Source organism: Astyanax mexicanus, chromosome 4 (genome assembly GCF_023375975.1).
Source record: "Astyanax mexicanus isolate ESR-SI-001 chromosome 4, AstMex3_surface, whole genome shotgun sequence".
Taxonomy (NCBI): Eukaryota; Metazoa; Chordata; class Actinopteri; order Characiformes; family Acestrorhamphidae; genus Astyanax; species Astyanax mexicanus.
The window spans coordinates 48,535,093-48,823,450 of NC_064411.1; the positions used below are offsets into that span (position 1 = coordinate 48,535,093).

A 288,358-nucleotide genomic window follows, 5' to 3' on the forward strand; every position below is an offset into this window, starting at 1 on the left:
ATTACTTCTCTGGATTGACGGCCACATTTTAACACAATTAGGTTCCTATGGAAACCTCCTGTTTGGAGAAGAAGATGGGTAATTAGTGGGGGGGTTTGTAGCCAAGGACTTTGAAGAAAGCCTGTTCTCTCTCTTTTTTATCAGAAGCAAATCCCACACAGGCAACCCCTTTGACAGTATAATAATAAGAAATAACTCAGTGCAAAAGAAGATGGAGGAGGAATCTCTGCTGCTACTGAAGTACAGGACTGCATGCAAGCAGAGCAGATGCTTAATGCAGCGCTAGTGTGATTATGTATCCTCTTAGTGGCTGTTCAACGAACCGCTGAATAAATACTGGAAGACGCAATACTGCAAAAACAACATAAAAAATTAAGAGCCATTACCACTTTTTATTTTTTATTTCAAAGCGGTAACTATGCTGTAAAGGTGTTCACTTATTCACTTTCAACAATATCACAATATACACTGATAATTTTTGAGTATTATATTGCAATTATACCTTAATTAAAAGGTGTAAAAATTGTATTTTAAACATTAACGAGGCACTAAACTGTGTACCATATTTTTTCATTCAATCAATAATACCGCCCCCATGGTGAAGTCCAACCAACTTCGTCTCACTTCTTTCAGAGGCACACTGCTCAGTCCAATCAGGGCTTCCTCTGGACCTGCCTCTAAACCCATACATCACCCAGTGCCCCAGCCAAACTTCCCCTCAAATTTTTTTAGCATTTTTCAAATTCAAGCTAAGGGTGGAGTCAATTAAAATCAGAGGCTTTAGTTACCCTTTAAGATAGCAGCAAACAACTAATTACTATGTAAAAATGTAGTGGGGTAGTTTAGCCACAATGCTAACAGCTAGCTTTGGCCAACTTAGCTAACAAAATGTGGTTCTTAAAATATTCCCCTAATGTTATATTTCGATTCTAGGAACCTTTTCTGAAATGTTCCCTCAACATGAATTTGTCAATTTCAGCTATTTTAAATTAAATTACTGATTATATCGTTTGACTTAATAATGCACATAAAAGCACTTACTTTTACACTGGAAATCTCTATTGCCACATTTAGAATTCATGTGGTTATCTGATTTAATGTCTTCTCTGAAATTTGGAAGAAATTAAATTTACACTAAGAGGTTCATTTTTTTTATTTATTTAACGAACTTGGCAACCTCTTCTTCACTATTTTAACCAATTACCACATTTGTCCATAAACTGACTCATTCTTGAGGGCCTCTATCTTTATTTAACTAATTGATTATATTGTGTGCCTACTATACACATTGTTACTTTTACATTCCTTAGTATTGTTTTTTTATATTTTATATTGTTTTACATGTTATTTCATTGTTTAACATAAAGACGCTACTTATCTCCTGTCTTTTTTGCATTTTCATTAGACTAGCATTGTTTTTGGTTATGTGTACTGTAACTTAATATAATGTCAATAAAAACATGTATTAAAAAATGCACATAAAGGCTTGTTAAGGCTACTGCACTTATCTCACAGATCTGCACAGATCTCCACTTTAAAGCGTGGCATCCACTCGCATGCTGCCCTTCTCTGCTCAGAACACACCAGCAAGCTTATTGGCTCTTTTTATTGAAGGCTAGAAATCTTCATTAATAACATCTCTGCCTTAGCTAACAGTTTGATGCTAACAGACAGATCACATCATGCTGTGTTAACTGCGATGCTAAGTGCTGGCCTCAGCAGGTTTGTCAATATGAACAGATAGAGGATTTCACATGCACATTCAATGCAGAACATCCTACATGCACATAGTTTATCTTCCACTGGACAATGCAAAAGTCATGGGACATGCTACTAGCTCTGTAGTACTGTAGTTCTGCATCCCAGTTTATTCAACGAGGCAGTCTGGGCTGAGCCAATTCAAAAACTTGGGAATGCTTCCTCTTCTCAGTCTGTGGATCAAGCCTGCCAACTTTCACAATTTTCTTGGAGTGAGATTCGGGCCAAGTCGCTAAATGAGCTGTGTGGGGTTGGGGTTATTGGTATTGGTAGCGTTTATTGATCGTGCAGTTGGCTGGCTGAGCAGAAGGCGTTCTCCATATATCCAACTAAAGGCTGCTGTCATCTGTCTAGAGTTTGTTTAATCAGCGAAACCCAGAACAGCATCTGTATTTACATTCATCTGAAGGTTGTTTTGGAAGGGAACAGGGGGTCATTAAAATGTGTGAGAAGTGGAAAGTGTCACGTAGATGCACTTGTGAGAGTCTTACGGTCAGTATGTGACACTTTATAGCTTTGTTGTTGACCGTAGAAAGCTGCAGAGTTGCAAAGATTCAAACTTGTTTCTAGTTATTCAGCAAGTATGCAGTTAGACAGCTGCGCCACCATATCCACCTTATTTTATTACACTCATTTTCAATAGTTTGTATTTCTTCCACCTTTGTTTAAGCCATTTGTGTAAGTAATTTCATACCATGTGATTGATGTTTGTGTGATAAGCCAACAGGTTATTGTGTGTGTGTATTTCAAGAATTTCCCCCCGGGGATCAATAAAGTATCTATCTATCTATCTATCTATTTAACCCCTTAACAGGCCAGGCTTTTTGTCAATAGTGTGCCTGACATTATACCTCTAAATCTTGAGAATTTCTATTCTCAAGCATTACATAAAAAGCTTTCATGTTTGATAAGGAACATTACTGAAAAGCATCATTGTAATTGGAATAGAAAATATAAAAAAATACTTAAGTAAATCTGCTAATGTCAAAATATAATGAATAAAATCATAAATTGGCTTTTTTTCTGAACTTCATTTTAAAAACAATATTTTCCTGAATAAAAGTCAACCAGTTCATGTCCTCCAAACCTCGTGTTTGTCTAGATTTTACGTCTATTTTTAAACTTGTAGAATTTGGGTTGATTCCTGTTACTGATCTGGAATTATTAAGTGGAGTAGAGAGAAAATGAACAGGAAGCTTCTCCAAGTAACCTGTAGGATTTCAAAGCCCTCTAATTTTGCAGTGTAAATAAATTATTTTACTGCAAAAAAGGGGGTCACCTAGACCTGTAACCTGTACATGGTACAAGGCCTGTTAAAAGGGTAAATTATTTAGAGCTATTTAGAACATAGCTACTTAGATTTTGAACACAAATGAAAAACACAAAATGACCAGAGTGGGCTTCCATTTAACATATATTCACCACCTATAAACAGAAGAGGTGTTGTGTCTGTGGTTGAATAAGTTAAATTAAAAACATCCACCTGAATATCAATACTCTACATCTACTCTTACCATTCTGTGGAAGGCAGACCAACAGCACAACACCATTACTTAGAAAAGTAGCTAAATTCTGGTGAGCTCTGGTGACATGGATACATCAGGTGCTTTTAAGGCTGTCAGGAAAGACTATGGACTAAGAGCTAACCTAGGAGCCCCACAAGAATCTGATGCATTCACTTAACTCACTGGAGCTTCAGAAACTAGACATTTTGTGTGTAAATTTATCCCAAACCAGTCCTGAGGTTTTGTTTTAACTACAAAGTTTAGCTATCCTTAAAACATCCTAAACAGTATTAACAGACTTACTCCCCAGCACTGAGGAGAGTTCTCAGAAGGTAAATTCAAGAGTTTATTTGCACACTAAGAAAAGTAAGTACAGGTTTGTACTTACAACAGTACAAAGCTTGTCGCTGGGGCTGTACCTTATATTGAGGTACAAAAAAAGTCCCTTTCAGTGAAAGTCCTTTTTTGTACTCATGTTTTTTGTGCCAGTAAAGATTATAAAAATTATAAACATTATCATCAACTAAATATGGCTCAAAAACTTGATCCAAAATTGTCTGGCATTCAAATAAAAAATGTGCAATTTAAATATATATTGTTTATTAATACAGTGATACAGAATACTGAATGTACCCTTTGGCAGGTTAAATGGTACAAATTTGTACTTATTTGTGTTAGAAATTACTTTGTACTTCAGAGGGAACAAATCTGACCCTGTAAAGACCAATATTGTACCTTTGAGGGTACAATTATGAAGAGTGTACCTTTGAGTACAAAAAAGTACTCATATCGTTCCTCTGTTTTTTAGAGTGTGGAGTTTCAAAGTTTTTCATTGTTTAACCCCCAGTGAACAGTGCATTTAGGACCACAAAGAGCTTAACACTAATGCTAAGCTGAAACAGTCCATAGTAAACTAAATTAATTAGTCGAGAAAGTCTGATTATCTAAATTGTCACTAAAAATAAAAGATCATATGGGTATTGGAGGTATTGGACGATACTCTACAATAAAGATTTGCATGCATCTGGACACACGTGCATCTGGTGCTCTTCCTGGATGGCTAACCATGGGCCTGCTGTGGATGAGCAAGCATTACACATTATTGTAAAGGTAAAAAGGGGCTGTGAAAAAAAACAGCACATTTAAAATCCAGAGACAAGCTGACGGGGAGGCAGTTTCGCAAAGAGCTCAGTGGTGTTCAGGTTGGTTTTGCCTGTGGCTCTGTTGTTCAGTTGTAGCGCGATGAGGTCCAGCAGCAGTGATTACTGTAAATGCCACAGTGAACGTCAGGCAGGAGCAGTACCCGTGAAGTATGCAGCTCGATTTGGCTTATAATAACTGTTGTTTAGAAGGTCGGCCAAATGTCTAAAAAAATCAGAGAGAGGTCTGAGGAAGTGTATATATATATATTTAAATAGCAACAAAAAAACTAAGAGCGTTCCAAAGTTGAAAGCAACCCAAAATGAAATTGCGTGCGCCACAAGAGCGTATGGAATTTGGACGTTTTCTTTAAAAGAAAATACTGACTGCCTCGGCTTGGCCTAATCTGCCAAAGCCTGTCCCTAACCAATCTGCTCAAATCCCGTAATTAGGCACAGCGTTTGGCATGGGTCTTAACCAGTACAAAGGAACAGTTTCCCACATCGGTTTATTAGAGAATATTGAGAACATGGAGAATTGGACTGTGTGGGCTTCATTTTGTACTTGGAACCTGATGTAACCTCTGCATTTCTAAGCCTGAAGGACACCCACTTCTGGTTCTTGGAATCTATTACTTAAGCTGTTGTATCATCCAGGGCAACAGGGGGCACTAGTAAGATGAAACACAGTTGGGATTAGGCTACAGTTGCAACACTGTGTTTTGGCAGGCTAGAAAAGCCCTGCTTTACAGAACAATGCCTCAGGCGCCTGATGAAAAACCCAACAAATGATCTCCACTGTGTGCTCTGAAGCCTTAACCCTTACCGTGCTTGTTCTGAGAAAATGAATTATTTGTGAAAGAGAAGACAAAGAAGCTTAGAACTATTCAAGGACTCCATATTACAGTCTAGCATTTTGCTCATTCATTCTGAAAATTCTGGATTTATTGATATATTTCTTATCTAATGGATGAACTCTCCTGCGTTGCTGTGTTCTGCTCTACTGATATGAATCCCATCTCTTTTCAGTGGGTCAGAACACTTGGCTCAGGTTACCAGTACAGGCTGGGCTCTTTCAGGTCTTAAACCGTTCATTGTTCAGATGTTATTTCCTAAACTGACCAACAATAGTGATATTACGGAAGGTGATTAAAGGTTTTAGTCCTTTCTTTTACCTTGTATTGATTTTGAACTTATATTTTGCACTATAAGGACTTATAATGCACTTAATATGCACTTAAATTCCATTAATTTTCCAAAAAATGAAAGTGTGCCTTATAATCGGTGCGCCTTATGCATGAATTCTACTAGTCATGCATTAAGGAGCAGTAAAGCCACTCTGCTGAAGTCCAGCATTATGAAGAAGTTTCAGTAAAGCACAAAGGCTGAAGCAGTATTAGCATTAGCCACTTACCACAGTGCTAGCTCTTTCTGTGATCAAAGGTGAGTATATTGGACTGTAGCCTGCATGTTTATCGTGTTAAAACAAGCTACGTTGGATGAACCACTAGCTGATACCGCCCTGGTTTACCAGAACACTCAGGGTTACTCAGTCTATGGTCTATTGCTGTTTGGCGGCATTTACTAGCGCTTAGCACTGCTAACCACAGCTAGCACATTTTGCCATGTCCTATGGAAGCTAAAGAACTCTGTAATGGCCTGTGGGATATGTGTGTGCATCCTCCTTTAATGCAGATGTCAATCTACCCGCACGGACAATTCTAGCCTGACACCGCCAGTCACAATCATTATCACACACTGTGCTGTTTTAGAAGTGTCTCACAAATTTGGAAATCAAATGTCCCAGCCATCTGGCACTCACTATCAGACCACATTTAAACTCTGATCATTCATGTCGCCTTGCCATGAGCACCCTGGCCAGTGTTCAACCTCACTCACAAGATAACACTTCACAACTTATGCAGGTGCAGACATTCCCAAGCCATTTCATAAGGAAACACTTCATGATCAATTTGCATGCTGCTATATACTGCTGATTACTTTTTTTTGCAGGTCAGTGTACTTGATAATATTATGACACTGACATAAACATTCATAAACGTCAAGGTTTATTTAAACACGTGTCAGTTGTTATAACTGACTTTATTTAAAACAATCATTTACGCACCACATATGGCAAATGACACATTTTGTAGTCGTATTTTTATAGTTTGTGCACCATGAGTTTTGTAGAAAAGATGCATTGCATTTAACAAACTGTAAATGTAAAGCATGGGGGTGGGAGTATCATGCTTTGGGGTTTTGTTGCTGCCAGTGGCATTGGTAATATTGCATGATGTGGAGTAAAAAAATAATTATAGAAAATATCATCAAATCTTGTATGCAGATGTCAATTTATTTCCTCTTCACCTAAAGGATAATGATCCAAAATGTATTTATAAACCACTATTGACTACCTGAAAGGGCACAAACTCAAGCGTGTGGAATGGCATTGTAAAAATGATAGTCCCCTTACTAAAACACAATGTTTTTTTTGACTGCATATTTTGCAGAGTTTTATGAAAGGTCATGAAATCACAATTACTTTGAATTTTTAGTTTGAAACATATAGAGACCAGAGAATGCTACAGTAGACCATATGTGAGTAAAATTTACATGGAGAAAGATGCTAAGTGCTAATTGCTAAGACTCTGTTATGTCAGTACTATGCCAATCCTGTACAGCTTGTATGTTTCAGCTTAAAAAACAGTCAATTTGAGAGGAGGTAGCAAACTAATAAAGAGCATGATAATGAGCATGTTACACAATGATTAGTATTAAAAATGAAAAACTTAAATCTGCCAATTTTTTTGGCTCTTTTTGCCAGCATTCTCAAAAGCAGCGCTTTTGTGAGGTGATGTAAGAAGATTAGTGCGAGTCAGCAACCCAGTTTTCCCAACATTCACCTAAAAACTCAGCTGAAAAAACCCTTCACAAATCACACAACACTTCACGATTCTTCACTATACCCTGGCCGTTACTGAAGCACTACGTACAGCTTGCTCTTTGGGGGCCTCTGATCCGTTTTAGCCATTTAGCGAGGAACTTTCCACGAGGAGTTTCAGCAGAAACCTCACCCTCCTGAGTCGTGTCTCTCAGAGGAAAGACTTTATTTAATGGAGTCTCAGAAGTGCTGATCAGAGCAAGAGCTTAGAGACAAACAAAGCAGACTAACGCTAGTTCAGGATTAGTGTGCGTGGGCGAGTGAAAGAAGAGATGTGCGTTTATTATCTTTATATCAGAGCTGGCTTTGAGGGGAAAGTTTTCATAGTGGCAAATTGGCAAACTGTCAACTGAAGTGAGGAAGCTGGATAATTAGGGAAGTATGAGTATGAATATGATATTAGATCATAGCAGCGCTGTTACAATGGTGTAACTACCAGCAGCGTAGGCGCGACACTAGATCTGTAGAGACTAGATCTGTAAAGACGTTGATTATGGACACCTTATGTCAGTGTTTATGTAGGATTTCACTCATCATGTAGGGGTAGCTTCTAATTGAGTCCTACTTCAATTGCTCTGTCTGCACTGCAGGTAAAGTAACTCCATTGCTGCATTGTATTCATAAAGGTCATTTTCATTAAAGCTGAGCTATGAGGCAAATTACATCCCCTAATCATCAAAAACTGAAACAGTATAGAAAATACATATGAAAAAGCATAGTGTTCCTTACAGCTACTTGTATTTTGACTTAATTTCAGACAGTATAAATGCAGAATATTTCTGTCCCTATGTTACACCCTGCACAAGGTGCATCGCAATGCTCACTGCTATGTTACACCTCGCAAACAGTCTATTTTTTTAATGCCTTCCGCCTGCATCGTTTAAATAGCAACGGTGCTTGTGAATACATATATTTCTGGCATATTCCAATCTTGGCAGTGAAATGTTGCTCGGCAACACTGTAAATGAGGGTCACCCTCAATGTATTCCAGAGTGAAAATAAAGGTTGATTGATTGAATTGTCAACAGGCGCATCCCAACACACATACACCCCTGCTTGTTATGCACACATAGATATGCAGCAGTGCACAAACCCATAGCATGTGCCTATTCAAAATCAAAATGCAAACTAAAGTAACATTATTCTACATCACACAAAATATAGGTCCAGGTAGCTGCGCCTCTAAAATAGCAATCCGCCAAAGGCAGAGCACACATGGCTCTTTAAGGGAATGGCAAGTAGAGCTTAGATTCTCTGCCTGAACCTGACCCTAAGCTCAACATGAACTCGGGCCCAAGGTGGGCAGAGATTTCGCACCACTTTCCATGGGCCGGGTCAGGCTGAAGAAAGTAGTCTGTGAATACTACAGGCATCTGTTCTTAAAATATATTTTTATTTTATTCAAAGCTATGCAGTGATAATCACAATATAGCAAAGTAACAAATCAAAAACTTGTTTTTTAAAAAAAAGGTGGACAAGTTAGAATGTCATAACCACGCAGTTCTGGGGTGCACACGTGAGCTTCCCCACTTGTCCGCATTACGCACTTGACTTGCAGCTCTGTGTGTAGCTGTTCTTAATGAACATTTTTCTTAAATAATAGGTTTATGCTTCTTCAGTGTTGCAATGTTAATTAACATCATTCTGAACAGATTTCGCTCATTCAAACAGTCTGAAAATGTTTTTAAAAAGCTCAGATTTAACGCTCTTCTTACTAAAAAATTGTCTGGCCCCTTATGACCCCCTTAAGTTTATGGGGCGGATCAGGTTGGGCTCGGGGAGAATGTGCACCGGCTCTGGCTGGGTAAATTTTTTTGGGCCCGATAAAAGCTCAAATGGCAAGTTACATGCTGATTGGTTTATTTCACATTACGCTCAAAACACACCCTCTAAAGTAGGGATGTTATAAACACTTTGTTTTTTTAATTGTGCATTGTCTATACTGCACACCTGTTAATGCTACTAATTATGTAAATGTATCAAGCCCCAGTTTAGTTTAGCGCCTCATTGTCGCACTCATAAAGAGCATACTGTAGCCTCACATTTAAGTGTCAGAAACATGATTTGTCTCTGGTCTCTGCCTGAAATAAGGGAGGACAGCAGAGCTTAGGCATTTAGACTAAAGTAAGTCTTCCTGTAATGATAAGGTCTCTGACAATTACTACTCTGCAGACGGCCGGTTATGCAGCTGAAGGCATCCTATTGTTCTGTAGAAGAAGAGAGCACTTAGACCGGCCACGTCAGCCCAGCCTCGGCTAAATCCATCTGACAGGTATTCCACTTTCATCTGCTCACAACACTTCTGCTACGCACAGTCAGATGTGGAACGACAACAAGAATCTTCAGACACTTTTAAAAGCATTTACCTTCAGTCAGGAGGGGAGTGGAGGTGCTGATTTTGTTACCTGTGGGAAACCAGTGCAGATCAGACATGAACTGTATGTTCAAATGTAGCATCATTGCTGGCACAGGTGTGCAAATGCACTTGTGTACAGCTTCACTTTACCATTGAAAGAAGTATTATCAATGTAATTGGACTATATGGAGCACATAACCACATATTACCATATTGGTACTGAGCTTAATTAGTGCCAGGCATGAGCCAGAGCGGTATAAAGCTCCCAGTATTAAGCTTAAGAGCAGTGGAACTGTGCTCTCTGCAATGATGGTGCGCCGTCCAGTACACTGGGGATGAGTTGTGGAGTTGAGTAAAGAGTTGAAGTACGTATTTCTTGTTGCTAAATGCAATCAAATCATCACAGCAATGCTACAATATCTAGAAAGCCTTTTCTGGACAGTAGTTTCTCCAACAGTTCAGATCATTGGATAGGCAGATGTCTCCTTACCTCCCTTTTTGACATTTATTTCAATTTTTCTTTTCTTCATTTTCTCCCAATTTAACTAGTCCAATTTTCCCACTCATTTAGCTGCTAGTCAGCATTATATCCCCTATCACTTGGTATGTCACAACACAAGGAGGGTGAAGACTAGCACACGCCTCCTGCGACACATGTGAAGTCAGACACTGCCTTTTTTTGAACTGCTGCTGATGTAAAATTGTCAAGTAGCATCACAGCGCGTTCGGAGGAAAGTGCAGCAGCTCGGTTCTGATACATCAGCTCACAGACGCCTTGTGCTGATCCACATCACCCTTTGGAGTGATGAGGGGAAAGAGTACCATGTACTCACCTACTCTCTCAGGGCTCCGGCAGCTGATGGCAGACCTAGTTCTCTTATAATGCTGCTTTAACTGTCTACCAAAGGCAGTTCTGAAACTTTTGCCTTAACTTACTGATTGTTCCACATTCTAATGTAATGTGTAAAGATTGCTGCTGCTTTCAAAGATAATGCTAGGTGATTGCTGTATTGTTTCATTTTGTCGTGATTAATGGTTGCTATGGAGTTGGAGTGGTTGCTGTGGTGTTTGCAGGTGTAACTACTGTAGGTACATACATACAAGACTAGAATGAGTTCAAATGAAAATGGTCCAATCGAGGTTGGTGGTAAGATCTGATCTGATCTGGTTCATACTTGGTCCAGAAGAGCAGAGAATTATGAAGATCTGATCCAGGACCAGATTAGATTATCTCAAAGTCTGGAATTGAGATACAGACTGAAATTGCTCAGTTACCTGGATGTTATCATATATTTTGCTATGTGGGACCTACAGAGGGATTTGCAGTTTAGGAAAAACATTCAATTTATAGCTAATGTACAATGTAATGTTATAGCTAGGTATAGCTAATGTAACAGGTACTAATTTATGAATATAAAAATGTGATGGGCACAAAATATTGAGCTATGGCTAATATAGTAACAGATTCTGAGTGTGTTAATGTTGATCAGTGAAAAACTTATGTGTTAATAGAAAAATAGTACATGCAGTAAGTATGTGTGTTGAACCAGTGTGTATGTTTTTTTATATATAAATATTTAAAAAATCCATGTAAAAATGACCTAGATATTTTATTGTCGGGTTGGCTATGGCAGGATCTGCCATTATATTACCCAAATCATTCACTGAATGTTATTATTTCAGAACAACCTGTATTGTTTCTGGCAGCATTCGCTTCATCTGAAAGAGGCTTTCTGTGATCGCCATTCTGTTCATCATGTGACCTTCTATTGTGTGTGAGGAGGTCAAGCCATTGTTTAAAATAGGTGTCTGTGCAGAAAGTAGAACGGCTGCTATTTGTGGTTGTGTTCTAGGTGGCCAAGTGAATGCCACTGGTATGAGGCCCAAACCTCACACATACACACACACACACACACACTCACAAACACACACTGGAACAGGTCCTGTAAGGCTTGTGGTCAATATCAGTATAGTATAACCTGCCATTCCTGTCCACAGTATAGTTGTTTAAATGACACGCCAGACATCCCAAGTTGCAAAAGTTGATTTCTCTGTTTTCTCTCTCTCCTTCCCACACGCGATTAGAGAAAAAAAAGTCTGTCGCCTGTGTGCAGAGTTGCCAGGTTCACAGTTTTCCCGCCAAATTGGGTTTGTTTGCAAAAAGTTTTTTGGGCTACTTTTAAAATATTTATTTATTTATTTTAAAGTGGGTGTTAAAGTAAAAATCATTTTTTAACAAATTATGCTACAACTAAATGTTCTTGACTGGAATATAAACTGTTATAAAATAACTAATAAAACAAAACACTAATGTTACAAAATTATTAATGAAAGATAAATATCAATACTGATAATAAATCCCTTATAAACAAAATACTAAGTCGTACACTCAACGTCTGACAGACATATATTTTAGGCTAGTTAAGCTTCTAAAGGGCAGGTTTTAAACTGACTTTGGGCTGGATATTTTTGTTGGACCTGGCAACCCTGCCTGTGTGCACGTTTGTGTGCAGTGCACTCTTGGGGCACTCGTTCTGAATTCCGGGAGATTATATGTGACTCGCGGGCATCAGGGAGCCACTACTGAAATGCTGGAGACTCCCGCAGCTTCAGGGAGACTTGATTTGTCTGACATGCTAACACTGTTTAGCAATACATTTCATAGGACTTAATCTAAATAAACACATTATTAAACATATAGAGGAATGTTAAAGTTTACTTATACTCTACAGCATTCATGCATTTCCACAGATTTCTTTTTTAAATCGGTTCCCCTATCCAACTTATTTGTTTAACTTTGTCAGTCGATTTATCATAACTTTATTTTAAGATGTCTGTGCCCAGAGAATTACTAGCATCAGCTAAAAGTGTTGTATTTGAGAATGCTGGTAACTATTTGACAAAAGTTCGTACTCGTTATCAAAATTCACTACATCAGTCCATTTTACACCAGATTTCTCCTTTTCTCTATGTTAGAAAATCAAAATATATATCTTTGAACCAGAACAAGGTCACCATAAAGCAGGGGTGTCCAAACTACGGCCCGTGGACCATTTGCGGCCCGTTTCCTTTTTTGGAGCGGTCCGCGAGGTATTTCAGAAATAGAATGAAAGTTGGCCCGCTGTTAAGCAGGTTTTTATAATGTGAGATTCAAAGTTTGAACGCTAGGTGTCAGAAATGGGCCAAAGAGTCTAAAAGCGGAGAGGGTTACGCATTTCTAGCGGAGAGGGTGCGCAGTTTTAGTGCAGAAAAACGGGGAGAGGGTGCGCATTTCTAGCGCAGAAAAACGGGGCAAAAGAGTCTAAAAGCGGAGAGGGTGCGCATTTCTAGTGCAGAAAAACGAGGCCAAAGAGTCTAAAAGCGGAGAGGGTGCGCATTTCTAGTGCAGAAAAACGAGGCCAAAGAGTCTAAAAGCGAAGAGAGTGCGCATTTGTAACGCAGAAAAACAGACCAAAGAGTCTAAAAGCGAAGAGAGTGCGCATTTGTAGCGCAGAAAAACACACCAAAGAGTCTAAAAGCGGAGAGACTGCGCATTTCTAGTTTACACAACACTGTCAAAGATAAAGGTCAGTCAAGTAAAATGGTGTGTAAATGATAGTAATCAGGAAAAAAGGTATTTTTAAAGTGGTATATTTCATTATTTGTTTTATTACAGAGTCTGTGGCCCGTGACTTCAAATATATTTCTCCTTCTGGCCCCCAACAAAAAATAATTTGGACACCCCTGCCATAAACAAATCCAAATGTTTGCAACACTAGCAAGCAACTACATTGTGCAGTTTAGTGTGGGGGTGGCATTTTTTCCATGTCAGAAGTGCTGCCTGGTTAAGTTCTTTTTTTTTATTTTAAAAGGGTTAAATAAAACATTTTAGACTGTAAAATATATCAGGCTATTTAAATGTGTCGGGGAATCCTGTTTTATTTCCAAGGGACTGAAGACACTTACCAAATGTTCAGCAAATAATATTATTAAACCTAACATTTTTATATTTTCTCCATATTAAGCTGTATATACCCTGTCATGGTAAAATATCAAGGTAATTAAAGAAGAACTCCAGCAGGAAACAGACTTGGGTTGCAGTGATACCTGATAACGAGTACACATTTTTGTCGAAAAGTCCACCTCCATTCACTCCCAGCATTCACAAATACTGCGCTTTTAGCTGATGCTCCCAACAGGTTTATAATGCTAGAGAAAGGGGCATAGCACTGCCCATGAAAATCAATGTTTTTTTTTTTACAACATATTTTAAAAAAATAAATTCTGTATAACAAAGATAATGAGTTAAACTCAGAGGTCCAAAGCAAGGAACATTATGATTACGCTTCACTCTGGACCAAATAACACAGGTTTATTATATAATACAATACAACAGATAATAAAATATCATTCAAAAAGTTTGTATTTTTGTAAGTTTGTGTGCCTCCATTAAGTGGCAATTTTGCGTAATTTTTTGTCCGTCCTTTGTGCAGTTTGCAGTAAAAGGGTGGAAAAATGCATGCAAGTGAAAATTTTAAGTGATTTATTTGGGAAAATATGATTTCTGTTCAGTCAGAAGTCTTTTTCTTTACATTTTAAGGGGGCCAAAAGCCACCGTATTCTGATAATGACTCATATATGATATCATGCAGCTTATTAATAGACATACAAAGGGGTCATATGGAGCATGTGGCCTACATGGACAATCATGCTTTTTGCAAATATGCTGCTTCTCCCTGATATAAAGCTGTGATTTAATCCAACAAGTGCTGCCGAAACAGACGGAGATTGCATATTTCCATGGAAACAGTGAATGCACACAGTCCAGCTAAAATAACATCTGACCCCAATTCAGTCGTTCGTACAGTGGATGCAGGACCGGGGATAGTGCCGCATCAGCATGGCCGGGCTCAGTCCGATTTTTAATTAACCTCAGGCTTTCTCACGATAACAATACATCCAGTTTAAGGTCAGCGGAGCAGACATATCTGAAATGCTATTACTGGGTCTGAGCAGAAAATGCCCCCTGAGGGGGAGCTGATGAAGAGCAAATTAGAGGAGACGGCATGCCTGCTCGTTATTAGTCATTAGGTGGAAACACTGGCCCAAATGGGTTTGGAGTTTGATTAAATGTCACACAGGGAAAAGGTACTTCTACTTTACACATAAAAAAAAAAATCACCCACTGTCTGAAATGAAGCAGTCTTTATTTCTAGAATATGCCTCCCTCTACTGGAAAGAACTGACACTGCAAAAAAAAAAAAAAGTTTAAGCCATGAAATTGAGAATAAGGAATATAATATCTATAGGCGAGCCGTGAATCGTGCATCGCACTGCTTGATTTAAGGCATTTTAGTGTGTCTTTGCTATCGTAACAACAGGAAAAGTACACCTTGTGCAGATTAAAACGTGAAAAATGCATGCACTACTTATTTTAATTAATTAATCATGAGTGTGTTTTGAGCAAAACATGCAATAAACCAATCGATTTGTCACTAGCTATTTCCTTTAAGAGTCAGGTGCACTCTGACTTTGTTAGATTGCTATTTTAACAGCGCAGTGCTTCTGCGCTTCTCAGCAAAGAACATGTCCTGTGCATTTACGCTGTGAAGGTGCTTGAATTTTTGCACCATGAGTGGAATAAAGTTATCCAAAAGCATTGTGTAAGACTGGTGGAGGAGAATATGCCAAGTTGATCAAAACTGTGATTAAAAACCAGGGTTATTGCACCAAATATGATATTGATTTCTGAACTCTTAAAGTCTTAAAACTTTATGAATATGAATTTGTTTTCTTTGCATTATTTAAAGTCTGAAAGCTCTGCATCTTTTTTGTTAATTCACCCATTTCTCATTTTCTGCAAATAAATGCTCTAAATGACAATAGTTTTATATATTTTATATTAATGGGGAGGAGTCACAAACTGAACATCTTTCACAATATTTAATCAGTTTTAGCTGCAGTTCATTAAATAATCATTTTGAGGCTCAACTTAACATTTAGAACTATGAAATGTAGATAATTAAACTTAAAAGTTTAGGTAACAAGTAATCATATACTTTAATAGTTTTGTATAAAAATATATTTACCAGTGTAAAGATCCTTTAAAGAAGCTCTTTTTTGAATATGCCACTTTTACAAAACTGTACAACAAATGTGTGATATAACAATAAGCACAGGCCAGACAGTAGCTATAAGAACTGCTGCAGTATATTTGAAGCTGCTTTATTTTCTGCTACTGTACACACTGTCACACCCACAAATTACGGAGGCTTCGCACCAACCCACAAATTATGTCTGTACTGAAGTTGGCATGGACAGCCATTGCATTCTGGGTATTGTTTTTTGTGGTACAGTGATTTTTATACTCTCAGGTACACTCTGTCCTCATGTTTGTGGACACCACCTTCTAATAAATGCTTTCAACTACTTCACGTTGTGCCCATAGCTAACACAGACACATGTGCAAATCCACTCACACCCACAGCATGTCTAGTTCCTGTATACGAGCAAAACTGCCAATAGAATAGGACCACCATGAGCAGATAAACATGGACCATTTGGCACCCCTACAAATGGGCTAGAGGGGTATAAAGTTCCCCAGTATTGAGCTGTGGAACAGTAGAAAAGCTGTGTTCTCTGGATTGATGATGCTCCATCCATTATTTTTGGAATGAGTTAAGGTGGTGATCATCCAAAATCTTGACCATACTAATGCTCTTGTTGCTGAATGCAATCAAATCCTCACAGCAAAGCCTTTCTCTGGACAGTAGATACATTTATTCAACAAAAAGCAAGATAGTTTTAGTAATACCCTTTGTTCTTTGTGTATATGTACATATGCTTAGTTTTTATTATACACAAACATATTATAAGCATGAAGTGCTAGAGTCTAAAAGATGGCCTATATATATAAAAGCAATTGTATTGTGAAACAAGCAAACCAGAATATATTTTTTATTTTAGATTCTTCAAAATATCACCTCTTGATTAGATGACAGTTTTGCACATCTTGGCTGTATTTTCTTAGTCAGCTTTACCTGGAATAGCTTTCAGGTAACAGCTGTGCCGAACTTGTCACAAGTTAATGACTTGAGTTTCTTGTCCTCTTAATGTGTTTGAGAGCATCAGTTGTGAAGTTGTGAAGAGGTAGAGTTACAGGTATACAGTGAAGAGCTCTATTTGAGTAATATTCTAATCCATATTATGGCAAGAACTACTCAACTAATTAAAGAAAAAGATACTTTAAGAAATAAAGGTCCGTCAATCCAAAAAATTTCAAGAACTTTGAAAGTGTCCACAAGTGCAATCACCGCAAAGACCATCAAAAACATCATAATGATGAAACTGGCTCTCATCAGGACCACCCAAGGAAAGTAAGAGCAAATTGCACAGGATAAGATAAGTTGCTAGAGAAGAGTCACTTAAATGTTTTCCAGAGTAAGTTCCTTCATAGTCTGGATCACTTCAGTATTCATTTACAATTTAGGGGAAAAAATGTAAAAATGTTGAATGAGAGGGCATGTCTAAAATTTTGACTGTTACTGTATACAGCCATTACAGTGTATTTGTGATTTATATGAGCACTTTTTAAACAATGCTTACATTGTAATCTTAATCTAAGAGTGGACATTTTAATCTTCATTCTTCATTCAATGTATTATTTGATTCCAACTCAAATTAACAGTTAAGCTCAACTCTTAAGCTCAACACCTTTTGCTGCCATAAGCTTGATCCATGTTGGTAATATTAGGCCACTTCAAACAATGTATTTTGTCGATAGATTAAACTTTTTTTTTATGTACATGTTACTGTTTAGTCCAACATTTAGCTTAGTCATCATCTGCATAACTGCCTTAGGATTTATTGCTTCATTGGTGAATTTCTGATTGGTTTAAACTTGGTTTACGTATTAAGTCAAATTAACTCCTCTTAAGTCCTTTACATGAAAGCCAGTGTGTGCTACCCTACTCACAGCCACTAGATGTCCTTCTATTGAGCAATACTGTGATGAATTATTTTTCATCCTCAAAGCTGCACTCACTGACTGCCCTATCCACAAAAACACAGTGAGCAGAGAGTTTATATAAGCGGAATAATGGGTTCCCCCACCTAGTCCTGACTGGAACAGAAACTTCGTCACTGGTGGATAAACAAGTCACTGGGACTACAGCAACTGAGCAAATGTAATAACACTTTTATTACACAGTATTCCATTTAAAAAGGCAATACATATAGACATGTGACGTATTCAAAAGGGAAACACTTTCGACACGCGAGTCCATAACAAAAAAACAAACATATTTCATAACAGCAAACAATTCACAATAGCAAAAATAATAACAAAACAAGGAAGATAAGACATTGTGTGAAAAGCTGTATACAAAATAGATAAGGTCATCGGGTAATAAGTGCTCGTAGACAAATAAGGCTTTACACATGAAGAGTGCATGCATGACAATCTGTGTTTGGTTGCGCTCACTGAGCTTGTCTCGTTATCATGCAAAACACTGCTGCGTTTAGTCTTCTCCTCTTGTCCCAAACAGTCCAAAATAGTCCCAAATTGTCCCAAATAGGCCTAAAACAGGCTTGAGAACCAAATGTAGTAGTAGTAGTAGTGTTCTTTCAGACAGTCCCTTAGAGAAGTCCATTTGCTACAAAACGGTGTAAACATATTGAAAACATCTCTGTCTTTATACATCAGCACCAAAAGAGGGTGGATTGGGTACGCTGGGCCTTCTGGTAACATGGGAGGACACTTTAGTAGGACAACACTTTTGTTTATTCCAGTTTCAGCTGATGTTTACTGATCCAGATGTTCTGAATGAGTAGATTTGATTAGAAATGTCATTTTAGGTGAAAACCGGTTTCAACATTCTTGGCCTAGGACTTGTTCCCTCAAATTGAGAGCTATTTTAGAGTTTTTAAGGAAGAAACAGTTAAATACAGCTTAAATACTGAAAACCTCTTAGCCTTGAGTATTTAAAAAGCTGTAAACCAGCTTTTTAGTTCTATTTAAGCTTTTCAGGAATGTACAATATACTTATCTTATACATACTATACCATACCAAAGCACTGTCCCATGTGACCTGATGGACCTTTCCATTATTATACCTGAACCCACCCTTGGTGATGTCCCCTTATTTTTGGTGTTTTGCCGTAGCTCCGTAAAGTTCATAAAGTCTATGTTCTTCTGCTGGAGGAGGAGATATGGAGCCCTGCTGCGGAAAGCCAACGTAAGTAAAAATAAGCTGTGTCCACATAGGAACAAGATCTTGTTATTATAAGTCATGGCCGCAACTTCATTATGTTATGCGTATTAGCTTGTAAATACAGCTTAATTATCATGTTCCCACTTTTTTCCAAGCCAAGGCCATGACTTAATGACTCATCATGTCTCCATTGTTTCACTACCTTGTGGCCACAACTTAATTATCTTGTTCCCACACCTTATTAGGTAGAGGCCATGACTTAATTACTTGGTTCCCACAACTTACTAAATCATGGTCATGACTTTTTGGAGTTTTCTTGTTCCCACATTTATAAAAAACAAAATGAATAGCAATACTCTTATTTTTCTTTTCCCATACCATATTAAGTTGTGGACACAGTATAGGATCCTGTTCCCATATTTTACTTAATTAAGTCATCTTAGTAAATTGAGGCAGCAACTTAATTATTTTGTAAGCTGTGGTCACAACTCTATTTTGTCCTTCCCACACTTAACTAACTTGTGGCAATTACTTAATTATTATCATCTTGTCCCACACCTTAGAAAGCTATGGCCACGACTTAACTCTCTTGTTTCCACGCCTTATTAAATTGTGGTCAATACTTAACAATCAAGTTCCTATGCCTTACAGCTCATACAGCTTGAACATAAACATGAACATGACATGGGATCAAGTCGTGGCCACGACCTAGTTTCATTTTCACTGCATGTCAGCAGCAGGGCACCATAGTGTGAGGAGTAGGGATCAGAAAATAAAGAGAAAGAGGAGTAGAGAGGGTAGATAGATAGACAGATAGATAGAAAGGTCTCTCCCAGAGTTCCTCCTCCTCTATCTCAGTATCTCAGTAGGCCTGCACCTGGCTGGGCAGCAGCTGGCACCCGTTGTTGACATGGTTGAGGACCCTCTGCTTGAGCTGCGCCACCTGCTCCCTCAGCACGCTGGCAGTGGAGGCGAGCTCCGTGTTCTGGCTCTTGAGGGACTTCACCTTGTCCTCCAGCCGCGAGATGCGCTCCAGCTTGCGCTTGCGGCACTTGGAGGCGGCGATGCGGTTGCGCAGCTTCTTGCGCTCGGCCTTGATGCGCTCCTGCGTGTCCATGTCGATGGGCGAGAGCGGGGGGCTGTCGCCGAAGCACTGGACGTCGGGGACGGTCTGGGGCTCGTCCTTGAGGGGCTGGAGCCGCGAGTGCTGCTCGGCTGAGGTGGGAGCCTGCTGTGGTGCTGGCTGCTGCTGCTGTGGAGGAGGTGGAGGTGGAGGAGGTGGTGGGAAAGGGATGGTATCCGTGCTGTAGTTCACCGTGGTGCTGTACGTGCTCAAGTTCGTGTACACGGGAAGGTCTGTGGGTAGAGCCAAGCCGGCGTGGCTCGCTAGAAGCCGGCCGCCCAGCGCTCCGGCCGCCCCTCCGTTCAGCTGGTTCTGCTTGTGAAGGTCCTCCAGGGCTTTGACGAAGCCCTCGGCGAACTCCTGCTCGTCGCTGACGGACTTGGGGTAGGAGGAGAACTGCGCGGAGGCGGCGGGAGTCGTTGACTGGGCTATGAGCCTCTCCAGCTCCGGGGTGGCCAGCTTGAGAAGACCCAGCTCGGCTGAGGCAAGCATGGCCTCGCCGTCCCTCAGCTCCGGCTTGAGCTCGGAGGCGGCGCTCTGCTCGTTCAGGTTTAGGCTTAGTTCCTTCTTCATCATGCCTCTGTGGTGGAGGTGTGGATGAAGTGGTGAAGGTGGTGTTGATGGTGGTGAGAGTCTCTTTTGGGGTGTTTCTCTTTTTCTGCTGTTTTTACCTGTTAACCACTTCTTCAGGGTCTAGTAGTAGAAGGTTAGGTAGCGTTGGGTTTGTTGTGGTTGCCCATTCTACTCCCTAAGAGGGGGTAAAATGAGCCTGTGCGCTAAACAGCCGTCCATCTGAGTAGCCACGTATCCCAGCTTTAGGTAAGAGTCAGTAAAACAGCCCAAAACACGTTAAAACCCCGAAAAAAATACAAAAAAAACCCACTCGTTTTCTCACGTAACTCCTTACGTTCCCCGTCTCTCGCTTTAGATCGTGGTGTGAGCGCTTCTCAGCCCCGCAGCCTTCCCGGGTTCAGGATGGGCGGAAAATAAAACATTTGCAAGTTTTTCTCGCTCGCCCGAAAAAAAATTTCCATTATGTCACCCCAGCGCGCGCAGATTGGACCGAGATGACGTTCTCCCCCGGCCTCATCTGCATAAAGGGGCGGGCCCCTGCCCCGTCGCCCCGGAGACGCGGGGGCAAACTGCAAACAGCGCGCTGCATTCTGGGTTGATGTCATGACAGAAGACGTAGGGGAGCGCGCGAGGGTGGCGCGAGCGAGGGAGCGGAGCCGGAGCCGGAGCGCGCGGGAGGGGCTGGGAGGATGAGGGGGGAGGAGGGCGGAGGGAGAGGGGGCGGGGCGTCTGCGTGGAAATGCTGCTTTTATAGCAACAGCAGCAGCCTGTGGAGGAACTGAGTACAGGAAGCTGGACAGAAAGAAAGACATAAAGAAACACAGACAGACATATAGAAAGAATAAAAGAAAGAAAAACAGGCAGAAAGAAAGAAAGAGAAATAGAGTAATAGAGAAAGAAAGAGAGATCAAACGAAAGAAAAATAAATAAATAGAGAAATAAAGAGAGTAAAAGAAGGAAAGAAAGAGAAATAAATAGAGAAATAAAAAGAGACAGAGAGAAAGAAAAAGAAAGAAAAAAGAAAGAGAAATAAATAATAGATAAATAAAGAGAGAGAGTAAAAGAAAGAAAGATAGATAAATAAAGTAATAAAGAAATAAAGAGAGACAAAGATTGAAAGAAAGACAATAACGAAGGAGAAATAAATAAATAGAGAAATAAAAATGACAGAGAGAGCAAAAGAGAAAGAAAGAAGGTAAGAACGAAGAAAGAGGGAAAGAAGGAAGAATGTTTCTTACAGTTTTTTTAGGGGGTTTTCAGACACCTCAAAGTAAAGATAGGGAAAGAAAGAGAGAGAGAGAGAGAGAGAGAGAGAGAGAGAGAGAGAGAGAGAGAGGCTGAAACTGTTTCTTCTTGGAAATTCCTTTTCTTAAAGTTTTTCTTAGGAGGCTCTCAGACACCTCAATATTAAGAAAGAGAGATAGATAAACAAAGTGGATACAGAGAGAGGGAGAGAGAGAGGGAGGAGGAGGCTGAAACAGTGTCTGGTTGGAAACTCCTATTCCTCAAGTCTATGGAGGCTTTCAGACACATCAAAGTGAAAAGTGAGAGAGAGAGAGATTGGAAGGAGGTGTAGGAGAGGCTGGAACAATGTCTGGTTGGAAATGTTACCCTTCCTCCATCCTGTGGAGACTTTCTGGACGTCTGCAGCTCAACTTTGCACACTGTTTTCATATCTGAGGACGCAGGAGTCACACATTTCCACATAAACACACTCTGAGAGAGTCTGACTGCTGTAAGCCCGAGAGAAGTTCAGTGTAATCTGGAGTATCCACAGTTCATCTACCATTTAGAGCACATGGACCGACTGTTTAAATTATCTGTCTGAGATGTAAACGATGCCAGTCAGCTGGCATCACTGGCTGCAACACAAGCCCAAAGCATGACCCCTCCACTCCCTTGCTTAACACTTGGGAAGGTGTTATTTTCATAAAATTTGTCAGACTTTGTTTTAGCAAAACATATCTTTGCTGACTGTATTCAAAAGACTAGAACATGCCTCCTCTGATACATGTGAAGTCAGCCACACCTCTTTTTAAACTGCGACTGATGCAGCATTGCCGAGTAGCATCACTGCACGCTTGGAGGAAAGCGCAGCGACTCGGTTCTAATACATCAGTTCACAGATGCCTTGTGCTGATGGACATCACCCTAGGAGTGATAAGGGGAAAGAGCTCCATCTACCCACCCAGAGAGAGCAAGGCCAATTGTGCTCTCTCAGGGCTCCAGTAGCTGGTGGCAAGCTAGTACAAAAGAGAATAATGTATTGTTTTTTTTGTGTATACTAACCTGTCAAACATGCACTATTAAGATCAATGTAGGGTCTAAACCCATAGTTTTAGTGTGTGGTACTCAATTAAGATGCAGCCAGAGCATTCATAAAGCTTTATAATGTACATTATATGGAGATAATCATGGACAAGTCCAGCCAAGGTCTAGGACCCTGGAAAAAATGATCTAAATGCTTAAATTGTTTGGTGTGACCAAGCTTTTGATGCTGCTCTTTCTTTTTTCTATTTGTTTATAACTCAGTGTTTTAAATACAGGGTCAGGGGGTCATTTAGTGGGGTGGTGTTTACCTGGATTCTCTGTTTTTAGCAGCACATAAGCTCTGGACCAGCCTCTTTAACATTTAACTCTTTACAGACATTTCTATTGTTCTTATAGCCATGGGCGTGGTAGTGGGGGGAAAAGTGGACCTGACCACCCAGGGCCCAAGTAGAGAGAGGGGCCCATGAAAATTTTTGCTCACGTTCCTTGTGTACTGGCATGGATAGGGGCCCACTGTCACTGAGAGTGTACAGGGCCCCGAATTTGCTGCTACGCCCCTGCTTATAGCACAGCTGCTTTCAATAATTTCAGAGGTGTAATAAAATAATAGCGAATCACATGCAGTGGATTTGTTCCATGGCAACCAATCAAACCCAAGAGAAAATATGCAAATCTTAAACAAAAATGATGTGAGAATATCCTTTTCATGCATATGTGGAACTATGTACAGTAACTCATGTTCTCTATAGATATGGAAGCTGTATTGAAATGGGGAAGTGGCCCCTGTACTGTTTGTTTCAGTGCCAGACAAATATTTACTCATTGTAATGTCCTGATCAGACAGTGAGACATAGATATTGTTGCAGTCAAAACAAAACCTCCATATGGAAACTTGGAAAGAGAAGGAGAAGAGATACTGAGAAAGATAATTTAGTATTGTGTTTCATGTTGTCACTGAAAAATAAGCAGATGACTGAATAGACTTAATAGATGCAGTAACACACAATAGGGTCACTACACTCAAAAAAATAAACTCACCCTGTTGTTGATTTTAATCAAGTATTTTTAATTAAAATTACTTAACAGCTTTGTGTTAGCAAGTGAAACCTGAGTCAGTTGGACTGCTGTGATGAAAGTCAGTTAAGTTGTCTGATTTAATTAATAAGTGCATGTTTGGTGAACGCATCCCAGTGAAGTAAACTCAACAGGCTGGCTACTTTCTTCATCCGGGACATTCGTGGCTGTCTGTGGACTTCTCTTCAGCAGCAGCGCCATTTTATTTTGGAAAAGCAGAGAGTGCGGTGAGTATTAGTCATAAATATATGTATATTTAAGCTGTACTTGGTAATTTATTAAAAGCAGTTCGTGTGTATGGGGAATTTAGGTAAGAGAAACCTCACTGTGTAATAAAATATCTACCTGGCCAGTCAGCTTCATGTTAGCTAGCTAGCCAAGTTAGCATTAGCGTTTTTTAATCACAAAATGCTTTTAAACTCAATTCACGGAATTGCGGTCGCATCATGTGGGTCTCGTAACCTCAAATAGTGTACATTTTAATTTTACGTGTATCTGGATACTCATATCTGCCAATCAATGTGTGAATTACGAGCTATGCTAGCGCTAGGGCGCTAGCGTTAGCTTGCTAGTGTTAGCTCGCTAGCGTTAGCACCCTAGCACCAGCATAGCTCGTAAAACAAACTTTTAAACTCAATTCACGGAATTGCGGTCGCATCATGTGGGTCTCGTAACCTCATATAGTGTACATTTTATGTTTACGTGTATCTGGATACTCATATCTGCCAACCAATGTGTAAATTACGAGCTATGCTAGCGCTAGGGCGCTAGCGTTAGCTTGCTAGCGTTAGCTTGCTAGTGTTAGCTCGCTAGCGTTAGCACCCTAGCGCCAGCATAGCTCGTAAAACAAACTTTTAAACTCAATTCACGGAATTGTGGTCGCATCATGTGGTCGTAACCTCATATAGTGTACATTTTAATTTTACGTGTATCTGGATACTCATATCTGCCAACCAATGTGTGAATTACGAGCTATGCTAGCGCTAGGGCGCTAGCGTTAGCTTGCTAGTGTTAGCTCGCTAGCGTTAGCACCCTAGCGCCAGCATAGCTCGTAAAACAAACTTTTAAACTCAATTCACGGACTTTTGATCGCATCCTAGGGGTGTTGTAACCACATATAGTGTAAAATATATTTTTATGTTTAGTTAATTATTCATATTTGTCTTCAAATGTGTGAATTATGAGCTTCGCTTGTGCTAGGGCGCTAGTATGCTAGCGCTAGCAGGCTAACGTCATTAAACGGCCAGTCTCGGAGTTGCGTTAGTAGTGTAATGTGGTTCACACGGTAAATAAGGGATATTTTGTGAAGTGTTTTTGGTTTAGCTAGATTTGGCTCATACCCACAGGGAAATACAATGTTTGAAACAAATAACTTAAGTGCACCGGTACTCATTTTTAGCTTTAAACCAAGTTCAGCTTGGCTGATTTAACATAAACTGAAGACCCGCTGAAGCCACACAATCCACTTAGTTTGGTTTAATGCCCGCGTATTCTCCAGTAAACTGGCTTTGGTAACGCAGTGTTGTGTGACTTGCACAAGCTTCCGTAGGACAGATGCTGCGCATGCTCAGAAGTTCAGTCCATGAACGAGAAACGTCTGGCGAGGATCGCGAGGCAGGTGAAAAGCGGGCGAATCTTGATCCATCCGAGTAATTATCGTAGTATATGTGCTTTTTTGTAATGTAATCTTTAAAGGTTATATGTAAGTGTGTGGTTATATTTTGAATTTTATGGCCTTGGTGTACCAAAAGCGGACACATTAATAGCTAGCAAACTTCCTTGCTTGCTGACTAGCTAGTTAGCTATATAGCCAACAACATAGCCTGACTGACTTATTAATTAATTAATTAATTAATTAATTAATTAATTTGAATCGTTACTAAAGCTGCTCTGACCTGATGTCACATTATTTTAAGTTTTTCAAAAATACACATATATTTCTTAATAAAACTGTTTTATAGACAAACAGCCAACAAAACTCATAAGTAGCTCCTCCTTTATTAAAATCTGTATTTACTGTATGATATAACCTGATTTTAATAAAGTACAGTCTCTAATGCTTAGCCAGATAGTTTAACCAATATTAGCAATGGTAATGACTGAGTGAATCCTGTTTAAACTCACCTCAACTGCAGTAATTTAACCCAACGTGTGTGTTTAAAGTGTGCAAAAATGAATGTATCAGCAATTAAGAGCAGATCTGCATGTTCAAAATGCAAAACAGTTAGTAATCTTAAATCCATTTCTTGTTTTAGTCAGAGCTGGTAAACTTTTTTTCTCCCCTAGTTATTCCTAATTTTCTAACCACAACTTGTGTGTTATTACAGGTGTCTCTGTCAGTAAGAACAGTCCTGCAATTGTAGGCTGGGTGGTGTACCTTTTTTGGCTCTTGTGGTAAGTTTAAAGTATTGATTTAAAGTTATATCTGTTTTTTGCCCCAACATGTGTTTAATAGTTTATAATCCAGATTGACCTCATTGACCATCCTGTGCCAGCTCCTTTAACAAGCTGCATTCAAATCACTTTACAAATGAGCACTGGAAAAAAATAAATAATAGGAATACCAAATGTTATTTGCATGCTCTCATTCATTTTCCACTTATTTTACCAGTGTATATTTTTAAAACAATAAAAAAGTTACTATTAATATTTATTGAACACTAGGCCTTTTTTAAGATCCAAGAAGGGATATCAGCAAATTACAATACATTTAGCAGTGGCAGTGCTTCTTCAATCGTGAATGTAGTTCAGCAGTTCAATTTTAAAAGTAAATGTACCTTAGCAGCGGTAATTAAAGTAGATGTGGGTGAAATTTATACAGAGAAAAGCAGTCAGTATTTTGATAAACAAACAAAGGCTAAAACTAGACATATATTTAATATGAGCTAGTAAAATGGACTATGGGGAATGCATAAAAATAGCAACAGATATCAAATGGTAATTGTATATTCATTTTTTTATGTTTTTTTTTTTTCAGTACCATGAATGTGGAAGTGTAAAGACTGTGATGCAGAAGAAGCTACAAGATCTCAGTTACTGAAACACTACAGGTTAAAACATGGCCACTTTGGCCGCAGACACCCTTATCCATGCACATATTCAAATTGCCCCTGCAACTTTAAAACTTGGAATGCACTTCGAAGCCACCTGTGTAGATCACATTTTGATCAGACATCTCAAAGATCAGTAGATTGCACAACATTTAGCTGCCATCATTGTTCCTGTAATGACATTGCCTCCTTAAGAGATTATTTTGCTCACGTCAACAGCCATCTAAAAAGGCATGAAACCATCAGTTGTATATTTGATAATTGTTCTTTCCAAACAAACATTTACGGAACATATCAAACTCACAAGAACAGAAAGCACAAGAAATTTACACTGAATGATTTTAAAGAAGGTATTGTGAAGAATGGCACAACAGATTCACTTTGTAGTGCAGGAGATGCATGTTTGAGAGAGAGTGAAGTGTTGGATGTTGAAGTTGAAGACAATGCACTTGTCCCACAACAAGATAATTTCCAACAAATTATAGAAGAGAAATTGGCATTTGTTTTATTAAAATTGGAAAACTGTTTTCATGTACCAAGCTCTGCCGTTGATGAACTGCTAAATGAGTTACAGTATTTGATTAGTTCAGCGTCTTTTTCTAATAACATTGTTTCTGATTTCTTCAATAATCATAACCTGCAAATTGATCAGTTACTCATCAAAGAGTTAGGCAGTGTAATCTGTTCATCTAACCCATTGTCAAAAGCTTTAGGGAAAGATGGACCATTAGCCACTTATTTTAAACGGAAGCAGTATTACAAGGATCATTTCAATATTGTTGATCCAGTTCAGTATGTCCTAGATGCAACGGCAAAAAGAAGTTTTCAGTATGTACCGTTGCTTAAGGTTTTACATCAGATAGTTAATCAAAAAGATGTGCTTAATAAGATCGTTGACAAGAAAAGACAGCAACAGGTAGTGCATGACCATCTAGATTACAGGTTTTCTGAGGATGGGCAGTATTTTAAGAACAATGATTTTCTCTCAGGGGAGGAATTGAGAATTGCTGTTTGTCTATATGTAGATGATTTCGAGCTTTGCAACCCCCTCGGTACTTCACGTAAAACGCACAAACTCTGCGCTGTCTATTGGGTTTTGGGGAATTTGATTCCTGGCAGCAATTCTACTTTGGACTCAATTTACCTGGCTCTTTTATGTAAAAGTGAGGATGTGAAGACCTATGGCTATCACAAAATATTTGAGCCACTTCTTCAAGACCTTGTTACCTTGGAGCAGCAGGGAGTTTTTGTCTCACAGTTGGGTACATTTTTGAAGGGGACGCTGCAGTGTGTGGTGTCAGACAATCTTGCAGCACATGGAATAGCTGGCTTTGTAGAAAGTTTTTCAGGCCAGTATTTTTGTAGGTTTTGCACAGCACAGCGTGCAGAAACTCAGGTCAAAGAAGTAAAATTCGGTGCATTCACCAGCAGAAACAAAGAGCTTCACCAAGTCCATGTAAATACTGCACAGACAAAAGGAAGCAGCTTTTTAGGTGTGAAAAAAGCGTGCATTTTCACAGAGAGACTTGCTCATTTCTGTGTAACATCAGGGTATCCCCCTGATGTTGTTCATGATATTTTTGAAGGCATAGTCCCAGTTGAGCTTGCTCATTGTTTTTCTCAGCTTATTTCCAAAAAGCTGTTTACACTTTCTGACCTCAATTTGAGGATTAAAAACTTTCAGTACAAGTGGGGGGACAAAAAAAATCGTCCTCATTTGGTGCCACTTCATTTTGAACGCCGTAAAACAATCGGTGGCAATGCACACGAAAATTGGTGCTTGATAAGGTTATTACCATTTATGATTGGCCATTTGATCCCTGAAGATGAGCCCGCTTGGAAAGTAATTCTGGACTTAAAAGATATTGTAGAGCTTGTTGTCTCCCCTGTCCATTCTGAGGAGTCAGTGGCATACTTGGAGTGTAAAATCTCAGAGCACAGACAGAGATACAAAGAAGTGTTTCCTGGTCAGGTTCTTCTGCCAAAACATCACTTCCTGGAGCATTATCCAGAGATGATCAAGCAGTTTGGCCCCATTGTGATGTTTTGGACCATGCGCTTTGAGGCCAAGCATAGTTTTTTTAAACAGGTTGTCAGACACACCAAGTGTTTCAAAAACATTGCACTGTCCTTGGCGAATAAGCACCAGTTTATGATTGGCTATCACATGCACACAAGCAGTTTTGAGAGATCAGCTTTTGATGTGACTCACGTTTCAACAATTCCAGTAGATGTCATGAAAGAGGACATTGCACATCACCTAAGACAGAAATACCCTGGTCTCTCAACAGTAACTCTAGCTCAGAGGGTCTCTAGCAGTGGCATGGAATATAGAAATGGAATGATCATTGTGCATGGATCAGTAGGTGGACTGCCTGATTTTGCAGAAATTCTTCAAATGTGTGTATTTGTAGACACATTGATTTTCATTTGTAAAAAACTATGTTCATGGTACAGGGAGCACTACAGAGCATTTGAACTGCAGTCATCTTCAGCAAGAGAAATTGTGTTGGTTGAGTTAAGTGAACTGACGGACAGCTACCCTTTGGTTGACTACAAGTGTGGAATCCACCGAATGGTCTCCCTTAAAAGATACATACACACATCTGGTAATAAATCTTAATATTTATTTCACCATAAGTTTTTATTTATTTATTTATTTTTTTTATTAAGATCCAATTTAAATAATAAAAAAGTAAAGAATGATAATTTTTTATGGTTTGGGGAATAATTATTTTTTTTAAATGTATATCTATGGTATATGTACTAATAATCAAATACTGTCTACTGTTTTATAATTTTCCTTTCTTACAGATTAACCTGTTGACCAGTATGTCTGCTTCAGCTGTGCTTCGCATCATCCTAGGGCAAGATGACTCCACTAAATTAACCCTGCCCTTTGGAATACCAGACTCTGTTGAGGAACTTAAAAGTGAGATAAAGAGACAATGTGATGTGTCAGGAGACTTTAGGATGCAGTACAAGGACATTGATTTTGATGAGTTTTTAAACTTGACCTCCACTTCAGACATTCAAAACAAGGCAACACTCAAAGTGATCTACGTCCCAGGTGCCTCATCTACAAGCAGCCCTTGCCTTTCACCACAGACACCCACCCAGGATGAGAACAGATCCATGTCGTCAGACACAGACATTCTCTCATCTTCATCATCATTGTCATCGTCTTCGTCGTCACCATCCCTGCGATGTTCACCATGGCCAGATTCCTTTCCTGTGCCAGTGTTTGTCTATGATGTTGAGATCCAGCTCCAGCGGGCAAATAGTGACTTTGAAAGTAATGGTACCCTCTTCAGTCCTAGTCCAAAAATGAAGTCTGACATTCTTGAATGCTTGGCATCACAAATAATCAAATATAAAGCATATCCCTCAAATGCTGAATTTGATGCAGTAGCTGAAGCACTGGTGAAGAAGCACCCATGTTTAAGGGAGCAAGGATCTGTTACTGGCTTCTCTGGGTGGAAGATTAGTCTAAAATATAAGATGGCGAATTTTCGCACTAAGCTGCGAAACATTGGATGTTCAGAACTGAATGTCAATTCCCTTAAGCGTAAACAGAGTGGTCAGCACACATCTCCAAATCAAGTGAAGAAACCTAGAAGAGCAGAGGTGAACTACTGTCCAGACTTTCCTGTCGGCCATACCAAAGAGAGCCTAGAGCAAGAAAGGCTGTCACTGTTGTCCGAGGTGACGAAGAAAAACAATGAACAGGTGGTTAAGGTGAAAATGGAAAAGACATTCGCTTACAGACGGCATGAGGTGATTGAAGACAAGCCGTTCATTGCAAATTTCAAGGAACGGTGGCCAGCTCTCTTCTCTGAGCGAGAGGCAAGTTCTTAAATGCTGTGTTGATAATAATGTAAGGTTTTTGGGGTTAAATGGATAAACAAATGTTCATTTGAACATTACAATGAATAAAATAATTTTCAAATTATTCTAATACAAGTTCAGGTATTGCTATATGTATTGCTGTTTGATAAAGTGCAGCATTGTGGTAAATGTGTTCAAAGTCTGGCCACTTGTGGTCATTGGGATTGGTTCAGAAAATCATACCAGGAAATGACTTTAATTTCCATGAAAATTGAACATTTATGGAGAAGTTATCTTTATTTCAACGATGATCACACTTATGTACAACTGTAGCAATGTTTTATCTAAAACGCATCAAGAAGTAAAAAATAATATTTAATTAGTTAAGTTATTGTATGTTTTTATTGTTCAATATTTTGTTGGACATATTTTGGATTCATTCAAAACTTGTCTTTTTGCTTTCAATATTAAATGTTTTGTAGGTTGAAGCAGAGTTTGCACGCATCACCACTGTCCCACTGAGATCTAAGTTCATGCAGCAACTTGATTACCACTCTTCCCAGCTGATGAAAGTTTTGCCACGGAAAGGAGGAGTAGCTGGACAAAAAATCAAAAATATCTTTGCTGACGTGGACAAGGTATGTGTGTTTCTTACAAATGTATTATCAAAAACAAAGTAAGGTATTTATGCATGGAACTGAATATCGAAGTTATCTGGTTTATGGAGAATGTTTTATTCACACAGCTCTTCACACAATATTCATTAAAACTGATGCTTATTTTTATATACTATCATCTTGACAAAATAATAAAACCAAAACTGTTAAAGGTGCACTGTGTAGGATTTTCTTGATTATTCATGATTTTTAAAGAAGTAAATTTGCAACTTCACAGTCACTGTTCCACTCTATTGAGGTGCAACATTCAGAATAATATTCCTCTCATGTCTGATCTGGGCTCCACTGTGCTAAAACAAGGCTATGTAAGTTCTGAGAGCAGCCCACCCCAATATTTACATAGCCTTGTTTTAACACAGTGGAGCCCAGATCAGACATAAGAGGAATATTGTTCTGCATATTACACCTCAATGGAGTGGAACAGTGATTTTGAAGTTGTAAATTTACTTCTTTAAAAATGATGAATAATCAAGAAAATCCTACACAGTGCACCTTTTAAATAAAGTGCTTTTACACTGTTTATGCTTGTCTGCCTTTACACACACATGAACATTCTATTCTTAATTCATAGATGTAATATAATATAGACCTTTGCAGCTGTAATAGCTTCAACGTTCACTTCATAGAACATGTCTCCTCCTATAAGGTCCTGTGTCTGAGTTGCTTCTGTTCCCAATCGGTTTCACTTATAATACCACTGACAGTTGACTGCATCCTTAGTAATGAAGAAATTTCACGACTGGACTTGTTGCACAGGTTGCAATCTTTCACTGTGCTGGAATTCACTGATCTCCTGAGAGTGACTCATTCTTTTACTAATGTTAGTAGAACAGTCTGCATGCCTAGGTGATTATAGGTTTTATACACCTGTAGTGGACATGTAGGTGATATACCTGAATTAAATTATGTGGATGGGTGAGTCATTACATTTAGTAATATTGAATCTTCTTGTCCTAATTAAATGTTAAGATTATTTTGTATTATTGTATATGTTAAGATCATTTTAGTTGCCTTTATTGTTGTCAGATTACTTAAACATCACTAGCCAAATTTTGGGTATAGCGCAATCGGAGGAGTACAATAGGTAATATATTAATGACCTTAATTAATTTGACCTTTATTTTGATTAAGGTCATTGTTGCTTATTGTAATATATGCAGATATGATGCAATCAGAAATCATGAAGTAACAATTTAGTAGCCTAAACTGTTTGCTTGTGCAGTGATCAGGTGTTAACCGCTGTTAACCGCTGTACAGTATAATAGAATACCTTGCACGTTTCTCTTGCGTTTTTGCTGCAGAATGATGCCATTGAAACAAGAAGAGCATGTGTACTGAAGGCACTAATTGTCTACCTGAATGAAGACCCCGAAAACCTCATTAGGGAGTATCTTGTAAGGATTTTTTCTTTTGCTTTCCACAAAATTCACAGATTCACTAGTTTTATATTTTAGACTTTGTATTTACATGCAGTGTTTTAAGTAAAGTAGTTAATTATTGATTTTTATCCATATGCAAATTTAACCCTCACGTCCTTCCCTCAACAAAGACAGAAATATTTGTCACAACTGCATAGTGAAATTCCTTTTTACTAACCTAATTAGCAGCAGTGCTAAAGCAGTTTCATTTCTCAAATTGATGATTGGAAAAAATTGATTGGAATTGGTTGTGTGTGTGTGTGGGGCTATGTCATTTGGCTGATGGTGTATTTTTTTCTGTCTTTCAGGATGTTGAGGACAAGCAGGAGATGGATCAGACAGTTCTGGGAGTCTTTGCTGTAAAGAAGGAGGGGGCAGAACCCACTGATGACCTGGAAGATGTCGGTATAGTCATCGAAGGAGTGGAAGTACTTCGCACCCTTGGTAACATTGCAAATGCAGTTGCCATTTTATTTGGCCTCATGTACTCACTGGATTTGAGCTACCCAACCAATCTTAAGTACACATTTGAGGTTCTGCAGAAAGTTGTTATGGAACTGGATGACAAACAACTGTCAAGAAAGGCTCAAGTGTTAAAAAACAAACTGTTTGAAGGGAAAGTGTAGACTTTGAAAGTGAGTGCCACTTCAGAGTATTCCAAAGAGGACAACTTTGACCTGAGGTATTTGAAATCCAGGACAATTTGAATGTTAGTGTTCTGGTTTTGTTTGAAGTTCTAATGTTTGATGTTTTAACGTTTTAAAAATGTTCACAAAAGGGAGTAAGGAGGGATATTAAAAGCCAGAACAGGAAAACGCCATGCATCAAAGGGTATTAAGAAATTTCTTAAAAGGAACCCTGCCTGGTAGCACTTATGGTAGCTATGGTGTTGTTAAAAAAAAAAAAAACGAACAATAAATTATTAGTTTGAGAAGTGCTTTTATTCTACTTATTTGACATATGGGTGCCGCCATTATTTTGCACCATATTAGGCTTACAAGTGATACCAGCTGGGGTTCACTTTAAATTTTCTTAATTGTTTGATACAAGGTTTCCGTTACCCTTATATTAATGCTACAACATTAATCATCCTTGTTTCTATTCACATTGTCTATCTGAACAGCTCCACTGACCATACAGTAGCACTTTTTAGTCTTATAGTCCTTTCTCTCTGGCTTTGTGTGCACACTGGATTTGAGCAACCCAACTAAAATTAAGGTACACACTGCTCCACCATGATCCATTTGACACCATCACAATCATGCCAGTGTCACTGCAGTGCTCAGAAAGACCCACCACGCAAATAGCTGCTCTATGGAGGATAAATGTTTAACTAATTTGAATATTCAGATATTGGAATATGAGTAAAAAAATTTAAGTTTAAATTTATAAAGAAAACCACTGTTTTTAAATAGTCAATATACTAACTAATTCACATGATTTAAGTAAGCACTGAGTAATAGAGGGGAAAAAAGATTGAGGTCCATTTATATTTTAAAATAAATATATTATTCAATATATAATTGTGACAGGCAAGAGGATAAAATAGGCATACTAAATGCAGTCTGTAATTATAAAACTAAACTGTGTCTAATAGGATCAGTGGAGCTAAAAAAGTGAGGGGAAAAGTGAACAGAAGTCACTGGTACCATGTTTTACGTGTATTGGTTTACGCATGGTGTTTTGATAATGATCTGGCTAATGTGTTGCACTTATGGAATTGATAAGCAAAGGAAATTTTATTTTATTTACTTATTTATTTTATGCCTTATTATATTGGGTCAATGTAATAGAAGATGTGCTTTTAAAAATTATTTTATCATAATTAGAAACTGCTGGCATTGAAAAGAGATGTTTTAATATAAAGTTCTTATTAAGTCAGATGTTTTTCAAGTCTCAAAAGTAAACAGGAAAGTTCAATTCAGGCAATTTTATATTCTCTATTGGAAGATGTGTTTTTTTTTATATGAAGAAATAAAATGATCTAATGCAGGGTTTCTTAACCAGGGTCAGGTTTTGACATACTTCTTGGGGTTCTCAAATGTAAAGCTAATTAAGCGTGTTTCTTTAGGCTAACTGTGTATCGCGTTGGATCCAGATTACAAAGACCTGATTTAATGTTTGTTTAAATGCAGTTCAGAAGGATGAAATTGTAACTCAGAAGCAGTTGTGTTTTATCTAATGTGTGGCTAATGAGTTAAAAGGGATTTAGATTTCAGAAATGTAAGATGTTCAAAAGATTTGTAACAGTTCAGCTAAAGGTTGTGTGTAAGTAAAGGTAAATTGGGATCCCATGTACTTTTTGTTGTGTGCACATTGCAAAACAACCTTGTAAAAGGACAAAAAATACCAATTAAATGTTGCAAATGACCATAAAGGACTCCTTTTTTTTGCAATGTATGCAGTTGACCATGGTTTGTCTGTGTGCTAAATAATTATTTCACAGAAACAAAGTGATTGTGATTTGAATTTACATTTTGGAAAATGCTGACTGTCAGATTTTGTTATTCAGCTTAAAATAACTGCAGTTGTAACAGTTAGTTATGTACTAGTTTTGTAAACTAGTTAAATACTTTTTAGAAAGACATATATTACTATTGAGAAAGACCTACCTAACTATACTTTGTAGTTTCAACTTAACTGACTTAAGTTTTGGTAAACCAGCAGTTATGTTACATTTACATAAGTGACTTAGTTCAGTATAATGAAATACCTTTCTGTTGTCATTAATCAACACAGTTAATTAAAACAAAAGAAAGAGCATTTTGTTGAGTTTATGTTGGTCGATTTAGTTATCTTTACACAAACCTATTAATTTAATCCAAGCTAACTTTGACACCAATATATTGGTTGTAAATAATCTAGTCATGTTGGTTTTACCTAATACAGTCATGTTGAATTTACATAATACAGTTATGTTGTGTTTACATAATACAGCCATGTTGGTATTACAAAAAATAGTCACTTGAATCCTAAATAAATGATTTAATTATATCAAACACAACTCAGTTTAGTGGAAATTGTTGACATAACTGGATTAAGTAAATCCAACAAATTATTTTTTTGAGTGTATTTTGGTCCTCAAACCTTTCAAAATAAGGACTTAAAGGACTTTATTTTATTAATTATCACTTTCAACTGAACAGAAATAATATTTTCCCAGCTTAATCTCTATTGTTAGTTTCACTTTTTATATGTCATGTATGTGAGTGGACTATAGCTTCTCAGTAGTCTGGTAGTCACATCATTTGGAACAATCTTACAAGGCTTCATGGTTACGTCACATGTGGATGTGATTACACTGGGGCAAGAAACGTGTGAGCTTGTTCATTTTAAAACAATCCTTACACCAGAGTCTTTGTTTCACAATATTTTCAGCCAATTTTCGTGGTTCTGTTTTCCTTTTTGCCCTCTCCCTGGAGGTGGACAATGACTGCAACCAAAGTCTACAAAGGATACCTCAGTTGTGTCCTTTAAATTGCCACAATGTTGGCTGCATATGAAGGACCCTTAACAGCGAAACAGCCTTTAATAGCTTAGTAGTTTTCCTCAAATGAACGTTTTCGCTAAAATGAGTCTTGTAGTACCCTGTAGCTGTCAGTAAATATATATACGATTCAATGTCCAAAATGCCCATCTTTACTACACTAGTGGTAGTGGTAAATTGTCTAGCTTTTAGTTAGCAACCTTACTGAAGCTCATTGATGATCTGTTTAGAAGAAAAGTAGCTAGCTTGCCTGTTTCCGTGGCTGAGACAGCAAACTGTTTGCGTGCTGTTCTCTATACCTGGCAACCAATGGTGTGGAAATGGGACTGGGGGAATGGCAGTGGGCCACAGAGATATTTACACACAGTTCAAATAAGAAAATAGTGTCTGAAGTTCTGCTGACATCAGCTCCTTAACTTCCTTTATATCTGATGATACATCCTGATCAGTTATGTGTTGCTACAGAAAATATAATTATTATATTTCCTTTAAGGGCCCATATAGTGAAATAAAAGATAGTAAAACAAACAAATGAAGGCCTTAGTTGTAATGTGTCTACAACAGTATGGCTAAGCATTGAAATGCCCAAAACATTTGATTCTCTGGTACAGTAGGCCTGTATGAGCAGAAGTTCAGCACACCTAGAGATCAATGGAGAAACAGCAGTGGCGGCACCTTGAAGATGTGAATGAATCACACCAGTTGCCATGGTTGGCTCTCCAGTTTCTATTAATATCCCCGCAAGCAGAGGAAAGGATGGGGGCCGGTGTGACGTCAGAAAGCAGTGACGTCCGCAGACCGTCTGCGACAGCCGTGCCAGCATCACTTGTTGCCATGGATGTACTGACATGGGGTTTGACGCAGGAGGAGCAGGTGAATGGAGCGGGGGAGGGAGAGATAAAGGCAGGAGAGGAGGGAGGATGGGAGTACAGGAAGTGGGGGACTGCGGCGGATAGAGAGAGAGAGAGTGTGTGTGGGTGGCAGAAAACTGATATTTTTTCCCCCTGGCATCTTTCAGCCATGGAAATTACAATTTGTCAGCGTGTGGGTAGAAAAAAAAGCAGTGGAACGGAATGAATTCATGAAAATGCAGTGTGCTTTTGGCTCTGTTCTGCATTTCATTCCACTGACACACTGGATTAGGGCTGCAAACGTGTTCTAAATGTCAATTCCTGGGTGCTAAGTGATGTTAAATTGCATTTTATGCTATTGCACGTAAATATAGATTTTATATTTTTATTGTATGCATTTGTAATGGCATTCATGTAGAATCCATCAAGTCATCAGCACTGTTTAGATGTTTTTTTGCATTGTTTTTAAAGTCTCTTTTACTTTAGAGACAATAAAGGTGACTTACCTTGTGCAATGGACACTACCATGGTTACACTCATAATACATACTAATATTACACATGCACTATACAGTATGTCCAAATGGTTGTGGACTACCCTTGAAATGAATGCATTTAAGTTGTACCCATTATTTGTACAGTGTAAATAGTCTCTGTAGAGAAACATCAACCTATTGACACCATACCTATTGCCAGGCATAGACTATAAAAAGGTATAAAGCCCCCAGCGTTGAGTTGTAGAGAAGTGAAACTGTGTTGTCTGCAATGATGGTGCTCCATCCAGTACTTTAGGTGGGGTGAGTAGGGGTAGTAATAATCTATCCAACATTCTGTCCTCACTAATGCTCTTTTTGTCACTTTATGCAATCAGATCTTCACAGCAATGCTCCAAATCGTAATATAAAGCCCTTTACTGGACAGCAGAGACAGTTTTCAGCTTTCTGTTCTTGGCTGACAACATTGTAACCCGACATGGTTTTCTACTGTTGTAGTTTACACACCTCAAGATTTAACTAAGAAGGAAACACACAACAAGGACAAATAACAATACAAAAACTCTAACGGAACTAGAACAGTGTTCACCAGGTCTATCAATCTATGGTTGGATCCTTACCTACAATACAAATTGACTTTATCTGATTTATACAAGTGTTACCTTTGGACGCCATGTAAAGCTTAATGAATCCTGTGTGATAATGGAAGAAATACTGAAGAGTTTTCTTTAACTGTAAATTTACAGCCACCAAACAAGGAATGAGAATTGGAATTAACCTGATCAAATAACCTTAGTTCCTGCCTGCCACATCTGCATTGTACAGCTGATTATCACATTATTATACCACAGTTATTTCCTCCTGTAATGTGAATGGCTGAGATACGTTTTAGGAGTGCCAATATTGCAGGATAATGGCACGCCATTCCAACAATAAAAAAAACAGTGATAACAAAACTATGGTATAATCATAATAATACACCTGAGGCTCCTACTATACAGTATAATGAGTTATTGGCACTGGTGAACTGATCTTTGGCCTATACGTCTTCAGTACACCAGTGCTAATATCTCACATTATAGCACTGTCACGTGTATTGTTATTGCTTAGGCAAGTTGCTCTTCAAGAACAGAAACCTGTTGGCTCATTATAATCTAATTGGCAGCTGCTTTAGAGTCCTGTTCTTCTACTTCTTCTACAAATGTGTCAAACGTCCAGATTGTGGTAATTGACTGCATATGCAACAGCCAAGGATTAGGCTGAAAAACACTGAAGTATTCCTTTAATCTTTCAGAGAATGGCTTCAGCACCTGCCCATTAGCTTCTATTATAAACCTGTTTTGAGTTAACTCAAGTTTCCTGTTTTTCTACATGTCAAAAAAAGTATATAATAATGAAATACAGAACTGTTGTCTATGGCAACCATGTAATACAGATGTGGCAGATTGAGATTAGGTTTAAAAAGCTGAAGTACGTGTTTCTTTAATCTTTGAGTTCTCAGACACGACAGCCTGTTCTTCAGGCCTCATGTTCCACAGCTGGATGAAGCCACTAGCAGTGTTAGCCCTCTCCCTGGCCTCCTCTGAGCTCATGACCCCTCGTTTCTCTCTCTCTCTTTCCAACTTTCTGTATGACTCACACATTCACGGGGCCCGAGGCCAGAAAGCACAGAGGTGATTATAATCTGCGAGTCCCACAATGGGAAGGCATTTGTCTAAAACATGAGCATTTACACTAGCCCAGAGGCCTCCAGGGACCAGCTAACACAAACAGGTTTGAGCCAGATTTCTGCCCGGGGTGTCGTCACTCAGGGCCGAGCCAGTGTGCCTGATTTTAATGGCCTGCCTGTGCCACTCACATCAGGTTGTTGCATGTTTTTCAAATTTGTGGTTGGAAGAAGACTGAGGAAAACAAGCAGAGGGACGTTTATTGCCAAATATGTTAGCTGGAGTAACCAATCAGATGCCTATATCATTTGAGGCACATGATTCCCATTTAACTTTTACAATTCATTCATACAATTCTATTCATTTCTTTTTTTCAAAAGGTGATTATTGAGGTGATTTCTTTGAGTAACCACTTTGCACTAAGTGGTGTTGACTGTATCACTTGTGCTGTTTAATTAATAACACTAGCAGTCTCAAGCCTTTTCATTGCTTGGTTACTTTAAGGTTAGTTTATGTTCTCAAAAAAAATCCTTATAAAATAAGAAGATAGAATCCATAAATGTTAGCATGCCCAGACCCAGCTATCCAGAAAACTGTGTTACATGTTTGACTATCCCTAAAAAACATTAACAAAGATTAATATTTACCAATGTGATAGAAAAGCTAGCATTATGGAGAAAGACAGGATTAGCTTATGATTTGTGAAACACACACAGTAGTAGTGTCATAGCTTGAGGTTGCATGGCTTCTTCTGGGAAATTCTTCTGGGATTAATAAGAAGTGGAAGGTTGTTTAGTCAATTGGTCTAGTCAATCTCCCTAAACTCAATAGAGCATCAATTTTACCTGCTGAAGTAGAAAGTGAAGGGAGTAACCCCTAAAACAAACACCAACTGAAAAAGGGATGTTGTGAAAGCCTCGAAAAGCACAACAAAAGAACAATGTAAAAAAGATTAGTGATATCAGTGGGTCAAGGAATCATTTAAATAGAACCTGTCTGACAACATGAAACAGATTAAAAGATCTTAAAAAGCAACACATTATGTCCCAATTACACAGTGAACATACACACAGGTGAACCTTCCCAGCAGTGATAATGGAATCACTCCAAAAGGGCATGGACATCTCATCCAGGAAGTCACAAAGAATCCAAAACAACATTTAAAGAACTGCTTCCAAACTCAGCCTCGGTGAAGTTCAGTGTTCTCGATTCAGCAGTAAAAATGGTATCCATGAAAGAGTTCCAAGGAGTAAAACACCTTTTTTACATAGAGCCAGGCTTGAAGAGCTACTAAACCCTAAATCATATTTTTTACATTAATAGATAAAATGTGTTCCTTTGAAGTAATGAAACATGCCTGTCCTGCTTTTTCCTAACCTTTAAAAAACACGTTTATTGTGGTAATTTCCGCCTCTGCAGTGCCCTCACAGGTTTAACTGTGTTATAGGTGTGAATGAGCTGAGGGTGGAGTAAGCAAAAATTAAGGGTTTAGTTCCCCATTAATAAATGAATTTATAATTAAAAACCAGCTTTTTATATTTACTCTTGGTAAACAGGTTACGTTCACATTACCAGGCTGAAGTGACTCAAATCTTTTTTTTTTCTCATTTTATCATATTTGAGTCACTTCCTTATGTGGTCCTAAATTAGATATGCATCCGATTCATGGACATGCGACATGAATGTGAACGGTCAAATCGGAATTCATGCATCTTTTTGTGCTTTTACGCATGCGCTACATGCTTCTCGACAGCTACAAAAACAGCAAAAGCAAACCGCCTGACCTTTTTTCACCTCCTCGACCTGAGCATGAACTTCAGACCAGCTGTTTACTCTCCACTCCAGCAAAAGATCACATATGCTCCACACATGAGCTGCTAACAAACTCATCCATTTCCCATTTCGTTTCTCAAATATGAGTTTTTTTGTTGTTGGTAAATAAGGAGATGTTCATAGGTATCTATGTGAGCATGTGAGGCGTTTCAGGGACAGATTTGTTCACATTACACACAGATACAGATCACTTACATTTGTAAATGTGAACCGATCTGATGTGAACCGATCTGAGCAAAAAAATCGGATTTGAGCAATGTGGTTTGTAATGTGAACGTAGCCTTATTCTCAGCTGTGTATTTCTCCTTTAAGTGTCGGTGTTCTGCCTGGGCGGCGGGCGGCGCTGCTGAGCTCCGCGGTGCTGGAGCTGAGAGGAGCTGAGAGGAGGAAGAGCAGCGCAGGAAGAGTTGCTGGGAGTGGAGTTGGTGGTTATTTACAGTCAGAGATCATCAGCGCTTCTCTCATGATCCTCAGATCTGCTCCCTGAACTCTCTCTACAGACTGACCTCAGTTCAGCTACTGCAGCAGCAGCAGCATGGAGCACAGGAAGACTGTGATAGTCACAGGTAAACAACTGCTTTCTGTCCTTATCTCTGAGAGAGAGAGAGAGAGAGAGAGAGAGAGAGAGAGAGAGAGAGAGAGAGAGACAAAGAGAGTGATAGAGAGATGTAGAGTGAGAGAGAGAAAGAAATAAAGAGAGAAAGAGTGTGTGTGTGAGAGAGAGAGAGAGAGAGAGAGCGCGATAGAAACATAGAGTGAGAGAAAGAAAGAGAGAGAGACCGAGAGAAATAATGAAAGAAGGGGATAGAGGGATAGTGATAGAGACAGAAAGAAATGGTGAGAGAAAAAAGTAAGAGAGAGAAGGAGGGAGAGAGAAAGATTGTGTGAGAGAGTGATAGAGATATATAGAGTGAGAGAAAGAAAGAAAGAAAGAGAGAGAGAGAGAGAGAGAGAGAGAGAGAGAGAGACAGACATAATATGGATTAGAACATTACTCAAATAGCACAATTCACTGTATACCAACTCTACCTCTTCACAACTTTACAACTGATGCTCTCAGACATTAATAGGCAAGAAATTCAAATAATTAACTCTTGACAACTTCAGCACAGCTGTTAACTGAAAGCCTACCTCATAAAGCTGACTAAGAAAATCCAGCCAAGATGTGCAAAGCTGTCATCTAACCAAGAGGTGCTACTATCTAAAATATAAATCATTCTGGTTTGTTTACTAAATTACATATATTTCTTTACATAGTTTGAGTGACTATACTATCAAACTACAAAAAACACTGAATTTAAGGTGTGTACAAACTTTTAAATGGTACAGACCTGGTGCATAAAATAAGGACATTTTCTTGTTTACTGTAGTTAACCGCTTACTGCTAATAAAATAAGTTAAGCAACAAAAATATTACAATAGAGGTGTGCCAAAAAATCGATTCACATAAGAATCTTGATTCTCATTTACTACGATTCAGAATCGATTTAAAATGTCCCAAAATCGATTCTGAGGGGCGGGTTTTGGACTGATTTTGGGCTGGGTATTTTTGTTGGACCTGGCAACCCGCTTGTCCCTTCAAACCGAGGTCTTCCAGACCCACACAGAGCGTAGTAGGTGTTTGAGAATCACCGGTAAGATGGCAGAACAAGCACTATATTACCTTAGATTAACGTGTAGTTTTAATGTTTTATGGCAGAATGCTTCATAACAAGCATAAAAAAGATCGCTAGTAGTTAGTTTCAGTAACTGTTAGCTAGCTAACTAGCTAACTTTCCAGTTCCACCTTAAATAACGCTACAGGTGGCTGCGGGCTGCAGCATTTAAGGCGGAACGGAAAAATAACAATAAGCTAATCAGAGCTCATTTCAGCTCCTCATCACAGAGGAATTAAGGAATGGACAATATGAATTAATTTCTCCACCTCCTGCCCCCTTTCTGAAGAAATACAACGACCTTAAATTAACTAGTTAATCAGCAGCTGCTCCTGAACTTTAGCGCTCCACTGCTATCATCACATCAGCCCAGCAGCGTCACCTACACACCACCGCTAGTAGCCTGGTAATAAAGCAGTGTTATTTATTATTTATTTATTGTTCATTAACGTCATTGTGATATCCCAGTGATTCCTCTGTCACTGAGGACCCACATTCCTGCACATTTTATTGTTTTTGTAACACATTACTTGCTCCAGGACCAGTGTATATTATGGAGGGTTTTTTTTCCAATAAGATTCATAAGCCAGAAGCAGAAATTTTTATAATTCAAATCGTTTTGAATCAAAAATCGATTTTGAATCGAATCGTGGCCCCCAAAATCGGAATCGAATCGAATCGTGAGATAGTAATCGATTCCCACCCCTATATTACAAGCAGGTAACATTAAGAATCAAATAACCCCAATTAAGCAAATGATACCATGATGGAGTCTATAGTTTATAGTATAAATAAGTGTTTAATTTGTCAGATAATCAGTGATCAGATACTGATGATTCTTCTGGTACTGGATAAGTGACTTTAACCTTCAAGCAGTTACTCATTAAATCGGAGCTGCAGTCTGGTTACGTCAGATAAAAGCTCATCACACTGTAGAGCGTAAGGGGGAGTCCACATTTCTACATTCCTGTGTGTGTGTGTGTGTGTGTGTGTGTGACAGTAAAGCACAGTAAAACAGCGTCTATCAGTGTAAGAAGTGTAAAGCACTGATAAAATCCTTGTCTTTTCTGCAGGTTTTGAGCCTTTCGGAGAGCATGCTGTAAACGCCAGCTGGGTGGCTGTGCAGGTATGAAGAAATCAGCTGATTTCATCTTATTTCCAAACTACAGGAAGTTAAAAAGTAATCAAAGAACAAGAGTCATGGGGTTCTTCTATGAGCGGACTATACATTTTTACTATTGCTGCATAATTAATTAATTTATATAGGAGTAATTTGGTTTAATATGAAGGAAATATAAATATGCTGACTATTATATGAGACATTGTTTTACAGAAGTTAATTATTTTTTTATTATTACAATGCGCTACATTAAATAAGCAAACATTTTAAATGTTGTGTGTGAATGTAAAAAAATCCTAAATAGAAAACACAAGTTTTCAAGACTTCAGAAATGAATGTAGATATCAAATGTTAAATTTAAATTTAAAATTAAAATTAGAATTTATTCTGATAAATACACTACCCAGCCAAAATAAAAAAATCTGGATTTAAGTAAATGATGTGTGGTTGATGCTGCAGTTGGTCTGCAGGTCTAGATTCAGCAACAGCATGTGCTGAAAGAATGAGGTCAGCTGACTGAATATACTGAATATAGACCAGGTTATTCCATCAATGGATTTTTTCTTCCCTGATGGCACAGTCATATTCCAAGATGACAATATCAGGATTCGTGGGGCTGGAATTGTGAAAGAGTGATTCAGGGAGCATGAGATCATCCTTTTCACACATGGATTGAGAGAGAGTTCACCACAGAGTCCAGATCTTAACCTCATTGAGAATCTTTGGGATGTGCTGGAGAAGCGCTGCTTTGTGCAGTGGTCAGACTCTGAAACTCTTACTGAAACAATGCCACAGTGAATGTGTGCCACAATCAAAGCTAAAGGCAGTCCAACATAATATTAGAGTGTGTGACCGGACAGTGTATAACGGCATTATAAACCTTGTAAATGCTGATATGTACTACTTCATCACAATCTATTTAATATAAATATAAATATAAAGACACAAGTTATTACTACTGTCTACCTAACCAATATTAGATAAATATTTTTTTTTATGATGGAATTAAGAAATTGATTAACAAAAATGTGTCTGCTTTTTATATTGAAACGGAGATGTAGGGCAACACAGACTCATTATTTGAAGTGTACTTCAAATGTGTGTTTCTGTGTGTCTTTGTGTGTGTGTGTGTGTGTGTGATTTCATCTCAGGAGCTGGAGAAATTGGGCTTGGGGCAGAATGTTGACCTGCATGTCACTGAGGTTCCTGTGGAGTACCAGGCAGTCCAGAACCTTCTGCCATCACTGTGGAAACAGTACCACCCACAGGTACTGGCACTGCTGTTCGTTGGACAATTTCACTGAGTGCCATTAAGACCATTGATTTTTACGTGTGCATACACACACACTATATGTCCAAATGTTTGTGGACACCTCTTCTATTAAATACAGCATTGCTGACGCAGATCTGCAAACACACACACACACACACACACACACACACACACACACACTGTCTTGTCCCTGTAGAGATTTGTAGAACTGTCTCTGTAGTATTGGTACTCTCTGAAGCAGATAAACATTAACCTATCAGCACCATGCCTAATGTCAGGCCTTTGCTAGAGGGGTGTAAATCCCCCTCACTCTCTTTACACTCAATGTGTTTTCTTACATTTTATGTATTTTTTTACAGTGTAAATTTAATATTAAAAACATTAAAGCTATACAGATGCAACACATGCAAAATTGCTTTTTAACAAAGTGTAGATGCTTCTAAGTAGCCACATTTATCTTTGAGTACAGATCTGCACACTCTTGGTATTTTAATCTCAGTGTCTTCATGAGGGAGAGTCACCTGGAATAATCTTCTAGTTTCTCAGTATCTGGAGTTCCTGGAGATGCTGAACAGTACAAAACTTTTTTTAATATACTGTTAACTACGTAATTGCAAATGTTTCCCTTACGTCCAAAATTTTGACTATAGCTATACTAGTATGTCATAAGAAACAATAAATGTGCAGGTGTTCCAAGACTTTTGTCCAAGTTTTAAATCTGTTTACAGTAGTTATACACTACATAGAATTCTATGTTGAAGTAATGTGTGTTAGATGCCTGTAACATTGCGGTTTGTTAGTGTTCGTTAATCTAATGTATTTGTACTTGCATTTGTTGTAATAAATTTTTTAAACATAACATCTGTATGTGTTCTATAGGCACATTTAGTTAGATTTGTTTAACAGCTGTATAAAATAAAAAAATAAAAAATTAAAGGTTTTTCTATTTTAGCACAAATGTACTGTAATGATTTCTGTATAGTTTAAATTAATGACTTAAGCTGGTTGGTGTGTAAGCCCATGAATAGACAATAGTGGTACTAATGTTATGGATGATCCCAAATATGGATTGTCACTGTTTTACACAGTACATTAGGTATAAGTTCAACTAGGGTTTACGTGGTGATCCTAGGTTTAAAATTCAGTGTTAATACAATAATTTAACCAAAAACATGTGTGGAATAAATTTAAATTATGACTGTGTGAAGGCATGTTCTATTGTACTAATGAGACATCAGCAGTTTATCTGATTTATTTAATGACATTTTAATTGAGAAATAACTTAGCTCATAACACACTCACTTATTAACATTGTTCTTAACATTGTTTTTTCAGCGACAATAAACTATTCTATTGTATTGTATTGTATTCTATTCTATGCTACGCTGTTCTATACAGTACATTTGGACAAACCTGTGCTTTACATCCACTGTTTTGTGCTCCGTAGTTAGTGGTCCATGTTGGAGTTTCTGGGATGGCTACCACAGTAACCCTGGAAAAATGTGGGCACAACCATGGTTACAAGCGCCTTGACAACTGCAACTTCTATCCCGAGACGGAGTGCTGTATGGATGGGGGACCGGACTGCATCCACTCCCTTATAGACATGGACGCTGTCTGCAAGAGGGTCAACTCCTCAGACCTGGGAGTCACTGTGTCCGTCTCGAAGGACGCCGGCAGGTAGAACATGGGCTTCCATAGGGTTCATTATGTTCAACAGAGTACAGATTTTTGAATTTGTTAGAAGAAAATTGGGCATCTAAACAATAGTAGCAACATGTTTACACTATCAATTTGCACCTATGTTAGTCTGGGAAGCAGTAAATTTGGTATTTATTTAAACCTTTCTGACAGTTATCTGAATTCTTGGGGGGGCGGGGGGGGGGCATGAGCTCACACATGAGCTCATTTGGCCAGTATTTTTGGTTTTGCAAATGGGTGGTAATGATTGTGACTGTCAGCATCTGAATAAAATTGTCAATGGTTGTGGAAACAGACAAGCGAGTCTGGCAGTAATCAAATTTACATCCAATGCAGGAGACGTGCAAAAGTATATCTCACAGATTTATGAAGCATTTATTACCAATAATGTTTCTGTCCCATGACTTTTGGCTAACACACAGATTTCAAATAACACCACAAGTGGTTTTAACAACAATGCATAGAATAGAACATACACTATGGGTTGGTTTTGTGGACAAAAAAATATTGTGGACTAGTTCTTGACTACATCTCATTTAATAGCCCATTTTCAGGGCTTATGTATTGCAGGATGAGACTTAAAGGAGAAATATGATTTGAAATGGACTTGGGTTGTAGTGAAACATGATAACGAGTACAAACTTTTGTCGAGTAGCACACTTCCATTCTCCCTCAGCTTTAAACGTCACGGCCCTTAAAATGTTTCCAATTAATTTTGGAGCTACTTCAAGCTTTTTATTGACAACATTATATGCCCCTATCGCTAGCATTGTAAACCTGTTGGGAGCATCACCTTAAAGGCTGTATTTGGGAATGGAGTTGAAAAAATTAAGTTAGGCTATTCGAAAAAACTTTGTACTCGTTATCATGTTTCACTACAACCCAAATCCATTTCACACTGGAGTTCTCCTTTAATCCCTGTTCAACCTATATTTTAAGTTCTCTGCTACTTTTGAACACAACTGTGATGTCATTTGGTGTCAAGCTTAAAATCAATGTGTGTTAAAATTCCTGGAGCCTACTTATAACAACTGTTTTATGCCAAAAGTCATGGGACTTCATGGGAATATCTCCAGTGAATGCTGCATTTACCTTTGGGATATGTGTGTCGTGTCTCCTGCATTGAATGTGGATGTGATTTCTGCAATAGTCGCTTGGTGTCTGTTCACAGGGACAATTCTAGCCAGATGCCACTTGTTACAATCATTTCCACCCAGTACACTGTGCATCGATGAGTTAAATGCACACAAACTCTGAGAATTCACACTGCTTTGCAGCCTCCCTCACAAGATAACACCTCACAATGTATAATGTACAATGTATAACACTATCGCCACAGTAATCAGTTACATACTGTTGTCTCCTGACTTTTTATAAGTGCCATTTTAAGTGTATACTGTCTATATTACACAGTATCTCTCACTATTGTTTAATTCTCGTCAGATACCTGTGCGACTACACCTACTACACATCTCTGTACCTGGGCAAGGGAAGGTCGGCCTTCGTGCATGTGCCGCCTCTGGGGAAGCCATACAGCGCCGTGGACCTGGCGCGGGCCCTCAGGGCTGTGGTGCTGGAAATGCTGGAACTGATGGAACACAACACAGAGAAACAGCTGTGCTCGCATGGCCACTGAGACAACAGGGGAGTGTCCCAAACAGCCCCCTCGCTGACTATGTAGTGTGTATGTACACACAGACAGGAAGTTAGCTGTCAGCTGTGTTGGATGATGTCAATATTGAGCACACTACATAGGCAGCGCTGGGCTGCTTGGGCATGCACCTGCATCCTTACACCTAGCATTGCTGGGGCCAAATAGGAACGGACGGCACTTTAGGGGGTATAGTCAAAAGATGCTGAGACTGAGTCGTGGTGCTATGTATAAAACAAACTATTTTTGAATTGGCGTGAATGAAAACAGAGGAAGTAAAGGCTATGTATATAATATTCACACCTCGGCAGCTTTTTAATATACCCCGGTCACACTATGAACAGAAGGCAGTTGAGTTGTTTTGCATATATCATTGCTGTCACATCAAAACCCTTGTATTTCCATTGTGTTTATTCTATTTTAAAATCAGTATTTTTCAGTCTATAAGGTGCACCGGATTATAAGGCGCACTATCAATGAACGTCTTCTAGTCTTTTTTCTAGTCTTGGCAGCTCTAGCTCTAGCCACAGTTAGCAAGCGCTTAGCCAGTCTCAGTTAGCAGCACTAGCCAGCCCCGTTTAGCAACAATAGCCAGACATGGTTAGCACTAGTAAATGCTGCCCAATAGTGGTAAACTGAGAAACCCTGAGTGTTCCGGTAACCCAGGGCACACTCAGCTATCGGTTCATCCCACATACCTTGTTTTAACACAGTAAACTACAGTCGAATATACTTACCCCTGAACAGCGAAAGAGCTAGTGCTGCAGTTAGCAGTTAATGCTAATACTGCTCCAGCCCCAGTGCTGGAGAAACTTTACTGAAACTCCTGTTTAATGCTGCACTTTAGTTAATACCTGACTGGTAAAATTCATACATAAGGAGCACCGGATTATAAGCACTGAATATTTGTGGGAAAATTAAAGAATTTTTACTGCGCCTTATAGTTTTATAATAAATAAATAAGCTAAATTCAACAAATATGTAGAAATCGATCTACAACAATTATATGATCTTAATTAGATATTTTAAAAACACTTAACAACTATTGCACAGCTATGAAACAGAATTCAACAATGCAATTAATTGACTTATAGCTAGTAGTAGTAATTATATGGTCCGCATCCGAGTGAATCACTGTATTCACACTTGCCCAATTGAACCATAGTCCCATTTAGGAAGACAAAAAGTGTGAGTGTAAAAAAAAAAAAAAAAAAGAAAAGGCCCTTAAAATTAAGTGTGCCACCTGTATGTTACATTAGCACACTACAGCACTTTGAATTAAACATGAGCCTGGACTATCCTCCCAGTTAGATCATTATATTCAGGGGTCAGGCTTTTAATGTAAATTTATCATTTTGGAGATACAAGATTTGATGTGACGGTGACAATAAAAGTATTACACATTTTATTTTCAGTTAAAATGAGAAGCTGGAGTGTTCAGCTTTAGCACAGACACTCATGTTAATACTGAAAGTGAAAGCACGTGTTGTATTTGGTGGGAATGAGTAACAAGTGGGTTGTGCACTAAAAGAGTGGGCTAAACAAGTGGGGGTAAGGATAGAAATGTCAGCCTGTACAGTGCCTATGGCAATGAAATATTAGCTAGCTCTTAAAAGTTATTAGATGTTCTAGGGATGCACCGAAGTAAAATGTTTGTGCCTAAACCGAAAAAAAAAGACATTTTTAAGTTTGCTGCTTTTTACAAGTAAAAATATTAAGTAGACTTGCTTTTCAAAGACACACTAAAGATTTTAAATATCCCAGCAGACAAACCAACCAAGAACTACACTTTACCTCAGTAGTGCTATTCTGGCCATACATTTATTTCAGCAGTGCTGTTCTAGCAAGTCATAAACTTAAATTAACATAAATTTCTAACTAAGTAATTATCTTAATATATAATTATATAATATATAATTATATTTTTATATATTATCCCTGTAGTTTGCTCACTCTCTACACATCAGCTTTGCTTTAAAAAATCCTAACATTAGAGTAAACACTGCCGTTTTACTTCAGTGTACCTTCAGTAAATTATTCTGTTTTTATTTTTTTGTCTGAACACCTAAAGTGCTTTTTATTTGCCATTTTTGGCTGAATTCTTTCGGTTGCCAAATATTCTGTGCATCCCTAGTAGTATCTTTTTTTTATTATTATTAATGATGTATTTGTAATACATGATCATGGTCAAAGCACACTGCTTTGAAAATCCTGTTGCCTTCTGCTTTTATCAAGGGTCTTCTGCCAACGTTGTACACAGCTAACTCTTCAGGGCTACTACAGCTAACTGTCAGCCAGCTTTCCTGTGATAAATGAAACTGTGAAATCAGGGTTGACCTTTATAACCTGTTGTTTGTCATCTCTCAGTGACCTTTTTCCACACAATGATGTCAGAGTTCACATTCTCAAGCATATATATCACTGCTGTCTTAATAAATAAGCATCTCCAAATTAATGTATATAATGCTCTTAATATTTAAATAGGAAAAAATATAAATTCAGAATTTCTGCATAATTCAGTTCAATGATTAAGATATACACAGTCATTCGGAGTGATATGATGTTAAAGAGAGACTTATTATGACTTTGCAATAGTAAGTACAGTGTGATTTGAATTCCAGTGGTTTTGATTTAACACAGCATTTATCAAAATCAAAACGCAAATCACACAAATGTGTATGTTGTATAAAATTGGATAATTCCATTCAAAACTGAAATATAATATAATATGCTGAAAATAATATATAATATAATATATTTGTTGGTTAGTAGATATGGTGCAATCACGTTTAACACCTATAAAATTCAACACATTCTTCAATAACATATCAGGGTTATGCAGTGTTTGTGTTGCTGAATAATAAGCTAATTAAAATATTAATGTATTAAGGTATTAGCATGTTTGTGTTTATTAACTCACACAACCACTGTGAAGAGTTCTGACCTGGGAATCAAGCATTTGACACTCTGAATGTCTTTTGGTATATATCTTAATTATTTAATTATGCAGAATATATTACCCTTAACTTTAATGTGAGCAATTCCTATCTCTATTTCTATTTCAGTTTATTGAACCGTTTTATATGACCGCAATGATATTAGTAAACTTATGGGCCTGAATTGTGCCTATATAAGTTATAGAAATATTATAGCTTTAGGAAAGTTTTAGTTTCAGGAAATCCTGGAAGTGGAAGAATTTACTTTTATTTACTTAATTTTCAGTCTATTTTTTTTTAAAGGAGCATTTTTGTTTATTTGTTTGTCTGTTTATTAAAGAAACACTGGACCAATCTGGAACTGTGAAGCTGGTTGCTCCAGTTTATGATGTCTACCTACCAACAGTCTTTCTCATCATGTCACGTTTAACCTGTGGAGTGGTTTGTTATTTTCAGCTGTGAGAAAAAAAAAATGCTTGTGAACGCTTTATTGGAATTAAATGGATTTTCTGCAGGAAAAAATGTGATTTGATCTACGTCATGATAAATAAAGACACTGTTATTTAACAAATGACACACAGAGTTCAATTCAATTTTATTTCTATAGCGCTTTTTACAACAAAGCTGTCACAAATCAGCTTTACAGAGAAAAACAGGTCCACGCCCCTTCCGAGCAGCACCACAGAGATGCCAATTTTTATGGTGACACAGTGGCAAGGAAAAACTCCCTTTAAGAGGAAGAAACCTTGGAAGGAACCAAGACTCAATCAGAGGACCCCATGCTACTTGGGTTGACCCGCTTTACATGTTTCATAGCTTGGCCCAAAGTTTACCCTGAAGTTATAAAGGGTGTTGCAGTCATGACTGTAGACTGTTTTTTTTCATGCAGCTAGCATTCTTAAAGGCATGGTTTGTTTCAGGTTAAGAAAATGTTGGAAAAAGGTAAGATGAAAATGAATTGTTTCTGGTTTTAGTACATATACCACACAAATGTCATAAAATACAAGAAACATGAATTTGACAGAAAACATTTTAATGCATTTTACCCGAATCACAGTTCCTCACTGCACATTAGGCAATTTGGGATCACACTTCTGAGTGTGAGAAAAAAAAGTAAATCATTTCTGCACTCTGCTGTGAACATTTTATTATTATGTTTCTAGATTTCATGCCCTTAACTACAAATGTTCAGTATACTAGGTACTGAATATTTTTTTAAAAATGTGATCGGGACATACCTAACTACAAATCCAAACCAAGTCTTAATGAACATTTGCTTACCTAAGGGCTGGGCGATATTATAAAAATGATTTTTTTTAATATTCTTCATTTACAGCAATTCTCAACTAGTTCTAACATAACTTCAGTATTTTGTGTAAACAGTGATTCGCAAGCCATTGTTTTCATTGCATTAAAACAGCAATTTCGATTACCCAAGTTAATTTGATTAGCTTACCCCATTGGCAGATTTTTTTTTTTAATATAAGTATTTACCTCTCAATATAGATAGATTTTGTATAGTTTTGCCAATGGATTTTTTTGCAGTCTATGTTTGATTATTAACTGCTTTAAATCCGAAACAAGTGGCATCAGCATCGTCTTTTCCCTTTTTTCTTTTTTTTTTTAGTTTTAAATCTTCTTCTGAATTAAAATTCACATGATCAATCCAATCAGTAGCAAAACATAACAACAAACATAAACATACATATAAATAATAAATGAGAGGGACATTTATGAAAATATTCATAGGGATTTGCAAATATTTGCAGCCTTTCTGTTTGTCCAATTTGTACTCTATCCAAGTATAGTTTGAACAAATGAAATTATGGAGTTTCCTTTCCTCGATTTTCAGATTTTTCCATTTTTGTATCTTGTATCACAAATCTGACCGTATAATCCAACTAATTTTTGTTACAAGATGTAAAAAATGGAAAAATTCAAAAATAAAGTTTTTTTCCCTAAAATTCTGATTGTGAGTGGCAGAGAAGGAAAACTAAGCATTATAAAAATTGAGTGAAAACTTATTTCTTCTACACTGTACTAAATGTGAAAAATAAATAATGAGTTTTTACATGCAAGTTAATTTTTTTTGCATCTAGCCTCAAACGGTCAGAAAATTGAATTAAGTAACGTTCCACTGACCGTGTAACACAAATCTAATGGTATAATCCTTACAAAATGCAAATTTGAAAAATCAGAAAATAAAGAAAAGATTCCTTTTTAATTTTTCTTAAAAACCCGATTGTGAGGTGCAGAGAAAACTAAAATGGGAAAACGTATTTCTTGTACACTAAACTACATACAAGTTAAATAATTCGTTTTTACATCTAATTTTACATTGTTTGCATTTAGCCTGAAACTTATCAATAAACGTTGCACTGACCGTGTAGAACAAATCTGATGGTATAATCCTTGCAAAATGCAAAAATGTGAAAATAACGTTTGTTTATTTATTTATTTTTTTATTATTATTATTTATTTTTTAGCGGCATTTAGCCTCAAACGGTCAAAAATGTAATTAATAACTATTTATTTTATTAGTGCTATGATAAATGTCTCTTCTCTGAAAATGTGTGCAGGTCTGTGTGGACGTCACGCGCCCGCCCTGCGCTCTACGCCAGCAGCTCGTGCGCTGCTTGGTGCTTACGTCGCCGTTTCGAGTGGGAGTTGGAGCGAGTGTGCTTTCATTTGAGAAACGTCGTTCTGCTCCGAGTTTAACGGAAAACGGGCTCCGCGCACGGACTCGGGCTGCGTTTCTGCACGTTTTTCAGCGCGCTGGTCTCGGAGGGGGTCGGTTTGGAAGACAGACGCCGCCGGTCACGATACGAATACAGGAGAATATGAGCGTAGAGGCGTACGGGCCGAGCTCGCAGACTCTCACCTTCCTGGACACGGAGGAAGCGGAGCTGCTGGGAGCCGATACCCAGGGCTCGGAGTTCGAGTTCACCGACTTTACCCTGCCGAGCCAGACCCAGACACAGGGCCAGACCCAGAGCCAGCTGGACAACCAGGTCTCTAACTCCCATTCCTCTGCGTTTGGTGGAATATTAGACCGCGAGGTGGAGTTGGCGTGGGGGGAAAACGGAGCTGGCTAGCGGAATTAACGCTAAGCTAACCTGTTAGCTAACCTAGCTAGCGGGCTTGTTTATTTTCTGCGTGTTAAAAAATAGCGCTTTAGCTTAGCTTAGCTTCGTTAGCATCCAGGCTAGTTGGCTAACCTAGCCTAGCTAACCGTGCCCGTGTTAATAATGGCGTAACCTAGCTACCTACGTTAGCTTAGCTTAGCTAGCTAACGCGCTTTTAGCCTCGCTGACATTTATTACAGCTCTGGAAAAAAAATACCACTTCAGTTTGTGAATCAGTTTCTCTGAGTTTTGCTATTTATTGGCATAATATTTAGTAAAATGAAAAATGTTGTTATTCTATAAACTACGGACGATATTTCTCCCAAATTCCAAGTAAAAATATTGTCATTTAGAGCATTTATTTGCAGAAAATGAGAAATGGCTGAAATAACAAAAATATGCAAAGAAAACCAGTTCATATTAGTAAAGTTTTAAGAGTTCAGAAATCAATATTTGGTGGAATAACCCTGGTTTTTAATCTCAGTTTTTATGCATCTTGGCATGTTCCCTCCACCAGTCGTACACACTGCTTTTGGATAATTCCTAATGCAAAAATTCAAGCAGTTCAGCTTGGTTTTATGGGTTGTGATCATCCATCTTCTTCTTGATTAACTTATTCCAGAGGTGTTTAAGTGGTCGCTTATTTTTTCCAGAGCTGTAAACATAGTTACCTAGCTAAGATATACTTTAGCGTAACACTATATTCTAAACACTACTAGCTGGACTAATACAAAATATCATCTATTTATTCCTGTTATTTAGGTTTAAACTGCATATCAACGCTCTAACTTTCAGCTAACAGCTAGCTTTTTGGCTGGTTTGGCTAAGCAGTCAGCTTTTGGCAAAAGTTAGCCAACGTTAGCTAACGCCACAACCGCTGGCAAAGCCATGCTAAGCTAGCTAGCCTAGATAGCTAACTAACAAACCACCCTAGGCTACAGGTAACAAACTAGGAACTCCTCGCTCCAATATAATTTCAATTTACACTTAAAATTAATTTAAAGCATTCTTTCTCATGTTTACTCCTGCAGAACATAAGTAAACAACCATTACTCATTTTAACCCATAACATCCCAGACCCACTTCTCAATATTGATGCCAAATTAAATTTAGTCAAGTAGTTAAATTCTTTTTTCATGTCTTTTAATATTAATCTAATTTACAATGTATTACATATGTCCAGCACTCTACTGGAAAATTTAAGTTTTATTTATTCTATTTCTTAAAATAATGTCTTATGTTTTCCCTTTTATTTTAATGCCTTTTAGTGTTAATCTTAATATTAATAATAAATAAATTAAGAAAAATATTGAATTTTTACCAGACTTTTTACTATTACTGTATTTATGTAGCTAATTGTATGTATTTGAGTGTCGAAAAAGAAGAATTATATATTTTTTGGGGGAGGAAAAAATATAATATTTGGAAGCTTGTCAGTCACTGTCGATATAGCAAACTCAAATTTAAATTTTGACTTTATAACACGCTTGTAATTTGAATCGGGTGTTTTAGATAAAGAAAGCACCCAAAATGCAGGGTAGTAGGAAGAGGTTTTCAGGAGCAGAGATGAAAGAAAACCACTGCTTTAACATGATTAACAAAAGTGGTCTAACTGCAGAAGAAAACAATATTTTTAGTAAGTTTACAAGAAAAATGTAAGAATACTAACAGCCAAATGTACATGTTCCTGCACATATACATAGTTAGAAACCCCTTGTACACATCATTGTTTTGAACATAGATATGCTATGTAACATTATATTAAAAATACATAAGGTATTGTATGGCATGGAAAGGTGCAATAACCGAAAATTATGCCATAGATGGTTAATGTAGTGTTAATGGACTATGTTTTTTCCTTGAATCTCATTTTAGTTGATAATTTTGCAGATTTCATGCCTTTATTTACAAATGTCCAGTTTACCGGATACTGAATATTGAAATGCATATTTAAAAAAAACTAACATGCAACATTTATTTATTTTATTTTTATTTATGTACATTTTATAATTTTAAAGACTGCAATGCATATCATTCAACACAAATGTTTTAATTTTTTAAAGTGGCTAAGGAGGTGGCAAAGCTACATTAGCTATAAGTTAGCCAGCCAGCAAACCTACCAAGTCTATAGGAGAGAATTTCTAAATATTTCTCTAGCTAGGTTTAAAGGGGACATGAAACACTTCAAGTATTTAGTTTAATTCACAAGATGTATTTTCACTCTAACAAATTTTAGAAGTTTAACAGTTGTCAGTGAAGCGGAATTAAAATAATAAGCAATCTAAATGTCATTTTTTTAAGTAAGGGCAGCGCCATCTTGTCCCAGCGCTGAAAGTGACGTCACGAGGTTGGTTCTCGCACGCCTCACTACTATAATCTATGAGAATACCGTAATTTAGCTCCTCAATAAATAATAAAATCCAAACCAAAACTCAATGCAGAGCGGGGGGGCACTTTTGTATTGCCCCTGTGTGTAGTAATATTGGGAGTAGTGAAATTTAATAGGGTGAGGAATGAGAAATATTTACTTTCACTTTCATACCCTCGCAGCGCTGAATCGTGAGAATCCTCCGGTTATCTGCAACGCTAGGGGTTAGTGGCGAGCACTTTCTAGACCAGGACTATGTGAAGGAGAGGGGTTTGAGTCAGGAGCATTAGCGCCGGATAAATAAGCTGCAGTCCGAGGCTTTTTTCCTCCGTTTTTTATTTTTCCTCTGATCAGCTGAGATGTACAGACCGTCTGAATGGGTAACGTTACTATGAGAGCAGCAGCTGTGAGCCGCACCAGCCAAACAACACGCCCACCCAGCAGAGCAGCGAGAGGTACCGTTGCCGAAAATCTAGATAAAATGACAATTTAAAGATAACATAGCTAGCGTTAGCTACTTAGCTAGCTATCTTATTCTAGCTAGCCAACGCTAGCTAACTAGCTAACACTAACTAGATGAAGCTAAGTACCCAGTAAGCATTCTAACTTCTAAACTGAACGGTTTATCAACCAAACAGCGCCTTGGTGTTTCAATATCCACTTAAATCATGTTCGTTTCATTCAGTCTTAATGAACTCTGGACTTTGCATGTTAAATAGCTAAATGTATATAAACTAGCTGGTTAACTGGATGGCAGTACCTGCTGTGGACGTGCTGCAGGGTTCTGCACGGCTCCACGTAGAGAGAGAATAAACACTCCCAAAACGTCTCGCTCTCAGAAAAGCATCTGAAAAGTTCTGCTCAGGTTTATACAGGAAAGATCTCTGAGCAAATGCTCCATGTTAGCCTAGTTCAGCTTCGTCTTCATCCATAATCTCGACAAACAATACGCTCTTTTCCTCTAGCTATATGCCTGGGATCTTAAACCAACCAACCTCGTGACGTCACCAGTGCTGCACGGGCAACATGGCGGCGCCCTAGCTCAAACGTAACAAACATAAATATATTATAATTTAGTGTGTAAACATTTTATATAAAAAATTCCCCCCAAATAAATTCCATTATATTTAATCCCTTAGAAAACTTGTACAAACTGAAATGTTTCATGTCCCCTTTAATAGCATCTATTTATTGTTATTTTGGTTTAAACTGTAGGTTAACTATTGGTTAGCTTTTCGGCTAAGCACTCAGCTTGACAGAAGTTAGCACCACAACAGCTGACAAAGCTAAGCTTGCTAACCAAACTAACCAGCAAACCAAGCCTACAGGGGAGAAATTTAGACTCTTTACCACAGTGACTGAACTGGCTTTCCAATATACCTTTAGTTATTATTCTAGTTAAACTATCAGTTGTTTCCCAGCTTTACCTGTGTAGAACAAAAATAAGGCACCTTTTAACCCATAAGAGCCCAGACTCACTTCTAAACGTTGATGCCAAATTAAAAATGTAATCAGATAAATTCAGTGAGCAGCTCATCGAATCTTTCTACACCATATCATACCTTATTTATTTATTTATTTATTTAAAAAAAAATATCCTATAAAAGCCCAGACATACTTCTTCTTTTTTTTTTTTTACTACATAAATCCATATGTATCCCTCAGGTGTTATCAGGTATTTAATATTAATCTACAGTGTAGAAAATAAGTAACCTGCCAACTTTTGATTGGCATTGGTACTGCTGTACGTATGTAATTGTATGTAATTGTATGTATTTGGGTGCCAAAAACAGCTTTCCAGTTAATGATGTAAAATTGTTTTTCCATTTAATGTAAAAGAGAGGATCTGAATTTGTTTCACTTTTAGAAATGAATGATGTTTATCCAAAAGAATAATGACTATTAGTGATATATTATTTCATGAATAGTGACACAAGGGCTGGTTTACCTTGCTACTTCTTTAAGCAGCTTTACTGAAATGTTTTCTCCGTTTAAGGGGTTGGTTTAGCAGTTAGCTTATTTTTCTGTCTGTGTGTGTAAAGGTGAACGGACCTGATGGAGTTTTACAGAACGGAGAGGATGCTGTTGTGAAGACCAGTCAACTTCTGGCTGAACTAAATTTTGAGGAGGATGAGGAGGACACCTACTACACCAAGGATCTTCCTGTGCATGCCTGCAGGTAGCTTACCTACCTATGTGTAACATTACCCCTGTTACTATAATTGAACTATTATTTCGGATGTATTTTAGCATGCCTCTCAGCCAGTCACAGTGTTAGATCAGAACTGACTGTGGTATAAGGAAAATTTAAACAAGTTTTAAATCGTAAAGTGAAAGCGGATTCTATAGAAGAGTTTACTTTGATCTGGGTGGTTGAATGTTGACTCATACTCTACCTTGAAAAGTGTTTCTTAGAAGAAGGAGTGAACAAAAATTCATGAGGTGGCATGTGGTAAACTTAGTTATTAAAAACTCGCTTGTCTTTTTTAAATTAAATTGATGTCTGAAAGTGATAGTTTTGTGGTTGAGGAGCTTCATCAATTATACGATTCAAATAAGAATTAAGTGAAACTGGTTCCTAAATAGAAAGTAATAAAGGTTTGGGCACCTTTACTCACAGTGGTTTAAGAGTCAGTTGTAATTGTTAAACTTTTTTTTCCCCTCAAAGTTATTGTGGGATCCATGATCCTGCCTGTGTGGTTTACTGCAACACCAGCAAGAAGTGGTTCTGCAATGGACGTGGCAACACATCTGGCAGGTGAGATTAAGTTACATTTTCTTTTAGTTTGTTATGCATATCAGTCATTAAGTAAAAAAAAATAATAATATTGCTTACTTCCTGTTTATTTACTGTTGTTCTGTTTTCACAGCCACATTGTCAATCATTTGGTGAGGGCCAAATGTAAGGAGGTGACTCTGCATAAAGATGGTCCCCTGGGGGAGACTGTGCTGGAGTGTTACAACTGTGGCTGTCGTAATGTCTTTCTCTTGGGCTTCATCCCAGCCAAGGCTGATTCTGTTGTGGTGCTCCTTTGCAGGTGAAGTCCTTCTTATCCTCTTTTTACCTTTTCACAGCTGGCTGTATGCTGGCAATTCTAATATGTAATAGTTTGTTGTAATGTTTGGGGTTTTGTTCTTTTGATGGGAGAAACAATAGAAAGAGCATGCATGGAAGCGGTTTACTTTAAAACTATGGTTGGCACGACATGATTTTCATATTAGATATTGATACTACAACTGCAGTATCTGACCCTTCAAACTGATCACTCAAAACAGAAGGTTATGAGAATCACTGGCAAGATGGTGGCGCAAGCAACCAAAGAAACCAACACATTTTAATATTCTCCTTGTAAAAAAAAAAAAATGATAACCACTATATTGCCATAGTTTATTATTATTAACTATTATTAAAGTTATATTGCCATAGTTATATGACCATTTTCTTCATAGCAAGAATAAAATATCACTAGTAGTTTGTCATAATAGCTAGCTAGCTAACTTTTAAGTTCCACCTTAAATGGTGCAACAGCTGGCAGAGGCTGCAGCTAATTTTAGCTTACCATTACAAAGAAATTAATGAATGGACAATCATAATTAATAGCTGCATCACTTACCACCTAAAGCTTACTACATAACCAGCATCTAGTTTGCTAAACATAAGTGTGCCACTAATATATATATATATATATATATATATATATATATATATATATATATATATATATATATATATATATATAATATATAGTCTGTATAGGGTTCTTGAAGGGTTGTCCCAGTTCAAGAGGGGATATCACCCCTTACTCTTGTAACTAATGGTAAGGGTTACACTCAAAAACAAAAGGTTGGGATACAAAAAAAGAAATGGGTTTCAGCCAAATACTCTACTTCCCTATGATGCCTAGAATACTCTATTATATTGCTTGGATATCGTATTGTATCAATACAAGGCATCAAACATGGATATTTTTATTGCAACACAAGCGCTCTAAACTCCCTAAGTCTTGCCCCCTAGTTTGAACTTAATGCTTTATTACTCCTCATGGTGGCGCTGATCAAATGAATAGGGTAAACCTGCACTGAAGAATATTGGTTGATTAATTCTGTGAAACTGACACCAATAAATCCATAATCCCTAGTATTTGGTTATTTCTTCAGTAACACCGATGCTGCAAAGTGTCGCAGAAAGTTGTCTTACGATAATTTGAGTATCTCAGAATCACATTATCGTGACAATATCGTATTGTGAGATGACCTGTGATTCTCACCCCTAGTATCAGGCCTCTGCACCCTTACACAAACAACTCTTTTAAAATGGACAAACTGTCTTTGAGCTATCAACTGAAGTGATAATCACTCACATGGGTGTTTTGTTTGGGTGTTTAGGCAGCCGTGTGCCAGTCAGAGCAGTCTGAAGGACATTAACTGGGACAGCTCCCAGTGGCAGCCTCTGATCCAGGACCGCTGCTTTCTGTCCTGGCTGGTGAAGATCCCGTCTGAGCAGGAGCAGCTGAGGGCACGTCAGATCACTGCTCAGCAGATCAACAAACTGGAGGAACTCTGGAAGGTATGGGAACACAGAGGCTGCTGCTACCAGGCTTTTCTTGTTTTTTTTTATTTGCGTTTCTCCAACGTAGAGTATCAGGCAAACGCTTGGGTACACCCGTTCTCATAGATTTTTTTTTTTTATTATTATTTTCTACATTGTAGATTAATATGGAATACATCAAAACTAAAAAAAAAGTAAAGCGTCCAATTACATAGTTAACCGAAACTTTTATTCTTTTAAAAGGTTTATACTTTAGATTCTTCAAAGTAGTTCATTTTGCCTTGATGCTCACTCATGACTTATACTCCTAGGTGGCTTCATGAGGGAGAACCTTGAATGGATTTCTTGATTCTAGTTTAAAGGTGCTGAGCTCTTGATCAGAGCTGTTCATATCAAAATGATTGATAGATTTTTTCTTTTTATTCAAAATCATATTTATTCTGAATTTGTAGGAAAACCCTACAGCGACGCTTGAAGATTTGGAGAAACCCGGTGTGGACGAGGAGCCTCAGCATGTGCTTCTGCGCTATGAGGACGCCTACCAGTACCAGAACATCTTCGGCCCACTTGTAAAACTGGAGGCAGACTATGACAAGAAGCTCAAAGAGTCCCAGGTGGGCTTGAATAACTTATGATTAGTTTCTTTCATAATACCACAACTAACAATATGCTCCACATACTGTGTGTTGTTCTGAGAAAAGTAGAACAATTTGTAACAGTCTGTAATATTTAAAAAATAATCATTTCTTATATTTCTTTTGTTTATTATTTCAGACCCAAGACAATATAACTGTCAGGTGGGACTTGGGACTGAATAAAAAGAGGATTGCTTATTTCACACTTCCCAAGACGGATTCAGGTGGTAATATTTACTTTCATCATCCTCTGTGTCTACCAGTGGTTCATATCCATCCCATCCCCAACTCCGTGCCCCATGCATCCCTCGTCGATGTATGCACGGACACGTCCACCTGTGTGTGTGTGTGTGTGTGTGTGTGTGTTTTTGTGTGCGAGAGCGCGTGCGAATGTGTCATTTTGTGTTTGTGTGAATGGGTTCTTGTAAATGGTGAATCTGTGCTGTATCACTGTATGTGTATGTGATGGATATAAAAACAAAAACAGACGTTTTACACACAATTAAGCCGTTTTTTTTGTAACACTAATTTATCAGATATTTGTCACAGACATGCGCCTGATGCAGGGGGACGAGATCTGCCTGCGCTATAAGGGAGACATGGCTCCTCTCTGGAAGGGGATTGGGCACGTCATCAAGGTCCCTGACAGTATCCTTCCATTGCAGTGTGTAGTACAAAGATGCTGTAATTGCAGTGGAACATGGATTATTAGGCCTTGTGATCTATTTATATTTCCTAAGAGCCCCCATTAGTGCTCCCAGCTGCCATCTGTTGAAATGAATAAAAAACAAATCATTTGGAACCAGGCAACAAATTGAGAAACTCCTCATTACAGCCTAAATGTTGAGCACATTTAGTTTTAATAGGCAAACACATTTGCAAGTTTTCCTTAAATAGTTCTTCCCAGACTATGGAGATGAGATTGCCATTGAACTGAGGAGCAGTGCTGGAGCTCCTGTGGAGGTGCCCCACAACTTCCAGGTGGATTTTGTCTGGAAATCCACTTCCTTTGACCGGTTAGTAGCAGTTTTGGAGCAAGAGCTGTTTGGCTTTGTGCAATGTTTTGTTAACCGTGCTTATATTTCTGTTGACTTTAAAGCATGCAGAGTGCCCTGAAAACATTTGCTGTGGACGAGACCTCAGTGTCCGGCTACATCTATCACAAGCTGCTTGGTCATGAGGTGGAGGATGTGATCATTAAGTGCCAGCTGCCCAAGCGCTTCACTGCCCAAGGCCTGCCTGACCTTAACCACTCACAGGTGAGTAGAAGTGCACATTGGTTATCACCATTCATCTAGAACACACTCAGTGGAATAAAATAATGACAGTATTTTTATAGAATCAAATATGATGCAGTTCATTTAATTGGCTATTTTTAAATTTATATTTAGCATTTGACCTACTGCAAATAGTACCAGTAATATTTTACTTGGCCAGTGTAACCAATTCTAATTGCCATGCATTTGGTACTTTTGCTTATCACTATCTGATAAGCTTATTTTCGTTTTTTGCTCGATTCTGTGAAGTCAAGATTATTTTAGGGACTGATTTTGAAGAAAATGTCTTTAGAATAGTCTCAGCCTCATTGTCACTGTGAAAGTTGTAAGAAAAAGGACGTCTCTTCGAACTTGATGTAAAATGATCAGTCTTTATTACAGGAAGCAGTTGTGAGATACATTAATGTTACTCTGGTTCAGCAGAGCTGGACTGAACAACCAGCAGCTCAAGAACGCGCCATATATTAGAGCTGGGCGATATGGCCAAAATCCGATTTTCGATTTAATAGATTTTTTCCTCCTAAAAGTTGCTAGAAGTTGCTAAATGACGTCAACGCCTAATTTGCATAATACACGTTTTTGAAGCTGTAAAGGATTTACATTGTGAGAGAGAAAAAGAGTAAAAACACTCTAAATATGTTAGAAATTATACAAATGAACCCCAACAAATGAACAACTTCTGTTGCTTTTTAAATAGGGAGTCACGTCTCAAAATAACCTATAAAATAAATTACATAAATCATTTTTTTGCCGTGTTGTTAAATGTTATTATAAGAGCAGATTTTTATTTTATTTTTATTTGTTTTTTTAGCTTTCTTAAGTTTTCTTAATTATTCACCCAACTCTACCGTATATACATTTGAAAAATACCCCTTTCTATCTAAGCTCCTTCTGTTAAGGATGTGGTAACAAATGTGTATTACTGAGAGGAGCGCAGCTGACTCTTGATTAAATTATGACATCTTCATGTCTAGGCCAGATCCCTCTGATTGTGATGGTTGTTGAATACACGTCTTCACAGAAGAACTATTGAATTAATTATGCCAAATAGTTTCCCTCCACACATTTGGGGAGAGTTTTCTCCACACGTTTGGAGAGAGACACCCTGATTTGTAAGTTGCTTATGACAATCATGCTATTGAGTGAAGTGAGGTAAGCCAGTCACTCTTTGGTCAGTACTTTAATTCTTACAAAGTAAAAGCCAGTGAAATGCAGTTAGCATCTAAAGTAGTGAACATATACATTTTCACATAAATTCTGCGGCGTGAAACAATATGGTGATTTTTTATTTTTTTTTAAAAGGCAAAATTAAACGAAGTAATGTCTAAAGTGAACAGTGTAGAATTTGTGAAACAAACATAAAACCTGCTGTGGAGTAGCATTAAGATTAATGGAGAGTGAATGCAATGAATATGATGAAACCTGTCTGATTTTGAGCAGTTAGTAAACTATAATTTGATGTATGATGGTTATTGGTGTTAATGATGAGGTTGACTACAGAGTGAAAATAGCTGTGAAGGAAAAGCTAGAAATGTTAATGTGTCTTTTTCAGGTGTATGCTGTGAAGACTGTGCTGCAGCGTCCCCTCAGTCTGATCCAGGGGCCTCCAGGTACTGGCAAGACTGTCACCTCAGCAACCATTGTTTACCACCTGGCCAGACAGGGCAACGGGTAAGACTAAACTGTTCTCAGTGTGACCTTTGACTCTGATTCTGTTACTCACTTGTTCTCTGGTACTGTTCAGGTTTCTAAGCTTCAAACCAAGGTAACACTTCACTAACCAAGCAGTAAATGTGACACTTGAAAGGTGTCTATTTGTGGAGTACACAGTGAAACGTATCAGTTACTGAAACAGAAAATAAAACTTGCACCTGGACAGATAGTAAAACTGCTCTAAAAGAGATCAGCCCCTATATAGATAATTTATCTCAGAGATGTGAGGTTTTGGGTGTGGCTGGTTGGCTGAATTTAACATTTTTCAACATCGTGAATAATATTATTGTGCTAAGAAATATTGTGCCATATCACCCACCCCTAATTATCACATCAGGGTACTACGTTTTTGCTGTTTTTAGTGCCAAAAAAAATCACCCTATTCTAATTTTCCATTATATATCTATTAGACACAGATTACATCTGTCCAGTATAATTGATTTTACTTTAATCCTGAATATATGAAGATATTTGGAGTGCAGTATTAGTATCATGACATTTGGGATCATTGACTTCTGTTACAAATCTGATACAATACTTGTATTATTCAGTATCTCAGTTAGGGGGTTGCCAAATCAAATCGTATGCAGTAATAAAATTTAATTTTCCTTTTGTTGCCCTAGTGTGTTCTTGAAATATTTTTTTAACTCAGTGTTTTGTCATATTGCCAAGAGTATCGTTATCACAAAAATACCATGAAATTTTATCCTATTATTTTAGAGCCATATCGCCCATACCTAATTAATAATAAGTATATGCATCATTTATCTGTCACAGACTGACAGTCCTTACAGGACACATTAAATGACTTGGGAAAAGTTTTTTTTTTAATTGATTATATTAAAATTAATATTGTCAGCTAAAATTAATAAATATATATATTTTTTATTTATCTTTCGGTCATATTGTACAGCCCGTCTTTAGTATATTAATTCTGTCGGTTCTTTTTCTTCATGTTACAGACCAGTGCTGGTGTGTGCTCCCAGTAACATTGCTGTGGATCAGCTGACCGAGAAGATCCATCAGACAGGGCTGAAGGTGGTGCGTCTCTGCGCTAAGAGTCGAGAGGCTATCGACTCTCCTGTGTCTTTCCTTGCCCTGCACAACCAGATCCGCAACATGGACAGGTAAAAACAAAACATAGAAAAATATGAGAGATATTTTCTGTAAAGCGTCTACTTTTTACTCTTTTTCTCTCTTTATAAAAAAAAAAACAATTTTGGAGAAATTGCTTTGGTTGTTGAGACACTGTTGAGGACTATTCTTTTTAATAGCAGCCCAAAAGCTTTTAAATACAGACCCCTGTAATGTTAATGAGAAGTACTATGTTCAAATAGCAGTGTTTTTTGCTATCACTATTCAAATATTATAGACTACAATCTTATATATAGACTACTATAATCAAATATTATAGACTACTGTCTGACCCGATACCGAGGGATGTTGGACCCTCAGGCTCTCATGTCCTCTGTCTGGCCAGACTGGAAGTTTCTGAAGTCAGCTCTTCTCCATCCACCACCACAGATCAGCTGCTCATCATCCATCTTACTCTATAAGCCATTAGTGGAGCTGCTATACACCTGAATGTATAAAACCTATGTGGATGTATGAAAGACTTTTTAAAATTAATTTAAAAGCCATTTGACCAGTGGTAGGATGGTCCCCCCTTTAATGTGAGTCTTGGTCCTCCCAAGGTTTCTTCCTCCTCCTGCAGCTCTGAGGGAGTTTTTCCTTGCCTCCGCGCTCACTGGGGGTTCTGTATTATGTATATTCTATGTTTAATGTTTTGCCTGATTCTTTGTCCTGTAATCATGTTTCTGTAAAGCTGCTTTGTGCCAACACCAGTTGTAAAAAGCGCTATACAAATAAATTTGATTTGATTTGATTTGATACAAGCCTGTCTGTAAACTTCACAAGGTCATGTGGACATCTTCAAATTAATAACCTGATGTATTTGTATGAGTGCAGTATGCCAGAGTTGCAGAAGCTGCAGCAGCTGAAGGATGAGACTGGAGAGCTGTCCTCTTCAGATGAGAAACGCTACAGAGCTCTGAAACGCACGGCTGAAAGAGAGCTGCTCATGGTATTTTTTTTCTTCAATCTAATATTCTTATTGCAGTACATTGAACTGGAATCAGGTGGTAGTGACCAAGATATTTTTCCTTTGTTAGCAGTTTTCTTAGACAATACACAATAGAAACACTGTGTTTTTTCTATTCCTAAATTAAGATCTTACTTGATAACTCTTGCTCTCTCTCTCTCTCTCTCTCTCTCTCTCTCTCTCTCTCTCTTTCAGAACGCGGATGTGATCTGCTGTACCTGTGTGGGTGCAGGTGATCCTCGTCTGGCTAAGATGCAGTTCCGCTCCATCCTGATTGATGAGAGCACCCAGGCCACTGAACCAGAGTGCATGGTGCCTGTAGTGCTGGGAGCCAAGCAGGTACTACTCTCAACCTGGTTTCACTAATGTTGACTTGATGATGTAGGGACAGCTTTAAATGGCGTTCCCTCCTAGATCAAAGTAAATGTCTTGTTTTGATTTTACAGATTAAGTGTAGATCAAATATGATTTCCTGTAGTGACTGGACATTTTCATTGTACTTTCAAGCCAACAATTGATTCATATAAGTAGACCTTTTGAATGTTTGGATTTATATAATATTCCCAAAATAATTTCAATAAATATTGTCACTTTAAGACAACTTATTGCTAGTAACGTAATACAAACTACAGTCTTTTACTACAAACTTTTTTTTTCGGAGCTGTATCAGAGCTGTATTTGTAGGATGTTTTAAATATCATCTGATTTTGCTGTTTATAGCTATTTTTGAGTAAAATTAACATTTTTGTTTTATTCTATTAACTACGGACAACATTTCTCCCAAATTCCAAATAATTGTCATTTAGAGCATTAATTTGCAGAAAATAAGAAATGTCTGAAATAACAAAAAAAAAGATGCAGAGCTTTCAGACCTCAAATAATGCAAAGAAAACAAGTTCATATTCATAAAGTTTTAAGAGTTCAGAAATCAATATTTGGTGGAATAACCCTGGTTTTTAATGACAGTTTTCATGTATCTTGGCATCATGTTCTCCTCCACTAGTCTTACACACTGCTTTTGGATAACTTAATGCCTTTACTCCTGGTGCAAAAATTCAAGCAGTTCAGTTTGGTTTGATGGCTTGTGATCATCCATCTTCCTCTTGATTATATTCCAGTTTATTTATTTTTTTATAATTAAACTCATTATTAAGTGGTTTGTTATTTTTTTCCAGAGCTGTATAAAACGTAATTATCATTATCATAAAACCACTGTTTTTAATGCACAATACATATGTATCATGAAAGGCCTAGGTATCTCTGATTAATTAGGGTTTTATGATCTTACCTCTATGCTGGACTTACATAGCTTATAATATTTGCTAAAATATTTGATCAAAGTTTAAAGGAGAGCTTAACTAAATGTAAACTTGGCTGACGTGTGAGTAATAAAGCTGCATTTAATCTCTTTCTCTATCAGCTGATCCTGGTGGGAGACCATTGTCAGTTGGGTCCAGTGGTGATGTGTAAAAAGGCGGCTAAAGCAGGCCTGTCTCAGTCGCTGTTCGAGAGGCTGGTGGTTCTGGGCATCAGGCCCATCCGTCTCCAGGTGCAGTACCGTATGCACCCTGCGCTCAGTGCCTTCCCCTCCAACATCTTCTATGAGGGATCCCTCCAGAACGGAGTCACTGCCGGTATGTGAGCATGTGCTTTAATTTTAGGTTGTGTCTGGAGTTTAAGTACATTTTAGTACAGTTGGTTTTCTATAAAATGTTTTGTCTCTATTTGCTTTAGCTGACCGCATCAAGAAGGGCTTTGATTTCCAGTGGCCTCAGCCAGACAAGCCCATGTTCTTCTATGTGACGCAGGGCCAGGAGGAGATTGCGAGCTCAGGCACCTCCTACCTTAACAGGTTTATCAATCATTGTTTTAATGTCTGCGTTGTTTAGACCATTTTAGAGTTAATTGGTTAAATAATTATCAAAACTGTATAATTTTGCATTAGCATTAGTACTGATGTGTCTATCTGTGTGCAGGACTGAAGCTGCTAATGTGGAGAAGATCACCACTCGTTTGCTCAAGGCTGGAGCCAAACCTGACCAAATTGGAATCATCACACCGTACGAGGGTCAGCGTTCCTACCTGGTGCAGTACATGCAGTTCAGCGGCTCTCTGCACACCAAACTCTACCAGGTACAGCTTCAGTTTCGTGCTGCCTACATAAATGTTTACAGTATCGTCACTGTATCCATTTATAGTAGTATTTACAGTAAACCTGCATGATATAAGGACAAAACTGACATTGCTTTTTAACACATTTCTCCTTTGATTCAACATGAAATTGGATATTGGTGTATATTATTAATTTCCTAGGGCCTGAGGGAGTCTAGAAAGGTGTCCAAGGACATTTTGATGCCCATTTTTTTATTAGTTTAGGCCTGTAACAGTTACAGTATTTCCCACTTGTCAGACATAACCTTAATCATACTTGTATGTTGACTTTTTTTTTTTTAAGATAAAATGTAAAAATCATTAAAAATAAATCTTTTATATAGTGGTTTCTGTTTTCTGATATATTTTTAATAATCAAAAATCCATTTCTCTTCAATAGTAATGTGTACATTTATTATTATGCTACTGTATTGGCATATAAAATTAAAATTATTAAAATATTGTTTATCTCAATCATTTTGGCCCTCAAAGCTCAATGCAAATAATCCAGAAAGTTCCCTTTAGTGTTCATTTACCTTGTACATTCTGAAGATAAAGGTCAACTAAGAGTTCAGTTCATTTAAATTGAATCATACTTGAAAACAACCTTAATTTGGCTGCAGAGAATTCTAGTTATTTTGATGCTTGATGGTCTTGATTTAAACACCATTATCCACTACACCTTTGGTTATACTGTGAGAACAGAACTCAGTATCTGTTTGCTAATAATTCTGTGATCTAATACATGGCGAACAGATGTATGCTGCAAAGTGTGCAAATTAATGCTGGGCAGAAACTGTATGTTGGGATTAGCGTTGACTGACTGACTGACTGCATCCCATTTGTCTTGTGTTTGTCTAGGAGGTGGAGATAGCCAGCGTGGATGCGTTCCAGGGCCGAGAGAAGGACTTCATCATCCTGTCCTGCGTCAGGGCCAACGAGCACCAGGGCATTGGCTTCCTCAACGACCCACGTCGTCTTAACGTGGCCCTCACCAGGGCCAGGTAACACATTACTTATTCATGCTTGTGTTTCGTGAGATTTTTTTCTTGTTTTGTGGATAGGATTTTATTAAAATTGTTAGTGATCATTGCATAATTGTCCTTATTAGAACAATCAAATATTATGCCTTTTTAGACCAAGGCTCTCTCTCTCTCTCTCTCTCTCTCTCTCTCTCTCTATATATATATATATATGTATGTATATATATATATATATATATATATATATATATATATATATATATATATATATATACATATATATATATATATAAATTGGAGATTACGTTATTAGTTCAAATTTGATCCCTAAACATCAGTCTAGAGTCATGGAGGAGCAAAGTTGTGTTCTCTCTTAAAGCAGCAGCAGCACTGCAGTAAAGCAGTTTTGAGTGTTGAGTGGCTTCTGTTTTCTGTGAAGCAGCAACAAACTAATTTTACAGTATAATAAAATATGATTTTCATATGTTTTTTTCAGGTAACTATAATGAAATGGCTTATTGATTAGGAATTGAAAAACATCATTGATCAAGACTTTTATTCTGGTTCAGCAGATCAAATTGGAACTTAAACTACACTACCCATAATTCAGTGTCCTTAGATGGGCCCAAAAGGAGCCCAGAAAGTAGTTAAAGGTTCCCTAATCCAAGTTTAAATCTGAGTTTAGAATCCAGGAGCAACAAACTTTATTAAATTAAATTAATGTTTGCTGTAAAACAGTAACCATCATTTATAATAGTAGTTTAAATCTAACCCTGCTCATTTTCAAGCTTGAACATGTTCAGACTTCAACTACCTTTTATTCATCTGGTCTTTTTGTCCAAACTTTGTTGCAGGTGTGAAAGTTAGCACAAACCACAGTCCAGATCAATTGAACCAAATCATGGCTCAGTTAATCCGGACAAAGACAGCCAACTTGATCTGGATCAACAAAGCCATGATTTGGTTCATTTGCAGTGTAAAAACAGTTCTACATGTTTGAGTTTCAGACAAGACGTTATGTAATGTAGTTTCAACCATTTACAGTTTATTAATTCACAAGGCTTAGCACAAAAACTGTCCCTTAATGATTTTTTCTGTTGACTGACTGATTTTAAAGGTGTCATTTCGCTAGAAAGCATTTAGTACTTGCTCTTTTTGAAATACAGTAGGTCACTCCAAGTTGTATATGCACGCTGCCTGTGCCACTGTTGTTCTACCACTATTGTCTGCATTACCTAATAAAATAGACAGAAAAACAGGTAAATCAGGAAAAGCCCTCAGACTGATGTCAACTCATAAATCAGAATTCATGGCCTCGCCCACTTTGGCTTGCAGCCGCCCACTGCAGAGCTTTGCATGTTTGCACAAATATTCATGAGAAAGAGCTGAAAACCTGACGTTCTTTTCTGCCCAGTTAATGAGAAAAACATGAAATAAGACATTTAAGACAGTAAATATGTTTGTGTTTGTGATATCAGGTACGGCGTGATCATTGTGGGAAATCCTAAAGCTCTGTCCAAGCAGCCGCTGTGGAACCACCTGCTGAACTACTACAAGGAGCAGAAGGTTCTGGTGGAGGGACCTCTGAACAACCTGAGAGAAAGTCTTATGCAGTTCAGCAAACCTCGCAAGCTGGTCAACACCATCAACCCTGTGAGTGTCATTTACAGGCTTACACACGTACGCCCAGTTGCACCATGACAGGAAGTTCATTAGTATAGCTTATATATAATGAGACATAATAAGGCACATATAATAAGACATGCTTTTTTAAATGTTCAGAATGTTATTGTTGCCTCTGTTTTAATTAGAAACTATTTAACCAATACTTATATTTGTGTTTCAGGGAGCTCGGTTCATGAGCACTGCCATGTACGATGCCAGGGAGGCCATGATACCCGGATCTGTGTATGATCGCAGCAACACTGGTAAGAGAGTGATGGTTCAAATTCACTTCACAAATCAAATTGAGCCAGAATGTGCATCTCTAACTAAAAATAATTGTATTTTTTTTTTTCTTTTTAATTTTGCAGGACGTCCATCTAACATGTACTTCCAGACACACGACCAGATTGGGATGATCGGCGCCGGGCCGAACCCCATGGCCTCCATGAACATCCCTATTCCCTTCAACCTGGTCATGCCTCCCATGCCCCCTCCAAGCTATCTGGGGCAGGTGAACGGCCCTGCTGCAGGTTAGACAGCTCCTCAGCTCCCCATTCCTATACTAGCCTCATTCTTATGAAAATATTTATTAGACACACCTGGTCAAATTCAATTATTATCAATTATTTTTTATATCTAAATAAGTTGTTCAACACACGTTTTTAAAAATTGTTTAATAAAGCAATCTGGTACATTAAAACTTAAAGGGAGAATTAAATGTTTTTTTCCTTAATTTATTATATTTAGAACATCACAAATAGTAACTGTTTTCCAACACTTGCAGTAAATGTCTATATTTAACATGTATCCTCACATTTTGTGTATATGTGTGTGGGTTTTAGTATACCTGTCAATCAATAAAATAAAAATAAAAAAATAATTGCAAAAGAAGGAGGGATGTTGTTTAGGTAATTTATTTTCTGAAGTCAGCAGTAGCTACACTGTAAGCCCAGATAAGTTGAATTTACTTTAAAAATTTGAGGAAACTGGTTTCCTTACAAAAGGTAAGCAATTGGTAATGAAAACTTAAGTTATTACAACTGAAGGGGAACTAGATTTAACTTTTTATTTTTGTTATACTGTAAGACCGGATAAGTTGAGTTTACTTAACATTTATTTTTTAAGGCAGCCTGTTTGCTCAAATCTTTTAAGTAATGGAGAATAAAAACTTGAGTTAGCATGAATTAAAACATCAGGTTATTACAACTAAAGGGTAAGTTGATTTATTTCTATGGTAGCCCAGGGGGAATCACTACACACTGATGGTGAGTGTTAGTCAGAAACTGTTGGACACACACAGTATGCAAATAGTTTGTGACAGAAGCCAATAGAAAAGAAGCTGCCAATTGCAACAGACTAAACTCAGTTATTATAAGTTGTTTCAACTCAAAGATCTCAGTTTGAATGTATTTGTGCCCACAAATGTTCAACTAACTCAAAATAGTTGAGTATTATTTAGAAATATCCAATTTTATGTAAAACAGATTTAAATAATTTGAGGTCAAACAACATATGGGTTTACAGTGTAAATAAAAGTCTCTGTAAAAAAAAAAAAAGAGAATTGTAGGAGGACTTAGTAAAATGATAAATATGGAAAAAACTAATTAGTTATGTCCAGATTGACAGCACTAGATTTTTTTTTTTATTATTGTTATTCTATTTGTTTAGTCACATTCTCTGTTTTGACTGTTTTCAGGCCGTGGAGCGCCAAAGGGTAAGACGGGTGGACGTGGAGGTCGCCAAAGGAACCGTGGCGTGGGAAACCATGGCAGTGGACAGGCCAACATGGCAAACAGCCAGGCAAGCCAGGATCTGGTGTCTCAGCCCTTCTCCCAGGGCCCCCTAACCCAGGGCTACATCACCATGAGCCAGCCCTCACAGATGAGCCAGCCAGGCCTGTCCCAGCCTGAACTCTCTCAGGTACGTGGACGCTGATGGACTGATGGACCTGTTGGGACATTATTGCAGTGATTAAGCCTGCTGCATGCTTCTGTCTTCTACTTTTACAGTAGAGAAATAATTGGAGATTAAAAAATCGATTGGCTATGTAACAGTTTCTGCCAATTTTCAGCCAAAATACACGATAGCTTGATATTTCTCTAATTTAGCCAATACGATTCAGGAATCATGTTCAGACTATTTTTAATGCTGGATAAGAAGTGATTTTCTGTTGTTTCCACTTTAAGCGCCACAGTGCAGTTCTGTGCAGATTATGTCAGATGGAGAATTAATACCCCCCTCCCCTTTTTCCCAACAGGACAGCTACCTTGGTGATGAGTTCAAGTCTCAGATGGATGTGGCGCTGTCCCAGGATTCCACTTATCAGGGTGAACGGGCTTACCAACATGGAGGAGTGACTGGACTCTCTCAGTACTAGAGTGTAGGTGCAACTCAAAATCGTTGTTTTAGCCAATTGCACTAAAGCTTATTATTTAATTTAGAGGCTGTTGTGAATTATTATGCACACAGGTGAAGGCGTTAAATGTTGGGTTAAGTTATCATACAGTATTTGTCAAGGAGCTCTGTAATTTGTGCTCACCTGGATATTGCCTATTGTGTTTACCTTTTAAGGTAAGCCTATTAATGTAAATAAGCAGGTATGTTTACTGTTTATAGTCTTAAAATGGAAATAATGTTGATTTCTGGGACAATGTATTGTCTTATAAAACTAGTTATTGTCTTATAAAATAGTAACCAAGGCCTGATCAAGTGATTTAGCAGATCTCTTTAGTGGAGTCCCCCAGGGTACCATATTAGGACCCATGAAACCTATAAATGATTCATTGTGGCAGTGATCTCTAGCCCTGAAGATCCAAGTGGTTTGCATAATTGTATGTTTTGTTGCTTCCTTGCTTAATTGTTCGCTTAATGTGTTGGAACCGATCTTTAGGAACCAAAGCATGCCTTTTTAAAATAAGCTGTTTTTTATCTTAAACATTAACCAATACATTTTTTCACCATCACAAACTGTCCTCTGATGCATCCAGGATGTTCAGTATATGAGTTAAAATAGAGGACAGAGTGCTATAGAGTACTTTCCAGTTTATTTAAAGGGTCTTTGACACACGTGTAACCATACATAGGCTTTTACCAGTGCTTAAAAACACTGACACTGCTGTACTTCCTGTAACAGAGAGTGAAATTAGTGCTGTTTATTTGGATGTGCTGCAGAATTTTTTGCTGCAACTGATGCATTCTGTCTACAATCACATATTACGTATTGTGAAAAATGTTGTGTATCTTAAGAAAATTCTTAATCTTTTGATGTGCTTTTTACTGTATCGCACAGCCCTATTTTGAGGCTATGTTCAGGGCGGTAAGCAGTAATATTGACGGCGCTCTTTGTTTGTGTCCTCAGGTTGTTGGAACGGGAGCTAGGCCTATGCTGAGCTTAGTTCATCAGCATTTTAAATCTGGGTAAATATTAAAAAAGAACAAACATGGATGCCCGTTTTCCACTGTTACAACTGAAGCACCATGGTGTGAGAGCAACAGGAGAGAATCAAACCAATCACACGAGTGAAAAAAGAGGGAGAAAAGCAGGACAGGAAGAGAGAACGAGGGAGTGAGTGAGTGGAGGGGGAAAAACGACCTCACCACTCGCTAAGGCTGGGGAAGGAGGAGAGAGGAGGAGACGCAGCGTAGGAGGGAAGGAGGAGACGATGTGGAAGGGAAAACAAACGAGATCTTCGATCTGCAACTCCGCAAAGTCAGAGGCCCCTCCTGGGGAGCAGGGGGGCCCCTCCCCTGCCTCCTCTCTCTCGCTGCCAGGCTGCAGCCGGCGGCCGCAGACCTCGCTCTGCCACCCGAGACGGAGAGAAGACGAAGTTCTCTTAAAACTACCTGCAAAAAAATACCAAGCTTGCTCTGTCGTCTCCACAAGCTGAAGGAGGGGGTGACGTCTTTCAAAAACATAAAAATCTCTATAAAAAACGCTTTCAAGCAGCTGATTCTGGGGGAAAATTTTCCCTTCAAAGTTGAGATCTGACATTCAGGTACTGCCACCGAACATCTTTTTAAGAGAATGGGAGAATGGGGAAAAGCGACAGGAGGGTTGTGTGCTTTTTTTTTTTATTATTATTATTTTTCTTTTTAAGTTTTTCTTTCTTTTTCTTTTTTTTATTTCTTTTTGTCGTGTTAGTGGTGGTGGTGACGGGTGCTCTCATCTCTGGAAAATTAAACGGTGCTAAGAGTGTCTGAGGAAGGATGCAACTCAACTTTGAGGAAAGTTTTCCGGCTCAAGGCTGGAGTGGAGTAGAGGTTCGAGTTAGAGGAATCGGTGGAGAGCCGGGGAGAGATGTCGCTTGCTTGCAGCTCTCTGTTGCGAGGCTCTGTCTGCGCTGGGTGGTTCACAACAAACTGAGAAAGAAAGGGGGAGGAGTCTAAACAAATGGCTTTGGGATAATTATTATTATTTTTTTCTTTTTTCTTTCCTTCTTTATTTTTTATAATAAGAAACAAAGGCGAAATTTTTGTATGGTATCTGGAGAGCAAAATTGGAAAAGCTTTTTCCTTTTCATTTTAAATTAAGTTTTGTTTAGTTTTTTCGTTGGACGTGATGTTGTAGAACAGCATCTGTTAACCTGCTGGCTTTGTTGATTTCCTCATTATGATGGGGTCATGCAATCACTAGAAAAGGTCCATGAGAAAAAAAAAACAAAACCAAACTCGCATAAATAAAAACAAAATAGATAAAAGCAGGGCATCATAAAGCCGCCACAGATTCCCGCACATTACCTGAAAACTCTCATGCGCTTGCTACATATAGAGTACAAGAATCTCAAGGAGAGTCAGTCAAGAATATGGTGTTGAGAAAGATCTGATGCGTTTATTTATTGGAAGTTGAAGTCTTAAGAATAAAGATCTATAATAACAGGTGCTGTAATCTACATGTAACGCAATGTGACTGTGAGGTGCAGTACACACAGAAACTATAGGGGGCAGTGCAGTCACTCAGCACTCAGCAGCATTGAAGTGGCTGTGTGAGGTGAAGTTGCCACTGTAGCAAGTGAAGCCTCTAGTGGCCTGAAGTGGAAGCCCCCAGTTAGCAGTTACATTTGCAACACCAACAGACTTTCTGATTGGACAAACGTGAGAAAGTATATCTCTAGCTTAGGGCTGGACAATTATTAAATATCAATAAATATATCGCAATATAAAATGTTTCAGTAACAGTGAAATTAATTTGTCCAAAGTAAAGTAGGTACATCAGTTGTGGATGTTTTTCTGTGGCTTTTCGTTTGTTCATAGAAATTTCAGAATTATATGGTTTCAACAACAGAAATTTAGATACGTTGTGATATACATTTTTAACTATATCGTCCAGCCCTACTCTAGCCTAAGTCCAAAAGTTACAGCAGTTGCTAATCTTGGCTAGTCTTAGATAATGGTCATGCTCTGCTTTTAGGACTTCAGTACTGTGCCAAAAATCAGTATGCTTCCACCACAGTAGGGAAAAAAAAGTAAACTATATTTGTTTTATTTTTATTAATTTCTTCCCCTTCTTAAGTCACCCCTCCTACTTTGCTTTGCTTTTTACAAAATCCCAAAAGACTTTTGAGAGTTAAGTTCACGGACTGAACTACTTCCGTTAGAGCCACGTTTGTGAATTTGACCCACTCTGAGCGAAATGCTGAAGGAAAGTGTGTGTGCAGGCGGGTGAAAAGGCCCAGAATCGCAGTGGCAGTGGCTGTTTTGGCTGTGGAAAGAGGCGGTGAAAGGGCAGACAGGTGAGATTCTCTCTGTTTGTGTCTGTCTGTGTTTCCCACGAGCAGACTGATAAAGAGGCTGCATTGCTCTTGTCTCTTGCTTAACTTGGATGCCAGTGTGCATAGACAGTAGTGTTCTGCTGCGGAGGTGTGTGTATGTATGTGCCTCCTTATTATTAACTGTCCCTCTTCTTGTTTTGTGATTAGCAGTTGTAGTTTTAATCATTACTTTCTGTTCGTTTGATATTTTTGACGTTTATTTTCCTTTCCCACTCATCTGCTGTCTTTATCGATTTGTGTTAGCACCATATTATCTGCATTTATTTAGTTTGTACAGTCTTTATTCAGAATGAGGTACACCTTGTTTATCCACTTTCAACTAGTAGATAGAATCCAGTCTTCAAAATCTTCATATTTTGCAGTTTTGTTTTTTTGTGCTTATTTAAAGCTTTGATTGGTTAAAGCAGCATTCTTTGATGGTCGCCTTGTCATCCTACTGAAACCAGGAATGTTCATGCCTTGCTGTTTTTTTTTCCATTATCATCACATCTATTTGAATTAACTATTTTTTGCCATCAGTCTAAGAAAGACTGTGGTCAGACTGCCAGCCCACATATGTTTTGTGGGGCATTTTTAGATTGTAACTGGATTGAAAAAAATACTCATTAAATCAATTTGTTTTATTAGATTGTATCCATATTGATTGATTGTCTGGACAGTCAAAAACTATATTGAATCCATTTTTGTATTATTAGATTGCATCTGGATTGATTTGTGCTGGTCTGAACAGCTAGGAACCACACACAATCTGATTTTAGCCAAATCTAGACTGATCCAGATTAAATTGTGATGGTCTAAACAGCAAGGAACCACACACTCAGGTTTTGGGGAATGTTAGATTGTGTCAGGATAGCCAGAAACCACTCTAAATCAGATTTTTGCTAATAATTGGACTGAAGCCACATTTGGAGGTTATTTGAAATGTGAGCATGATCAGATTTAGGATTGTATTCATATTAGTTTTTGATAATCTGAACAGTCAGGAACCACACAACTGTAAGTTTGGTCTTTCTAGATTGTATCCAAAAAGATTTTTTTTTTATACAGCATAAAATCCGATTTGACGCATTTGGATGTATTTTTAAATGTGTACACAAGTGAATTTGTACAGATGAGATTCAGTGTGGATGCTCTGGATGCTCAAATTATATATATATATTTTTTCCCTCATCATTTACACAGAATCTCATACAGAGAGATTTGTGATGTCCAGGCAAGCAAATCTGATCTTATCACTTGCAAATAACAGCATTTCTAATTTGAGAAATTAATCCGATTTGTCTGCAGTCTGAACACAGCCTTACACCGCTGGACTGGAGTTGACCCGTACCTTACTGTGTGCATCAGTTTCATCAGTAACTCCCATTTTTGTTGCCTGATGTAAAACAAAAAATGCATTCGCAGGATTTTTAACAATCAATGATAACATCCAGAATGTTCCAATATCTAGGTCATTTTGGTTACCTGCTTGTTTGCTGAATAGAACATAGAGCTGCTTTCATTATTTTCATGGATAGTTTATTATTTTGTCAGTTTTTGGGCTGTCTAAGCTCACCACAGACTTCCGTAAATTCAAGTTTAGAGGATTTCTTATGTTGAAAAATTTAATAAAAATCATCCAACACATTTACAACATGCCTTCCTCATGTTCTCATCTTTATCATTTTATTTTTAATAAGAATTCTTCCTCTTATAATTGATTGAATTAGTCTTGGTTTCTTTCCTGCAGTGTACTCTGTGATCCAACAATGTTGTACACAGTTAGAGCTCAAGTTATTGATTAAATGATTGATTACATTGGTTTAGTCTTTTCTTGACCCAACACCCACAAGGCCTACAGCAAATACAACAGAACCTGAGGGAACGGGAGATCCCCGCAGTGTGGTTATGTTTATTTGCTAAGATAGAGATGCTTTTTCACACTGTATGTGTTGTATTCACCTGAGAGGAACTCTCGCAGCCGTGAGGTAACTGAGGTGACCGACTGCCTCTCTAATGATGTGAGAAAATCACTATTAAAACCAAAGGATGAATACAAACCGATCGAACGACTGACTGACTAAATACCCGCGGTTCTGTCCCTCACATGAAGGAGGATAAATAATATAAATTTGACAATGAAAGATGAATTAGAGGTTATGAATCATATTGAAGATTTTGTTTATTAGGATTTCCCCCTACAGTATGTAATTCCTGCAATGTTACATAAATAAATGTTGCTTTATTTCACACAAACAAAAGACCTGTTTCATTTCTGAGTGTTTCCTTAAAAAGTATTACAAATAAAATTGTATGGGAGGATTTTTCCTACGCAAAAAAAAGATTGGTAACCATAATAAGCAACTGTATGAAATATACTGATTTCACATATAAAAATATATATATATATATTTATTTTTATGCCTTGGATTGTCAGAAATACATTATGGATATTCACACTTTTGCTAAACCAGGGATTTAAGACATCTTTTTAACCTACTGGATTGTGTGTAAGCTGGATTGTGTGTAAGCTGGTTTAGATGCTTTAGGCGTAAATCTGTTAGGACTAAATCAGTGGTTTGATTTGAAATCAGGTCTTTTTGTATCCGGCCTGATATTTTTTTTCTTTTTTCTCCATTAGTTTTCCTGACTCTTGAGTAATAGCAGACTAATCCATAACCCAGCAGAAGGCAGGTGCAGGTCTCATTAGCTCGTCCTGCAGCAGCTCTCTGCTGTAATGTGTTCATGAGCGGCGGATCGATATATTCAGAGAGGAACGCTAGAGGGCAGGAGGAGAGCTGGATCCACCGCTCAGACCCTGCTGTGATCATATTCATCATCATTAACAGTTCAGTGCTCCTTTAAAAATATTAAATTGCTTTATTGTATAATTATATAATGGTCTTAAATTAATGTTTTGAACAGTTCTTGGGACAATATATTGTCTAAACCATTATTGTATGGGAGCCCATTCCCACCACCTAAAATAAAAATCCAGCTTTCCAACATTTTTTTTCTCATTAAATAAATGTATCTTTTTTTTTTTGTTATTTGATGTTATTTTTGCTGTCTTTAAAATAAGTGTATTCGTTTCTCAAAATAACGATTTAGCTTCTTAAAGTACCTAAGTATTTCAAATTAATGAAAATTAATGAATTTTTTAAGATACTAAGAGCATAATTTGTTTAACTTGATTTTTCTTAATTTAGTTAAACAATTTTAGAGTAAACTAATGTATGATACATAAAGAAATTAATTTTATTTAGTTAAAGCATTTGGTGTAAACCGATTTGAATTTAAATTAAGTAAATTGATTTGTTCAATATTTAGCCAAAATTAGCCATTAGAATACTTCAAGTATAAAATAAATACATTTAAAAAATATATTTATATATAAAGGAAATTCTTATGGCTAGTTTTGCTTAAAAAGAAAACTCTAATTTCTTTATCTAATTTATTAGTTTCCAGCAAAATACTACATTTTTAAATATTTAAAGTATATTCTAATGGCTAATTTAGCTGAAAATAAAATTATTTATCTACTTTAAATGAGTTACTGTAAAATTACTGTAAAAGTATTTAGTTACAGCAAAATACTTCAACTAAATAAAAAAATACATAAAAAATATTAGCCATTAGAATATACTTTAAAGGTCACCTTCCGTCATTTTTTCTTTCATTTTAAAATGTCTAGTTGTGGTCTCTAGTATGAATGAATGACATGTGAGCCGTTTTTGTAAAAAAAAAAAGTGCTCAGGTGTCTCTGTATAGCTCTTTTTTAATGGACTGTTTTAGGGGTGTGTCCAAAATGACCGGATTCCAGCTTTGCTCATGAATATTCATACATGCAAACAGCATGCAAATATCTCTCCTCTGATTGGCTAGGAGCACTGCGACGCCCCTCCACCGCTCTGCCGCTCACTGCCTCCCACCTCCTAACTGATGAGCGGTGATGTTGCGTCGCTTCAGCTCCGCCTCTGGGAGTTTCTCGAGCCAAGGTGGGCTGGTCTGTGAGTTTCTGCCTACGTAGGCAGAAAGATAATTCAAAATTCACCCGTTTTTCAGAGGGGGGAGGGGGGATTTCTTTGCTTAGCTCCTGCAGACAATGGGGGCTGCAAAACAGTTTAATGTGCAGGTGTACACATTCAACTCGGAGAGACCTACTGTATTCCACAAAAAACAAGAAAAATCGGATTTTCGCGGAAGGTGAGCTTTAAATATTTAAAAGGTGTATTTTGTATTTAAAGTGTTTTGCTGTAAACTGATTTAAATAAGATAAAGATTTTTTTTGTTTTTTTATATTCAGCAGTTTTATCAAATAGAATATAATTTAAACGTTTAAAATATGTTTTCTTAATTTTTTCATTTAGTTTAAAGTATTCTGATGCAAACTAATTTAAATTAGATAAAGATTTTTTTCCAGAATATAGTTAAAAAATATATATAGTATTTTGCTGATTTTTTATTTTTTTTTAGTTTCAGCCAAACTAGCTATTAGAATATATTAGAATATATATATTCTAATAAAAAAATTATATATATATATATATATATATATATATATATATATATATATATATATATTATATATGTATTTTTTCCATTTAGTTAAAGTATTTTGGGTAAACTGATTTAAATTACATGAAGAAATAATAGCAATTTTCAGCTAAATTAGCTATTAGAATATACTTGTATAGTTTTTATTTAGTTAAAGTATTTTGCTGTAAACTGGTTTAAATTAGGTAAAGAAATTACGATATTTTTTATTGTCAGCGATATTAGCCATTAGAATATACTTAAACTATTTCAATTGTTTTTCCTCAGTTATTTAATTGTTAAATATAATATAATATTAAATGATTAAATGATGAAATGTTGTGATATGTGAGACGCTAGAGGGCAGGTCTGCTGGCTGCACCGCTCAGACCGGGCTGTGGACTCTCAGGGCCCGGCTGGCTGGCTGTAGTCTGTGGCTGGCCTGCGGTCCGGCCGGCAGGGGGCGTCCGACCTCCTTTAAAAGGCGGAGACGGAGCCGCGGCGCTTCGGCTGAACACGACGGTGAAGCCGGCCAGCGAGTTGGGAAGTCCCGCTGCGGAGCTGCGGAGCGAGCGGGCAGAGCGGGGGTCCAGCTCCGCCGGAGCCTCCAGCGGGGGATTTACCACTGAAGCCGGCGGGGGGAGCCGAGGAGCCGGGGGTCTGTGCAGCCGTGCAGCTGCTGACCGCAAGGTTACTGAAGTGCAGCCAAAGAGAGAAAGAAGAGCTGGAGAAGAAGTCCTCACAGTCCCCCAAACATGCGCCCTCAGAGCCGGGGGAGTTCCGCTGCGCTACCTGTGAGTCTGAGGGTCATTAGAGAAGCAGCAGCAGCGGCGTCCAGCTGTGCGGACCTTCTCCTCCACTGAAGATAAAGAAGAAGAAGCTACAGGAGGAGTGCGGGGCTCTGCGTTTCTCTGCAGCTTCACTGAGGTGCTGGTGGTCCCTCTCTGAGAGGAGGAGGAGGAGGGGGGCTAGGGAAGAAGATAAAGGAGTTCTGAAAGAGATAAAGAGATATCTACCTGTCTTTCTACTGTTTTCAACGAAATGGGGTGAGTAATTATCTTTAGTAACTCATAAGAACTTGTTGGAGCTCAGAAGCAAAACTACAGGCATGTTTCTCCTCCACACAAGACTGTGCATGCCTCCAGCATGCAGTGCACCAGTTAAAAGTCTGGACACACCTTAAAATTAGTGGTAAGCTATGAAGGAAAAAAATTAAAAAAGTCTAAAACAGACCAGAATATGATGATTTTCTTAGTCAGCTTAATGAGGTAGAGTCACCTGGAATTCAGGCTTTCAGTTAACAGCTGTACTTGAATTTTCTGGGAGCATCAGTTGTAAAGAGGTAGACTTGGTATATAGTGAATAGCTCTATTTGATTAATATTAAATTAAAATGAAAAATCTTTGAAAGTCAATCTTTGAAAGTATCCTCAAGTGCACTCACTGCAAAGACCATAAAAAAAAAAACATTGTGATGAAACTGGCTCTCATCAGGACCACCCCAGGAAAGGAAGAGCAAGAGTTACTACCTCCTTTGTATTGGATAAGAAGTTTATCAGAGTTACCAGCCTCAGAAACCGCAAGTTAACAACTCCCAAGATAGTATTTTGGTTTGTTTTAACACTTTTAAATGTACTACTTGATTCCTTGTGTTCTTTCATAGACGAGGTGACTGTAGTATTCATTTACAATGTAGGGAAAAAATACAAATGAATAAAAACATTGAATGAGAAAGTGTGTTCAAACTTTTGACTGGTACTGTTACTGTATGTGACATGTAGTAAGATAATCAAACAGTTTAAAGGGGTCTGCTTAGTCCTGTCAGGATGCTTATACCCTTAATAATAACAGAAGAGAAGAGAGTTTTGTGTAAAGTAAAAACAGTTTAAATGTTTAGGTAGGATTGTTTTACCAAGTCACTTTATTTTATTTTATTTTATTTTAACCCGAATATATATATATATATATATATATATATATATATATATATATATATATATATATATATATATATATATATATATATTTTTTTTTTTTTTTTTTTTTTTAAACTAAAAATGAGCTCAGAATGGATAAGCCATAGAAAGTGCTTGTGCAATGTCTTTTCTGTTCTTAATTTTTCCAGGAAAATTATTATTTTTCTACTTGGACTATTATTTTACTGGTTGCTCTGTCACAACACTGCTATATGCATTATTATTTTATGTAAAACAACAGTTTTGACCCTTATGGAGTTTTCTTTTGTCTGCACTGTATTTTATAAACTTGTAATATTATTGTTTAAAGTTGTCCAAACAATGTCTCTATAGTTAGAAAACTCCTATTGATCTTCAGTATAACAGGATATGATTTGCCCTTGAATGTCTATTCATCATTCATATGCTATTGGCTAGAGCTGCAACGATTAGTCGATATAATCGACAGTGTCGATTATTTAAATTTGCATACTACAGATTTCATTGTCGACTAATCATAAGTTTAAAAATTTGTAACAGTACCCGTTACACAAAGTGCTGGGGACAGGAGCACAATGGGAGATGGGTAAATGGATCACTCACACAGTTTACACAGTTTAAACTTAGTCTGTGTCTTCAAAAGTGCCCAAACACAACAGATTACATAATTAATCACTTAAAAACAGTACTTTCCACGTTTAAACAACATCCAGACACTTAAATGCCTGTTAAATCTCATGTTTAGCTGTTTCTATGGTTTTTAGAGATTGAGGTCATGGCAGAAATAATCTTTGACTAATCGACTAATCGAAAAAATACTCATCAGAATAGTCAACTTCCAAAATAATCGTTAGTTGCAGCCCTACTATTAGCAGCCACTACAATTCTTGTATGACCTTATTATGGGATATTTTGGATGCTATTAGATACACAAACAAACCAGTCAGATCATTATGATCATCTCTGAGTTTTTACAGTCATTGTCCATTTTTCAGCTCCACACAGCATATAGGAGAACGTTGTTGTAGCAGTGCTGCTGGAGTTTTTAAACACCTCAGTGTCAGTGCTTGACAGAGAATACCAGCAAGTCTACCAATCAGAAATATCCAGCCACCAGCATCCTGTGAGCACTGATGAAGGATTAGAGCATGACCAACACTGTAAACTGTGCAGCAACAGATTCAGAGCTTCTGTCTCTGACTGTATCTACAGGGTGGAGCCGCTGTAAGTAGTAGTGTCTAATAGAGTGGAGGACAGTGAGTGATTGATTAAACACAGTGTTTAAAAACTCCAGCAGCACTGCTGCTTCTGATCTACCTCATACACCACCACCATGTTAATCAGTGACACTGCAGTGCTGGGAATTTATGACCCACAACCCAATATATAATAATAGCTGATCTGTGGTGGTCTCTCCTGTGGGGTCCTAATAATAATATCAAAAACAAAGTATATAGAGAAACAGATACAAGACTGCAGTCTGTAATTATAGAACTACTGTAAAAAAAAGTAGCTGATAAGGTGGATCATGATTGTAGAAACAAGGTTGTGTGGGGCTGAATGGGGCCTTTAACAATAAAGCCACTTTATTATTATTATTAGAACATTTTTTATTCATAAATTAAGGGCAGTATATTCAGGAGTATGATATGATTCACTAATCAAGACTCAAATTCCCACAATGCCTTTTCTAATTTAGTTGAACTATTTAGGTGTGGATTCATGTATTAGTTCATAGTATAGTAGTTACACTATATGGACAAACATATTGGGTCACCTGCTTCTATATTGTTTCTTCTGTAATTAAGGCTTTTAAATAGTTTATTTTGCTTTTGTTGGAGTAACAACAATGTCTCTGTTATTCAGGAAAGAAGATTTTAGATATAGTAGATTTTGCAGCAGACAGCATTACTGTGTGGATTTGATATAATTAAGCATCAATAACTTTTTAGTAAAGTAAAGAAGGTCAATGATCAAGACCTCACCTTATCTCTAGTGACCCAAACTGTTCTCAAAAAAAGCAGCTCCACTGCTCACTATTAGGGCCTTAACCCCTCTAGCTCATGACCTAGCATTAAGCATGTCATGGTGCCAGTAGATTCTAGCTTTTATCTGCCTTAGAGAGTCCTATTCTATTGGCAATACTTCTCTACAGGAGCTAAACTAGCTGTGTCTGTGTGAGCATTGTCACATAAGTAGCTAAATGCTGAATTTATTAGAAAGGGTGTCCACAAACATTCGGACATATAGTGCATTGTAGGGGTGGGCGATATGGCCCTAAAATAATATCACGATATTTCATGGTAATTTCATGATAACGATACTCTTGGCGATATAAATTAATGATTTTTTTTTTCAAGAATACACTACTGCAACAAAATGAAAATTTTATTTTATTATTGCATACAATTTATGTCACACCCCTACCTGAGATATAAAAAAATACAAGAATTTGATCAGATTTGTAACAGAAGTCAATGATCCAGAATGTCATGATGACTTATAATGCACTCTAAATATCTCTATATAACCAGGACTAAAGTAAAATAAATGTATATAATATAATCTGTCTCTAGTAGATCTCTAGTAGATATATAAAAGAAAATGAAAACAGTGTGAAAAGAAAGTAGTACCCTGATGTAATAAGTTGGGGGTGGGTAATATGGCACTATATTTTTAGAGTATAATAGCGTTCACGATATTCAAAAATGTTGGCGATCACGTACAATGTGATATGGCACACCCCTAGTGCATTGTAACATACTAATTAGTTGTTTAGTTTCTCAAATAGTGTATATAATGAATTGCTTAGTTTTAACATTTGATTATCTCATGTTATCTGATAAAACACAGTTAATATATACAACTCTGTAAAAAAGAGACCACTTAAAAATTATGAGTTTCTTGGATTTTACCTAATTGAAAACCTCTGGAATGTAATCAAGAGTAGGATGGATGATCACAAGCCATTAAATCAAGCTGATCTGCTTAAATTTTTGCACCTGGAGTGGCATAAAGGTATCCAAAAGCAGTGTGTAAGACTGGTGGAGGAGAACATGCCAAGATGCATGAAAACGACATTAAAAACCAGGTGATTATTTAACCAAATATTGATTCAAATATTTATTTCGGCCATTTCTCATTTTCTGCAAATAAATGCTTTTAATTACAATATGTTTATTTGGAATTTGGGCAAAACGTTGTCAGTAGTTTATCAAATAAAAAAACAATTTTCTTTTTACTCAAACATATACCTATAAATAGAAAAATCAGAGAAACTGATTCAGAAACTGAAGTGGTCTTTTAATATTTCCAGAGCTGTAAGCCCCACCCAGTATGAGTATAACTGTGTATAACCATCTAATTGAACCTTATGATGTCCTTATTATATGTGTATTAATACCAGCCGTGTGGTCTATATATGTGCTGTATATGGGTCACTTTTAGATTCTGTAAAGTAGTTATATTGGGAGAAACAGTCAGGGGGAGGAGGCTTGAGTTAAAAGTATGTTTTATGAATTAATTGGTTGGTGTTGGCATTAGGGCACTCATGAGTAATGTTTTATTCAGTTAGATTAGTCACAGCTGCAGTTTAGCCCAATCTGATTGGAGGAATTGGGTTGTGTGTAATTGCCTGTATCTCTAATTCATTTTTCTTACTATTTTATTTGCAGAAAAGGGTCTTCACCTGTCCAGTAAGAATGTTTCCGACCCACAGAGAGAGGTGAGCAAGACCATCTTTCACACAAGTTTCTAGATTTGGACTGATCTTCGTCTTATATTTGTCACAGGCTTTAGAAAATGTGGATCTCCAAATCGTCACTCTCCAATGAAAAACACTTATCTCCAAAACAGCAACTTTACAGGAGAGAGAGAAAAAAAAAACCTTGTAAACCTTCAGCGGAAGTCAATGTAAAAAGAGTTTATTTCAGGTCATTTTGAAGAGTTTCTATTGGTCCGTTCATCAAGAAATTTTGGCACAATGTAAGGAACAGTTTGTCTGTTCAAATTATGTAGTAAATAAAAAATTGACAAAAATGGAGATAAGTGTTTTTCATGGGAGAGCGACGATATGTTTGAATTAAAAAACATTTTCCGTCTGTTTTTAAAAAATCTTTCCATCTCTAGTGTTTTAATTCCAACAGTTACTTTTTTCTTTGCTTATATTCCCACATTTTTATCTGACCTCAGAAATCAGTTTTTAAACCTTATTTAGCAATATTGTGAGAAGAAGGCGGGGCTACACTTAGGAATAAAGTGATTGACAGACAGACAGACTTGGCTGACACAGACCGTCTGTATTACTTGGAGTAGCTGAGTTGTAGTTGAACTGCCAGGCCATTAGCTAGCAATTTAATTTAATAACACTAATATTATTTATTCTGTGTTATTTTGCTGTTGGTTTTGTTAAGACTAATTGTAGCGTAAAAATGGGCAATTTGATCTAATTAAATTAGTTGTTAGCATGCCAGCTAATATCATTTTTATTCATTTCAAAATGTCTAGTTGTGCTTTTTAATAAAAATGAATGCTATGTGAGCTTGTTTTTTTGTGGATAAAAAGTGATCCGGTGATCCAGTATAATGGTGCTTTAGTGGAGAAGTGTGAAAGGAAAACGATAGGATTTCGGCTCTTGCTCATGAATATTCATATATGCAAACATATCGCCTCTGATTGTCTAACAGCCCTGCGAGGCACTGACCTAGTCTTAGAGTCTCTGTAAAACACCAAATCCACCGGAGATCCTATATAAACCTATGTAAACACACGGAGGTGGGTAGTCCAGGTCCAGAAAGTAAATATCCCGGGGTTGGCTGAACGGGGTGTATTTTTACTTTTAACTAGTGTAAACAGAGCTGTTTAAAAATAAACCTACTTATCTCAATTGTACTTCGCTGGTGGTGTTCCTCCATAGACTAATTCAAACAATTTGTTCCTTAGCTCTGAATTACTGGGCAGAGCATAAAATACTGATGTGTTATTTGCACAAATAACACAGAAATGAACTGCCATGCTGTTCCTAGTGCTGTTAGCTCCTGTCTGATGAGGCGCGTCTGGCTGCATAGTTTCAGCTCTGCCTGTAGGCGGTTGCGAGCCAAGGTGGGCGGGGCCATGAATACTAATTAACAGGTTGATGTAGACACGGTGCTTTTCCTGATTGACTCGTTTTTCTGAGGATCTTCTTTTACTAGCTACTGCAGACATATACAACTCAGAGAGACCTATTGTATTACACAACGAGCATGAAAAAAATTATTTTAGCGAAAGAACACTTTTAACATGGTGGATGGCCATTTTATTCTTTTGCCTAGCGTTCTTAACTTTTAAAACCACATCCCCACATTGTGCCTGTGCCACATCAATATTACCGCTTTGCTGATTATGATCCACCACCCAAATAATACCTAGTCACAGTGGTGATCCTGTGGTGGTCGTTTTCCATTGTTTGTAAGCTGCGAAGCAGCAGATGGGTCTCAGCCACTCTTAAGAAAGTAGGAGTGTTCTCTAAGGAGCACTGCAACTTCTGAGGACCGTGGAGAGTTCACTCTGGGTTGGTGTGAACAAGTGCAGATGATACAGATTGTGTTGAGTTAATTAGATCAGTCTTCCTCTGAGCTGTCAAGGTGTGAAGAGGGCCGGGACGATTCAGTCGCAAAAATGCTCGGCCTAATTCCTGATTCTGTACGGCGCCAGTCGTCCTTCAAACGCTCTCCTGCATCACACACTGGCACAGATCACAGCCTTCCAGTCGTCTCCTTATTCTCAGCTGGAAGTCTCTTTACTTCACTCAGTCCAACAAGAAAATTCGCCTTTGGGTTGTTATGCAGCTGTAAACTTGTTCAGATTATTTATTTTAATAGCAGGACAACAAAATATCACAATGTATTTTTTTTTTAATCCTGCAGCTCTAATGCCCTGTGATTCCCACCCATAACATTAACTGATGTTATTGACTGATATGGATCAGGGCATCCTTAATTTCCACACTCATATACAGTCTATGGTCATAACCAGCGTGATATAGCACTAATAATGTTGTCCCAGCAGTGGCTTTGCAGTCAGATTTGAAATGTAGCTTGTAGATAATAGCTAGTATTCACATACAAATGCTAATTGCTGTGTGTAACTGTATCTATGGTCTGAATTATGCTGCCAATATAGCCTCCATTTACAGCAGCACTAAAGAAAAGTCCACTGTTCTCACAGTGCAGAGGAGCTAAAAGCAACTCAATCTCATTTGTTTGTGTACAGGAGTTAGTTTGTGAAAATTCATGCAAGTGTACAGGTAATGGTGGAGGAAATTTGCACACCATTCCACGTCAGTTCTGTTATGATTTAATGTTATTTTGATATGACTTGTCCATGTTTCAAGGCATTATGATTTTTGCTTTATTACTTGATTTTGATTACATACTTATTGTTAAAAATAGCAATACATTAGTCATCGAGACACAGTGACACATACAGCTCTGGAAAAAAAAGAGACCACTTAATGATGATGTTTTTCCTTGATTTTACCAAATTGAAAACCTCTGGAATATAATCAAGAGAAAGATGGATGATCACAAACCATTAAACCGAGCTGAACTGCTTTTTCACCAGGAGTGGCATAAAGTTATTCAAAAGCAGTGTGTATGACTGGTGGAGGAGAATGCACGAAAACTGTGATTAAAAAACAGGGTTATTCCATCAAATATTAATTTCTGAACTTTTAAAACTTTATGAATATGAACTTGTTTTCTTTGCATTATTTGAGGTCTGAAAGCTCTGCATCTTTTTTGTTAATTTGACCATTTCTCATTTTATGTAAATAAATGCTCTAAATTATGGAATATATTTGTTTGGAATTTGGGAGAAATGTTGTCTGTAGTTTATAGAATAAAACAAAAATGTTCATTTGACTTAAACATATACATATAAATAGCAAAATCAGAGAAACTGATTCAGAAACTGAAGTGGTCTCTTAATTTTTTCCAGAGCTGTAAATATTGCATCAAATCTATTGGACTAAAACTGAGATGATCTAGAATCAAACCTGGTCTAGATCCTACATATGATCATTGTGTAAAATCAGCAGCATAATTGCTGCGTATGTCTTGGGCTTTTATATATGTAGGCAATATACAACATTTTTGTAGCTTGGTACGGCTACTGTGCTTGCGCAGATCTCCTCATCACTGACCGTCCTTACTCGAAGCACAAGCAGAGTGCTGATTGTCTCTTTTTGCTGAAGGGTGGGCCTTTATCCTCAAGCAGATGCTGAGTTGAGCATTATATTTCATCTCTGTTTTTATAACCAATAGTCTACAAACATGTAGTGCATGAACAGTCCTACTAAGGGCCTTAGCTGCAGCACAGGCTTTAGAATGCAGCATATATTTAAATGTGCAACGTAAATGGCAAATTTTTGTCTAGAAACACACTTGCTGTTAGCTACATGGTTCATGGCTGCCTCACATTTGGCACATTGGTTGTGAGCGTCCACAGAAGTGAACACAATGCGTATGTGAAGTGCAATACATACAAAAGTGCTAGGGGGCAGTGCGGGCACTGGGAAGCATCAACATGATTGAAAGTTTTTAAGAATGGCTACCGAAGGACTCAGAGTGGTCCAGCGGGCTAAGCGCTGCCACTATGATTAGAAGCTTGCCGGTTCGAATCCTGTTCATGTAGCTTGCCATCGGCTGCCGGAGCCCGATAGAAGCTGTAAAAGGAGGTGGTGGCTGACTTCACATGTGTGATAGGGCAGGAAATAAGAAAAAAATGAGAGATAAAATTATATAAAAAAGGAATGGCCGCCGAAGCCTCTGTGGCATGTGGAAGCTTTTATTAATATGCCAATTTATAGGCAGTTATGTAAACAGTTACGTTCACAACACAAACAGCAAGTATATCCCTAGTTTTAGACTTATTTTAAGACTGTGTTTTAACAGTGTTTACACTCTTCATCATAATCTTATTGTCAAAAAGCTAAAACAATGTGGGTATCTGTGATATGAACCCTTTAATTTGAGCTAATTATTACAGAACAACATCAAACACAGCTGATTTAACACAGGTCTTGATTGTTAGACTTGTGGAAAGTCTACAAAAGCCTTCTTCGAAAGTTTACCTTTTTGTAAATGTGTGTTTGAAAAAGTGTGAAGTGTGTGAGAGTGTGGAATAAACCGTATTTTCTGCTCCAGTTTCTGAATTCTGGAGTGACTGGGCAGACCACAGAGGCTTATACAGCCCCTCTCTCTGTTCCTCACTGGTGCAGGTTCAGTCATGCAGACTGGCAACCCCAGTGCAGCCCCTGCTGCTGCTGTGAATGTACACATGTTTGGAGCTCTGAGCCCATAACCTCTATTGTTAGCGAGAATAATAAGAGAGATAATATTATCTCTCCAGCCTCATTGTGAAATTGTGTGGACTGTTTTGGGGATAACGCTGACCAGTCCAGGAATATGTGCATGTGCGGCTCTACAGCATTAACCCTCTAGCTCAGTGGTTCCCATGCCTGGTTCTGGAGAACCCACTGCCATGCATATTGTAGTGGTTTCCTACTCCTCTAGTTTATCTCTGAAAGTGTGTTTAATGTGTAATGTGTGTTAAATCAGGCGCAGACACGTATAAAATACTAGAGACACAGACTTGAGTAAAAGTACACGTAAAAGTACACTATCAAGAAGGTGAGTTGAGTAGAAGTTCAAGTGATCTTTAAGCTTCACACTTAAGTGTAAGTACTGAAGTATTATTTTTTTTTGTACTCTAATTTATTGTAAAATGTAGTACTGAAGTACTGAAGGTAAAAGTACAGTACTGTGTTATAAGTGTAGTTATTACAGAAAGCAGTGGAAAGTTAGCAGTGCTAACTGCAGAATTGGAGCAGCGTATCTGTAGCAAAAATAATATTCCAGTAGATACAGATACAGCATTTTAGGACTTCAGGACAGTAATGAAGTACAAATAATACTCCAGTAGATACAGATACAGCATTTTAGTACTTAAGTAGAGTATTGAAGTAAAAAAATAATACTCCAGTAGATACAGATACAGCATTTTAGTACTTCAGGACAGTAATGAAGTACAAATTATACTCCAGTAGATACAGATACAGCGGTTTAGTACTTAAGTACAGTAGTGTAGTAAAACTAAAACTCCAGTAGATATAGATACAGCATTTTAGTACTTCAGGACAGTAGTGAAATAAAAATAATACTCCAGTAGATACAGATACAGCATTTTAGTACTTAAGTACAGTAGTGAAGTAAAAATAATACTCCAGTAGACACAGATACAGCATTTTAGTACCTTAAGTACAGTATTGAAGTAAAAATAATACTCCAGTAGATACAGATACAGCATTTTAGTACTTCAGGACAGTAATGAAGTACAAATAATACTCCAGTAGATACAGATACAGCATCTCAGTACTTGAGTACAGTAGTGTAGCAAAAATAATACTCCCCTACATACAGACACAGCATTTTAGTACTTAAGTACAGTATTGAAGTAAAAATAATACTCCAGTAGATACATATACAGTATTTTAGTACTTAAGTACAGTAGTGTAGTAAAACTAAAACTCCAGTAGATACAGATACAGCATTTTAGTACTTCAGGACAGTAATGAAGTACAAATATTACTCCAGTAGATACAGATACAGCGGTTTAGTACTTAAGTACAGTAGTGTAGTAAAACTAAAACTCCAGTAGATACAGATACAGCATTTTAGTACTTAAGTACAGTATTAAAGTAAAAATAATATTCCAGTAGATACAGATACAGCATTTTAGTACTTCAGGACAGTAATGAAGTACAAATAATATTCCAGTAGATACAGATACAGCATCTCAGTACTTGAGTACAGTAGTGAAGTAAAAATATTACTCCAGTAGATACAGATACAGCATTTTAGTACCTTAAGTACAGTAGTAAAGTGAAAAAATAATCCTCCAGTAGATACAGATACAGAATTTTAGTACTTAAGTACAGTAGTGAAGTAAAAATAATACCCCAGTAGATACCTTTAACACTATATGGACAAAAGTGTTGGGACACCTGCTGATTAGCCATGCACCGTTAATTTGTGTGGGTTAGTTTCCCTATATAGACTGTATGGACTGGGACTGGAATGATGCACTTAATGACGCACTACATCAAACATACATTTTGGGAAAAGTCCAGTTTTCCATGATGTGGCTTATTTATGGCTCTAGATGAGTTGACTGATGGCAGATGTGGGGAAAGCAGAGGTGCCACACTAAGCATGATGGGAGTATGTGTGTTAGACTCCTCCCTCTGGAGAGAGTCGCCCTGTGGAATTCTGTGAATCCAGGCCGGCTATTCCAGGCTGTCAGCTCCAGTGGTGAGGTGGCGTCAGTGGAACGCTGCTGGTGTTGTAATCCTCTCTGACATTTGTCTTTGAGTGTGTGTGTATGTATATATGTGTAAGTGTGTGTGTGTGTGTTGATGTTGTACAGTACTGGGAGACAGCAGACAGGATTACGCAGATATGAGGAGGACTGGACTCCTGCTGTAAGCAACTCATTAAGTGTTACTTCTGAAGGTGGCACTTGATAATTTGTATAAGCTGTGAGGTTATATCTAGTGGGTAAGCATGAACACTGGCCAAAGTGCTTAGGACAAGGGAGGGCATGGAGGTATGTTCCATTCCGTTTCGAAGTGTTGCAATCATTTATCTTCCCTTGATGGCACATCGCCAATTCTGTGAATATTAAAACAGCATTATGCCATTTAATCTTGAAATATCTGTGTGTTTCCGATAAGAGAGAGTCAGTACTGGCTGCTGGCTTATTGCCGCATACCTTAGATATCACCAAATAACTCCTATAAAATGTGTTATTTATGACCAATTTCCAAACACTGGAGAGAATTTTCTGCCCAGAGTCAAGGATCTCGAGGGTTGCCAGATTGAAGCACAGTGGCCAGTGACGATGAGTCTTACTCTGTAGCTAGTCATTAAATATACATGTTTCAAATCTCTACTATGTTAGTGGTGGTGGTAAATTACCCAGCTGTGGTAAGCAGACTTACTGAAGCTCAGTGATTACCTGTTCAGCAGAGAAATTGCCAGCTCACAATGTTTGTGTGCCAATATCTATACTTGGCAACCCAGGGTATAGAAATCAGAATAGAGTCTTGGCAGTGGGTAGTATCAAAGGCCATAACATTGGTGTCAGAAGTGCTTAGAAAAATAGCAGCTCAAAGCACGTCTGACACCAACTATCATGCCACACCGTAAGATCATTGGGATAAAAATTTTGCTCTTTCTGATGGCTTATCTGACTTTTATCTGAATGTATTTACATGATTGTAAGTATTGCATTGCTGCCACATAATTGGATGAATAGGTATTTACAAGATTTACAGTTAATGTGCTGGTGTGGTGTTACCAGTAACATGCATGGTGAGCGTGTTATTAGTAAAGTACATTATGGCCCCTATTGTACACCCTGCACAAGGCACATTGCAATACTCTTTGCTATCTTACACTCCGTCAACAGTCTATTTTAACACCTTGCCTCTGCGTTTGGTGGTCTCTCTGTGTGTTCTTTAGGTTGAAAGTGTGTGCGTCACTCGGCCCATTGTGCACAAGTTCCCGGCAAGGTCCAAATATCTGTTGTTACATTTATAACAATAAGATCAATTTTTATAACCTCAAGCTATTAAATGCAATTTGTTGAATGGGGAGATTATTTCTTCATAGCTGGGGTCGTTCCATTCCCCCATTAATGGCACGGTGTGGCGGCACATGCCTCGGTCTGAAATAAAGATTGTTTTGAGTGAATGCTTTCAGTCAGAGCCTCCAGCAAGGTTTTTGTGGCCGGCTGCTGAATGGATTCTGTGCTTATTCTCCCACAATGGAGCCGTTTTTCCGATCTCTGAGGAATGCACAATAACAGTGTTCTCTGTGGTTATTGAATGGCCGTGTATTAGTCTTTTTGCCAGAATGACTCATGGGACTCTTGACCCAGACGTATTGTAAGTCTTATAAAAACAGATGTTTGCTTATTATTATTAGTATTATTGTTGTAGTGTGATCCATAGAAACAAAATAATTATGTCCAGCTTATAAATGCGTTCAAAGGCGAGCTGTGCTGTTTCACTGTTACAGTACATTCTTTTTTAACAAAGAAACACATGTCTGTCAGGCTGGACATATTGGATGACTGGTTGTTAGTTGGCTGCTCAATTAGGCTGGTCATACTGGCCAACTTGACTGGTCATGCTGGTCAACAGGCTTGACATTATTGTTGACCCAAGCTAGCTTAGTCCTTCTGGTCATGTTGGTTAACATTGTGGTCATGCTAATCAAGCACCTTGGTTTGCTGGACATGGTGGTCCACAGACATGGTCATGCTAGGTCAAATCTAGTGAACCAGTGTGATCATACTGGTCAAGCTGGGCAACCAGCTTGATCCTGCTGGTCACACTGGCCATTCAGGTCAACTAACTTGTTCCTCTGTTGGTCATGCTGGTTAAAACTTGTGATAATCTAGCATGGTCCCGCTGGTCAACAAGTTCTATTAAACTTGTTCTTTAGTAAATCTGGTGGATCAGCATGGTGCTGCTCAACATAATGGTCAACCAGCTTTGCTATGCTGGTCAACAAGCTTGGTTATACTGGTTGTTTATTAAATATGCTTGATCAGCATGGTCAATCAATCAATCAATCAACCTTTATTTTGACTCTGAAGTACATTGAGAGAAACCCTCATTATCAATGTAGCCGAGCATTTACAAAAACAGGGATTGACATGACAAAGAAAATAAGAGCTAAATTTAATTATTTTAAAATAACAGTGAATAAAATATAAAAAAATAAATAAAATAAACATAGAATTAGAATAAAAAAATAATAATTATAATAAAGCTTGTTTTAATTGATAAAAAAGTAAGATCAAAAGAAGATAAGATTAGTACAACAAAAATTAGTTAAAATGAACTAAAACTAACTTTTTTTACATAATACAATAAAAATACAAATAAATAAATAAACTAAAAATTAAAATCAATTATAATAATAAAAACAATAGTAAAAATAATAAAAGAAAATCAAAATAAGTTAAAAAGCAATAATACAAAACTATTAAAAATAATAATAAGAAGAAAATAAGAAAATAAATAAAAAGGAAATAATAAACTAAAAGAAGAACTAAAATAAAAAATAAAATAAAAAAATAAAAGTTAAGAATAAATAAGATTAAATAAAACAAGTACAGGCTGTCTGAAGGTGGTTAGATATTAAATGTTTAAAATGATAGAGTGACACCAGTGAGCTTTAGTGAGTTTTAGAGTGTCCTGTAGTGAATTCCAGCTCACTGGTGCTGCTCTGTAGCTAAAAGCAGATTTTTCCAGTTCACTAAAAACTTTCAGAACCTGGCAGCTGATCCAATCAATAGAGTGAGTCAGATAATTACTGTTCTTTACATTCATCAATTAAGTGCCTGGAGAGTGTCTGGGGTTGACTGGTCATGTTGGTTAACAAGCTTGGTTCTGCTGGTCATGCTGGTTGAATAATTTAATCGTTCTGGTGAAGCCCCTCTAGTCATGTTGGTCATGCTGCTAGTCAGTCTGCCTGGTTATACTAGGCAACCACCTTGGTCATGCCAGTTAAGCTGGTCAATCGGCATGGTTATTGATTAATTGGTTAATCTATGGGGATCATTGTGATCAGACTGGTCTGCTGCTTGAACAGTGTGGTCCTGTTGGTCCTGCTAGTCAACCAAGCTTGGTCATACTGTTGACTAATGGCAGTTGGTTTCTATGGTCGAGATCAGTGGATGAATTTGTTTGTTCAAACAGTTTTCTACCTCTGTTGGGTTTGTTTTCACACGGGAGCAAACCTAATAACACACTAAAATGTGTCCCAATAAACCAAGCAAGCATGTTGTTTCTACTGATTGGTCAGAACTGTTTGGCATGGGAGCAAGAATGTAAATATAGCAAGATAGTTCTATGTTCCAGACCAGCGCATATATTTGTGCAATGTGAAGCTGCTTTAACACAGAAATATACATAGAAAATATTGCTGTAACAGTTAACACCCTTAGATCATTTAATCTGTCAAGTTTTCTGGATGTTCTTAGATTGTTGTTTTTTTTTAACATTTTGGTAAAGTTTGTTTAAAATAACTAATGCTGTTAGTTTTAGACATGTTACTTTTAACGTTTCCATAATGTTAGTAATCACACGTTTTCAGAATGTTTCTGGAACGTTACAGACTAACCTTCCTGGAACTTTTTTCAAGACGTTGCTAAATGTTCTATAACATTCTCTGTTAGCTGGGAATAGGGGTGGGCGATATGGCCCTAGAATAATATCATGATATTTCATGGTATTTTCGTGATAATGATACTCTTGTCGATATGACAAAACACTTTTTAAAAATCTATTTAAAAAATACACTATTCACTGCAAGAAAATAAAAAATATATATTATTACATACAATATAATACTGCACACCCCTAAGTGAGATATTAAAAAATACAAGAATTTTATCAGATTTGTAACAGAAGTTAATGATCAGGAAAGTCATGATGCTAATAATAATGCACTCCAAATATCTCCATATATCCAGGATTAAAGTAAAATAAATGATACTGGACAGATATAATCTGTCTCCAGTAGATATATAATGGGAAATGGGATGTCTGATATGGCACGATATTTTTGGGTCTAATATCGTTCACGATATAAAACAAATTGATGATATTATCGGGTACGATACGATATGGCACAGCCCTAGCTGGGATTGTAGTTAACCTGCTTGAGCTGGCCAGGCTGTCTTTTTTTTTTTTAGCTGAGATACATTATCTGTGTTTACAAGATAGTAGCCATCTCCACTCGGCTTCTGATTGCTAAAAACGATTATTTTTATTTATTTCAGCCACTGTGGTCACTGCTGGTGATAATTGTAGGGCAGGATGAAGAATAAACCCTCAGATTCAGTCCATTCCCCTCGTAGCCCTCATCTCAAAGACACTCTGGAGACCTTTAGCCTAAAATCTGATGCAGTCTGTCCAGCTCAGTGGTAAATCCAGTGGGCTCAAAATCTAGGGTGCTTCTTTGTGAAGTGCTTTCTGAAGCAGTCAGAGGGACAAAAGTCTCATATCTGAGTCCGTTTCCTGAAAGGGTAGGAAGATAAACACTAATCAGGGATTTGTGAGGCCTAAAGACTTTGAACAATGATATCAGACGTCTACTTTCCACCTTCCCTTTTATCCATTTCTCCTCTTTTGATTCCATTAGGATGCTCCATTTCCATCTCCTTGACCCAGCGGGGGTTCCTCTCTTTTTTATCTGGTGTGTGGCGGCTTACAGCGACCTGACATTTCCCTCTCGGCCCGGGCTAATCCCGCTCCCCGCTGTCATTCACTCTTGATGAGGTTTGAAACTTTGTTGGTAGAGCCGGCCAAAGCGACACTCGCACTAACACTCACACAGCAGTGCTACGGTTCTGAGACCTTCAAATATTTACCCTGTATCCAGGATACATCCATAACACGGTCATACCGGCCAGTGGCAGCATGGACACAAAGGACCTAGTCTGGGATTAAGAGCAGGTGTTGTACGTGGCTCTCCCCAACATGGAAAGCTGAATTTTCCATGCTTGGTTTTTTTCTCACTTGTTTTCAAATGGCCATGGTTGTTGTTTGATATTAAAATAAAGTGCTTCATATGGAGCATGAGAAGCTGACATTAGTTTAATATTTAAATCAGCATTTTGTATTTTTGGATTGAATTGATCTGACTTTAAATAAACCTGAAGTGTTTGATAATGTTATTTAATGCTATTTAATGCTATATTTTTTCTGCAGTATACAGCTCTGAACAAAAAGTAAGAGACCACTTAAAAATTATGAGCTTCTTTGATTTTACCTAATTGAAAACATCTAGAATATAATCAAGATGAAGATGGGTGATCACAAGCCATCAAACCAAGCTAAACTGCTTGGATTTTTGCACCAGGAGTAAAAGCATAAATTATCCTAAAGCAGTGTGTAAGACTGGTGAAGGAGAACATAACAAGATACATGAAAACTGTGATTAAAAACCAGGGTTATCCCACCAAATATTGATTTCTGAACTCTTAAAACGTAATGAATATAAACTTGTTTTCTTTGCATTATTTGAGGTCTGAAAGCTCTGCATCTTTTTAAGCAAATAAATGCTCTAAATTACAATATTTGGGAGAAATACTGTCTGTATTTTATAGAATAAAACAACAATGTTCATTTTACTCAAATATAAACCTATAAATGGCAAAATCAGAGAAACTGATTCAGAAACTGAAGTATTTTTCTGTTTTCTGAGCTGTATATTTATATTGCAATATTAAAAATACAGACATTTTCACTCGATTTTACCAAAGCGATCAAACAGGTCATGATACTAATATTGCACTGTGTGTTTAATATCGGACTAAAATAAACTGTATTGGAAATATACTTTTTTTCTGTTCAATATGGCATGGAAAATAAGAATATATAATTGTCCTTGTGGATCAAGCAGCATAAAACAATAATACATATAATTTTACTTGCATGAGACATTGCAAGTCTTTCGATGTGACTGCTGCACATGCACACAATGCAGTAACAGTACTAAAACTATATATTGTGCAGTCCTAGTGAAATTCATACATTTTAAATTTTGAAAGTGTTTTTTTTGTGGTTTGGAGAGACATGTCATCTGCTGGTGTTGATCCACTGTGTTCTATCAAGTCTATCAAGTCAGTGCAGTGTTTTCCCACAAAATCTTACAGCACAACAACTGGATTTCATTTTTCAGCAGGGCTTGGCACACTGCCCACACTGCCAAATGTACCAATTGGTCTTATATAATATTCTAATTTTTTGAGACACTGATTTTTGTTTTTTCATTGGCTGTAAGCCATAATAAACAACAATAAAAGAAATAAACCCTTAAATAGATCACTCTGTGTGTAATACATCTATGTAATATGATTTTCACTCATACTTTGAACTGAACAAAGATATTCTAAGTGTTTTGAGATACTCTAGTATATTAGTCTTAAAGAAGTAGAGAAAAAGTATTTTAACTGTAAAAATGCCTATGTTAGACTTGTTCTTCCCTCATCCTCTTAAATTTCATGCTTCACTGTATCAAGCATATGCATATTAGGCTTTTTTAATGCATATTTTATGTCTAAAGCATAATTTTAGCTTGCTTTTAATGGATGGATGAAAAGTAACTCAATAGAAAGCTAAACTAAGACTGACCGGTTTGAACATAATGGGGATTTTATGGCCGTCCTTTGGGAGGCAGTTTATGTGATATTGATTTCAGGTCTTAAATAGAGGCACTTGTGTGTTCAGTGATGGCGGTCACTTTACCCTGCATTGTAAATGCAAGTTAAACATCTTTGGACAGTGTTGTGCTTGAGTGTTAATGTTATCTTAAAGCTTTTAAAAGTGTGTGTGTGTTTAACTCATTCCCGCTCTGAGACTCGTGTCCCATCCCACTTTCTCTGTGTGTTTCTCTCACAGGGAGCAGCCCATTTTCAGCTCTCGAGCTCATGTGTTCCAGATCGATCCAGCCACTAAACGTAACTGGATTCCAGCCAGCAAGCATGCTGTCACCGTCTCCTTCTTCTACGACGCCAACCGGCACGCCTACCGCATTATCAGTGTGGGGGGCACCAAGGTGAGCCAGCTTTCACCAATCATGAGCTTGCAGTACCCTCCAAACGTATTAAAACAGTGAGGCAGATCCCTTTATTTCTGCTGTAAACTGAAAAAATCATTTGGGTGTGACATTAAAAGATGAATATAAGAAAAATATCAACATTTTAGTTTTTATTTCCAGGTTTTACATCTAAATCTGATACACAGTTTAGAAGATAGCACCTTCTGTCTGAACCCACCCAGCTTTCTTGTGAACAAAAGTATTTTAATAGATAAACTTAAATAAAGTAAATTAAAATGAATAAGGGTTATTACAATCAATTACACCAAGATAATATAGTTTGACATTAAAGGCCTCATTTCTTTGCCACTTTTTATTGATTTTATTTATTTATTTAGAAGATTTATTCATTTAATTATAAACAAAATAAATTTTATATACAGAAGACAAAAAACAAAACAAATCACAAATAAAAAGAAAGGCAGCAGAAAGAAGAAAAAAATCTTTAAAGAATAATATCTTCCCCTTTTTTCCCAAAAATAATTTAGAACAATAGTAATTTTCCAAAAAACAAAAATAAACATAAAACATACAATTTTTACTATTTCATATTTTTTATACAAACCAACTTTTATCGTTTTTTTAAACACACACATTGATCTAGCATTTTTAACATCACTCTCCAAATTATTCCATAATCTTATTCCTTGAATTACAGCACACCGCTCCTCCAAACTAGTTCAAAATGTAGGTCTTACAAACATCTCTATCCCCTTAAGATTATAAAAACTCTTTCTCTTAACAAAATTTAATTGGATGTTTGAAGGTAATGTATTTTTATGAGCCTTATACATAAACAATAAAATATGAAAGTCAACTAAATCATAGAATTTCAATCATTTGAAACTGATAAAACTGTGTATTTGATGGATGACTGTAATGTTTTCTAGTGATAATTCTTACAGCCCTTTTCTGTAGAATAAGAATAGAATTTGTAATTGTTTTACACGCGTTCCCCCAGACTTTAATACAGTAGATAAAGTGTGGAAAAATTATAGCATTATACAATATATACAGAGCTTTATTATTAAATAACTCCCTTACTTTGTACAATAATGCAACAATAGATTTAGCGATTTCTGTTCTTAAATGATTTATGTGAGGTTTCCACGTCAGCTTTTTTCATAAATGATGACACCCAGAAACTTCACCTCACTGACTCTACAAATCTAAACATCATCAATTCTAAATGGAATATATATATAATTTTCTTTCTATTACTGAATTTATAGTTTTATCCAATTTTTTTTAGTTTTTTAAACAAAGAGTATTAAGTATAGACATGATCCCTGACTTGTATCTCCTTTTTTGCTGGGGATTTTTACTTTTTAATATAAACTGGCATAGATTATATTTTTGCAATATTTTTGCAATACTGGCCAATAGAAATGCTTTAAAGTTACTTGAAATCATTTTTTTACATTTGCTCCTTTAGAAAGTATTTTTCTCTTCTGTATAGTTGCTGTTTTTGAGTTACAAGATTTTTGCTCAACACTGATATGTTCATTTTAAGAACGATTAGCATTAAAGTTTCAATACCAAGCCCCGCCCCCTCTGGAGAGAGTAGAAAAAGTGTTGATGTGGGTGCTGAGGGACCGAACTGCTGCTTTGTGCCAGTGTGTTGGATCGATGGCTGTTAATGGAGCGAATCAGGCGACTCCAGGTTTGGCGGGTCAGAGAAACAGTGCGGCGATGAGAGAGATCCTGGGGGGATGGAGATGTTGATCAGCGGAGGAAGACTCGGCATATTCGTGCACCGTGAAGTGGGCAGGGGGCCGGGCTGCCGGGCTGCCGGGCTGCCGGAGCGGCCGGGTGAATACAGATTGGGGTGTTTGAGTAATGAGGATGCATGGAGTGTCTTGTGCAAACGCCTGGAACAAGCTCCTTAATAGAGAAGACTTTTCTTGAAGTATGGGAAAAAAGGGAGAGAAAAAAAAAAAGCATGTGGTATTTCACATGACATTTTCCACTCTTTCAGTCGCTGAATGAATCACAGTTATTTGCCGGGTTTGGAAGTTTTCCTTGGAACTGCTTTTTTCTGTACTGTAGAGGAGCACGGCATGGCCGATTCTGATTCTTTTATAAGAAATCTTCTTACAGCCATTTGCAGATAAGGATTATAGCCCTCTTATTGTGTTTGTGTTCATTTGTTAGGGAAATCCCCCGCCACAGACGTACCGCTTTAATCTGATCAGTCTGGCCGCATATTTTTGGTGAAGGAGAAGAAAGAGACAGTAGATATGAGAATATTTGTTTACTAGAAAACAATAAGGCCGGTATTATCTTCTGTGCCAGTGGTTTTAGAGCCTGTCTGGTCTTGTTAAAGCAATGAAGTTCAGTAAGTGATTGTGTTTAAGTGCAAGTAGCAGGAGTGCATTCATCCAGTTAATTAAAAAACACCCCAGTTAGGGCCTGTCTGTGGTCAGAAACGGGCATTTATTACGAAGACCAATAGAGACTGACACAGCCTGCAGAATACCAAACATGTTAAAGAGAAATCTAAATGTGGTGTTAGAATTGGAGTGTTCATCTCAGAGACCCGTATTCTTTTCACAGTAGTGCATAGAAAACATACGAGATGTTTCATGTGTTGAAAGTGAGACATTTTAATATTTCATGAAAAGCATGAAATCATTTAGAGTAGGGGTGTGCCATATCGTATCATATGTGAGAATATCACCAAAAATGTTGAATATCATGAACAATATTATACTCTGGAATATCGTGCCATATCACCCACCCTATTTATCACATCAGGGTATCAATTTTTAACTGTTTTTAGTAAAAGAAAAATTCCCACTGTTCTCATTTCCCATTATTTATCTACTAGAGACAGATTATATCTGTCTAGTATCATTTATTTTACATTAATCCTGGATATATGGAGATATATAGACTGCATTATTAGTATCATGACATTCTGGATCATTGACCTCTATTATAAATAAATACATTTAATATCTCAGTTAGCCATAATCATATCATTTGCTCTTATAGAAAGTAAAAAAATCTTATTTTTCTCTTCTGTAAAGTTGCCGTTTTGGAGTTACAGGATTTTTGCTCGATCCTGATATTTGTTTATTCTTAGAACAACTAGCATTAAAGTTTCAATACCAAGCCCCGCCACCTCTGGAAAGAGTAGAAAAAGTGTTGATGTGGGTGCTGAGGAACCGAACTGCTGCTTTGTGCCAGTGTGTTCGATCGATGGCTGTTTTTAGTAAAAGAAAAATTCCCACTGTTCTCATTTCCCATTATATATCTACTAGAGACAGATTATATCTGTCCAGTATCATTTATTTTACATTAATCCTGGATATATGGAGATATATAGAGTGCATTATTAGTATCATGACATTCTGGATCATTGACCTCTATTATAAATAAATAAATTTAATATCTCAGTTAGCCATATCATATCCCATGCAATAATACAATTCAAAATATATTTTCTAGTTCAGTGTTTTGTCATATTGTTTAAAGTATCGTTATCGTGAAAATACCATGAAATATCGTGATATAATTTTAGAGGCATATTGCCCACCCCTAATTTAGAGCTTTCTGACAGCAGCAGATCTTTTAGAAAGTTAGAAATGAGCAACAAAATGCTGGAAAAATAATTGGTACTAATTAAAACAGCTGCATTAAGAGCATTTACAACAAACTCACATGACTGCGTATAAAAACAACACATTTTACAGATGCAGAGGTAATAGAGTCCTTTAGAAGCAAGTATTAGAGGGCAGAGCTTTAAAAAAGAAAGTTCCTCAACATAAAACTACAAAGACATTGCATATTCCACAATATCTACAATACATCATATCATCAAAAGATTCAGAGACTCTGAAGAAATCCCTGTGCACAAAGGGACAAGGCTGAAGGTCAGTACTGGATGCTGGTGATCCTCGGGCCCTCATGCACCACTGCGTTAAATTAAAATATTAAGACATATTTGACATAAACTGGCCTGTATAATTCTTTTTTCCCAAAAAATGTCATAATCAGTAGGCCATTAGAAAATGCTCCAAAATTTGAATACTCGGAAACAAGTTTTTTACATTTGCTTCTATTGAAAGTTAAAAGCTTTCTTTTCTCTTCTGTAAAGTTGCTGTTTTGGAGTTGCAAGATTTGTGCTCAACACTGATATGTTTATTTTAAGAACGATTGAAACCCGACTGTACTGATTCTGTACTGTAATGGAAACACTTGCAGAAATCATTCCACAGTCCACCATGCCATGCAAAAATGGAATTTAAAGCTGTATCATACATATGTCAACATCATCCAAAAACTGCCATTTACATTAAAAAAATGCAGATTTACCTGACCACAGAACAGTTTCTGTGAGCAATTTTGATAATATAACTAGGCTATATACTGGTGTGCCAAAATTCCTTGGACAGACAGCTCCCTATGTTAGTTGATCTTTCTTGTTGCCGCCCACACCTGTATATGTTGAGGTGTTATCTTGTGAGTTGATACCAAATGGATGGGGCATTCTATTTCTGCAGTTGTGCAGTAATTTAACTTTCCTCAGTTCACAACCGAGTGTCACATTTGTACCTGGAATATTTCAGAGAAGGCATTATTACCACCCACAGTGGACAGTGCAGTGGGTGGTAATGATTGTGACCGGCGGCATCTGGCTAAAATTGTCCGTGCAACAGACAAAAAGCGAGTCTCTCAGAAATTACTACATCAACATTAAATGCACAAAACCCCACTGCGGCATTTATTAGCCTCCGTGGGACATGGCAAAAGTCATGGGACATTATTCTAGTACCTTATTACATTATACTAGTGTATATTCTTATTTTAAACTGTATATATTTGTTATACTGCTTGGATGTCTCACTGCATAAAGCTGCAGTCCTTTTAATATTCAGTGTATTATCATTTATTTTATTCTGTAGAGGCGACTGTAGTATTGGACGTGTTTTCAGTTGAGAAGATGAATGAAACTGACCTAAGGGGGTGTGTGTGTATTAGTGTGTGGTTGAGCCGTGGTTGTTCATAGATTACAAAAGCTTATCGGAGTGTGTTGCAGCTCTACCCCACACCTCCAAACTGACCCACATTTTAATTCCACCATGAACTCACATGACTCCAATTCCCCTAGTTTTTAGCCATCTACCCTGGCAATCTACTCACATGACCGCTTGTTTTCACGAGGATTCATTAGTGCAGAGAGAGAGAGAACAAGTGAGACCTTTATAAGCTGCCACTGGACACTCCTTCTTGGCCCGACTCCAGTCTGGTATAACAGTCCTCCTGGACTCATCTTTGACTTAATGGAAAAGGTCATAACTTTTAAAATAAGAGCATGAAGTAGCTAAATGCTAAAAATTAGAAAGCTTGTCCAACATTCATTTAACATAATTCATATATACTATTTACAGTGAGGTACTACTACAACTACAACTACAAATAAGGCTCATTTAGTTGACACACCTTCTCATTCAATATATATATATATATTTTTCCTACATTGTAAATGAATACTGAAGTCATCCAGACTATGAAGGAACACACAAGGAATCATGTAGTAACTTAAAAGTGTTAAACAAACCAAAATACTGATATTTGTGGTGCTGTTAAGTTGTGGTTTCTGAGGCTGGTAACTCTTGCTTAACCTTTCCTGTGCAGTCCTGATGAGAGCCAGTTTCATTATAACATTTTTCATTGTTCATATCATCTTTGCGACTACACCTGAAAATTCTTGAAATTGTTTGCATTGACTGGGCTTTATTTCTTAAAGATTTTTTTTTTACTTAGTTGAGTAGTTCTTGCCATAATTTGGATTAGAACATTACTTAAATAGAGCTATTCACTGTATACCTGTAACTCTACCTCTTCACAACTTTACACTGATGCTCTCAAACACACTAAGAGGAGCAAGAAATTCAAGTAATTAACTCTTGAAAAGTTCAGCACAGCACATTTTTATATTACAATATCTGGTTCCAGTATCTGAATAATATTATTAGCATAAAGTTATATACTCTTTAAAATAATGTCTAATTGTCTTGCTACGATATTATCAATAAATTAGTCTTAAAATATATACATTTATTTTGTAGGTCAATTTATGTTGGTCTATTCTTCATTAATGTTTAGTTAATCTTCAATTAATGTTAAATAAAATGTAAAGCAACTGCCACAATAATGCCATGTCCGAAAGTGCAAAATTTGAGTCAATTTGAATGTAAATATAAATACTCTGAGCAAGAATAACTAGAATACTCTCGCTACCAATTTGCCTTTCAAACAGATCGACACAAAAACCTTATTGGCCCCAATGTAGATCCTTGTGGAACCCTATTTGCTTGGAAGGCATATGTCCACCCCATATGCCTCAGTTACTGTATGTTATATCTGTCAGTTGTTGCTCTTTTCTAGCCAATAACGTATCTCTTCTTCATGACTGATGCATAATCAGTGCAAAATAGGAAATAATCACCTGCAGCATCATGTTGTAATGAACCTGAACCAGCATAACACATTTCCTGTTGCCTTGTAATCTTGATTATGATCTAATTGATGGTTTCATTCCGTCTATCTCTGCAGGCCATCATTAACAGCACAATCACACCCAACATGACATTCACCAAGACGTCACAGAAGTTTGGCCAGTGGGCAGACAGCAGGGCGAACACTGTGTATGGCCTGGGCTTCGCCACCGAGCAGCAGCTTCATCAGGTTAGACCACACAGAGCATAGCATGCTGTAATAACCTACCTTTAGATGCTGTAATAATCTGTCTTTAGCATGTACACACACTAAACATAATGCAGCATCTGTCTCAGGAATGGTCCCATTCTGACGTATTGCTCCTCAGGAAGCTAATATTCGCTCGGACCTCGGGAATTGCAGTTTGCAATTGTGTTGTGTTTATTAGGATTAGTCTGAAGGTAGATTAGCAGTGAGAGGATGAAAATCTCATCTCAGATATATACAGTATTTATAAGCCTCGGATGTAAAGAACACTCAGAGTAGATGAGCTTATATTGCGCATTAAAACACAACCTGATTTGAATAATCTGCTTTATGCAATTATTGCACCGTGAAGACAGGAGCTAATTTGATTTGGGCTAATAACATTTTGTACATGATCCAAGTGAGGAGTTATGATAGGCAGTTGCAATAACGCCATTACTGAAGGGTGCAACGGGAGCAAGCAGCAGCAACTGGAGCATCCTGGTAGTTGAGGTTCATGCTATTGTTTAACCCCTTTTGACGTTAATATAATCCAATATAATATAATATTTAATAAATCCAATTACAGTGCAGTGTCCAGTTTAATGTGGATGGATTTTCTCTTTACAGTTTTCCGAGCGCTTCAAAGAAGTAAAGGAAGCCGCCCGTCTGGCCAGAGAGAAATCACAGGATAAGCTGGAAATGGTCAACCCTGGCCTGAACATCGCAGCCCCACAGGTGTGCTCTCACACTCTTACATACAACAACATGCTGTTAAAGGAGAAATCCAGTGTGAAATGGACTTTGGGTGTAGTAAATTATGAAAACGAGTATCAACATTTTTGCATAAAGGTCTCATTACGTTTTTAGCCTCAAATATGTTAATAGATTTGGTACCTTAAGAAGCATCTTTCTCTCAGATAAAGTTAATAATATATCTTTATTAAAGAAAATAACGTGTCATTCTCAGGGACTAAAAAAGGCTTAAAGTCTTATTTTTCATGTTTAACTGTTATAGTAGGATAGAGTTCAGTATGTTAAGGCTCTAATTGTTCTATTATTTTGTACATGACTGTTCCTGTATTTTTTTTATTACCGTATTTTTCGGACTATAAGGCGCACCGTATTATAAGACGCACTATCAAAGAACGCCTATTTTCTGCTATTTTTCCATACATAGGGCGCATCGCATTATAAGGCGCGTTAAGTGACACTAGAAAGGGTGCCTATATCAAAGTGAACAGGGGTGGCGCCATGTTTCCCTTCCCCCACCGGGGGTGGTCGCTTGCCGGTGGAGCGTCTCAGTATACAAATCTAACGTTAGCTCTTTCAAAGTCAAACGAGTGCTGGATATTAATCTACACAGATTCCTCTCCTGAAAACTGTTTATTTGGGTGAGTAACGTGCTTCAGTTTATTTACAGTAAGCTTAGATTTCCAGATGTCCACTAAGGCTTGCTGCACCAGCGTTAGCATAGCTATCCGCTAGCACGCTAACTAGTCACCTAAACTAGTAAAGTTAACCCAAACTTAAACGACAGCGTTACACTGAGTAATCCTGCGTGTTCTGGTAAGACAGTGAGATATTAGCTAGCGATTCGTCCCCCGTAGCTTGTTTTAACACGGTAAACAAGCAGATTACAGGCTGATAAAACTCACCTCTGAGAGAGTTAGCGCTTAGCATCTAGCTAATGCTAGCCAGGCAAAGCAGCACAGACTTACAGGCCGATAACTCACCTCTGAACGGTGAACGCTTAGCGATTAGCATCTAACTCTAATAATACTGCTCCAGCAGTATTAAAAGTGCTAAATTTAGAAAATACTGATCTCTGAACAGTGAAAAAGCTAGCTAGCTAAGCGGTTAGCATCTAGCTAATGCTATTGCTGCTCCAGCCTCGGAGCGGCACGGCTCTGGACTCTGTATAGCACTGAAACTCTGTATAACGCTGCACGGAGTGTGTGTTTACTGCTCCTTACAACCTGACGAGTAAAATTTAGATAATACTGATCTCAGTGAATAAGCTAGCTAGCTTAGCGGTTAGCATCTAGCTAATGCTATTGCTGCTCAGCCTCGGAGCTGCACGGCTCTGGACTCTGTATAGCACTGAAACTCTCTATAACGCTGCACGGAGTGTGTGTTTACTGCTCCTTACAACCTGACGAGTAAAATCCATACAAAAGGCGCACCGTATTATAAGACGCACTGTCAATTTTTGTGAAAATTAAAAGTTTTTAAGTGCGCCTTATAGTCCGAAAAATACAGTATTTATTTTGTTATGTTGCACATTGCTGTTAATAGTGCACACTGCTGCTACCAAAAAAAAACACTAGATGGCATAACATATATATCTTAATTAAATTATTTAAATTTGACGATTAGTGCCTAATGTGGTGTATTACAGAACACTTGTATCACTTTGCATCACTTATATCAAGCCCACCTTTTGAAATAAGATATTGTCAATTTGATGAATCATACCAATGACTGACCATAGACTAATCTAAAACTGGCATAGGCCTCTCTGCTGTAAAAAAAAAAAAAGAAAATCGAGAATCGAATCGTTATCGGAAATAAAATCGAATCGAGGATTTAGAGAATCGTGACACCCCTACTATTTAGCCCTGATTTATTTCACTAAATTAGTCATCTCTGAAGAAAGACAGGATTTGGCTCCAGGGTTTGTTTTTTTAGAGATACAGCCTTAGTTAAAGATACAGCACTGAGTGCTAGGTAAAGTTAACCCTTAACTTCACTTAACATCAGACTCTAGCAGCACTGCCGCAGGGATGGCGGCACCATGGCCGCAGGGGTTATTCGAACGGCACCTGCTTTGACCAGTGTTCTGTCGTGTTAAGCTGCTTTATGAAACTTTTCTAGTGTTTATTTAAGGTCTTGGTAAAATGCAGAATCAACCGGAGATCCAGTGTAAACTTATAGTTACTTACACAAGATAGCTAACGCTAACTAGCTCTGTAAACAGAGCTGTTAGCTCCTTCTTAGCTGTAGCTCCTAATGCTGTAGCCCGGGTTCAGCACCACCTGTGGGCGGTCCCTAGCTATGGTGGGCGAGGCCATGAAGTCACTGGTTGATGTAGACACCCTAACATATCTCTGATCAACTCATATTTCTGAGGATTTCCTTTTACTAGCTACTGCAGACAAGGGAGCCTTAAGAACAGTTTCATATGCAGCATCCATATACAACTAAGAAAGACCTATAGTGTTTCACAAAGAACAAGAAAAAGTGGGTTTTAGCTGAAAGAGACCTTAAATAGCCCATCTCTGAGCCGAAGCTCCCAACAGACTTAAAAAAATTGCTAGTGATAAGGACGTAGCATTGCCTATGCACAAAAATCACTATTGTTACACCATTAACAAGCTCAAAGTATCCCTTTAATTCACAGGTAGAGTTCTCAGGGGCCCTGACATAAAAAATAGGAACAGATAGCTTTTCATGTGCACAGGTATTTATTAAAAACACTGTTTATACACAGAGTACCTTCAGCTAGTTTTAGGGGTGCCACATTCTTGAAATTACTTCATGATAAATCGAATGATTAGCACAAAAAAAGGTATATTAGGGGAACAGATTGCATGAATATCGACGGAATTCATTTTGCAATCTGTTCCTTAGTCCTACTGCACCTGTTTGTTCATGCTCATCGGTCTTATAACCTAATTTCAAGTCCTTTTTTTAATGAACTAGCTTTTTTAACTTTTTAAAGTTCGCAGTGCCTCATTTTAAGTGTCAGGGCCCCCAGAAATCTTCCAATAAACTGTGGAGCTACTTTGTGCTTGTTGCATTCTAAGCCTGTTGGGAGTATCGGCTAAAAGCACTGTATTTGAAAATGCTGGGGGTCAATAGAGATACGATATTCAACAGAAAATTGTACTCGTCATGTTTCACTATAGACTCCAAGTCCATTTAACACCAGATTTCTCCTTTAAGGAATCAGCAAATTCTGATAAAGGGCTAAAGCTCTTGTAATCTGTATCTCTATTCTATTTGATTGCTGGGATTTATGTTAAATTAGGGTAGAATAGGTTACAAATAAAACTGGCTTTTATTCTCCAGACAAAACTAGGCAAAATATTTGTCTTTAGTGTCAATAATAATACAGAATACAGTCCTATTTAGGCCAATATTCAGTTCCTAGTCATAGGAGTGAGATATATACGTTTCATACTGGTGGAAGGGGCACTAATTTATTATCTGGGTAGCTGAACTACGCTAAGCTAATAAAAAAAAGTATTTATAGTGATAATGGAGAGAATGGAGTTCATATGACAACAGTACCACACAGTATTATCAGGCTGAGGATCTGTTCAGTAGTCCCTGACCTCAGTCTAAACTGTAGCTCAGAGATCCTGTAGATCAGTTTGGGCTCGTCTCGTAAAGCTGCAGCAGAGGAAGAGTTACTGAAACCCTACTCCACCTCAGGAGCGCAGGAGAGTGAAAGTGGGATGGAATGGAAAGCAGGAAAGCGGAGAGGAGAGGAAGCGGAGAGAAAGATGAGCTGGGTCATTCGTCTCACTGGGAAGAGAGAGAGAGAGAGAGGAGAAATAGGCCAGTGATAAAATTATCCCATGCAGTCCTGCGCCTGGGCTCGGCCTGTCTGTCTCCCACTGAATAAAGCTGTTAGGCTTTTCAGGTCAGCGGAGTGATCCGGAGCAATTAAACAATCAGCAGGTTCCGACGCTGTGTGAACAACACTCGTACTCTGAGGCGGAGAGCCTGAGGGCCCCCCACATGCTCCTCTTCACATCCTTGATTGTTTCTCATGAATCTGCAGTTTACTCTCTGTTTTAGTTCACTTTTCTCAGTGGGGATGGCAATGTTGAGTGCTTAATTGCACCTACTCTCACCTGAAGAAGAGGTTCTTTAGAGCAGTTTTAATGAAATAACTACATTTTGGTTTTATCTATAGAGAGCCTCTACAGTGGATATGAATTTCTTAAACCTATGGGTGTAAAAGAAAAATCAATATACTGTACTATAGGGGTGGGCGATATGGCTCTACAATAATATCACAATATTTCAGGGTATTTTTGCGATAACGATATACTTGGCGATATAGGAAAACAGAAAAAAATAATTAATTAATTTCTGGAATATAGTATAAGAGTATAACAGCATAATCATAGTGTGGCAAAGTAAATAATATAGCATAAAATAATATAATGCAGCAAAAAATATTGCAGAATATTTAGTGCATGCAAATAAACTGCAAACTAAAACAATTAGACAATAAATACACTTAAAGCTTCACAGTGAATAATAGACGACTTTTAAGACAGAACAGCCCTATTATCACGATATGAATTTTTAATATCACGATATTTCTGTGTTACGATATATTGTATACGATATAATATTGCCCACCCCTACTGTACTATATAATAAAGTGCTTTATTGATTTTTACCACAGCATGTATGTTTAATTTATAGTTTATATGTTAATACTTCACACTAAATTAACCACTATCAGCTACAAATCTGAATCGTGTTTAAAAGCAAAATCTGCAGCATTACCAGTGTTCTCTTTTTTTTTTTTTTTTGGAGTTTCATTTGATGTTATTTTCCTTCTCCTGCAATGCTTTCCAACTGGACTTCTGCAGTTCTCTCAGGTGAGTAAGAACGTAATTAGTAGAATGAGGATATTCGCTTTCGTTCCCAGCTGGAAGATACAAGCTGTTCAGGGCTAGAATAATAGTAACGTTAGCTGAGTTAAGTTAGCTTTAGCATTTGTTTGACTGCCTGCCTTTTCACTAACATGTGACTTGTGTTTACCACCACTGAGGTAAATGTATACCTAAAATTGCACTTCTAAGCTAAATGTGTGACGGAAGTAGCACTGCTTAATAGGGGTGTAACAAGATCTCGTGGCACGAGATCTCGCAAGATTAAAACGTGACTATATTTCTCGTCAAGCTTAAACAGTAGCGATAGCAGCGAGTGTGGTGGCTGAGCAGAGAGAGCAGCTCTCAGCAGAAGAGGAAAATTCGAGCATTTGTATAGAAGATGCTTCTGCTACTTTTAAGTTGTATGTCTGGCATACCTGTCAAGTTTTAGATTTAAAAATAAGGGATGTTTTCCTCTGTCCGCTTAAAGCCGTCCCACCAGCCCAACGAAGGTTCAGTATCCCTTACATTTTAAGACACATGTAAACCACCTACACACTACAATTAGATTATCAGAATCTGAAATGTTGTGGACATTCCTACATATGTCATTCTTTTAATACAGCCAAATTAAAAACCCTTTTTCTAGATATTAAAAAAAAAGTTAAGATTTCATGTATTTTTTGGCATAAATGCACTCTTTTATATGATATATTTTTTTATTTATTTAATGGATTTAAAATTGAACAAAGGGTGCGCAAATTCTGCAAAATGACTGTTGGTGACCTAAACATAGTATCATGAGCTTTTACTAAAAGGACATGGACCAGATATATATTCCATCAGTAAAAATTTGTCCTAAGGGGCCTACACAATTAATAACTTTTAATTCCTACTTCTTTCTTTTGATCACTCCACCCCTGATCAGTTCAGATAATTTCGGTCCTCTCACAAGCTGTATTTTTTTTTTTTTTTTTAAAGGTTTAATCTGTGTGTTTTAATTCGGAGACGAGTATTTTTAAGCAGCTATCAGAAAAATCTCATCACAGTTCCCATGATTAGCCTACCGTTACCTTTCTTTAAGAAAAATCGCTGAATATCCAGATATGTTTTAACATCAGCTGCTCCGACTAGCTGCTTGAACTCACAGCGACGGGGGGCTTCCCCACACTGACCCTCCTTTGCAAGCTGATTGGCTGTTTCTCCTGAAAGGCAGGACTTTCTCCTTGAACCGGCTCCACGATTGGTTAAGAGACACAGCGCGGTCAGTGCCCTGTCTCCTCAATAATATATATTTTATTATTTTAATAAAATACGGGAAATTTACGGGAAAATACTAATACAGGAGGACGGCGGGAAAGAGGAGTAAAATACGGTACCGGTAGTTTCCCGGCCAAAACGGGAGACTTGACAGGTATGATGTCTGGCTGCATTTTGGCTCCAATGGAAACAATAAACGGTAACAGAGTGAACCAACAAGACACAAACCATATATAAATACTGTAAGTAAATCCTACACGTGACTGTTTCATAGGCAGGTGTACTAATCCCTTAACTCTGTACTGTATTAAAAAAAAATTCTGTCTCTGTTTGCACTTCAAGCATAGGCTTAATATGACTGGTTATGGTTATGCATAGTTAAATTACAAGAGATTTAGAAGAAAAAAAACCAAACCATAGTCTTAATATGACTGGTTGTGGTTTGCACTTACTGTTTGCACTATATAAGACCTAGAAAAAAATTATTTGTATTTTTTATTCTTTTTCTTATTTCTTTTTCTTATTTCTATTTCTTATAGAATCCATGTGTGAGAGAAACCAGTCTGTTAACTTTGCGTTATATCATGTTGTCAAATAAAACTCTAGTTTTCAAGCCATTTTTCATTTTTGACGTTTTCTTTAAAATTTTATTTTTAAATCTCATCTCGTCTCGTTCTCGTGAACCCAGTATCATGTCTTATCTCGTCTCGTGATATTAGTGTCTCGTCACACTCTACTGCTTAAGTAAATTCATTATTAGAATAGCACTGCTGAGGTAAATGTGTTGTGCTTTGCTGATGTGTCTGAATGGTTTTCCTGTCTTGTTCTATTATTCCACCTGATCCAACTTCATATCAGACCCTACAAAGAGTGCAGAACAGGGCATCTCCAGGACTGGGTTTTAAAACCTCTTACCCGAACTCACTGGTTTCATCACTAAACACCTCAACACCCCGGTTTACACCGCTGTTAATCAGGACCCTCAGTACACATTTTCACATATCACTGTTCTGCAGGAGGTCAGTGTCCAGGACCTCCAGCCCGTCCTCTGTCCCGCTGTCCTCTGTGCCATTGTCCCGCCGTGCTGCAGAATGGTCAATCAGTTATCTGGGCTGGAGGCAGAGGAGTGGCAGACAGAGCAAATGGAAGTGTTGCTTTATCACACTGAAGCAGACACACCGTCTGAGTGGGGGGGCTACAGTTACACTCGCCCCCCGGAGTGAAGCTGAATCGTTTTCCCCTCGCTGCAGGGATGAGTGAGCGATAAACCAGCTCTTTATAATGAGGGAAAGATACTGCTTTACTCTTCTTATGAGAGACTTCGAGAAAAATGACTCGAGCTTTTTAAAGGGGAAAACCTATTAAGTCTAATTTTTTACTTTATATAAAATGTTAAATATCAAATATAAATACACTCACATGCCATAAATCACTGGATAGCAGTGTGTAATTTGGTTTGTGAATGCAAACACCTTCAGTTGTGAGGGTTTATCTTGTGAAAGTAAAGTTGAACACTGCCAGTGTGCTCATAGCAAGGAGTTTGAGCGAGGCCTGATAGTCCCATGACTTTTGTCATGTCCCCTGATTGCTAAAGAATGCTGCTCTGCTCCTTTATTTAATGTGGATGTTGTGATTTCTGCCAGAGTTCTTTGTCTTGTTACACGACAAGATAATTTCAGCTAGGGCTGCACGATTATATCGCAATATTAAGCACTGCAGGGCCCATGACGTCACCAGCCCCGCCCCCAACTGGGCGCCGTCTCACATCTGGACTGATCAAGAGCTGAGTCAGCGCAGAGCTCTCAAAACCCAAGGAAAACAGCGAAACAACAGTAATCGGCCCTTTAATCGGGCATTTAAATGGCTTTTTAAAAGGTAAATAAGAGCGTTTTTCACTGGGATTAAAAGCGTGAATTCAGCTGTAACTGGAAATATCTGCGCAAAACTGTGCTGGAATGAGGAGCACAGCTTTCAAAATGTGCGTGTACAAGGACGTGCCCAACCATGTGGATGGAGGCCATGTGGTTACCTCGTGTTTAGAGACAAGACATTGTATGTTCAAATTATATAGCAAACTAAAAATCGAAAAAATGACGATACTTGGTTTTCATTGGGCAGTGATGATATGCCTGATCATTTTGTTAACATAACTGTTTTCTTTCTTCCTGATATTACATTAATATATCTTCATTCAAGCATTACATTAAAAGATGTATTGTTTGATAAGAAACATTACTAACAGTCCTGATTGTGATTGTAATAGAAAATATAAAAAAAAGTAAATCTGCAACTGTCAAAATATAATGAATAAAAATCATTAAATTTGCGCTTTCCAAAACTTCAGTTTAAAATCAATATTTTTGTGAATTCAGATCATGCATTTAATTTTGTTAATCTATTTTTTATGTCTATTTTCAAACATGCAGACTTTTTGATTAATTCCTGTGACTGATCTAAAATTATTAAGTGAAAAAGAGAGTGAACAGGCATTCTCCAAGTGTCCTGTTGTCATGTTCTCGTCCTGTTTTGGTTCCCTCTAGTCTGTCCCCGTGTTTTTTTTTTGTTTTTTTTTGCTCATGCCCTGTGTTTATCCCTTGTCTCCACCCCTGTTGCTCACCTGTTAGTTTGTAGCTCCACCCCCTTGTTAGGTCCCAGGTGTTTCCTGTTAGTCCGTGTGTTTAAATAGTCCCCCTGTTCCTGTCTTCCTCGACGGGTGTTGTACTTTTATCGACTGTTTTTATATGTACTGTGTTTTTGTTTGTTTTATTCAGTTCTTTGTTTGTTTATTTTTGTATTTTTGTATATATATATATAAAATAAATACCTCACATTTGCATCCGCAACCCCCTGCTGTTCAACCTGATACCTGTAGAAATCTCTAAAACACATCAGAATATAAATAACTTATTTTACTGCACAGAAAAATGTTTTCTATCACCTACATTTGGGTCTGTTAAGGGTTTTATGTTAATAAATATGATGGTATTTCTTTTACAACAGCAGTAAAATTCCATGTGTCATGATCCATAATTATTATTGGACAAATCCCACCTCGTGATAATTAAGGCAATTGTGCCCTCTTTGTAATCCATAGAAGCTAAGAAACTATTATATTTGTTTATTTATTTGTGTACTATAATCTGGGTCAGTAGAGTTGTATAGTTGTAGAGCAGAGTTTAGATCTAACAATCTCACCCAGACCTGTGGATGAAAAGGTGCAAATGGTATAAGACTGTGAATTAGATTAGATTTGATCTACAAACTCTTAATTATAAGTATTTAAGCTGCAGCCAGATTTGTTGATGCAGTGTTCCCCCATGCTGAGGTGTGTGTGTGTGTGTGTGTGTGTGTGTTGCAGGACTTGTCAGACGAGCTGCAGTCCCCACCCGTGATGTGTGTGAACGGGCCAGATGACAAGCTGTTCCGCAGCCAGAGTGCAGACATCACACTTTCCTCAGAGAAAGAACGCATCAAAAAGATGCTGTCGGAGGGGTAAGACCTTTACAGCCATGTTCACCAAAATCCCTCAATGAGAAACGTCCAACAAGCTTAGTGTGTGTTACTGAAACACTGCAGTTTGCTGCAGAACTCTACATGCAGATATGAAGATGATTACAGGTGTGGTCTGGATAGACACTGGGATTTGCCACAAGAGGGCGAAAAACTGCTTCTCCCACTGCCCTATAAAAAGACTCTCATAGGCTACTTTTGGGTAGTGTTCCTCTTGGTGAGAGATCGTTGACTGCTGTACTTAACTTAAAACCGCATAAATGTCTTGTCATCACAAATTCACAATGAACACTGGGTATTTATTTTTTTTTTTAGCGAATCAACAAACATTGCATCTTCAGGAGCAAAAACACATCTGGGAAATTTACCAGTTCTTGGGTAGCAGAGGATGGCTTTAGGCAGGAACATGAATAATTTTATCTGTGTTAAATCACTGTCTTGACTATTAGTGGATATGATAAATTCCCTAAATAATGTTAGCTCACTCTAGCTGAACTTTGTGCTTAAATTTGCCAGCTCAGCATCTGTCTTGTAGTCCTTCTGGACACTTAAGCTGTTTCCATCTATTAAACATATTGCCAATATTTACTCATATTTTACTCATATAATACTCATAATCTCTGCTCATGCAGAGCTTTTTAGGCAGATGCTAAGGCTGTGGCTTGCTGTGTTTGCCTGTTATTGCTACATCTAGTCCATACCTGGCAACCCACGGTGTGGAAATAGGACTGAGGAATGGGCAGGCGGCAGTGGACTTGGCATGTTAGTTAGAAGGTTTCTTTTTGATGATACAAGGACGCAAAAACACACAAGAACATATATTGAAAAAAGACCCTTGTCTTTTGTATATGTGTATGGATGATGTTAAAATTACACTTTTGTTGAAGTCCACTGATTGGTAAATTGATTTAAACACCACCCACATGTCCACTAATGCTAATACACAGTCTCTGTTTGTGTACATGTCTCTGAAACATATTTACTCACACATATTCACATGACAGGTTCATATATCTGGGTTTAGGGTGAGTTCTCATGTTTATTGTGGCCATATTTGTGTTTTATTAATTTAATAATGTGATTCACAATGTTTTTCATGTCCACTCTGTCCCTCCCTCGAAGCACGGTCGCTCTCACCCATTCAGAACCAGTCATAATGTGAACCCAGGTGGAGGGAAAGTGGTGCAGCCATTACTGTGTTGAGTCATACATAAGTGCTCCAGTACATTTATGAGCACACACATCCAGCTTTCCTTCGCCGGCCCTCTCCCGTCACCTTGCTTTTGTGTGGCCTTTATTGCCCAGTGGTGCTCTTTTCTAACGAGGGTTGCTATGGTGAGTCTCCGAACACTCTGCTGCCCTTTCTGTTGTAAAATATCAAGAAAGGAGAAAGACGTGCATAGGGAAAAAGACCTCTTTTCCTGGTGGGAGAATGGAACCTCATTCATTTCTGGAAAATTGAATGCTAAAAATAAAAAGCCCATTATCAGGTTTTATTATCTTGGTCACAATTTGCACTATTGCAGATCTCTAATCCATTATTTTACTTTACTGATTAGAAAAGCATATACATACTGTGCATACAGTACATGCACAATGCTATAAACCACAGTCTGGACCAGAAAAATGACTAAAATTTAGTCTAAAAAAAGTAAATTTTGGGTCAACTAAACCATTTTTGGTTTGGTTTGCAATATGAAAACCATTTTTTCTGAATTTTCCAGATTTTCAGACCAATTACATTTTTATTATTATTTTTTTAAATATACTTGTTTACTTTATTAATCCTTGATGTTTTGAAATTTTTACATTTGAGTGTACATTTTGCTTATATATGTGCATAATCTGCAAATTTGATTATAATCTGCAATTTAGATTTTGATTATTGCAAATATTATTATGATTTCACTATTTATAGATATATGTTTGAGCAAAATGATTATCATTGTTTTATTCTTTAAACTACAAACATTTCTCACAAATTCCAAATTAAAAAGATGGAAAACTTTTAGACCTCAAATAATGCAAAAAAAGTTAATATTCATAAAAGGTTTAAGAGTTCAGAAATCAATATTTGGTGGAATAACCCTGGTTTTTAATCACATTTTTCGTGCATCTTGGCATGTTCTCCTCTCCACCAGTCTTACACACTGCTTTTGGATAACTTTATGCCTTTACTCCTGGTGCAACAATTCAAGCAGTTCAGTTTGGTTTGATGGTTTGTGATCATCCATCTTCCTCTTGATTATATTCCAGAGGTTTTCAATTTGGTAAAATCAAAGAAACTCATCATTTTTAAGTGGGCTCTTATTTTTTCTCCAGAGCTGTAGATGGTCCATTTAAAGGGCTCCCAAGCCTAATGTAAGAACCACTGGTCTGAATCACTCTGGAATTGTAGCTGCTGAAATTTGTGCATGGAAATAATGGCAAAATAATGGTAAAAATGTGTTAGTCAAAAGCATAATTGTAAAATAGTTCCTTTCTCCTAAATTTGACTGCTAATGGAGGGCTCCTTTGTAACGAATGGATTTAATGAATGGCTGGACAAATGGTCCTCACTCAAGTCCTTTATATTTTGTTGATTTTTAACTAATTATTTAATTTCAACATCAGACTGAAGCAGCTGCTCTTTAGCTTGTATTAAAAAACGTGTTTCAAGTCAACAGGTTTAGTGTGCTGACTGAGAGACCTGTCAGAATTAATATCTGTGGTAAATTATTGTACTCTACAGACCTCAGTTAATGGGGCTTAATTTTTCTTTTCTTTTCTTTTTGTGTCGGTTCTGCAGCTCGATCTGTGAGATGAACCTGGAGGCCGAACTGTTCACCCTGCAGGACAGCAATGCTAAACTGGTGGCAGCGCTGCATGAAGCTAATGCCAACGTGGATCAGTGGAAGAAGCAGCTGGCGGCCTATCAGGAGGAGACGGAGAGGCTGAGGGACCAGGTAAATCTTCTGAACATGAATACATGCTGTACACTGCAGTAGAAGTTCTGGAGTGGCTTTGGAATTAATTCACATACAAATTCTGATAATGCAGATTAATTTATAATGGAGTTTTAACCTGTTACAGTGCTTTGATTGTGTAATCAAGTTTATTTCATAGTTTCATGATTATTTTCTCCTATTTTTATTAACAGATAACATTTTTAAGTCAAAAATGATGGAAGGTGGAGTTACACAAGTGGAGGGATTACTGGATTTGAGACATTTATAAGATAGGGTTCTCCTCAGATGTAGGAATATTATGTTAACGGTGTTCAAATTTTAAAATGGTTAACCTCTCAGCACTGGGAGCCTGGGTTCAAGTCCCCATCTGGGTGGAGTTTTCATGTTGTCCCTGTATCAGTGTGGGTTTCCTCTGGGAACTCTGGCTTCTTCAAACAGTCCAAAAAAAAAATCCTCAGATCAGATAAATTTGATACTCTAAATTGACCAGAAAAATTGGATGCTCTAAATGGCCCTGGTGTGGGTGTATGTACATACTGTATGGGTGTGAATGTTTAAGTATCAATGCCTGAGTCAATGCCAATGCTCAGTGGAGTCTTCCATGTTGGCTGTTGTTTCCGGTTGAGAGTATGCTGTGTGTGATTGGCTGCTGCTTCTCACCATTAACCTTATCATCATCATCATCATCATTAAAAGGCTGATCATGATCCTATGGTAGCACATAACAAATTATTGGTTTGGGAAGTTTGGTTTGGTGTAGAACAGACAGCTTCAGGGCTGGTGGAGCAAATCTGAATGTTTAAGACATATGATTCTGGATTGCCAGTCAGTTACAATCCTAAACAGTCCAATTAACTACCACTACTAACGCTGAATTCAAGGTGTTGAAGGTCTATTAAAGAACTGTGTCTTAGAAGATTTCTTCTAATGACCATGACTAAAAAAGTGTATTAGTTTACCAATATCAAATACACTATTTGACCAAAAAATAAGGTCACGGGCTGTTATATTTTGTTGGACCATCTTTAGCTTTGATTGAAGCAATAATTCACTGTGGCATTGTTTCAATAAGCTTCTGCGATATCACAAAATTTATCTAAATTCAGTGATGCATTAATTTTTCACCAAAATCTTACAGCAGCATTGATGATGGTGGAGTCTGACCAACCGCTGCACAAAGCCTCTCTTCTCCATCCAGCACATCCCAAAGATTCTCAATGAGGTTAAGATCTGGGCTCTGTGGTGAACTCTCTCAATCCATGTGTGAAAATGATGATCTCATGCTCCCTGAATCACTCTTTCACAATTCCAGCACCATGAATCCTGATATTGTCATCTTGGAATATGGCCGTGTTCATCAGGAAAGAAAAAATCCATTGATGGAATAACCTGGTCTAAATTCAGTATATTCAGGAAGTCAACTGACCTCATTCTTTCAGCACATACTGTTGCTGAATATAGACCTGACCAACTGCAGCATCAACCCCACATTATTTGCATAGTTAAATCCAGGTGGAAACGTTTTTGGGGGGGCAGGCAGTGTATTTAGAATGTTTAATATGGTTAGTATTGTTACAGATACCAATTTAAACACATCTTACTTATCTGGTGGCTGACCGTCATTTATTTTTTCTGAGGCAAGCTTACAAAAATGCTTAACAAAATGTAAATCTGTGCCTCATATTAACCAACATAAAAAATCCCTTCACTAAAGAAACAATAAAAAACGCTTCATGGTTAATTCTCAGAATCCTCTTAATCAAGCCCGGACACGCATGCCCTTCTTCATTTTGCAAATGGGTAGGATTACAGTTATAAATACCACTCACTGATGTGTAATGTTTGTTTATTTATTTATTTATTCATCAGTCCCTCTGTGACTCATTCCCATTAGCCAGTGACGTTGATAGTACAGTATAACGGCAGTGAAGTCTCTGCAAATAATCTCTGTACTGCAGTTCTGCATAATAGCTTTGACCTTACTGATTCATTTGTACTTGTATACAGATGCTTCATTTCTTATAGCAGTATTCATATACTTATATTTTCTTTAAAGGTCTCATTCCGCTAAAATATATATATATATATATCTATTCTTTATTCTTCTTATTCTTTATGAAATACTATTGGTCTCTCCGAATTGTATATGATGCTGCATATGAAACTTTTCTTCAGCCTCCCTTGTCTGCAGTAGCCAGTAAAAGAAAGTCCTCAGAAATACTAGTTGATCACAGACACGTTAGGGTGTCTACGACAACCAGTGACTTCATGGCCCACAGGCAGAGCTGAACCTGGGCTATAGCGTTAGGAGCTATAGTTAAAGAGGAGCTAATCTGTTTACTCTGTTTGTTTACAGAGCTAGTTAGCATTAGCTACATTGTGTGAGTAACTCTAGGTTTCATTAGGGAAATACAAGGCAGCACAACTCGACAGAACACCAGTCAAAGCGGATGCTGTTTGCGTCGGATTTTATGATATAGAGCGGACTCTGGGGCTTCCATGTGGTGAAACTGCCCAAGCACTGAATCACCAAGTCTAAGGTAAGAGTTTAGTAGCATTAGTTTAGCTGAAAGAAATGTTATCAATGGCACGGGGAGGGGGGAATCTTGCTGTATGAATATTCATGAGCATGTCTGTCTCTCTCACTTCTAATTCAGTGATCTAAAGCAGGGCTAAATAGAAGCACCTGAGGACTTTTTTTTTCACAAAAAAAACTGCTCACATGGCATTCATTCATACTAGAGACCACAACTAGACTGTTGAAAATTAATTAAAAAACGATGGAATTAGACCTTTAAAGACAGCCTTTATTTTCCCTAGGAAAAAATCAATATGTATTAAATTCAGACCTGTGACATGCAACTACAGCTTTCATTTTAAAGGGGCTACAAATGGTTCTCTAAGAGATGCCATATAGCAGCCAGTTCTGGTTCCAGAAAGTACCAATTGGTCTTATATAATATTCTAATTTTCTAAGACTAACTTGTGGGTATTCTATAGCTGTAAGACATAATTATCAAGATTTAAAAGAAGTAAGCTCTAGAAATAGGTCATTCTATATGTCTATATAATGTAGGAGTTTAAGTTAAAATTGAATTACTAATATAAATTAACTGTCAATGATTTCTTGATCTAATGTTTTGAGGTATTTTTGAGATGCACCTGTTGTGGGTAGATCAGAGTCAAACATTTACAACAACAAACATGGCAATAATGAGGAGGTTGAGGTAATGTACTGATTACAAAAAGACAAAAAAAGGCACAAGAGGCACTGAGTCCTTTGAATCCTCTTGAAGTTATCCACAAACGGACGGATGGATGGATGAATGGATGGATGGATGGACAGCTTAGATAGGCAGACAGCTTAATCTGTATCCATATTCATATTTAACATTGAGAATATACAGTATGAGGCTTAATATTGTATTCAGGTAATTCTCTGTGCACTGAACCGTGACCTTCGTTCTGTTATAGTTAGAATCTGAATAAATTATAGTAGCTGAGTGCATTCATAACAAGTGGAGTCCACAGATGTATGGTCTGTATCAGCACGGGCAGCACTCATCTCAGAGCTCTTATCTATAACTGCATTGTATGGTAATTATGTACGTTCTACAGGGGTATCAAACAGAGTATCAGCTTACAAGTAAGATCAATCTCTACTTATACCATCCCCCGCTAGACCAGATATGGAGTGGAATGGAGGCTAATTTTCCTGGAATCAGTGTGACGTGTGTAACAGCTTTCATTCAGAAGCTTTCTGATTGGTGAGGAGACTTTTGAAAACAATGGCTGGCTGTTTGTAAATGGCTTTTTTGTGGTTTAAGGATTCAAGGAGACTTGGCTATTGTCATTTGCATCGTATGTGGTACATGAGGTGGAATGAATTTGTAATCTCACGGTCCAGTTTCACCTAAAAAAGCAATTGTTATGTAAGATAAAGTAATATAAGAATAAAATGGATAACAAGATCAATATACATAATATAAATAGAGTAGGGAAGTAGCAGCAACATGAAATGCTATAGTAGCATGGATAAGTATAAATGAACAGGTGTGAGTGAAGTGAGGGGTTTAAGTAGGGCTGTGGACAGGTGTTCAGTATTCAGGTGATTGGCTTCCTGGAGGTGCTGTGTTTAGGGTCATGTGTCAGGGCTCTCAGAAGTCTACCAATGAAGTGTGGAGCTACTTTGAGCCTCGTTATTGGTGTTAAAATAGTGGTTTCTTTGCATGGGTATCGCTATGCCCCTGTCACGAGCATTGTAAGCCTGTTGGGAGTATTGGCTAAAAGCGCTGTATTCCAGAATGCTGGGGGTGAACAGAGGTGGGCCATTCAACAAAAGTTGGTGCTTATCATGTTTCACTACATCCCGAAAAGTGAGCCGACACCCCAGTTTTTAGAATAAATATATTAGGCACACTGGTACCATTAATCTCTTCTCCACTCAGAAATGCTTCTTCTTTCAGTTCAGAAATAAAATAATACACTGCAAAAAATCCATTGGCAAAAACTAGACAAAATATATGCAAATTAAAACAAATATATGTATATTAAACAAAAACATCTGCCAATGGGGTAAGCAAAAAAGCAAAAAGCAAAAAAGCAATGGCAAAGTCTCAAAATGAGTGAATTAACACCTAAATCAAGCAAAAAAAGTCACTGTTTTTGGACACAAGAATCAGAATAACTTGATTGCTGCTTGATTGTGCTTATTTTGAGTTCAAATTACTTAAAATAAGGTACACATTCTAAGTAAGAATGATAAAGATAATTATCCCTAAAATAAGCCTAAAATAATCTAACACTTACACAATGCTTAGTGAGACAAAAAGCCTTATTAGAGAAGAAAATAAGATTTATTGCCTTAAATTTAGAAAATTTCACTTGCTAAGTTTTTTGCAGTGTACGGACTGCCTCTTAGTTAAGTAGTTAAGTTTGTATAGGTATCTTTATCTTTATATAAAAAAAAGAGAGATTGCAAAATATGGTATTGGTGCGTCCTTAAGTGTTAACAGATTTTTTTTTAGGCTGCATTTAAACATGGCTAATGCTAGTATGTAGGAAGCATTTCAGCTGTGATCTGATTCCAGGTAGAAAGCTAATGGTATCCCGCAGAGTTTCAATGAAATTTCAGCCACTCTAAGTGCTCGGTGAACATGCTGCTAATGTCCTGAATGCGGTAGCAGCCCTGTAGTGGAGGAGCCTAATGTTCTTAACGCCGCCGCAGACGCTTGAGTCAGCAGAGGAAATGCAGACGGTGATGGATTCATGACACGTTCAATACGAGGGCACCGTCTTAGAGAGCTGACTCGCTTAATTGGGCTCTGGCCTCCAGTAGACCCTCGCTGGTGGAGCGTTTCATCTGCCTGTACGTGCTAATGAGGAGATCACGGCTCTGACATCATTACACGACCCTGCAGACGACTGGAAGTGCGCTCTGTCTATCGATCCTGAAGGTGATGATCTTCATCTCTGTACTCTTCTGCCGTAACTTTGTTTCTGTTGTCTTTCTTTCCCTTTTTTCTTTTGAAAACCAACAAGGACAGGACAAGAGTCTGCGGTCGAGCTAGCAGCTGTCTCTCTCTCTTTATCTCTCTTTTTCTCTCTCTCGTTTTCTCTCTCTAATACGAATCAGGCGACCAGGTGGTTGAAAATGGTTCATGTCTCATGAGACCCAAAAAGAGAGAGAGAGCGAGTGCAAGAGAGAGACAGAGAGAGTAAGAGAGAGAGAGAGAAAGTGTGGAGGGTTTGTAGGACAGCTATATCCTACTTTCAATGGCCTAGTTTGGAGAAATGAAAAATCACCAGGGGGAACTGGCAGCCCCTCGTTTGGGGGATTTTTTTTTCTTTTTGCACTTTACATAGTTAAAAATAAGCCAGTTTCTCTCAAGACTCTCCAAGTGGCAGGGACCTCTGCGAGGTGTCCTTTCTCTCTTTCTGTGAGTGTGTGAGGGAGTGTGTGGTGCTGAAACACTGCAGAAAGGTGTTGAGAGCCAAAGTGCAGCGGTGTGATGGCTGTAAAAAATGAGAGAAAGAGAGAGAGAGAGAGAGAGAAGGATGGTATGGTAAGGTGTGATGGGCTGTTTATCGAGATTTAAGAGAGAAGTAAGATACCAGGAAGAAAGAGAGAGCACAAGAAGTGCTGAGGAAAGGAAGAGAAGAGCATAAGATTATAGAAGAAGGTAGAGTGATGGGCTTCTTGGTCAGCTTTGATAAAGAATTAAGAAGAAAAAGGAAAATAAGCATTGTAGGACAAAACTGATTAAAAAAGAGTTAAGGACAGAAAAGATGAGAATACGCAGGAAGAATAAATAGAAGAACAAAAAAAAGCTAAGGAGAAAGAGCAGATGTGAAGAGAGAAGAAGGTCAAAGAATGAAAAGATTACATAAAACAGGGGTGTCCAAACTTTTTTTGTTGGGGCCAGAAGGAGAAATATATTTGAAGTCACGGGCCACAGACTCTGTAATAAAACAAATAATGAAATATACCACTTTAAATAATAAAGTTTTCCTGATTTTATTATGTAAAGACCATTTTACTTGACTTACTATCTTTATCTATCTTTGACAGTGTTGTGTAAGCTAAGATTTTTCAAATTGATGTTTAATTTCATGATGTCTCTTCAAAGTCAAAGTCAAAGTGGTTTTTATTGTCATTTCAGCTATATACAGAGTACACAGTGAAACGAAACAACGTTCCTCCAGGGACCATGGTGCACATAAACACAGTGTAGACAGAACAATAGTGCAACAGTACAAAAGTGCAGACAGACAATACAACACAATACAGACAAAGAATAATAAATAACAAGACAGTGTGCAAATTTTGCAGTGTGCAAAAAAGACCAGGTGAGGTAGTAATTACTCTATTACACAGTGTGCAATAGAGTCCAGTGAGGTAGTAGGGTTTTTAGTGCTTTCCATTTTCTGGGGTAAGTGGGGTAAGAGTGTGTGTGTGCATGTACAGAAAAACCATCAGTTCAGTCTCTGCAGTTAAGGAGTCTGATGGCTTGGCGGTAGAAGCTGTTGCAGAATCTGCTCGTGCTGGACCGGATGCTGCGGTACCTTCTTCCCGAAGGCAGGAGGGAGAATAGTTCGTGTGAGGGATGAGTGGGGTCATTCACAATGCTGGTTGCTTTGCGGATGCTGCGGGTGGTGTAAATGTCCGTGATGGAGGGGAGAGAGACGCCGATGATCCTCTCAGCTGTCCTCACAATACGCTGGAGGGTCTTGCGGTCAGAGACGGTGCAGGTCCCAAACCAGGCAGTGATGCAGCTGCTCAAGATGCTCTCAATGGTCCCTCTATAGAAGAGTATGAGGATGGGTGGAGGGAGACGGGCCTTTCTCAGCTTCCGGAGGAAGTAGAGACACTGCTGGGCTTTCTTGGCTGTAGAGCTGGTGTTCAGGGTCCAGGTGAGGTTATCTGCTAAGTGGACACCAAGGAACTTGGTGCTCTTAACAATCTCCACAGAGGACCCGTCGATGTTGAGTGGAGAGTGGGTGTGTTGTGCTCTCCTGAAGTCAACAACCATTTCCTTTGTCTTGTCCACATTCAGGTGAAGGTTGTTGACTGTACACCAGTCTGTCAGCCGCTGCACCTCCTCTCTGTATGCTGACTCGTCGCCTTTGGTGATGAGACCCAGCACGGTTGTATCATCAGCGAACTTGATAAAGCTGTTAGAACTGTGTTTTGCAGCAAAGTCATGAGTCAGCAGGGTGAACAGCAGAGGACTCAGGACACTGCCCTGGGGGGCCCCCGTGTTCAGTGTGATGGTGCTGGAGGTGCTGCCCCCGAACCGGACTGACTGGGGTCTCCCCGTCAGAAAGTCCAGGATCCAGTTGCAGAGGGGGGTGTTGAGGCCGAGCGAGCTTAGCTTCCTGGTGAGGTTCTGTGGGATGATGGTGTTGAATGCTGAACTGAAGTCTATAAACAGCATTCTGACGTAAGTGTCCTTCTTCTCCAGGTGGGTGAGGGAGAGATGAAGGGTGGTGGTGATGGCATTGTCCGTGGAGCGATTGGGACGATACGCAAACTGCAGGGGGTCCAGTGAAGAGGGCAGTTGTGTCTTGATGTTCCTCATGACTAGCCTCTCGAAGCACTTCATGATGATGGGTGTAAGTGCAACGGGACGGTAGTCATTGAGGCAGGACACTGTGGACTTTGTTTGTTTTGCAAAACTCATTAATTACGGCAACTATTAGACTCTTTTGCCTGTTTTCTGCGCTACAACTGAACACTCTCTCTGCTTTTAGACTCTTTGTCCTGTTTTTTTGCTCTAGAAATGCGCACTCTCTCAGCTTTTAGACTCTTTGCCCCGTTTTTCTGCACTAAAAATGCGCACCCTCTCCCTTTTAGACTCTTTGGCCCGTTTCTGACACCTAGCGTTCAAACTTTGAATCTCACATTATATAAACCTGCTTAACAGTGGGCCAACTTTCATTCTATTTCTAAAATACCTCGCGGGCCGCTTCAAAAAAGGAAACGGGCCGCAAATGGCCCGCGGGCCGTAGTTTTGACACCCCTGGCCTAAAAGTATAGAAATTATAGTGGACTTTGGAGAGTGTTAAAAATGGAAGTGAAATGGAAAAATAAGCAAGGGAAGAAAAGAGATACAGAAAAAAGGAAAAAAATATAAAAGAAAAAGAAATAAATGGGAAATAAAGAGAGTTACAGAAGTGGTAAGGAGGAAAAGAGAGGAAAGGAAAAGAGAAGTGGAAAGGGGACACCCAGCTAACAATTTTGGGTTAGTACAACATTTTATGACGGTTACAAATAACGTTCTAAGAATGTTAAATCTGTCAAATTTTCCCTTTTTTATTTAGGTTTTTATTTAACATGTTTGTTCTGGAAACGTTCCTGGAAAAGTCACTTGTGTCAACGTTTTAATATGTATAGTTTCAAAAATAATATTTGTAATGTTTCCATAACTTTACTGTTCATCTAGCTGAGAACTTAGTGTGAGAAACCTTTAAATAACATTGTGCCGCAAATTATTATCAAGTCATGTTTTAGAAAGTTTCTGGAACATCATTTCTGTAACGTTGCAAGTTAACCTTCCTAAAACCTTTATTAAATGTTCTTAGGTTCTTATAATGTTCTCTGTTAGTTGGGGAGATGGTGTGGTCGTAAAGTGATTTGGCTTTTCAGCAAGTTTTATGGTAGAAGTGAGAGAGAGGGACAAAAAGAGAAGATTTAAGGAAAGGAGAAAAAGGTGAAAGAGTACAAAGAAAGATTGCTGAGTGATTAGAGTGCTTAGCTGTTTGGTGAGTTTTGAGAGAGAAGTGAGAAAGTGGAGAGAATTGGCATGATGAGAGGATAGAAGAGATTGAATTTGGCTGTTTTGTAAACTTTAAAAACTTGAGAGATTGGTGGAGAGCAGGGGAGAAGGTCAAGAGATAAAAGGATGGTATAGCATTAAAGGAGAGAAAAGATGGAGTGATGTTTGGTGAGCTTTGAAAAAAAGACAGAACAGATAAGGAAAAGAAGGATAAAAGGATAGTGTAGAATGAGGATGGAGTTATTATCTCTCTAGGCTTTGTCGAGCTTAAAGAGAGATGAGGGGTGAGGTGGTTGCACTGGCTTTCTACGGTGTTCATGTGGTATTCATGGCAGGCAGAAGGCTTTTAATGTTGTTTGCTGGTTTTGGGTCATACAGACACTGACCCTCAGAGCTTACCCTCTAAAAAAGAGCAGAAAAGCCGCAGAGAGAGAGCGAGATGGAGAGAGTTGTAGAAAGGGGGACAGGAAGGGTTTAACAGTAAAAAGCAATTATGTAATCATTTTTAATCATGTAAAAATGTGCGGAAAACTGGACGGGAAAGCGCTTGTGGGTATTATAGTTTTTATTTTCCATTTTCTGTCCATCAGACTTATTCTGCATTAGTCAAACATTACACTGATGAGTCTGTGGTGAATATGCATCCATAAAAAATATAGTACTCAAACCAGTTTCTCTTTGTGCTGCTACAACACACCTGACCAATTGAGGCTCAAACTCCACATAACCTCTGAAGGAGTCCTGTGGTACCTGATGAGAAGACCACTTCAGTTTGTGAATCAGTTTCTCTGATTTTGCTATTTATAGGTTTATATTTGAGTAAAATGATAATGGTTGTTTTATTCTATAAACTACAGACAACATTTTCCCCAAATTCCAAATAAAAATATTGTGATTTAGAGCATATATTTGCAGGAAATGAGAAATGGCTGAAATAAAAAAAAGATGCAGAGCTTTCAGACCTCAAATAATGCAAAAAAAAACAAGTTCATATTCATAAAGTTTTAAGAGTTCAGAAATCAATATTTGGTGGAATAACCCTGTTTTTAATCACAGTTTTAATGTATCTTGGCATCATGTTCTCCTCCACCAGTCTTACACACTGCTTTTGGATGATTTTATGCCTTTACTCCTGGTGCAAAAATTCAAGCAGTTCAGTTTGGTGGTTTGATGACTTGTGATCATCCATCTTCCTCTTGATTATATTCCAGAGTTGTTATGTAGATCCCATTCCTCAACCGTTTCCACTGTACATATAAATAAATTCATGTTTTTCATTTCAATGGTGCTAATGTTATGGCTAATCGATATACAGAATTATAATTATAGACACCACTCCCTGTAAGTTATGGCTGTATATTGGCTGTTTATGGTGATTCATATACCAAAAATTACCACTTTACTGTTACCACTGCACTGTCTACCATGGGTGCTAATGTCTTCTGTGAGGTACTCCTGGTACCAGTGGCGGATGCTGGTCTTTCAAGGAGGGGAAGCTCAATTTCGGCCTACATGTTAACATATGTAGTTTTATTTACACAAAATTCTACTCTCCCTGAGATGTTTTTTTTTTTTATAAACAAAATGCATTATTTTCAAGTTTTCACTACACAACAAAAAGGTACCCATTCTTTACATTGAAAAATTACTATCATGCCTCACTCCAACTCCAATTATTCACTTTGCCTTGCCATGAACACGCTGGCAAGTGTTAAACCTTGCTTACAAGATAACATCTCACAGCTTATACATGTGTAGGCATTCTCAAACTGTCCTCTGAGGTAACACTTTGTGATGAATTTTAATGCTAGAGGGTGAGAAAAAAGGAAACGGCCCGCAGGCCATTTGCGGCCCGTTTCCTTTTTTGGAGCGACCTGTGAGGTATTTTAGAAATAGAATGAAAGTGTGTGAGATTCAAAGTTTGAACGCTAGGTGTCAGAAATGGGCCAAAGAGTCAGAGAGAGTGCGCATTTCTAGCGCAGAAAAACGGGGCAAAAGAGTCTAAAAGCGGAGAGAGTGCGCATTTCAAGCGCAGTAAAACGGGCCAAAGAGTCTAAAAGCGGAGAGTGTGCGCTTTTTTAGCGCAGAAAAACGGGGCCAAAGAGTCTAAAAGTTGCCGTAATTAAGGAGTTTAATATTAAGAGACATCATGAAATTAAACATCAATTTGAAATAGATGTTGAATAGATTTGAATAGATGTTGAGCTTAGACAAAACTAAATAAGGGAAGAGAAGATGAGAATAGACAAAGAGCAGGAAAAAACAGAATAAAAAAATGAAAAAGATGGCAAAAGAATGGGAGAAGAAGCAGATGTGGGGAGAGAAGAAGAAAAAATAACCTAAGTAGCCTAAGTGCATGTACAGCATTTAAAGTTCAGACATGGGTAGATTGATAAGAAGATAACACCTCACAACTTATACAGGTGTAGGCTTTCCTAAACTATCCCCTGAGGTAATACTTGATCAATTTACATTGTAATATCCCATTAAATCTGCAGTCATATATAAATACACCATACTATGCATAAAATCTGCGTAAAAGATTAATTAACAATGAATTCTGAGTTTTTAAACTTTTGATATATTAACATAGGCGTAGGAACCGGGGGGGATGGGTGGGACATGTCCCACCCAATATTAGAAACAGGTGGATTTGTCCCCCCCAAAAATGATATCGTTTCGCTCAGATCGGCTGTACTATTAATGAGGAGACAGACCGGACCAATCACGGAGCCGGTTCAGGTATTAAGTCCCGCCTCTCAGTAGAAACAGCCAATCAGCTTGCTGGTTTTGCGGCACGCGGATTAGAGGCAGTGTGCTGTTGGGGAAGCCCCGCCCCCTCGCTGTGAGATTTAGCAGCGGGATCGGGCTGCAGCAGCTTCAGCTGATTTTAAAACAGAGATGGATATACGGAGATTTTTCTAACAGAAAGGGAACGGTAGGCTAACCACTTCAACTGTGATGATATGTTTCTGATAGCTGGTTAAAATACACGTCTCTGAATCAAAACACAAAACTCACTGTGATTAATAAACTGCAGCGGTGTTAGTGAGTTTAACTTTAGAATTACCTAGATTGGGAGTCAAGGTTAAAGAAAAAATAAACTATATAGCTAATCACTATTTCATTTTCAAACTGTGTTTTCCAATTTAGGATTACAAGACTTACTGTGAGCTATAATGAACGAAAATTAAATTTAGCTAACTAGTTATCTAGAAGCCAGATGTAGTGGATCGCTAGAATTTAGTACAGTACTTTATGTTTGTAGGTTAAAGCAGTTTCTTAACCCCGATCACTGCCCTAAAATAGTGTTTTCCACCTGATCCAGCTGATCAGCTAATAAACAGTCATTTACTGAGTTTACCTGTTTAAACCCCTTAACTCCCTATGGAGCCTAAATTTATCCAGCAGTGTATTAAACACATCAAACCACCACTTACTTTATTAAATGCCTTTAAATCAGAGAAAGCTTTAGAACATGCAGAACAGTGTTAATATGCAGTAGAATATGTAAGAACAGGGTTGAGAAACACTGCTGTAACGTGACTTCTGTTCATTTGTAGTTCACAGTAAGACCACATGTTCTGAGGTTTATAAAAATCTCTATGGAAAGTTACATTCTTTTACATAAAAGGACACCATCTTAAAAAGAGCTCTCATTACAAAAAAAAAAAAAAAAAAACAGGAGCAAATGTAAATATACAACAGAATTGACATGCCTATACATAATAATAATGATAATAATAATAATAATAATAATAATAATAATAATAATAATAATAATAATAATAATAATAAACAAATCTGTTATATTATTTTAAATATTAGGTTATAACTGATCATTTTTTTTCATACGTATATAATTCAGACATTGCATGCATAATTTTTTCTAACATTAGTAATTGTAAGGTGGAGTAACGTTATTAGTAAATTGGAGTAACATGTTTAGGTTGTAAAATCACCTTATAATAATAATTTAATTTTAATTAAATTTCCCCAAATGTTCTAGGAAACTATAGGGTGGGCTTGGGTTCATATTGGCAAATGTGTCCCCCCCAATATCAAGCCCGCTCCTACGCCCTTGTATATTAATATTTGTGGTATGTAGGACTTGTTCTGCTTCGTTCTGCGATGACGTTGTCATTGTTTTTCACTTATAAAACTATGCTATTCTAGGAAAAGCAGAAATAGACAGACACCTTGATTTGAGTGAGGATGAGTCACTAATTTAGCTGCTTATTTCTCCTAAATGATATTAATCCTAAAGGAGAGCGCTGCTATGCTAACTATAGTTTCAATAAGCATCTCAGCCTCTCTGGGGGGGGGCAACACAGTTTCTCAGCAGTTTGGTTTTTAGTTCTTAGAGTGTGGTAGAGTACGCTGAGCTGCCCCCTGTAGGAGAGTCACGGTAGCTTCAAATGAACTCTGAACACTGGCGGGACAAGAGGTCACGCTCATGCTCACAATTACACACCTTCTTTTACTCTGTTCTTTGAGCCCACCGGACCACCACAGAGCAGCTATTATTATTTGGGTGCTGGGTCGTTAATTCTCAGCTGACTGCACTGACATACATTGTGATGTTTTGCTAGTAGAGTGAGTAGATCAGATGCAGCAGTGCTGCTGGAGTTTTTAATCACCTCAGTGTCACTGCTGGACTGAGAATAGTCCACCAGCCAGAAATATCCAGCCAATATCCTATGACCACTGATGAAAGACTAGAGGATGAAAAACACAATTCAACAGCAACAGATTTAGAGCTTCTGTCTCTGACTTTATTGTATGTATCTACAATGTGGAGCAGCTGTAGGTAGGAGTGTATAATGTGGAGTGGAGGACAGTGAGAGATTAAACACAGTGTTTAAAAACTCTAACAGCACTGCTGCTTCTGATCCACTCATACCAGCACAACACACACGAATCACACACACACTACTACCTCATACACCACCTATGTGGTGATCTATGATCAGTAGAGCTAATAAAATAGATGACAACAACCACTACAGACGGTTCAGAACGCAGCAAAGAGACTGATCACTGATCACTACTCATCACTAGAGCTCCAGTGCCTTATGGTTGCTGCTTCGATCGAATTCAAATGATCTCTTATAATTGCCTAAAAGGTGATGATAAAACAGACTTCCTCCTACTTGCACTCACTCCTGCAGGTCTATGTTACCTCCTGGCTGCTGTGCTCCTCTAGTGAATCCAGCAATCCAGACTGTTCTTATACAGAGTTCCTTAAAGGTAGAACAAACTACCTTCTACTACCAGATCAGGAGAATCTCTCACTATCTTTAATAAACTCCTGAAGACAGAGCTCTTCAAAGAGCACTTACTCTCCTAACACCTCTAACAAACTACCTTCTACTACCAGATCAGGAGAATCTCTCGCTATCTTTAATAAACTCCTGAAGACTGAGCTCTTCAAAGATCACTTACTCTCCTAACACCTCTAACTAACTACCTTCTACTACCAGATCAGGAGAATCTCTCACTATCTTTAATAAACTCCTGAAGACAGAGCTCTTCAAAGAGCACTTACTCTCCTAACACCTCTAACTAACTACCTTCTACTACCAGATCAGGAGAATCTCTCGCTATCTTTAATAAACTCCTGAAGACAGAGCTCTCCAAAGAGCACCTACTCTCTTAACACCTCTAACACGCTGACTACTTCTAACCTCATTTCCTTCTTCCCCTCCTTTCTTCCTCCTTTTTTCTTCTATTCCAGTATTACTCTATGGCCTCTTTCAGGCCCTGCTAAATGTTTTACTTTTGCCTGTTTTGGATTTTTGTCTTTTTTATGTACCTCATCATTTGTAAGTCTCTTTGTATGTAATGTAATGGATAATGGAAGTAAAATCAAGGAGGTGGTCACAGTATTCTGATATGATAAAAAAAATGTTCTGCTGTGCTGAAGATGGCAGTGATAGTGCAGAGCACTGCAGAGGAGAGGCGGTGGTGTGTAATGAATGCTGCTGCTGCTGCTTGAATGAGGTTCAAACTGCTACTCAAAAACAACAGCTGATCAATAACTAATGCAAATTCATTACTGCCATTAAAAACATCAGTAATGAAACCAGAGCATAGTTTTTTCTATTTACTCTGGGTGACTAAATGTCTATCTGCAATGCAGTGATGTGGTGTGTGTGTGTGTGTTTGTGTGTATCTAGGTGGCAGATTTGGAGGCTCATGGAGGTCAGGGCCCCAGTGACATGCTGAAGGACGAGCTCACTCAGTCTCTGGAGGAACTGGAGGCCTTACTCAGAGCTAAAGATGAGGTAAGTTAGGAGATAGACTGCTGTGGTGTTCAGGAGGTGCTGCATTTCAGCACGTAGAGTAGATACGCTACGCTGCTTTACTAATAAAGAACAGAACACCAAAAAAGGTCACACACTCTAATCTTGTTGGACCATCTTTATCTTTGGCTACAGCACGTATTCACTGTAGCATTGTTTCAATAAGCTTCTGCAACGTCACAAGATTTATTTCAATCCAATGTTGCTGGATTCATTTTTCACCAAGATCTTGCAGCAGCATTGATGGTGGTAGAGTCTGACCACTGCACAAAGTCTTCTCCAGCACATCACAAATATTCTCAATGAGGTTAAGATCTGGACTCTGTGGTGAACTCTCTCTCAATCCATGTGTGAAAATTATGATCTCATGCTCCCTGAACCCTGAACTCTTTCACAATTCCAGCCCCATAAATCCTGATATTGTTATCTTGGAATATGCCCGTGTTCATCCCCGTCCATTGATGGAATAACCTGGTCTATATTCAGTATATTCAGGTAGTCAGCTGACCTCATTCTTTCAGCACATACTGTTGCTGAACCTAAACCTGCAGACCAACTGCAGCAGCATCAACCCCACATCATTTACTTACTTAAATCCTGGTGGCCACTTTTTTATGGCCAGGCAGTGTATATTGCAGTGTTAAACAAGCTATACCCTTACTATGTTACATTAAAGAAATAAGAATATTTTATATTTACATTATATACATTATGTATACATTAGTCTACATACAGGTTTTTACTTGTGGTAAAGCACAGAGCTAATTCTAAAGCTGTAGAGATTGTCTTTCAGGAAATACGCATTCTTCAAGCCAAGAAGTCAGACTTTCATGAGATGGAGCAGGAGAGAGAAGAAGCCATTCACAGACTACAGGTAACTCCAGCACTAGTGTACTATTATCATCTTGTGAGTGAGGTTGTACATACTGGCCACTGTGCTCATGGTGCACAAGGAGATGCAAATTATTGTAGTTTAAGCAAAGCTTTATATCTTAAATTTTAAAGGTCTCATTCTATTGTTTTTAAATTACTTTAAAAATGTCTAGTTGTGGTCTCTAGTATTAATGAATGCAATGTGAGACGTTTTTTGTGGGGGAAAAAAAGTGATCCGGTGTTTCTGTATAGTCCTGCTTTATTTCACTGAATTACTGGTCTCTGAGGAAAGACAGGATTTCGGCTCTTGCTCATAAATATTCATACATGCATATATATCGCCTCTGATTGGCTAACAGCCCTGCAGCAAAGAACGCCTACCTGCCTTCCCTCCCCACAGTCAAATTTACAGTTCTAAAACTCAAATGACTAAATGATACAACCTTATTAGTTGTAAAGATGTAGCACTGAGTGCTAGGTAACGTTACCCCTTAAACTTTGCTTAACAGTGCTTGGGCAGTTTCACCATGTTGAAATCCTAGAGTCTGCTCTATATCATAAAATCTGACACAAATGTTGCCCACTTTAATCTGTGTTAACCTGTCGAGGTCTTGCTAAAACACAGAATCAACTGGAGATCCTATTTAAACCTATAGTTACTTACTCAAGTTAGCTAATGTTAACTAGCTGGTGTAAACAGGGCTGTTAGCTCCTTAGCTGACAGTATCGGCTCTGCTGCAGCTTGGCTTCAGCTCTGTGAGCCAAGGTGGGCGAGGCCATGAACTCACGGGTTGACATAGACACGGTGCTTTTCATGATTGACTCGTTTTTCTGAAGCTTTTCTTTTATTAGCTACTGCAGACAATGTAGGATGAAGAACAGTTTCATGTGCAGCATTCATATACAACTTAAAGAGACCTATAGTATTTCACAAAGAACAAGAAAAAGTGTATTTTAGTGGAAGGACACCTTTAATGTGTACTGGGAATACATCATAGAAGCATAGAGGGATTATTACCCTGCACTGGACAGTGCACTTAAAAAAATAAATATTTGGGGGCTCAGAGTGGTCCAGTGGGCTAAGCGATGCCACTATGATCAGGAGATCGCAGATTCAAATCCTGTTAGTGTAGCTTGCCATTGGCTAACGAATCCCTGAGAGAGCACAGTTGGCACATGAATCCAATGGAGCATCTGAGCTGATGTATCGGAACCAAGTCGCTACGCTTGCCTCCAAGTGCGTTGTGATGCTACTCAGCAATGCTGCATCAGCAGCAGTTTAAAAAGAGGCGGTGGATGACTTCACATGTCGGAGGAGGCATGTGCTAGCCTTCACCCTCCTGGTGTTGGGGCATAACTAGTGATAGGGGGCGTCCTAATGGGTGGGTTGGGTATTTGGCCAATTAAAAATATAATAAATAAATAAATTAACATTTGTTTGTGCTTCTCTCCAGGAGCTGGAGATGCGTAATGTGGATCTGGAGAGGAGGGTGCAGAACTCCGAGCAGAGTCTGGCCTCCACTCTGGAGGATCGGGATCGCACGGATAGCGAGATCCAGAGGGTCGTCCAGATCCTCGACGTCAAGATCTTCGACCTCAATGACCTCCGTCAGAGCCTGGTCAAACTGCTGGAGAAATAGTGGAGTGAGGTGACCTTCTGACTGACCCTGAGGAGACGGAGAGAGACGCTACGGCGTCTCGTCCTCGGCTCAGCGGCCGGGCTCCCGGCATAAACGGCCCGCGTTCAGGAGGTGCCACATTTCAGCACGTAGAGTAGCTACGCTTTTCTAATAGAGAACAGGGAACAGGGCTAGGATGTGCTAGTTAATCATACACACTCTCTCAGTTTTCCGTTTTCAGGTTTCTTTGGTGTTTTCTCTCCGTTTTTCAGTATGATGACAGTTTCTGTTAACAGATTAGCAATAACTCTGTTTCTCTGAGTTTCTCTTGAGTTGAGTTGTTCAGTATTAGGTTAATAATAATGATAATAATAATTGAGGGGAAAGCACTATTTTTGATACAGCGTGTGGAGCATGGCTGTAGTGGAATATACAGTATAAGCAGAGATGTATTATAAGTAACATATTATATATAAGTTGTGTTATATATTATAAGTTATAGATGTAAACGTAAACACGTAAATGCATATTTACACAAAACAGAGGGTAGAATTAACCAGTATGGTACTCTTTTTAATTAAAAAACAAACAAATGGCACAGACTATAGAAAAGCACAAGGACAGGCACACTGAATCTCTTTTAACACTTTTTTTCAGTTTCAGTTTCATTTATATTAACTAAAACTAAGAAATTGGAGATGGATTTTGAGAAATGTACCATATATGTCGTATATGATGAATGTACAATAGGGATGCAGTACCTCTGCTCAGAAGATAAGCAGTGCTAGAGCTGGAGACACCTGTATACCAAAGACCAGCAGAACGGTCAGTGCTCCACTATTAAGGCTTATTTATGCTCAACATTAAATAATAATCTGAATACAGACGGAGCCTTGTATCTGTATTCTTGTGTTAATTTTGTCTGTATTTGTGCACGTTCTCTGAAAGCCTAAATATAAGTATAAAGTACAAAGTAGTTTCATCTTTGCTGTAACGGGTGCATATATAACCTATAATAACCTTTATCTCCTTCACTGTTATTGGAATAGTGGACGTATTGCTTAACATCCAATATATGCCAATGGAAAGGATGCATAGAAGTATGTGGGCAGTAAAGACTGGTTTATACTTCTGCGTCGAGTCATCGCATTGCATACGATGTAGCCTGCATGAGAGTGTGTATATATATATATATATATATATAGTATATAGTTTGTGTTTGTGTGTCTGCAACCGCACAGCTCGTCAGTTTAAAGGAGAACTCTGTGGGAAATTGATTTATGGTGTAGTAAAACATGATACAGAGGACTAACCTTTGTTGAATAGCCCTCTTAATTCTCCCGCAGCTTTCCGAGATCCAGCTATTTTTTTTTACAGTTTGTACAAACAGGCTAGAATGGGTTTTAACAGGGCATATTTTGCCCCTGCAGATGCATCGCTTTTTACACTGATATCCAGGCTCAAAATAGCTCCACACCTCATTGATAGAATCCGGAGAGCTCTGACATTTAAAACAAGGCATTAATAATTTTAAAAGTGCACAAGAAGCTTATTAAAAAAACTGTTCACAACCTGTAGCGTAAGCTAAATCTCCAGGCGCTGCCATCTTAAATAAAGTCATGATCAGTAGAATGATGAGCACGTAAAGTTGACGGAAGTACATGTTGCGTATGTGAAGAAGACGTGGCCGGGATGTGTGCTGTGCTCGGACTGCAGCTTCAGCCGGCATAACAAAGGAAAAGGCAAAGGGAAAAAAAGACCAAATTTTTGCCTTTCCAAGCTGCAACATTACATGCTCGTCACTCTACTGATCATGACTTTTACTTTAAGATGGCGGTGCTCAGAGATGTAGGTTATGCCTCGGATTGTAAAAGTGTTTTTTAAATAAACTTCTGCACTTTTAAAGTTATTAATGCCTTGTTTTAAATGTCAGGGCTCTCCAGAATCCACCATTGAGGTGTGGACCTACTTTAGACCAGGATAACAGTGTAAAAAGGGATTTATATGCAGGGGCAAAATCTGCCACGTTAAAACCCATTCTAGCCTGTTTAGACAAACTGCACAAAATCGCTGGATCTCAGAAAGCTGTAGGAGAGCCGAGGTGTGCTATTCAACAAAGGTTAGTGCTTTTTATCATGTTTTACTACACCCAGATTAAATTTTACACCAGAGATCTCCTTTGATGTGCGGGCGGGAACACAAGGCTCGACAGACCAATCACAGCACTGGCTTTCCAAGTCGTATAGTTACATTGTTCTGGGGATTTACGAAACCTCGTTCGTATCCGTATTTGATGTTGAGCATAAATCAGAATTAATGGCAGCACTGCTCGCTCAGTTTGATACAGATAGAGGAAGTGATACAGAAACAGCAGTGATAGATAATCACACAGTCATGTGTAGAACCTACTAATGTAATAATTTCCCAATAATGTCATCAATTAGTATGGATCCACTGAAAGGACATGGTGTATTTTTTTACGTAAAATGCAGGGAGCACCACATACTAAGTGGTGAGCACCAGATAATGGTAGCTAGCAAAGTACAGTTTAAACTGACTTGTTCCACAGTGAAATAAAGTTGTTAGCTAGATAGTTAGCGATGTTAGCTAATGTTAACAACTTTATTTAAGTGGGGAATGTTTCTGCTAGGTAGCTAAAAGTAGCTATAAGCCCAGGTCTAACAATAGCCAGCTAACTCTTATGAGACGTGCACAAGGCAGGAGATATAATTTTGTAAAAAAAAAATGTCAGGGGGACATTTGCTCTGTAAATTATTCATAAATGTAATAAAATCTAAAAATACATAATAGTGCTGGGCAATATGACTTAAAATCAACATCACCTTGATTAATATTAGGTCCTTCCAAAGCCATATTTTCACCTTTTTTTCATTTAGATAACTTATACATATAAAACGTGCTCTATTTAGACTTGCAACTTCAGCACAGTACTTAATTTAACAGTACAATAGTAAAGTCTAATTTTGATGTTATATATTTTATATATTTTATATATATTATAGTTATATATGATCATTTACTGGAAGGGCTCAAATAATGAATGACAGCATTTGTCAAATACTCATGCTGCTCGGTTAGCTTCTTGATCATTACCTTTAAAAGTTGTTGGATGTCCCGGTCTTTTTATTTTATAGTTTTAATTATCATACACGTTTTATATCAATTTAGATAAAAAATTGTATATACACATTCCATATATTGGAATTAGTTAGTTTTGTCTTTGTTAAGCTTCAAAAGTATGGCATCAAAATAGGGTCAAATCTTTTAAGAAACAAAATGTACAATTTACAATAATAAAAAATAATAAATTGTTTATGATTATGATATCAATAATAGTCCTCTTGTTTTTAAATTTAAATTTCTTGGTTATGGATTAAACATTTGGTTCTTAAAACATTTGACCCCATACAAAAGTTTCCAAATATATAATTTATAAATTATAAAAACAAAGTACTACAACACTGAGGTTTTATTGCTTTTTTGTTCAGTTCAATGATTATTGGGAAATTATTGCATTATTAATTCTACAAGCACGCTGGAGAAATGGACTATAGTAGCATTTATAGAAACTCAACAATAGGTACGAAAAATACTCACAGTTCATTTACTCCAATAGGTTAGTGTAGGTTAAGATAGCACTAAAGTATAATAGTTAAATATAAGCTAAGGATTATTTTTGCTATACAGGAATGCAGAGCTTTTGGCTTGGATGGGTCTAGTATTGTATTCCAGTGACTTGCTTTTGCAGCTAGATAATAGAGATAGATAGGGCTTCTATGCATTAAGTTATGCTGATGCCACAGGCCTTGTGTGATCAAGGTTGCATGGTTGAGTTTCGGTCGTAGCTTCAGAAACCTATTCAGAGCCGTGCTTCATGTATTTGTAAACGTGCACACTGTATGTGGTGGTGAAACGGTACCAGTGCTAGAGGGCCTGCAGCTAAACACATACAGGATCAAGTCTTAGAGATAACTTTATTTAATGCTTTGGTGAATGCAGGTTTTCAGTCATGAATTAAATCAACAAGCAATTGTGCTACTTCAGTCTCTGCAGGGGGTCTAAATGATGCTCTTTAAAGGGATACAGCTACCAGTTTTCAGTGACATATCAAGAATTTGTATCGTCATATTCTGCCTTTATCACTCTTTACATGTTAACCGATGTCCTATTTGTACATAAAAGGCCTTATTTTTGGTACAGGCAAATTTCCACATCACTCATTTTTCATATTGTGGGCTACAATTATTTACCAGGTTTATTCTTTTTTTTTTTTTGCTTATAAAACTTTAAACTGTGCACAGATACTGAGCATCTAGCATCTATAATGTTAAATTAGACTGGTATATAGCATTTGTTTTACACTTTTACGCAGTTATTGTAATCTTGGCAGTCACTCTGCTCTGGCCTTCTACCAGTTAACACCTAAGATCTCAGTTTCTATGCTGAATAAGTGCACAGTTTCCATGAATAAATTATAATAAAAACATTTCTGCAAGTGTTGTGATTTTCTTGCTTCCAGCTCATGTTTTCATATATAAAAATGGAAATAAAGCAAATCCAGAATGTGTCGTTCTTTTTAACTTTTTATTTTCAAACACCCTTGAATAAACAAGCTCTTGAAGCGCATTTTAGTGCTACAGTTTACTTCAGCTTCTTCTTGGGGCGCAGGTTGTTGGTGTGTCCGCACTTCTTCTTACGGCAATTGACCGCTCTGGGGTGAAGACGGGCGTAACACCTACAGACAGAAAAAATATATATATTAAAATCCAGTCAAATTCTGGTCTTTACACAAGAAACATAACCCTGTAAAGAGACTACTTTTGACTAATAACCAGTTAATTATATTTTAAATACAACAATTCATAAACAACACAACTGTTAACCTTCTAAACAGTAGCTGCTATATGATGAACTGAAATAACTGCTATGGAAAAAACAAAAAGATGAAAACCCAAAACAGCAGTTCTCACACTACAGCACATCACTCTGGGTAATCAGTAGTGACTGCAGGCACAGCCTCCATCTCCTTCATTGATTTTGAAGCATACGTGATGTGTATTCATGAAGAAACTTACTTGCGGCAGATCATCTTCTCACAGTTGTATTTCTGAGCCAGCTGCCTGAGGGAAGGCTCAATGATACCTCCTCTCAGACGCAGCACCAGGTGAAGAGTGGACTCTAAAGAGAGAGGAAAAAAAAAAAGTAAAGATTTAGATACTGCTATTGACCTTAGGCAATATTTAGGTGTCAACAGCAGCATTAAAATTACAAAAATAAGTGTTTTAACTTTACACAAGAAGAACACCTAACTTTTAATGGAAGTAAAATAATTCATCTATTTAACATAATGCAATTTAAGAGCTGCCAGAATTCAATTGTACTATATTTAAATGTATTTATCATAGTACAGAATATTCGGTACAAGTGCATGATAGCACAGACTGATACATTAGAAGGTTTTTATTAATTAAATGTGTGTTAACTGTTAGAATGATCCTATTAGAATTATTATAAAAGGTCACCCACCTTTCTGAATGTTGTAATCTGACAGAGTGCGGCCATCCTCCAACTGTTTGCCAGCGAAAATCAGACGCTGCTGGTCGGGGGGAATGCCTGAAGAAAGGACCAAGACCACATTAATTTAATGCTATTCAATATATTAATATGCAAAAAAAATAAATCAATAGCATGTCTAAATGCAACTGGTTTAAATTTGAGATCAAGACATTTGCAAAATAAGCAAAACCAGTAAATACAGTGTTGGGTAGTGATTGGTTGGGAGATATGAGACTACACATTACAGAACCAGCTGTAGGAGCAAAAACACTAGGTAGCTACAAATGGAGCAGCAGTAGCAACTCCAGTAGGGCTAACATTCCACCCAAAATGGTCCTCAGCCCATCATACATTACACAACTTTAACACCGACTGTGAGCTCTGACTGCACAAGAGTCTGGACTAGAGCCAAGTAGCAGACTCTGCACAACTGGAAATCAGGGTTAAATCAGGCCAAGTCATGCTGTGCAACACCAGCTTTAACCAACTGATGTATGCATGTCAGTTTAACACACACACACACACACACACACACACTTGAGGTGTATCAAATTATACAAACCAAGCAATATCTGAATATTGATGCCAAATTCAAAACTGAATCAGATTAATTCAGCAGCTCAAACATGTTTTCTTATTGTGGGCACTTAATGAGTCAATATTTTACGGTTAAAACCCTGACGTATCAAATGACAACTTTCATAACTTCTACTAACTAAAGCATTTCAAAAACTCAGTTAAAAGGAGCCATTTTGTCAGAGTGCTGAAAAACGTTACATATATTTTAAAGGGTCTGTGACACGTGACCATGGGCTCTTTTGGGTTAAACAACTGATTAGCTTTCTTTTATTTGATTATGTTGCCAATTATATGGTATAGTTAAGAGGTTTTAAATTGTTTACAGTAATTTAAGCTTCTTTTACCTTCCTTGTCCTGAATCTTGGCCTTCACATTCTCGATGGTGTCGCTGGGCTCCACCTCGAGGGTGATGGTTTTCCCGGTCAACGTTTTCACGAAGATCTGCATTTTGCTGCTGAGAGAAGTCAAACACACAATTAACCATTGAACAGAATTAAAAAAAAAAGTATATATACACCTGACTTCTGTCCTACAGGCTGCATATACTTAAAAGCCCAAAAGAAAACACTAAATTAAGTGCTTAATAACAATGTGCTGTAATTATTTAACTTAGCTACCCCAACATAAATAATAATAAACATGTATATAAATACACATAAAAAAAACATAGCAAAAAAAAAGTATTTAATGAGTGCTTCGTGGATATTTTTGGACAATTTTTATTTTAAACAGAGCAACATTTGGGGGGATGAGCAGCAGAGCTGAGCATGCAAGTTGTGCCCATGTAAAATTTGGCAAATCTTCAATCATTGCCAAAAAACTTGTTTGGTTAACGACCAGTCTGACATCCCCTGTTATATGGAACTTTACCTTCAATTTGTAAATATTTTAAATAATCCCACTACTTAGTTTAGTAAGAAGCTCACAAGGGGCTCCTGGGGATACCAGATACTTAATAACAAGTGTCAATAGCAAAAGAGAATAAGCTATTTGGAAATGGCAGAGAAAATTTGACCAAATTTGACCTTAGCACATACTCAGCTCTACAGCTCATCCCACATATGCATGTTCGTTACAAATGTAGCCCCATTTAAAAAGCAAATTAACAATCTTTACAACAGCATAAGATCTATTACTAAATAGTATTTTTACAACCAAAAAAAATAACAAATACCCTTACTTTGTGTGCTATATTTACACAGATAACTCCTTCAGCACTAATCATAATTGCATCCCACAATTTTAAGTAAAACTTATATTAAAGCTTTCTGATGTTCTCCTGTGTACGTGTGAGAAAAAGCAGCCTTTAGCACTAAAGTTAGTAAGCGATTAACCCTCTATATTAAGATGTTGGCATCAAGCAAGTAACCACTTTTAATCACAAGGATCCTTAAAAGATTTTATTTTTGAGCAACATTAGTAAAATTCAGTTAGATGACAAGGTTTATTATAAAGCAGTGGTTCTTGAAGCTGTTAAGTGATAAAGTTAACAGCTCCATTAAAATATTTGATTTTCTCTAAAATATATATATAACTAAATATGCTATAGATTAATATTTTTCTTACATTTGTAGAGCTACGTTTAACTATCGTTAACTTAATTTTAATCTCAGTGACTAGCTAGCTAACCAATTAACTCCGTTATTTAACGTTAAGTTACGGGCTTATAGCATCCCTAATATCTTGTAATAGTATCCAACAGTTGCCGATTAAACTACAAAGGCTGCCAAATGTTGGATTAAACACAAATACCCAGGTATCTAGCGCGTTCACTGCCCGCACGCTGCTAACACATGGCGCTGTTAGCTAGGCTAAGCTAAACTAGGCTAGGCTAACTAACCCGAAGAGGCAGAGCGCTCGCTTCACTTCAGCTTTCAGTCGCTCAAAACTCCACCAAACCCCGAGACCCGCACACGGTACCACACTACACCGACACCTAAACACGTTATTACTCTATACACAACTGAACCGCGGCCAGGAACTCGCTAAAACACCGATATTTCTCGTGTTTTAAGGGAGTGAAAATCTCACCCACCCCGCTGCTGCTCGGCCTCGGCGGAAAAGACCGTGGCTCTCTCTGCGCTACGCTATTCTCCGCTCAGCCGCTGCAGAGCTTCTGCTGCCCCCTGCCGCCCTGGAGAGGAGCTTAAACACTTCAAAAGTTTGGACACACCTTCCCATTCAGTGTTTTTTACTTATTTCTTTAATTCATTCATTTTCTATTGATGACGAAAAATGACATTAAATAAATACATACATGAAGAAATAAAAAAAATAAAAATGTAGAAATTTTGAAATACATTAAAATTTGAAATAATTAAATAAATGTAGTAATTTTGAAATAAACATACAAAAATACAAAAATAAATGTTAAAATAAATAAATTAATTAATGTAGAAATGTTAAAATAATAATAAATGTAAAATGTTGACATAATAAATGCACGAAGAAATTTAATATAGTTTTTAAATACATAAATTCGGACATAATTAAATGAATGTAGAATAAATGTTTAAATAAAGTGCAGACATATATAAAGCTGGGCTAAAGGCATTGCTGTTTTGTGTCTTTTTCTCTTCCAGAACTGCTTTACTACTCAAAGTCTTTGTGAATTGGAATGTTTTTAAGTCTATTTCCAAAGCTCAGTTTATTTCTATCATATTAAACCAGCTGAAAATATTTAACCAGTGACGTATTTCCTAAAAGCACTTTTTTGTTTCAATTTTTAGTTTTTACTTTTTCCTTTTTAACCATTTAAGTTAACTGGATTTGGTACCATTTTTTGGTTATTCACTGGAGTTGAAAAACTTAAATTTAAAAAAAAGATTTTAAAAAATCACTGGTCATATACATATTGGGAAACAAGTTTAATATAATCTTTTTTTTTATTTATAGGTTACTTTTTTGATGTACATTTAAATATGTATATTTATAAAAACATATCAGCTAAATAAATGTAGAACTTTGAATTTGAACCGCTGTAAGTATAGCCTTCAATGTGAAAAGTGTAAAGAAATGATTTGTTATGGATCATAATGTCAGTTTGTTTTTTTTGTTTTTTTACATCTAGCGCCATCCAGTGTCTGGATAATGGAATATCGGGTAAAGTAATATAAATCATTTGTTTTTCTCACTGTTTTTACTGGGAAAGCGACGGCGCGAGTTGTGGTTGTGTGGTACTGAAAAAGAAAAGGCGAGATTTATTGGAGATTAAAAGCCTAAAAAATAAAATTACATTTCGTCCCTGGGTGGGCTCGAACCACCAACCTTTCGGTTAACAGCCGAACGCGCTAACCGATTGCGCCACAGAGACATGAGAACCAGTAGCGGAAAGTATGGCTTTTAAAGATCATATACAGGTAGTCATATATTAGTGACCACGAGAGGGTGCCACAATATACAATATATAATACAATAATATACATGGTGAATAACAAAAAGATGCAAAGCTTTCAGACCATCAATAAAAATAAAAATAAAAAATGGACGCGTCCCTGGGTGGGCTCGAACCACCAACCTTTCGGTTAACAGCCGAACGCGCTAACCGATTGCGCCACAGAGACATGGAACCCTGTCGCGGAAAGTATGTCATTTACAGGTAGTCCACAAGAGGGCGCCACAATATCGATATACATGGCGAAGAAGTTTTCAGACCTCAAATAATGCAAAGAAAACAACTTCATATTTATAAAGTTTAAGAGTGCAGAAACCAATATTTGGTGGAATAAAGGTTTTTAATGCATGTTCTCCGCCACCAGTCTTACACACTGCTTTTAGATAACTTTATGCCACTCCTGGTGCAAATATTCAAGCAGTTCAGTTTGGTTTGATGGCTTGTGTCCATCCATCTTTCTCTTGATTATATTCAGAGGTAAAATCAAAGAAACCCACCATTTATAAGTGGTCTTTTAGAAACACAGACGCATCTTTAATTTCACCCAATATAACAGAGTGTAACATGTAGAATCTATTCAGTAACAATGTGCTCTCACTTTGTTTAGGTAACTTAGTTATTTTAAGTGAATATTAACTTATTAACCCCTAAATTGGGGATCTAATGTTACCTACTTAAAAATATACAATTTCTTATGTTACACAAAAGTTACATCTTTCCTAGTGGCCACTGACTTACTTTTTTTCATAAATGGGTTTCTCCCCACCCCACCAGGGGAGGTTTGTTTGTCATTCTCACCCTCTCTATCACTCAAGTTAGGCGCGACGGCCCGGGTTCGATCCCCGTGTGGGTTGGAGTTAAATAAAAATAATTATAATTAGTGGTGTCAATCGATTAAAAAAATTATCCAAATAATCACAACAAAATTCTGCGATTAGTCGCATTTGTTTTTCTTCAGATGCATTTTTTATAGAGGATATTTAAATGTAATTTAAAAAATAAATGTAAGAAATGTATTTACTGTAACGTTATATTATTAAAATAATAGTATATACTTGTATGTTTGAGGGGAGATAAAAATCAACGTAGGGTGCTGGAATAAAGAATGCATGATAAACTGGATTGTAAATGTCTCAGCTTGGTTGTGAGGATTTCTGAATTTGAGTTTATTAAATGAGAATAAAAATCTTAGGGATGAGGTGCAGGGCAGGAAAGTGCGGGTGTGTGCGTGCGCGTGCATGTGAGAGAGAGAGAAATAGAAAGAGAGAAATAAAGCTCAAATAAGTGCCTTGGGCGGGGGAGGGGCAGATTACAGCGGAAGTAGGGGTCAAACTTGGTGCCTCAATTAACTTGCGTTAAAAAAAAATTGTAACACGTTACTGATTCCAAAGTGACAGAGTGCGTTGACAGCCCTAATTATAATATATAATATTATTATATATCCTAATAATATACATAATAACAATGATATATTTATTATAATTATTACATTTATTAAATTATATAATTATTATTTTTATTTTCCTTGTTCTTGTGTTCACCTGCTTTGAGATCAAGTTTATTTTGGAAATGTAACAGGTATTGTCAAATGTGTGGTGTTAAAACTGATACACTATTAACCAACTTCCTGGACAGGGATTAAGCTCAATTTTTAAAGGTACATTCTGTAGGAACTCCGCGATGTACCCGACCGCGTGAGCTCCGCAATGTGCCCGACCGCACGAGCTCCGCGAAATTACCTGACTGAATCAGCTAGCCCAGGGGTGTCAAACTCATTTTGGCCGAGGGCCACATTGGCATATTGGCTGTCCTCCGAGGGCCAGATGTAACTTATAAATGTAATAAAATGTAACCAAATGTAATATATGTAAATGAATGTAATTACTCCTTAATGTTAAATAACTCTCAATATATTATTTATTCAATCAAATATTACAGTTGCATGGAAAAAATTTTGCTTGTTGCTCTATTAACATAAATCCTTTTAATTTGTCATGTCATGAAATCCAAAAACTCCATCAATCAAGAACCAAACTATTCAAGTGAATAGAAATGACATCAAGTTATATTAACTTGAAATTATTAACTGAAATAAGGCTTAATAAATATAAAATCAAAAATTGTGAGCTGTTAAGAACATAGCATTTCCTCAGATTTAGCAGTTCCTCATCCAACCACTAGTGGGAGCTGCAGCAGCAGCACCACAAGTCCGCAGTCTTTACTGAGTCAGAGCTACAGCCCAGCCACGGGCTACAGGGCTCAGCTCAGCCAGTCTGGAGCGTTTTTAAAAATTTTAAGTTCTTCTGTGTATGAAATAAAGATTTTTGTAACCGAATAATACAGCTCTCTACAGTTCATCTTTCAGCCCAATCAGCTAACAGCAGCCGTTTAGAGCATGAGTCACTGCTGGGATTACATTATAAACAGGTCAGTTATCGCGCTGCTAACCTCAGGATGTTTATAACTACGGAGTTTAGTGGACACACCACGGCTGCAAGGTTAGACTGTTGAAGGCTACTGAAGACTATTAAAGGCTATTGGAGGTTATTGAAAGGGTTATTGAGGGCAGAAATTAGTAAAGGCTGGTTAGATAAGTTATTCACGTCCTCGTACTTTGCTGCGGTGAAACTGCGACTAGCGCTGTCCCAGTGATGTTTATTAACGTCATTAAAACAGATTTTGTCAGCTATTGTCTTATAAATATTTACACAGAACTTATATCTCTCCTAAAAAGCGTTTATTTTGGTCAGTAACACTCTTCGTAACACAAAAGGCATACCGGTCTTTCGCCTTGAAGCACAGCCGTCCGTCTGCATCAACTTCTCTTTTTCTGGACATTATGGGATAAACATTTATATGTCTCAAATCCACCCGCGAAGTTACGCCTTCCCTCCGGCAGGGTTTCCACATCAATGACTACACTGCCGTGTAGTGGCAGTAAGCCGTAACTTTGCGGGTAATACAATCGACAAGCATTGTGGGAAATGTATTTTTTGGTCAAAGAACGCTTCTGACTTATTTATTATAGACACTAAGATCTTACAAGCTCTCGCGGGCCACATAAAAAGACGTGGCGGGCCACATTTGGCCCGCGGGCCTTGTGTTTGACACATGTGAGCTAGCCAGTTAGCTTACCTGTGCAGGGGGAGTTCCGGTTGGCGAGCGGAATGGAGTAGTGGTGTTTTTTGGCCTCCTGCCACAGAATTTGTATTTGACCATCTACTCGCTCGAATTCACTAAGGATAGTGTCTACGACTGTCTGAATGTGTTTTACATGCACTGTCAACCAAGATGTCATCTAAATCACGCAAACCGAAGAAAAAATAAATTTCTGTTGCTAGCCCTGCTGTCGACAACGCTACACTGGCTAGCATGCTAGACAGCTTAGTTAGCTTAAGTTACCTGTTCAGGAGAAAATTAGCAGCTCTCGGTCAGTCTTGTAGTCTTTTTGAGCTGTAAGTCTCCAACTTTCAAACTCACTGCCAATATTCACTCTTGTTATATTCCTGCTTTGGTCACTGAGCTTTTTTGAGACATGCTGAGGCTTTTTAAGCTGTGTAGCAGCTGAGGTTTAACTAAACCAGCTCTGCTAGCTCCTTCGCTGTGCTGCGCTCCCTGTAAGTGCTGGCAACCTCTGGGGTGGAATAAGTGTTGGGGAAGGAGCAGCAGGAGGAGACAGAGGACAAAACTCCGGGACGGACTAAACACTTAAAATAGGAATGTACTGACCGAATCCCTGCTGACAAGAGCTGCCAGTGCTTTCACTCAGCATGTTTCATTAATATCTGATGATACATCCTGATCATTTTATCATTTATCAATTAGTTACATATTGGTAATGAGGAAGTACCAAGTGCAATATTTGAAGTGCAATATTAAACAGTAATTGACTTCCCTGTCTGGAAAAAAACCCAATTTGTCTTCAAGTTTATAACAATCATCAAACCCCTATTTAAAACAATAAAGTTCACAAAAGACAGCAGTGCTGTGGTTTTGATCCAGTGAGGAGGCTCACTCGAAAATTCAGTTCATATATATTTTTTTATAATACATTTAAAATAAAACACACAGATAGTCACAAGAGCAGCAGAAGGATACTATGTACAAAGGAAACATTTTCATGAAGGCTCTCAAATAGCATTCTTTTCTGTCTAGGTGTTAATAAATTATATTTAAAATGGTCCAGACACCAGTGCATGTGTATTTATGTGTGTTTCACATTGTTCTGTTAGCAAGTCATCCATACCTGTTTTATGTTACTTGGCTGCAACATGTCATGCAACCATAAAATGCAACTAACTTTAGCTAAAACACTTTATTGTGTAGATTGTAATTATGGCTCTAGCAGTAACAGTAACCCCACTCTTTTCTTAGGGTTTTAGTGAAACTAAACCTATCTAGATTTGGGCATTCTGCTGCACACACTAGCTCTCTGACTGGTCAAGTTGTTTAAAACACAGCTAGAGGTCATCATAGCCAGTTTAGAATCCAGGACAACTTTTCTCTTCTTCCAGGATGTCTGGTCCTCTTCCTCTTCTTCTCCTTCGTCCTCGGCCTCCTCCTCTGCTTCAGTTTCATCATCACTGCGTTCGTCCTTGTCCAGCTGCAGGTGAGAGGGTAAAAGGTCAGGGTAATGTAGCATCAGCGATCAAATTAGACTTTCTTTGTGTTTTGAAGTAAAAATGTATGGCAATAATTTAAACAAAAATGACACAGAGCTAGACCTGTTACGATAGTGACGTTATCATATGATAAAAAACATGTCACACATAATTTTTGCTGCCCTCAATATTTCCCGCATGTATTTAAGCGGAGACCTTACTTTTAGTCATCCGCTCTCTAATAGGAGAGCAGGCTCCAAACAAACACACTACAGTTTTACTGCTGCTGTAGTCTTTCACTCCATTTAATAGTGATAAATGGACATATGGACATGTAACTTCTGTTCAAATGCAATACAAACCGAAACCCCCTTTGCTTTTTGCCATTTAACTCATCTGTCTCAAACTCAGACGAAGCTTTTGCAGACTCAATGCCCCAAACCTGATGTATATTTACATTTTACCAGTGTTTATGTCCACTTCAGCTGCAATGCTCATACATCTGTCCTGCCCCACTTTTTACACATCCAGGGAGCTTACACCCCTAAGCTACATTTTCTGTAGCTTTCTGACCTACATAAAACTATATGTTTTAATCATTGTGGCCTAGTTGCACTGAAACCTGTGTGCTATTTCTATCCTTACTGGTGTAACTCAGAAAATACATTGCTTTCCCTGTAGTTACCAACTACTAATGCTTCAGCTGTAAAACAAAATGAGTGTATCGGGTTAACTTACTCCAGGTTTTGCACTGAGCATTTTTCTTATTAACAAACTATATTGGTACCTAGGAAAGTACAGCACATACAAGTACTCTGAAATTGGCTTCATGTGGCAATCCACAGTATCTCTGTAGACAATAGTGCTATGTGCTCTGCTGTGAGTTGTGATGATGTGAAAGCCTGGAATGAATTTATGATATAACTGTTTTTTAGGTTTAACCATGCAGGCCTTTAACCAGGCCTTTGTTTGTGATGTTGTATAAGTATTCAAAATATTTAGCCCTAACCTATGCCTAACAGAATATAACACATATCAGTACGTGTTTGGCTCATAAAGTATTCTAGACAATTACAAGTTAATGTAAGTCAGGGTTAATTATTTCAAGAGCTCACAAATCCTAAATTAATTTCTGTTACTGGCACTTTCGTCCAAAAAATCCATTAAATGTGTAGAGGTTATCTTTCCAGCACAGAGAAAGAGAATGTTTTGCCTCCCAAATTATTTGCCCCCCTAATTCTTATTATAGTGTCTCCATATTGATTTCTAATAACATTGTTCTCGATTTCATAAAAACAGGCCAAGGGAGAAGCTTCTACTGCAGTCGATGGCACTAATGTAATAAGTCGAGCCGATTCAGATTTACAATTTTATCATTTTAGAATAAGTAAAAATATCCTGCTCTAAGGCAAACTGGTGAAAGTCAGCTGTCTGGCTCTTTGAAACACAGAGAAATTCTTCCAGACAGATCTACCTTTCCCAGGAAGAGGAACTTGTAGACCATGCGCAGTATGAGCCAGGCCCAGAAGATGTGCAGGGCTTGCAGCACTAACAGCAGAGCGTTGAAAAAGTAGTATCCCATGAAAGGCTGAAAAACCTCCATTGACAAGATCAGCGTAGTGTAGATTATCCTAAAACATAAAAGTAGCAAATGATCAGTATAAGAAAATAATAAAACAACATTAAACACAAACCACTAAAACCCTGGTGACAATGTAACTTGTTATCAGAACTATAGAACTTTCTCTACAATCAATAAAGTAAGTCCATACAGGAAGCAACATTACTAATGTATTACTAATTACATTCTGACATCTGGCATTAACATCAAAGAGCTTAAATTACAATCTTAATATTCAGCTGTTCATTTTAAGGCTAATTATTTACAGTAAAGTATGTATTATTTATTCTGGTACAATGACATGGTGCCTGTTCTTAAAAATGTATTAATTTAAAATTAATTTAAATAAAGCCTAAAATCAGAATTTTATTAGAGAACAAGCGCAAAATACTGGTATAGTAATGATTTTAAAATAAGCCTGTTTAAAGTGTTATATGTCTTTGACCAATATATTTACGAAAGAAATTTAAGGGTGGAACCATATACAGGTACTTGCTGTTTACAGGGTTAGATTATTAACAAATGAGAATTGATTTCCAGTGAAAGCTGGTATGATGGAGGTCTTACTTGCTGGGGAACACAACCAGGCGCGTCACCAGAAACACTGCAGCAAAAACCACAAACAGCGAGTCACAGGTCTTTTTCCAGCCTGCATAGTTGAACATCTTCGCAGACTGTTAAAAGTGAGGAACAGTGAATACATTAGGTAATAATTAAACATTCCAACAGAGCAATCTGAATGGTAATTTTTGAGTTCATAAGCAACTAATAAAGACGTACCTCCAGCAGGAAGTCAGAAGAGTCATGAACAAGTAATACGAGAGTGCCGATGCGGACGTAGTTTGCACAGTATGAGAACCCAAGCAGGAATATAGTCGCAATGTGGTGAATTATCTGTTCTTTGAAATCCTAGAATTAAACACATTTCATTGTGCATTAATTTTAAATAAAGGGTAAAATTCAGTTGGTAAATTGTATTATATATAATGTCACATTCTGTCATGAAATGAATTAATGTATTTTCAAACAGTATAAATATAATACAATCTAAACGAGAGGGGGTTACAGCCTTCATTGTACTGTACCGTGACGTTTTACGTGACAGTGCCGCGAGACAGTGTCACGTGCACCCCCTAGTGGTGCAGGCCAGTTACTGCAGTGGCATGCTGTGTCACAGGACAGTGTACTGTGCTGTGACGTTTTACATGACAGTGCCGCGAGACAGTGTCACGTGCACCCCCTAGTGGTGCACGCCAGTTACTGCAGTGGCATGCTGTGTCACAGGACAGTGTACTGTGCTGTGACGTTTTACATGACAGTGCCGCGAGACAGTGTCACGTGCACCCCCTAGTGGTGCAGGCCAGTTACTGCAGTGGCATGCTGTGTCACAGGACAGTGTACTGTGCTGTGACGTTTTACATGACAGTGCCGCGAGACAGTGTCACGTGCACCCCCTAGTGGTGCACGCCAGTTACTGCAGTGGCATACTTTACATGGATGTGACGGTGCTACGTGTAAATAAAGAAATAGAGAGCATTAATTTTGCAGTAGAATGATAACAAATACTTTATATTAACCATTTTTATTCTGCAATGGGTGTTATACAATTTTAATAATGTAATAATAATTGTCCTGTACATTTCATTCGGATGTATTACATGCTCTGATTTTTTTTTTTCTAAAATAATAACTTAATAATATCTTATAAACTTATGACAATGACATAATGATGTAGCACATGTGAGTTTACATGTAAATATACATGATACATATATAAGTGTGTCAGTTCATAAAAAAAAATACTATTATTACATGCTCTCTGATTAATTAATGCTGTCATGTGCCAGAAACGGCAGACATGCTTTTATCTTAAAAGTCCTCTAGTGGCGCATGTCCGTTGTGACTGGAACGCCACAGCAGGCAATGTCTGCAGGATGGCAGGGTCTCAAAGCTTTGAGTTTACGTGCTCTGATGAAATTATATCAGAAGAAGATTGCCGCTTTTGCAAAGCACCAGCAGAAGCAACACGGCAACACATTGTCTCTGTCTAACTGCTATGTAAAGTATGCCACTGCAGTAACTGGCCTGCACCACTAGGGGGTGCACGTGACACTGTCTCGCGGCACTGTCACGTAAAACGTTACAGCACAGTACACTGTCCCGTGACACAGCATGCCACTGCAGTAACTGGCCTGCACCACTAGGGGGTGCACGTGACACTGTCTCGCGGCACTGTCACGTAAAACGTCACGGTACAGTACAATGAAGGCTGTAACTGCTGCTCATCTAAACTTGTACATTTCAAATAATCAACCTTTTTTATGGAAAAGCAATTTACTGTTGGACAGCTTACTTTTCTCTTGACATCCACAGAGACACAAAGCAGTAGGGACCAATAGAAGCCCAGCTCTATCATGTAATACCAGTAGTGCACTTTTGCGATTGGCTGAAAAGGAACAAACACAAAGATTACATAAGCATCTCTCATGTAGTAGTTTCAGCAATATTAACACAAAATGCGGGTTAAATCTTATGAAAGACTGTATTACTAATCAAAATCAAAAGTGTGTTCTTTCACTCAGAAGCATTGTTCACATGAATGTAGGTGTGTTCAGGTGTGCACATGTGTCCCACATATGGGTGCGTGAGATCTTATCAATCTGTACAACGTAATCTTTAGCTTGTGAAGACGTCAGCTTGTGCTGGAAAATACCCCACATAAGCAATATTCATGCCATCTTGGGTATCAGTACTATATCTAGATAGGGCTAAGCCGCATTAGAATGCAACAGATAGATTCACATACATACCGGTTGATGATAACACTATTACAGATTGAGTTATGTGTTTAAACTCTGTTTAAGCAGTCCTTTTTTGTGGATTACTGCAGGAATATGAAATCATCTATTGTCCCTTCCAATTGCAAAACACCCACCATTATTCTAAACTCTTTACAGTCAGGAATGGTGTGCTGGTGCAAAACCATGATGTATTTGGACATTTTAAGGCGCTGATTTTGGAATTATTTGATCATTGTTATTGGCTGTTCAATATGTATGGTGTCTGCCATTTTTTCTCAACTTTCGGATCTTTGGTGGATTCCTGCTGTTCCTGTAAATGATCTGCTCGTGCACCTTAACAGCGTGAATGAGAAAGTCAATTTCCTCTGCAGGTTCAAGTAGCTGCGCAGTTAAAATAGCAATCCACCTAGTCAGAGCGCACCAGGTGTGTAAAGAGAATGGCAACTGATATCGTCGCTGTCCTATTAAAAACACTTATCTCCATTTTTTACGATTTTTAGTTTACTCTATAATTTGAACAGACAAAGTGTCTTTTACACTGTGCCAAAATTTCTTGATGAACGGACCAATAGAAACCCTTTAAAATGACCTCAAATAAACTCTTTTTACATTGACTTCCATTGAAAGTTTACAAGGTTTTTTCTCTCTCCTGTAAGCTTTATTGCACATTAAGCCCAAAACACGCCCATGATTAATTAAGAGAATTAGTTCTTAGTTTTTGCATGTTTTAAGCTGCGCAATGTGTACTTTTCCTGTTGTTACGATGGCAAAAACACACTGAAATGCCCTAAATTAAGCTGCATGCTGCAAGATTGACGGCTTGCCAAATGATTACTAAATCTTGGACAAAACGTACTTTGAGGAGAGTGCTTACTGGTAGCTGTGTCTCTGGGGCCCCTAACTAAAACATTTTAGGTTCACTGAGTCTCATTCTCAGTATTGTGGATTGTATTTAGCAACATCAATCTCAGAAAATAATTTCATTTTCATTTTTGCTGACTTAACTGTCTTTCACAGGAAGGTGCATTTTAAATATCTATCACAAACTGAATAATAAATGAGGCTTGCATTGCATAACTCGATGCAGGTGTTTTCCTGGCCGATGACTATTTCAACAATCAGCTCTTTTGATTGACTTGCAAATTACTTCATATTCAAAGTCATAGTCTTTCTCATTCTTTATGTATATGAACTATGTAGTTGTGTGTGATTGTATCTGGTGACAGGTTCGGGAGCGCACCTGTAAAGGATATCCTCTCCAGCACTCCTTCTGGTCCTGAAACCAAGGTGTCTATGAGGAAGAAAATGAAGAAGAATATGGTCAGACAACAAATAGGCTTCCGTGTTTTAGTCCAAATGTACAAGGAAATGAATATGAGAGCAGGTAATCAGAATGATAAAAAGAAACAAAAAATGACTGTGTGTAGGTGTGTAAAAACAAAGAAATTACAAAACTGTGAAAGGCAATAGGGTGTGTCTTTACAGGAAAAGGTTAAATATACAATGAATCCTATTCAGAAACAATTACAATAGACAGTAGTCTTGTCATCCTAAGTGTTATTAAGCTAATAGTGCTAATTCACAAAAGGTTACAGTTAAAAGTTAGCATTGTACAAATTGCTGCCTTAAATTATAACACACATTAAAGGGATTTTTTTCAGTAGCTGTGCCAGGCCCACACATCCCCCTCTCATAAAATACGCAAAATATTTACAGTTGAACACAACCAAAATGTAACTATTTGTACACTGAAAATAAAATAAAAAGGGTTCAGTGCAAAATTCTGCAGCATTTCTGCTATATATGTTTTATACGCTAAGGGAAGACTAAACTGTAGGCATTTGGCAAATGTAAATTTAACAAAAAAGGTTGAAAAACCTTACTTGTTAATTTTACATTTCCCCATGTCCACAGTTTAGTCTTCCCTAAACGTATAAAACGTATATAGCAGAAATGCTGCACAAAACATACCACATATTTTATTTTTAGATAAAATCTCAGTGTCAGAATTTGCATACGTAAGTCAATCAAACGATTTACCACCTCAATGCTCTTTAAAGCAGGGGTGTGAAAAATTACGTAGACTGTTCTGCTTGAACTAACACACAATCAGATTGCTTTAAACACTGGTTTAAAATACTTACACTGATAAGAGATGCAAGTCCAGCAATGAATGCTATTAGGTAGAAGACAAACCTCCAGCTTTAAAACAAAATTAAAAGCATGTTAGAGTTAGACTTGGACAAAATATAAAGTCACCGGACCATATCAGCAGGCATGATCTGGATTTACCATATACAACAATATCCTTTCATGAACGTGATGTTAAGAATGTGAATTAATCTGTAGTATCTGTAGCAATAGTGCAGCATATGCAGCATATACGCTTAGGGACTTTCTCACACTGTTAGACTTGTCATTAAAACCTAGCAAATTGTACTAAGCATCAATAGTATTAGTCATGTTAATGCACAAATTTGATCTTTAATGCAGTTGAGCTAAAAATCAGTGTGAATAAATGTTTTTTTACACAAAACTTTTGCTTTAATGACCCTGTTATTTAATGTTTTTCCGTATTTAACAGTAAACTCACCTTGCCTCGCAGAACTTCTTTGTGTTACTGGGCCTGTCCTGGTTTCTACGATGACGGAACCAGACCTCCACTTGCTTTTGGGTTAGGCCACTTTGTTTCGTCAAACTGCTGACCTCACTCTGAACAAGACATATAAAGCAGAAATGGAAGGTTCAGTTGCTGTGCTGTAAGTCTTTGCCTTTAAAACAGAAAATGAACATGTTTGGCAAATGTTTGACATGTTTAATGAGTATAAACATTGTATATCATTCATTGGGTTTTTTGTGGCTTGTTGGTTGATTGCTATCAGAAATACAGTCTGGGGAGCAGGCAGACTTGTTCTTGTGTAGACTGTCATAAACAGTGAAACAATTATACAGTGAAGAGGAAATATCCAGAGCTCAGACACATGGACAGTCAGGAGAGAGGAAGTATTATGTACTTGTGTTGATCCTGTGATTTGCACATCATACACTGTGACAAAACATGTTTTTTAACCAATATTATGTAGATCTAGTGTGACAACTCTGTGACACTGAATAGCCTGGGCTCAGCTAATCTAGTGGAGTATGACTGAGAAATGATGTGAATTTAAAATTTAAAGTTAAGGAGTGATAGAAAATGTCAAACACACAATATGGAAACATTCATATACAGCCATCCATGGCAATACATTAAACACAACTGTAATAGTCTGTTTAACTTTTTGTTGCATTATATTCATATATATGGTATCTGGATTTACCAAAACACTAAAGAAACACTTGTCTGGATCTGTGTTTGGCCAGGGTGCTCACATCACGTCATTAAAAACATTTGTCTTTGGTCAGATTACGTATTACACAGCCCCAGTGCCAATAGTCCATTTGTACATGTGTAACATGAATAATCCCCAGTTTACCAGCACATCACTCTGGGTCAACAAGGACAGATGGATTTCATGATTCTAAACCCCACCACCCTCAATATGTGCAGTCAATTTTCTATTTATACAACAGTAGGATGAAACTTGAATCCTGGAGATAGAACATGAATCTGCACTAGAAAAACATGTACCAGATACTCAAGTCACCCAGTTTGTTTAAGTTGTTTCTTTGAGTCACATGGCTCTATGATGAACTGTGGTTAACTACACGCAGCTCAGTGAAAGTGGTGGAGGAACACAACATCTCTCCATAGTTGTTTCTAAGGGGACACAGATATTTTCCAGGAAGAAGTTATGCAAAATTCTAAGAGCCACTCGGGACTTCACACAATTCGTCTTTTGTGTTTGTGTGCGGGTTGCGTTTCCCCAGAGTTCACCTGTGCAGGATGTCTGTGGTGTTTGGTGTAAAAGGCCTCAAGGCTTGGAGCAGGTGAGGCTGATAAGCGTATTCTGTCTTTTACTCCTAGGAGTCTGCTTAGAGGAACGGCCACAGTCCTAAACAACAGAGAAGAGAAAACATCACACACAGAACATAGGCTTCTAACTATTTGTTCTTTTTGGGCTACTGCTGGAACAATAACAGCTGGATCTTCTGAGCACAAGTATATTTAGACTCATCAGGCCTGGTTCACAGACACTAACTGTATGGTGTAAGTATAAATAAGCATGCTGTATTTTTTGTGTCCCTTGTCATTTGATTGCATAATTGATTTAAGCATATTTAAAAAATTGTGTATATAGAATGCCATTATTAAATCACATATTTTTTAAATGGTCTTGATTTCAATTTATTTCATTCTGTTTTGCTGAACATGCTGGATGGCACATGTGTCTCTACTCCTATTCTCTATAGACCAAGCTGTGCTTCTGGGAGGCGTCAGGAGTGTACTGCTCATTGCTTACGCAGGCTGTGTATATCTTAACATATTATTAACACAGGCGTTAAAAAGTAAGCTGCTTTTCTTGAGAAGTAAGATGCAACAGTAGGAATTTAAAGATGCACCAAGATGGTATTCAGGGTTGTTAACAACACAGTGTGAAATCAGTTGAAGCAGGGATTTGTCATCCATTATGCAAAAGAAAAAGAAAATAAACCAGTTTTCTGTTTCCTGTATCTACTGTAACTGTACATTAACCCTATTTATAAGAGAAGGTTAATCTCTTATGCTTATTGTGCTGTGTTATGCACGTGTACCTGAAGGGAGTCAGATTCTGACAGGTACACAGGCATGATTTTAACCAGAGCAAATTACAGGATTATAGGTGAGTGTTATGCCCTAGGGCTTATTAGTACAACAGTGGTTCCTGCCTGGACATGCTTCAGTGGTTTTACTAGCGAAAACTGTGTGCCAGGTATCAGATCCAATAATGCTCACGTTTTCCCACGGATCCAGTGATGCAACATTGGCCATTCCCATATATTGATGTAATGAATATAGGTTTGATACCTATAAGTCAAGCATTATTTATTCAATCTGTTTGAATCCTACTGTATTGGCAACACAGTGACTTTTTAGGAGGGTCAAGTGATTCATTTTTAGATATTACAATTTTGATATTGATAATTTTGAATTGTAGAGGTGGGACAAAATATTGATATTACGATATATCGCATTGATTAGGAGCTCTAAACTCTCATACATTCGCCCCCAATAAAGTTACTGTTTCCTTAGTCCACGTGATGGGGTGAATAGGGTAAACCTGCAGTCAAGAATATTAATTGTGGAAATTTGCATAACTTAACCAACAACAATAAATACATAATTTCTGGTATTTACTTATTTAGGAGTATTTTATCCTCTTCAGTAACACAGATGCCTTGAAGTACCGTAGAGAATTGCATTGCGATATATTGAGAATCACAGTATTGTGATTCTGCACCTATGTACATGTGTACGTGTGCATGTGCACGCATGTGTGTGTGTGAGCCATTAATTAGATCCTGGAAAGATGAGATGAGATCAAACATGGGTGAATGGGACAAATTTAACAATCGACACCTCTGTTCTCTCAAGTTACTATAGCAATCAGCTGCCACAGCAACAGAGAGTCATGTCCTCCACACATGCATGCACATACACAAACGCACAGCAACACACACACACCCACACTTACTGTACGCCTGCCTGCTGCTGTTTGTTGATTCAGTGTCCCCTCCCTCTTCCCTGACACTCTCTGTCTCTCTGCCCCTGTACTCTCCTGAGCTCTGCCAGAATCACACGACCCGCAGCTGCTCACCACAAAGAGAACGGCTGCTGTTACACTGCACCATAAGGCTAATGGCCAAAGCCAAACAAAGGGACTGATTTATTATGGTAACAAAATACCCATGTACAATATCAGAAATACTACACTGAAATGTGTACAGATCATAAGCTTACTACAAGTGCCTTGATAAATAATACAATATAAAGTACTATAAAAATAAACCCATTCAAATACAGGATTACTATTCAGCTTTTAACTGAATAAAATATGAAAATGAAGTGTTACTTCAATGAACAATGCTCTATAATATGCATGTTTATTAGTATTATTATAGCTAAGGTTTAAAACACTAATTAAAATGCTGACACATACACAGCATGTGCACTCTCTGGGTATTAAACCTTGGGAGTTATTAATCCTCCAGACACCTAGTAAACTGCAAAGAACTGATTTTTATTCTCCTACCCATCCCACCAGTGCCTTACATGTTTCTCAAAATGGTCCTTGGGGCAATCTGCTTATATGGTCCACATCTGAACTCCTGTGTGGTGGGAGCTGAACAAAAATCGGCACCACTCTATAGTTGCCGTTTATAGGTTTATAGGTGCTATAAATACTGGTTTGAAGATCACTGTCTTAACGTCTTAGACCCTGTCTGTAAACCCACATATCATATCTGATCGATACGTAGCATAAAATATGAATAGTTTCATTAAAAGACAGGCGCAATTTCCTAAGACTCCCTCTCCTGCCCCCAATATGACTTATAGTAACTAAAGTTAATACTTAATTACTTCACATGATAAATGAATAGGGTGAACATGAACAATACTGATTGTCAAACACCATTTAGAAGTATTTTATCCTCTTCAGTAACACAAATGCATACACAGAGACTTGTTTTGCAACATATCGAGTATTGCAGAATCATAGTATAGCGTTATTGTGGGCAACATATATTTTTTTATCATGTCATGGAAAGATGAGTTGAGATCAAACATGGGTGATAGGAACACATTTAACAGTGGACACCTCTGTTTCCTTCAGTTACTTTAGCAATCAGCTGCCACAGCAACAGAAAGTCACGTCCACACATGCATGCACATACAGGTACATGCCAAACATGGTTTTTAAAGTGGTCCTCAGGGCAATCTACTCAGATGGTCCACATCTGCACTCCTGTGTGATGGGAGCTGAACAAAAATCTACACCACTGGGATTCACAGAATGACTGGATGAAGTTTTGATTTGAAAATTGTTTTTATTGTTTGTTTGGAGCTAGCAAGCAAATGTACTGCCAGATAATAATAATTCTGCCAATATGTAATGAAGTATTAATAACACACCTGTCTAAAGCCATGTCAAGCTGCTTTTCTGGTTTGGCACTTGCTTAAGTGGTTTACACACCCTGGTGTTTCTGCTAAATATATTTTGCAGAGTGTGCAAAAACATGCCACACAGCTTTTAACAGTCCTACATTAAAGTAAAGCCATCTTGAGACCACAGAAAGCCATAGTGTATTACATGTGACTTGAAATGTACACAGAGAAAATCAGCCAGTATTTGGCTTTTTTCTAAGCTCACCCTGTGTTACTATTCTATTGCTGTTAATTGTGTAGCTTTAATCTTTTGCAAAACCATCTTTTCTGGCAAAGATTTAACCTTTTCCACTCGGTAGAACCACCAATGTTCTGTTTTTGTTCCCCGCAGGCAAAACCCATGAACAATTTAGCCAGTTTGTATTGCTTTGCATGCACTTACTGAATAGTTTTATGATCCAGAGAAGTCAAAGAGAATAAAGGGTTAACTGAACTCAATTTTCCTCAACATGAATATCCCTTCAGGCCATTTAAAAAGAGCTGTTACCTCTCAAAAGCGCAGCGCAGTGCAATAAATCCCAAAGCTAGCGGCAGGGAGATGAGCAAATCTCTGGGGAGCGGTGAGTCCTCCATCTGGGCCATTTCTCTCCAAGTGATGCCTGGAGGAAGCCAGTACTCCTGTCTCCACAGCCACTGGTCAAAGAGCTCCATACTGTGTTGACAGAAAGAAGGCTGTGAGCAAATCTGTCCACCATAGCATATCCTGAGGCAGAAAGATCAAGGGACTACATGGGAAACTACTGAGATGCCTAAGTGCAGAAAAAAAGTGATGCAACAAGTTCACTTATACATTATATTTCTATATAGCTAGCAAATACAATATGTTTTCTTTCATCTTTCTGTTTACATGGACAATGTGCTGATATAACACAGCAATTGTGTTGGAGTGTTAACATTTGTTGACTCCCTGGCATGTATCTTAACAACCCTGAGTGTTTAAACATCCAAAAAGGTACAGGTAGCGTGCTATTTCTTAGAGTTAAAATTCAACTTCCCACAGAGTATTCTGGCTCAGAGGCTCCGGTTTTGTGTGGTATTATGTTGTTTTGCTTGTTTTAATTTTGTGTGTGCTTATGTGTTTGTGGGTAAATTATATATAGTTGTAGAACAATGGTGATGTGTTTATTCACCATCTTGGTGTTAAGTTGGATTTTCACCAGAGATATTATATTACAATATACATTGTTAAATTAACAATTTACTCTTTTGGTAGATTTATTTTAACACTGTAGTGAGTGGGACAGTATGTTATCTTATGTATACTGTGTAGGCAGACAGCTAACAACTACGATGTAACCTAGTTAATCAGCACAGACTTTCCGTCTTGCTGCATTTAGAGCAAATTCTGTCTAACTTGGGTCTATTTGGGAAGGGCAGGGCAGACATTGGCTGTGTCCCAAACAGTGCACTACCATAACTAGTACCACAAGTAGTTACGTACATACAATGTTTATACACTCAGTACCTTGAGGAAGTTCTCTGGACGCTACCAGCCTGAAGTCATGACTGACGCGTATGGATGAATAAGTAAGATAGGGGAACAAAATGAATGCAAAATTCCATGAAAATGCATGAATATATTAAGAGATATTTTAAGCTTGAATCATGCATTTTCAGTTTGAGCTTGTTAATGGTGTGAAAATAATGATTTCTTTGCCAGGACAACTCTATGCCCCAATCACTAGCATTGTTGTAAGCCTGCTGGGAGCATCGGCTAAAAGCAATGTATTTTGGAATGCAGGGGGAGAATAGAGATGGACTACTTGACAATGGTTTTACTCATTATTATGTTTCATTACACCACAAGTCCTTTTTACACAGGATTTACACAAAAAATGCATTAATCATTGGTTCGAATCCTGTTTATGTAGCTTGCCATCAGCTGCCGGAGCCCTGAGAGAGCACAATTGCACCTTGCTCTCTCTGGGTGGGTAGATGGCACTCTCTCTCCCCACATCACTCCAAAGGGTGATGCTGATCAGTACAAGGCGTCTGTGACCTGATGTATCGTAACCTTTCCTCCAAGTGCTGTGATGCTATTTGGCAATGCTGCATGGTGGCTGACTTCACATGTATTAGAGGAGGCATGTGCTAGTTTTCCTCCTGATAATAGAAAAGTCCTAATGAGTGGATTGGGTAATTGGGCGTCTAAATTGGGGAGAAAATTGGACAAAAATTTTGAATGAAATAAATTTGCATTAATTAGAATAGGGTGTAAAGTAATAAGTGTGGAAGTGTGCAATTTGGAACACAGCCATTTGGAACACCTGTCCATTTGCTATGATAAAAAAGGCAGGATTTGAATAGCATGTAACGTAACATGTATATGACTGTAAAAACTGAGCAGAAATAAACAATGAGCATCAAACAATAATGTGAAAAAGCTATTATGGCTGTGTGGCTATGTAATAGGTGGCTTTAGCTAGTTTACTAGGTTAACCTTTATAGAAAATTCCTTAGCTAAGCTAAGCATATTTCTAGCTACCCTGTTAGCTAACGTACTGATATACGTACCAAATGGCAATATTTGTAGTATAAAAGACTAAGCTTTAGTACACAGACATTTATAGGCCGACTCTGGCCCAGAAAACCGGATTTTCACGTATTTTTAAGGCAGAAAAACATTATTTTATCCAGGTTAAATAGCGTTAGCATCCACAGTTTAAACGTTACCTGCTGATGAATTCGTTGTAACGGCCGTTACTCGCTGGATCCCTCCGCCGCGGCCAAGCTGCCCAGCACGGTCTCGCTCCCTGTATAAATGCGTGTGTGCTCGGGCCGCTCTACGGCAGCGTGATTTATTAACTGTCCGGTTGTTTTTCTCAGTATTTTCTATTTTCCCGGCAGATTTCCATACAGTGCAAATAAGGAAAACCAAGGTCGAATCCGCAGCGCGTTAACCGTCCAGCTGAGGCAAATTACATTCAATTTACGTTAGAAAAGATGTCTTCATCCGCGCAAACCGTGAGACAAAATGATTTAAAGAAAAATAGATCCAAGCTGAAAACTTAATTTAATGATTTAGTTAGATAAATAGTTTAATATGAAGTTAAATCCAGCTCAGCTAACCTAGAGGACCAGAGGAGCGCCTGCCTGCCTGCCTGCCTCTACTGAAATCAGTCTCCCTCCTCTCCTCTCCACACTCACACACATACACATGCAGGCATGCAGGGTTGCCAGATTCCAACAAACGATATCCAGCATATCAATAATACAACAGAATTTAAGCCAACATGGCCTAAAAAATAACTGTCATCATATTTTAAATGTATTAAAGCCTCCCAAAAAGGGTCCTCTTAATTATTAAGTCATACTTATGAGATAGTAAGTCATAATTATAAGATACTAAGTCATTATTATGAGATGCTATATCATAATTAGATAGATAGATAGATAGATAGATCTTTATTGATTCCTTTGGGAGGGTTCCCTCAGGGAAATTAAAATTATGAAATAGTAAGTCATTATTATAAAATGCGAAGTCATAATTATGAGATAGTAAGTCATTATTATAAGATGTTAAGTCATTATTATATGATGGTGTCATAATTATCAAATACTAAATCAATATAATTCGAAACTAAGTCAAAATTATGAGCATGTAAGTCATTCATATAAAATACTTGTAAAAAAAGTCATTATAATGAGATAATAAATCATTATTCTAAGATATTAAGTCATTATTATGATATACTAAGTCATAATTAGAAGATGCTAAGTCATAATTATGAGATACTAGGTCATAATTATGAGATTCTATTGATGATGATAATGATGATGATGATGTATGACGTAATATCTCAGAATAATGACTTAGTTGAGGACCCTTACTTTTTCCAAATGGTGGAAAATGTTTCATATAAATGTAATTACAAAACCTAAAGTATACTGTATTTGAACCATTTTATCTGCATGGGTGAATTATTTACCAACCTTTTTAGAAATAATTTTTTATTTTGCAGTATAGCTGTATATACAGGCCACACATGTGCATGTTACTTGGGTGCTCTCTGTCAGGTTAGCTAGTACGTGGATGAGTCAAATTTCTGCAACAGGTTTGGGCATGGTAAAAGTCAGTTCTCACACATGAGCACTTTGAAACAGTAATCCATGCCTTCATTACATCCCGGCTGGATTACTGTAATGCACTATATTTTGGGGTCAATCAGTCCTCCCTTAAACGCCTTCAGTTAGTGCAAAATGCCGCTGCCCGACTTTTAACAGGTTCACGCAAGAGAGAGCACATTACTCCCATTCTGACCTCCCTCCACTGGCTGCCTGTGCATTTTAGAGTTCATTTTAAGATTCTTTTATTTGTTTTTAAATCTTTAAATGGACTCGCTCCGCCTTACCTCACTGAGCTGCTCTGCCCCCACGCCCCCGCTCGGTACCTTAGGTCAGCTGATCAGCTGCTCCTGGAGGTGCCGAGGTCAAAACGCAAGCTTAGAGGGGATAGAGCTTTTTCAATTGCGGCTCCTAAACTGTGGAATGGCCTACCACTATATGTCAGACAAGCCCCGTCACTGTCCACGTTTAAAACCAGGCTAAAGACTCATTTTTATTCCTTGGCTTTTAACCCAACTTAAGACTTTGTTCTTGTTTTATTTATTAATTAATTATTTTTTATTTTTTTTATTTATTTTTATTTATTTTATTTCTGTTTTTATTTTATTTTGTTTTTACTTTTACTTTACTTAGTTCTTAGATTTATCTGAAACTTTTTATTGATACCTACATTTTAATTTGTCATTGTTTCTAGTATTTTGTTTCTTATCTTATAATGTGCTATGTACAGCACTTTGTTGCAGCTGTTGTTGTTTTTAAAGTGCTCTATAAATAAAGTTGAGTTGAGTTGAGTTGAGTCTTCCTCTTTGTGATGAATAACTGTACAGATTGGTGTGGCAACGGTCTCTTTTTGACAGTAGTAAATAGCTTGTCAATCAAATGTTTTGCAAATTGAACTGTTTTGGAGAGATAGAAAATAAATACTCTAGTAGATACAGATACAGCATTTTAGTACTTAAGTACAGTAGTAAAGTAAAAATAATACTCTAGTAGATACAGATACAGCATTTTAGTACTTAAGTAAAGTAGTGAAGTAGTAACAATACTAGTTCTACTGGGGTACTGTCCAACACCACTGCGTGAAATCATTCAATCTGGCAACACTGAGTGCAGTCTTGTCTGGTACTCCTTGTGTTCATAGCCTCAGTGGGTGTGTCACAACAACATGCGCGGATGCGCATCAGCAAGCAGCTAGGTGGACAAGTGCAAGCTTCTGAAGTGCAGCAGCCAAGCAGCCAAGGGTATCAGATAAAGGAGATAGAATGAAGGTATTAGTGATGGACAGGTGTATTTGTGCAGGAGATAAGACCAGAGAAGCACGTGTACTGATGCGCTTGCTTTTTTGCAAGCAAGAGTAAAGCAAGAGTAAAATGGACATTGTTGTTTTTTATCAATTGGTCTGATTTAAAGGCGTGTGCTGTCACCGTGACGCAAAATAAATGGCAACAAAATGAAAGTCAATGTGATCAATTTCTGGAGCATTTCAACTGGTCAGTTTATCACTACATATTTTACATTCCATTCCTCATGCAAAGGTGTGCGGGCATTGAACATTCAGCAAACCAAAGTGTCATATCTGTATCAGGAATGCGTCATGGTGGACAGCGTAGTGAAAAGTAGTAATCGTAAAAATCACATACATTTTTCTTTAGCTTTCGTGGGACATTCCAAAAGTAGCAGGATACAATACTACATTCTATTCAATGACGTGTAGCATATTTTATCTTATTATATTATTTTATTTAATGCACTGTAAACCCACAATTAAACTAAAAAAATAATAATTTTACGTAAAGTTACATAAAAATGTATGGCCACATTTACATTTAAATGAAGACCTTTGAGTTAAATCTACTACTTATCATAATATATGATAACATGACTGCTTCTTTTCTGTTGGCTTCTGGTACAAACTCACTATCAGTGTGCAGTGATTACCCCCAAGCTACCTTAGGCAAACTTGTAGCTCATATATTACAGTTAACTGCTTGGCCTCTCCTCTATGTTGTAGGCTGTAAGAGCAAGCACTGTTAACTAACCATAACTCTGAGTTGCTTGTAGTGCTGTGCGATATGACGATATGCTGTACGTGGGGACGATAGAAAAGTGTCTATCGTGCTATTTACCTTCATCCCTATCGTTTCTACAGTAATTTTATCAACTATTAATGCAAATATATAAAGTAGGCTATGATGAAATGTATTGGCGTGGTCATTTGTCATGTTTATATGCTTATGTACTTTATGTTATTTGACAGACACACCGGTTTGCGACATGCTTTACATTATTAAACTCATGAGAGCTGAACAAAGGAGATGCATTGTTCTTTTGAAAAAATTAGCTACTGCATCTACCTCATCTGTTTTCATTTGATACATATATACTGCTGCACTAAAAGGTAGTAATTCTCATTTGTAAAAGTTTGGTTTAATATCACTAAAATAAAGTTGAAAAAAGTAAGCAATGATATTATTTTGTCATATTTTTCGAAGAACAACTAAAAACATACTTAAATGTGGTATATCATGATATTTATCGTTATCATGATATAAAAAGTTCCATTTAGTGATATATGATTTTTCCCATATCGCCATGCACTAGTTGCTTGTATGATATATGATATAATGTTCTCTTTATAGCATTTTCTAAATCTATATTTTACTTTAATAAATTAAAAAGAAAGACTAAATACAAATCAGTAGTTCAAATTAGAATTATTGCACAAACCAGTTGATATAAATTGTCTAATCGATATAGGCAACTAATTGCCTCAAATAATTTAAGTAAATTAAACTTACAGGGCTGTGTTTTTTGTATCACTGTGGTGGTAAAACTGTGAAAGTCAATACAAGCCAATGTGTAAACTTCTTATGTCACAATAATCCAAGTCCATTACAGTCCTTCCACAAGACCACATGTCCCAAGTTTGATCTTCACTTAACTGTAATCTCAAGTCCTCCAATTCTGTCTATAGTAGGGGTGGGCAATATTATATCGTATACAATATATCGTGACAGAGAAATATCATGATATTAAAAATCCACATTGTGATACTAGGGCTGTTCTGTCTTAAAAGTAGTCTATTATTTACTGTGAAGCTTTAGGTGTATTTATTGTATAATTGTTTCAGTTTGCAGTTTATATGCATGCACTAAATATTCTGCAATAGTTTTTGCTGCATTATATTCACCTCATCCATCACTCTCTTAGTCCCTGTTTCATTTGATCTTTTTAGTAATGAAGCTACTTTTATTCACTGTTTTCCCCACAAATGAGCCAAGCCTCTCATGCTCCGTGCTGTTATGTACTGTGTGCTATTAGATGAACTATTAGATAAGGGTGAAAGTTCGTAACGTGGTGGCGATAAGGAACTGTCAGACTTCATATGCAATCACACTTTCTCTCTACTCATCACGTATCCTCCATTCCTCTGTGCATTCCTGATTGAAGGTCAGGCTACACAGGCTGGCTGTGACAGGCCTGGGTGTGTTCAGTACGGATCATCTTTCACAGCTGTGACTCGACAAGTGTTTGCATATTTGTCTGCAAGTGCAAACAGGTCATGAGTGACGTAATTAAGAGTGACATGTTCGAGAGTGAGAGATTCAAGCGTGATGTATTATAAGTATTATATAATATTATAAACTTTAAAGCAAACTTTCATGTTTAAAAAAAATACAAAAACCTGAATTATGTTTCAGTGAAGGATGCGGTAATGTGCACAAATTATGACTTTAATACAGCTCTGGAAAAAAAAAATAAGAGACCACTTCAGTTTCTAAATCAGTTTCTCTGATTTTGCTCTTTATAGATACATGTTTGAGTAAAATGAACATTGTTGTTTTATTCCATAAATGAAGTTCAACATTTTTCCCAAATTCCAATTCAAAATATTGTCATTTAGAGCATTTATTTGCAGAAAATGAGAAATAGCTAAAATAACAAAAAAGATGCATAGCTTTCAGACCTCAAATATTGCAAAGAAATTCACATTATAAAGTTTTAAGAGAAATGCATCTTGGCATAATCTTCTCCACCAGTCTTACACACTGCTTTTGAATAACTTTATGCCACACCTGGTGCAAAGATTCAAGCAGTTCTGCTTGGTTTGATGGCTTGTGATCATCCATCTTCCTCTTGATCATATTCCAGAGGTTTTCAATTTGGTAAAATCAAAGAAACTTATCATTTTTAAGTGGTCTCTTACTTTGTTCCAGAGCTGTATGTGCTGTCCATGGTTTTCTACAGTTTGTCGGTTAGTGGAAACAACTGGTATCATTGTCAGACTCTGCAACAGCTTCTTCCCTCAGGCCATTACAAACCTAAACCCTTGGGAACTGAACTGACCGAAACCAGGATTTAAACTCATACTGAATATAAATGATTGTCGTGTTTTAGGCATATTACAGATTAAAAACAATCTTTCCCTAGTATGGCCTCATACTTTCAACTTCCAAAATATTGCTGCCCTCTATTATATTCAGAGATTTCCCACACACACACCAGCCAAGTGGATTACAGCCAGTCACAGTTCAGAGGTTAACAGTGTGTTCTGATTATTCAGAGGGTCTTGCTGTGTCCAAGTCAGCAACAGGAAAGAACCTACTGATCCCATTAGTGATTGTGAAACAAGCAGGAAAAATAAAACTAAGAAAACACCTTCAGTCAGCTACTTGACGTTTTATTAATTATTATATTTCACAGTATGTCATAGTGTGCTCCAAACCACATTTTTATGTCTGCTTAATTTAGAAAAGTTTCAAGCGACTGTTAATGTCTAGTTTTTGTTAGCTGGCTATGTACATTAGCCTCTGTGACTCTAGAGCCCATCTGAATAAGAAAGATTTGGACTACAGACATGCTTCACCTAACTATAGTATGATTAATAGTGAATAATGTGAAAAATCTAATTAATCCAACACATGGTCCTCCTTACTTCAAATATCCAGGATATATAAGAGGAGGAGCATGGGAACCATCACCCCCCCCCCCCCCACTCAATATGGAGATATACAAAATCTGACCTAGTAAATTGAACCCTCAGCTTCATGTATTTTTCATCATTCCATTTTTACAGTAGTAAAAGCAATAGGAATATGCTGTTTATTATCACTTTTATCTATTTATGTCTAATTAAATATATCATAGCACTGTCAAATGTCTATCTGTGGACATGTTTTCATGGTGCACAAAATCCTGCATAATGCATTGCTATACATAACCTCATTCTCCAATAATAATTTTTTTAGGTAATTGTACACTATTAAAGTTAGATAAAGACCTTTGAGCTTACCAAAACTAGTTTAACAATCCTTTATCTGTTTTATGACAAAAACAGGTCTCAATTTGTGTCACAGCAAAGCACAGACTTCCCAAATCTCCCGGAAATTGAGGGAGTCTACCACATATCTATAACGGCTCCCTGACGCCCACAAGTCAGACAAAATCTCCTGGAATTTAGAACGAGCCACAAACGTGCACGCAGGCGACACAGACCTTTTCACTAAAATTGAGTGTGGGAAAGAGAGGGAGAGAAAGATGCTCCCCTCGTGTGCATATTCATTAGGCACATACAAAACAGAGAGGGTTCTGATTGGTCTGTTCTCTATAAAGAGTCTGTGGGTCAACCACTCAATTTTTAGTGTTGGTTGGCAGTGGGTTTTTTTATCTCTTGGATGGGATGCATTCAGGAGCATCATGGCTCCCATCAAAACTTATTGTACCTCTAAATTCTCAAAACGTATATCCATGTCCAATAAAAGTAAAAAAAAGCAATGAAAGTTTCACCCTCTGTACAGTTTGTAATTGTGACTTTAGTATTCTATTATCCTTTGGTGTGTAAGGGAGATTTTTTTGGGGGGGGGCAGGGAATTGGGGCAGGGTCCAACTTCAGGTCCGGAGGGACCACCCTGAAATTTGTTTTTGCAACGTGGGATGTCTGATAGCAGCAACAGTAAGTTAGTCCTGATAGCTAGATTGTCCTGAGATTAAGTTGTGCTTGTTACTGACCTGTATCCTTTACCTAATGATCCTTAAAAATACTTGCCGGTTGATGAGGAGTTTTATGGTCAGTAATGTCTGTAATGCAGCCAAGGCCTGCCGTTATTGTTTCTGTTAGCTGAGGCAGAACTCAGTGGCGTCTGGCTTATAGCTGGCAGGAGAGGCCTTGTGCTTTCTGCTCATTTGGTTTCATTGAATCTCACATGGGAAATCACTACAATGAGATGATTCATCTCTGTTTTCCTTCCTTCCTTTGACAACAGGGTCTGCTTACTGATCGGATACAACATAATTACAACTGGCAGTATGCAGAATGTGAATGAACAATTTCATAAAGATCACAAATAACTTCATAAACAAACTTTTATTTTTCTCTCTCACTCAATTATGGGCAGGATTTGTTTTAAAATGACCTTCATCTCTTATAACATCAAATATAGCTCTTCTTACAACTGATTTTGTCACAAAGCAGCTTTACAGGACAGAGAATCAGACAAAACACTGAACATATAATATAGAACCCCCAGTGAGCACAGAGGCAAAGAAAAACTCCCTTCAGAGCCAGAGGGAGAATCAAGACTCATACATAAGGGGGGACCATCCTACCACTAGAACAGACAGCTTTTAAATAAATGGTAAAAAGAAAATCAATCAATCATTCACTCAGAAATACACTGAGGGCAACCCTCAATTTTAACGCATTTATATAAATAACAATAAATAAAAGATAACACTAGATACAAAATAAAAATATAATAATACTGCTATTAAGAGTTACGCCGGACAATATGGTTGTGTGGGGCTCACATAGCTCGAATGTGGGCTTTTTGGGTTCCAATTGGGCTTCCCAAATGGGCTCCATTAGCACAGCCCACCTAATCCTCATATGGTACATTTTAGGTCCCATGTGCCGTGTACAACAAACTCATTTTTTACATCCTTGTTTAAAGAAGAAACAATGAATAAATAGTACTCCAGTACATTTGCTTTTATAGTTTAGCTGCAAAGCTAATGGTACAGTATTTTATACAGAAATTCACATGTTGGAACTTCTTTCCACCAGGAGAGGGGGATAACACTCATGATTTTAACTTACCCAGTGCAGTTCACTCAAAGGATGCTGGACAAAAAAAAATACTCCACATCCATTAACTTTGTTTCTGCAGGTTTTTTTTCTAATGTAAAATCGCTGAAATTTAGTGAACCCCTTAAAATCCAATGGACGCCTATGTGGACCTGGTTTCTGACTTTTATTTATGGATTTATGGAAACAAATACATATTTACATTCACAGGTTTTTTTTATTACAGTAATAAGTCTATAGTTTTAAAGGGGTATCCAACAGTCTGTATGTGGTTCCACACTTCAATTTCTTTAGTTCAATAGCTGCATAATTAATTTGCTTTACAGCAATTACTAAGTAATTGTGTTAACCTTAATTACTAGATAAAAAGTAAAAGTTTTTAAGGGGGTATTTGATAAATCAGTATACAATGGCATGTTAAAAGTCATTAGATAGCAGTATGTAAATTGATGCACTAGTGATACATCATAGAAGTCATTAATACAGTGGTCAACCCAATGGGTGGTAATGATTGTGACAGGTAGCATCTGGCTAGATTTGTCCATTGGAACAGACAAGCAACTCTTTTAGAAATCCTATCTACATTTACTGCAGGAGACCCACATGCATATCGTTGGACATGCCAAAAGTTATGGGACTAGGTCTGCCACCATAAGAATTTTTTATGGACGATATATCGAACCAGAAATTATTGTGATAAACGATATTATTGTCATTTTAAGACAATTAAACCTTAATTATATAATGATAATAGATAAGCATAATAAAGCAATTATACAGTACATTTAAAAACACATTTGTTATTATTCATAGTTTAGGAACTATATACTTCACTTTTCTTCACATAACTGCAGTCAGTCCACACAGTGTGTATGGAGTCACAGTTATTGAAGCACTGATTGATCATTTAGCATGACTAGTTAAAATACAGTTCAAGGATATAAATGAGAAAATAACTTACAAATAAACACATAAAAACATATCTCCATTATCAAATATTATTGAGGTCATGTTCATTTATTGTACTATAAGTCGATAATGTAATTATTGTTACAGGCCTACATGGGACACAATATTAGTTCCTGTTCCACAAAGTATACATGCAAAATATACACGCAAAGTATAAGTTGATTCAACCCATAGATCAAATTTTGAATGTCAAATTTGGGTCAAATTTATGCAAATATATTAATAGATAGAAAAATAGAACATTCTAAAGAATTCACAAACTTTATGTATATTTTATGTATATTTATATGTACATATAATGAAAAACCATACAACTCTGGAAGAAAATAAGAGACCGCTTAAAAATGAAGAGTTTCTTTGATTTTACTAAATTGAAAACCTCTGGAATATAATCAAGAGGAAGATCGATGATCACAAGCAATCAAACCAAACTGAACTGCTTGAATTCTTGCACCAGGAGTAAAGGCATAAAGTTATCCAAAAGCAGTGTGTAAGACTGGTGGAGGAGAACATGCCAAGATGCATGAAAACTGTGATTAAAAACTATGTGGCGACAAATGTTCACCTCACCAACTCAAAAGAGTTGAATAATGTTTGGAAATATCCCATTTTTTACGTAAACCAGACTAAATTTATTTGAGTTGAAACAATTTGTGGATTTACAGTGAATTAGTAAAGTATAAAGTAATTGGATGCACTGAGATGTAAATATATCTCAGATCTTAAACATGAGCAGAGATTGAAATCACGAGAAGTGAAACGTGGACCCACCTGTGGCATACTCGAGTGTCTTTTTGATCTGTATTATTAGTTTATGAATATATAAAAGGTTGGACTCAGACTGTGGTCATATAAAACCCACTTGAAGTGCTAATACATAGATGATGACTCACCACCAGCAGTAACGCGGCACCCACCTGAGTGATTTTACCAAGTCACTAATGAGCTCTGCACGTCCCCGCTGTGAACGGTCTGGTGTCTGTTTATGTAACCCATCCGTCTCTGGGGATGTCGTGTCATGTCCTCTGCTCTGCGATGCTCATCGATAGCCCAACACTCTCACTTTACTACCAACTGTAAACAGATGATAATCAATGATTCAATGTCTCTGTGAAAAGTTGCACTGTACAACTAATCCAACTAATGGGCAAACTAATGCAAAAAATACAATACTACATATACAGTAGTCCCAAACATAGTCAATACTATAAGATGAACAGTATTTCCAAAATCTGTTCAGCCATGGAAACCCATTCTATGAAATTCTCTACTTTCTCTACACTGTTCTTGCTCTAATCTGAAGGTCTGAAGGTTTGAAGGTCATAAAGTTTTTAAATGTCGTTTGATCCCCTACAATGTTTACCATCCAATAACAATGTACAGTCTATATTAGTGCATCTCAAAAAAATAAAAGAATTTAATTAAAAAGTTACTTTATTTTAGTAATTCACTTCAAAATGTGAAATCCATATATTTTTAATAGATGTATTACACACAGGGTTATCTATTTTATGTGTTTATTTCTTTTACTGTTGATGATTATGGCTTACAGCCAATAAAAAACCCAAAATCAGTGTCTCAGAAAATCATAATATTATTAAAGAACATTTGTTGGAATAAACCTGGTTTTTAATCACAGTTTTTTTTATTAATCTTGCCATGTTTTCCTCCACCAGTCTTACACACTGCTTTTGGATAACTTTATGGCTTTACTCCTGGTGCAAAGATTCAAGCAGTTCAGCTTGGTTTGATGCATTTTTATTATCCATCTTCCTCTAGATTATATTTCAGAGGTTTAACATAAGTAAAATCAAAGAAACTCATTATTGTAAGTGGTCCCTTATTTTTTTCCAGCGCTATATATAAATATTTTGAATCTAAATTTAATCTATGGCTATATATGTATTTTTTAACTACCAACAAAAAGTTATCCCTCAAGCAAAATATGCAAATATTGATATTAGTCATAGCTATTAAACATTAAAATAACTGAGCTGAATACTTTATTTAAAAGTATATCAATGTAGAAAGAAATTAATTGTGACGGTATTGTTGCACATGCATGTTCATCACTGCACACGTAACAACACCTTCCCACGTGGATTAAATCACACATATAGAAGCACCAGGAGGGGGGCTGAACCCTTGCTGGAGAGTCCGGGTGTGTGCTGGATTTAGATCCAGCCCCTCACTAACACGCCTGAGTCAGCTCATTAACACTGAACATGCTAGCTTCATTAGGATGTGGTATATCACAACACAGCAGGGAGACTCTCAGTTACTGCAGTGTCTTCAGTGTTTTTTCGTACTTACACAATACCTCTAATAAGTCGCAGGTTTGGCACATTTTTGGCCCTCCTATTTTAAAAATAATGTTCAATTAGATATAAAAATAGCTATAAAGGAAAAACACAAATCTGACTGATTTCTAATGAATTAATCTAATCTTATTAATTAAATAAGTTTACTATTGGCTGGAGTTTGGGTTTGTTTTCAGTACATTTTTAGGACGTGGGTTATGCAACAAGACAATGACCCTAAACACACAAGCCATTCTCCTGCGGAATGATTAAAGAATGAATAAAGTTAATAGTTTGGAATGGTCCTGATCTTAATCCAATAGAAATGTTGTTGAAGCACCTGAAGCAGCAGTTTATGGGAGGAAAACCACCAACATATCAGAGCTGAAGCTGGTTTGTACAGAAGGGGCTTAATTCCTTCAAGCTGCTGTGAAGGACAAATCAACAGTTACTGGAAGGTTCACATACTGTATTTTTTCCACTTACAGATATGTCATATTGGATCATTTAAATGAGTTATAATTATGTATTCACTTTATCTACATATAGGTCAAATGTAGGTTATATTTACACTCTAAAAAACAGAGGTACACTCTTCATAATTGTACTCTCAGTGGTACAATATTGGTCTTTACAGGGTCAGATTTGTTCCCTTTGAAGTACAAAGTCATTTCTAACAGCAATAAGTACAGATTTGTACCATTTAACCAGAGGTAAAAGGTACATTCAGTATTGTGTATCACTGTACTAATAAACAATATATATTATAAGTGCACATTTTCATTTGAAAGAAAGACAATTTTGGATCATCATGTTCTTGACACATATTCTGTTGATAATAATGTTTATAATCTTTACTGGCACAAAAAACATGGGTACAAAAACGGACTTTCTCTAAACTTTTCTCTATTGTACCTCAAGGTACAGCCCCACTGACAAGCTTTGTACTTTTTTAAGCACAACTCTGTACTTACTTTTCTTAGTGTGTATGCAACAATATATAGAAAACTTTTACAAGTTTACAAACTTTCAAGCAACACTGTGTATATGTATATTTATATATACATCTAATAAAAAAAAATCAGCTCTGGAAAAAATAAAAGACCACCTAAAATTATGAGTTTCTTTGATTTTACCTAACAGAAAACCTCTGGAATATAATCAAGAGGAAGATGGATGATCACAAGCCATCAAACCAAACTGAACTGCTTGAATATTTGCACCAGGAGTAAAGGCATAAAGTTATCCAAAAGCAGTGTGTAAGACTGGTGGAGGAGAGCATACCATGATGCATTAAAACTGTGATTAAAAAACAGGGTTATTCCAACAAATACGGATTTCTGAACTCTTAAACCTTTATAATTTTTTGCATTATTTGAGAGGTCTGAAAGCTCTGCGTCTTTTTTGTCATTTCAGCCATTTCTCATTTTCTGCTAATAAATGGTTTCTGTAGTTTATAGAATAAAACAACAATGTTTAATTTACTTAAACATATACCTATAAATAGCAAAATCAGAGAAACTAATTCAGAAACTGAAGTGATCTCTTATTTTTTCCAGAGTTGTATATTCAATCAGGTGTGCCAAAACTGTTTGCCTGAACTATGTGTACATTGAAATTGCATGGATGAAAGATAAATCCAGTTTTAATGCACTGATTTCATCTCAAGAGATTTGCTCTGTAGCTTTGGATTATTAAAAACAGACATATGGTGACCTGGTTTGATTGTTCAATATTGTACCATATATGAAGAGAAAATGAAACAGTGGGAATATAGCCTGCACTATACAGTATATGAGACCCATAGCAGAAAGTTGAATCAATGTGACCTTGCTTCTGTCTTGTTTGCGTAAAGTTTTAAAGCATCAGAGTGTAGAGTGACTGTGTGTTCACAGTGCCAGCAGAATAAAGCAGAGGGATAGATGGACATTGTGAAAGCATAGGCTTGTTTTTATCACATCCGCAGTGCTCTGGTTGAAATACTGTCTGGGTAATAAACATTGATTAAATTACACACAGACGCGAGCTGTTTAGGAATACAGGGAGCTTGGGCTTTGGGCTTTGGCTGGAGGTTGTCTCATAAGGAGAGAGAATTGTGATGGAAAACCTTTGCAGATGTTACTTTGTTTTATCACAGTCAAATACACTGAGTTTACAGCTTTTGGAGGTTTACGGTTTACTGACTGTAGTGCAACTGTTGCTGCAGAGACAATTTATCAGCATCTTCTACAGCATCCATCCATGGAAAAGGACCACCATCACTGGATGCGATATTAATTGAGTAGTGGGCAATTTTTATGAGTGTTAGCATATTAGACACAGTGTCTTAGTGTTAAGTGGTTTGGGAACAGACACCCAAATACAGCTCTGGAAAAAATTAAGAGAGCACTTCAGTTTCTGAATCAGTTTATCTGATTTGGCTATTCATAGGTTTATGTTTGAGTAAAATGAACCTTTTTGTTTTATTCTATAAACTACAGACAACATTTATCCTAAATTTCAAATAAAAAGAGTCATTTAGAGCATTTATTTGCAGAAAATGAGAAATGGCTTAACCCTTTCATGCATAGAGGTCACTACAGTGTACAGCTGTTTAAATTTTTTTTTTCTTTAAATATGCTTGCAATTTTGGGCACTGCTGCATATAGTCCACTGTAGTGGAAGCTATTGCATCATCCTATACAAAAAAATCCCATTGGTTGGTCATTGTAATGGGAAAAAGAAGTCAATGAAATCAAGATGGCCGGCAGACAGGGAAAACCACCAAACACCTTGGCTATTTTTGTTTCTACCTTTTATAAAATTATATCACTGCAGGTAAAAAATATATAATTACATCAAGTAACATCTAAGGTGACATATTATGTAAAGATTTTTGAAATTTAGATTTTATATTTGAGGGAATTGTAGATTAATCATCTGTCCACTTAATTGTACATCATGCATCATTAGCTATTTTTCAACTTTTATGCAATGTCAATTACTTCCAGTGTTGTTTTTAAAATAATTCATATTGTTTAATGTTTTGGCTGTAAATCAACTTCTTTAATTGAGGAATGTCTGCCAGTACAGACAGTTGCAAGCAGAGAAGTAGGGTCAAGCAGTGATAGTGAAGGTGAGTCTGGAAATGTTACTGAGGGAGTTGAGGCTGAGGAACGGAGATGAAGGAGATGAGGCTATTGAAACTAAGGGCACCCCAATATCCAGTATGCCCCTGGAAACCACTGGCCCCAGCTCAAGAAAGTATAAAATGCCAGCACACGAAGAACCAAGTACATCTGCATGAAGTGTCTTGTAGCTTCGTGCCCTGTATGCTTTGGCAACCATCATAGAAAATAGTCTCAGAAATTAGCAACAAGCATGATTTGACAGGAAATATGATACATGCTATAAAATACTATAAGAGAATATGCTCACTTAACAGTTCAGAGACTTGACAAGAATACAGTATGATAATACCAGTCACAATCAAGATTCTATAAGGTTCTACGGTTCAGAGACATTTTCTTGTGTCACAATATCCTCCTCAGTTCCACTATTCCAACAGAATACCATATTACAACTGTATAGCTGAATTACATTTGTGTTTTTTTTACAACAAAAAATGCATGAAGTACACTTGAGTGGACAGATAAATATTTCTTTATCGAATAAAGATAGAATATATATTTTTTTCAAACCTTGTTTTACATCCCTAAGGATGTATAAAAACACTTAGAAAAAAAATCCTGACTGAGTTTATTATAATTCATGCATGAGAGGGTTAAATTACAAAAAAGATGCAGAGCTTTCAGACATCAAAAATGCAAAGAAAACAAGTTCATATTCATAAAGTTTTAAGATTTCAGAAATCAATATTTGGTGGATTAACCCTGGTTTTTAATCACAGTTTTCATGCATCTTGGCATGTTCTCCTCCACCAGTCTTACACACTGCTTTTGGATCATTTTATGCCACTCCTAGTTCAGCTTGGTTTGATGGCTTGTGATCATCCATCTTCCTCTTGATTATATTCCAGAGGTTTTCAATTAGGTCAAATCAAAGAAACTCATAATTTGAAGTGTATTAGCCTATAGTGTCCTATAGTGAGAAACTATTGGTGAACTCACTATCTTTATAAAGGGATGCAGCTTTTAATAAAGCCATCCAGAGCAAAGAACAAGGTTGACTAAGAAAATATTTTACTGACCAAAGAACACAGAGAAAAAATCAGCCAACAAATCACACATTTATGAAACAGGAAATGTTCAAATGTTCAGATACAGAGACCAGTCCATTGATCACTCAAGCCAACAACAGGAAAGAGCTAAAAAGGGCAGTAGAAGAACTTGTACAAAAATAAAGCTTTCTGACACATGTAAAGGCACAACATCTGAGGTTATCCATGACCAGGAGATGATACACATGAGTACACTGAACAACAATAAATACAAAACATATAGATTATAGTAGGGTAGTAGTAAAACCATAGACTTTACAGCAACAGAAAAACAGAAGAAAAATTTGTATAAGGAATTTAAATCCAGAACCACCGACATGAGTGTGTCAACTCTGCATTCATTACAAGAAATATTCATTATCACTGCAAACACACATGCAAAGTTCTCAACATATAAATATATATTAAAGGGTTTAAGGATTTCATAATGAATAGAAATATGTAAAAAGTGGCGAGAACCCTGACAACATAAAACCCTCATATCTTAAATAGGATCACTATCTTTCTGGAACACAGCTTGTCTTAATACCCTCTTTGATAGATTTGTATACAGTTTGAATATATTTTTGCATATTCAAAAACAAATAGAACAACTTCAGTTTTATACCCTTTCAGCCAGTAATCACACACAGCATAACATGGCTAGCTATGAATAAAACCACCAAAATAGCCACCAGGGCTGTGCAAAATTCAGAATTTAATTTAATTTAATTTAATTTAATTCAATTCAGTGAATGAATTTGAGTTTGAATTGAATGCACCCTGGAGGACGTTGAATTGAATTTGAATTGGAAATACAGGAAGTGAAACTGAATTCACTGCAATTCAGAAAAAAATAAATAAATTATATATGAGTGAGAATATGATACATTTAACATACATTTTTCTTCCAAATGGAAATTTGGACATTAACATTAAGCATACATTCCCTTAATGACTGTGTACAGATGTCCTTTTATGTGTTATCATTTTGCATGTTGCTTTAATTACAAAAATCAAAAGTACAAAGCCCTTAATTAGCTTCTTTCTTTGGAGTGTACGACAAAAATTGGCTAAATGTTTGGACAACCATTTCAAAGACACAGAAAAAGAAATGTATTCTAAAAACATTAGTGCTGTCCTATACTATTTCACAATTTTGAAGTTATTACAACTTGAATGATCTGTTTAATAGAGTTTTAAATGATAATTTGTGATTCATATAATAATATCAGTATAGCATTAATGTTGTAATCCTATGCAATATATGTTGTAAAGCTTATGTAAAAAAAAAAAGTATTATAAATTTCTTTGAATTTCATGGAATTCTAGTTCTACTTCCTGCAATTCAAATTTAATTTGAAATTCTGCTTCCTGTTTGCAATCTCAATTAAAATTCAAATTCAAAGATTTAATTGGAATTTAGGGTTCATTCTCAATTTAATTCTGAATTTTGTACAACCCTGGTATCCACCAGTTTGCTAGAAATACATAATTTCATCTGCAGCTTCCTGTGAATAGGCTACAACCAGGTATTGTGAAGAATGACACTTCTGTAATATCACGGCTACCATGGCTAAAGTCCATGCTAATACCCACAAGTGAGCAGGATGTGATTTATGTCCTGCTTTTAGCTACTGTAGCTAATTGTGTATACAGACCAGCAGTCAGGAGTTAGCATGATGCCATGATTTTTGGCTATTAGCAAGATTTTTGACTCCTTTAAGCACATCTCCATGAAGCCTCTGTCCCTGTTCAGCTGCTGTGATGGTAAACACTGTTTTTTCCCAGATCAGCAGCTGCTGTTTGTTACACCACAGCACTTTCAAACTGCCCTCGTTCCAATCGGTCCTTGTGGTCCCTCCAGGTGGAGGCGGGCATGCTGCTGTAAGGGTCCAGCAGGATCCTGAAGCAGCGCACCAGCAGGACCACCAGGATCAGCAGCAGAAGGCCCACGAAGCACAGGGCCGTGCTCTGCTCCGTGTCAGGGGCCAGGGGAAGCCCAGCCATGGCCCCGGAGCCTGCAGCCGGACCCACAGACTGGAGCTCGTAGTCCAACAGGGGGGCTCTGCTCATCTTGCCCAGGACAGAGGCCACAAGGTCTAAGACTGGATGATCAGCTGGTGGAGAAGTAATGGACATCAGTCATCCAGGCTACTGGACCTGCAGATAAGGCGGGAAGATCTCACTGGATGGAGCTCCAAGCACAAATCTGAAATTTAAAGAGATACAATTTATAAAATTTAAAAAATATCTACCTAAAGGCTTCAAATATGTGGATATTTTTATTATCAATAATAATAAACAAGGCATTAAAAACTATTTCCATATTAACAGTATAGAAGAAAAGCTTTAAACAAAATAGTAATAGAAAAATAGAAAAACAAATACAGTAAATTAAACAGTTGTCTTGGTTAAGATGACAAATTAATCCATGTGTAGAAGATCAATGGCGTGTCTATCTAAGTTAATGAGGGTCCTGCAAAAAGTGACTATTCTTTTTCTGAATTCATACACTGGTGCGCAATTTCCACAGGACAATGCTCATCCAAAATGCATACAGCAGTCTCAGGTGCTTGTGTAGATTAGAAAATAGGGGCAATAAATAAATAATAGTTATAAAATTATACATAAATTAAATATATAAAACATAAATCATAAATAATATTATATTTATTTATAAAGTTAATTATTTAAAATAAAATGTACATTGTATTTTACTTTGCTTTTTAAAGCTGCAAACTGGGGATGTCTCAAGTACATATTTCTTGTATTTTCTAATATTTTCCCTTCTTCAACAGTTCCAGGTTTAATATCACATAAAAACATCAGAATATCCTGGACAGAAGGACAGTATTGTTTTTTTTTTTCACATTTTCTCCCCAATTTAAATGGCCAATTACCCAACCCACTCATTAGGACTCCCCCATCACTAGTGATGCCCCAACACACCAGGATGCAGAATTGCTAAGTAGGAAACTCAGAGGAAGGTGCAGTGACTCGGTTTTAATACATCAGCTCAAAGACACCTTGTGCCGAACAGCATCACCCTTTGGAGTGATGTGGGGAAAGAGCGCCATCTAGCCACCCAGAAAGAGCAAGGCCAATTGTGCTCTTTCGGGGCTCCGGTAGCTGATGGCAAGCTGCATGAACAGAATTTGAACTGACAAACTCCTATTCATAGTGGCAGCACATAGATCACTGGATCACTTGGATCCAGGGGGACAGTATGGTAATGCCACCGTAGTATTAGATTCTCTCCTAACTAAACAACAAAGGCACCTCACCCAGGTTCTACTGTACCGTACTCAAGATTAGAAAGCCATGACATTCTAATCCACACTACTATATGTAAACGTCAGTGAAATAAAAACTCAAACAGTACAGTAGAATGGCTAATTGTAGCCACTAGCCATGCATGTACATATTCATGTGGGTATTTCTCGCCTGGGGTGCTGACGGGGCGAAGTGAACTCAGGCAGATGAAGAGAAGCTTCTATTTCAGGAGGCAGTGTGAAGCCAAGCAAAAGCACTCATTGATTTTGATCTTAAGGAGCCCTCAATCAATATCCAGCACATAAAAGAGACAGGCTATGCTGCTAAATAATGAAGCTACCAGGGCAGGCGGGGCTGTTATCATACAGTATAAATAAAGATACATGTATTTTATGCCAGATTGAGGCTATCTATATATACTGTATATTTCCACAAAAAAACTCAGATCTTCAAAAAGGCAATTTACAGCTCTGGGAAAAGTTAAGATTATTAGAATTAGTTTCTCTGATTTTGCTATTTATAGGTATATGTTTGAGTAAAATTAACATTGTTGTTTTATTCTATAAACTACAGCCAAAATTTCTCCCAAATTCCAAATAAAAATAAAATAAAAATTCCAAATTTTGGTTTGATGGTTTGTGATCATCCATCTTCCTCTTGATTATATTCCAGAGGTTTTCAATTTGGTAAAATCAAAGAAACTCATAATTTTTAAGTGGTCTCATTTTTTTCCAGAGCTGTATATGTTCTTATATAGAGAAGAAGAACCAAGCCTTTGTAATTCTTAGTGGACACATTTTCAGAGCATTTCTATTGGTCTATAGCTTGTAAATGTAATACACTGACACAATATCATACCTGCCATACTGTAAACCCACAATTTGTTTGAACGCAAATAAATTAAGTTTGTTTCATGTCCCAAAGTTTCTGACACCCACCATCAGTGTGTAGTCATTCCCCACAGGCTGCCATAGGTAAAACTGTGAGCCATATATTATTATTAACTACCTGGCCTCTATGTTGTAGGCTGTAAGAGCAAGCACCATTTTTTGAGCTGCTAACTCTGCTTTAGCTGTGTTCTATATTGTTTACTGTGTAGCATTTTCTATCATACAACATTCTTATTTTTTTTTTATACAACATTTATTTTTTATGAATATTTTAAATCTGTATTTTACTTAGATTTTATATGATAAATACTTGAATGTATCATACCATTGTAAAGGATAAAGGGTTGTACATGCATACTTTATTTAGGGAAGCGAAAGGGGTTTCTCTAACAGAGCCAACGAACAGAAAAGTTCATAAAGCCCAGACTGTACAGCAAATAGAACCACCAATATCGATTCATTTTATCTGGTTGAATGTTGGTCATGACATTGCTTGACTAAATTATCTATTTATTGCCAGTGTCCAATAGTAATGACAGCTGACATTGACGATTTGTTGATTTGGATTGTGAAGTTAAGTAACCAAAATCCATCGTCTTCCAAACATTGCATATTAACATCATATGGACATTAAATAACAGCATAAATGTTTGGGGTATGATGACCAAAACCCAACTTCTACTAAACTACTAAAACGGAAATATGAATAATTTCAATTGTCTATTTTATTTTTATAAATTTATTCAACATCTTCCCAACAATGCACACCAAAATCATAAAATACCAGCATTGGTATAATAATCAAAACTCAATGTCTGCTAAAGTTTATAATCTAACATCCTCATAATGTTAAAAGTCCAGTGTTCGTAGATGTTGATGGATTGTTGTTGGATTTAATGCTAATGTCAGACTGACATAAAAAAGAGAAACAATTACAGGAGTTGTTAGGTTTGAAGTCCAAAACTCAATGTCAACTAAACTTCATATTTTCAACATCCACACAATGTGACACTGATGTGCAGTTGATATTAAGTTGGAATGTGTACGTAACCAAACAAGTACCTAACATCTATTAAATATCAAATGTTAACATATACACAAGGTGAAATTCAAACATTGTTAGACATTGATGTGTTGGAGTCAAGGTTAAGAGTAAGCAAAATCAGATGTCTTCCAAACACTGCATACCAATGTTTTACTAACATAAAATATTAACATTTGTTATTTAGTTGTAAGGTATGGAGGCCAAACCCAACATCTACTAAACTTCATATTTTAAACATCTACATGATGTGTTGGTTTTAAGTTTGAGTGTTTAAGTTGTTTAGTTATCAAAATGCAATGTGTTAAACAGCATGTTTGCATCCAGACTATGTGAAAATCTAATGTTTTGTGGTTGATAAGATGTTTGTTTTATGTACCCAGCAAGTTTGGTTACGTTGTGTCAACATTGTAGAATTCTCATATTTTGGTGCCCACAACATTTTTACATTTTTAAATGCATTATGTTTTAAAATATGTCCAGTTCTATTGTCAGAATATGGATAATAGACCATGGTAGGATTTTTTAAAAGACAATAAGAAACCTTAGGACCAAAAGGCAATGGTACCTAATAATGAATTTGTGACAACTTGGGTTTCAGAATTATTAAGAAACCTTAACAGTGCAACAATTAGAAAATGTGGTACCAATGTTTAATGTTTAAATATAAAATGCCTTTTAGACTTGCCCTGTGTAGATTGACCAATCCTCAATTTACAACCCTGAGATCTGATCCAGCCAAAACATTAAAACTACCAGCTATATGTCCTTGTTTAACATGAGCATTAGAATGATACAGACACAGAAACACACACATACATACAAATCAGCATCAATAAATCAATACACATCAATATTAACAAGCAATCAAGCTCAACTCTCACTGATCCACCAGACTGCCACATTCACTGTTCAGCAGCAACAGATGCACATCATTTACTCAATAGGATAAGATTAATAAACTCCTAAAAAAAAACGTGAAACAACAGTTAAACAGTGTTAACTACTCACCGCTCTTTCTCTCTCTCTTTTTCCCTCTCTCTTGCTCTCTCATTCTCACTCTCTCTCCACCTCTTGTTTCTTAGTGCAGCTGTGTGCTCTGTCTCTCCAGTTCTTCAGCACCTTCAGCTTCCCTACTGTGACTGAAGAGCACAGCATCCTATTGGTCTGCAGCGAGGACTAGGAGGGGGAGTCTGAGAATCCGAGAGTAACAGTTAAACCTGAAGCTGGCCTTTTATATACAGCTCATTATCAGAATACTGGACCTTTTGAACTCTTATTAAAAATATGGTACCACTTTAAAAAAAAAGACTACCTTTATAAATGGTTTATAAATGGCTTACATTCAGTTCATTAATGGTTACTAATTAGGTTGTAAATGCCTTAAAAATCATTAATAATCAGTTATAACACATAGGTAGAAAGGGCAACAATGACCTGTTGTTTGCCAAATAGTGAACCCACAGCCGTCTATATTGTTAAACTTTAGATCTTGTCAGATATTCAACTTACTATGTTTTCTCCATCTAACTCAACTTGCTTCTCCATCTCCGTATTTTCCATCAATCAACATCAGTTTAACATCAGTTGAACTCCCATGTTCAATTATTCCACCATTAACTGATTACACTGCACAACAAATTTTTTAAAAAGTCTTGCTTCCTGAAAAGTTTTAGTTGATTGTGACAGATACCTATAGGGTATGCACAAATATATTTTTTGTTTTACTGCATCACGTAGGAACTCTAAGAAATAGACATTTATATGTTTACCTATTTAATCACGTTTATGTTCCACATGGGCCAGTAAGTTCAACAGAATTAAAAATGTTTTGCTCCTGATTTTCTTTTGTATTCAACTTACAGTATTCAACTGTGTCCAACAGTAGTCAGCAAGCATTGACGGATTCCAGTTGCCCTGGTATCGTTTCTCGATTGTAGCAATGTCCTGGTGAAACCACTCACCGTGTTCGTCACTGACAGCACTGAGATTCACGGGGAAGAAGTCCAAGTGTGAGTGAAGGAAATGAATCTTGAGTGACATGTTGCACTTCATTTTCTGGTATGCACAGAGAAGTTTGTCTACGACTTCAATGTAGTTTGACACTCTGTAACTGCAACAACGTTTTTGAAGGCTTTCCAGGCAGTTTTTTCCTGGCCAACTAACAGCCCTTCACACCGCTTGTCACTCATAACATGTCTGATCTGGGGACCAACAAAAATGCCTTCTTTGATCTTCGCGTCACTTGTTCTTGGAAACATCTGTCTTAAATAGCGAAAACCTTCGCCTTCCTTGTTCAGTGCTTTCACAAAATTCTTCATGAGTCCAAGTTTTATGTGTAGAGGAGGCAAAAAATATGTGGCCAGCTCTTTCGACAATAAATTTAGGCAAAAATTATGATAAAACTGAAGATTTCTCTTAAACGGTACGTGATACGTACATTTTGATGTGATATTCGTTATCAGCACCCAAAAATCTATAAGAAACACCTAACAGTGTTCAAGAAGCAAAAAATCTGTTGTGCGGTGTTATTAATGATTTTTAAGGCATTTACAACCTAATTAGTAACGATTAATAAACTAATTGTAAACCATTTATAAACCCTTTATAAAGGTAGTCTTATTTTAAAGTGGTACCAAAATATTTTAAATTCTTTCAAATATTTATCATATTTATCATTTGTCCACCTTTTAATGGCAAGCTGCATAACAGGGTGGACAACTGCTGAAACTGTTTGAACACTGGTATTTGGTAATTGGAGTTGCAGACATGCTGAATTGTTTATGGTGATCTTGCTCTGTTTCAAAGATACGTTTTGGCTTTGCAAAATTATTGTAATACTGTCATGCTTTTGTCCTGTTATTTGTCTTTTCTGGTCCCTCTCTGTGCTTTTCTTTGCTCATTTTCTTCACCCTGTGCTCTGTAGCACATGGCCCTGTTTTAGCCCCGCCTAGTCATTAGTGTTCCCAGCTGTGTCTCATTTGTAACCCAGCCTTCTCGTTATCTTCCCCAGGTGTTACTGCTTTTCCTTCCTCCTCTCCCCTGTGACCAGAAACTGTTTTTGTGATGCCCTCTCATCTCTACAATCATGACAGATACTTTACCACCTCAGGGTGGACAACTGAATCTTTACCTTAGATAAGCATGGAGACAATGTGAGAAATATATAATTTAAGTGAATATAATATAATATAATATAATATAATAAATGCTAAAAAAGTGTCTTCAGTTCCTCAAAAATAAAACAGTGTGAAGGTCATGATATCAAACACACCTTTCTTAAAGGGGCAGATTTAACCTATAATGGCAAGGGTAACAGGGAATAATAATTCCAATAATAAAACTCCAATAATTCATGTCACCTTACCATGAGCATGCTGGCCACTATTCATCCTAACTCACAAGATAACACCTCACAACTTACTGTAAACAGATGTGGACAACCCCCAAGCTGTCTGCTGAGGGAACTTTTTGAGACCTTACACACTGCTGTCCCTTGACTTTTGGCATGTTAGTGTATGTAAATTTAAATATTTGTAACATTTTAACATCATTTTGAATTCTGCAATTGCTTTGTATATTATATCTTAAAATTTAACTTATACAAATTATGTATTTTATTATTATTTTTTCTTTATATAAAAAGGTCATGTGCCCATGTTGATGTACAACCTAATAGGCTCTGTAAAGAAGAATAGAATATAGATGGGTGTCTTTATAAAAGTCCTATGACACAGAACTGACCTGAATATGATTATTAATTTATTATTAATATAATAATAAATTAGACACAGGATATGGATTATATGAATGCATTAGTGTGTCAGTGCATGAAGCCATTTTTAATACCTCAGGATCGTGGAAAAAAGCTGCACTTTTGAACCCAGTCCTAGAAACAATGATCCACTTACAAACTGGTTTATTAATAGTTCACATTTTCTTGTTTTTCATCATTTTTGTTTTGTTTTTTCCCCATTTTTTCATCCTCATGTCCTCATATTAAGTGCCTGTCCTCTGTAATCTCATCCCAGCTCTCCATCTGTTGTCCAATCAGTCTCATGAAAGGACAATAATTCATTTATCAAAGATCCAGATATCCTGAGGAAACGCAGTGTATTATTTCATACAGAGCTGGATCGTGAGGCATATGCTGGTAGTAATCATCTGTCGCAGCAGATGGGTCAGCGCTGATGTGGCTGTGAGATTTGAATGTGGTGTGACAGCAGGGCGGGGCTTGAGCTCTGAATGGCCCCAAATGCTTCAGCATCCCTGCTGTTTTGGCTTCAGTACAAATACTGATCTTCTACCTACAGATTCCACACATTAATTTAATTTAAAATAATAAAATGTAATACAATTTACCACAGTTTATTAATTACACTGTACACAAACAAAATATATTATAAGGGTATATTATAAAATAATGTTTTTGGCCCAATCCCATTTCACTCCTTGGCCCTTCAACTTAACCACTTCAACCCCTTCAAACTGAGATTCAGAGGGACACTGAAAACAGAGGGTTATAGGAATCACTGGCAAGATGGCAGCACAAATAACCAAACAAACCCAGTCAAATTTAAATATTTTCTTTGTTAAAAATTACAAAATATATATAGATAGAGCGCTGGTTCTAATCCCAGTTATGCAGCTTGCCATCAGCTGTCGAAAGCCGACATTACTCCTTTCTGTATGTGTGCCACATTAAATACGACAAGAGTTTCCTTATGAGTCAACATATTTAATCACTTATTGTTCTAGGTACCTTTAATATTCCTGTTCTTGATTTTATGTAGATTTTTGATATTGTAAAGATATATGAATGAGTAAACCATTATCTTCATATTTGTGAATAGTTTTCAAACAAATTAACTAATAAGATTTTAGGAAAGCAGTTAGAGCAACTTTCGTCCTTCTCTTATACACAGTTTCTTTTTTAGTGATACAAGGTTTTCTTCTCCAGACAGCGACAATATGATCAATGTTCATGTGCACACATCACACTGTATTCACAACAGCTTGTTAAATCTGACCGAAATAGGTCAGGCTGTCATTTACACACCTACACACACCTTCCCCAATACTTTTTTTTCATCAGCAGGTACAGTAAATATATACTGATGCAAGAGTTGGCAAATTTTCTACTGTCTACTGTCTGGAGAATTCTTCCTCCTGGGTGTTTAGAGCCACTCTGAGCTGCAGAGGGCCACTCAGCATTTTCTGGTGTTTCAGTCACTGTGGGAATAATACAAAAATATACAACAGAGAAGTGCTGTATCTGCAACTTTCTCCTGTTTCTCTACTGGACATGTGTTATAAAGTAAATACACAATTATACCTTAATACTGACAGTTTACACACCCAAGGTCTATAGGGAATTGTATCAGTATCATCACATACAACACATACACACTCATCGCCCACTTTATTATGTGCCTTAATCCTTTGTGTAATAGGTTCAACAAGCTACTGGAAACATTCCTCAGTGATTCTGATCCATATTGATATAATAGCATCACGCAGTTGCTGCAGATTTATCAGCTGCACATCCATGATGTGAATCCCCCGTTCCACCACATCCCAAAGCTGCTCTATTGGATTGAGATCTGGTGACTGTGGAGGACATTCCAGTACAGTAGAGAACTTATTGTCGTGTTCAAGAAACCAGTCTGCGATGATTCACGCTTTATGACAGTGTGCATTGTCCTGCTGGAAGTAGGATCAGAAGATACAGGTACACTGTGGTCACAAAAGGATAGACATGGTCAGCAACAATACTCAGATATGCTATGGTGTTTGAGACACCAAATTCTGACCCTACCGTCCGAATGTTGCAGCAGAAATCATCAGAGACTCATCAGACCATGTAACTTTTTTCCAATCTTCTATTGTACAGGTTTGGTGATTCTGTGTGAATTGTAGCCTCAGTTTTCTCAGTTTCTTAGCTGCAGGAGCTTCACCCGGTGTGATGATCTGCTGCTGTATTTCATCATCCGCCTCAAGGTTGGACATGTTGTGCTGATGTTCAGAGATGCTTTTCTGCAGACCTCTGTTGTAACGAGTGATTATTTGCGTTACTGTTGCTGTTCTATCAGCTGGAACCAGTCTGGCCATTCTCCTCTGGCCATTCTTTCTCTTTTTCAAATAATTCTCTGCAAACTCTAGAGATGGTTGTGGGTGAACGTCCCAGTAGATCAGCAGTTTCTGAAATACTCAAATCAGCCCGTCTGGCACCAACAACCATGCCACATTTAAAGTCACTTAAATCACCTTTCTTCCCCATTCTGAAGCTCTGATTGAACTGTAGCAGATCATCTTGGCCATGACAACATGCCTAAATGCATTGAGTTGCTGCCATGTGATTGGCTGATTTAACATTTGCGTTAATGAGCAGTTGGACAGGTGTACCTAATTAAGCGGCCAGTGAGTGTACATTATACACAGTATATTTTCACCCTCAATGTGTTTGGTGATATAAGGCTTGGCTGGAGTTCACTGAGCTCCTGAAAGAGACCCATTCTTTCACTAATGTTTGTAGAAGCAGTCTGCATGCCTAGTTGCTTGGATTTATAAACCTGTGGCCACAGAAGTGATTAAAAAAAATGAGTGAATATTTTTACTGTTTTTAACAGTGTAGTTGGCTGGCTTCATGTGACTTGGAAAAGGACAAACTAGACATTATCCTTCCCTGGCTGGTGGGTGAAAATGAGAAATTTCTTTACATTTAGGGAAAATTACAGAAAATCTTTCTTAAAAAAGAAAATTAAATGCAAAATATTAGCATTATCACTAGAGCATTATTACAAAAAGGCAAAACTAAGCAGCTTAGATTTAATTTTAAATGCTAGTTTTTTCTAGGACCAGCTAATTCTGCTTCCTCTATAAAATTCAGCTCAGAAAGCGAAGCAGCAGAAAGCGAAGTTGCCCATAGTGCACTCTGTTTGTCTGCAAGACTTTGAGATTTGCACTGCTTTCTCTGTCTGCAAAAAACCATCAGCTTACAGCACGGTTGCATCTTTTCCTCCCAGTGGACGCCCAAAAAAACGCTACATGTGCCAGAAAGTTTGTTCCAGAACCTTCCATGAAGAAATACATTAGGAAGTGCTGGTTGCTACCATCCATTATTCTATTAAATTTGGGAACTAATGCTCTTCAATGCATGCTAACGCTGGTATTAAGCCATTATGGAACATTACCGAAGTCTTCGTAATGTAGCGTAACTAGATTTACGGGATTATGTATCCAGAGGATGTAAAAAGCCTTTCTCATTCACTTGAATTGCCTGGAAAACTCCTGCAACAATCAAACAGACACTTTGGAATCTGGTTTACAGTTTTCTCTTGCACTGAATGGCCATTCAGACAGCAAAGGTATAAGGTAAAAGAATGATATCTCCATTTATCTGTAATATACCAATTTTTCTGTGCCACATCAGAGCAGGGGACTAAATAACAGCACAGTAAAGCTCCAGAGAAAACCTTGCTTAACCCCCTTAAACTGAGATTTTCCTTAATCTGCCTATTGACCTCCATTATTCCTTTTCCTTTAATTCAACATGTTTCTGCTCCACACAGAGTATACAGGCAGAACTGTATTAAAGCAGACGTCTGGTGTGAAATGGACTTCTCATAATAACAATTATATAACCCACCTCCTTTCACATCCAGCATTTTGAAATACAGCACTTTTAGCTGATGCTCCCAACAGGCTTACAATGCTAGTGATAGGGTCATAGTTTAGCCAATGCAAAGAAATCACTATTTTTACATCATTAACAAACCAACTACCTGTGCACTTTCAAAGCTCTCAGTGCCTCGTTTTGTGTCAGGGCTCTTAGAATTCTAAGTGTTCAAAGTGTAGAGCTACTTTGAGATTGTTAATGGTGTAAAAATAGCAATTTATTTGCCTGAGCAATGCTATGCCCCTATCGCTAGCATTGTAAGCCTGTTGGGAGAATCGGCTAAAAGTGATGTATTTTGGAATGCTAGTGGTGAGCGGAGATAGAATATTTAAAAAATATTTATGTACTTATCATGTTTCACAACAACCCCATGCCATTTAACAATAGATTTCTCCTTTAAAGATTCCGCACTTGGGCTAAAGAGATTTAATTCAAATAGAGGAACAAAGATTGAGTTGGCAACTATACTATATGTAATAGTCCATTTTTGGTAACATCATCACACCTGTTTAAAAAGTTAAGACACTAATTAACCACAGAATAATAAAACCTAACGGATATCAATAACATAATAAAGTCACTAGTATAAATGACAATAAACACAAACACTTTTAAATCCTTTTTTTCTTGCTAATATTAAAAATAGTAGAAAATCAGATTAGGGGGAAAAATAGTTTTATTTTGTTAGTATATTGCTGCTATGTTGTACATCTATGGTTTAAAAGTTTTATTTAAACTGTTATGTCCTTTCTCTTGAAAGAAGTACTTTCTCTTGAAAGAAAGTAAGAAAGTTTATTAACAGCCCTATTAGTCTTGCAGCCCTAAACTCCCCAAACTGAATTTTGACAGAGGGAGTAACAATACAGATTATAGATTATATTTTGCAGATGTGACTACTAACACAGGTTTTCTTAATGCACCAATGAAGAATAATCCATGTAGAGTTACTGTGGGGTACACCCATATTCTATCTTCACAACACAAGCTGCAAAAATAAATCTCTCATATATGCACACTTTGGAATTTCCTTTATTCTCTGCAAATCCAACACATAAATAAAAACAACTTCATTACATAATTAGAACATACACAGTGGTCAATATTGAAAAAATAAAAGTAATTATATTACACAAGCTTCCTTTAAGGACAAACAAAACTGGGTTGTACTGTGGCATATGGTGGTGTAGCTGCCATAAAAACATAAATAAGGAACTTAAAAATCATATATTCATGAACAAAATTCAATATTCCTGAATAATACTGAACTCATGCTTCAGGCAGCTAACTCTTCACTTAATTTATAGTTACTACTGTATTTTATCACTATTGAGATTGTTTTTTTGGTTAATTAAGTTTTGTTGAGAATAACAGTTTAAGGTACAGTTGTGTGTAAATATGTTTTATTTAATTCAATAATTCATATAATCCAGTGACAAATATAGAAAAAACGTGTGTACAGCAAAGTGTGTCAGTTTCTCACTTTACCACAGAGTACTACAGTGGTGTTTATTATTATTATTATTTTTTTAAACAGTGTAGATCTGCTGTGTTTTATTTTATTTTTATTTTTTTGCATGAAAATAAATTCTGACACTATTCTGGAGGCTACAGAGCAAACACAATATTGTGCTTTCATGTTCCACCTCTAGAAGTCAGTCAATGAATAGAATATAGAGTTAGAGTTTTAGTGACAATGACAATAAACAGGAAAAATATATAATTACTATATGTAGTAACTATATATACACGATCACACAGTATTGCCCAAAATTAAAGATATCACTCACGTTTCTGTAAATATTTAATTATATCTTTTCATGGGACGACACTATAGCATTTAAACTTAGATATAACTTAAGAATAGTCAGTGTACAGCTTAAATAGCAGTAAAGATTTACTGTCCTCTGAAGATTACTCAACACAAAGCCATTAATGTCCAAATAACTGAAAACACAAGCAAGCACACCTCACAGTGAACATGTCTGTGAACTGTGACCATTTGTACCCAAATGTGTTGTTGTCCCCTCCTTGTGTCATGTGACTTGTTAAGACAGTGACCCCAAACACTAATTGAGCACCTGTGGGGCATCCTCAAGCGGAAAGTGGAGGAGTAAATGAGAATTCCAGTAGCAACCGGTTAAGCTCTAGTGAACTAGTGAATGCCCAAGAGAGTTAAAGCAATACTACATAATAATGGTGGTTAGGGGTGTGTCATATCATATCGTAAACACGATAATATCGTCAAATTGTTTAAATATTGTGAACAATATTATACCCTAAAATATCGTGCCATACCACCTATTCCATTTCCCATTATATTTATCTACTAGAGATTATATCTGTCCAGTAGCATTTATTTTACTTTAATCCTGGATATATGGAGAAATTTGGAGTGCAATATTATTATAATCATGACATTCTGGATCAATGATTTCTGTTACAAATCTGAAAATTCTTGTATTTTTTTAATATCTCACTTAGGGGTGTGCAGTATTATATTGTATGTAATAATAAAATATTTTTATGTTCTTGCCGTGTATAGCGTATTTTTGAAATAATAAATAAAAAAAATTGTCATATTGCCAAGTATATCGTTATCGCGAAAATACCATGAAATATCGTGATATTATTTTAGGGCCATATCGCCCACCCCTAATGGTGGTTACACAAAAGTAAATCTATTCTGCTATACGAGCTGTGCACTGCATACTCTAAATGATATCCAAGTTTCATTTATCTTCTGTTGTCCCATAAAAAGATATAATAAAGTATTTTTCATTAATGGGACACATAATAACAGTATGTAAAAATGCCTAAACACATGACAATGCATGTAAAAAAGGAATGAAACACTTATTCAACACTATTATCTACAGTGCATTACTCTCACCCCATCACTGGAGGGGAAAAGGCCACAAAAGTCTGGCCAACTGTAAAATTCTGCCTCAGGAAACATGAGTTGTTTTATTAACAACAATCATTTCAGTGACTAACAGAAGTTAGAATAAACTAATAATGTAAATCTCTCATTTTTTGCACTCAAACCTTAATAGGCTAAAACTGAAATATACTGTATAGTAGTATTTTTAATTAATTTGAAACTAAAACTGTTCAGCACATATGTAAAACAATAATCTATGCATTTTTTTGGAAAGTTAAACATTTGTAGGCCAATCACTCTCACTCATTAATGTGCTTGGACTCAAAGATTGCCATTTCTGGCTAAATAATGATGGTCATTTATGGTGTGCTGCCTAATAACAGCTTCTACATTTTAAAAAAATCGTGATTTCAGGTATTCTCTGTGTTTAGCAGCATCCAGCCTCTCGAAGTACATAAATTCTATAGATCAACATACAGTAATACAATGCAATATGAGATGTCCTCTGATTTGAGCAGATCAGAGGTACAGTAACATATATAACTACTGAGCTTAACATCCTTCCCATTCATGTGGTCCCACTTATTTAACTTAAAACACTTGAAGTTGAACTGTCCATGTTCTGCCCATCAATACTTATACTGTAGCAACTGTTCTGAGGTTAGAGCTGACCTTCTTAACAATTGCAGTACAGCAATTGTAGTACAGATAGTCATTCATGAAATTCTACAATCTGCCAAACATGTAAACCAGCAGCTTTAAGTAATTGTTCCATCAACCGCTTTGTGGTGAATGAGCTACAAAAGCATTTGCTCCACTTCTGTCCATCAAGAGCAGAAAGCTGAGGCTGCAAGTTTACCCAATTTTCTCTTCAAATTCCAATATTGATTACCCATTCACCAATCAAATGAGCTCATCCTATCACTAGTAATGCCCCCCCAATACTAAGAGGGTGAAGACTAGCACATGCCTCCTCCGATACATGTGTTTTTGCCACTGAGCGTCCGCCAGTGCACTCTGTGGCAAAGAAAGCATTGGATCTCCAACTCAGATATGAGAGAGAAAGCATCTCAATTGTGCTCTCTCAGACTCCGGCTGCTGATAGGGTAGCAGCATGATTCACCGAATGGGAAAGTTAGCTAACTACACATTAAAACGATGGTATTATAGAGGTTAATACTCAAGAAAATACTCAAATTTGACGTTTTTTTTTCGGTGCTTGTGCCTCTGTTTTGAGTGTGTCTCTGAAAAATCTCTGTTTGAAGGGTCATATATTGCTAACACTTACTCTAATCTACCCCTCCAGCCTAACAAGAATCAGGACACCCTACCCCTAGACCTACAGACACAAAACAGAGGGGTAGGGCTAAGTGGTAGGGTCAAGGGGTAAAATGGGATTGGACCCTAACTTCAAAAAAACTGCTACAAAATTTTGCATTAGGGGGCGGAGCATGGAGCATCTCAATGAATAAATTAATACATGTTTAAAAAAAAAATATCCTATGTTTAATCAAATGTTATAAAAAAAAAGCTTGTACACTCATAAGAATAAATAAACAGAGGATGATTTTGTGTGAGTGTGAGGTAACAAACGTGAAGTGTGTCCGTCCCCAGCAGCACAACACACACAGATGCTCTTACCTGCCCTCTAAAGGCTGTTCAGGTAGTGTGTGTAGGAGGTCTGCTGGTTTTCCAATAGAGACGCCATTAGCAATGTAAATTACTGATTGTCTGTGTGTACATGTGTGTATAAGACTGTGTTTATGTACGTGTGTGTGTGTTGTGTGGTGTTGAGTGTGTGAGTTCCTCTCAGATCACTTGCACAGTGCTGGATGCGGACATGTCCAGTAGTCTCCAGGCAGCGTGTGGGTTGAGCTCCTCCTGGTCCCTGCACAGCGCCCACACGTACATCATCCTCAACACCTTCTCCTACACACACACACACACGCACACACACAGCAAAAACAGAGAGAGAGAGAGAGAGAGAGAGAGAGAGAGGAGCACATCATTAGCAAACAGCCCCTTAAGAGTAGTCCAGCTATATGAGCAATAAAAAACAAACAATATATATATATATATATATATATATATATATATATATATATATATATATATATATTTATATATATATATATATATATATATATATTGGTAATGATTTAAGGTTTATGCACACTACACATATATATAGATTTTTTTAGCTGTAAGGTGATATACAACATATATTTCTCAATATCTCTTCATCCCATAAGGCCACCCATTAAAAATGCATGTTTTAAAAGTACCTTTTAGTTTTAGCGCACCCAGTGTAATTATACTGTAATATTCTATTATATTCTCACCAAAACTTGCAGACTGTCACTTATATTCACTTAATAGTGAAATAACCTATTAACTTGCCTTGTCTCGTATACAGGCTACAGCTGTAGGTGATACAAAACCCTTTTTTCTGCAGTATAATAAGTTATTGAGGGCTTTAAAATCTCCTACAGGACACTTGAAGAAGCTGCCTGTTTTCTCTCCTTCACTTAATAATTCCAGATCAGTAACAGGAATCAACAAAAATTCAGCTTGTTTAAAAAAAGAAGTAAAAACTAGACAAACATAACAAAACTAAAGCTTTGGAGGCCATTTATTGGTTGGTTAGTATTCAGAATTTTTATTTTGACATTAGCAGGTTTACTTAAATATTTTTCTCATATATTTTTCTACTAGAATTACAAATTTCGAAAAGATTTTTAGTAATGTTCCTTATTAAAAAAAGCTTTTTATGTAAAGCTTGAATAGAAATCCTTAAGATTTAGTGGTACAATGTCAGGCAGAAAACTGACACAAATCCTGACCTGTTACGGGTTTTTAACAAATATGAAAAGAAAGGTTAGACTGGTCAGAGAGTCAATAGCTTAAGAATTAACTGTATATATAACAACAATATATTTTTAGGAATTTAAATTAAAATTATGATTAAAATACATAACTGCTAGCATTTCACTGTATTTATGGGAGAGAGACTATAATAGTTATAATAGTGTAGTGTGTATTAGACCTGGTAGATTAGGGCTTTTTTTTTTTTACTTTATTATAATATCTCAGGGTAGTTTTGATGCTTTTTGAATTAGATTTTTTTTTTAAAAAGGGCTTCAGTTCCCAATCTGGGTGACTATACTGCTCTACACCAATAAGAGTCTACGGACAAGACTCCTAATACTACACTGGCCCAAAATGTAATAGTAATAACTCTGTAAGTTGCATCAGCTAAATGGCATAAATGTAAATGTAAATGTAGTCAATGCATGAAGTCAAAATGTTCTGGTTATTTTTTTCCAATAATCCAATCCGTTTGCACATCGTTAACACAATAATTAAGATTTTGTCATAGATGACATACTAAGAACTCTAGACTGGGGTTTAGCACTAATATAAACTCAGTTCCCTCACAGGGTCTCCTTCCACTACTTCACCCTTAGGGCTCCGGATCACCATGACCATCTGTGCCTGGAAGGTGATGATCAGTACAGGTCCCTGATCCATGATCTTCCCCATGGCCAGCTGAGATACACCCACGCAAACAGAGTCAAATACAGGCAAGAACAGAGAGCAAGAATGTTAAACAGGTATAGCGTACTGACCAGAGGCACAATCAGAACTTCCATCAATAACAACACAGATCAATAGATCACGTTAAACAGTAATGCATGTAAAAATCAGCAAAGCTCTGTTTAACTACACTGAGTCTAATCAGATAAACTGATTTTATTATTGATGGTAAAGTGCTGCGTTCACCATCGTCTGCAGACAACAGGTTTGTTTACTCACATCAATGTTGTCGATATCCAGGATCTTGGACTGGAACTGCAGGCCCATGGCTACAGCTTGCTTAATAGGGTGTGCGAGCTGACTGTACGTCTAACGATGTGCAGAGAGGAAGAGCAAAAGCAAAACATACAGTGAACACACAGTGAACTGATTTAAAAATGTGGTTTATTTAAGGTAAAGTAAATTTGATTGAATTGACCATTAAAGAGGGCGAAAATCAGCTTGTTGTAGATCATTAAAAAGCAAACGGCAAGATTTTTACTTACAGCTTCATAACACCAGTCTTTAAGAACATCCAGCTCTCCTCTAATGATTGCCTAAGGGCAGGGAACACATGCAAATGAATTGTGCTGTTACACACATTCACATTACAAAGAATTATTAAATTACATGCATATTAATTAATTAAATGCATATTTTTTTACACATTTATTTTAACAAATCTCTTAAGCTATTCAGGGTTTGTACAATAATCCTTAAGAGATGCTGCTCATTTTTGTTGTACACTGTGCATTGACAATAAAGGTTTCTTACTAATTTTAAATTATCTTATACAAACATATTGATGCTGTTGTGCAAAAACATCTTTTTGACACTACGGTATAGTAATTTGGCTTTTTACATTGTCAAATAGATTGTGGACCAATAGAAATGCTCCAAAATCAAACCATTTGAGAGATTCTGTCAACAACAAATTGTACTTTTATTAAGTTTTCTTAGGTTCTAAACTGTCTCACTGCTTAACCCCCCATTCCCTTATACACTCCTAACCTTTTGCCCCTCACCCTTATCTCTCACATCTCTCCTTTGTTTAACATAAGTTGATAGAGACCCCCAATGATGACACCCCACATACTCCTCCATAAACCCTTACCCTTTCTCCCCCTGCTGTGTTCAAAGCAGTTTCACCTGTATGTAAAGTCCTGCTAAAATGTCTTAGTAGTTCAGTTGAGTCTCGGCCTAGTTCAGGTCAGTCTAGTTCAGTTCAGTCTAGCTCAGTCTAGTCTAGTTCAGTCTAGTTGAGTCTCGGTCAGAGAGTCTCACACAGATAGTAACAGACAGACAAGTCACATGGACTAGTCAGGTGGACACAGAGGGAGCAACGACCAACTAAGCTGTGCCCGTGTAGATTTTCTGTCTGCACGAGAATAAACTCAAGTCATCTCTCAAGCTGTCTCCTGATTCCTGATTCTGACTCCTGATGCCTGAAAGCCGAATTTCTAACACATTATACTGACCATTATAACTTCCTTCTAATGTAAAATTTTAAATTTTGAAGATATATTTATTTATAAATTAATTAATTTATAGACAGATTATAGACAAGTTTATCCACCTATCCACACAGAACCCTTACATACTCTAAACAGTTTATGGTCATTGTATAGTCAGGTGGCTCACCTCTAAGATATTGGGAATGATATCATTTTCACACTGGCGGAGGAAGGAGTCTTTATCAAAGTTGGGATCAGCTTTGAGGATCTCTGTTAGCACTTCAGACATCTCCGTCTTGGAAAACATACCACCTGACAACAGATAAAACAACAACAAACACACACATTAACACCAATCTAATGAATAACAGGAATGCAAGGAGGATACAAAGCTACAATATTTAACTATTTAACTATCTATGACAAGCATTATATTTTTGGGTAGAAATAAATCAAACAACTACCGAGAGATTTACCGAGAGAACTACATGAGAGATTTTTCTTTAGGAACTAGTCTTTCAGACATTTTTTAAACATTTTGATAACAAGCTGATTATTTGAAATCACCACTGCTTTAGAGCTGAGGGCCCTAACAAAAGTGATCTATGGCAAAGGAAACCAATGAAAAAAAAACTTGTTTTAGTAAGCTTACATCAAGATAGTAAGAATACCGTAAGAAGGTACACTGCCTGGACAAAAAAAAAAGGTCACACACTAATATTTAATTGGACCGCCTTTAGCTTTGATTGCAGGATGCATTCACTGTGGCATTGTTTCAATAAGCTTCTGCAATGTCACAAAATGTATTTCAATCCAGTGTTGCTGCATTAATTTTTCACCAAGATCTTGCAGCAGTATTAATGATGGTAGAGTCTGACCAACCGCTGCACAAAGCAGCTCTTCTCCATCCAGCACATCCCAAATATTCTCAATGAGGTTAAGATCTGGACTCTGTGGTGAACTCTCTCAATCCATGAGTGAAAATGATGATCTCATGCTCCCTGAACCCTGAACTCTTTCACAATTCCAGCTCCATGAATCCTGACATTATCATCTTGGAATATGCCGTGTTCATCAGTGAAGAAAAAATCCATTGATGGAATAACCTGGTCTATATTCAGTATATTCAGGTAGTCAGCTGACCTCATTCTTTCAGCACATACTGTTGCTTTTTTGGCCGGGCAGACATATTTTTATTTATGAACCACTTGTACACCTCATTGTATTTGACATAGATATGCCTTGTAACATTTTATTAAAAATAAAATAAATACATAAAAAATAAGGTATGTTATGGTATGGTGTAATAGGCAACAACCCAATTTTTTGCTTGAGGGCAACTTCATGCCATAGAGAGTTAAAGAAATAAAAATAAATGTGCTGGCAACATACAGACTAAGGGAAAACTAAGCATTTCATTAAAATGTTTCTTCAATTTTGGTTTGCAATATTTAGACACAGTTAAAAAAGAGCCAGCTTACCAATAATGTCGGAGAATTTGTCTGTAAGTGCGCGTGAGGCTCTGATGAGCGCATTATCACTCTCGTCATATTTCATCTTCATCTCAAAGAATCCTTTAAGACAAAAAAGGACAGAAAAACAGAGAAAAAGGAGGGATTATTGCAGGCAAATTCAAAGTGCTGTAATACCTAAAACATGAGTTTAGCCCCATCTGGTGTTCAGTAGTAGAACTGAACAGCTGATTGTATGAAACTTCTTTCTAAACGGAAAGGGAGAATGAAATATTGGCTCCTACTGTTAAACACCACGTTGTTGTCTTTGAAGTCTTTCCACTGCTGAAACCACTTTGAGTCTCTGTGCAGCACAACTCCAGTAGCGTCCCTGTGAAGAAAAACACACACTTATAGCTCACATACCTCCTACATCAGTACCACAATGACGTCTAGACTGGGGTTCAACACTAGGCAAAGTGCCAACAGGTTCATGTTGATCTGCTCCAAAAAATCATATCCTATCCTACTATAATATTATACAGTTGTATAATATAAATGTATATACAGCTCTGAAAAAATGTATAGCCCACTTCAGTTTCTGAATCAGTTTCTCTGATTTTGCTATTTATAGGTACATGTTTGAGTAAAATTAACATTGTTGTTTTATTCTATAAACTACAGACAACATTTCTCTCAAATTCCAAATAAAAAATATTGTCATTTAGAGCATTTATTAGCAGAAAATTAGAAACGTCTGAAATAACAAAAAATATGCAAAGAAAACAAGTTCATATTCATAAAGTTTTAAGATTTCAGAAATCAATATTTGGTGGAATAACCCTGGTTTTAATTACAGTTTTCATACATCTTGGCATGTTCTCCACCACCAGTCTTACACACTGCTTTTGTATAACTTTATGCCTTTACTCCTGGTGCAAAAATTCAAGCTGTTCAGCTTGGTTTGATGGCTTGTGATCATCCATCTTCCTCTTGATTATATTCCAGAGGTTTTCAATTTGGTAAAATCAAAGAAACTCAGCATTTTTAAGTCTCTTATTTTTTTTCCTTCTCATTTATTGTTTTATTTATTTTCCTACACTGTAAATGAATACTGAAGTGATCCAGACTATGAAGGAACACACAATGAATCATGTAGTAACTTAAAAGTGTTAAACAAACCAAAATACTCAGTAAAGCCTTCAGGTGCTCTTATCTGGAGTGCTGTTAAATTGCGGTTTCTGAGGCTGGTAACTGTGATGAACTTGTGCCGTACAACAGAGGAAACTCGTTCTTTTCCTTTCCTGTGGTGTTCCTGATGAGGGCCAGTTTCATCATAAAGTTTTTGATGGTCTTTGTAACCGCACTTGAGGATACTTTCAAAGATTTTAAAATGTTTTGGATTGATTGATCTTCATTTCCTAAAGTCATTTTTTTTCTTTATTTAGTTGAGTAGTTTTTGTCATAATATGGATTAGAACATAACTTAAATAGAGCTATTCACTGTATACCTGTAACTCTACCTCATCACAACTTTACAACTGAAGCTCTCAAACACATTCAGAGGCAAGAAATTCAAGTAATTTACTCTTGATGAGTTCAGCACAGCTGTTAACTGAAAGCCTGAATTCCAGGTGACTCTACCTCATAAAGCTGACTGAGAAAATCAAAGCCAAGATGTGCGAAACTATCTGGTTTAACACTTTTTTGTTTACTAAATAACTCTGCATGTGTTTTTCTTAATAGTTTGGATGATTTAATATTAGTCTACAATGCAGACCATTTTAAAATAATGGAAAAAACACTGAATTTAAGGTGTGTTCAAACTCTTGACTGGTACTCTCCAGTTGTAACCTGTTACAAATGTGTATGTTAAGTGTCCAGGACTGAGAATGGAACTCACTCATTGGCTTCAAACACTCTGGTCTCGTTCTCGGCTGATTTAAATGAGAACTCGCTCCTCTTCCTCAGTTGGGACGGGGCACGGTACGGCCCGCCCTGTACCACCTCGTCCATCTCCTTCTTCACCGTCTCCATACCCTGCTCACACAAACAGGAGGCACACAAGCTAAAAAAGTGCTTTTATTGGACCACTGGTCTACATCAGTAGGTCTCAGGCTCAGAAGGTATGTGTAAAACTTTCCAATGTAGTATGATAGATGACCTCAGAAATTAAAACTGATAATGAATTGATCTGTTATTTTCGTAACATTAGATTCATTAGAGTTTATTTCTTAATGTTAGAACCTGTATGTAAAGTCTACACTTCCGTTCAGTTAAATTGTATTATTCACATCACTTTTATAGTCCCTACAGTTAAAATGACAGTATGTAGGTTTTTGTTGAGAATGTGTAATTGCACTGAGCACGCTAAAGATTACTTTTAAAACTTGCATTGTGTTGCAGTCTCCTTTCAGAGTGAATCAATCTGGTCGTTTTAGCAACTACTCTGTTGTGCTCTCTTTTAGCTTGTCATCTTCTAATTCTGTTTTTCTTTGGTATAAAGGTTGCATTAACGAGCTGATGAAGACTGATGAAGTTTGTTGTCTCACATCTCAATGTTCGCAGTATTTTTTGTATCAACGGCATAAGCAGCACCATGGTTGCTCTAGTAACCAGCAGCTATTACAGACATCCTGTTTTTAGAATTAATATACCGTATTTTTCGGACTATAAGGTGCACTTAAAATCCTTTAATTTTCCCAAAAAATCCTCAGTGCGCCTTATGTATGAATTCTACTAGTCAGGTTGTAAGGTGCAGTAAAGCCACTGCACTGAAGTACAGCATTTCAAAGGAGTTTCAGAGAAGTTGCTCCAGCACTAAGGCTGGAGCAGTATTAGCATTAGCCGCTAACTGCGGCGCTAGCTCTTTTGAGAGCTTTTTTTAGGGGTGAGTATATCGGACTGTAGTCTGCTTGTTTACCGTGTTAAAACAAGCTAGGTGGGAGGAACCGCTAGCTGATAGCGCCCTGGTTTACCGGAACACTCAGGGTTCCTCAGTGTAGCACTGTCGAGTGGCATTTACTAGTGCTAAGCTAGTATACTAAAATACTGGAAATCTAAGCTTACTGTAAATAAATGGAAGTGCTTTACTCACCCAAATAAACAGTTTTCAGGAGAGACATCTGTGTAGAATAACATCCAGCACTCATTTGGCTTAGAAAAAAAATTAGAAGGGGAACATTGCGACACCCTTGTTCCTTACTATTGTCTTTTAAAATGAGCCTTAGAATCTGGTGTTACTTATGTACGAAAATAGACCAGAAAATAGACCAGAAATTAGACGTTCACTAATATTGCGCCTTATAATCTGCTAAATACGGTATAACGCTTAGCTGGAACGGTAGCAGAAGCAAACTGGTGCTGTTTATTACATTATTCTCTTCTCTACTTGAAAGTTTTAGTGAGATCATTGATATCACATGGCCTAAACAGTTAGAGAACCACTGGTCTATATTAATATATAGACACTGTACTGACCTGTGAGATGACCCTGAAAGCGTTGGTCTTTCCCAGCACCTCACTGCTCTTGGATACAGACTCTGCTGAGGTTCGGGCAGTTTTGGCTGCCTCCTCCACTCCCTCCTTTATCTTCTTACCCAGGTCAGTACGGCCCACCTCCTCAAAGCCCTGCAAAAACACGGAGCAGAGGGCCATGAAACAAGCAGCAACCTCCACAAATACAGCAGCAGTCAAAAGTTTAGACACATTTTAGGAAGCTACTGAAAAATAAGAGGAATTGGGATCAAACATTTTAAATATGAAGATATTTATAATATTTGCTTTGCTTCATAGTCTTCATGATATGTACTGTATAACAACGACATGCCAAAAGTCATGGAACTGCAGTGTGTAAATTGATCATGAATTGTTACATCAGGTGGAGACCTGAAATCGTCCACATCTGTCTAAGTTGTGAGGTTCTATCCTGTGAGTGAGGTTGAACACTGACCAGAATGCTCATGGCAAGGTGACATGAAATAGTACTTAAATCAAAATTCTACATTATAATTATGGTACAATTGCATGCAAAAGGATTGAACACATTCTTTAAATTGCATTTTGCTTGACTGTGTGAGTGAAAAAAAGTAAACAAATGTTTAAATATGGAATTCTACTTATTTCTATTTGGTAATTTTATTATACTGGGAAAATATATAATAATATATAAAATGCACCAGAACCTTTGTACATAACATTTTATTTATTTTTTTGTTTGTTTGTTTCCCATAAGTTAAAAACAATAATAAGCTTCATTAAACTTAAACGAATTTCGACTTTCAGATAATCAAACAACACATGCAGTATGAGCGGGGGAGCCGAAACTTTTGCACACAGCTATCCTTTACAAAAAATACAGATAAATCAATTCAACTCAGGTCACAGGAAGGACAGAGAATGTCCAGCCCAGTGTTTCCTCTAGCAGCACTTAACCGTCCACACTAAACCAGCTGTTTTGCATATGGTCATGTGATACAGCACACAAAAATACCACATTTGCATGTTGACAGAAGGGAGTTCACTGCACGCACCTCTTTAACCGAGTCTGATAAAGACCCCAGAGTCTTCTTCAGCACCTCAGAGGTCCGAGCTGTTTCTGACTCGATGCTTTTCTGAGAAAAAGAAGAAGAAGTTCAATTAAATATTTTAAAATTATTATTAAAAACACTCTCACAATTTACATATCACAACTTCACTTCTCTCAGCCAATAACATAAATACTGTTTAATTACAGCTGCAGAAACTTCCTCTAATATATATTAAAGTTAATATGCTGAATAAACTCTGAGCTCAGATCCTCTTTGCTACAGCTTCTATTAATATGAACTACACTGAATGGAGAAACATAATATTAAATACATATAATTAAATATATACTTTAACATATATAAAAAAAAGAATCCTATTAGTCTATTTTAACTGGTCGAGGGAATGTTCAATGTGATACTGATTCAACCATTTAAAAAAATCCCCTTTGTGCCTTTTGTGAAATACAGCATTGATTGTTTTTCTAGGTAAATAATGATACCAATACAGCTGGGCAATATGATAATATTTAATTGTATTGTGATAAATTAGATTTTATGGTAAGTTATACGCATCTCTGAGTGCTTAAAAACACTCTGACCCACTGCACATTTCATTACAGAAAGTGTCAATATTGTGTCCTATTTAATTAGATTAAATACAGCACATTTTAAATATAAAAAAATGTATTTAAAAAAAAATACATAAAAAAATTAATCTGCCACTACTAATGAGAAAATATCATGCATCAAAAAAAGACACAATATACAATACAATATTTGTAGCATATCGCCTCGCCCTAATACCAAATATTAAACAGTACAAAATGAAATACATTCATAAACAAAAAACAACCTGTAAGAGCCATATTTTTTTGTCATATTTATAGTTTGTATGAATGGTACACAGCAGTTATAGTTAGACGATCAGAGGAAGGACAGTGCCAGGTCCTGAATGTGGTTTATTTTTTTTTATTTTTTTTTTAGTTATTACAAATATGTAAACTTTATATTTGCCCCACTTAGTAATCATTGATTGTAATAACAATAATACTAATGCTAATAATAGTTTCTCAAGTTCCCCATTTCTGGTAAGAGTTCTCCTCAAATTGAGGCCTATTCATGAATGTATTAATATGTATGAATCAGTCAGTTTTGTAGTCAGATTGGTTGAGAGACAGCAGTATATAAATAGCAATACTTGTTAAGCTACTGAACAGTAATTGTAAATTAGAATGAGCAGAATTGTGTCTCTGTAGTCAGGGGTTTTCAACTCAGCCTGGGACACACATTTCTCATGGTCATTAAGTCACGACCGACTTTTATAAAATACAAACCAAACAAATGTATTCGTGAAAAAATAGCCTTTAAAACCCATTTAAACATACATATTAATGCAAAGTGAATTTAAGGGATTTAAAGTAATTTTAAAGTAGATTTTAAGTAACTGAGAAGAAACAAGACAACTACATGTAGAAAGGTTACTATAATAAAATTAAATATTTTACTTCTCTGCATATTTCTGTATTCAGAGAAGGTTAGTAAGAAACTCTCTCTGTTTTTTTTCTCAATATAAAAGATGAGTACAAAATCAGATGAGCATTAATTATTTTTATTAAATATTTTTAATAAATAGATTTCTTAAATAAATAAAATCTAATTATATAATATATAATTGTACATATATACCACTACTGTCTGCTGACAGAAAAGGCAATGTGTTTATTTATTATGAACTAATTTCTGAGGTTCTGATCAGTGAGGCAGTGTGACCTCAGTTAATCACCCACACTCTTGTGCTTCTTGGAAAAATTCCAGTTTCCACACAACGCAGTGAAAGGCTTGTTCAGCAGTTAGGCTGCACTTCCCGCAGGGAAGCAGGAAGCAGAGAGGTCACGCGAGTCCACTCACATATTTCCTCCTGGCCTGCTGCAGCGCATCAGACTCCTCCAGCCGACGGGCCTCCTCCCTGAACTTCCGGATGTTCTCCTTCATCTCCTTGTTCTTGTTCAGCTCCTGCTTCAGAGAGTCCACGAACTCGCCCAGGAAGCTTCTGCGCCCTCCCGAGGCATAGCAGCGCTGCAGGGGAACACAGGATACCAATATATTTAAAAATCGTTTATATAACTCAGCACTGCTCAAATATGAGCTTCGTTTTATTCAACAAAAAAAATCATCCTTCAAGTACATCAACACATCAGGGTCACATGTAACATGGTCATCCTTCATTACTCAGCAAGATACTGAGCCAAAATACACTTCAGAGTCAGGAAAGAAGTCAACAACTCAATTGGCTTAGAGGTTAATGTAGTTTAACTGTATATTGGCAAGAATCTGGATACAATACTTACTACAATATAAAAGAAAGTAGAAAGTTACACTTCCATATATTGCAATATATGGAAATATACTGTGAAACTGTAAGCAACACAAAATATGACCCTTTATTCAGACTAGCAGGCAACAGAGCGACACATGGCCAGCCATTTTCTAAGCAACGACGCAATTTATAGATGTGATTTGTAGCCACAATTCAGCAGCAAGCAGCAATCGGCACTGTTACAGACCACCGAATCAAACCAATCAGACATGGAGGTCTGAGGTAACTAGCTTCTGCTACTGAAGTTTTGGTTTTCACCAGCACTTCATTCCTATCCTTAGCTGTGTGGTTCTGAACATGGACGTGTGGCAAACAACCATCATTTCTTCTTTTCTTGTTTAATTTTGATGCATATTTGCACATAAAGGGGGAAACCTGAAGAAAAATGAAGCAATAAAATATAGCAAAACATAAAATCACAATACCTTGCTACGTACTGATATTTTTGTATACCTCCAGCTCTGTAAATTTGATCACAGAAGCTAATTGAAATAGCTGCCAATGTTGGGCCATTGAGCAAGGCCCTTAGCCCTTTCTGCTCAATTCGTATAATTATACATTATATAAATAAAATATAAATAAACATACAAGTATGTACAGAACATCATGTAATGTATAATATTGTAAATAGTTATTAGGTCAGCTGATCATCAACATCATCTGAAGAGAGGTGGCGTACGTGTGACCGGTCATGATTTAAATTTTATACTAAATAAAGTCAATTACATCTGTAGAAATAATATTTAACTTATTTATTTCCCATATTATATTATTAAATAAACAAATATATTTCAATAAAATAGCTGCCAATGTTGGGCCACTGAGCAAGGCCCATAGCCCTCCCTGCTTAATGAGCACTGTTTAATGGCTAGTACTGAAGTCCTGAAAAGTACTTCTTTCTTCTAACAATTACAAAGGATATAAATAAAGTATTAATAAAAATACAAGTATTCACATTACGAACATTATGTTAGGTGAAATACTGCAAGTAGTAATTAAACAAAAAAAGTAAAATCGTGATGAGATGGTTTTATATATTAATAAACCACACACCAACATCAGTTCAAACCACCTTGATGTCTGAAAGAGAAGGTGATTTACCTGTACAGCCACTGACTGGCACCCCTGGACCCTGCCTGAACTTAACACAGGATTCCGACATGCTGCAGACAGGACTGTGCTTCTCCTGAGCAAGAGCTGCAAAACAGAAAAACACTAAATATTTCACATTTATTAAAAAGTACATTCAAACCACTCTCTTACATTTATTATTACTGTTTTATATTTTATTTTACATTGGTCTTGTCTTTAAGACCAAATCATTTCTAGGTCATCTAGCTATATACAAAACTTTAATAATGCCAGAGGGAAATTTGCATATCACAGTAAACCAAGAAACAGAAATGAGACTAAAATAAGAATGTAACAATATAATAGAACACTTAGATAGTCCACTGTAAACAGTATAGCAGGTAATATTTCCATTCAGTGAGGTGTAGAGTACCAGTCAAAAGTTTGGATACACCTCCTTATTTAATGTTTTTATTTCATTACACAGTAAAAAAAACAGTGTTTGTTCTCCACAATCTCCTGACCTAAACCTAAACCACAGTGTGAAGGAAGGAAAAGCACCAACTATCATTCAGCACCTCCAGAAAATCCTTCAAGATGCTGAGAAAACTATTCCAGGTGCCTCTCCCTCATGAAGACACTGAGATTAACAGGTAAATGTGCTACTTCTAAAGAATCTAAAGAATACAACATATTCTGGTTAAACCTTTTTTGTTTACATATTTATTCAACATGTCTTCCTGTATAGCTGTAATATAGTCTTCAATATTAAATTTACAATGTAAAAAATCATATAAAGAAGGAAAATATTGAATTAGAAGAGATGTATCCACACTTTTGACCTTGTTATGCACATGTAAAATGTGTAGAAACAGAGGAGTGCTGAAAGCAGTTGTGAAAAGTAGATAATAATAGGTAAAGTGGGCTTTTAAAGATTATTTAAATCAGACCATATCTAAACTCTTATCATATCATCGTGTCTTCTAGCACTGAATAGTGATTACTACAATATCCATGGTCTCACCTCCATTCATTGTCAATAAGAACTCCTGTCCCCAATCAGCCACAAGTCTATTGGAGACCCCATGAGGAGCTCCATGACTGAGTTTTAATAGTCACCTAGCACTCTTTTCCTAAGTATAATAACTAAACACTAAAGGCTATATCTCTATAGACATTTCGACAGAAAATACAAAAACGTGCAGTGAATGTTACACACACAGTAGCTCATGTATATGTAGTCAGTGTTGGCTAGAAATGAATGGATGGAAGCTGAAAGATCTGCAATGCGGATTAACAGAAAGCAGAAAAGAGACAGAAACACAGAGACCCGCCCCCTCCACGCGCTGCCAATATAACACAGCTGCGTGTTTATCTATCGCCGCTTTATTGCCGATATTTAGCCGCCAAATACCGCAGAAACAGCGCATATTAACAGTAACCTCACCCCAGAGCACCTGCACAAGGACGCCGCCATCTTTCACTCAGGTTGCGTCACACTGCGGGTCAGCTGATCACCGACGTCATCCGGGGGGAGGTGGCGTACGTGTAACAGGTCATGTTCATTAAATCATTAAATGTAATACTAAATAAATTTAAATACATCTCTAGAAATATTCTTTAACTTATTTGTTTTTCATATTATATTAATGACAATATATATATATATATATATATATATATATATATATATATATATATATTTTTTTTTTTTAACTTAGCATTTAAACTGTATGTTTTATTTTTTTTTTAAAATTAGTTTATTTTGTTAATAATACAATACAGAACAAAGAAAAATAAGAAAAACTATTTAATGTATATTGGATTATTTATTATTTTATTTATCTATTTTCTGAGTCTTGTTTTTAAGAGCATTGCAGAAAGTGCATTCTTAATAAAAGAGAAAAAAAATATATATATATATATATTTTCCTGGCTCTGTTCTATTAACAATATAAACAAAAATAAAAATAAAAAAATAAATCTGTATTTGAACTGCACGCAAACATTGGTGGTGCTTTTAAAAAAAACAATTAATAATTTATAAAATTATAAATAAATAAATAAATAAATACATCAATATTTTTTTTTTCTTGTTTCTGTTCTATAAGTTATGGAATAATAAAAAAGTAGAATAATTGGTTTAACCATGATATATTCATTATCTATATTTTTTCTATTTCACAAAACATTCCTAAGCAGTAAAAAAATATATATCATATTGTGGGGTGGTGTTTACTCTATTTTTCCAATGGATAGTGGGTGGGGCCAAGCTACTATCATAATACTTATGATTGGCTGTCACAATTTGACCATTGAAAGGGTTAATAAACTTAAATCAAATCTGCCATGCTGATTAATGCCACTAACTAACTGGCAGCTGCCACTTGCAGGCTTTTAGCTGCCTCTAGGCTTGTTGGTTTATAGTCAGTGGAACCTTCCAACCAAGTTGTGACATTAGAGTACTCAGTAACAGCTGCAGTGTTGATGTAAGCCTTAATATAAGTCTTAAGCAACTTCAGCTGGCTTGCCAGCAAGCAATGGGTCATAATATTCATTACCTGGCAAGAAATAACATTTACTGTCAGCCCTTACCATGTATCACCATAATATCATAATTTCTTAAGTACAGTATTGATCAGTGGCAAGAGTCTTGACAGTTTTAAAGGGTTTAATTGAGACACACAGAGTTACAGTAAGAAAAGCATTTAAAACAGCTGGAACCTGCAATGCTGATTGCTTCTAATAACTAAATAGCAGCTGCCACTTCTAGCCTGACAACAACAATTCGGCTTGTATGTTTCTACCAGATGCCTGTAAGTCAGTTGAACCTTCAAAACCAGTGGCAGAAATCAATCCAGTGAACTGTTGTGACATTAGAGTACTTAGTAACAGCTGCAATGTTGATGACTACATATAAGCCTTATGCAATTTCAGCTGGCTAGCCAGCAAGCAATATCAAAACTTAGTTGACATCATGGTGGTGTTTACTCAAAACTTAAAAACTTTCTTATAATATTAAAAATTCTAACTATATATGGCTATGTTCACATTACAAGCCACATTGCTCAAATTAGATTTTTTGCTCAGATCGGACTTTGCTATCTTGACGGTTCACATTCACAAATGTAAGTGAGCTGTATCTGTGTGTAATGTGAACAAATCTGTCCCTGAAACAACTCACATGCGAACATTTACACATGTTTAAAAGTTGCCTTCTTCACCAACAACAAAAAAACATCATATTTGAGAGATGACTCATAGCTTTATAAAGGGAAATGGATGTGTTAGCAGCTCATATGCGGAGCATCTTTTGCTGGAGTGGAGAGAAAACAGCTGGTCTGAAGTTCATGCTCAGGTTGAGGAGGTGAAAAAAGGACAGGCGGTTTGCTTTTGCACAGCGACTCGGTTCCGATATATCAGCTCACAGACGCCTGATCGACATCACCCTTTGGAGTGATGTAGGGAGAGAGTGTGTGCCATCTACCCACCTAGAAAGAGCAAGGCCAATTGTGCTCTCTCAGGGTTCTGGGCACTGATGGCAAGCTGCATGAACGGGATTCAAACCAGCAGGTTACTATCAGACTATCAGACATGTGTAGACTTATTATAATTGGGAGGTCAGCTGTGGTAAGTGACTTCACGGTTACATGTACAGTATGTGTGTGCACTGAAACCAAGCTCACTGATTCACTATTGTTTATTCACGTGAATAAGGCCTTCTGCCCACATTTCATAATTACTTCACAATTAAAGAGCTCCTACAATACTTCCTGCCTATTGTTCTGCTTCTACACTGACATTACAGTATGTTGTAATTGTTCTAAATAACCTGCAACAAGAAAAAAGTAACAGAATAGTAGTAATGATTTGGGCAGGTGATGAATGCCCCTTTATTAGTCAATTTCATGTAAAAACAACCTAATTTTACATCAGGTTTGCACTGAACATAACTTGTTCTAAGTAGTTTAAAGTGATAAAAGATGTAATAGTTTTATCTTAAATAAAAATATAACAGTGCCCATCAATCAATCAATCAATTAAATTTCTATTTTTACTCGGGAATACATAATGAGAAAGACCCTCATTTACAATGTTGCCGAGCATTTACAGTATAAAAGGGATTTGAAACATTTAATAAGAAATTAGAAATAATAAGGAACAAAATAGTAAAAATAAACCAAATCAATATTAAAAATCAATATTTAATATAGATGAATAAAATATAAATGTAAAAAGAAAAAATAATTAAAATTCTAACAGACCATAAAAACAAATTGACACATAAAAAATAAAGAATTTATAAAATATAAAATAAAGAGAAAGATAATAATAGTAAAAGTATAGTGAAATGATAAGAATGTTAAGAAATGGTAAAATGAATAATAATGAGCTCAGAACATAGGAATCAAAGTAAAAAAAATCGAATAATTAGAACAGAAATAAATAGCAATAGATAAATTAATTAAAATAAATAAAACATATTAAAAATAATATAAAAAAGTAAACTCATTTTATTCTATGAATTCAAGCAACTGATTCATCCTTTCATTCACAAACAGAATCAGTTAAAATAGTAAAATATGACAAAATATGCTTTCAAGTTTATACATGAAAAATTAGGTAATAAAAATAATTGCTGTAATTACTGTAACATCTTCATCTGAATGCACATTCTTGTAATAAGGACCCCATGTGGTTTTGCATTGTCTTGTTGAAAACTGCATGCACATGTTACTGCAATGTACTCAATGCCTATACCCAGCTAAAAAAGAAAACGTTATAAGAATGTTTATCAATGTTGTAAAAGTTTCCAGGAAGATTAGCCTGTCACAATTCAGAAATAATGTTCCAGTAATGTTTTAAAAACATGTGACATAATAATGGTTTACATCACAATTTTAATAGACCATTTCCCAGATAACGTTCCCAATTACATGAATACTAACATATGGAACATCAGGAAATGTTAAAAGCAACATTCCCAAAACTAAAAAAAAAATGGACAGAATTAAAAAAAAAAATACTCTAAGAACATTAATTGTAGCATTTAAAAAACGTTTTAATAACCAAACATTGTTATCTGGGTATAGTCTAACCTATGGCTTCTCTCGGTCTACTGTCCTGTAGACCACCTGCACTACACTGCATGCTTTCCTGCTCTTCTACACCTGATTCAACTCAAAAAACACTTAATCATTAGCTAGTCATGTGACTCACGTGCAACAAAATCCTGCAACACTGCCAATCAGGAACTGGAAAACAGTGTTCATAGACTACATATCAGCACTGTGTAATCATAATATCTTGTTCCACTAGTTCTGGCCTTCTGTGTATTTGATTAGATTACAGATGTTCTTCTTTGCTGTGATTTGTGTGGCCTTACTGACACTGGGTCGCTTCAGGGAAGTGACTTCATTCACAATAGCAAAGGTAAAAGGCCATTCTAAACACCTGAGCTCAGCAAAGTACACAGTCCACAACCTTGCATGTAGATTTAATGACTTAACCGAGACTGAGCTGATGACATAGTGTGACTTTCGGAGGGATTTATGGAAAGTGCCAATTGGCTGCTAGATTCTAATTGTCCTGTATTCAATTTAATCATTTAAGACTGAACACTAACCTCTTAGAAAGAGCTCTTTGGGAAGCTAGTAGTACTAAAACCTTTTATAAAGATCACTATACAATTAATGCCACTTAAAACTTTGTTCTGCAAAACATAAGCCTTTTGTTAACCATTTTCAGAAACATCATCAACTCAAATGTTTATTGTGTTTAAATTAATCAGTATTTCAGATCCTTTTTGGAAGAAACAAACAATGGGGGCTCCAGACCAAAGTGGAAAAGGACCATCCAGACTGTTATCAGCAACAAGTCCAAATGCCAGGGTCCATTAAGGTATGAGATTTTGTCAGTACACTTCTGTGATTAGCATTAATGCACAAAAGTACATTGAGGTCTTAGAGCAACATATGTTGCCTTTAAAACGACATCTAAATGGTCCAGCAGGCTAAACATTGGCACTATGATCAGGAGATTGCCGGTTCGAATCCTGTTCATGTAGCTTGCGCTCTCTCCGCACATCACTCCAAAGGGTGATGTCCGCAGCACAAGGTGTCTGTGAGCTGATGTATCAGAACCGAGTCACTGCGCTTTCCTCCGAGCATTAGCGCTGTGATGATACTCAGCAATGCTGCATCAGCAGCAGTTCAAAAAGAAGTGGTGGATGACTTCACATGTATCGGAGGAGGTATGTGTTAGTCTTCACCCTCCTGGTGTGTTGAGGCATTACTAGCGATAGGGGGAGTCCTAATGAGTGGGTTGAGTAATTGGCTGTGTAAATTGTCAAGAAAATGGGAAAAAAATAGAAATTAAATTTAAAAAATAGGAAAATATAATATATATATTTTAAATTTTCCACAGTATCCTAATATTTTCTGCTAAATATGGAAAAGAACCACTCAAGCTCATAACAGGTTGTGCCACCATTAACTCTTAAACATGGAGATCAATCTTTGCAATGCTGTGGAAAGGTGGAATTCTAAAGTGATTTTAATTGCAAATCTTTTTAACTCAGCCAAACTTGAGGACTTGAACTGCTCATTTAAGACACTACCACAGCATCCCAGACATTAGGTAGTTGGGTAGGTCCTTTTGAATAAGCTGATTTACTGTTGTGCTTTAGGTCACCGTCTTAATGCATAACCCAAGTGTGCTTGAGCTTCACATCAAAGACTGATGGTCATTCGCCTGCAAGATTTTCTGGTAGCCAGCAGCATTCACTGTTCTGTCATTTACAGCAAGTTGTCCAATTTATGAAGCTGGCCTTGTTTGAGATGAGTGAGGCTTGTAGTTCTTTAGATATTTATCTAGGTTTTATTGTGATTTTCTGGATGACTCGTCACTTTATTCTCTGTACAGTGGGAATTTTGGATGGATTTTGCAAAAAACAATAGTAAGGTCTCCCGTGTGAAAAGGAAGTATACTTAATTAAGTACTTAGAATAGTAGTATACTTAAGGAAATATGTTCAAATTAGGTGCATTTTCAATTTAATATACTTTATGAAAATATACATTAAATATACTTTCTATACTAAAGATACTTGCTCTGTATTTGTAAGATTTATTTGTAAGCAATATGCTTTAAACAGTATATTGTGTTGATAGAATATAGTGGCATTAAATACTGCTTAAAGTGCCGTTTATTTATTGTTTTTTTTTACAATAGCATTAAGGTGTACATCAATAGGCAAAGTAGTACACTTAAAAAACACTTCAAGTGTATTAAAAAAGGTGTTTAAAAACATAAAAATGTAGCTTATTTACAACTGAAATATACTTAATTTGCCATAAGTTGTTCCAAAATAGTACATTTAGTATGCGTTTAGGTATATATTTTAATTTTTAAAAGTCTGTACTTTTCCATGTTGAGTATACTTTTAAAAATATACTTAATACACTTTTCTTTTACAAGGCTATTATGAAATGTTTGTACATCAGGTTGTACATCTTATGTTCCTATGTATTCACATATTATATTCTGACTTTAAGACCAAATATATGAGTGGGAACATTTTTTAAGGCCTCTGGATAAATTTTTCTCCAAGTCTTGAGCTTAGAAGCTGCTTTTAAATCAGAAGTCCTACAGTAAGTGACAAACAGCTCTGTGGCTTAATAGCCTAGTGTGATTAAAACTGGAAAGTCTCCACATTTCAAAGCAATCACCATGCTGACTCACAGCAGCTGCTCTGATGTCTTCAGCTGCAGAGACGAGCTCACAGAGACAAGAGGGATCTTGCATGGTTAGTTCATCATCGTGGGTGTTGGCTTCCATGTTGAAGATTAACTCAGTCACGGCTGCAGCAGGGTGTGACGAGACAAAACTGAACTGGGGAATTACACCTAAGACAATGAGGTGTGTGTCTGTGTTGTAAGAGAGTATTCACATGGCGGCTCAGATGCAACAAGTCTCAGGCATTAAGGTGTGTATGTGTGTGTGTGTTCTGGAAGCTGCCTTTTAAATGGCAAAGGACACCAAGGGTGGTTAGGCAGACACTAAGAGGTTCTATGACTTCTAACAATAATGGAACCATTTTTCATTCTATATGTAACCATTCAAATATCATTTAAACTAAGTATTGTTATTAACAGGAACATGAAAAAGAAAAAAAAAACATGAAATGCAGGTTTGATTACTACCAGCCATCTTAAATGAGTTCAATAAAACAATGTAAAGTAGTCTTAAAGGCCTCCACAAACAAAATAAATTCAAAGAAATTCTGAATGAGATACCACAAGAAAATCTATTGTGTTCTTCTTGGTGAAACTTCCCAGAAGTGTCCAACCAGCCAAAATTCCCCGAGTACAGAGAATAAAGTGACCAGTCATCCAGGTACATCACAATAGAACCAAGATGAACATCTAAGGAACTGCAAGCCAGCTTCCTGGCCGAGGCAACTTGTTCTGGTCTCTACCATAAAATCCTGCAGGAGATTACTGTATATATTATGCCTTTATTATTGTATTTAAAAATTTATTTTAAAATATGTGCAAAGCTTTTAATTTATGCAGCTATTTTATGATCACAAGACAATTTAGAGTATCAAAATTTTCTGGGCACATAAACACAAGGAGAACATAGAAGCTCCACCCAGATAGGGACTTGAAACCCTTTAGAGGTGAACATATTAAACACTAAGCCACCATGCCACCCATAGAATTCTCATTATTGAGTAAATCAGCTCAGCTGGCATTCTAACGTTGAATCAATGTTGATATTATGCTTGAATCAGCATTGGATTTGGTGCTGATTTTAAAAAGTTGATCAACTTTGTACATTCAACCTTCAGGTATGTTAAAGCCACATGAACAGGGTTTGAACCAGTGAGCTCCTGATCATAGTGACAGTTCTTAGCCCGCTGGCCAACTCGGAGCCCCCGGCCATTACTTAATTTATTTATCTTGTTCCCATGCCTTTATAAGATGTGTCCATGACTTAATTATCTTTTTTTATTGTTTTGATCTTTTTTTCCAAAACCAAGTACAACATATAGAAAAAAATAAATGTATAGAAAAATTAAACACAAGATTAAGATTGCTTTTTTACATTATGTCACCTTAGGTCCTCCGTAAAATGCAAATAAAAAAAAATAAGAAATTACATACAGCTCTGGAAAAAAAATCACTTAAAAATGATGAATTTCTTTTATTTTACCAAATTGTAAAAAAAAAACCTTTGGAATGTAATCAAGAGGAAGATGGATGATCACAAGCCATCAAACCAGAAATGGCTGAAATGGACTGCTTGAAGTTTTGCAAAAGCAGTGTGTAAGACTGGTGGAGGAGAACGTGACTAGATGCATGAAAACTGATCTAAAAAACTAGGGTTATTTCACCAAATATTGATTTCTGAACTTTTAAAACTTTATAAAAAATATTTAAAGTTTTTTATTTCTTTACATTATTTGAGGGTCTTACTTCAGCCTTTTTTTATTTTTCTGCAAATAAATGCTTTAAAAAAAAGTTAAAATATTTTTATTTAGAATTTGGGAGGAATATTGTTTGTAGTTTATAGAATAAAACAATAATGTTTATTTTACTCAAACATAAACCTATAAATAGTAAAATTAGAGAGAATTAGAGAGTGGCGGTGTGTTTAACGGCCTCTAGCGGACGGTATGGGCCTCGACCCCGGGACTCCTCCCCTTCTGCAGACTCGAGAGATCCCTCTTCCTGCGGTCAGCTCTATGTGACAGGCAGCACTGGCGCATTGTCTTTCCTATTTATCTCCTTTATTTCCCCCTTTTCTCCCGACCTCTCCGCGCAGCCCGCAGCCTAGAGGACCTGCCCGGCCTTCTGTGTGCTTCTGCTCGGACTCAGGCTCGCCGCGGTCTTCTGGAACATGGGCAACCGGGACGATGAGTACGATTTCTTGTTCAAAGGTAAATCCTGGGGCTGCATTCTGCTGCTGTACTGAAGGGGTTAGGGCTTCATAATCCTCCTATTGTTCCTAAACCAGGGGGGCAGCGTGTCGGGATTAAGAGTAGATGGTGTGGAGACGTTTTTTAGGCTTGGATTGAGAATGCCCTCCGTTTTTCTGCAGCTAGTGAACCTCTGGTAGATATCCTGTTTGCCATCATCACTGCCGCTGTGCCCATAATAATAATACTAACCCAACTACTACTAGTGCTAGCTAGCTGTCACTGCAACACAGCACAGCAACAACGCCCGCAGAGCCATCGATACCAGCCATCCACACACATAACCCAGCCAAAACATCTGCTTATTTACTCATTTACTCATCTAACCCTCATCAGATGCTTCCAGGCCAGGCCAGGGGTCCAGCTAATGCATTTAACCCAATAACAACATGGGCATGCCCAGCCTCAGCATCACAAAAACCCTTAAAAAAAGCATCTGACCCACATAATGAAGCTATTTGACCGTGTGTCAAGCCTCTAAAAGGAGGTTACCAGCTAGTTACCAATCTCAGCACTGTCTAACATGTCTTCTGACACCATTTAACCAATCCTAAACGATGCTGACGCATTTTAAACCAGCCTGATTTGAGAAAAGTGTGACTTAAGCTATAAAATAGCTTAACATAAAAGATCCTCAGTACCAGCTTTTACAGATAGCTCTGGGCTTTCATATAGCTAAATAGGCCTGAGGAGAAGCCTGCACTTCAATCTTATATACCCATTTAATCTTCATTATTGCAAGCCATTTTAGCCTAAATCACACCTAAATAACTCACCTCTACTATTATTAGAGGTCAGCTATGATTATCAATCTCTGCACTGTCTAATAATATAAGATTTCTTGTATTTAAGAATGTCTTCTGACACCATTTAACCCATCCTATACAAAGCAGAAACATTTTAATCATGTTATCATATTAAGTTAATTATTGCAAGCCATTTTAGCCTAAATCACACCAGAAATACTGGAAGAAATTCTGTTATATGGGGTTACCATAGGTGTCTAATATGACATTACATGTTTTAACATGTCTTCTGACACCATTTAACCACAAAGGATGTTGAGAAAAGTGTGACCTAGCTGTAAAAACCATGCCCAGTATGAGCTTTTACAGATGTATCTGAGCTTTCATATAGCTAAATAGGCCTGAGAAAAAGCCTGCACTATCTTATATACCCATTTAATCTTCATTATTGCAAACCATTTCAGCCTAAATCACACTTAAATAACTCACCTCTACTAGTAGAGGTCAGCTATTTATATTAATCTCTGCACTGTCTAATAATGTAAGGTTTTATGTATTTAAGAATGTCTGTCTTCTGATACCATTTAACCCATCCTATACGAAGCAGACACATTTTTATCATCATCATATTACCATATCATCATATTACCTTCATTGTTGCAAGCCATTTTAGCCTAAATCACACCACAAATACTGGTAAAAACTCTGTTATGTGGGGTTACCATAGGTGTCTAATATGAGATTACATGTTTTAACATGTCTTCTGAAACCAATTTAACCACAAAGGACGTTGAGGAAAGTGTGGCCTAGCTGTATAAAAAAAACAGCCACTTTAGCCTAAATCACACCACTACCAATACTGATAAAAAGTTCTACTATCAGAGGTCAGCTATGAGTGTCTCATATGGAGGTTAAAATGGGTGGAATATGGTCTAAGGGGGCTCTTAGAGGGGGTTATCAATCTCAGCACTGTCTAATATGAGATTACATGTATTTAAGCATGTTTTCTGACACCATTTAACCCATTCGTTGTTGAGAAAAATGTGACCTAACTAGGTTAACTAGGTTTAATGGTTCCAAAAACCATAGTTTCAGCTTTTACATTGGCTCTGGGCTTTCATATAGCTAAACAGGCCTGAGGACAAGCCTGCACCATCATATTCTCGTATGATTAATGCCAGCCATTCCAGCCTAAATCACACCAACACCAATAACACCAATGGATCAATGGATCCCATCCAATGAATATAGGTTAGGTGGGTTCCAGGTATACAGTGCTTCAGGGCTGTAAAAGGAGGTCATCCATCTCAGCACTGTCTAACATGAGCTGTGATTACATGTTTTAACATTTAACCCATTCTAAGTGATGCTGGCACGTTTTAAACCAATCTGTGTGGAAAACTGGACCACAAAGGACATTGAGAAAAGTGTGACCTAGCTAGGTTTGCTTTAAATCCATCCCCAGTACCAGCTTTTATGGATGGCTCTGGGCTTTGATTTAAATAGGCCTGAGGAGAAGCCATCTTAGCCTAAATCACACCACCACTGATACCTCTATCATAGATCAGCTACAGATATTTACTTGTAATAATATCAGATCTACTGGTCTGTACCCAGACAACATGCTCCTTGTCTGGTCCCTCACATCTGTTGAATATGGGCTTGGTGAGCTCTAAGAGGAGGTCACCAATCTCAGCACTGTCTCACATGAGATTACATGTTTCAGCATGCCTTCTGACCCCATTTAACCCAACCTATATGATTCTGACACATTTTAACCACACCGTGTGGAAATCTGGACCACAACGGACGTTGACAAATCCATCTCGAGTAACAGCTTTTACACATAGCTCTGGCCTTTCATCTAGATTAAGTAGGCCTGAGGAGAGGTCTGCACCATCAAATTCTCATATTCTCTTCATTATTGTAGCATTCTACCATCAGATATGAGCTATGAGTACCTCATGTGGGGTTAACATGGGTGGAATATGGGCCAGGTGGACTCTTAAAGGGGGTGACCAATCTCAGCACTGTCTAATATAAGATTACATGTTTTAACATGCTTTCTGACACCTTTAAACTATTCTTATATGGTGCTGACGCATTGTAACCACCCTGTGTGGAAATCTGGATTACAAAGGACGTTCAGAAAAGTGTGACCTAGCTAGATGGCTCTAGGCTCTTGATTTACATAGGCCTGAGGAGAAGCCTGCTTCATCATATTCACATATTTTCTCTGTTATTGCAAGCCATTTTAGCCTAAATTACACCACAAATACTGCTTTATGGGGTTAACATATGTGTCTAATATGAGATTACATGTTGTAACATGTTCTGACACCAGTTAACCACAAAGGGTGTTGAGAAAAGTGTGACCTAGCTGTAAACACCATGCCCAGTACCTGCTTTTACAGATGGCTCTGAGCTTTCATTTAGCTAAATGGGCATGATGAGGAGAAGCCTGCACCATCATATTCTTATATTCTCATCATTATGGTCTTAAAATCATAATAGAAAAACAATAAAATGTTTACTATAAAAGCATACCCAGCCAACATGTTTATAAAATGGGTTAACATGGGTGAAATATGGAATAAGTGGGTTCCAGTTAGGCATGGGCTCTGAGTGAGTTAGTATTTGGCTTCCTTAACAACCTAGTTGAGGTCCATGTTTAATCCCTACTAGTCCCACACCTAACCCTAGTTGGGCCACCAATAAAGGCCTCATATGTAGGCATGTCATCTGGGTAGGGGTGGGCGATATATGGCCCTACAATAATATTGCGATATTTCATGGTATTTTCACGATAACGATACTCTTGGCGATATATGAAAAATTATTACTGAATTATGAAAATTTGATTTTATTATTGCATACGATATCATATGGCACTCCTCTAACTGAGATATAAAAAAATACAAGACTTTTTTCAGATTTGTAACAGAAGTAAATGATCCAGAATGTCATGATACTAATAATGCACTTCACATATCTCCATATATCCATGATTAAAGTAAAAAAATATATAAAAAAGATATAATCTGTCTCTAGTAGATATTTAATGGGAAATGAGAACAGTGGGAATTTTTCTTTTGCTAAACAGTAAAAAGTAAAAAAAAAAATAAATAAATAAAAAAAAAGTAGTACCCTGATGTTACTGTAGTTCTGTTACTAGTATGATATTGCAATTTATTTAGATCTAATAATGGATATCTCCTCAGGATTTTTAATTATAGATAAGAGACTATATGAAATTCAATGTAAATGTATAAGTAGCCACAATTATATAAGGATATGTTGTCCTGGTAGTAAGATTAATAAGAAGGAATTTGTCTTTAAAAAGTCTTAAATTAGTTTAAGCCATATAAATAGGCCGGAAGAGAAGCCTGTATAATCATATTTTCTCTCTCTTTCTCCCTCCCTCTCCCCCTCCCTCTCCCCCTCCCTCTCCCCTTGAGCTTTAGCCTTGGCTTGCTGACAAATCATTACACTGGGAGCAAACAACAGAAGCAGCACTCATCATCATCATCATCATCATTCTCTAGCTCTGATTAGCTTTTAAACATACTCAAACCTCATCACTGACCTAAAGCAGGGTTACCCAGACCAAAACATGTTCATCCAGGGCTGTTTTGACCCGTTCTGAGCTTCCAGAGACGAACAAAGTTCTGCTTTATTTCCCAAACAATAGGGCTGCATACTGGTGAACCCCCTCCTCCATTAGTTTAGCCTAGTTGTGTCACATTAAGGATGGCACAGTAATTAGACAACATGCTAAACGGTTGAAGTGCGAGCTAGAATTTAAGATGAACCAAAGGCTTGTTTTATGTGTTTATCCTCTTCTATGGGTTGGTCACTTCACCACAACACAGGCCAGAACCTGATACTGTTACATTCTCTACACCTTAGAGAAAAAATTCCATTTTGGACATACTATTATTGGTGCACCCTTTGTATCTGGTAAAATTGTCTGCTTATATAACTCCAATTATGTAAATCATGGGATAGCAGTATGTACACTGATGGATTTATGAAGAGTCACCACAAAGGATGGCTTGAAAATGCCCAAACCTGTTTGTGTTGTGAGGTGTTATCGTATGAGTGAGGCTGAATACTGGTCAGCATGCTCATTGGAAGGCAATGTGATTATAGGAGTTAAAGCAAGGCCTGGTTGATAGTAGGTGCCAGATATATGTTAAGACATTTTGATATTCCTTAATTCACAGTGTCACATGTTTAACCAGAATATGCAATAGAAGGCATTATCACCCATAGTGGACAGATCGGTGGGTGGTAATGATCGTGACCGGCAGTGTCTGGCTAAAATTGTTCATGTGAACCAGAAAGAGACTCAGAAACAGAAATCACTACATCGACATTCAGTGCAGGAGACCTGAAACACAAACATGTCCATCCCCATATGCAGATCAGTGTAGCATTCTTTAGTTCCATGGGATAGAACTAGTATTGTGTCCCATGACATCTGCTCTCTGTCCCATGACTTTTGTCATGTCAGTTTAGATTATGTAGGTTAAGTCCACAGTATCAGCACAGTGTACCACAGCAAAGGCCTCCAAATATATAGACCATACATTTGTTCACAATGCTGGTAACTGGATTGACCTTAATGTACAGTACTGTATATACAAGTAGGGCTGCAACGATTAGTTGATATAATCGACAGTTTTTAAACCAGTATGTGTATCTGTTTTCAGATTCAGCATAGAACAGGACTCTTTTAAGATGCCATTAATGATGATGATGATGATGATGATGATTGAATTTCGGTCTTCTCTACAGTTGTTCTTATCGGAGACTCCGGTGTTGGGAAGAGTAACCTCCTGTCTCGCTTCACACGGAACGAGTTCAACCTGGAGAGCAAAAGCACAATCGGGGTGGAGTTCGCGACCCGCAGCATCCAGGTGGACGGCAAGACGATAAAGGCGCAGATTTGGGACACGGCCGGCCAGGAACGCTACAGGGCCATCACCTCGGCGTGAGTTGCACCAGTAGCCCACACACTTCCATTTGACATAAGCAGGCTTAGAGGAGGGTAAGGGGCTCGGATATAAAAATGGGCCACAGTGTCTTAAATCTAACATAGCAGAAGGAAGCTTAGAGCGGGGTTAAGGGAATACTCCAGCATTTTCGTGCCTAATCTCTGTCTGCCACATTTGTAACATACAGGCGATTAACACAGACACTGTTTCAACACTTTTTTTTTTTTTTCTTTCCCTTGGACGTCGTAATTCACTGGAAGCTTACTTAAAATAGAAATAAGGGGAAGTTGCTTCAGCACCTGCCTATTGACTTCTATTGTAGGTATTTTTTTTGTCGTATTTCCCCCAAACTACAAGGAAATGCATTAAAAAATATATATAATAGAAATGTATCTCATAGAAGTGACTAGACATAATTTCATCAGGGGTATAATTTAAAGGAAATTTAAAACGGAAAATAAATGGTTTTCTAATCGATGTCTCCACTCCATAAAAAAAAAAACTCTCTATCTAATAACTGTAATTTAGCTGTATTTCACAATCTGCCCACTTATTCCATTTAAAAATTTAAGAATTCAATTGGATTTGCTCTTTTAAATACAGTAAAATACATCAACTTTTAATGTGCCAAAATGCACTTTTATATTGTAAGTCAAAACCCAGGGCTTCTTCTTGCATAACTTTTTTTTTTATTATTCAAAACTCTAATTTTAAAATGCAGAAATGCAGATTTTTTAACGTTCGAGTAAATTAATATAATCCAAAGAAATTCTATTCTATTTATTTCTATTTCTATTTTTGAGTGCAGGATTTTGTTCTTTATAAATAGGCACAAATGCATTAACATGGTGTCAGAATTCATTGATTTGAATGTAATAAAAAAATAAAAATAAACAAAAAATAACAAAAATAAACATTTTTGATGTAATTTAGGAATTTACACTAAATTTGTAAAAACTAAAAATTACTTTGCATTTGAACGTTAAACTTTTTAATCATTAATCAATTAAATCTAATAAATCCATATTTTTAATTTTAGAATAATGTAATTTGCTCCAATGTAAATTCCACACTATTTATATAACAGTTACAAATGAAATTTTGTAACTGTGTTTATTTTAGGTTTAAACAAAGCTTTTTTTAGTTTTTTTTTTTTTTAAGTTGAAGGCTGAATCAGTATAAGCGGTAACCTCGGTGAAATCAGAAACCACAGAAACCTCGCTGAGCTGATGCTTATCTGTAACTTCCCCTGCAGCTACTACCGAGGCGCTGTGGGAGCCTTGTTAGTGTACGACATCGCCAAGCACCTGACGTACGAGAACGTGGAGCGCTGGCTGAAGGAGCTGAGGGACCACGCTGACAACAACATCGTCATCATGCTGGTGGGCAACAAGAGCGACCTGCGCCACCTGAGGGCAGTGCCCACCGACGAGGCTCGAGCCTTTGCAGGTAAACCTGAGAGAGAAAGAGGGTGAAAAGAGCTCCACGTTTGGACTGGGGGACTGGATTTTTCCTTAAATCTGAGCTTGGGTTTCCCCAGGGTTCTTCAGGAGAAAAATCCCACCTAGGTTACTGTCCTGCACCAATCTGGCCTTGCTTAAAGCCAACCTGAGCTCTGTAACATCAGAAACATCTCGAGAGGGGTAATGGGTTAGTGTTCTGATACTTGCTGTATTGGGCTGAGTGATGCACTCTCAAGAGGGGATGCAGTTAGTGTTCTGATGCTCACTGTACTGGACTGAGTGATGGACTTTTAAGAGGGGTATCCGCTTAGTGTTCTAATACTCACAGTAGTAGACCGCATGTTGCACTCTCAAGAGGGGAGTACGGTTAGTGTTGTGATACTCAATGTAGTGGTTTGAGTGATAATTTCTCAAGAGGCATGTCTGGTTAGTGTTGTGATACTCACTGTACTGGGCTGAGTGCTGTACTCTGGATCCAGTTACTTTTCTGATACTCACTGTATTGGGCTAAGTGGTGTACTCTGGAGAGGGGTATGCAGTTAGTTTTCTGATACTCACTGTATTGGGCTGTACTAAACTGAGTGATGCACTCTCAATAGGGGTATATGGTTAGGGTTCTGATACTCACTGTACTAGACTGACTTATGCACACTTGACAGGGGATTCCAGTTAGTGTTTTGATACTTATTGTAATGGGCTGAGTGATGAATTCCTGAGAGAGCTATATGGTTAGTGTTCTGATACTCACTCTAGTAGACTGAATTATGCACTCTCAAGAGGGGTGTACGGTTAGTGTTCTGATATTTACTATACTAGCCAGTCAGCAGCTGATATATTTTTGACCAATCCAGACTGTAAGGACAGGCCTGATGACAAGTGAGTGTTGCACTGGATCCTTTTAGTAGTATAGCAAGAACAGTCAAGGATAAACTGTTTTCAGAGGAACACTGAGTCACTTGCGTTAAGTCACACTTTTAATAGATAGTTTGTTTTTTTTTTTGCTGGTTAGACATTTTTCATTCGCCATAGATAAGAGCTCACAAGGGCCACATACTATGGAATGCCATCAGCGTGAATCTTAAGTCCAGCTTTAAATTATATATGTGATTTGCTACAATTATACAATTATATCAGCCATCATATACAATAGAGAATAACTGCTCTCTTCATTTTCTTTTCCAGAAAAGAACAATCTGTCATTTATTGAGACTTCAGCTCTGGATTCAACCAACGTGGAGGAGGCATTTAAGAACATTCTAACAGGTACATTATGTTAATCATCGTCATAATCAACAACAAAAAAGGGAGATTTGAGATTTGATGACTTTCCTATTTCTAACAGTCTGAAGTGCCAGTGTTACACTCCCACTCAGGAGCGGGGGTGTGAATGCTGCTCAGGCTGGCTCGTGGCTCCAGGCCAGCTCCCTGCAGCAGTGATTCAGGTTTATGTCGGGCTGTAAAAGCATTGTGCAGCATCTGTCAGAATGTAGTCTTGTGAGAGGAGTGTGACCCAGTGTGCACCAGAGCCTAATCACTGAAGCATGGATGGGTCAATGTGCACAAAACTTGCTACTGAAGCACCTGAATATAAAGAAGTGATTGGGGGCTGGGCTGGCAATGCTATTAGCAGTTACAGAAGTTTGCAATATTGAATAGAGCAGTGACAAAGCACAGGATTGGTTAGGATCTAGGACTGGAAGATATGACTAAAAGAAATGGAGATATAAAAGTATATCAGTATTTGTTGTATATGCTGTACATTTCTACAGTAATATAGACTTTTTTTGTAGAGTGTAAGACAGTTGCAGTCTTAATGGCATTCCACAGTAAACTGCATTAAATAATGTTGTCGGAAATTATATATTTGTGATAAAGTTGTCATGCTGCTCCTTTTAATTACATTGCTTTTACAATATAAACTTGTGTTCCACATGACCTATCCATTTATATTCCTTTTTATTAAATCACACATCAATAGTGACCTGCATAGCAATCAAAATCTTATAATTATCTATATACTCATAATACTCATTTTATACAAGATATAAACCCAATTAGAAACATGTATATACAGTATAACAGTATATAATTGTGTTTTATATGCTTTACATTTTAACATGCATAAAACCTGGTAAAGTAAAGCCCAAAACTGTCACGCATGCATCAGTAAACTTGCAAACATTGTGAAGGTTGGTATACCGAGTCCTTTAAGTTATTCCATGCGTTTGAAGCTCGCAATAATAAAACAGTGACTGGGTTGAGATGTGTGTATTATATTATGTCAGCACTAATGTAACTGGGTTATAGTAAAAGTCATGTTGTAAAAATTAAAAAATTGCATCATATCATTACACTAGATAGTGCAGTTCCGGCAGAAACCATAAGTGTGATTGCAGCTCTTCAGTGGTGCTGTGATTATAGGTGTTGCTATGCTATAGCAGTTATTTGAAAATGTGTTGCGGTAGTATGGGTTTTGGTTACCAAGGTGTTGCTATGGTGTTGCTAGCTGGTCACAGTGCTAATGGGATGGTTGCTAAGGTGTTGCTAAGCGGATGCAAAGGTGTTGCTTGGCAGTTGCTCTGTTAATGGGTTGGTTGTCAAGGTGTTAAGGTTTTATTTAATGGTTGGTAAGGTTTTGATATGATTTACTATAGTGGTTGCTAAAGTGATGATATATTTTTGCTAATGCTTCTAAATATTTGGCTAAATAGTGGAGTTCAGATATGTTTGGCTTTAAGAGTTGTGTCCACAAGCTTTTGGCTACAGTGTAGAGTGCCAAAACATTTGTCCAACCAAATATCTTTTAAACTATACTATATAAGTGGTTATGTGTTGCATCAAATGCTTATTTAAACTATTCATTTCCAACAATGTAGGTGTTTAAATGACTTTTATTTAATATAGTTTATTACAAGCTTCCCGTGATAAGGTATCATTTTTATGACCGCTACTCTGACTTACTGTGCAACCTTTAAACAGCGTACTAAAATGTCTAGTTTATGGTATCTATAAGAAGTAGTTACCTAACATGGATTGACAGGATGAGGATTTCTGAAGGCTGTATATGTTGCAGATGAATAGTATACTCATTGACAAAAAATAAGCACCAACAAGTAGTTGATGGAATCAAGTAAAATTGTGTAATATATATATATATATATATAAAATTAAGAGACCACTTTATTTTCTAAATCAGTTTCTCTAATTTTGCTATTTATAGGTATATGTTTAAGTAAAATGAACATTGTGGTTTTATTATATAAACTATTACAACATTTGCCCCAAAGTCATTTAGAGCATTTCTTTGCAGAAAATGAGAAATGGCTGAAATAAAAAAAAAAGATGCAGAGCTTTCAAACCTTAAATAATGCAAAGAAAACAAGTTCATATTCATAAAGTTTTAAGAGTTCAGAAATCAATATTTGGTGGAATAACCCTGGTGGTTTTTAATCACAATTTTCATACATCATGGCATGTTCTCCTCCACCAGTCTTACACACTACTTTTGGATAGCTTTATGCCTTTACTCCTGGTGCAACAAGTCAAGCAGTTCAGCTTGAAAATGAAAGAAACTCATAATTTTTTAAGTGGTCTCTTATTTTTTTCAAAGCTGTATACAATTAAAGGGATGATCTAGTACCCTGTTGGGCACCTCTAGTCTGGATACAAGATGAGAGACTGTACAGTTGGGTCCGTAGCCACTTAGCGATAACTTGGTGTTAAATAGTCGATTATCTTGGGGTGAAATGGTGATTCGATGTTGCACTGAGCAAAAATAGCTATAAAATTGTTATCCATCACTTTGCTGGAGCTTTCTTGTGTCACATGGGTATGATTTTACATATTAGTAGGTATGTGACATTGGTAAAACAAGCTACAATGCCCCCAAAGGACCATTTTATTTCAATGCTTCAGACCTCGGAACATAACTAAGCAACCTCACAGATTCTTCAGTGTTGTTTAAATGAGGATGCTGACTACAACAATGGAAAGCTCTGCTGAATTCCCCTTATGTCTGTGCTGCACGACGTGGAGCTATTATTTTATAATGACATTGCAACACCTGTCCTTACACTGCCACAAAATACAACAGACAATGTAGACAAATGTAATGAGACGCCTGTCTCTTGACCTGTTTCTTCTTTTATTAATTAAGGATATTAAAAAGAGTTTATCCTGCTTTTGTTGCTACTAATGTTGGTCTCATATCCTGTCCAGCAAAGACTTTCTTTTCGATTTTGGATTAAAAAAAACATTGCAATCAATTTCTCACAGCATTTTCCAACAAATATTAGTGTGGAAAAGGTTAGAGATGATATGTGCCTAAAATAATATCACAATATTCCAGGGTATTAGGATCAGCAGATTATACCGTATTTTTTTCCGCACTATAAGTCACACTTGATCATAAGGTGCACTGTCAATGAACGTCTATTTTCTGGTCTATTTGCTTACTTAAGGTGCACTGGATTATAAGGTGTATTATGCAACACTAGTAAGGAACTGGGGTGTTGCCATGTTTTGCTTCTGATTCAGCAGGTCTTGCCACTGGCGGTGGTGGGGTGGGGGGGTTAACTAAGATAAGTAAAGCTAAGCTAAGTAAACAAAACTGTAATTCTTTAAAAAAAAAAAAATCTCAAACGAGCGCTGGATGTTAATCTGCAAAGATTTCTCTTCTGAACACTGTTCATTTAAGTGAGTAAAGCGCTTCAGTTTATTTATAGTAATTTCCAGATTTCCACTAAGGCTGGGTGCAGCAGCATTTGCATTAGCTGCGGTTAGCTCTTGTAAATGCTGCCCGACACTCAACCCTGAGTGTTCTGGTAAGCCAGGGCGATATAAGCTAGCAGGCTACAGTCCGATATCACAGCTGAACATGAAAGAGCTAGCGCTTAGCGTGGTTAGCGGCTAATGCTAATATGGCTCCATCTATCAGACGCTCCAGAAAAAGTAAAGTCAGAGACTTTAGAGAAGCTCATCTGTTTCTGCCCGGTTTTGTTGGTCATCCTCTACTTATTCATCAGTGGTAGGAAGCTGCCCCCAGGATGCTGCCTACAGGACGCTGCCCACAGGACACTTCTGCAGTGTCACATCTGATCAGTAGTAGAACACTGACTGAATGACCCGCAGCTCTTTGGTTCATGCTAATATTCTATTGTTCTCTATTGTTCTCTATTGTTCTGTCCTGCAGAGATCTATCGCATCGTATCACAGAAGCAGATCGCCGATCGGTCAGCCCACGACGAGTCGCCGGGCAACAACGTGGTGGACATCAGCGTTCCGCCCACCACGGACGGGCAAAAAGGCAACAAACTGCAGTGCTGCCAAAACCTGTAACCATGACAACCGGCCATTTAGCCCCCTCCCCTTCACTTCACTCATCTCCCAATCTCTCTCTCTCTCTCTCTCTTTCTATCTCTCTCTATGTGTCGTGCCGCTGATGTTCCCTCAATTTATTTGTGTAATATATATTTTTTCCTTTTTGATAGCTTCTCAAGTCACACACACACACACACACAAAACACACAAACAAACACAAACAAACACAAATATACACACATATACAAGACATACACGCACACACACACATTACTGCCATGAAATAAAATTTTACAATATCTAATACTGCTGATGTCTGTTGGTTTTTTTTTTTTCTTTAAACCCAATTTTGTAATTTCTAATTTAGCTGAGCAAATTAACCCCCTCACTATGGCTTTCCCTAGAACTTGCAATGCTCCTAACACTAGGAGGGTCAGGACAAGTGCATGCCTCCTCTCATACATGTGAAATTCAGCCACCACTTTTGTTGATGGAGAAAATCGAAATATATCAAAGTGGATCCTTATCATTGCCACTTTTTCCTACTTCCCGCATTCAGATATTATTTTATGTTGCTTTATATACCAAAAATGTAAGTCCAACCCATTGAGAGATGCCATTATAAAGGACAAGTGTTCGTGTTTCTCACTTTATCTGTCAGTAGTGATAATGCTATGGCTGTTTGATGTGTACTTGTAGTTGAATGTGCTTTAAGTGGTTTGATCTACGTTCACACCTGCCTGTTATTGTTCTTAAATCAAATCCACAATGCCTCAAATAGTTATTTTGCGGTGCTATCTCAAGTTGTCCTACATTTAGCAATGGAGAATTATTTTCTGTCTTCTATTTGCTGGAGATTTTGAAGGATTTAAGTCAGTTTTCTTAAAGTAGCAGTCCGTATTAATTTGTTTCTGACCTGACCACAAAATATTGTGTTTAATGGTACCAGGGTGCTGGAACGACCATCCCTGATCCCACCCCAAAAACTGGGGGGTCGGGTCTCTTTTTGTGGGAGTTCTTTTGGCCACGTCACACGTCTTTATTACTTACGTCACATGTACAGCCTCTAAAAGAGGATCTGGCTTAGTTGTACCGAACACGAGCGTCTGGTGGAGCACTGGAGACTTCAGAAGGGGAAACTCAGAGATCAGTAGCTCATTCACTCATAGTAAAACCAAAGTGTGTAGTTGAAGTGAAGTTTCTGACTGAGCACGCTCTCTCTCTATCTGACTGAACATAACCTGGAACTGACTAGACAAGATTTCTGTGATTAATATTAATGTCTACAGGTATTCTAACAGACATCTGTACAAGGTAGCAGCATGCCTAAAAGAACCATTTATTTCCAAGGCTGCACAGTATGAGAGACTTTATCACGAAGTGAAAGCAAAAAATAAGGATTGTCTACTTAAACAGCGCCTCAAACAACTGGCAATAAACAATGAATGATGAAATACTGTATTCTTCCTTACAGTGGTTGAAATGAGGATGCAGAATGCAACGAGGGAAAGTCCTCCTAACATTCCATAAAGCACAGCATCATGTGCCCCTTTTGTCACCATAGCAACAAAATACCAGAAACATAACAATGACATGCCAAAAGTCTCTTCCTTAGCTTGTCTCTCGGAGTGAGGTGGACTCGCAAATTATAAGTTGTAGGTTTATGCTATATAATATTTAACATTTGAATTTAGAAAGTATATCATGAAAAATCATGTATAATTACTGATCATGAATGCAAAATACAGGGGTTGGACAATGAAACTGAAACACCTGGTTTTAGACCACAATAATTCATGTACCGATGGACAGTTCAGGTGGAAACAGGAGAGTTGAAGAGTTGAGGTGCACATTGAATTCTGCCGTGATTTCATCAGCAGTGGGTTTATGTTTTTTGGATACAATCCGGGTTAGCACCCGAACATCTCTTTCAGACAGCTTCCTCTTACAGCGTCCACAGTTAATCCTGTTGGATGTGGTTCGTCCTTATTGGTGGTTAAGCTGACATTACCCTGGATACTGCGGCTCTTGATACATCACAAAGACTTGCTGTCTTGGTCACAGATGCGCCAGCAAGACGTGCACCAACAATTTGTCCTCTTTTGAACTCTGGTATATCACTCATAATGTTGTGTGCATTGCAATATTTTGAGCAAAACTGTGCTCTTACCCTGCTAATTGAACCTTCACACTCTGCTCTTACTGGTGCAGTGTGCTATTAATGAAGATTGGCCACCAGGCTGCTCCAATTTAGCCATGAAACCTCCCACACTAAAATGACAGGTGTTTCAGTTTCATTGTCCAACCCCTGTATTTTAGTTAGAGTGAGGCCTGAAGGTCTTGGGCTGTATTCGGAATGGCATACTTCTATACTGCGTACTGCATACTGCACTAGTATGTACTGCATACTACACACTGCCCAGTATGTAGTATTCGGTACTGTAACACTTTTGATTGTAGTACCCTACACGGTCCCTGACACACCAATCAGTGCTCTGTAGTGCTCCGAAATCCTTAGAGTGAGTTGTAAACAGAAAGAACATGAAAAATGTCCTACCTTTTCATTATTAAAACTAATGAGATCTGCATACTGTCCAGAACAGCAATTGCTGCTTTTATTTTAGAGTTTAGCAGCTAACCCAATTCTAACAACCAATTAGCAGCAGCCCCCACAACCCAAGTATGTTCCAGTTATATTTAAATATGTTTTTCTATTTATTTTAGTAGATTACTATTTTCATTTATGTAAGTACCAACAAGAAGAAAACATTTAAAAAAATGTTCATATTTACACACTCATTCATATTTACACAATCTCAACACAAATCAAACAATTTTATTAATTTGTATTCAAATAATTCCCTTATTTAAAAGAAAAATATGTATTTAAACACAGGGAATTATTTATTAAATCAACAGAACGATTTATTAAACAAAGGTAATTATTTATTAAATAAAGAGAACGATTTATTAAAACTGAGGGATTTTTTTTATTAAAGTAACAGAATAATTTATTAAAACTGAGGGAATAATTTACTGCAGCAAGGAAAGTAATGGCTCACCGCTGTCGAGACCCTCCGCTGTCCCGGTCGCGGAAAGCGCTGGGTCGCGGCAGCGGAGGGTCCCGGCCGCGGAAAGCGCTCGGTCGCGGCAGCGGAGGGTCCCCGCCGCGGAGAACGCGCGGCAGCGGAGGGTCCCGGCGGCGGACAGCGCTCGGCCGCGGCAGCGGAGGGGGCTCGACAGCGGTGAGCCAATACTTTCCAAAATAATTCCCTTAATTTAAAAATATATTTATTTATAAAATTTAAAAATCTCTCGCACTCGCCTCCATCTTGTTTTTTTCTGAAGCGAGCTGGAGAAGCCAGTCGCAATGCATGTTGGGATGCAGTACACCGCGAAGATAGCTCCCCATGCACACTGCGAAATCGGAGCTGAGTAGTACACCATCCGGGTACCTGTAGGGCACTACAGATCCTCAGTTTGGTCACACACTGCGTACTGCATACTGGCTTTAGGCAGATTTAGTACGCGAGTAGTATGTAGTATGCCATTCCGAATACAGCCTGAGTCTTGATTTGGACTCACCTACTAAAAGTCTTGGTCTTGATTTGGACTCAACCATTAAAAGTCTTGGTCTTGACCTGGACTCAACTACTAAAAGTATTATTCTTTACTTGGACTTAACTACTAAAATCTTGTCTCGGACAGCTTTGATTACAACACTACATCTTCCATCCACTCTTGGAATTAATTCCACACTGATTTTTTTATTGGTACTCCCACCTGATACTAGTCCCTGTCCTACGACTTTTGGCATTTCTTTGTACAATAAGACTGGTTTCAATTCAGTCAGAAAAGAATCGTTTTCATATCTGAAGGCCTTCACTGGACATCTCAACAGCTCCTTCCTACTGGCCTGGAAATTAACTGCAGGCGAGCATGCAAGCAAATTCATTTGCCTCCATAAAAAGGTCAGAATAATAACAATAATTCATGACCCTGTTTTCAATACCAATTTACTGGGGGCATTATAAAGCTGTGCGAACATCAACACCACACACACAGACGATCTTCATTATCTGACTTTGAGTTCCTGAGGCTTCTTTGCAAAGATAACAGGGCTGAGGTGTTTGTTTCAGAGGGAGAATAATCATATGCAGACTGGGAATGTCTGAAAATGAATTTCAGGGACATTCTGCACATTATTTAGAGGGGAATTTACAGACACTGACTGTGCATCGTGACTGGTCATTATGCTGGGAAATTTCCCAATGGTAATATAGAAGGTAGAAGATACTACCCTTTTGGTCAGACCATATTATTGTGTATTCAGTGGAGAGTGCAGAGGTGGGGGATTCACCATCTACCTGACCAAATTAAATGTAAAATTACGAAATCTTCCGACATGATATCATAGATGCAAAGAAAAGAAGAAAACAACAGGTGGGTTCACCTGAAATCACAAGACCAACCTTGTCTGATGCTCCTTAGGGAGGTAGATGTGGGTTATTTGGAACCAGCTATGGTCTCTGAATGGGCATGACATGGATTTAACATGGAAAAAATCATGATTTCTGCAGTAAAACTTAATTATACCAAGATATTTCATGTTTAGTCAGATCAACTTAATTTGTCAGTACGCCCATTCCTGCATTTCAGACCTGCAGCATATTCCAAAAATGTTGGGGCAGGGGAAATTTAGGGTAATGATGTACAAAAAGGTACAAAACCAGTATCCACCAAAGCCTTTGAGAGTCTTTGAGAAGCAAAGTTCTACAAAATATGGGAAGATGAACACCTGTGATCTCCAGTTCTTCAGAAGGCACTGCATCAAGATCCACCATTCAACAATGGCTGCAGATAGAACAACTTGAGGGTGATGGGTTGCTCTGACTGAGTCTTGTTTCCTCCTAAGGTTTCTTCCTCTTAATGTAAGGGAGTTTTTCCTTGCCACTGGTGTCACTACAATAATTGGCATCTCTGTGGTTCAGCTTGGACCTGTTTTTCTCTGTAAAGAGGCTTTGTGACAACTTTTGTTGTAAAATGCGCTATATAATTAAAATTGAATAGAATTGAATTGAACCACAAAGCAACGGATTACTTTGGCAAAAATCTTTGTCAGGAAATTTTTCCAATTAAATTATATATTAATATTTTAAAAACCTATCAGAGACCCCAACAATCTCTTTAGCCTTTCTCATCGCTGTATTACACTGATCAGATTCCCTGTAAATCAGCAGGCATTTAAGATAAAGCACAGGGAAGCCTGAAATTTTCTTCCATGCTTCTCTGGAACTAGTTCAGTCTGAAAGCGGAACTAAAATGTTTTCATACACTACACTGAGGAAGGGTATCACACAAACACCTGCTCTCTGATTGGATAGATGCATCATGTTGGACAAATTAATTTGCATAAAGTTCACCTCGCCTCGACTTGTTTTCGCATCGCATCCCCCGGACTCGATGAATCGGACCCATGCACCACTGTGCAACTGTGTCTGACGGAGCCGGCGCTTCCCATTGGAAATGAATGGGATATGTCACTGTGCGTTGTCATGATGGAGCAGTGTAAATACAGGGTGAGGCCTTAAATTAAAGATGGCGTCAAACACTTCTCTGGGCTTGGATGCTGTGAGCTCCAGATCAAAGACGAAGGGGACCATCCAGACTGTTATCACCAACAAGTTTAAAAGCCAGACATACATCCAATGATTTTTCATCAAGACAATGCAAATCCACATGCTGAACATATTGAATAGACATGTCTATGGAAGTAGAAGGGTATGGGTACCAGACTGGTCTGCCTACAGTCTCTACTAGAAAATGTGTGTCGAATTTAGACATGAAAAATGCAAAATTTGGGTTTGCTATGGAGCACAGCTGGGTTTTACCTGATTTACAACACTTGCTGAGCAAATTTCCAACTGCCTTTGATAACACTGCAGTGCTGGAGCACTCACAAGACCTGGGTCTGACAATTATATAGACATACCTACTGCAGTATGAATGTATAAATCTATAAATATGGCCCTACAAAGCTCACATCTTTATTATTTATTACAGAAATTGTATAAAACGGCCACTGTGAATGATGTCATGGCTTCCTCTGTGTCAAGAGTCATTTATTTTTCCTGTTATAAAGCCTTTTCTCTGGCCGAGCTCACTGCCTGACAGTCCTCACCCGGCTGTGTGGTGCAGGAAGTCTGCTGGTGCCTGATAACAGCAGCCAATAACAAATCCCGGGTCACCCAGTGGTGGTTCTGCTTCGGGGGCTTAGCGCTGTCGTATCTAAAGCCATCGCTGGGCAGGGCAGAGCACAGCTGAACAAGAAATGCACAACTATTTTTGAAGTCAAGCTCTGACTGTATTTAAATATACAGTAATGTAGGTGATGTCAGCAGCCTGGCACTCTGTACCTGGGTAAAATAGAGTGAGTGAAGTCTGTTGTGGTAGTGTTGTTTTATGTACTTTGAAGAAAAAAACTCTTCTATTGAGGTTATGTGATATATTAATAAAAATATATAATGCTTTATACCAGCCTAAGTGAATTTGGTCAACTCCTCAGTGTGTTTTATTGAAAATGAAACTGGCCCCTATCACATTCTGTGGTAAATAAATATGTTCAGAACCCTGTACTTTTTATTCTGTGTACATTTTACTCCTAAACATCACTGGATCCTCTGGATTTCGAGATCGTTTAAGATTCGTATTGAGAAAAATGCTAACTTTAAGCTAATGCGACAGGGCAGCTGCAGAGATCAGCAGGGGACTCTTTTCGGCACAACACCAGTGAACTCCGGCCGTATGTTTATAGCATATTACACACAGCTGATCCAACTAATGAACAAACTACCCTCACTGAGGAGTGTTACACATACCTGTCAAGTCTCCCGTTTTGGCCGGGAAACTACCGTATTTTATAGGGGTGTCACGATCTCGATATTTTATCGAAATCGAATCGAAATGAGGTCATGGTCTCGAGTATCGAAGTCAAAAAGAGGATCGACGATCCCTCCCGCGCGCGCTACGCAAATAGCGCAGCGCGCTACGCAAATGGCGCGGCACCAACACAGCGCATCCTATTCATTTAAATAGAGAGCCGCTGCATGAGCGCAGCCCCGCCCTCAGTTCTGCTGTGTGAGAGACAGCTGCCTTTCAACCACGGAGGAGAAACTGAAAACGGATTTATAGAAATATAGACAGGGCTCTCAAGTTTTGAGTGTCGGCGGGAGTGTGATCACTGTTTTTTATCTGTCCAACGGGGGAGGGGGGGCGGGGGTTGGGCGCGCAGGTTTTGTATCTGTATCTAACGGAGGGGTGGGTGCGCGCAGGTGAGAGCGTGTGAACTCGCTGAAATGCGTGTGTCAGTGTGACTTGAGAACACTGACTATAGATCACAGTGAGGTGGATTAAAAATCCTAAACTTATAATTGACTACACCTGTTGCTTTCCATTGAATTAAAAAAACATCTTTCTCTCAGATAAAGTAAACACAAGCGTGTTTCTGACTAAAAGAAAAGCTTTTCAGGAGAGATATAAGTTATGTGTAAATATTTATAAGACAATACCTGACAAAATCTGTTTTAATGACGTTAATAAACATCACTGTGACAGCGCTAGTCACAGTTTCACCACATCACTTATCTAACCAGCCTGTACTGATTTCTGCCCCCCAATAATGCTTTCAATAACCTCTAATAGCCTTTAATAGTCTTCAGTAGCCTTTAAAAGACTTACCTGGCGGCCGTGGTGTGTCCACTAAACTCCGTAGTTATAAACATCCTGAGGTTAGCAGCGCGCTAACTGACCTGTTTATAATGTAATCCGAGCAGTGACTCCGTGTCGGCTGTTCTAACCTGCTGCTGTTAGCTGCTTGGGCTGAAAGATGAACTGTAGTGAGCTGTATTATCCGGTTAGTGGGGTTAAAACCTTTATTTGTTTACAGAAACAGTAAAAACGGACTGGCTGAGCTCTGTAGCCCGTGGCTGGGCTGTACTGAAGTAGTGACTGAGTGAAGAGAGCGGGGCTTGTGCTGCTGCAGCTCCGACTAGTGGTTTGATGAAGAACTGCAGCTTCATGTAAGTGAGCAGTTTCACCAGCCATCCACACACAGCTCTGATAAACTGCTTGTTTTAATAGTGCACACTGTTGCTACCAAAAAAAGTCACTAGATGGCATTACCATATATATCTTAATAAATAATAATAATAATATTTATAATATTTATAATAATAATAATAATAAATATATTATTTAAATTTTATGAGGCATAAAATAATAACAAGAAAAAAAAACAAGAAAATCGAGAATCGAATCGAATCGTGACCCTCAAATCGAAAATGAAATCGAATCGAGGATTTAGAGAATCGTGACACCCCTAGTATTTTACTCCTCTTTCCCGCCGTCCTCCCGTATTAATATTTTCCCGTAAATTTCCCGTATTATATTAAAATTAAAAAAACTTTATTATTGAGGAGACAGGGCACTGACCGATCTGTGTCTCTTAACCAATCGTGGTGCCGGTTCAAGGAGAAAGTCTCGCCTTTCAGGAGAAACAGCCAATCAGCTTGCTGGTTTCGCGGAGCGCAGAGGTATATCAGATTCTGATAATCTAAATTTAGTGTGTAAGTGGTTCACATGTGGTTATTTTAGATTTCTTGTAAACCTGTCTTAAAATGTAAGGAATACTAAATCTTGGTTGGGCTGGTGGGACGACTTTAAGCGGACGGAGGAAAATATCCCTTATTTTTAAATATAAAACTTGACAGGTATGGTGTTACAGCAGAAAATCACTAACCAAACAGTAGAGTTACTCCAGAACCAGATTTAAACGATATAGCAAGTTTTACCATTTACCATCTTTATTATGCAGTGAAATAAATTTGAGGTGTTTCTGGCTTGTTGTTGGCTTGTTGTTTTAGAACCCTCATTAGGCCTTTTTACATTGAGTATTTTAGACTATGGCTCTTCAGTTAGCTGGGTTAGCTCTGTGGTTCTGGAGTAAACTGTCTGGCTAGTTTTCCTGCTGTATCGCTCAGCTCTTCTCAGAGAGGACAGACGGTTAGTTGATTAGTTAGTTATTAGTTGATTATTTGGATCAGGTGTGCTGTAATTAGTATAAACTAATGACTGTAACTAATTACTAAACCCGAGGGGAAGCCCTGCTCCTGAACTGAAAACCACTGAGCAGCTAATGCTCACTTTCTCTTATTATCTGCATTTTAAAGCTCTAACACAGTCTACACTGCTCAACATCAATGACTAAACGAATTTTACCTAATACAGAATAAAACGTACAGGGTTCTGAACATATTTATTTACTACAGTATGTGATAGATGCAAGTTTTTGAAAAGCCCATTCAAATGTTCCATAGGCCTGAACCTCTTAGACATGGAAACCCAAATCTGGGCACAAAACATATAAAATATAAGTGTAATTGTTAGTAAATAAGCAACAATTCTCCACACAATTCTCTTTATTGGGGACAGGTTAAGACTGCAGGCAGACCAGTCCAGCACCTGAATCTACTTTCAGGACTTATAATGTGTTCAGTGTGTGGTTTTAACTGTCTGGCTCTAAGATCTCAGATCAGAGAAGTCAACATCACTTCTGGACATGGTTAACATAGGGCTTCTGTTCTACACAGTAAAGTTTTAACCAGCATTTGTAAGTGTTGATTTGTATTGTAGTGCTTGACTTGGTTTACCAAAAGGTTTACCAAAGTAATTCCTTGTCCATGTGTTTTTATCAGTTGTTGTTGGTGCTTGGTGCTGTGCCATAAAAATCCCCTTTTTTCAGGATGTCCAGATTAAGCTTCACTTCCTTTGATCTCCTGTGGAGGTGCTTTTGCAGTGTCCTATCTGCTATTGGTCTTTGTGCATTTGCATATGCTGTCCTCCAGGAGGTGCTGCCCCTCTGCAATGATTTAATGTCTCATTTTAACACATAACAGTGCTGTCTCTCTCTCTTCTTTCTTGTGAGGCAAGTTTTCCCTGCTTGCTTCATCATTTACAGGTAAAATGTGGTACTCTGTAGTTGATTATGAATGAATATTCACTGCAGAGCATCACAATAAGGCCCTACTTTAATTCCCCCTACAACTGTGAAAATTTAATTAATAAAGTTACACTGACCATTTTATGTACACAAAAACAAGTGCAATTCATTTCTAGGGATAAGCCACCATCATTAAAACTGACCTAAACATCTACTAGAGAAGATTCTATCATAGCTTTAGCATAGCATACAGCTCGGGCTTTAAAGTGCTGCAGCATCTGCAGTTTTCTGTTCCAGCCCACACAGAAACACCTACATATGAACAAAGGAAGCTGACTGCTGAGGTGTGCTTAAAACATCTGCAGTGTTTCTCAGGCATTCTCCTGGGGTTCCTCTGCAGTTCACATTAGCATTTTTCCTTCCTAAAGGAACCAGCTGCTAATTTAACAAATGTATGCACAAGCAGTGAGAACAGTGTAAGAACTGAGAAGCAGTAAAGTTGGGCATCTTCAAGAGTCTCTTTGGGCGTCTCTGAGTGTCCCTTTTGGGCATCTCCGAGTGTCCTTTTGGACATCTCCAAGTGTCCCTTTGGGCATCTCCAAGTGTCCATTTGGGCATCTCCAAGTGTTCTTTCGGGCATCTCCAAGTGTCCCTTTGGGCATCTCCAAGTGTTCTTTCAGGCATCTCCAAGTGTCCCTTTGGGAATCTCCAAGTGTCCCTTTGGACATCTCCAAGTGTTCTTTTGGGCATCTCCAAGTGTTCTTTCGGGCATCTCCAAATATCCTTTTGGGCATCTCCGAGTGTCCGTTTGGGCATCTCCACATGTCCCTTTTGGGTATCTCCAAGTGTCCCTTTGGGCATCTCCACATGCCCCTTTGGGCGTCTCCAAGTGTCCTTTTGGACATCTCCAAGTGTCCCTTTGGGCATCTCCAAGTGTCCCTTTGGGCATCTCCAAGTGTTCTTTCGGGCATCTCCAAGTGTCCCTTTGGGCATCTCCAAGTGTTCTTTCAGGCATCTCCAAGTGTCCCTTTGGGCATCTCCAAGTGTTCTTTTGGGCATCTCCAAGTGTTCTTTCGGGCATCTCCAAGTGTCCCTTTGGGCATCTCCAAGTGTCCTTTTGGGCATCTCCAAGTGTCCCTTCGGGCATCTCCAAGTGTCCCTTTGGGCTTTTCAGAGTGTCCTTTTTGGCAGTGTTATTTTGGGCATTTCTAAATGTCTTTTTGGGTATCTCCAAGTGTACCACTGGGCATCTCCAAGTGTCATTTTGGACATCTCCAAGTGTACCTTTGGGCGCCTCCAAGTGTCCTTTTGGACATCTCCAAGTGTCTCTTTCGGAATCTGCAAGTGTCTCTTTCAGCATCTCCAAGTGTCCCTACGGGCATCTCCAAGTTTTCCTTTGGGCATCTCTAAGTGTTTTTTCGGGCATCTCCAAGTGTCCCTTTGGGCATCTCCACATGTCCCTTTGGGCGTCTCCAAGTGTCCTTTTGGACATCTCCAAGTGTCCCTTTGGGCATCTCCAAGTGTCCATTTGGGCATCTCCAAGTGTTCTTTTGGGCATCTCCAAGTGTCCCTTTGGGCATCTCCAAGTGTTCTTTCGGGCATCTCCAAGTGTCCCTTTGGGCATCTCCAAGTGTCCATTTGGGCATCTCCAAATATCCGTTTGGGCATCTCCGAGTGTCCATTTGGGCATCTCCACATGTCCCTTTTGGGTATCTCCAAGTGTCCCTTTGGGCATCTCCACATGCCCCTTTGGGCGTCTCCAAGTGTCCTTTTGGACATCTCCAAGTGTCCCTTTGGGCATCTCCAAGTGTCCCTTTGGGCATCTCCAAGTGTTCTTTCGGGCATCTCCAAGTGTCCCTTTGGGCATCTCCAAGTGTTCTTTCAGGCATCTCCAAGTGTCCCTTTGGGAATCTCCAAGTGTCCTTTTGGGCATCTCCAAGTGTTCTTTTGGGCATCTCCAAGTGTTCTTTCGGGCATCTCCAAGTGTCCCTTTGGGCATCTCCAAGTGTCCTTTTGGGCATCTCCAAGTGTCCCTTCGGGCATCTCCAAGTGTCCCTTTGGGCTTTTCAGAGTGTCCTTTTTGGCAGTGTTATTTTGGGCATTTCTAAATGTCTTTTTGGGTATCTCCAAGTGTACCACTGGGCATCTCCAAGTGTCATTTTGGACATCTCCAAGTGTACCTTTGGGCGCCTCCAAGTGTCCTTTTGGACATCTCCAAGTGTCTCTTTCGGAATCTGCAAGTGTCTCTTTCAGCATCTCCAAGTGTCCCTACGGGCATCTCCAAGTTTTCCTTTGGGCATCTCTAAGTGTTTTTTCGGGCATCTCCAAGTGTCCCTTTGGGCATCTCCACATGTCCCTTTGGGCGTCCCCAAGTGTCCTTTTGGACATCTCCAAGTGTCCCTTTGGGCATCTCCAAGTGTCCATTTGGGCATCTCCAAGTGTTCTTTCGGGCATCTCCAAGTGTCCCTTTGGGCATCTCCAAGTGTTCTTTCGGGCATCTCCAAGTGTCCCTTTGGGCATCTCCAAGTGTCCATTTGGGCATCTCCAAATATCCTTTTGGGCATCTCCACATGTCCCTTTTGGGTATCTCCAAGTGTCCCTTTGGGCATCTCCACATGCCCCTTTGGGCGTCTCCAAGTGTCCTTTTGGACATCTCCAAGTGTCCCTTTGGGCATCTCCAAGTGTTCTTTCGGGCATCTCCAAGTGTCCCTTTGGGCATCTCCAAGTGTTCTTTCAGGCATCTCCAAGTGTCCCTTTGGGAATCTCCAAGTGTCCCTTTGGGCATCTCCAAGTGTTCTTTTGGGCATCTCCAAGTGTTCTTTCGGGCATCTCCAAGTGTCCCTTTGGGCATCTCCAAGTGTCCTTTTGGGCATCTCCAAGTGTCCCTTCGGGCATCTCCAAGTGTCCCTTTGGGCTTTTCAGAGTGTCCTTTTTGGCAGTGTTATTTTGGGCATTTCTAAATGTGTTTTTGGGTATCTCCAAGTGTACCACTGGGCATCTCCAAGTGTCATTTTGGACATCTCCAAGTGTACCTTTGGGCGCCTCCAAGTGTCCTTTTGGACATCTCCAAGTGTCTCTTTCGGAATCTGCAAGTGTCTCCTCTGGCATCTCCAAGTGTCCCTACGGGCATCTCCAAGTTTTCCTTTGGGCATCTCTAAGTGTTTTTTCGGGCATCTCCAAGTGTTCCTTTGGGCATCTCCAAGTGTCATTTTGGGCATCTCAAAGTGTCCTTTTGAGCATCTCTATTAAAAAACCTATCAAAGGCATGAACTTACAAAATCAACAGAGAATAAAATAAATAATAATACAAAAATCCTGGTGCATCTTGCACTATATAGCTTCTATGGCTCAGGCTTAACATTATTACAGAATAAAAAATATATATATATATATATTGTGCCTCATTTGAAAAAAATCATTAATACATAATAAACACAGTCTAATTTAAACTGCTGAGTCTGATTAAACTACAGTGATTGGGAGAACTTTTTGCTGTCAGGTTGGTTTGTGGATTTGGGATTTTAATAGTTTATAGTTAGTTAATGTTAGTGTTCAGTAGTAAACATTTTATCTCAAAGAGATTAGCTGTTTCTATTTCCTCAATTACGACTGCATCCTTTTTTCAACTCCTCCTCTTCTCCTCCTGGGGTAAGAGAGGGGCAGTAGGAGGAGGAGGAGGAGGAAGAGGAGGAGTAGCAGAAGTTTTTTGGACGCAGTCTAGATATTGTTACAACATTTTGTAAACTAAACAGCACACAGTAGCGCGTGGGAACATACACTGCCTCGCTGTTACCTCAGCCCTGCTTCACCAATCACGTCTTTCCGTCGTTTAAAAACACTCATTACGCGCTCACGCACACGCAGGGGACAGGACACGTGACAGGTCACGTGACAGGACAGGTGGAGCTGATTTATTATTACTGATTAAATAAAGCGAGCCACATGCAATACAAATCCAACACAGGTTGTCTTAATGGGTGCAGCACGAACTTTTACGTTCATTTCCCTTTAACCAGAGCGCATGATTTGTATCTTAGCGTCCCCAAAGCATTAACCAAGTCCAAGAGCAGAGGAAGGAGATGAGGGAGGCTCAAAAATAGCTAATCTTACACGCTGGACAAACGACAAGATGTCTAATAGTAAGTTCCTGTTTTTTTCTTTGTTGTTTTATTTATGAATGTAATGCATTGAGGCACACATTTATTGAGCACGGGGTCTATGGACTAGAATAATATAATAATAAAAATAATAATAATAATAATAATAATATAATGTCATTAGTAAAGATGTTGATAACTAAAAGGGTGAGCTTGTGGCTTTAGAATATGTGGTATAAATGCGTATAAAGCTTTGTCTGTTGATTGCTGCTTTTGGGCAAACTCTGGTCGTAGTATAACTGTGTGAAGTTAGCTAATATATTTGTATATGTAGGCTGGTTTATAACCGCTTTGAAGTGAGTAGTGTGTGTGTGTGAGTTTGTATCAGGAGTGCTGCAGTAGAAATTAAACTGTATTAATTAGCACAATAATGGGAAATCATTAATTATAGAGCGAGCACCTTGCAACACCAGCTAAAGAAAATCTTTATCGTTTATCACTTTCGAGATTTTAATCATTTTCCATTTTTTTCGGAACTGGGAAAATATGCTTTTAGCTAGAGTATAACAGTGAACTGGAGATCACTACAGGAAACACTACAGCTCAGCTCACTACTGTCACTAATTCACTTTACACTTTTTATTTCTAAACTCCTCCATCCAGCCTGGAAATTCATTATTTTTATATTTTATTATGTTATTTAATGATTGTTTAATGGTTACTTTTAGTTTGCTGTTAGTCTTAATTGATCTTACCTCGGTATCTCTGCTTAGGTGATGTAAGACTCTACACTTCAGCAGTGCTGCTTGCTGCTGGGGAAGCATGATCTAAGCAGTAAAAGCGCGTGCCCTGCATAAAAACGCATTTCGTGCGTAGACGAGCGTGCAATGCATAAAAGCTCATTTTCATGCGTAAAAACGCATTCGGTGTGTAAAAACGGGTGCCGTGCGTAAAAACGGGTGCCGTGCGTAAAAACGCTGTCTGTGCGTAAAAACGCTGTCTGTGCGTAAAAGCGCGTGCCGTGCGTAAAAGCGCATTCCGTGCGTAAAAACGCATTTCGTGCGTAAAAACGCGTGCCGTGCCTAAAAATGGGTGCCGTGCGTAAAAGCGCATTCCGTGCGTAAAAACGCATTCTGTGCGTAAAAGCGCGTGCCGTGCGTAAAAGTGCTTTATTCTATGAGCTAAAACTCAAGCTGTGCATAAAAGTACAAACTCCTGCACACAGAATCGTTGATAGGAATGAGACATTCCCTGTGAACTCTGTTGGTTTAAAAGAGAAGGAGGTCACAGTGGTTTATTTACAAAAAGTCCAAAAGAATAACAAAATAATTTCAATGATTGTACTTTTATTTGATCTTTATTTTTACACCATTACCATCTACTCATCTGTACAAACACACAGGCCATCAGTTTATCTGTTTAAAGAGATGGACACAGATGGTTACAGATAAATATTTCAGCAATGTTTGTTGGTACTGAACACATGCAATGTCTTTCAGGAAAAAAGACGACTGTAAAGAAACTCTAAAATTAAAGTAACAAAATACACATTCCCACACACTCTCAGACACACAGCAGAACACACACTCGCACATACATTCATACATACTCATATATATACATACTCTTTGATTACTCTTGGATTTTTTCCCATTGTATACACAGACAGTACAGCTTTACACCAGACGTTTGAACAGCTAAAGCACCTGACGAACTTTGGAATAGAGGACAGGAATGATATTTACTAGGCCCCCCCTGTTCTGCCCTAATAGGTTTGCTTTCACATGCAGTCAAAAATAAAAACCTTATCATTTTAGACATATACTACACTATACTTTTTCTTTTTAGAAGATATGTACATTTATAGCTACAACACAAACGACTCCTTAATAATATTTGGGAGAAATAATGAAATGATGCAACATGATCACACAGGGAAATGAAATGCACTCATCATCCATTAATAGATGCACCCATAAGGAAGTGTTGAATTGCCAGGAACACAGGAGCTAGCAGGGATAGATCTGGAGATCTAGAATGTCTTTACTGTAAGCTCATGAGATGGGAGCAGTATGTGGATTAGCATTATCCTGCTGGAACAGTGCACTCAGAAACGGTAGTGCCACTGGTTGCAGGACCTCGTTAACGTAAAATTAGGCTGTTAAAGAGCCTGTAATGAAGATCACCAACATGCATTGTTTGGTCATCTCCACAGAAGACCAAAGCAGGACTCATGACTAAAGATGACCCACTGATTCCTTCTGGGTGCATCTATTGTTCTGATGATGAGTAGCGTGTATCATTTCATTGGATTTATCCTAATAAGGCAATCACATACTGTAATATGATGCTATGGGTTTTCACTGCTACACCAAATTTAACACCCAAAAGGAACTGATTCGCATATATCTGCATTGAGTAACTGGTAATCGCCATTACAAGGTCGAACGGCACAGTAGAACAAGACATTCGGTTCATCCAACATGAACACAGAAAAAAAATATATAAAAGACTCTTTAAAAAACTATAAAGCTGACAGATTTCCATCAAATAATGCTCATAAAAGAGAAGCAATAAATAAGAAATTGTACATATTTTCAATCGAATGAAAGAAAACTTTAAAAATAGAAGTGGAAATGTATTTTTGTTTGTTTTTTTAACAAAATAATAAAACAAAAAAAACTTTTTTTACACAAGTAGACTGAAATACAATGTAATACATTTAATTAATAACTCTTTGACCAACCAACTCATTCAGAATCAAGACTCATATACACACAAATATACACACACACACAGCATGGATATTTGAATGGCAATAAAACCATGGATATCTAAAGGATGACCTTTTATCTCTGTAAGAAGAATATGGAAATATGGATGCCACACTAGGAATGAATTTTTATATAGCTTTATCTTTAGCTTGAACTTAGTGCCATTCCCATAAGAACAACACACACATTTATATGATACAGTAGATTGTAGTTAATTTACAGTATGACTGACTGAAATCTACAGTGTAATAAAAATCCTCTATGTTTTATATGTATTTAAACAACTGATACAATGCAGAAAATGTATAGACTTATAGATCTCCTCAACTTATTATATTAAATAACTTTTATAAAGAAAATAAATACATAAAGCTAAAATCAGCACACACACTCTTTATATTACAGTTGTCGTGGTTGGTTGGATTATTGTTCGCATCGTTTTGCAACACAGTATTTGCACCAGTGCCCTTTGATTGATTTGTTATTTGATATGTTTATAAAAATGAAGAATCGAACCCTGAAAGGTCAATGTAACGATTTCCCCCCAGCCACGGCTGTGAGTTGGTAACGGTGGCCGAGTCACACCCGCTGATATGTTGTATAATACGTGAAGTAGTACGGAATCGGTAGACTCTTACAGCACAATGATGACATGGAGAAATTAAATCAACCCATCCGTAGGTTTAGTATCATCATCACTGTCAGAAAAAAATCTCAGATTTTTGGTTATTTTACAGTAGGAGGAATAAAGGTTATTAAATATTAATGTAATGAGAGATTATGCTGCCTTCAAATCATGTCAGAAATACTGTAATGAAGAAAGATAAAGCAACAACATGAACAGCCCCAACACAGTACACAAATGTATTAATAGGATTATCTCTAAATTTCTACATTTTGATGCATAAACTCAGTAACTTTTGATGCTAAATTGATGCTGAAAACCTTGATTTTTAAGTTTTCAAGCTGAACAATTTTAAAGATCACCTTTAAAAGCCTCAGGTTGAAGGCAAATCAAGGTTTGCTCAGCGCTGGCTTGTGACGTGTGGATCGAGTTGAGAGCAGAGTTATGTTAGTATGAGGTGAAGGAGTATTTTGCTGATCCTAAAACTATGGGAACCTGATTAATTAACCTGATTAACCTGACAAATTTTGACAGTAAAAGACATTGGAGTTTGCAGGGTTCTTGTGCCATTTTAAAAGCCAAATTTAATGCTTTTTAAGACATTTTAAAGACCTCAATAAATATAATTTAAGACCCAAAAATGTAGTCATTATTATTTAGTTCTCTCCCTGGTAATGTTGGCTAACTTTCCACTAATGTTAGTATGTTAGCTAACTTGCCGCTAACGTTAGCTCTCCGCTAACCTTAGTTCTATCCCTGATAAAATTAGCTAGCTCGTTTAAGCTAGCTAAAGTTAGTATGTTAGCTAGCTCGCCGCTAAAGTTAGCTAACTCTCCGTTATTCTTAGCTGTCTTCCCGAATTAGATGTTTACGATGTGCCACTGTGTTTTCCCACTGGCATTAAACGCACCATCTGTAAATGTAATACCTACAGCAAATTTACAGTAAATTTAAGACAATTTCAGACCTTAATTACCTAGTTTTAAATTTGAAACATTTCAAGACTTTATAAGGAGCCGCAGAAATCTTGATTTGATTCATTTTATTTTAAAAGGGACAGTTCACTTAAACTGTGACATATTTAGCGAATGCTTAATAAAGCCTCGAGATAAATTTAAAAGCTGATAGCTACATTAGAGCTATTTAGTAACTGTGTGATTTACAATCTGAATATTCAATTATTGGTCATTTGTTGAGGCCTTTTTAGCTGTAACTCCTTTTTTTAACAAATTACTTTCTTTACCTGTGAGAAACACAACTCTTAACTCTGTGTTTTATTGCAGTAATGCCAAAGCAACTTGCTCTCTCTCTCTGTTATTTCTTTTTTCAGGGCATTCATGTTGTTGATCTCCAAAGAGTCTTGAGTAGGAACTTCCCAGGAGGACCTGAACACCATTACGGTGAGTAATTCTGAACCATGTTCCCACACTGTAAATGGCAGCATATGTTTCCAAACCTTTGTTAGAGAAAATGAAAAATGTTAAAGAGATTTTGATCTGATAGTGAAGCGCTACTTCCTCATCTTCATTAGTAAAGAAACAGATTAACACAGTGCAACAATTCCAGGGGAAAACGGAATGCAGCAAAAACGCAGCACATAAAAGATCCCGTAAAGACGATCGTTCTAACAGTTTGGAACGTCCTCATTGTGACGACGGAGGAAATGGTCACTTATAGGTGATGGAATGATTGAAGAGCATCCTGGATCGTCCACAGCATGCATTTCTCAGAGTCACGCATGCACGTTATGGAAGTCCTTTGCTTTGCAAGAAATGTCACCTGTTTGCTCTGATTCAGACAAGTACAGAACTACTGACGGACTGGGAGGGGGAGTTTAGGGAGAGATCTGGCAGGTTTTTCTTTTTCAGCATTTTTTCAGGTCTGGAAAAGTCCATAGTCTCTTTTTTTTTTCCCCATGATGCTCAGCGGAGCAGGGTCCCTGCTGCGGGGGCTCACGGACCGGCGTGGTGGCTTCAGTCAGACAGACAGAGCGGCTCAGGCCTTAACAGCACACCTTAACTCCTCTCACACTGCATAGAGTTTACTGAAAAGAGAGAGAGAGAGAGAGAGAGAGAGAGAGAGAGGGGTTAATAAACAATGTCAAAGGCTATTAACAATAGTTTTAAGGCCAAGAATCTGTACTACAATCATAAAAACTACCATAAACCTACAACACACAAATACCGTTACCGTCCAGTCAGAATATTATGTCCACCTTCGTGTTTCTACACCCATTATCCACCTTACCAGCTTCATTTTTCATATAGGAGCACTTTCTACAGTAGTTCTATGATTACAGACTGTATTCCTGTATCTGTTTCTCTGTATACTTTATTATTATCCTCCTTTCACCCTGTTCTACAATGGCCAGGACCTTAAAGGAGATACCACCACAGAGCAGCTATTATTATGTATGTGTCGTTCTCAGCACTGGCATGGGATGCGTGGATCAAGTCAAGAGCAAAGTTGTACTAGTGTGAGGCATGGAAGTCTTTTTACTGATCTGAAAATCTATGGGAAACTGATTAAAGGGAAAACTGATTAAGGTTTGCTATATTTCATTCCTGCTGCTTTGCACAGTATCTATACTGGCATGGTGGTGGTGTATGAAGTATGAAGAGTAGATCAAACACAGAAGTGCTGCTGGAGTTTTTAAACACTGTCTGCAGTGCTGCAGTGTCTGTTCCACTCATGCGGAAAATGGGTAACCCACGACCCAAAAAATAACAGCTGCTCTGTGTGGGTTCCTTGTAGAGCTTAGATCGGGCCCAAAAAAATCCAGCCTGACCCGACCTGAGCCCGTGCACTTTCTGCTCGAACCCGACCCGATCCATAAACTGTCATTTTGAGCCTATGACATTTTTTTTTAGTAAGTAGAGTGTTAAAACTGAGCTTTTTAATAATTTCGGTCTGTTTAAATGAGGGAAATCTGTTTAGAATTATATTAATTAACATTGCAATGCTGAAGAAGCATAGACCTATTATTTAAGAAAAATAATTTTTTAAGAACAGCTGCACACAGCGCTGCTTACCTTTGCTTGAGCCCCAGAGCTGCGTGATTATAACATTTTAACTAGTGCAACTTTAATAAAAAAAAACTGTTTGATTTGTTACTTAGCTATATTGTGATTATCACGTTACAGCTTTATATAAAATATAAATAGCATTAAAAAAAACAGATGCCTACGCCACATATTATTTTCTTGAGCCTGACCCGACGATGGGAAATCTTCAGGCAGAGAATCTAAGCTATAGTTTCTGGCCATTGTAGAACAAGTTGAAATGAGGATGATAATATTGTATGCAGAGCAACAGAAACAGAACCACAGTCTGTAATAATACATTAAAACTACAAAAGGCTCCTATATGATCTTTGGAGCTGAAAAATAAAAACAAGGAGGTGTTCATAATAATATGATTGCACTTTGTATATATATATATATATATATATATACACACACACACACACACACACACACACACGAGTGTGCAGAGAGGTGAAATTTGGTGTAACAGTGCGCCTCTATCTTGAAAGCGTGAATATAAGCGTGCTGTGCCTCGTGTCCACGTGACGAGTCCATGCTGCCATGCCGCCCCCTGTGGTGAACAGGGTGACCTCTACTACTGGTCACCCTGTCGTCCACCGGCTACTGCCCGTGGCTCCTGCTAATGAAACAGAGTCTGCCAGGGAGCAGGCACTGAGCCAGCCCCCACAGAGAGCAATCAGAGCTGTTAGCTTCTCTTTAGCCTTCATGGATACAGTCTGTACTTAATCACAGGGGGGGGGGGGGGGGGTGAATGGGTACCTGTACAATCACCTGAATGAAACCCTTTTGTCATTTAATACATTTATAATCCAATATTGTATTTCCTTATTGAAATAATGCTACACTGACATGCACTGTCTAAATTGCCCTTCTTTGAAGGTACTGCTGCAGATAGGTGAATAAGTCATGGGATAGCAGTAGGTAAACTGACTATGCTTGGGCTTGGGAACACCCACACCTGTATTAGTTGTGAGATACTATCTTGTGAGTGGGGTAGTAAGAAACACTACCTGGTAAGTGTGCTCATTGCAAGACGTTAGGACTATTTTTTTTAAAATAATTAGGTTAAAGAATATTCTCCTGCAACAAAATAAATATTATTAGTAATTATAAAAATGTTTTTTATAAATATAAGCTTTTTATATATACCCCAGAACAAAAAAAAAAAAAATAACAAAAAATGCTTGTCTATTTCGTAACCTAAAAAGACCCTGATTTTGTTAAAAACAATAAACCTAAGCAGAGAAATCACATCCACATTCAATGCAGGAGGTCCTGCAGGTCCATGCAGCTTTCTTTAATTTTTATGGGACGTGACAAAAGTCATGGGACACAATACTACATATGTCCCATGACTTCTGGCAGGTCAGTGTCTGAGACAGTGACACAGCTACACTTGGAAACAAATAAGATGTAATTTGTTATTTATTTTATTGAGATTTACTTTGTAATTTGAATTACTAGAATAGAAATTTTGTTAGCACTAATAAAAAAGATGATAAAGTCATAGTTAAAGCCATGCTTGCCAAGGGGCTTCTGAGACACTATAAGATTTAACATGAGCCAAAAACAGAAGTGGTTGTTCCAAGTATCTTTCTTTGTGTTGTTATGGTGTCCCAGGTGGTTGCTAGGATGTTGCTAGGTAGTTTCTATGAAGTATGAATTATTTAGCTGACGAAAAGTAATGTTTATTTATAACAAATATAATTGTAATAAAACAATGTTATAAATCTGTGGAATGCTTGAGTTTGGAAATTTGGGACCACTTGCTCTACAGACCACATTCAGAGGCAAAGCATGAATCTGCAAACCTGGGGTTGGCAATTAAGTTTGGCCCTGGGACAGATATTTTCCAAGGCATTACGTCCATTTTCCAAAACATCTGTTTTGAAAAAATGAAGTGTAATGGGATGGAGTTCTACAGACTAATAGCTCTCCAGCCCAGAGGGTTGTTGAACCCAATTGCAGAACAGTTGATCACAAACTAAATTAATAAATAATGTTATTATATTTAAATGGTACAGCCAAGGGACATTACCAACTCAATTGATTGTGTGATTGAACAAACAAAATCAATGAGTGATTGTTTGAATGAATAAATGAATGAATGAATGCACATATAAAAAAAAGAAAACAGAAAGCCAGAGTAGGGAGTGTCCTTCACTTGGGATCTATAGTGGTGGCATCTAGTGGGGGTTTTGAAAGGGTGGCATGGCTAAAGCTGGGCTTGATTCTGAACTCCACACTTACTGTCTCACTCTCCTCATCAGAGGCTGTCTGAGACGCAGAGCTGTAGTGCAGCGGGGAATACACCCAGCTCCGCTCCTCTGGAGGCCGCTGCTACACCACCAGAACAACAGCAGGAGGCGCCAGACAAGCGCACACAGATAGACGACAGAGAGGCCATGCAGCAGAGAGAGAGGTGAGAGAGGGGGAATGATGGAGAGAGAGAGAAGGACAGAGGGATCAAGAGCATGAGGTGATTTGAATCAATGATTTGGAAAATCAGGAATACTATTAAAGTGACTGGAGCATATTGCATGATGGGTATTCAGTGTCCCATTAAATATCTGTTGCTTCACAGATTGTGTTGATCATCCTCTAGTAACTCATTAGTGCCCAGAGGACGCTGCTCACAGGACTATTATCAGTCCAGCAGTGACACTGAGATATTTAAGAACTGCAGCAGCACTAGGCAAGCATTGACCGCCAGGCAGGTAACTAGCCAACATAAACATTACCATTATACGGACATACGGATACGGTAAGATTTTGTGGGAAAACACTGCACTGATTTTAGACTTGATAATAAAACACAGTGGATCAACACCAGCAGATGACATGTCTCTCCAAACCATCACTGATCATCAGTAAATCCACTGTGTTTTATTATCAAGTCTAAAGTCAGTGCAGTTTTGTTTTCCCACAAAATCTTAGATTTCATTTTCCAGCAGGCTGGCTACTAGTTAGCAACTAGTGGGAGAGCCCCCTTGTTGGGGGTTCTGATAACAGGTAGTTGTAATTTAAGGGGGAGCTCACACAGTTTTTTATTGAATTTAATCATAACCAGTGATTGTTTGGGGGCTCCTGGCCAGTCGGGGCCCTAGGCAATTGATTGGTTTGCTTGCCTTGTTGCAATAGGCCTGACAGCACTGCTGTGTTTTATCCACTCACATCAGCACAACCCTCACTACTACCACACAACCACCATTTCAGTGTCACTGCAGTGCTGAGAATTACACATCACCCACATAATAGCTGCTCTGTGATGGTCTATCCAGTGGGGTCCAGACTAGGGCGAATGAACAGGGCAAATGTTGATAATTGGGGTAGAAATGGTTAGGTGGTCAAAAAGTTATGCTTGATCGGTGTCTTCCATTGAAATGGTCTCATCATTATCTGGGGAACACCATGCACATATATTAGGAATGTTGGGTTCTATAGACTATATGTATTTTGGTAAGTGTCAAGGTTCCAAAATACCAGTTAGTCCAGTCATTTTTATACAATACTGAACCTTTCTCATCACCATAAAGATACCAGAAAAGTAAGCATTGTAAGAACTATGAAAGGGCTACACTAAAAGCAGCAGACAAACATCTAGTTCAACTTTTAGATCTACCTTCTATTTCATCTTCAGCTTCAACATAGACAGCTACAGCTACAGGGATGGGACTGTCTACACTGGCTACATCTACACTTAACACATTTATATTAAAGCCCCAGGGAACCTCAGTCTGTGACTTTTTTTATTATATACCTCTAAATGTTGCTCTTGTGAAACGCAACATCCATGCAGGTCTTTTAAAATTACTGTCTTTCCAATGCCAATATAAATTTGGTGGTCTAAACTACTTTCCCCTCCAAACATAACCAAGCTAACAAGTTAAACAAGCTAGTGACCTAAATCAAGCCTAAAGACTTTTAAAATGGAGCAAAAATGCATGATTGAAACATAATAGTAACAAAATGCTGAACACAAATAAACTCAAAAGTAACACAAACTAGAGAATAAATGCAAACTAGAAATCAAAAGGAATCTAAACTTTAGTGATCTAAAGCAAATTAAAGATCAAAAGAAACGCTGAAACAATAATACACTAAAAGTAACACAAACTAGAGATCAAAAGGAAATTAATCTTTAGTGATCTACAGCAAATTAAAGATCAAAAGAAAATGCTGAACTATAATACACTAAACAGGAATACAAACTAGAGATCAAAGGGAACTAAACTTTACTGATCTAAAGCAAATTAAATACCAAAGAATATTCTAAATAAAAATGCACTAAAAAGGAACACAAACTAAATATTAAAAGAAAATGCTGAACAATAATACACTAAAAAGTAATACAAATTAAACATATACAAATATAAAAAAGAATTAAAGATCAAAAGGAAACTGGTAAAGCACATTAAAACCAGAGTTATGCTACTGTGTATGTAGTTCTATGTATACAGTATACAGTAAGTCTATGGCAAAGGGCTTTCTGTCAAGACTGCTTTTCAGAATATTAGACCACGCCCACACACATTTATGTGCAATATTTTTTATCATTTATAATTTTAAGCTTGTTTTCTTACTCAAAATTCTCTAGCTGTACAGGATAACACTTTAACATTTAATATAAACGTTAAAAATAAATCCACTGTTATTCCCTGGGACCTTTCACTCTGTACACTTACAAAGTTGTCGTTGCTCTGGATTGGTTTGCGTCGATGAGAAACAGGGGAATACACCCAGTATCTCCCTTCTGCATACTGTCTCACACACACACACACACACACACACACACACACAGAGCAGGGGGGGTTTTAGATGTGAAGGGTGTGGATGGGTTTAGGGTAAAATAAGGTAAATAAAGAGAAAAACAGAGAGAGAGAGAGACATTAATAGATGGTGAAGATGAAAGATGCACACTAAAGCTTTTTAAAGCTTTAAAAGCACATGAAGAAGAGATGAAAACCCAACAGTGAAGATAAAAAATGAAAGCAGAAACAGATGCTTCCCAAATGAATGAAGGAGAAGATGAAAGGGGAAGAGAGAGAGAGATGCTGAAAGAAATACATGATAAACATGTGAAATGAAATGGTCGAGCCTGAATGTGAACACACATGTACATACCACACACCCACACCCACACACACACACCCAAACATCCAGTAAAATCATCCTTTACCTTGTTATTTTGACAGTTATTTTTTAACTCTGCATAGTCAAGTCCCATATCCCATTTCATATCTGAGTCAAGTCTCAAGTCAATACAGAGAAGTCTATACAGTCTTAGGCCTCTATAATCTTTTTTATTTTGTTGATTCAAGTAGCAAATTATGTGAACTCAATAGTCTGGTATATCAACACTATGTGGCCTATATTACACATATACTCATAGCTATCTTACACCCCACCAACACACCCTAGAAGTTTTGTTTTTGCATATTTGCAGAAACCTGTTCATTCTACCGCTGTTTTTTTTTATATTTTAAATTCAATAAAGCAGTTTAGTGTTCTGAAATGCACTGAATATTTGGCAACCAATCAATCTATGTTTTCTCTAACATTAGGATTGTTTTGAGCAGCAGTGGCACACAATCATCAGAGTTGGCTTAAAGCTATAAATTTTTCCATTCCTGTGCATCAAATCAATGTATTGTAGGAAAGTGTGCCCCTGGCATCGGGGCACTGGCAGACTGACAGCGGTGCAGAGAGACAGAGAGAGAGAGAGAGAGAGAGAGAGGGAATGTGACAGATGGACAGACAGAAGGATGCAACTGGATCAGACACTGCAGTGAGTCACTCCGAAAAAAGTTGTGAAGCCAGAGAGTGGTGCTGTGCCACTCTCATACACACACACACACCACCACACACTCTCTTATTTTTTATAGAAAGGAATAATGCATGCTGACACACAGACACACACACGGTTTTACCTTCACAGTTCCACTACATCATCCAGACTGCCTCGCTGTGGAACATTTAACTCAATATTATATCCTCTCTCCATAAAGCCTATTATATAACAATAATGCCCCACAGATTTCCATCTTGTCCCAAATGGAGCCAGTTATCCAGTCAGACATGTTATTTCTGGTGTTTTATAATCTTAAGGTCCAAATGTGTAGTGCATAGTGCAGTTTATGATGGTAATGATCATGACCGGCAGCTTCTGGTTAGAATTGTCCATGCAAATATTGAAATCTACATTCAATGCAGGAGACTCTGCACACACGACCCACAGGTGCACAGTGCAGTGTTTTGTTTTTTTGGCTTTTTTTGGACAAAAGTGGCAAAAGTAATGGAATATTCCAATATGAGTTCTTCATAAAAACCTCAACAGAATTATAAGCCCTATTTTCTCTTTTATGGGGGGGTTCTCTGTGATTTTATTCCAATAAGAAACGACCATTTGTGTGTTTTTCTCAGACGTCCTTTGATAAAATTACAGGCTGAATTATCTATTTCCCTTTTTTCAGTGGTCCTCCGGTAATTTTAGTCCCGTCCAGACGCACATCTCTGAGTTTCGTCTCATTGTGTTTAATAAAATAGCTACTTGTCCACTGCCACGCACCATAATTACACTTTGGGTGCACATTTCCACAGAGATCCACGTGAACACAATAGCGAGTGGAAATGGAGGAGCTACTGAACTCGAGGTCTTGAGATCGAGAAAGCCTTTAAAACTCACTGGTCCTCCTGTTTTTTCAAATGCAGTCTGGATGCAAGAGTTTTATCACTGAGTAGAAGTGTGAAATATTTTTCACAGATGTCCCCCTGAGAAACTAATCCCTTCCAAATAGGGCTGTTTTTTTTTATACTAAGGGGCATGGGTTAAATTGGATTGGCCAATAAATAAAGGATAAAGTTTAAAAAGGTGCTAATCTGTGTACATAAGTTATTATTGGTTGTTAGCAACATTAGCCTCATAGCTTTGGTTCCAAAATAACATAAATAATCAAAATTTAGAAAATAAATATCTCCCAAATATCTCTTGACTGTTCCACTACATTTGGGGTAAAGATGGAAAATCCTTTAGGTCTTTAACCTTGTTCCACAATCAAAAGTTTAACCCCTCCCCCTCTCAGAGTTGCACACTTTCAGGCTTCCAACTTACAAAGTAGATATCGGTGGATGGCACGACCTCCTCCTCCAGGGATCCTTGGCTGAAGGACTGTGACGGCGGCCTCCTCCTCGGCTCTGGCTGTGCCCCGCTGGGTCTGGAGCTGGGGGGTGTGGAGGAGGAGGAGGGGGCTTCTGCTTCAGGGACTGCTGGCCTCGGGACCGCTGTCGCCGCCGCTGCCTGGGAACCTGTTTCCACAGCAACTGCCTCCAGGGGCACAGCTGCTGGTGGCAGGACAGACTGGGGGACATCTGCTGTTTGTGGAGGGCGGGGCATCTCTGGAACAACATCATCCAGGATCTCGGTCTCGCGGATTCCGCTCACGGGCCCCTTTGGCTCACTGAGAAACACAGATTACACAGATACAGAGCAGTTATTGCTTATTATTTTTATTAATATTAAATGGTGTAATAATGTACATCATTATTTTAATTTGTAATAACTTACAGAAGTAGTTACACAGTGAAATACATTTACATTCAATTTTAATATAATCAGGTTTGAGTTGGGCATAAGAGTTTTTGAAATGTTTGATATCAAATAATTACAAAAATATGTAAAAAATATAGAATTTAAATTTTTTTATAACTTTGTCTCAAACTGAAACAAGAAATTACAGACAATTATAACAAAATGCAATTAGTTAAATAAAAATAAAATATATAATACGTTATTATGTTGCTATATAGCATTGTCCAGAACATACTGGAATTCAGTTCAATCAATAATAACCAAAACTTTGTTTTTTTTTTAGGAAAAAAGCACCAAAAGTATATATTTTAAAATGCTTTGTAAAACACACAATACGTACAATACGTTTTAAGCTAAACTGACTTCATGCAACACTAGACTAAATGCCATTTAAATAAAGAATTTTGATAAAATTATGAGTATTTTAAAGCCCCACAATTTTTTTATTATTTACCAGAAAAATTGCTGGTTGCTATGGTATCCCAGGTGGTGTTGCTAAGTGGATACTAGATGAGTGCTGCTTTAGGCATTAAAAATGTTGTTTAATTGTTGTTAGGTGAGTGCAGTTGCTCTGGTGCCCTGAGTGGTTGCACAGGTGTTTCCAAGTCGTTGCTGTTAACAGTGCATATGTGTCACTGTTATATATAAAGGGTGCCAAAGCCCATTTTTTATTTACAAAATTATTTTGTATATTTTTTCATATGTACATTTTATGTTGATATGCTAAAACCTAAAAATTGCAGGATGTGTGTGACCAAAAATAAACAAAAAATAAAAAAATAAAAGAAAAATCTGTGCTAATGATCTGCTATCTTGAAAATGATGCTGTTTGCATGATATTTAAACAGCTTACACACTTCCTCATGTTCTAAATCTAAAGGTTAGCAATAAGACTACTGCTACAATACCTTTAAAGCATCGATTGTTGTTTTTTCCAAGGATCTAGATGTGTATGTTACTTCTAAAAGTAGAACATTTGATATAGTGGAGTTTAAATAAATATTTTCATACAGATGCTCAGTAAAAAGCAGTTTAAACTCGAAACAGAATCACAGTAACACAAAGTATCTCTTAAGTGGCGAGTTAAGAAAATGAAAGTGTTCATTTTCCCTCAGGCCAGTGTGTTAACAGCAGGTGAGACGGCTTTGAGCAGGCAGCACAGGCAGATGGCAGATCAGGCTTTCGGCAGCAGAGTCTGCAGTAAAGCCCTCAGGACCATATGCTTGTGTTTCTGTCCCACCTACTGAAGCACTGAGAGAGTGGATTAGCTAATATTACAATAGGTAATGTTAAAAAAAACACTGATTTAAATGGTGTAACACACAGTGTTAGAAATTCTATTACGAAGTCTATTTAAGATTATTGAGATTCTATGAGGCTTCATAGCTCCACTGTACCATCAAATTTATTTTATCCCCAGTCTAAAAATAAATTTCCCCAGTCTGCTCTAATACATCAGCCAAAAGATGCCTGTACCAGCCAGCATCACAAAAAAAGACTTAAATCACTGTCTACCCACCCAGAGAGAACATAATCAATTGTGCTGTCTCTCGCACTCTGGCTGCTGATGTCGAAGCAGCATAACAAGCAATTTAAACCCCAAATCCTATTCTATGCATCATTAGGCCAAATTAAGGGTATTATTAGGGGTAAAGAGAAGTTCTCCTGTTACGTTATACAGGAAAAATAGTTGTTTTAGTATTTTTTTTAGTATTTTTTCAGTGTGAAACCTCTTCTGCTTGCCTTAATTAGTGTAATCAACATATAATATGAAAATGGTTCATCTCACATATTTGCAACCACCCCCTGCTTTTGCAAAAAACAATTGCAGTGTTATGTTTTTTTAATGTTATGTAAAACTATTTTGTTTTATATATTGGTCTTTCAAAAGTAATAAAGTAGGTTTTTTTATGAAAAACGTGTGCATTATTCTAATTGAACCATTAACTGTTATAGGTAAGAAATATCATTGCACTAAATATTAACAGAATAATTAGTAATGGACTTGGTAATGAAATTTTCACACTGAATTTTTTTTTATTTCAGACATTTTTTGGATAATTAAACATGCACCAGGTCCAATTGACCCAGGAATACCATTGCTATTTTTTGACAAGTAAACACAACAGGAGTGTAAGATTATGCTAAATGCCATTTGGCTAAATTCGGTGAGTTGTAGTGTGAATAGTATGTATACTATGTGTTTACCTGCTCTGTGGAGGAAGCTGGGCGTGCAAAACCGCACACTGTTGCTGCACCACCACCTCTTTCCTCTCCTCTACAATCCTCAATCTGTCAACGTCCTCCTCTTCCCTCTCTCTCCTCACGTCCACCTGCACTGTGATTGTCTGCTGGTCCTCCTCGTGGACATTAACCACCCTGAATTACACACACACACAGCATTAATGTACATGCTTCAGATCAGATTTCAAAACCTAAAAGAACACAAGGACAATTTCCACAAGTTTGATGCCTAAAAAACAATGTGTTCAGACTGACCTTCCATCACTGTCTTTTAGACTCGGGGTTTGTCTCCTGAAGGGTCAGACAGCAGAGAGAGAGAAGAAAAAGACAATAACAACAGAGTGAGGGAAAGCTGTTCTATCAGCAGTTAATTATTTCTGTCAGTTTTCCATTTACACTATGGAAAACTGACACTCGTCCATCAGTAATATCTTCTCAAAGACAAGCTGAAGAGTTTTCATGCTCATCCAGTACTCACTAAAGGAATATTTCAGCAAAGCACCAAGTTTACAAAATACTATAATCTTTTTAATGCTAAAAAGCCTGTATGTGAGACTATTCCCCTCTCTCACATAACAGTTAATGGAATGTATAGTGTTACGGTACTTTAGTGTATAAAATAAAAAGCAGATAGTCTAGACTATCTGGGAGGGTGCAAACGTGTGATATGTATATATGGATTGTCATTGTCATTAAAACAGCAGAGAAACAAGAAGGGAAACAAATATAAGAGAAGAGTATAAGAAGTGAAAGAGAATAGAAGTGAAAGGTAAAGAAAAGAGAAGAAATAAGGTAAGAGAAGCCACAAGAAAAAAATGAGCAGAAAAGAGAAGAGAAAAAAGGGAGGACAAAAGAACAGAAAAAAGAAAAAGATCAAAAAAGATTAGCAAAGAAGAACAGACTAATGAAGAAAAGAGACAAGAGATGAGCTCAGAAGAGGGGGAAAGGAAAATAAAAATATGAGAAGAGAGAGATGAGATTAGAAGAGACGGAGAGGAAAAGAGAAAAGACGAGAAGAGAAAGAAAAGATAAGATAAGAAGAAATGGAGGGAAAAGAGAAAAGATGAGGAGAAAAGAGACAACAAATGATAAGACCAGAAGAGACATAAAGTACAGAAGAGAAGAGTCCAGAAGAGAAAGGGAAGAAAAGAAAGATTTAGAGAAGAGCACAGAAGAGAGAGAGAAGAACACTACTCCTATTATAATGATAGTTTTTGTGCAAAAATAATGAAGCAAACTTTCAAACAGAAAACATATCTGTTTATTACTGTTCAGACTACAATTAGGGGTTGGGGACCAATGTGGGTGTAGGAGTGAACAGTGTGTGTATGAGTGTGTACCTGTATCGGGGGTGCTCTGAGGTGTCAGAGGGGGAGCGCTCAGGGATGGATATGGACGTGTTGGACGACAGTGTGGTAGCGATTGAGGCTGTAGTGGCCTCCTCGAATGATGGAGGAGTACAGGGGTGCAGGCCTGAGAGATGAACAGACAGATAGACACACAGAGATGATTTTTAATATTAATAAATGTATAACTTGTTTAGATATTACAGTTTTTGATTTCTCAGAAATGTCTAAAAACATTGAATATATTTATCTAAATGTATCCGAATGAGAACATTGTGTAAAAACAGCAGCAGTCTGTTCTCTCTGCACCCACCATCGTTCTCCAGTGCAGGGAAGCTGCGGGCTCCTCTCAGGTCGTATATATTCTGGTCTCTCTCTGAGGGCAGCTGGCTTGCTGACCACGCTGCCCCAGGCCCAGCATGCTTCACCGCGGTCAGAGCCACTCGACCCTTCTTAGAGGGAGAGGATTTCAGAGCTGCAGAGAGAGGGAGAGGAACACAGTCAGAGGAACTAAAGCAGCACTAATTCACTGAACTCAGATACCTAAGACTTTATATATTATTTAGAGTCTCTGAAATTGTGTAGTTCTTACAAGAGCTCTTCTTGAACACAGTGGAACTCATGAACTTGAAGAATCTGTCAGCGTAGAAGTTCGGCCTGTGCACTGATACTGTGTCCTACAGAGAGAGAGAGGGAGAGGATTATAGTCTGTATAGAAGAAAAATAGACAACATAAACAGTGAAGAGAAAATTTAATAATAATAAAAAAAGATAATGAGGAGAAAATATAAGAAAAAATATAAAATGGAAGATTGGAGAAGAGACTACAAATAAAGAGAAGCAATAAAAAAAGAGAAAACAGAGAAAAATGGAAAAGAAACAAGAGACAGGAAGGGAACCAAAGAGATGAAAAGGGAAAAGAGACAATACAAAAAGAAAAGACAATACAATACAATAGGAGAAGAGACAATGAAAGAAGAGAAGATATAAGAGAAGTATAGAAAAGTATAGAAGAAAAATTAAGAGAAGAGACTAAATAGGCGAAGAGACAAGAAGAGACAGAAAAGAGATTATATGAGACAATATAATACAGTATAAAAAGAGACAATGCAAGAAGAAAGAAGGAGACAAGAGAAGAAAAGAGGAGAGATGAGAGAAGACAGAAAAGAGGAAAGAATTAGAGAAGAGAAGAGAAGAGAAGAGATTGCCAGTGGAAAGAAACACTCAGTCTTTAACAAGGCCACACTGATGGTATCTGCAGGTCCTGGCGCTCTGGAGGGAAACTGGAGCCAGCAGATCCGTATCTAAAGTCTTCTCCTGCTCCCAGTCAACCTCTACAACCTCTACAGCCTCCACCTCCACACTACCCACAAACCCCGGCTTCTCACACTCATTCATACACACATGAGCCCGGAGAGTGAGATTACTCTGCAGGGCGCGCTGCCATACAGATGGTGCCCTGCTTTTAATAATTCACCCACTGACAGAAGACTGACAGCACGCGGTCAACTGTGCCAACCTGCTGACCTCTAGTGTACAGTAACTACTGCACTACACTGCCCTGTACTGCACTGTACTGTACTATACTGTACTGCACTGTATTGCACTGTACAGCACTATACTGTACTGTATTGCACCGTACAGCACTATACTGTACTGTATTGCACCGTACAGCACTATACTGTACTGTATTGCACTGTACAGCACTATACTATACTGTACTGCACTGTACAGCACTATACTGTACTGTATTGCACCGTACAGCACTATACTGTACTGTATTGCACCGTACAGCACTATACTGTACTGTATTGCACTGTATTGCACCGTACAGCACTATACTGTACTGTATTGCACTGTACAGCACTATACTGTACTGTATTGCACTGTACAGCACTATACTGTACTGTATTGCACTGTACAGCACTGTACTGCACTGCACAGCACTATACTGTACTGTATTACACTGTACAGCACTATACTGTACTGTATTGCACTGTACAGCACTGTACTGCACTGTACAGCACTATACTGTACTGTATTGCACTGTACAGCACTATATTGTACTGCACTGTACAGCACTATACTGTACTGTACTGCACTGTATTGCACTGTACTGCACTATACTGTACTGTATTGCACTGTACAGCACTATATTGTACTGCACTGTACAGCACTATACTGTACTGCACTGTATTGCACTGTACTGCACTATACTGTACTGTATTGCACTGTACAGCACTATATTGTACTGCACTGTACAGCACTATACTGTACTGTACTGTATTGCACTGTACAGCCCTATACTGTGCTGTACTGCATTGCCCTATACTGCACTACAATGTACTGTACTACACTGTACTGCACTATACTACACTGTATTGCACTATACTACACTGTATTGCACTATACTGCACTGTACTACACTGTATTGCAATATACTGCACTATACTACACTGTATTGCACTATACTGCACTGTACTACACTGTATTGCAATATACTGCACTGTACTACACTGTATTGCAATATACTGCACTGTACTACACTGTATTGCACTATAATGCACTGTACTACACTGTATTGCAATATACTGCACTGTACTACACTGTATTGCACTATACTACACTGTATTGCACTATACTGCACTGCATTGCACTGTACTACACTGTATTGCACTATACTACACTGTATTGCACTATACTACACTGTATTGCACTATACTGCACTGTACTACACTATTGCAATATACTGCACTATACTACACTGTATTGCACTATACTGCACTGTACTACACTGTATTGCAATATACTGCACTGTACTACACTGTATTGCAATATACTGCACTGTACTACACTGTATTGCACTATACTGCACTGCATTGCACTGTACTACACTGTATTGCACTATACTGCACTGTATTGCACTATACTGCACTGTACTACACTGTATTGCAATATACTGCACTATACTACACTGTATTGCACTATACTGCACTGTACTACATTGTACTGCATTCTACTGCACTGTATCGTACTCTGCTACACTATACTGCACTGTACGGTACTCTGCTACACTGTACTGTACTACTCTGTACTGTACTGCACATTACTGTACTACACTGTACTATACTGTACTCCACTGTGCTGTTCTGCACTATACTGTACTATACTTCTGTACTGCACCTACTTGTAAAAAAAAAACACAGGAATCTATTTTAAGGCCTATGAAACACAAACTGATGTTAAGTTAGTCAATAATGTGGGTATAAGAGTATAAAACTGATGCAGAGACATACATGCTCTAGGGTTTAAATAGGGTTTAAATAGTGAAAGGTTTTCCAACCCATTTCCCATCTCTATGTATGTTTGTTTCCTAAGTAATTTGCATTTCCCTCATTTCCTGCCCTTATCTCTGAAGTATTCTGCAGTATAAAAAAACGTCTGTAGGCAAATGTGTAAAAATGAGTCAGACACTTGCATTAGGGAGTATTAGAGCTTTAGATAACAGACAGGAAGCTACACTGAGGATGTTTGGGGCTCTAAAGCAGCCTTTTCTTTTCACACTTACCCCGTCATGGACTAGTGCCTTCCAAGTGTGCTCCAGCTTCTTAATGAGTCTGCAACAGAAACAGACAGGAGCTTACTGAAGCCTGTGAGGAGCTCACGAAACCACACACACTCACAGAAGTGCAGAGTCAGGATGAGATGGTGTGTTTTTCCCCATTTACTGAGATTACGCAACAGTGCCTCTTACACATGACATAACACCAAGCACCACAGGGCAGCTTATGAGTGCCAAGCCCACTCACACTAGATTAGGTCATATAAGTGCGGGAGGGAAACTTGCAGCTTGGCTAGCATGATATATGTACTTGTATATTGGTATATTGAATTTTAAGGCTGTGTGCATGGAAAAATGGACTGATATATGTGTGCTTATTATTCGAGCATTTAAAGAGAAGTATAGTTATTAGCGGTGGGACTCACAGAGCATCTCACGATATGATATTATCACAATACTGTGATTCCAAATACATAAATTCAGACTATTAATCTCTACGATACTTTACAGCATCTGAAGAGGATAGAATACTTCTAAATAAGCAAATACCAATATTCTAGACCTCAGGTTTACCATATTTATTTGATTAGCACCACCATGTGGAGTAATGAAGCAGTAGCTCTAGTAAGTCAAATTAAGGAGTGAGCGTTAGGGATTTTGCAGCGCCTATGTTTCAATAAAAATAAAGATATTTGATGCAACATAACGGTAATGTTTCGTAAACGAAAGCGGTGTGATATATTGTGATATTGATATTGATGATGCAATGTCTGCCTGATATTACATAGCTATATCTTGAGAATTTCTTTTTAAGGATTACATATAAAGGTTTCATGTTTGATAAAAAAAAAACATGACTGAAAATCTTAACTGTAATTGTAATAGAAAATATTGAAAAATATTGAAGTAACTGTCAAAATATAATGAATAAAATCATAAAATTGGCACTTTTCTAGTTATTTTACTGCAGAGATAAAGGGTTTTGTATCACATACACCTGTAGCCAATATACAGGCCAAGGTCTGTTAAGTGGTTAATATACAATCATTATCAAAAAAATCATATAATAATAAAAAAGAGTTCTTCAGTGTTTTTGTCTTGGTAAAGACAACCAATTAATCTGTTTGTGGAGGCATGTGTTAAGCGCCAAATTCAACAGTTAATGGTCACATATAACATGTCAAGAAGGATTAGCGTCAAGGAGTCAATTTTATCCTATATCAGATCACCTTTGGCTTTCCTTACAGCAAAATGATGTCAAATGAAGTCCTGCAACCACTGGCACTGATACTTCAGTGCACTATTTCAGGACAATGCTTGTTCACACACTGCTACCCTTTCATGAGCTTGCCTTGACCACACAGATATTGGGCCCTATTTTAGAGATCTATAGGCAAGCCATCAACCGTGCACCATGCAGCTTGTTTTAGGACGTGTCAGTGTGTCTTTGCTATCGTAACAACGGGAAAAGTACACCTCGCGCAGCTTAAAACATGCAAAAGGCATGTACTAATTACTTAATTATTCACTATGCTTGTTATCTAGGCTGTATATGTCGTACCTGTAGGACTGCAGGATGTCGATAATGCCAACAAAGAGCAAAAGCCTCTCTCCTTTCCCGCTGACTGCAGGGATTCCCCCCATTCTGCAGAGAGAGAGACACACACACAAAGATACTAATTTATGAACTGAATCCCACTTCTAATGTTGCATTCAGCTACTTCAGGTTGCACCCATTGCTGACACAACAGAACCAACAGAAAGGCTACTGTTAGACAATTCACAGAAATGTTCACTTAAGTTACGGAAGGAACCCATCATAAGAGCAGCTTGCTTTTATCTGCAAAAATGGTTAAATATTACCAAGAAATGTGATTCAGCAAGTGTATGTGAGTATAAAATAAAAAAAAAGTAAAAAAAATTAAACGTAATTTCGGAGCATTTCTATTGATCTATTCATTATGATATTTCAAGACGATGTAAATAAACAACAAGCCAGAATCTCTTTATATCAAAAAGTTATAAATAGATTGTAGCATGACTGCATATAATAAGAAATGATATGCAGTGATATATATAAATGGTGTGAGTGCATGTGTGTATATGTGTTTGTGTACTCACGTGTCTTCTGTGTCGATGGAGTCCCCGCAGACTGCTCCCCCCAGGATGGACTCCATGGCTGTGGAGTAGAGCGCTCTCTGAGCCGCAGGCTTCTTCTCATCACTGCTCTGACAGCCCTCCGTCTGCTGCTCACGCTCAGCCTGGTCCAGGTTGTGCACGCCCAGCAGCAAACTGTAGTCCATGATCTTAAAGCTCTCCAACACCTGTACACACACACACACACACACACACACACACTCTATTATATGCTTCTGAGAACACACTGTAGCCACAGTCTGCAGCTAAACAGCAACACACTTATATGTAGCTACACAACCTGTTCATATATTACCGGTATTCATTAAATAACATTACTTTTTTTTTTGCCAAAATAAGTGAAAAGACTGATTCATTTATACTGAACAATAACAATTGACAGTCATTTTGAAGGGTTTAGTCCAGACTTATTCAGCAATGCCGGTGTTGTGCCGAATTCAGCATCCCTGCCAGAATTTAACTTTACTTGGAAATACCCAAGATACTGTTCTAAGCTACGATGAGAAATAAGAAATAATGAAAAATAATCATGTCACCTGTAGCCTCTCCTGAGAGGAGGGGTGGTGCTTTTCCTGGCAGGTGTGCTGAATTTGGCACCACAGAATTGCCGAAATTTGCACCCCCACCATGAAAAGCACCCCCCCCCCGCTTGGCAACGCATATGCACCGGAGATAATTTCCTTAACTTTACTTAATAATACACTCCTGAATGGGAGCACTTTACTTTGGGTGGTGCTGAATTCGGCACAACACTGGCGCTATATACAAACGTCAGTATTGCGGTTTTAACTCCAATGTTATCAATCTTGTCTAAACCGTTCCAGCTCAGTAGAAGCTAACTGCTGTGTCTACATCCCTTGTTTCAAATTAAAAGCCCCTTCAGGATTTGTAATTGCTTTGTTAGTAAGTCTGTTGTGATTCTACAAATGTTTGGAGTTAAAAAAATATACACTGCTCAAAAAAAATAAAGGGAACACTCAAATAACACAATATAACTCCAAGTAAATCAAACTTCTGTGAAATTAAACTGTCCACTTAGGAAGCAACACTGATTGACAATCAATTTCACCTGCTGTTGTGCAAATGGAATAGACAACAGGTGGAAATTATTGGCAATTAGCAAGACACACTCAATAAAGGAGTGGTTCTGCAGGTGGGGACCACAGACCACTTCTCAGAACCTATGCTGTCTGGCTGATGTTTTGGTCAGTTTTGAATGTTGGTGGTGCTTTCACACTCGTGGTAGCATGAGACGGACTCTACAACCCCCACAAGTGGCTCAGGTAGTGCAGCTCATCCAGGATGGCACATCAATGCGAGCTGTGGCAAGAAGGTTTGCTGTGTCTGTCAGCGTAGTGTCTAGAGGCTGGAGGCGCTACCAGGAGACAGGCCAGTACACCAGGAGACGTGGAGGAGGCCGTAGGAGGGCAACAACCCAGCAGCAGGACCGCTACCTCCGCCTTTGTGCAAGAAGGAACAGGAGGAGCACTGCCAGAGCCCTGCAAAATGACCTCCAGCAGGCCACAAATGTGCATGTGTCTGCACAAACGGTTAGAAACCGACTCCATGAGGATGGTATGAGGGCCCGACGTCCACAGATGTGGGTTGTGCTCACAGCCCAATACCGTGCAGGACGCTTGGCATTTGCCAGAGAACACCAGGATTGGCAAATTCGCCACTGGCGCCTTGTGCTCTTCACAGATGAAAGCAGGTTCACACTGAGCACATGACAGACGTGACAGAGTCTGGAGACGCCGTGGAGAGCGGTCTGCTGCCTGCAACATCCTTCAGCATGACCGGTTTGGCAGTGGGTCAGTAATGGTGTGGGATGGCATTTCTTTGGAGGGCCGCACAGCCCTCCATGTGCTCACCAGAGGTAGCCTGACTGCCATTAGGTACCGAGATGAGATCCTCAGACCCCTTGTGAGACCGTATGCTGGTGCGGTTGGCCCTGGGTTCCTCCTAATGCAGGACAATGCTAGACCTCATGTGGCTGGAGTGTGTCAGCAGTTCCTGCAAGATGAAGGCATTGAAGCTATGGACTGGCCCGCCCATTCCCCAGACCTGAATCCGATTGAGCACATCTGGGACATCATGTCTCGCTCCATCCACCAACGTCACGTTGCACCACAGACTGTCCAGGAGTTGGCGGATGCTTTAGTCCAGGTCTGGGAGGAGATCCCTCAGGAGACCATCCGCCACCTCATCAGGAGCATGCCCAGGCGTTGTAGGGAGGTCATACAGGCACGTGGAGGCCACACACAATACTGAGCCTCATTTTGACTTGTTTTAAGGACATTACATTAAAGTTGGATCAGCCTGTAGTGTGTTTTTTCACTTTAATTTTGTGTGTGGCTCCAAATCCAGGCCTCCATTGGTTAATAAATTTGATTTCCATTGATGATTTTTGTGTGATTTTGTTGTCAGCACATTCAACTTTGTACAGAACAAAGTATTCAATGAGAATATTTCATTCATTCAGATCTAGGATGTGTTATTTGAGTGTTCCCTTTATTTTTTTGAGCAGTGTATATCATTATAATGATGAAAAAGTGGCAAATCAATTAAAAACCTGCAAGAAATTGTGTTCTGTATTTGGTATTCAGCTTCTGGGCAATATTTTTATATTTTCAAGCATCCCGTCATTACATTATATTTCATTATAAGGCTTTATAAACTGCAGGTTAACTCACATACACACAGATATACACACTAACCAGGCAATCTCTCTGCAGTGTCTTGACCAAAGCACTGAAAGTGTCCGTGTCCAGCAGCAGCCCATCAGGCACTTCCTGCAAAAAGTCCAGGTCTTTGAAGGTGGGCCTGGACTTCTCCCGCTCTTTCTTGGATGCCCGGCGCTTGTAAGTGGATCCCTTCAGGTCGAACTTCAGGTGCATGCGGAAAACCCGAGGCAGGACATTATTCATCACCAGAATCCGGATATTCTTCCCTCCGGACTGAATACAGTACAGGCCAAAGAACTTGGGCAGCAGCGTGCGAGGATTCTGATTCAGGTTCTGAAAACAGGAAGAGAGGAGAAGGTGAGAAGTTCCATCAGACACAGGAGTCAAAAGTGTGGCTTGTGTGGAAGCTAAAGAAAGATGTAATAATGTGAGGTATTGATTCTCACAGACCATTTTCTTGACCTGATGCCCGACCCGATCTGTCTCAAGAAATTGGTCTGTGACATAAGCATCTATTTTTTTTATGTTTTTTTGTTATTTTATATAAAGCTATGGTGTGATAATCACTATATAGCAACGTAACAAAATAATCACAATAGAAAAATAACAAATCAAACTGTTTTTTATGTGTTTTTGCACTTAAGCTAGATATAAGCTAGATATAAATAAGTTAGTTTAGAAAGCATTTTACATTCTTAAACCATGTTAAATTATATTAAATACAGGAAAGTCATTCAGGCATCATTTTTTTTAGCCTAATTTACTGTTGTTTAGGCCTGTGAATTATTATTAGCATTGTTCGTGTTTTAATCTTTTGAAGATCTGTTCTTAGTAAACATTTTTCTTTAATAACAGGTCTATGCTATGCTTCTTCAATGTTGCAATGCTTATTAATATCATTCTAATGTTCTGGGCATAACGTGCACAGGCTCGGGCCGGGTCAGGCTGGATTTTCTGGGACTGATCTAAGCTCTAATGTGAGGGATATGTGTCTTTGTATGGACAATTCTAGACAGACACCACTGATCACATTCATTAGCACCCATTGCACAGTGTACACTGCACACTTTGAGTGGTAATACCTGCCTGGTACACATGTGATACTGTTGGTCAAGGAACGTTAAATTCCTGTACAGTTTTAGAAATGAAATGTCCCATCCATTTGGCACTCAGTATCAGACCTCACTCAAACCTGATAACTCAATAATCCCCATTGCTTTGCCATGAAAAACACCTTGCAACTAATACAGGTGTGAAAATTCCAAAGCTGTCCTCTAACATAACACAGCATTATCCATAGTGCTGTCCCATGACTTTTGGCATGTCAGTGCACATTAGAGTGTATACATTATTGCATGCTTAACGAGTCCTAAAATAAGAATCTTTAATTAGGTGTTAGGCCCACTATACTGCAACACACACTGCATACACTCAGTCCTGTTACACAGCACGCCACCATGAACACACTGATCCCTCGTAATGAAGTGGTGGAAAAGCTCCAGGATGGACAAGTGTGTTGAATTATGGGATGACAGACTCTTACGCTGACTCATTTGCACCACCGCCTACTCCACGCTATTCACTTCAAAACATTCTACACCCACTTAATTAGAAACGGTCTGGCCGCTGTCGGAGGAGCCGGGACCAGAAGACGAACAGCTGACTGTAGACTATTAAAGGCCTTGGGACACGGCGGACATAATTACTGATGGATTTACTCTGAACATGGAAGATCCTGAGATGACAGCTAGATGACACCACCTCAAAAATTCTGATCACATATTAATATCAACAGCCACTGTGACTGAGGGACGATTTCACTAGTAGCACAAGAACATAAGAAATTTGTACAATTGAATCTTCTTAACTTAAGAAAAGCACAAAAAAGCTAATATCTGCTAGCATGCATATGATATCTCTAATGATATGTTAGCTAACCATGATGCAAAAAGGATTTATTTTGGAGCTTCTACAAGACATCAACATACACTTTACGTCCTGACACTTTCATTAAAGAATATTTCTAACAATTAAATGAAATGTTCTGGGGTTCATTAACTTATGGAATCTACAGATCTGCAAAAAAGTCATAATATTTTGCATGTAGGTTTATAATATAAGAAATAAACCACCACTTTTCTCTGTAGTTACTGAGTAATACTGCATATAATCAGAGAAACACAGGCGTAGCCCCGGACTCACCATGTAGTATCCAGGAAGCAGTTTCTGCAGAAACTCCGCCTCCTTGTGCTGGACGGTTTTGATGATGAACTCATCATCACGAGTGACGTAGAAGATTGAGCCGCTGGCCCCGGGGTTGGAAAGCTCGATCAGCGGCTCATTGCACAGAGAATACTGCAGAGAAAGAAAGAGAGAGACAGAGAGATCACACATCAAATACGATGTAGATCATTTTAAATATATTTACCTATTCACTCTTTTAATATTGTGTTATAAACTGTGTTCAGCACCAGTATAAATAGTCTGTTGTCACGTGTCACATGTCCAGAAGGTGTGGGGTGCAATTAAATACGATGCCAGATCACCTTTGGTCTTCATTGGAGGCAATTTGGCAGCACAACGTTACATTAATGAGGTCCTGCAGCCATCATTCATTTTTTGAACACATGCTTAAGTGCTTGATTCCAACAGGACAATGCCTGTCCACATATTGCATTCATCACAAGAGCTTGCATTGATGACACAGATGCTGTACCAAATCAGCACTCCACCTTTATCGCTAAATCTGCAGGAACTGTGTGAGAATATTCAAACTGCATAGGATGGATTATAATAGGCCACCATTAGGAACCTCTACAGCTTGCAACATGCTGAGACATTCCATTTCCAATATCGGTCTATATTTATAATCATTTATTATTCCTGCAATGCAAAAAATCCATTGCCACAAACTAGACAAAATATTTGTAAATTAAGACGCATGTTTCTTTAAGTATCAATAAATCGCAAAGTCTCCAAATGAGTAAAGTAAGACTAAAATCAAGCAAAAATCAAAGAGAAAAAGATTTTTTGTTTTAAATGTGAATACAATAATCAAAATAACTTGTGACTAATGAGCTCAAATGACTTCAAATAAGGTGAAAAATCAGAGTAAGACTGATTGAGATCATTATTACTAAAATAAGCAAAATGATCTAACAATTAAACAATGCTTAGTAACAAAAAAATTCTTATCAGATAAAAATATTACATTTATTGCCTAGAATTTAGATAGAAATTTCACTTGCTATGATTTAGTGTTTTGCAGTGTGTTGGATAGCATTGCAATCCAACAGTTCCGTCAGGGTGCAACTCAACTACTTTTGCAAACATTTCTTTGACAATGAGTGTATTTATAGTGATTTGCTTCTGATTTAGTCTTTAACCCTGTACTGTACATGTTTTCATCAGGAACAGCCTACCTGTCATTCCCATTGCAGGGTTTAACAGGGACAGTATTAGAAAGGTAATCCCCTTCTGGCCCAGGTGCAGTTTGTGTGTGTGTGTGGGATTATACTGTACCACAGGCATGTGCATATGACACACACACTTACACACACACACTGCATTACGCTTGGCACCTTACCACTGTCAAGACAAACCTTCGAGAAGACAAACCCTTAATATTACGCAGCTTCATCTCCATTTAAACCTCCAGCTTCTGAAATCACTATTATAGATCCATCCATAAAGGACACCTCCACTCCCCTCAGCTCAGATCTGTGCTATTAAAATCCTGCAAAGGCTTCCAGGATCAGATACTTTACAGCCTATAATAGTCCTCGTCCTCGTTTCCTCAAAAGCCACATTGATTCTGCAGCACCGTTTATCAAACTGCGGCCGTGGATGGTAATGGTAATGGACACACGCTGTCCTGAAGGGCCTCAGCATTGTCCAGAAAATTGTCCACAAAATCAAACAGTCCAAATAAATGTGAATATTTATGATGTAGTGCATCATTTCATTTCAATTCTATTTATTTCTTTTTCTTACGCTATTAGAAAGGAAACATATTACACTTCTTTTTAGAATAAGTTAAAAAACATGTTCATGAAGTTCTTTACACATAATCACTCTCACATAAAGAGATCTCACCAGCTCTATTCTTACCAGTTTCAGTCCCTTTTAGAATGAGATGTTTAAGGGCTCTGTCACTTTTATGCAAATAAGCTGTTGGTTGTCCTGCCCCATGTTTACCACACGTTAGTGTTAGCTTCTGCTAAATGTCAAAACACAAACTAGCTAGTTCATGCTTAACTGCTACAGGAGCACAAAACATTTCACTCATTTACTGACTTGCCACAGACAGTAGGTACAGATCCCTCCCTCAGACGAAGTCTGTTGGCTAATCCTGCTGTGTACAGTCTGAGATTCTCAACCAAAATGACAGAAATGGCATATCTTCATCTGATCTTATAGGTGGGGTTTTATAGATGACCCTATAAAATAGTGACCCCAAACTCTCAGTTGATTCACAGAAAACATAAGGATGGATTTTTCGTGCTTGAAGTGTTTATAGGGGCAGTCGAGACCCAAAAAGAGACACAAAAGCATGCAAAAAATAAGTCATAATATGTCCACATTTTGGTTCCATTATAAAAGAGATGTAAATATGAAAAAGACCCCTCTGTATACTCTTTGTATTTGTAAGAGTGTATAAATATTATAAAAAATCCCAAAACTTTACAACTTAAATATAATTGTATTAATTTTATTAAAAGTATACTATAACTACATACATTTGTAGTTAATTTCATTTTATTTTACTTTATTTCAGATCAATTTCAGATTTGATTACAGTACATTTTTACCCACTGCCCCACAGTTTTGTGTGTTTTTCCTGCTTTAACACTTCATTTGGCACAGCAGTCCTAAATGAGTGACTGTAGCTGTGCAGTGCAGGGCTAAATGCAGACCTCTCTCGACCTTCAGGAAGTGGAGGATTATCACACTGAACAATGCAGATAGTGCAGCATCAATTAACCTCACGCACCACTGCATTCTGTGTGTCCCTCTATATATAGTATGCACTGATCATGCATAACAATTAAACCTTCACTTAGCATGTAGCAACACTGTGTAGTTAGCCGAATGCTAACCGAGCTGAGCGCTAACCGAATACACGAGCCAGCTACCTAAATAACCATCTAAATAATTAATACTTGCCTGAGTAACAGTCTTAACCTCTTAACGCGCCAGAAAATATCATAATTAATATCTGGCTGTGCTTATGAATAATTATAAGCTCAGTGTAGACACCCAATATGTCATTTTAAAGCTTAGAATCTCTGCTGTTCAGTTATCTAGCCACTTTAGCTGTATTTACTTTCAGAAAATAAACATTTAGGGCGAAATATGCTTTTTTTATTAGAAATATATATCGTAATTTTCATATTTGCGTTTTTTGTACATCCATATTTGATCCAATGTGGACATGTTATACATCATTCAAACCGTCTAACTCTTAAAGAAACACTGCACATGTATCTTGTATAAAAATAGAAAATCTGAATGATATTTTGATCATTACATGTTCAATTAATAATTTTAAGTCGACAACAGGAGCTCCTTGTCAATCATTATCTACTGCTGCCAATCATATTAACAGATATTTAAAAAAAATGCGGAAACTGCAAAGCAGCCAATCAGGTTATGTTATGTTATTCAGGACATTTGGTATCGGTATTGGTACTTGTTATCGGCAAATACCAGAAAAGCTGGTATCGGTATCGGTAAGGAAAAAGTGGTATCGTTGCATCCCTAGTCCTGACCATTTACAGGGTAAAAGGAGGATAATAATAAAGTATACAGGACTACAGTCTGTAATTATAGAATATATCAGTGCAGCTGAACAAATGGATAACAGTGTAGAAACAAGGAAGTGAACTTAATATTTTGTAAGTTTAAGTTTTCTGCCATCTCCCATTCGTACTGCACTGAGTTAATAAGGTTAAAGCCTGAACTTCTGACATTAGCCATGTAATAATGTGTTTGGCTAATTTTATCTGGTGGTAAACCTCTGACACGGCTGCTGCGGCAGTAGGGATTTTAACTAAATTGATGTGGGACTGCAAGTCTCTGCCAAGATGAACTGCAGCCAATAGACAAGACAGTTTTGCCTCATACCAGATGACTAAACACTATATTTTGGATTAGCGGTTATGCTAGCAGGCATACTAGCTAAATGAACTACATTATTCCTGCTTAAGTCTGTTTATATGTAAACGGCTGTTGTCCATATTTACCCTTAAAGATAGTACATATTAAAAACAGTGCCCATACAGCAGATAATAATGACTCTGGCCTTAATCCCAACCGTCCAAAATGATGCATTACTAACACTGACTCATGCAGAAGCTACACCTTTGCCAGAAGAATGACTCAGGCCCCCTCTCTCCGCCCAGATGGCAGAGAGCTGTGGCCGTCTTCCATCAGCCTCACACACACACGCCAATCTGCTCTGCATAAAGCAAATGTGGTACGATTATTGTTATTACTGAAATGAGTTCTATTGAGATTTAGTAAGGTCTGTAGTGAGCTCTTCTCTATAAATGCCTTCTTCAAACGTCCAGATGTGGGTGGTAAATGACTTGTATTCAAGTGCAATTTTGATGGATGTTTAGATAAATGATCACTTTTTTAAAAGGTTTTGTTCTAAAATGTATTCACAAACACTTTCATAATCGTTTATGATGTTCTTGGTTGTGGGCTTTATACACACAAGAAAAAAATATAATTATGTATAAAGATTACCACTAGATTTAAAAAGTACATATACATAAATGCTTTTTTGCACTATACATCAGATTGTATTCTTTTTAGCCTTCTTTAAAATAGTTATAAATTAATGAATATCACTTCTGCAGGATATTGGGGCCCTATCTTATACCCTGCGCTAGGTTTGCCTTGATGCTCATTGCTATCCTATACCCTGAGAACAGTCTATTTTCACTTCTTGTGCCTGTGTCGTTTAAATAGAAACAGAGCTCCCGATTAAATCTACGCTGATAGGCGTGGAGGTATGGAAGTGATGTGTTTGTGGCATATTGCTATCTTAGCAGTGGAAGAACAGGTGCACAGGTGGAACACAGGTGCACCACTGACTGATTAAAACCCTGACAACAGTCAACAGTGAGATGGTCATTGGTATCTTGGCATCGCACATTTGCCATGTGCGCTTAGCACGCAGTACACCCCTTTTAGTTACAAACACACACACAAGGACGCGCTGCAGTGTGCAGACCCAACTTTTACACCAACAATAAAGAGAATACAAAATAAAATAACATTGCTGCTCACACATCTTCACACTTCTGGCAATTAAAGGAAAAAGCACACTGATTGCTTTATTTCACATAAAGTCCAAAAACACATCTATGATGATTAATAGAGAGTATTACTGTAGTCTTTTGAATGCTTCGAGCTGCAAAAGGCGTACTGTATTTTTCGCACTGTAAGACTCACTTAAAATCCTTTTATTTTTCCAAAAAATTGTCAGTGGTCCTTTTTTTAGTACAGTGCGTCTTATGTATGAGTTTTACCAGGCAGGTTGTAAGGAGCATTAAAGAGCAGTAAAGTGCAACATTATAAAGGAGTTTCAGTTTAGTTCTCCAACATCGTTGCTGGATTAGCATTAGCATTGCCCGCTAACCACTATTTCCCCGTTCAGAGGGAAGTATTATCAGCCTGTAGCCTGCTCCTAACCCCGACTAGCCCTGTTGGAATGGTTAGCCACTAATGCTAATGCTCCAGCCTTAGTGTTGGAGAAATTTGGTATAAGCTTACTGTTAATAAACGGAAGGGATAAATCTGTGTAGATTACACCCAGTGCTCATTTGACTTTAAAATAAAGTCTTTTTTATTACAGTTCTGTTTACTTAGCTTAGCTTAGGTTAGCCTTTAGCCAAAAAAAGTATTTTTGTGTCCTCACAATACCAAAGACCGAGATGCCCTAAATCAAGCTGCGTGGTTGTTGGCTCACCTATAAATAGCTTAAATAGGGGGCTATATCTTACCAGGTAGTCATCGGGTCGGATCCCAAACAGCTCTCTGAAGTAGCGGAACGCCACAGGGGCGTAGGTTTTAAACCTGAAGTCTGGATAGTGGTGCGCTGGAGTCAGATTACTGCCCTCACTGAGAGAGAGAGAGAGAGAGAGAGAGAGAGAGAAAAGGAGAGAGATGAAAAAGTTGGCTCAGCTCTTCAGATCACTGATATCATTTTCACTAAAAGCACTCGAAACAACAGCACTTCTGTCCGTAAGTGTGTAACTAACACACACCCACACAAACACCCACACACACACATACACACTCTCTCCCTCTCTCACACATACCTTGGAAAGAAGATGCTCTCCACCACGTAGAAATCCTGCATGAGCACATCCCTCTCAGGCTTGGAGCTCAGGTTGCCCACTGTGTAGCCGATGCCCAGCTGGATGGCACCTTTCAGGGCAGAGGAGGTCGTCTGGGGGTCAAACACAGATGAGGGGGTCAAGCTTTAGTTCGCTTTAAACACTGTCAGATCTAAACCTAACCAATAACACGAGGTAAAGTGCAGTATTTTAGAGTTAATATGGGCTCGATTTGAAATAATTACTAAATGCAGGTACTAGATAGTGAAGCACATACAGGGACATGCCAAAAGTCATGGGACAGCAGTATGTAAATCAATCATGAAGCGTCACCTCTAAGGACAGCTAGGGAACACACACACCTGTATACTCTGTGAAGAGCAATCTTGTAAGTGATGCCAAACACTGGCCAACATGCTCATGGCAAGGCTTGCCACTGGCACCCACAGTGGACAGCACAGTGGCATATCTCACATATCAGTGCAGAAAAATCCACAAGATGTGATACAAGTTCCCGTACCATGACCAAGGGCATGTCAGTATAGTGTATAATGTAAGAATAATATAGGGCCGCACAGTTAAACACTGGAATATCACTAAGAAATTAGATGAAAAAGATTCAGGAGCATCGTAAGCTGGCTTTGTGGAAGAGCTAAGAGAAAAAAGGATGGAGAGGGGAAAAAGAGAGCTAAAAATAGAGACAGGACACCTAATGGGAATGATTCTGTGCGTGTGTGTGTGTGTGTAATGGGTGTGTACTTTTTTGTAGGTGGTCTCCCCTGATGCATCCACCCTTCTGTGGCCGATCTTCTTCTCAGGGCCAGAACCTGGGTGGCAAGATGAGGAGGGCATCTGAGAGAGAGAGAGAGAGAGAGAGAGAGAGAGAGAGAAAGAAAGACACAGAGAGAGATAAAGAAAGAGAGAGAGACACACACACACAGATACAGAAAGAGAGAGAATTTAATTGAAGTGGAAAAAACAAATTGACAGTTTGTGCCCACCCCCCCTACCACACTGGATTTGCTGAATTTGCCACTCTGGTGTCCCACCTCCAGCTAAAATAGAGACTCTGATTGGTTCTGCATCTCAGTTTGACTATTTGCTGCTCTGCTCCAGCTAAAATAGAGATTCTGATTGGTTCTGCATCTGAGTTTGACTCTCTGTTTCCCGCCTCCAACTAAAATAAAGATTCTGATTGGTTCTGCATCTGAGTTTGACTCTCTAGTGTCCTGCCTCCAGCTAAAATAGAGATTCTGATTGGTTCTGCACCTCCGTTTGAGTTTCTGGTGTCCCGCTTCCAGCTAAAATAGAGAATCTGATTGGTTCTGCATCTTTTGGCTTTGAATTTGACTTTGTATTTTAACTAAAGTTGCAAAATGATGCAGCACATTTCATTAAACATAATTCTAACAAAATCAAGTGAAATGTGAATTTAAATCTGAATTATTTGGACTCACCTCTGTGATGTAGGCCTTCTTAGCAGCAGTGTCTGAAACAAACAAACAAACAGACATGTCACTCCTAATGGCCATAACCACACTATTGCAGCATGCTCTACAGTCAGCGTGTTATATTTAAACTATGATGTAAAATCCTGTTCAGGTGTAAAATGAAAGCGCTCACACAGAGGAAGTGATAAATGCAGTAATTCAGCATTGTGGATCACACAGCTCCTGCTGGGTGTGTGAGAGTGTGTGTGCATGTGTGTGTGTGTGTGTGTGTTAGACTGAAAGACACACCAAGGACACTGCATGCACCATATATTTCTATTTTTGCCTGGTTTTGTCTTTGCTGTGAGCCAACTGCGTAGTGGTTAACATAGCAGGCAGAGTTACTGCTGTACACTGACCTTGAGTCTGAAAAAGGTGCAATACAAAAAAGTTACTTATATTATATACTGTATATACAAAAATATAGAGATGTAAATTTAAGTACATTTAGAATGCAATTATTTGATGATCTCAGAGAGCCATATTTCATTCAAAATAGAAAATAGAACAGATATTAGGTATAAAAAAACGTGATATTTTACCATTTCATGAAAACATGAACTCATTTAAAACTAAATGGCAGCAACACTTCTCAAAAATGTTGGGAAAGGGAACTAATAAAGAATTGCTGCTGCAATAGGAGCAATTTGATACTAACTTGCATGATTAGGTATAAAAAGAGCATTTTAAAAAGCAGCGGTTTCTGTTCGAAAATACTCCAATCTTAATAAGAGAGTTGTGAAAAAAATTCAGAAATAGTTCCTCTAACTGGTGAAGATTTCTGATATCCCTACATCTACAGTACATATAATCATCAACAGATCCAGAGAATTAGAAGCAGTCATATTGGATGCTGGTGATCTTCAGGCCCTCAGGCCTTGTCATGTATTAACAACACATTAGTGATTACGTAATATGACATGTCTAGGCCTGTCGCGATAATTAAGTGATCGACTTATCGTACGATATTTATTTTAACCGCGATCATTTTTGCCGACGTCGATAATAGCCAGTAACCCCACACACGTGCACACACAGCGGAGAGTGTGTGGAGAAAAAATACATTTATAGCAAGAGCTATGGCTGAGCCATCTGTGTCTTTGATCATATGGACACATATGGACACAGCATATGCATATATAATCAGAAAAACTGTAATTTCCTTTGTGTTATATCCAGAG

At 37.7% G+C, this 288,358-nt stretch overlaps 11 protein-coding genes and 2 non-coding genes across 25 annotated transcripts in view; 5 read left to right on the forward strand and 8 right to left on the reverse strand.

The window, feature by feature from the left end:
* Positions 1-17,858: 17,858 nt before the first annotated feature.
* On the reverse strand, positions 17,859-21,109 carry jund (JunD proto-oncogene, AP-1 transcription factor subunit). Its single transcript, XM_007235955.4, has one exon. It carries the CDS (start codon positions 20,590-20,592, stop codon positions 19,756-19,758), a length of 837 nt encoding a protein of 278 aa, XP_007236017.1. The 5' UTR covers positions 20,593-21,109; the 3' UTR covers positions 17,859-19,755.
* A 2,784-nt stretch (positions 21,110-23,893) lies between these two features.
* On the forward strand, positions 23,894-35,356 carry LOC111194936 (sterile alpha motif domain-containing protein 3-like). 2 transcript variants are annotated; one of them, XM_049478863.1, is made up of 8 exons: positions 23,894-24,161; positions 26,262-26,328; positions 26,912-26,984; positions 29,442-29,593; positions 29,799-30,830; positions 31,295-31,450; positions 32,791-32,883; positions 33,216-35,356. In XM_049478863.1, the coding sequence occupies exons 5-8, from the start codon at positions 29,817-29,819 to the stop codon at positions 33,531-33,533; spliced, it is 1,581 nt and encodes a 526-aa protein (XP_049334820.1). In that variant the 5' UTR covers positions 23,894-24,161; positions 26,262-26,328; positions 26,912-26,984; positions 29,442-29,593; positions 29,799-29,816; the 3' UTR covers positions 33,534-35,356. The 2 variants fall into 2 exon arrangements, with proteins under 2 accessions (XP_049334820.1, XP_049334819.1); XM_049478862.1 differs by lacking the exon at positions 23,894-24,161 and having other exon boundaries at positions 25,986-26,328.
* Positions 35,357-41,606: 6,250 nt separating this feature from the next.
* pgpep1 (pyroglutamyl-peptidase I) lies at positions 41,607-52,148 on the forward strand. Its single transcript, XM_022678827.2, has 5 exons — positions 41,607-41,804; positions 43,967-44,019; positions 45,165-45,281; positions 46,734-46,966; positions 48,431-52,148. Exons 1-5 carry the CDS (start codon positions 41,774-41,776, stop codon positions 48,621-48,623), a joined length of 627 nt encoding a protein of 208 aa, XP_022534548.2. The 5' UTR covers positions 41,607-41,773; the 3' UTR covers positions 48,624-52,148.
* Positions 52,149-54,222: 2,074 nt separating this feature from the next.
* upf1 (UPF1 RNA helicase and ATPase) lies at positions 54,223-80,149 on the forward strand. Of its 2 annotated transcripts, none has more exons than XM_022678828.2 (24): positions 54,223-54,585; positions 59,110-59,246; positions 59,736-59,825; positions 59,938-60,105; positions 61,454-61,634; positions 62,069-62,230; positions 62,391-62,478; positions 62,801-62,899; positions 63,159-63,267; positions 63,351-63,510; positions 65,081-65,199; positions 66,204-66,368; positions 67,210-67,324; positions 67,538-67,681; positions 68,763-68,976; positions 69,077-69,194; positions 69,319-69,475; positions 70,355-70,497; positions 71,955-72,129; positions 72,323-72,404; positions 72,510-72,671; positions 73,838-74,061; positions 74,399-74,521; positions 75,500-80,149. In XM_022678828.2, the coding sequence occupies exons 1-23, from the start codon at positions 54,415-54,417 to the stop codon at positions 74,516-74,518; spliced, it is 3,303 nt and encodes a 1,100-aa protein (XP_022534549.1). In that variant the 5' UTR covers positions 54,223-54,414; the 3' UTR covers positions 74,519-74,521; positions 75,500-80,149. The 2 variants fall into 2 exon arrangements, with proteins under 2 accessions (XP_022534549.1, XP_022534550.1); XM_022678829.2 differs by having other exon boundaries at positions 62,391-62,475.
* A 2,772-nt stretch (positions 80,150-82,921) lies between these two features.
* LOC103031660 (homer protein homolog 3) lies at positions 82,922-144,712 on the forward strand. Its single transcript, XM_022678831.2, has 10 exons — positions 82,922-83,470; positions 88,053-88,102; positions 101,900-102,056; positions 108,663-108,794; positions 109,422-109,529; positions 119,031-119,164; positions 121,971-122,127; positions 137,588-137,695; positions 138,507-138,587; positions 140,041-144,712. Exons 2-10 carry the CDS (start codon positions 88,080-88,082, stop codon positions 140,224-140,226), a joined length of 1,086 nt encoding a protein of 361 aa, XP_022534552.2. The 5' UTR covers positions 82,922-83,470; positions 88,053-88,079; the 3' UTR covers positions 140,227-144,712.
* An 84-nt stretch (positions 144,713-144,796) lies between these two features.
* Positions 144,797-153,376, reverse strand: uba52 (ubiquitin A-52 residue ribosomal protein fusion product 1). 5 transcript variants are annotated; one of them, XM_022678836.2, is made up of 5 exons: positions 153,158-153,376; positions 146,706-146,815; positions 145,753-145,839; positions 145,302-145,404; positions 144,797-144,961 (listed from the first exon to the last, which is right to left on the reverse strand). In XM_022678836.2, exons 2-5 carry the CDS (start codon positions 146,806-146,808, stop codon positions 144,868-144,870), a joined length of 387 nt encoding a protein of 128 aa, XP_022534557.1. In that variant the 5' UTR covers positions 146,809-146,815; positions 153,158-153,376; the 3' UTR covers positions 144,797-144,867. The 5 variants fall into 5 exon arrangements, with proteins under 5 accessions (XP_022534557.1, XP_022534554.1, XP_022534553.1 ...); XM_022678833.2 differs by lacking the exon at positions 153,158-153,376 and adding an exon at positions 148,397-148,500 and having other exon boundaries at positions 146,706-146,812; XM_022678832.2 differs by lacking the exon at positions 153,158-153,376 and adding an exon at positions 148,397-148,486.
* On the reverse strand, positions 149,601-149,674 carry trnan-guu (transfer RNA asparagine (anticodon GUU)). The gene has a single exon. It is a non-coding gene; the product is annotated as a tRNA-Asn (tRNA).
* On the reverse strand, positions 149,851-149,924 carry trnan-guu (transfer RNA asparagine (anticodon GUU)). Its single transcript has one exon. It is a non-coding gene; the product is annotated as a tRNA-Asn (tRNA).
* Positions 153,377-153,777: 401 nt separating the features above from the next.
* cers4b (ceramide synthase 4b) lies at positions 153,778-168,991 on the reverse strand. 3 transcript variants are annotated; one of them, XM_007235953.4, is made up of 11 exons: positions 168,536-168,991; positions 166,350-166,514; positions 162,653-162,770; positions 161,372-161,490; positions 160,923-160,980; positions 160,019-160,069; positions 158,331-158,423; positions 156,758-156,886; positions 156,545-156,651; positions 155,831-155,987; positions 153,778-154,358 (listed from the first exon to the last, which is right to left on the reverse strand). In XM_007235953.4, the coding sequence occupies exons 2-11, from the start codon at positions 166,511-166,513 to the stop codon at positions 154,149-154,151; spliced, it is 1,206 nt and encodes a 401-aa protein (XP_007236015.3). In that variant the 5' UTR covers position 166,514; positions 168,536-168,991; the 3' UTR covers positions 153,778-154,148. The 3 variants fall into 3 exon arrangements, with proteins under 3 accessions (XP_007236015.3, XP_022534558.2, XP_022534559.2); XM_022678837.2 differs by having other exon boundaries at positions 166,350-166,565; XM_022678838.2 differs by lacking the exon at positions 168,536-168,991 and adding an exon at positions 168,377-168,512.
* A 15,102-nt stretch (positions 168,992-184,093) lies between these two features.
* Positions 184,094-190,875, reverse strand: LOC103027245 (cortexin-1). Of its 2 annotated transcripts, none has more exons than XM_049479033.1 (2): positions 190,698-190,875; positions 184,094-186,641 (listed from the first exon to the last, which is right to left on the reverse strand). In XM_049479033.1, the coding sequence occupies exon 2, from the start codon at positions 186,618-186,620 to the stop codon at positions 186,288-186,290; it is 333 nt and encodes a 110-aa protein (XP_049334990.1). In that variant the 5' UTR covers positions 186,621-186,641; positions 190,698-190,875; the 3' UTR covers positions 184,094-186,287. The 2 variants fall into 2 exon arrangements, with proteins under 2 accessions (XP_049334990.1, XP_007236013.3); XM_007235951.4 differs by having other exon boundaries at positions 184,094-186,690.
* Positions 190,876-198,375: 7,500 nt separating this feature from the next.
* On the reverse strand, positions 198,376-216,225 carry LOC103031346 (mitochondrial import inner membrane translocase subunit TIM44). The gene is made up of 13 exons (XM_022678840.2): positions 216,151-216,225; positions 214,734-214,829; positions 213,164-213,331; positions 211,259-211,339; positions 210,207-210,356; positions 208,630-208,766; positions 207,032-207,117; positions 206,757-206,849; positions 205,463-205,587; positions 204,328-204,378; positions 204,062-204,151; positions 203,684-203,794; positions 198,376-202,174 (listed from the first exon to the last, which is right to left on the reverse strand). The coding sequence occupies exons 1-13, from the start codon at positions 216,178-216,180 to the stop codon at positions 202,055-202,057; spliced, it is 1,338 nt and encodes a 445-aa protein (XP_022534561.1). The 5' UTR covers positions 216,181-216,225; the 3' UTR covers positions 198,376-202,054.
* Positions 216,226-224,407: 8,182 nt separating this feature from the next.
* rab11bb (RAB11B, member RAS oncogene family, b) lies at positions 224,408-237,521 on the forward strand. Its single transcript, XM_022678841.2, has 5 exons — positions 224,408-224,648; positions 230,234-230,429; positions 231,689-231,882; positions 233,079-233,159; positions 237,088-237,521. Exons 1-5 carry the CDS (start codon positions 224,609-224,611, stop codon positions 237,231-237,233), a joined length of 657 nt encoding a protein of 218 aa, XP_022534562.1. The 5' UTR covers positions 224,408-224,608; the 3' UTR covers positions 237,234-237,521.
* A 15,114-nt stretch (positions 237,522-252,635) lies between these two features.
* The window catches only part of pip5k1cb (phosphatidylinositol-4-phosphate 5-kinase, type I, gamma b), a 67,363-nt gene continuing 31,640 nt past the window's right edge, over positions 252,636-288,358 (reverse strand). For 2 of the 4 annotated variants that reach the window (XM_022678842.2, XM_022678843.2), the window contains exons 2-19: positions 287,145-287,176; positions 286,447-286,539; positions 285,670-285,800; positions 285,352-285,469; positions 279,539-279,691; positions 277,370-277,669; positions 274,617-274,819; positions 274,057-274,140; positions 272,502-272,550; positions 269,526-269,610; positions 269,247-269,408; positions 268,928-269,060; positions 267,843-267,878; positions 267,552-267,722; positions 264,867-265,212; positions 262,441-262,515; positions 260,006-260,095; positions 252,636-256,752 (exon numbers count right to left, since the gene is read on the reverse strand). In XM_022678842.2, coding sequence (XP_022534563.1) covers positions 256,750-256,752; positions 260,006-260,095; positions 262,441-262,515; positions 264,867-265,212; positions 267,552-267,722; positions 267,843-267,878; positions 268,928-269,060; positions 269,247-269,408; positions 269,526-269,610; positions 272,502-272,550; positions 274,057-274,140; positions 274,617-274,819; positions 277,370-277,669; positions 279,539-279,691; positions 285,352-285,469; positions 285,670-285,800; positions 286,447-286,539; positions 287,145-287,176 — 2,264 coding nt within the window. In that variant the 3' untranslated portion in view covers positions 252,636-256,749. Of the gene's footprint in view, positions 256,753-260,005; positions 260,096-262,440; positions 262,516-263,659; positions 263,721-264,866; positions 265,213-267,551; positions 267,723-267,842; positions 267,879-268,927; positions 269,061-269,246; positions 269,409-269,525; positions 269,611-272,501; positions 272,551-274,056; positions 274,141-274,616; positions 274,820-277,369; positions 277,670-279,538; positions 279,692-285,351; positions 285,470-285,669; positions 285,801-286,446; positions 286,540-287,144; positions 287,177-288,358 lie in introns of those variants that run through there. The other 2 variants (XM_022678845.2, XM_022678844.2) reach the window with 2 other exon arrangements.

Bases quoted from the DNA above. Each gene is read 5' to 3' on its own strand.
- jund (XM_007235955.4), bottom strand. From the start codon at position 20,592: ATGATGAAGAAGGAACTAAGCCTAAACCTGAACGAGCAGAGCGCCGCC.
- LOC111194936 (XM_049478863.1), top strand. From the start codon at position 29,817: ATGTCTGCTTCAGCTGTGCTTCGCATCATCCTAGGGCAAGATGACTCC. The intron at 30,831-31,294 runs GCAAGTTCTTAA...AATGTTTTGTAG, and splicing joins CTCTCTTCTCTGAGCGAGAG to GTTGAAGCAGAGTTTGCACG. The intron at 31,451-32,790 runs GTATGTGTGTTT...TTTTTGCTGCAG, and splicing joins TCTTTGCTGACGTGGACAAG to AATGATGCCATTGAAACAAG.
- pgpep1 (XM_022678827.2), top strand. From the start codon at position 41,774: ATGGAGCACAGGAAGACTGTGATAGTCACAG. The intron at 44,020-45,164 runs GTATGAAGAAAT...ATTTCATCTCAG, and splicing joins CCAGCTGGGTGGCTGTGCAG to GAGCTGGAGAAATTGGGCTT. The intron at 46,967-48,430 runs GTAGAACATGGG...AATTCTCGTCAG, and splicing joins GTCTCGAAGGACGCCGGCAG to ATACCTGTGCGACTACACCT.
- upf1 (XM_022678828.2), top strand. From the start codon at position 54,415: ATGAGCGTAGAGGCGTACGGGCCGAGCTCGCAGACTCTCACCTTCCTG. The intron at 59,826-59,937 runs GTGAGATTAAGT...CTGTTTTCACAG, and splicing joins CGTGGCAACACATCTGGCAG to CCACATTGTCAATCATTTGG. The intron at 66,369-67,209 runs GTAAAAACAAAA...GTATGAGTGCAG, and splicing joins CAGATCCGCAACATGGACAG to TATGCCAGAGTTGCAGAAGC.
- LOC103031660 (XM_022678831.2), top strand. From the start codon at position 88,080: ATGTTTCCGACCCACAGAGAGAG. The intron at 108,795-109,421 runs GTTAGACCACAC...TTCTCTTTACAG, and splicing joins CCGAGCAGCAGCTTCATCAG to TTTTCCGAGCGCTTCAAAGA. The intron at 109,530-119,030 runs GTGTGCTCTCAC...TGTGTGTTGCAG, and splicing joins TGAACATCGCAGCCCCACAG to GACTTGTCAGACGAGCTGCA.
- uba52 (XM_022678836.2), bottom strand. From the start codon at position 146,808: ATGCAGATCTTCGTGAAAACGTTGACCGGGAAAACCATCACCCTCGAG. The intron at 145,840-146,705 runs GTAAAAGAAGCT...TCCTTTCTTCAG, and splicing joins CAAGATTCAGGACAAGGAAG to GCATTCCCCCCGACCAGCAG. The intron at 145,405-145,752 runs GTGGGTGACCTT...CTCTCTCTTTAG, and splicing joins AGATTACAACATTCAGAAAG to AGTCCACTCTTCACCTGGTG.
- cers4b (XM_007235953.4), bottom strand. From the start codon at position 166,513: ATGGAGCTCTTTGACCAGTGGCTGTGGAGACAGGAGTACTGGCTTCCT. The intron at 160,070-160,922 runs GTAAGTATTTTA...TCTTCCTCATAG, and splicing joins GACTTGCATCTCTTATCAGT to ACACCTTGGTTTCAGGACCA. The intron at 154,359-155,830 runs GTAGATCTGTCT...TCTCACCTGCAG, and splicing joins AGTTCCTCTTCCTGGGAAAG to CTGGACAAGGACGAACGCAG.
- LOC103027245 (XM_049479033.1), bottom strand. From the start codon at position 186,620: ATGTCCATTACTTCTCCACCAGCTGATCATCCAGTCTTAGACCTTGTG.
- LOC103031346 (XM_022678840.2), bottom strand. From the start codon at position 216,180: ATGGCGGCGTCCTTGTGCAGGTGCTCTGGG. The intron at 207,118-208,629 runs GTGAGTTCCATT...TTTTCTTCACAG, and splicing joins AGAGTGTTTGAAGCCAATGA to GGACGCTACTGGAGTTGTGC. The intron at 204,152-204,327 runs GTAAGTAAAAAT...GCACATCGTTAG, and splicing joins AAGACTGGTGTTATGAAGCT to ACGTACAGTCAGCTCGCACA.
- rab11bb (XM_022678841.2), top strand. From the start codon at position 224,609: ATGGGCAACCGGGACGATGAGTACGATTTCTTGTTCAAAG. The intron at 231,883-233,078 runs GTAAACCTGAGA...TTTCTTTTCCAG, and splicing joins CGAGGCTCGAGCCTTTGCAG to AAAAGAACAATCTGTCATTT. The intron at 233,160-237,087 runs GTACATTATGTT...TCTGTCCTGCAG, and splicing joins ATTTAAGAACATTCTAACAG to AGATCTATCGCATCGTATCA.